Source organism: Pezoporus wallicus, unplaced genomic scaffold (assembly GCF_028554395.1).
Source record: "Pezoporus wallicus isolate ANWC-B61680 ecotype Strahan unplaced genomic scaffold, APGP_CSIRO_Pwel_v1 contig_227, whole genome shotgun sequence".
Lineage (NCBI taxonomy): Eukaryota > Metazoa > Chordata > Aves > Psittaciformes > Psittacidae > Pezoporus > Pezoporus wallicus.
In genome coordinates, this window is record NW_026635704.1 from 5,558,109 (window position 1) to 5,846,466 (window position 288,358).

The 288,358-nt window shown below is 38.6% G+C and overlaps 2 protein-coding genes across 4 annotated transcripts; one reads left to right on the forward strand and one right to left on the reverse strand.

The window, feature by feature from the left end:
- The first annotated feature begins 932 nt into the window (after positions 1–932).
- Positions 933–102,356, forward strand: LAMA1 (laminin subunit alpha 1). Its single transcript, XM_057397504.1, has 63 exons — positions 933–1,051; positions 21,449–21,619; positions 21,997–22,109; positions 31,380–31,622; positions 35,046–35,225; positions 36,906–36,995; positions 37,458–37,575; positions 38,810–38,988; positions 43,096–43,201; positions 43,694–43,854; positions 46,146–46,286; positions 46,700–46,873; positions 48,465–48,566; positions 49,291–49,502; positions 50,794–50,905; positions 51,803–51,913; positions 52,722–52,849; positions 53,420–53,506; positions 53,733–53,944; positions 54,443–54,549; positions 55,561–55,741; positions 57,019–57,155; positions 59,740–59,976; positions 60,507–60,650; positions 61,024–61,203; positions 61,762–61,947; positions 62,209–62,336; positions 63,387–63,507; positions 63,647–63,784; positions 65,486–65,607; positions 66,480–66,566; positions 67,029–67,222; positions 68,186–68,328; positions 69,636–69,734; positions 70,158–70,269; positions 70,435–70,597; positions 72,845–73,055; positions 73,282–73,398; positions 73,489–73,652; positions 74,766–74,904; positions 76,190–76,283; positions 77,507–77,623; positions 79,510–79,692; positions 80,000–80,154; positions 82,630–82,773; positions 83,570–83,703; positions 83,834–83,984; positions 84,520–84,644; positions 85,587–85,737; positions 86,786–86,930; positions 88,178–88,319; positions 89,478–89,592; positions 89,769–89,939; positions 90,584–90,735; positions 91,248–91,433; positions 91,891–92,050; positions 93,158–93,270; positions 94,336–94,525; positions 96,507–96,665; positions 97,825–97,978; positions 98,571–98,704; positions 99,794–100,016; positions 101,813–102,356. The coding sequence occupies exons 1-63, from the start codon at positions 970–972 to the stop codon at positions 101,971–101,973; spliced, it is 9,291 nt and encodes a 3,096-aa protein (XP_057253487.1). The 5' UTR covers positions 933–969; the 3' UTR covers positions 101,974–102,356.
- Positions 102,357–106,386: 4,030 nt separating this feature from the next.
- On the reverse strand, positions 106,387–179,090 carry ARHGAP28 (Rho GTPase activating protein 28). Of its 3 annotated transcripts, XM_057397506.1 has the most exons (16): positions 178,791–178,912; positions 152,877–153,204; positions 136,379–136,581; positions 131,587–131,804; positions 125,996–126,083; positions 123,858–124,015; positions 120,466–120,631; positions 120,260–120,351; positions 118,865–118,942; positions 115,654–115,816; positions 114,115–114,197; positions 112,646–112,843; positions 111,607–111,750; positions 109,586–109,740; positions 108,956–109,020; positions 106,387–106,995 (listed from the first exon to the last, which is right to left on the reverse strand). In XM_057397506.1, exons 3-16 carry the CDS (start codon positions 136,545–136,547, stop codon positions 106,904–106,906), a joined length of 1,869 nt encoding a protein of 622 aa, XP_057253489.1. In that variant the 5' UTR covers positions 136,548–136,581; positions 152,877–153,204; positions 178,791–178,912; the 3' UTR covers positions 106,387–106,903. The 3 variants fall into 3 exon arrangements, with proteins under 3 accessions (XP_057253489.1, XP_057253490.1, XP_057253488.1); XM_057397507.1 differs by lacking the exons at positions 152,877–153,204; positions 178,791–178,912 and adding an exon at positions 165,851–165,993; XM_057397505.1 differs by lacking the exon at positions 152,877–153,204 and having other exon boundaries at positions 106,389–106,995; positions 178,791–179,090.
- Between the last annotated feature and the right edge of the window lie 109,268 nt (positions 179,091–288,358).

Below are 288,358 nucleotides of genomic sequence, written 5' to 3' on the forward strand. Positions count from 1 at the left end.
TTAAAGCACAGTTTCACATGCAATTCCATGCAGAGAAGCACGTTTTCCTAAAAAATAAGCAGTGTGCCTTGTAAGCAGGGATTCGCATTTGAGAGACACTTCTGACTGAAATTCCCTCATCTCAACCAATTTATTTTGGTTCTTTTCCAAGGAAAACCACGTTCCTTGCTGCTACCTACTTGAAATATTCGTTAAGGAGCATTGTAGATACAAGCTCTGCAACCTGACAAACCTTGAAACAGGAAAGCCCAATGGGGATGCGCTTTCCTGAGGTATTAAAGAAACGTTTTGAGGAATTTTTACAACCCGTTTGTCATAGTTTAAGCTAGTTTCAAGAGGTAGCTGAGCATTAAAAAGGTGTAAAGGCTTCCTGCAGGACAAAAGTAGTCAACCTCATAGGTTACCTATCAAGGAGGGAACTCGTTTCATTTACAAACACGGCTGATTTGCTGTGTTTATATGGAGCGGAAGCTCGAAAAACATCAGCACGGGCATGAAGTTTCAAAGTTGGGGATAACAAATGCCCAAGGAAAGCCTCAGCAGCCTATATTCTTTAAAGCACATGAAAATATCAGCCGCACAGGAAAGCTGCGTGCTGAATCAGCTCAGTAACGCTTTCTCTCCCCACGCACTTTTACCTTGTTATCTCGGACACTCACCTTTCCCTTCTCCCTTTCAAGTCTCAGTTCATTAATTACACCTTCCCAGAACGTTTTAAGACACTGGAGTGGGGGCTCGCCGCACGCTGCGCATCAACCGCAACGCGCGGCCGGGGCCGCCGGGGCTTCGCGGGCGGTTTCGCGAGAACGGACACGTGTGACTGAGGTCCCCAGGCGTAAGTGTGCGAGGGGGGTGTGTGCTTGCGACCGAGCCCCGGCGGTGCGGACGCGGGGCGGGGCGGGCGGCCCGGTTATAAGGCGGGCGCGCTCGGCGGGGCGGGCAGCATCTCTCCCGGCGGCAGCGGTAACGATGGGCAGCGGCGATGGGCGGTTGCTGGCAGTGCTGGCGGCGGCTTCACTGCTCTGGGTGTCGGGGCAGGGCCAGCCCCGAGGTGAGCGGGCGGGAGTGCGCGGCTCTCGGGGTACTTAGTGCCGTGCCGTGCGGTGCGGTGCAGTGCAATGCAATGGAGTGCAGTGCAGTGCCGTGCCGTGCTTGCGGAGTTTGCCTACAGTCCCGAGGCAGGCTTTCGTCCCCGCGGGGCAGGGGGAGCCTTGGCGGCGTGTCCTGGGCAGAGCCGGTACGGGTGGCTGTACTGTGCGGCCAGGGGAGACCCACGAGAGGAGGCGGGCTTGGGTCCGGCGGTGCTGGCCGCCTCGCTGCCACGCTCTTTCCCCTCCTTCATCCCTCCTCTCCCACTATCTCCTCACTTCGCAGCCGCCCTCCCCCCCTTCCTGGAGCCCTTTCTTCTCCCTCGGCGGCGGGGGCCACTGCGCCCTGCCGCCTCCGGGGCCGCCCACTCCCTTTGTGGGAGCCGAGGGCGGCTGTGGAGCAGCAGGAACCCGGGGAAGGGGCGGCCGGGCGGGGGACTGGCGGCAGGACCTGTTCCCCACAGCAGCGCGCCCCAACCAGGCGGACCCCTCAGCACAGCCCCTGTCCTGGCGGGAGACGGGGCCGCAGACGCGGGGATCTCGCTCAGGGGAGGGAGAGGGCAGGCAGGCACGAAGGAAACCTCACGTCTGCCGCTAATGTAAGGCAGATCAAGCTTTGTTGGAAGGAGTGAGAGGATCAAAACCGCTTTACAAGTATGAGGCAGGGGTAGCGTGAGGATACGATGGCGATAATTCACGAAAGTTTTCTCTTCTTTTGCACGTGGGGCTCGGCGGTGCATTGCCTCCGGGATGCCTGAGCGCTCCACGGAAAGGTCTTGGTTTGCGAATAACTTCATCGGAGGCATCCTCTTTGTTCAGAGCGCAGTAGCCTGTGTTTTCTTACCGAGACTGAAGGCAGGGAGCAACAGCAGTTCGCTCGCTGTTCCTGGGTCAACAGTAGTTGACTTCGGTATGCTCGGTTAGGAGAAGAAGCGCTGGTAGGGACCAGATGCTTTTACCTTTGGCTTGATTCAGCTCCTGCTGGAGTCAACATCAGAATTTCTGCTGATCTCTACTCCCTGCACACTACTCCCCAGCTGCATTTGTTCTCTCTTAAAAAAAGAGTGTGGAAAATGGTCGGAAAGCATATGTTGTGCAGATGCATGACTTAGATTTCTTTATGGTGAAGTGTGGTGGTCAAGATGGATACAGTGTGGGAGATTAGCATCTGGAAGGTTACACACTGCAGTGTGTTCATTAGAATCATTGTGTGTACAAACCATCATTGTCCAGGTAAGGACACAAAATCAAGCCCAAGTAAATTCCAGAGTCTCTATATTTCAGCTGGTAAATACATACACCTTGGTTATGAAAATTCAATCTTAGAAACAAATGAAAAGCCAGACAAAATGATTAACAAGTTTTCACTTTTTTTTTGTAAGGTACTATTATGCACATCAAAATAACTTTCACTATTAACTCATATTTGAATATGCATGTTAGCACAGTTTTAAGAGGTAGGAATTTTCTTAAAGCTGGTCAAATACAATTAAGAAGAGTCCATACCTTTTTTGTAGAAATTTAGTGATCTTCTGCAGCTTTTGCAAATAGTTTAGTGCTGTTATTCCAGCTTTTATATAGCAGGTCACATTGTTAGAGGCATCCTGATAAAATGCACATTTTTATATTAGTGATGGAAGGTGCCAGTATCTTTGATTGCTCCTAAGCCACCAACCTGGGGCTATTTAAATTCATAATTACATTTTTGGAGTTGAAAGATCAGGTCAGGAGACCATTATTCCCATTTGATTAGGTTGACAGAATTTTTTCTTTCTCAGCATGAGAGCACAGATCATCCAAGGAAGCAGTGAGTATCAAACCCTGCTGGTGGATAATTGCTTTGCAGAGACCAGAATTCAAGATAACTGATCCTAAAACAATGTGAAGAATGCAATGCAGATTAGAATAGCCCTGTTGCTTTTGCAGAAAGTAAACAACTGAAGTTCAAACTTGTAAGCATTGTAGTGATGTGAAAATACAGTTTGTGGTGAGGCTGGAAAAATTTCTCAGAGCCGTTGTGAGAACATTGGAGAAGTTTTGGGGAAAGGCATATTGGCATGACCATGGAGAGTACCTTGATAGCACTTCAGTATTTCTTGGGATTTTTTGCCCTGTCAGTAGAAGAGGAAATGAGTGTACAATGGTTGCAAGAGTCTGTTAGAAAGTGCTGAAGTTCAGTCTAAGAAAGAGAATTGCAGAATTGTAGTTACTACACTGAACAGCTCTGAAGATTAATAGTTGGTTCTTACAGCCTAAAGATTAGTATCTACATACCTGTAAAATGTAGTTGGTGTTTTAATTACAGGTGTTTTGTTAAAGTGTCCTCATCATGTTGAAAAGTTGAGTTTGTATTTTCAGTTATGTCTTTTGTTTCCACTTACTAACTTTTCCTGAAGCATTTATACTATGGTTTGGATCTAGATGAGAGTAATTTTACAACCTCAGAAGCAAATAGCCATTTCAGAGGCTTATGTGCAGCTTTGCTCTGCTGGAATGCATTCTTAATTACACTGGAGGTAACAGTTACACAGCCCTACATAGTAGAAAGGGAAATCAGTTAATGGTTTTGAACACTATTGCCTATATGTCATAAATTTCATTCTGTCCCTGTCAGGTGATTTTTCTGTAATTAAGAAAAACATCCTGCTACTGTAAATGTGTAGTAAGGGTAACTTTCAAGGCTGTAGTTTTAGACTAAATATTTCCTCAGCTGCACTCATCTCAGCTTATTTTTGTTAACTGGTGTGCTGTACTATCCTGCTCAGTTATTCCTGCCTGGAGGTTTGGAAACAATAGACTTTAAGTGCTGATGCTGAGGGAATTGAATGGCCTCAAGAAGGTGACTCAGGTGTTTCATCTGGGCAGAGCTGGACACATGTATTTATCATACTTCTCATCACTTGGGTTTCAAACCTACCTTACTTACAGAATCTGGTTTGGTAATTTAAGTATGCTTAGGCTATGACTAATGCAAAAATTATGACATTATAGTCAGCAGAAACATTTTTTGATGAAACAAGTGATATGGTTTGCATGTAAATCAGATTGTTGGAGCACTTGCCGAGGAAGTGGGAGATTTAGGTTAATCTCCTTAGTTTGAGAGAGTTTGAACCCACATCTCCAATTTCTGAATATACTACCAAGTTGGTGTAACACGTAATGCAGGGGAGGAGGAAGTGTGTATGAAATCTCTCCAAACTGAGCTACTGTGCAGCCAAGAATGCAAATCTAATGTGTGCAGAGAATGGGCAAGAAAAAACCTGATGTTGTAGTTGAATCATTAGGGCACTAAAAGGATGGAAGGAGAATCCAATTGCAGGCCTTACTTTCTTTTGTTTACTTGCTGCAAGCAGTAATCAATCGGGTGTCTGAATTCAGGATAAGAACTTTTTTTGTTGTACCTGTGTCTGCTGTATTTTTACTGGGACACTCAAGCCTGGCACCACTCAGCAGGATCCCACCTGGTGGAGAAAGACTTTTTAGTGCCTAATTGAGGATGGCAAATTGGTTCCTCAGAGGTGATGTGCCTAGGCAGGTAGATCTTGGTTTGTCTTGCTACAGCCTTATACAGTCAAAGGTGTTCTGTACATTGATATGGTTTCCTCTGACACTTCCAAAACTGAGAGTCAGACTTCCAGAGTGTATTTGGATGGCCATAAAACTCTGAAGAAAGTCTTCTTCCACTTTCAAGATAAGCTGGGTTTTGCATTCCTAAATGCTTTTTGTATAAGATGAAAAAAAAATGCCGTAGGTACTTTACGGTATTGCAGGTTTGTGTATGGTAATGGCCTGAATAGAGCTTGTTTCCATCAGTCTTAAATACCATTTTTTCATGAAATCTGCAGCAGAAACATGAAGTACCTTGAGACTTGTAGGAAACTTCAAGGCAGTGCTGTTTGCAACTGCAGCGTGAAGCAGGAGTTAAAAATATGATGGGAGTCTGAGGCAGAATCACTTAATATTGTGGTAAGCCAAAACCTTTTATTTTTGGCAAAATTGGGCAGAATGGTATACTTGGCTTAAGTTCTCAATTTTTCCCTCTGTCAGAAACCTCAGGTACAGTGAACCTATACACCCTTTGTGTCTTCATGCCGGTTAAGCAGTAGAACCACAAGATATTTATTAACTGTCCACGCTCTATTTAACCTGTTAGATTATGTGATAAGTTCCATATCCACACACACAAAGGAGCACAGAGAAACAAGGTGGGGCAACCTAGTAATGAGCCTACAGAAATGAGCTACTGGAGGGAACAGGAGATCCAAGGCAACTGCTGGCTAGACCACGGGATCTAGGAGCCAACCAAGAGACCCATCTGCATGTTTGTGTCTGCCTCAGATAACTGGAGATTGGAAGATCCAGGGCCAGCTGTGTGGCAGACTGAACATACAGGCCAGTAACTAGAGGGATCCATAGTGAGTGTGTTTTGGTGTGTTGGGTGTGATGAGGTGATGGTGTTGTGTATGAGGAAGTCTATGAACCAGTGGCTGGAGTGTGGCTACAGGCATCAGGGGCTTACATACGCAGGTGTCAGCAACTGGAGAGACCCTAGCATTTAGGAAGGGGCAGTTACTGGCCAGACTGAGAGTCCAAGTCAGGCTACTGAAGGAATCTGCACTGCATATATATCTTTACATGAATATATGTTTTCTGCTTTCCTTCACCCTGATCAGGGGGAGCAGTGAACAGGATGAGACTTGGTGGTTGCATTCATGTGTTTCTGTTCTGTCTTTGTTGATCTTTGTGACTGGGCATATGTATATGCATATATGTGTTGCATTATGTGTGTGGGGCTATGTGTGTGCCTGCTGGGAATACATTCTCAGCCTTACTACTGGCTGGATCTAGGAGCATGTAGCTGCAGCATCTGCCTCTGTTGGGCTACGGAACTTTGCACGCCACAGCAAAACCTTGTAGAAGAAGAGATGTAATTCTGGAGTTATGTTTTCTCTGATGCATTTTAGCTGCTGAGGCCTTTGTGTAGCTGACTTCATTCTACATAGTACTCTACAGAAATCAATTTTAGATGAGCTGTCTATGAAGTCGCCTCCAAGGCCACGTTGCACATCCCCAGGAATGCTGATTTTTGGGGTACCATTGCGTAGAAATGATAAGGTTCCCTAAATTCATAGAAAGCAACACAAATATTTTCAAACTTTTATTAACTAGAAATGGAGCTCAATCGTATTAAAAGGAATCTCTAGTGTAAAAAGAATAATGTAAAAGGTAATCTGAAGAAGGTGCACACTTTGCTAACTGGGGTCGGACTTGAGGATGGGAGAGAGGAATAAAGAACAAGGAGGAAATTCAGTTTTTCTGATGATCTGCAGGGAACATCTTGGACATTCTGTGGGGAAAACATTGCTCTTAGCCTTGATTAGAAAGTCCTATATTTAAAAGCTGCTTTGATTCCACCCCCCCACCCCCCCCTTATTTAAAAGAAAGCATCAGCAAGCCACAGACTATTTCTTCTTTTCTCAGAGTACAAAGGTATGTGGCAGAAAAATCCCATGAAAGCATTCTAAGTAGACTGAAGATTAAGATAAAAATAAAAATTTGTCTGTCATAAATATTTTCTTTATTCCCTGAGGGCCTAGAAAATGCATCCCTGGAAATTCAGGACTATCAGTGTGTGTTGATCAGTTGTTGGTATTTACAGCAGTTTCACACAGGATCTTCAGGTGGAGTTTGCTGCCTTCTCCTAGATGTACTTTTTCTGTACTTCAGGTATCCCTTTCTGACCAAACAGAGGAATGGTGTGTTGGAGAAGTTTTGCAAGATGAGATTGGTTAGGTCAGCTTGCAGGAATTGTGATTTGTTAATTGGCATAAACCTTATATGCACATCAATCAAACTTTGCATTTATATATGTTTTTAGGTAGTTGAATGATATCTCAGAGGCTGTGTAAGTGCCTCTGGGAACTAGGATATAGGTACAGCTCTCTCTGACTTTTGACATTTGAGGCAACTGCTTCATTTGCTTGTGGGTCAGAGGAAAAGGTTAGGTATAGCTGTACTCCTTTTTTTTTTTAGTTACTTCTGCTATTTAAGGGCTTTAATGATTTCTCAGTCATTCTGTGTTTTTTATAGGGGAAAAAACCTGCTTTTTTCCCTGAGATGTAATAATTTTATGCCCTTTTTTTTTTAAGTATTAAAAGCTGTATTCATCACAATTTTACAGGGAAACTAGAGGACTTATTTTGTAGATACAGTACCTATAAATAACACTCTAAAAATTAGAAAGCATAGAAGTGTAAGCCTAAAAAACACTTTCAAAGTGTAAGCCTTCAGTATCCTCATTACAAAGATGGGTAGATGCACATAATTAGACTTCCCCTCCTGATTGTGAAACAGCTGTTACCATTCCTGAGTTTTCCCTTGTGTTCCTGGCAGAGCAAAATGGACTTACAGGATTCTTTGGTTTTACCCCAAAACGTGATTATTTTTCTTTATTTTTTTAATTCTGTTTTAAGGTCTCCCTGGAAAATCACTGTGAGCATGTGAGCTCAGAAGGCTGTTGGAAGGGTGTGGAATACATGGCAGTCTCACCCACTGCCCTTTCCACAAGTGGTCCAACCTTGCAGGCTGTGTAAAGCGGCAGTTAGCAGGGATTGATGGACTGAGTTGTTTCGTCTTGTCTTTTCTGGGCTTTTCCTAAGAGGCAAAGCCATGAAGATCCCACTGCTGCTTTGTGTAGGCAGAGTAGATTTCAGCCTTCAGCAATTCTTTCTGTTTTATCATCTTTAACTTGTTAGCTTTTGATGATTTTTTTCTTAACTGTCATTTAATACGGTATCAACTCCACCAGAGATATTCCCTAACCAATTCTTTTAGGTTAAAGTTTCAGATTTGAAAGCTGTTTTGCAAACAGAATGTAATTCCTTTCTGTGAGCTCACTTACTGAGCAGTGAGATCCAGCCATTCTCTTAATTCCCGCATGAAAATAAAGGTTAAAAAGCTGTTTAAGAAATTGTCTTCCCAAAGTGGAAACTTTATATTTCCCTTTGATCTTCCTACATTTTTTACTGCTGTTTTGCTCCAAAATGACCATAAAGATAGATCCATGTCCGCTGCTTCTTTTATCATATAAGCTTTTATTTGCTGAAAGGCTGAGAGGACAGTTCACAAAACCAATTTCTATAGCTTTGATTTGATCACCAGATTTTCTTGTGGATCTGATGAAGCAGAAGTTTTCAGTAGCAGATTACTAGCTCTTCACAAATCAGTGGCACAAGTCATAATAAACCTTGGAATTCAACCATTGAACATAAATGCAGACTGGTGCTTGCTTAGGTTCATATTGATAGTTTATTCAGTTCTCCGAAAGTACAACTGGCATTTTACCTTCTGTCACAAAACTCATCTGATCAAAGAAGCGTGTAAAGAAATGTTTGTGTGGGACAGAGAGAAGAAAACCTAGTAGTGACTGGTGCTTCCAGTGCAGTTTGATTTTTGGCTGAGTGCTGCCCTTCCAGGGAGTCTGGAGGAGGGTCTAGGTTGTCCCCCTCACTTTGTATCCATGGGTGCCAGCAGAATGAGCTCTGCAGCCATGGCACGAAGTGGTGGGCAGGCTGGATGCCTGGGAAGATGTCAAGCTGGGGAGCCTGGCTGCACCTAGTGCTCCTCCTAGCCAGTCACTGCTGACTTCTCAGGGCTATTCCAGGTCCATCAGGGCATATCTAGACAGTGATTGAGTCCATTTGAGTCTAGCACCAGCAGTAGGCTTGTGCTTGAAAAACTGATTAATCAAATTATGCCCTCCCCATTTCTGGTTGTTGCTTTACAGAAGTGAGAAAACCAGCTCCTGAAGGTGCTTTGCTGCTAATAAAACTGCCTAAGGAAGTCCAGTGTGTTTTCTTGTCTAGTTTTCTCTTATAAACATAGAGGCAATTTCTCATTCAAATGCATGAATAGCTAATAATGTTTTGTTATTCTCCATGCCACACCTTTCATTTATTTCACTTGCCTTTGCAGTGCTGCCTTTTGTGTCCTATCTTGCACTGTTGTAAGAGGGAACAGCAAGATAGGCTTGTAAGTGTGTGCTAATGCCTCTGATGATTAGATTGTTTCTATTTTATTGGCTGAGAAGGGCTAGATAACAGAAACTTTAAGTGAAATTCCTTTCAGTAGTCAGGATCTGTGGAAACCCTGGTTTAAAATAGGGTTGTGAAATGCATACTGTTGAAATTTTTAGGATTCCTTTTATTTACTCTAACTTGAAAAGCCTCTAAAATATGCACTCAATTACTTTATTAGGAAACACCCTTTAAAATATTCTGAAGAGATAAAAATTTGGATGGGAAAATGAACGCTCAGATAAACTCCACTCACTCTGGGAGAATTGCTGTAAATTTAAATTTATCTACCAACAATTGTACAGTTATTCCTTCAGTAGTTGCTAACTAATGCTTTGGTTTGGCAAGGACCTTATTTAATTGCCCGACTAGTCCAATTTGCTTTTATGGGGTAATATTTCTCATTTACAGAACTAAGAAAAACATTTTTGCAAATAGAAAGCAAATCTAACATAAACCAACCCAACCAAACAAAACCAACCAACTCTGAGTATTTTTAAGGTTTTTTTTGGATATTAATGATTAATCTGACTAAAAGTTGATCAGAATTTTAGGAGCCATAATTTTTTTTGCTAGTGTAAAAATGTGAGCTTGTTACTGAAATGGGCTTTAGAAGTAAGCAGAATTTTAAGCTGAAACTTACAGGAATAAGGCCTTGCAAGCCTTATCCCAATTTAGCTTCCTTGAAGAAGGTTTACAGTGTGTCTGCCAACATTGTACAGAGCAAGTTTATGATAGCTAAAGGCTTGCAGCAGATGCTAATACTAGAGTCAAATGGATGACCGCTCTTGGCTTGAGTGGTTACCCAAGGGACAGCTTAGTTGCTATCATTTTTGATAATACTGTAATGGGGACATTTCTAATTGAAGTGATTCTGCAGAGTACAGCACAGGTTTTCTGTGAGGTGGAGGAGGCTGCTCTTTGCAAACAATAAGGGGATGTATGTAGCAGGGCAGGGAAATTCAAGATTAATTGCATGATGACTAAGGGAGAATAGATCTTGCCAATGTGATGAGTGATGGTATATGGTGTGAAGGCAGCAATGAAGCAGTAGGTACAAAGCATGTCTGCTAGTGGACAACTGTACTCAGTGCGTATCTTAATATGGGTCAGAGGTTGCCACACTGATCTTTAGCTCCAGGGACATATCAAAATTGCTCAGACTTTTTACTGTGGATTCTTGGTGTAAGGATCTGCTGTTTCTGTGCTGCCATGGCTAATAGTGGTAATGGACAAATCCAAGTTTGAGTATCTCTGGTAAGCTGAAAATCCTGCTGTAGTGATAGGGAAAGAAGGGGCTTCTCAGTGGTTCAGTGGCATGGAAGATGTCAGGATATTTGTCCCAAAGAAGTACTTCTGTGTACCACAAAGCACCAACTGATGATACAATCGCTCTCTAGCTTGAGCAGTCTTCCTCAGCTTTTCTATTCTTAAGGACAACAAGAAGCAAGGTGCCCAATCTGCAGCCCTACCTATATGATCACTGCATTTCCCACAGTAATCAGCAAAAATACGTGTTTCAGGGTAGGACCTAAAATATGCTTTGCAACTTCTTTTAGTGTCAGTGTAGCATTGCTGAATTTTAAATGGTACTGCTTGAACACTCAGTTGTGGTCTTCAGGTTTTTAGTATTTTCTATAAAAATTGCCCTTTGGGTTGAAATGCATCATTCTTGTTTTCAGGCCAAAGGCAAAATACTTTCAGGACACTTGATTAAAATTCCATGTAGCTGGCTGAGCTATCGAGCATTGATGGCAGTACAAAAGAGAACTTTTTAAAAAGTTTGCAATTTTGGTTGTTATTTTCCCCTCTTTATTTTTGTGTCCTTAAAATCACACTTTTTCCAGGATTTAATCTGTGTGACACAAATGCCTTTGATTTTCATGAAGGCATTTACTGTAAAAGCAATAAAATGTGGGTTTGAATGTGGTGAGGGTCTGAAACATAGAAAATGTGCAATAGGTGACTTGCTATTAATATTTTTTAAACAGTTGCAATATGTGCCCTGTACATTTGTTAACCTGTGTGCCTGGAGACCAGCAGATGTAAGTAAAGAAGGCATTGTGATTTAGAGTTTTACTTTGTTGCTTGTACTAAAATACCTAGGAAAAAAAAGTAGAAGGGTGTGTTTTGTTGTTTTTTTTTTTTGCAAAAAGCAGAATGTGTTCTGCAGCACACTGAACAGCTGGTTATAACTGAAAAAAAACCAAAACCCAAGCCCAAAACAAATCCTACAGAAGTTATTTCCCAATTAACTATTTAAATCGGAGATTGCAAAATCTTGTCCATAGAGATAAGGGAATGATAAAGTTTTGCATGCCTTCAGTGCTTCACAGTTGCAAATACTTTCAGTTCCATTTATGCTGGAGGAAATGTGCTTCCTTCTACCCAGGAAGATCTGGCAGTGATACAGATCTTATGTGCCTGGGTAATGGCTTTGTGCCTGCTGGAATGAAAACATTTTTCTTCCATGTCTGAAAAAAACATGTCCTTGTAAACCAGGAGTGCTGGTAGTTCTGAAGTGCTGAAAACTCTTCTACTTGAAATAGCTTTTGTTCATTAATGTAAAAATTCCACTTATTTTAAATGGAAATTTAACTTCATCCAAGGCAGCTGTAGTTCATAATATTAAGATAATGCTTTCATATTGAATGCACTAGTGAAAAAAAAGTGAAATTTTGTTGTTAAGTATGGCTGGTGAGTAACAAGCTTAAATGAACTAAGTGAAAAATACATTTCAGAGTTCCTTTGTAGTGTAGCTTCTTTCTGTAATACTTCATTTATGATCACAAGAAGCCAGCTGCCTCAAGGGGTCCTTAATGTTTACATGGGAAAAGAAGTAGTAACATTTTGTCTAGTTGTGAGGGTGAGTCACAGTACAAAAGTGACTGGGACCACTAAACCTTCAAAATTCTTCTCAAGCTCAGGTCTATTAGACTTTGCCAAGTCTAAATACAAATTCAGAATCAGGACAGATCTAATACACACTTGGGTCGTAACTTTCTATTTATTATAATAAATGATTCAGTGTGAAGCCTAAAGCTGCACATTTATGAATGCAAATTTAATTTGGATTAAACACAGACAAGATTTCCATTTACAAGGAAGACTGTTGCCTCAGCTTGAAAACAGGTTATAGGAAAGAAGTGCAGGGTGAGCATCTATTGAGGTAGTCATAGTAAAAGGTGGGAGGGGTGGAAAAAGGCTGCTTCAGACCCAATGTTAGACTAGAAATATTCTGTCTTGTTGATACTAGGGTACACGAATGACAAATGACTGAGGTCCCTAGTCTTGACATGCCAATCACACTACCAGTACTACTGTCACATTGATCTAAGCTAATACTGTGTTTTAGGCTGCATGTTAGCAAAGCTGACAAGACACTGAAGTGTTTAGTAGCTGTGGCTTGTATTTACTTCAGGTTTTAGGTGAAAATTATTCCCAGGATTAAAGGTGACTTCAGGAAAAAAAGCTAGTGTAATGCTAAAAGAAATAACAACCCCCAAAACAACAAACACAGTAATGTAGATTCCTCAGTGTGTGGAAAAGGCTTTTCATGAACAAGAAAGAACTAATTTCATGGTCTAGCAGGTTTGTTGTTCCCTGGCAGCCTGCCCATCTGTCAACTTTTGCCTCTTTTGCTTTGGTTTAAATGCTGTGACAATTTCTCGGCAGATTCTTGAACAGGCCAACACCATCCAAAAAAACAGTACTTGCAAGATGTGACTTGATGGAAGAAATATTGATTATGCTTTGAAAATGCTTGATAGTGCTCACAAACTGCCCAACTTTTATATCAAAAAGTTTACTGTCTGATGCTGAAAACTAACATGAAAGCTGGTTTTCTTCTCTTTTCCGACTGCCCCTTAGTTGTTCTGTTTGAAAGAAAGCAGCAAGTTACTGCCAATATTGAAGGCATTAGAAATTGCTCTGATAAAACTTTTTGATGTTCTTATTCTTTATCCCTAAGAACTGTAACTTTTTTTTGGCTCAGATCCCTGAAATTTGTGAAGCTCTGAGCCGTACTACTAGAAACCATATTCAGAGCTGTAATGTGAGCTATTAAACCCATTGTAGTTACCAATGTTTTTCTGTTCTTTTAAAACATTCTACTGAAGGCTGTCAAGGAAGAGTTGCACTCCTGTGGGAAACAAGGTAACTCGTTTGTAGGAATCTCAGGATGGGACTGAAAATCAGTTGCTCAAAGTCCTTCAGTGTTAAGTATTTGCATACTGACCCATGACTTTGCATCCTTATCCTCTCTACTTCCAATCTGAGTACATGTGTTGTGAAATAGTCTATATATGTTCTACATCTACATTTTCAAGCTCTGAGCATGAGAGGGACTGAGAAGGTAGGATATTGTAAAGTTTGCATTAGTTAACTTATTAACAGCTTCATAATCTAAAGGATTAGATTTAGTATTAGCAGTCAGTCTAAACTAGTATTTAACTAGTATCTAAACTAGTGGTATTAAAAACCTTAATATTTTGTGTAAGAAAATGTTAAGTTACTATGTAACAGAGGTGACAAGCTTCAGTTTCTTGTACCTTATTTTCTTGCTAAACATTTAATCTGGGGTTTTCTTTACAGACATTTTTCTGTGAGTTTGGGAATTCCATAATTTTAACTCTTCTATCTTTCCATTGGGAAACTTAGCATTTTGCAATTAAGTCTTACTTGGCATGTAATGTTTTCCTCCCTTAGTTTTGTAACGTTTTCCTCGATTACTTTTCCATTGCCTTTTACGTTTAGCATTCTGCTCCTTAGACTATGAAATTTAAAATCCTATTAGGGTTCAGTTTTTCTGTCCCTTTTCTGGAAAAAACATTTTGCCTTGCTCAGATTCTCTGCTACATTCTGGCTAGCAAAGCTAGCTAGTGTTTGAAACTTTCAAGAAATCATGCAAGTTATACCAGACTTTTGCTCTTTAACCCTCATGAACTACATGGAGGAAGCTAGTGGGGGCAGAATAGTACACCTGATGCTCAGTACTGTGAGCAAACTTATGCCTTCTATGTATGCAGTCAGAATTTAACAGAATGTTATTAATTTGCAGTGTTATACTTCTTTCCAATACATTTCTGAGTGCTGGATGTTAATTAGCACATCACCTAGCCCAAGCAGACCACAGTAGGGAAATGCCTGTTGCTGCAGTACCCTGTCACCATTTCTCATTAATAATGCTCATTAATAATGCTGAATGCACATAAGCAGCAGCAGAAAATGTTTGGCAGAGAAACCCTTTGCCATTTGGGTAGAGAAAGGGGAAGGGTTTAGTTTTCTCCAGCTTGTTTGTGCTCTAACAGCTTGCAGGGTTCAAGCAGAATATTTTGGGTCACACTGACCGCTGTAATGGCTTTTTTTTTTTTTGTTCTTTCTTCTGGTCTCCAGTTGGATTATTTAAGTATGATTTCCAAAAGTTTGGCAGAATCAGAGCTGTAAAATAATCAGCAAGTTGTTCTGAAAGGAAGTGTTTATAAGTATTCAGCAAATGGCTGCACAGTAATCTGTTTTACCGATAACCTGAGCTCATCCCAGGGCCTGATGTGGCATATGATTCTCTTTCATGACTGAAAGAGAAGGAGGCTGATAGGTAGGAGGCTGAAAAGGGTGTTTTATTTACCTTGGTGTGCAAAGCAAACTGAACTGTAGTACCTCAAAAAGAAAGCAAAACTTATTCTTGGATGTGTTAACAAAACCGGCAAGAATTTAAGAAATCGGTCTACTCCAGTTGGTGCTGATGAGGTCTGAAGAGCTGCACTGTTGGAGAGATGCAGACTGCCAAGAGTTGAGAAGGATAAGAGATTTAAAAGATCGACTGTGCAAAGATTGAAAGGGTTGTACTGTTGTACTTAGTCTGGAAAAGAGAAAAGGGTGTGTGATAACAGCCTTTCAGGTAATCAAAAGCTGTAATCAAGATAATGAAAGATCATGCATGCAGCAAAGGACTGGTTGCAACACCAGAGTAGACTTGTCAGGGATGCTGAGGAATAACCCTCACTGAAAGCTCTTGAGAATAGACAAACTTAGCATGTTCTCATATGGAAAACTGTTCGAATTAAATAAACGTAATCTTCCCCAGCTAGTGCTTCTATGATTGACTGATTAGTCAGTTTTGCTCTACAGTATGAGAAGAAATAGGAAACAGGTTTTAGGAAAAGATATTGGTCTGTCATGGTGGTGAGGTTTCATTTTAATCGAAGTGGTTTGATCTAAACACAGCAAATTAAAGTTTGCAGGGATTCTGCTAATAAAACTATACCCGTTAGTTAGCTCCTGTAAACTTTGTATTGTGCTAGCAGAAATTCTCCTCTCCACAGGGCTACAGGAAAACAAGCGATAAGTTTCTGAATTAACCTCTAAGAAGTGCCTTTCTACCTAAGCCTATTGTCTAAGTTGTAGCGAAGCTTTCAGCTTTTCAAATGCACCAGTGCTGCAGTTAATGCATGTTTTTAGGCAAGCTTTCCACAAAATGGATTATAAGGCATGTTGAATGTTACACCCCAGATTTCTTGCTGACTAAGAACCAGGAATAAGTGCTTTAATCCCCGCAATTAGAAGTTAGCGATTTCAGCCCTTTTGTCTCAGGGAAATCAGCCTTGATTTTTCATTATAATTACAGGATAGGATTCTGATGAAAGTGTATAGAAAAGTTTAAGGGGCATTTGCTAGTAGAATATAATGAGGGTAATTCTACTGAGCAGGCAGGGAATCTGAACCCAAGCTGGATAGTTCCAGGGCTTTTATTTAGTAAACTCATTTAATTCAAAACTTGAATAAGACAGAAAAACTAAATCAAATCTGTGGTATTGAAAGCTGTCTGAGATTGTTATAAAAAAAATGTGACCTCGACTTCTGGACTATAATACTATTACATACTTTAGACATTCTAATACTCTGTGACATTCTATTACATTTTGTCCTTACCCTTTCTTTTCCAGAAGTGCATCAAACTATTCTGAACAACTGTCACTGTGTCCTCTATAAATGTTTTCAGTAAATGGAGAATTTATTGCTTGTGAGCAGTCTTCAACATTGCCTGCTTGTTATGAACCACTGATTGCTTTAACATTTTTAAAAACGCTAACTTGCAAATGAGAGTAGACCCCTTCAAGTATTTCTGTGTTCCGAGAAATTACACAAAAAGCTTATTGTTACTACACACATCGGCTCTTTATGGTTTTTAAGTCACATCTGCTTCGTTCACTTGCAGATTACTGCTTTATTATGCTCAGCACAGAAAACCCAAAATACTTGGGGAAAAATCAGGCTGTTGCTTTGCTGAATGCCCTTAAGAGCTGCTCACTGAAGTCTAGTTGGGAGTCCTCATTGCATACACTGATGAACAATCCACGAAATATTATGTCATCTTCTGAACTCAGTTCTTTGCTTGCTTCAGATAATCTTTTGCCTTCATTCCCCATCATTTTTGTCTTCTGGTTTCTTAAAAAGAACCTCAACAAACACTACCCTACTTTATTCAGCTTTCAGGTGATATCAGGCAGATTAGCAAATGTGGGTTCAAAGGGAAGCTGTCTTAAATGTGGCCTTCTTGTAAGTTCTGCCATCCTCAATGTGTTAATCAGGATAGCAAAAAGTATTATCTTCTTTATTGAGTTTATTGAACATATTTCCTGGCACAAGGAAGCCTGTGTAAAGCAGAACACTCATAGGTATCCTTCTGTTTGTACAACTGTGTTTGTAACAAAATGAATTTAATCAGCTCTGCCTCTGTTAAGAAAATTGTTGTTCTGGTGACTCTCCATGTGCCACAGTAAAAAGTGAAGAAGTACAGTTTTACCCTGTATATCAGTCACATTGTGAGAATCCATACAGTCAAGCATGGTCAAAACCACAGACAGTGTGTGGATTTTTCCAAAATGCACAAATCCACTTTCTTTGCACCTGAAACAGAACACTTATTAAATAATATTAATTTCCTGAGTGAAAAACACCCCAAACATTAGTCAGCAATGGAACTGGGGTTTCATTCAGATGTAGCTATACAGAGTGCAGCCAAGGGTCCTGAGAGTACTTTTTAAAAAGAAGGAAGGGAATAAATATGTCTAAAAAGCCTTTGATAAATGGCACACAGCTGCATGTAGTTTCCAAGTTTCCATTAGCAATGTGTATGTGCTGTGGCCTAAGCATGGAGAGTGAGTCTAATGTCTTTGAAGTGCTTTGATGCTGCTGTCTGTGGGCAGGCTAGCTGAGCTAGACAAAATGTTCAAGTCTAGGACACATCAGATCCACTGTGCAAATACTATGGAACTGATCTACTCATGTGCAGTAAATCACGTGTATCCAGAATGTATCAACAGATATGCATTGGTCACAATTGGAGTTGCCAGAAGCTTGGAAATGTTACAAATCCTCAAAATTCCTCTCCATAAAAACTTCCGGGGTGCTTGGTAGTCTAGATCTGTAATAAAATCAAAATTTATAAAACTACAAAGAATTAAATTGAGTCTCCAGGGAAGATGATGGTACTTATATCTGCAACAAGGAGCTTGTGAGGACTTCTGCAGACCCTGGTTTCAGGTAGAATAATTTCCAAAGAAGTGTAGGCCACATGATTCATCTGTTATTCTTTCTTAATGTCAAATTAGCATCTATACACTACTTGTTTTCTAGTCTTGGATGGTGTGAGGTTCTCTGGTTTGTGGAAAATGGGTAGCTTAGTAGCATGAATAATCAAGTTAAAGAGTTTTCCTTACAAAGAGCTGGGCAGCAGTTAGAAGTAAGTGAGTTGAATTTGAAAGTTCTTCCAGCTTTTCTCAGGACCACTGTAGCCTCTTCTAAAATGCTGAACGGTTATTCCCAAACAAAGATGGGCTTGATGGTGAAAAGGTGAAGTAGCAAGTACTTATGTGCAAAGCTGATTGCAAGGTATTTTAACAAATAGGGTATAGTCAACCAAACTAGATTAGCAAGCTGAGAAGTCTACTACCAAATTCTGTCAAATCCATATGGATCTGTTGGCATCCATATGGAGATCTCTCAAGGCTAGTTCAAAAATATGATTGTCTAATGTTGTAATGGAGCCTGACAGCTCTGCAGTGAAACAGTGAGGAATTTGTATGTAGCACTTGCCTTCCTTTCTGGTGGGAATAAGTGTGATAAATAAAATTCAATCAATCATTTGTGTTTGACTTTAGGTGGCAAACTGTAAACGACTCTGGGCAACCTGTTCCAGTGTCTCATTGAGCTCAAAGAATTTCTTCCTAATGTCTGATCTAAATCCCCCCCTCTTTCAGTTTAAATCTATTTCACCTTGTCCTGTTTGTATGTGCCCTTGCAAAAAGTCCCTCTCCAGATTTCTTGTAGGCCCCACTTAGGTATTGGAAGGCTGCGGTAAGGTTTCCCCTGATCCCTCTTTTCTCCAGCATGTCTTTATAGGAGAGATGCTCCAGCCTTCTGATCACCTTATGGCCCTCCTCTAGACTCGCTCAAGCAGGTCCACATCCCTCGTCTCCCCCAGTTACAATATCATCTATATATTGATATATGTGGACACCTGCTGGCACCTCCACAGTGTCGAGGTGCTTAGCTAAAGCTCTGTGGGCAGTAGTGGATGAGTATTTATACCCTGCAGGAGTTGGTTAATGGTATACTGCATCCCCTCCCAAGTGAAAGCAAACTGAGGTTTGTGTTCTTCCTTTAGGGAACCATAAAAAGCATATCCAGTGCCTGTTGTTTTTACTTGGATCCTGGGGCAAAACTTTAGTGCAGCTCAGATGGGTTGAAGCGTTCATTCTTCTTATTTCTGTGAGACCCAGAAAACTCATCATGAGATCTTAATGTTGCCATACACTTATTCACTTCATTTTCAGTTGACAAATATATTAGAAGTCAGTGAGATCCTTGATGTTGAGCAGACAAAAGGGCTGAGTCCAGGGTGAATGCTATGGTGACTTGAGCTTGGGGTTTTGGAATGAAGCTTGGGCAGCACATCACTTGTCATCAGCACTTTTTCTTCAGAGCTTTGCTGTTCCTTTGGCAGAAGTCCATTGACTGAAGGTTATTGTAGGCAAATTATGTCCCTGTAACAAATGACTCTGGAAAGAAATGGCAGGGCTGCTGTGTAACATGAGTGAGGTTAATGAATGACCTGGGAAGTAATGGGTAGCTCTGAAGACTAGCTGATAAACCCCTGCATGAAGAGTAGTGAATATTGAATAAGGAAGATTTTTATATCATTAAAGAGTAATGTAAAAAAAGGAAACTTTCTTCAACCACTGAGCTTTATTGTCCATTAGAAAAATGGAGGGCAGCATTTCTACTTTGCTTTCAGCTTTAGGTCTGAAGCAATAGTGCACCCATACTGCATCAGATAAGAGAAGACTGTGGAAAAATCATGTTACTGGCAGAAGAGCCTCACCAAAGTGGCCAATAGGATGTCTTCAGCATCCTCATCTGAATCAGATTTGGGTATAATGAGAACAAGGCATCTGACCAGGTCTGGAAATTAATTCAAAACAAAAAAACTCAAACCAACAAAAAACCTACTCCATCTCCTTTATGTTTTGAGTATAGCAAATTGAAAACACACAGTTATTCATACGCTGGTGCAGAAGGGTTAGTATTTGTCCACATTTTCAATAGCTGAAGTCAAGGTTTAAATAACACTAAAACTTTTCTCCAGGATTTCCAGTATAGTGCAATTACTGGACAGACAAAGACAATGGAAAGGAATATTTAATGTTGCCTTGTTGAGACAAACACCTAGTTGAGCTGTTGAGATGAGCCCTCTATGTTCAGAGACTTTTTAAGAAAAGAAAAATATTGATAATAAAATCTTATTTGATGCATGTTTTAGATTAATGAAGCAAAATAATTCATACAGCTTTAGTAGTGAAAAGGCATATATTTTCACAAATATGACTGGATTTTTTTTCCACAGTATTCCTTTTAACAGAAGAAAATACTTCACAATTCGCAACAGTAGCAATTCTTGCAGCACTATTAATATGCCATACCAAGGCTCTAGCTTTGATTTCATCCCATTGTGTTTAATCTCTAAAGACAGGACTCTCTTTTCCCACTATAGTTTCACTTTTTTGGAATTGCTTCTGAGTGAAAATGGAGTATCTCTGTTATACCATAAACATGCAAGAAATAAAAGTTTTTAGCTCAGGACAGAAGGCTGGAAACTGATAACGACGTTGCCAAGAAGCTGTCCTTAACTTCTTTCTGTGGCATTCAGTAGTCTTTAAATTTTGTGAGTAGATTTCAAGCCAAAGTACAACTTTATTCCTTTTATAAAATACTAAGGATTCCCGGTCTGGTAGCAGTAATCTTGAAACGCTTAGTCTATTGTTTCATTATTCCAGTGCACAAGAGCACTTTAACTGCAGTGCACTTTAACTACAGTAAAGTGTGTATAAAGATTAATAAGTGGCAAGCAAAAAATCCCTTAGACTTTACACAGGCTGCAGAAAAGCCTGGAGCAAAAGTTTAAAGTGCAGTCCTTAAAACTTGTGAGCCCAGAGTGTGTTGTTCGGGGCAGCCATATTGCTGCTGTGGCGAGCTCCTGTTAAACACCATTTGCTACACTAGCCAAGTGCGTGCTATACAGTTCCTCCTCGCTTCTGGCAGTGGGCCAGTTGTCCTCCTGGTTTTGATCAATGCGAAGAGAAGGTTTAGTAACTGGAAGAGTTAATTTACTAACTCTCGTGTTCTTCAGCAATAAAGCATCCAAAGTTGGAGTGAAATAACAAGGTTATTGCGGTCAGGGTGCCATGAAGACCAGGCACTCTTTGAGGGCCATGGGGGCTCTCTGTAGGGTCTGTCAAGGCAGCACAACCAGTGCCCATCCCACCACCCCATCCAGGAACAGGACAGTTGGGGTCACTGGGGACAGGTTGTAACGGGGTTGGGATGTGGGCCCCTGGCTGATCCCAGCTTGACAGGATCCATGGCTGGGCTTTGGGGAGCTGAAGGCTGGTTTTGCTGCAGTATTGCTTGGGCAGGGGTTGATGGCCCTGCGGAGGCTGAAATGGAGCCATAGGCAGGGTGAGAGGAACCCTGGGAAGCTGAAACTGGGCTGTAGGCAGGGACAGACAGTGCTGCAGCACCCCAGGTGTATGATGACTGATGTGCTGGTGTCAGTGCAGTGTGATAATATTTTCACAAAATTAATTGTTTTCATTGTATTTTTCTGTATCTCTGACTCTAAGCTAGAAGTTTGTTATGAAACCCTCTATGTTCATAGGCTTTTCTCATACCCATGTCTGTATTATGCTTGCCTTATGGTGTGGATGATTACTTATTTCTTTCCAGGCCTGTTCCCTGCCATCTTGAACCTGGCCAGCAATGCTCACATATCCACCAATGCTACCTGTGGGGAGAAGGGACCCGAGATGTTCTGCAAACTGGTGGAGCATGTCCCAGGACGGCCCCTGCGCAACGCCCAGTGCCGCGTCTGCGACCACCACAGTGCCAATCCCAAAGGCAAGTTTCATATATTTGGGCTTTGTTTGTTTGTTTGTTGTTTTGTTTTGGTTTTTTTTGGGTTTCTGTCATTCTTTTTGACCCTTACCTATGAATGCAGGGTGTATTAGGGTCAAGTACTTTTTACTTTTAGCCTCTCTACTCTGTGAGTGAAACTACCTTTGAGCAAAGGGCTGACAAGTAGACTTGAGCATCTTAGTCACTGTTAAGCACTCCAGAGTCCAATGACAGCCTTTTTGTCAGGGAGTATTTTTCAATTTTTACTTGTTTATGACAGGAAGAAACTGTGCTCCCTGTGATATAAATGTGCTGGTTTGGCGAAAATGCACTGACATGTAGTTTCAAGAGATGTTAATTTTTTTTTTGCCTTAAAACAGAACAACACCCAATTTCCAGTGCAATCGATGGTACCAATAACTGGTGGCAAAGTCCAAGCATTCAGAATGGGAGGCAATACCACTGGGTCACTATCACCTTGGATTTAAGACAGGTGAGTAATATTTAGGTAAGCATCATTTATTGTATGTAGGATATAAGCCAATGCAATTGATTGCATTTTCCTGTGTTTAGATTATGGGTTATTTAGCAATTAATCATTTAGTAGCACATAGCTAAAGCTAACATGAACTGAGTTTAACTGAGTTGTCAATTACTGTTCTAGAGCATCTTGGAGATTTCATTCCTATCAGACTGGAGTAGAAGTGACTATGCTTGTAAGCATATAGGTCACAGTTTGTTGTAATTTGTGGCACACCAACAACTGTGTATGTGTGGATGGGAGTGCTTATACAGGCCTTCCTTCTGTCTTGGTAACCTTCTTCTACCTGACCTTACTGTATTTTCCCCAACATTCCTCTAATATTTTTTCCCCCCCACTTTTAATTTCATGCAGATTACTTGAAACTGTGTTATCAAAGGCTGATTTTCAAACAGCAAGCACTGTTTTCAGGGTACTGTCATAAGCACAGATTTTATATGTAAGGATGCATCTGTTTCTGTTTATTAACTTCTATCAATCTGTCACCTGATTGCTGTACAGTTTCTTAGTAAAAAAGAAAATGATTTGGTGTAGGACGTGGTAGAAACATTTGATGTTTACTGTAAGAAAACAGAACGACATACTTCCAAATACAAATTCTAGATCCGTAGGTATTGTAGCTCAGATACTGAGTTTCAGAGGAAGAGAGAAAGGTGACTTGAGGATTATTGTATTCACATCAGTTATCTTACAGTAGATCTCAAGTTAAACTCTTCTGTTTAAATTGACCAGTATTTTGCATATTTACATTAAATCTGTAAACCTAATAATGCAATGTAGTAGTCAGACTGAAGTGTAAAATATCAGAAAGTTCAATTGCAGGATCTCCAGAACCCTGGAAACACAAACTTTCCTCAGTTGAGAGATATTCTTCAGGACTAGAAAGTGAAGCATGCATAAAATGGGGCAAAGTTAGTGTTGTTGAAGGAAAAGTTGTTTTGTCAGTTTCTGTGCTTCTCTTCTGGCTGATTCTGATCACCATTTTGTTGGAAGATGCACTGGGAAGAAATGTTCTATGTTATATCTTCTATGAACTTTTGCTAACAATTGTTCTGAGTTGCTGTGGCTTATGTCTCTAAAAAGAGTGATTTCTGATCCTTGGGAAGCTGTAACTGTCTGGGCAGAATCTGTTTCCTCTTTTTGGCACTTTATGGCAAAGCTTGGAGAGATTCATCATTCCTAGGCAGGAGTCTGCTAAACTGGACAGAGCATTTGCTAATTTGTTAGTTTGTCTGTTAAATATGGAAGAATCAGAAGTCTGTCTCCTACCCTGCTCCAAGAAAAGACAAATTGATTTCTGAAGAACAGGTTTTTGGATTTTGCTTGTTGTTTTGCTTTGAACAGGTCTGTGCATTGACCTAAGCTGTTTGAAAATCAACAATCCATTATTAATATGGGGATGCTTCCAAACTCTGGAAGAAGCTTTGCTACTAAGAAATGCATACTTGAGTGTATAGTTGGTAACAAGCTTTTGCAAGATCTGTAGACCTTGCATGAAAGTTATTTTAAAGATTAAAACAGAAGTGTTAACTTTGATGTTTTAAAATAAAGCATAGGTTAAACAAGTGTCTAGTTTGCTCTTTAATTAGAAAGCAGAACTGTTAGGAAAATAATCACTGGGTATCTTTTTGTCAGTAACAGGAGGTTTGGATAGGACTTTCTTGTTGTTTGAAGATTTGCCTTTGTGTTTGGTTTGTAAATGGACAAACAGGAAGGAAAAATGAAGGAGGGGGGAATGCCTTAGTGTTTTTTCCTCATAGAACATTTTCTACTTTGGAAACAGACCAGCTGAACAGCCTTAACGCTGTTGATGTTTCACCAAATACGTATCTTCCCTCTCCTGACCCATGCTCAGTTTCACTAATTCGATTTGAAAAGTTTCCCCCAAGGGGCCTTTCTTCTGTGTTTTCCTTGGAGAGTTTGAGAGAGAGAAGGCATCTAAGGCTATGCAAACTGAATGTAAATTACTGCTCTGTGAGAAAGGATTTGGTTAATGGAGATCGCTTGAAGTCAATGAGTTATTAGAGCTGACTTGGTGTGCTTACTTTAAGCAAGTCAGCACAAGCAAAGAAAACACAAAAAGAAAACAGTTTGAAAAACCTTAGTGTTTTTAGTAACTGATTACTTCATAAATTTGCTTGAGAATGAGTTAAAATACTCTCTTAGGATCTTTAAAAGTATTCCTGAAAGTCAGTATCTGTATGTTGCGGTATATCTTTAGCATTGGTACTTTTTTATACATTTCAAGCTTTGAGCTTGCCAAATACTCTTGTCAAGTAATGTATCAGTGTCCTTTAACTTTCCTTACCACAGTATAGAATATGTTCTCACCCTTTTTTGATGTGAAGAATGACCATCTAGTCGTTATTTATGTTTTTTTAAGTAGAAGTTCTAGCAGTAAGAGGTATGGATTTTTTTCTTGAAATTGTTACCAATGTACAGTTTAGACATATAATCCAAGCAGTCAGGTTGGTAAATGCCCAACATAGCCTTGGCTGGCAGATATGAGGAAGATTCCTTGGTGAAAATTGGCTCCAATCCAGTTTATCCTAGGTGAAGTTCTGGCCACAGTCTGTGTCCTGTATTTGACTGCATTCATCTCTCTGCTCAGAGTTGAAGGGAGTAGGGGATATTCTTTTACCTAATAGTCTACTTTGCACTTAATTTATTTATTCTAAAACCATCTGGACTGAAGAGCAGTTCAATGCAATCTTATTAAGAAAAGAGGTCTGATAAAATCAGTATCAAAATTGCTGTTTAGATCTTTTTCCTTTGCAGAGTCTGTGCTATTTATAACTAATGCTAATCATTTTTTAAGGGTAGTCAGTGGGTACATCATGGTTTTTTAGCTCACATGGATCATAACAACTAGGTACATGTATTCTGACACTCTTTTCAGTTTTTCCAGGACCCAGATGTATGATAGTCTTGCCTGCCCTTCACCTTCCATTAAATGTATGGCAGAGGTCCAGAACTGGGGAAAGAGTGCTTTAGCAATGAAGTGTAATACTGATACCAAGATTTTGTTTATGACTTTGAGCTTCCTAGGCTGGCAATTCTACAGAAACAAAATTTTAGATAAACCGAGCATTTTTGCCTGGGTTTGATTCCTCTGGACAGCTAATTTGTGAAATTTCAATGAATTGAAATGAATGCTGCCTATTATAAGGGTCAGCAGCATTGCTTGGGCCAGCTGTAAAGTATTCCTCTGTCACACCATTAAATGAAGAACACTTTCCTCAGTTTTATGACCATGCATCAGCTATTTAAAGATATTCAAGGATATTTTGTATTAGGCATAGCAGAAAGGCACAAGTTTGTATATCACAAAGTTCTTGAATTATAAAGCAAGACCAGTTGTTCTTGAAAGACCCATAATATCAAGTTGAGAAAATACCCCCACTCCTGATTAATTCATAGATCATGAATATTTCATGAGTACTGGATTACCACTTGGGGGCTGATGCAACACCAGTTTGTGGTTTCTGCTATTAAAGAGTAGAAAAGAATGTAAATATCATAATATGATTTGTACAGAGCTTTTATCTTGAAATCAGTTGGCAAGGAGTTTTTGCTGATGTAAAAAAATATTATTCTGTTGACTTCACTGGACCAATGCTAACTTATTGTATGTGGCAAGCTTCTTTAAAAGCTTTTTGTGGCTTCTTAAAACTGATGGTGCAAGATTCAGGGTGCTCATCTGTACATTCTTACAATGTAGTTCTTAAGTAAAATGAATTTTTCTTCTATTCCAAAACAACAGTTGCAAATAGTGAATCAATAATAAATAGAATGCAATTTAGCAGACTAGAAATTCTACTGGATTTAGTTTATTTTGCAGTTTTAACATCACATACTCCTCAGAGCAAAGTGTCACGAGGAATTGCTAGGCCTCACAGTCTCTGTTAAGACCCTGGAGCCATCTTTGTCCCTTAAGAAGGTATTTCTGTGAACAATGTAGGCTGATACTCAGAATATCATTGAGTTGTTTAGGGTAGAAAAGACCTTTGAGATCATCGAATCCAGCCATTTCCTTAGCATTGCTAAGTCCACCACTGAGCCATGTCCCTATGTGCCACTTCTACATATATTTTAAATACCTCCAGGGATGGTATCTCCGCCACTTCCCTGGGCAGCCTGTTCCAATACTTGACAACCCTTTTGGTGGAGAATTTTTTCCTAATATCAAATCTAAACCTCCCCTCGTGCAACTTGAGGCTGTTTCCTCTTGTGCTATTACTTGTTACTTGGGAGAAGAGACCAGCACCCACCTCACTGCAACCTCTTTTCACCTAGTTGTAGAGGCCCCGTCTCATGAAACTTGTTCTCTAGACCCTTCACTATCTTTGTTGCCCTTCTTTTGACACACTCTAGCACTTCAATCTCTTTCTTGTACTGAAGGGCCCAGAACTGAGCACAGGATTTTAGGCGCAGCCTCAAGTACAGGCAGGTTATTACTTCCCTAGTCCACTTGGCCACCTGCTATTGGCCTTTTTGGCCACCTGGGCACACCACTGGCTCATGTTCAGCTGCTGTTGACCAGCACTGTCCAGGTCCTTTTCCTCCCTTCATGTAGACTTCTACTTTTTGAGAGTTTGCACAGATTAATTTTAGACTTTTTGGACTGTAAAACAAAATCTGAGAAAAAGAGGCTTTTCTGGTAACCAGGTTTGTATGTATTCACAGCACTGAACAGAATGGATTTTGCAGTTCCACTTAAAATGTGGAGTAATGATAGTTGTAATAAACATTTTCGCCACAAGACTTGTCATGCTATTTTGAAAAACACTTAGCTGTTTTTTAGATTCCCTTTCTGCGCTCATCTTTAAGGAAAGCTTTAGCTGAATTTATAAAACTTCAGGAGCCATTCTGCCAAGAGCCTTGCATTCCTCCAGGGTTGTTCATTTTTTGGTCTTCTGCATTACGTGGTTTACGTTATGACAGTATGATTTCAGTAAGGTATGCAGTAGGACACTAAAAGTGAACCTGAGGTCCTAAAATCATATCCTTCTCTCAGGTTTTTTTGAATGTCAGGTAAAGTTTGGATTTGAACTGGGATGTAGATTTGAAGTAGCAGTTGGTACCTCTGTTCTCAATAAGTTAAATACTTCTGAGATTCGGGGGGGGGATGTGTTTGGACTCATCTTTCCCTTTAATTTTTCACTTCTGAAGTCTGGGGCTCAAATACTCATAGCTATGAAAAGGCAGAATCTTCCCTTATTGTTGCCTGCATTTGTGTAAATTGAAAATTACAACTGGGAGTCTGTATCCAAAAAGACTACCAGGAAAACTGCTTAAGAGGGCATGTACCTGTGTGGGTTGTAGAGCACTGGCCATGCCCTTGGAAATGGGGCCACTGCTGGCTGAGTTTACAGTCTTGAGAATAACGTGCAAAATTTCCTGATGAATGGGCAGAAGGATTCATTCATAAATGTGCTTAAAGAACAATGAATTTGCTGTTGCTGGATCTGCATTCTGGGAAACAAGGTCGTTACAAAAGCTAAATAAAGCAGGAGTGACTTGCCATGGTGGTATTGCTACTGCAAAGAAGAGGTTCTTCAGTGCTAGTTTATTTGGCTGGTCTTTACAGTGAGGGCTGAAATGCCTGTAAAATGACGCTTTTAATCTATGGCTGCTTGGGAATTGGCTTTTGGCTGGTATCTGCTGTATGGCCACTGCTGGCTGAGTTTACAGTCTTGAGAATAATGTGCAAAATTTCCTGATGAATGGGCAGAAGGATTCGTTCATAAATGTGCTTAAAGAACAATGAACTTGCTGTTGCTGGATCTGCATTCAGGGAAACAAGGTCGTTACAAAAGCTAAATAAAGCAGGAGTGACTTGCTGTGTTGGTATTGCTACTGCAAAGAAGAGGTTCTTCAGTGCTAGTTTATTTGGCTGGCCTTTACAGTGAGGGCTGAAATGCCTGTAAAATGACTCTTTTAATCTATGGCTGCTTGGGAATTGGTAACTTGCTCAGGCTTGCCCTTTTTTACCCTTGTAGCTCAGTAAGGAAATGAGTTCTGGGAAGGCTATACAGTCAAAGTATACAAATCATTAGCTCTTGCCACACAGGTCAAGTTTGTCATGTGGCTGGTTGGTGGGCACTGGGAGTGGAAAATGGTAAGAAACTGCCTTTGGTGATGTTGAAACCTGAAAAACTTATAAAAGTAAAATATGTGAAGAAGTGCTCTAAGAATGTTGGAAAATCAACTTGCATTACATGGAATTCCTGGCTCAGATCCATTCAGGGTTGCAGAAGCTGTGGGATATGAGGTCTGCGAAACCCCTACCTGCTGACATTCCTTAAAACAACTTCATCTGCAAATACTAGGAACACCTTAATCCCTTCCACCAGTTTAATTCCCTTGCTAGGGAACAGAATCCCTGAGAATGTAACTCCTACTAATAGTTTTTCTTAGGATTTCTTGACTGCAGGAGCATTTATACAAAATCCTTTGATTTCTGTTTAACCTATATTACTTCAAGGACTGACTAATTTTCCTGGTGTTGCTGGTATTCATTATATTGTGAATTTACCTATGAAATATTTTTGGGAACCTGTGGGCTATCTGTGTAAATGGACAAGAGTCGAGAGGACTGGGGGAAAGGAGGGCAGTGGTTTGCTACATTTTGCATATGCAAATGTTTATGGAATCATTTGCTGATTTTGGAGTGTGTCTTTTGGGTTTATACTGGCAAATACCTTCATTTCAGCTGTTGATAAACTGTAGGAATGTGGGAAAAATCAATTCCTAGATGTTTTGAGTACCAAACATGGCTGTACTTTTTCTGGAAAAACATTGACTTGAAAAGATTTAACTTAGTGAGCTGTGCACTGAATATGTGCACAGTTGCTGTGAAAGTTTTTGTCTTTAACTGGCTTTTCTCTTCACCCCCACTCAAGCAAATTGATATTTAAAATAAATTTAACCTGCATAATCTTGTGAATATCTTTTATTTCTGTAGCAGTGGCTGCAGTTAGTTTCTGATGAAGCATAGCTCATTGTTACTAGTTGGAACTGGATTTAAAACTAGCTACATCAGCTGCAGACTATAATGGGTCTTGAAAAATCTCACTGTAATCAAAAGTTGATCATTTGTTGCTCAGCCGACTGTGTAATAAGTAGGGAAGTAGTTTAATTGATGACAGCAAGCAGAGAGGAAAAGTAAATAAATAAAAGACATCATAGAAGAGTTTTTCAGGAAAATTTTCTACCGTAGCACTGAAAAAAAAAAATGGGTCTCCAGTCTTGCATCTTTTATGCAGTTGAGAGAAATGATTGACTTCAAAGGAGCTCAGCCAAAGAAAGTTTCCTAGTTTTAATAGTTTTTGGGAGTTCTCTGCTGTGATGGAGAAAATACCCATACAAGTGGCTTGTGTCACATACAAGTGTCTTCAGGTTAAAAGTACCAAAATGATAGTATGACTCAGAGTGAAACAAGCATATAACTCAATTGCCACTGACTGAATCAATGAATATATGTAAGGAACACTTGACTTGGAGTCTGCCCGAGTTCTCTTCTTTTCCCTTTGAAAGCATCTACTTCAGATTTTTTTTTTTTAGTTGGAGCTTGTTGGCATGATGCAAGTTTTATGTAAAAGACACTCTTTTCATGGCAGCTGGATTATCATTCTTGGTATTCACTTAACTTTGAAATTTTAAGATTGTGCTGGACAGCAGAGGATTCGCAGACCTCAGAGAAATTTTATTTCTAAGACTGTGAGGCTGTGACTAAACAGTGAGCAGACTTCTCTTTTTTTTTTTTTTACTCATTTGAAGGTAAGTATCACCATTTTTTTTTCCTTCTCATGTCTGCAAGATCTCCTAAGCAAATCCTTCTTCACTTAAAGAATGTTTTGTTTCAAAAGTAGTTTCCTGAATTGCACACACAATGCAGTTACTACTTACCTCTGTGTGTTTATTTCTTCGACAAAATCAAAATCTGCTCTTATGTGGCAAGTGCTGTTCTTGCTCTTGTTTTAATCAGTATTGCAAAAAGTAAGAAAACTAAAAAAATTTAAATTTAAAATGTCTCAAATTGCTGATTGTGGCCAAATTGGAGCTCAACATAGTATTAATACTGCACATGCACACAGGAGTTACAATTATACCAGCTGACCAGGCAGTCTGCTCAACGGTGGGAATACATACCTCTGAGATGGTTGAATAATACAGCATTTTTCATTCATGTAAATATGGCTTGATACTATAATGTACATAAGACATTAAACTCCTCAAATAGAAGTCTTAAAAGTTTGCAAAGACAGCCTTTTTAAATGAGGCGATGTAGCAGGTACTGGGTAAAGAAGAAGATACAGCTTTGCAGTAAGTGCACTTCAGTGTGAGTGTCTAATGTTGTGGCTGGCTGAGGGCCAGTGTGGGTTATCTGTCTGCCATGACAAGGTCATTTAAAAGGTGATATAAACATAATTACTGCTCTGGCTACTCACAGGAGTGCTGAACAGTGCTGTTCACTTTGGATTCAGGATTGTTAAAAAAGTAGTCAATGCCTATATAGCTTAGCAAGTACACATCTTAAAGAAGCTACTATTCTTAAATAAGATTATCATGCTTATATTTGTCACATTAATCTTATTTGTCTCTGCATGTTTTCAGCAGTGTCTGTAAATAGTCTCCTGCTTAAATAACTAACACAAAGTGAAAATGGAATGCACAGAGAGCTTTAATATAGGATGTAAAAAGCTTATCAGAAATGCTGTTGCTGAGAGGATTAAACTCCCAGCTGAAATCTGAAACAAAGAGTTGTTTGGGTTGCAGCTGTTCTGAAAATAAAAAAAAAAACAACAACAACCTAGTTCTCTGAAGCCCTCAGTGGTGCAGTGAAGCTAAATAGCAATTTCCCATAGAAAGAATGTTATACCCAAGTAGTGCTGAAACATGCAGTGTACATGCAGATTTCAGCTATTGCACAGAATATTGTATGAAATACATTGTCTTTTTTAGTCACATAAACAAATGTTTTGGTGTAACGTTCACAGTTTGGGCAAAAAATGATAAGATGTTTCTGTTAATAAAAGATTAGACTGGATTTATGTCAAAACTTTGTGCAAAAAATTTATTCAGTCACTGCACCAAATTTTACCTACTTCCAGGCAAAATATATACTGCTTTTAAAATTAGAATTTATTACCCACTTGGCTTCCAGCAGTCTTCTGCAGCATAATGAAGTGTTAAAATTTCCTTCTTGCATTTTTTTAGGTCTTTCAAGTTGCATATGTCATTATCAAAGCTGCTAATGCTCCACGACCTGGAAACTGGATTTTGGAACGCTCCGTAGATGGCACAGAGTTCAGACCATGGCAGTACTATGCAATTAGTGATACTGAATGTTTAACTCGTTATAATATTACACCAAGAATTGGGCCGCCAACTTATAAGAGAGATGATGAAGTGATCTGCACCTCCTATTACTCCAGACTAGTTCCTCTGGAACATGGAGAGGTATGTTTGGTTTTGAGCTTGCTATTTGTGAGTAAGAACATGGACTGATAGCAGTTTGAAGGCATTTGGGTTACAGCTACTGAGTTCATTGCCTTCAGCACTACCAGATAATCTGTTTTCCTTCTTTAATGATACTGTCTTTACACCATATACCAGTATAGCAAACTTTTAAATGTCGGGATGAAACATGTCTCTGTGTATTCCCATTACTAAACATTTTTGTTCTCCCCAGATGATTTGATGATAGCTATTAGCTGTGAATTATTAGTTGCTTTATCCTGAAAGACTGTAACAGAAGTTCTATGTTTTGTCAGGTTTTTCATTTAATAAAGAAAACCCCTGTGTTAGGAGCACCTGGTTGTGTGAGATAAAGCTGCAGACACTGTTGAAGTGCTTGGCACAGCTGGAACTCCTAAACAAGTGTTGGCATTGTTTCAGGGATGTAGCATAATTAAAAGAGCTACGGGTTTTGCAACCTCGCTGTTGATTGTTCTTGCTTTTAGCAAACTATTCATTGTACTTGTGTAATTTATTACATAGTGTCAGCCACATAATGAAATGATACATTAAACCCAGCGGTTACTCCATTGTGTATGCTTTAATGTAAGGCCATGATAATAAATGCAGTGTTATCCCATGGAGAATGCTAGTAACTCTTAGCATAACAGAAGCAAATATGTTTTGATTTCTTGGTTAAAAAAAGAATGCAGCTAAGGGCTAAAGTGTGTCAAACTTTCACATAAACTTAAAACGGTGTTTCAGCAAGAAAAAAAAAACCACAAAGAAATTTGGTTACATCAAGTCCCATTCACTTTAGTCAAATGTTTATTGCAATGATGTAAGCATATACCCCACAGATCAGAAGGATCTAAATGTCTAAATGTAGATGTCACTTACTAATAGCATTTTTTTGCCATATCAGACATTTTGTCAGTTTGGCTGCTAGATTTTTCACAGATTTGAAGAGGCATAGCTGCTCTACTGTAAGCTCTGCTGTCTACGTCATTTATACTGCTTGGAGATCTGCTTCTAGAAATCCATGTAATGAAGTCAGTGCTCATGATGAATTCCAAGTTGTTTGGAAATGGTCTCAAATTATGGAGGACAAGTAAGCCAAAAACATAGTGCAAATATATCCATGTATGTAAGCCATATGTAAGCAATATATTAGAGTGCAGCAGTGTACATGGAGAAAAAGTATTTTTCTTCCTTAGTGTCTTAGTTCCTATACTAACGGTTTCTTCCTTTTCCTGCTGGGAAAGATTCCTTTTTTGTCTCTATAGAATTATAGTGCAATATTACAGAATTTATCCTGATCAAGCCAGTAGATAACTTTGGAGTTAAAATGTAAATAATGTTTCATATTTCATCATTTGAAGGCACTACTCATGAGTAGAGAGAGTATATTACCAGAGAATTAGAGGTTTAGTTAGGCAAGACTATGGAAAATGCAATGGCATATGTCACAGAGGAGGTTAGGCCAGCTGGTTTTAAGAGGCCTTTCTGGATCTTTAAATCTCTAGAGTCTAAGTGATAAAGAGGAAACACAACATGCTAGAACTCCCAGTGCCATGGTTAGGTCGTCCTTTTTTTGTTGTAAAAATAGCACTGAGCCCAGAAAATTCCACATCTGTAGTTAAGGTTTAATAAGAGTAGGATGTGGTGCTCTGTAATAAAGTTGCATTTGTCTATAGTGAGTGTATATATATATATATATAAAAAATATTTTTCCAGTAGAAGTAGTGTGGTGATACTTGAATATTTGGCCAGCTATTCTGTCTTGTATTCCCATCAGAATACGACTTCTGAATGAGTGTTTTGCACCTGGTATGCCTAGAGAGAACAGATTGAAATGGGGTGGGCATGTTCAATCTTCAGTTGTATAAAACATGGGTACAAGGAAGAATAATCTCTTCTGAATGTCTGATGGGATGGAAGAAGTGGTCTGAAATTGCAACAAGGAAAACATTGTTTAGAGGTCAGGAGATTTTTGGCAATAAAGCCAGAAAGGCCTGGAACAGATTGCCTTGGAGGATTGTAGAGTCGCCACCAACAGTGGTCTTCAAGAACATATTGGTCAAACATCTAACAAAAGCCTACTAAATTCTGCTTTAAAGTAGGAAATGGACTAGAAGAATTCCCTGTGTTTTTATGGGAGCTGAGTATTACATAAGGTGGCATTAATTTGTAGGTTCAGACCTGGAAAAAGTGTCTCATAACTATTATTCTGCAGTTGGAAAATTGGTGATGGGTAGTTTCTGAGTGGACCATTAGAAAAGTGACATTCTTTGTACACAATATAGACTACTTTGAACACAATATTAGAATATTTAGAAGGAATAATAATAGCCCATAAATGGCAAAATTATAATGTTGGGAGTGTGCACGCTGTTACTACTCTCTGTATGTCTTTGAAATACCACTATTACTGTCTCGGAAGCCCCTAGCTCCACTACAAAATTAAGATTTAAAATAATAACAAAATTATGTAATATTTAGAAACATTTTCAGAGGAACAATTTGACAGTACTGGACAGAGTTGAAACTATAAAGAGTAGCATATGAGACAAAATTACTCTTCATAACTGAAGATACGTCATGCAGTCTAAAACATAGCTGGCAAGCCGAAAGCATGATTCCTTATTTGCTGTGATACCGAGTGAACTGTTAAACATTTGCGTGAAGCCTTTATGTTCTTATTTTTCAGTTTCTTCCATTAAACAGTGCAGGAGCTGCATGGTCATATGACACTAAATCCTTGTGTGCTCTGAAGTTGCTTTGGGGAGAAGGAAGGAGCTGTTGCCAGAATAAGTTGTGCAAATCGATACCAGAAGCCATCACAGTGGGGCGAGTTAGGATTGTGGGAGAAACATGGAGGCCAGATGGGCTGGTTTGTGATGGCAACACTTTGCTTTCAGTTCTGTGTTGTGTTTTCCCACTGTGCGCTCATATCACTTGTGTAGTCCTTGCTGATTGGGCAGCCCTGTCCCCATAAAGCAGAAGATTAATGACCCAGATTGGGCATGTGCACCTTACCGGGTTTTGTGATGCGATCTTTACAAATTGCAGAGGAGAAATCTGTAAAGACAAAACTGTGCTTATGACCAGAGTTACATGTTCCATCTCAATAAGGAAGAGAAAGGAAACCCACGGACTAGTTTTTACCTTTATGCTATCTCCATGAAAGTCTGGGAGATTTGAGGCTGTGACCAGCTGTGAGTGATGGTTTCAGAACTCTGTGAGTCAGGAAGCGGGATTTCTACCTTCAAGTAGAGGGTGGGGAAAAGAAAGAATTCCAGGTAGTTTAACATCACACCATCCTGAGTTGCTAGAAAACAAGCTTACATTCTGTGTTTTTAATTCTCACACTAAGATGTTTATTGTTGCAGTTATGTTTATGATTGAGCCAGTCTCTCTTTCTAGATTCACACGTCACTGATCAACGGTAGGCCTAGTGCTGATGATCCTTCACAGAAGCTTTTGGAGTTTACTTCTGCACGATACATTCGCCTTCGACTGCAGCGCATTCGAACTCTTAATGCTGATCTCATGACTCTCAGCCATAATGATCCTAAAGAACTAGACCCCATTGTTACCAGAAGGGTAAGCTGATTCTTCATAAATGGTATTCAGTATGACTTGATGGGAAAGCCTTTTCTGATCTATTTAAGCTGGAGACAGTACTTGAGCCTTGACATTCACAGAGCTGTTTTGATAGGTTATTAAATAATTCTTGCCTTCCCTTTGACATTATTGACAACAATACTTCGTCAGAAACAACTTTGGAAATATGCTTTTTAGAGGTAGTTTTTTATTTGTTTGCTTTTTGGTTTATTTGCTTGTGTATCTGATTTATGCTAGGAACATTTTTATAATGCTTTATCATTAAAATAAAAAATCAGTTTGGCTGATGGAAATGTCACTTGAGGTTGCTTTTGATGCAACTGCAGTATCTTTTCTTCTTCAATTGTGTTTAGTTTCTTGTACCTAGTTTTGTAAAAGGGCTGATGCAACTCTTTTCTAAGTGTTCAGCAGCACCTTTATTTTGTGTTACATTTAGGTATTTATTTCTGTCTGTAGCGTTTGGTTAGCATTGGTCTCATTCAACTTCAAGCTGAACACAGCTGCTGTGAGCCATACACTGTGAGTTTTAAGAAAACAGACATAAAAGCCGATGAAGCAGGGAATTCAGTGAGAAAAACAGTTCTGCTTTTGTCATCCTACTTTTCTCAGCCTCGACCTTCTCTCCTCTTCTGCGAAGACTTAACAATTCATGATAAGTCCCTGAGTGTTTTTTGCAATTCAAGCCCATAACATGAAAAAAAAAACACCGTAAAATACTAGACATAATAAAAAATTTAAAAGCATAAAAAATTAAGTGTGAAATCAAAGAAGCTAGTTTGCTCCAGCTTCAAGATCCTTCAAAGAAATAACAGTCCAGGAGTCAGCATGTATGACCGCCCAAGGCTGCCTTCCTGAAGCAGATGACTGTAGGGTTGTTAGGTCTGGGAGTCCTGAACTCTTTTCTTAGAAGTATCCTCAAAAAGTGTTTCTTTTTCATTCCCCGGGAGTACATGCTTCCCAGGATATAAACTGGCCAATCATGCTGATACTGCAGCTGTAACTGAACCCAGATGGTCATTTCCTGCCTCTTCTTTGCCTTGAAAATTAAATCCTTTCCTTATGTATGTTGCTTTTGCTCACCACCTGGCAATATTAATGGACTGTACTCTGCTGTATCACCGATTTTTAAGCTAAGAATTTGGATAGAATAATACACTGTCTACACACTAGTAGCAAAGAGCTGGTCAGGAAGTGAGTGCACAGACTGGTTTTAAGGGAAGTCAAAGTTCCCATTTTAAGAAAGCATACTGTTACTCCACAGATTAAATTAAAATACCGCAACTTGTTATGCTTTGTGGCTTCTTAGAGGGTAAAAAAGGTTGGGTTTTTTTACAAGTAAACTTTTGCTGAGGTTACATTTGGTGGTCTTTCCTGAAGCTGAGGAATTGTGCATGCTTATTTAAAGTTAAAAGTCAGTTAATATTTTGTACCAATGAGGAAAAATAATGGTGTGTGGGGGGGATGAATCACAAAATGGCAGATTTCCAAAACTGGCAAAAATTCAAAACTTCTATAATTTTCAAGTATTTCTTTTATTTTTCAAGTTGCAAAATAGTTGAATGCTGGTATTTTATTTTCCAGAGTAAGATGGAAGATGCACATACAAATAAATGTCATTTATTCATCCCTTTTTCAACTTTGGGCTTTTTTTTTTTCTAGTACTACTATTCAATAAAGGACATCTCTGTTGGTGGTATGTGTATTTGTTATGGCCATGCTCGCAGCTGCCCCCTGGATGAAATCACAAAGGTATTCTATAATCTCATTAATTTATTTTCAGAAAACAACTTTTCCAATTTTTATAAAAAAAAGGACTTTGCTTAAGGGAACCGAGAAAGAGGAGGCTAAAAGAGATCTTACCATATGGTGTACACAAATTATTTGCTATAATTTTCTTCATTTTCTGTGCAAACATATCTGGGTCTCTGGTAATGTAACTTTCTCAAAATAAACTCTTTGGCATTAAATTTAAACAGTTTAAGTGGCACAACAGGAAATAATCTCTCTTGCAACACAGGACATTTGGCCCTCCTATTCTAGAAAGACTATTCCTGGGTAGATGATACAGATACAGCATGGTTGAGCAGTCCAATGCTAATTCTGTGTCTTGATATTTTTTTGATTAAATCTGATATTAGACAGACTTTTGGCAACATTGATTAAATTATCAATTAAAAAAATATTCTAAGAAAGCGAACTCTTCATTCTTAGAAATTGCAGTGTCAGTGTGAGCACAACACATGTGGAGAGAGCTGTAACAAGTGCTGTCCTGGCTACCACCAGAAACCGTGGAGACCAGGAACCATTTCTGCTGGGAACAAATGCGAGAGTAAGTATGCACAGAGGTTTAGATTGTTTCATCAAGGCTTATTATTTTCTTGTTTGAAGTTGCTTTTCATACTTATTCATGCTAATTCCCAAGAAAAATCTGAAACTATTAACTGCCTTTATGGGATCATTTAAAGGTAGAGAACCTACTTCTAATTGTAACTGTTAAGATTGTTTTAAATATTCTATCCGATGTGACTCCCTGTCTAGTGGTCATATAGTAAAGGTTTCAGAATCTCTTTCTTTTAAAGGGACTTGGGAATTTATTATGCTCCTGTAAAAATGAGCAGATTTGCATCAATCATTTTGTTAGGCGCTTGAAAAGCAAATTTCTTACCGTTGGTCATAAATTTTGTCAGATAAACAGCTTTGTTCTGATAACAAATGTTTTGAAAGAAACTGCTTATTGGCTAATTGCATTCCAGGTTGTCTGATGGATTGACTTAAGTTGTACCACTATGGCTGAATGTGTTGCTAGTTAGTGCGTCTTCTCTTTTCACATAGCTAACACACAGTATGAGCTGCAGACAGTTAAGACCCTATTAGATAAAGTTTACAGTTCCATATGGAAAAGTGGTCTCTTTAGAGGAAGTATTTATTCAAGTCTTAATGTCAACTTTTTTGTAAAGTAAGTGTTTATGACTGGACTGAAGTATCTGCTAACCTAAATGGAGTTTATACTTGTTTACTGGCAGTGTTAACTTCTCAGACTTTTGTCTGTAATGAAAATAAGAGAAAAATTAGGCACATTTTCTTCTGTAATGCAGAGGATAGAAGAAGAAAGAACAATAGTTATAACTATATAATTACTAGTAGTTATTATATAAATATAAATAGTATGTGTAAATAGTTATATGGTAGTAGATTTAGCATAAATTATTCTATGATTCTATATAACTATATATATAACTATATAAAAGTGATCGCTATTAGCACACATCACTATAGACGTGATTCCTGACAGGATTGTCTTAATGGGATCTACAGAATATTTTTAAAAACAGTGCTATTAAAGTGGTGACAGTGGTTTTGAAATGTGCTTACTTGCTAAGAAAGACAGTGTATCAAGACAGCTGAAGCTTATACCATGGTTAAACAGAAAAAAAAACCCCACCTTTTTGAGATGGATTAATATGCTTTTCTACTTATACTTTCCCCTTTGCAAAATGTCAGTTATAGGAACTGTTATATAAGGTAAATAAACCCCCCCAAATTTCTTTTCCATTCTTTCTCAGAATGCAACTGCCATAACAAAGCAGAAGATTGTTATTATAGTCAGAGTATTGCAGATCAGAAAAGGAGCATGGATGTTCATGGCCAGTACATAGGAGGTGGTGTATGTTTAAACTGTACTCAACATACTACTGGAATCAACTGTGAAATGTGTGCTGATGGATATTTTAGACCAAACAAAGTAAGATTTGGAAAAGTAACATTCTAATGTTTTGGTGAATTACAGCATGACATGATGATGTGTATTTTATCTGATTGTAAATAATATATATATTTTTATCAGTTGCAGAAGAGCAAAGAATTATAGAGGTTGGTTGGGGTTTTTTTATATCTGATATACCACCAAAACTTTCAGAGCAAAACAAAATGCTTGAAAAAATGTGTGGGAGGGCAGGTCAAGTTGTTGGAGAAGAGAAGAATAAGTGAAGATAAAACTTGAAGTCCTAGTGTGGAAATGTAGATGTTTTGATAGTAAGCCCATTTCTACTGTGGATAAAGCTCTAAAAAGTGCTAGTATTGGAGTTTCAGTGTCTTAAGAAGTGACAAAATTGTGTACCATCCTATATTAGCCACTTTCAAACAGTGTTAAAAAGGACCATTACATGGTACTAAGATCAGACTCTTCATCCCATGAGATGTAACAAATACTCTTCTTGACATGATTATTGTAGAGTATGTGCTTCCTGAGCCTGTATACTTTCCATTTTATTGACAAGTGTCATTCTTTGGAAAAATGACCTAAACTCAACAAAAGACCTTTGTTAAGGTGACTAACAGAGTTAAACATACGAACTTCTTGCAATTTTAGAGGTCTCTGTATAAGAAGACATGCTGAACTATATTTTTGCTCCACAAGGCCTTGCTTTTGCAGGTTCATGCATATCTTAAAAACCCATGCTTTAGAAATCCAGTATACATTGGTGCAGAGAGCAAGGCTGACTCTGTAGGTATATGGTTAGACAGCAGGTACAGATCATAGAATCATAGATCATAGAATCATAGAATCGTTAGGGTTGGAAAGGACCTTAAGATCATCTAGTTCCAACCCCCCTGCCATGGGCAGGGACACCTTACGCTAAATCATATCACCCAAGGGCTCGTCCAACCTGGTCTTGAACACTGTCAGGGATGGAGCATTCACAACCTCCCTGGGCAACCTGTTCCAGTGACTCACCACCCTAACAGGAATATCCTTCTTATATCCAATCTATACTTACCCTGTTTAAGTTTTAACCCGTTACCCCTTGTCCTGTCACTACAGTCTCTAATGAAGAGTCCCTCTCCAGTATCCCTATAGGCCCCCTTCAGATACTGGAAGGCTGCTATGAGGTCTCCACGCAGCCTTCTCTTCTCCAAGCTGAACAGCCCCAACTTCCTCAGCCTGTCTTCATACGGGAGGTGCTCCAGTCCCCTGATCATCTTCATGGCCCTTCTCTGGACTTGTTCCAACAGTTCCATGTCCTTTTTATGTTGAGGACACCAGAACTGCACACAATACTCCAGGTGAGGTCTCACAAGAGCAGAGTAGAGGGGCAGGATCACCTCCTTCGACCTGCTGGTCACGCTCCTTTTGATGCAGCCCAGGATACAGTTGGCTTTCTGGGCTGCAAGCGCGCACTGCCAGCTCATGTTCATTTTCTCATCAACCAACACCCCCAAGTCCTTCTCCGCAGGGCTGCTCTGAATCTCTTCTCTGCCCAACCTGTAGCTGTGCCTGGGATTGCTCCGACCCAGGTGTAGGACCTTGCACTTGGCATGGTTAAACTTCATAAGGCTGGCATCAGCCCACCTCACAAGGTCCCTCTGGATGGCATTCCTTCCCTCCAGCGTGTCAACCGAACCACACAGCTTGGTGTCATTGGCAAACTTGCTGAGGGCACACTCAATCCCACTGTCCATGTCAGCGATGAAGATGTTGAACGAGACCGGTCCCAACACCGATCCCTGAGGGACACCACTCGTTACTGGTCTCCAGATGGACATTGAGCCATTGACCACAACTCTTTGTGTGCGGCCATCCAGCCAGTTCTTTATCCACCGAGTGGTCCATCCATCAAATTGATGTCGCTCCAATTTAGAGACAAGGATGTTGTGTGGGACAGTGTCGAACGCTTTACACAAGTCCAGGTAGATGACATCAACTGCTCTACCCCTGTCCATCGTTCTGTAGCCCCATCATAGAAGGCCACCAAATTGGTCAGGCAGGATTTCCCCTTAGTGAAGCCATGCTGGCTGTCACCAAGCACCTTGTTGTTTTTCATGTGCCTTAGCACGCCACCCAGGAGAATCTGCTCCAAGATTTTGCCAGGCACAGAGGTGAGACTGACTGGTCTATAGTTCCCCGGGTCATCCATTTTCCCCTTCTTGAAAATGGGGGTTATATTTCCCTTTTTCCAGTCGTTGGGAACTTCACCTGACTGCCATGATTTCTCAAATATGATGGCCAGTGGTTTCACAACTTCATTCGCCATCTCCTTCAGGACCCGCAGATGGATCTCATCAGGTCCCATGGACTTGTGCACGTTCAGGTTTTTAAGATGGTCTCAAACCAGTTCCTCTCCTACAGTGGGCCTAGGGTCTTCGTTCTCACAGTCCCTGCATCTTCCTTCCAAGACTTGGGTGGTGTGGTCAGAGCCTTTGCCAGTGAAGACCGAGGCAGAGAAGTCATTCAGAACCTCAGCCTTCTCCAAATCCTTTGTAGCCAGTACTCCCAAGAGCTTCCTGAGGGGGCCTGCATTCTCCCTAGTCTTTTAATTGCTATGTACCTGTAGAATCCCTTCCTGTTATCTTTAATACCTCTAGCTAAGTTTAATTCTAACTTGGGCCTTATCTTTCCTAACCTGGTCCCTAGCTTCTTGGACAACATCCCTGTACTCTTCCCATGCCACCTGTCCTTGCTTCCACTTATTATAAGCCTCTGTTTTCCTCTTGAATTTTCCTCAGGAGCTCCTTATCCATCCAAGGAGGTCTTCTGGCCCTCCTGCTGCACTTCCTTCTATTTGGGATGCAAGACTCCTGAGCTTGCAGCAGGTGATCCTTGAATATCAACCAAGAGTCTTGGGCCCCTCTGCCCTCTAGGGCTGTATCCCATGGAACCTTCCTAAGCAGGTTCCTGAAGAGGCCAAAGTCTGCTCTTTTGAAGTCCAGGGCAGTGAGCTTGCTGCACACTCTTCTCACTGTCCTGAGGATCTCAAATTTGAGCATCTCATGATCGCTGCATCCAAGGCTGCCCTGGAGCGTCACATTTCCAACGAGCCCTTCCCTGTTGGTGAGCACGAGGTCAAGCATGGCACCTCTCCTTGTCGGCTCCTCTATTACTTGCAGAAGGAAGTTGTCTTCCACACAATCGAGGAACCTCCTGGATTGCTTGTGCCGGGCCGTACCGTCCTTCCAGCAGATGTCAGGGTGGTTGAAGTCACCCATGAGAGCAAGGGCCTGTGAGCGTGAGGCTTTTCCTGTCTGCCTATAGAGTGCTTCATCCACAGGTTCTCCTTGATCAGCGATCTGTAACAGATCCCCACAGTAATGTCTCCCATAACTATATTCCCTTTAACCGTGACCCACAAACTCTCTGTGGACTGCTCATCTAAAGAAGTAAACTGGAGCTGGGGATTCTCTGATGCACTTGCTGTAAGAAGCATTGAAGGAAAGTCTTCAATCAACTGCTAGACAATAAATGTGTATCTAGAGGTCATTACTGATTTGCTTTGCATCTGAAGCACCTCAAAGGAAATTTTTCCCTGAAAGAAAATTCAGAAAACTTCCCTTGTCATATGAGTTGTATTGCCTTGTATTTCAAAGCCTATAGATCATGAATCAGAATGAATGTTCATGAGTAGATGATCTGTCCTCCTATTGAACACAGAGCCAAGGATTTCTTTCATTTCCTTCCTCTTTGAACCAGAGTATCTTTGCAAAAAGCATCCATTCTTGTCTTAAACATTTCCACAATCTTTGGCAAACCATCACAGAGGTAAATTGCTGTTACATTAAAAAAAAAAGCATGCCGAATGTGTCAGGCTTCATCTTCCAACCAGCAGCAGTTACTATACCTTTGTACTATTGAAGACCAAATTTTGTTCCCGCATTTAAGTTTTCTCTAGGCTGCAATCCCTTGATTTTCTGTTTACTAAAATTAAACTAGTCCCTTGATCTGCTGCTGCATATTAGTTTTTCTAGTCTTTGTTCATACTAGTTCGAGTGATCTAGTACCAGACAAGAAATGGATGTAACTTTACTTTTCCCAGTGAATATTATGAGAATGTGACAGAGAATGTTCATTTTGTAGGTTTCTCCTTATGAGGATCACCCCTGCTATCCCTGCAACTGCGACCCATTTGGCTCTCTGAGTTCTGACTGCATTAAAGATGAGCACCATTCTGACTCACAGCGTGGTAAGGAAGCAGGAAACATCTTTTCTCTAAACTTTAAATCTGACTATGTTCCTGGATCTTGAAGTTTGAGGAAACACTACTTACTTGTGAAGGGCTGCCAGTTAGGTACCAATTCAAAACAATAGCAAATATTTAGGAAGGAGAGGCGAGGCGTAACATCATCCCTTTAGGATTTACGGTATGTCAGGTCCTTGAATGTGTTCTTGTGTGGGGATGGCAGCCTCTGACTGTGTAAAACAATGTGAAGGTCTGAGATCTAACACTGTTCATGAATGCTGTTATAGTTGTCAAAATCAATTTTGCTGCAGTTTCTATGCATCTGGTATTCTAAACATGAAAAGTAGATGGTGAGACTGAGGTTATGCCAAGTCTGTAATGTAACATGGAGTGTAACAAAACAGAAATGTTATGTTACTTGCACCCTCTGAGACATCTTGAATGCAATCTGCTGCCTGCTCTTATTTATTTGTTTCACCATTTTTGCTTTTCAAGGTGCTTGGCCAGGTCAGTGTCAATGCAGAGAAGGTTACACAGGAGAAAAATGTGATCATTGTGCATTCGGGTATCGGGGCTATCCAAACTGCCAGCGTTGTAACTGCAGCCTGATCGGTAGCATTAATGAAGATCCATGCACAGAACCTTGTCTTTGCAAAGTGAGTATTAAACTGTCATTTTTGTTTCAAATAGAATCTGTGGATTGACTTTTTTTTTAATGATGAAAATTACTTAATTAACTGGGAAGATCACTGTTCATAAGAAGCAACCTTGTGTAACTGTACACCTGGCAACCTAAAACTTAATTACTAACTACTGTATGGACTGAAAAATGTGATAACTTATGTTGAATAGTTTTGTATATTGCTGATAAACCATTTTCTGTAATAACAGGACAAATGGACGTTAAAATCAAGTAATAACTGCACATGTGAGTGTGCACAGAATGATTGCATGCCTAGCTGGGTTTGATTTAGGGATGAGCTGGTATTTCTCTGCAAAGTCACAGATTTCTTGTAAAGAAAGAACATGTTCATAACATCTGTTTTATGTGAAGGAACAGCATGCATTTGGGAAGAACTATTGGAACAATTACATTAGATGTATGTATGAAATATGATTTAATTATTCGAGTATCTGAAAGGGGCCTGTAAGGATGCTGGGAATGGACTCTTCATTAGGGACTGTAGTGACAGGACAAGGGGTAATGGGTTAAAACTTAAACAGGGGAAGTTTAAATTGGATATAAGGAGGAAGTTCTTTATTGTGAGGGTGGTGAGGCACTGGAATGGGTTGCCCAAGAAAGTTGTGAATGCTCCATCCCTGGCGATGTTCGAAGTTGATTGCACAGAGCCTTGGATGGCATGGTTTAGCGGGAGGTGTCCCTGCCCATGGCAGGGGGTTGGAGCTAGATGATGTTAAGGTCCTTTCCAACCCTAACTATTCTATGATTCTATGATTACAAAATATAAACCATAAAAAAGGCTAAAAAAAACAATCCAAAACAAAACCAGAGGGCAGTTTTGCAGCCTTCTTTAGTTTTTGGTAAATATCCAAACCCCTTGAAATATCCTGCAGCTGTAGATTCTGCTGAACTTTATTAAAAAGCTGTGTGTCAATATTTAAAGAAGTCACACTTAATTTTCTGAAGCAAATGTTAGCCAGTAGTTTATGTATTTGTTGCCAAGTATGACAGTGAAGAGGAGCCAAATACTCGTGGTTTGTTTGACAATTTTTCTGAAACTTCTTACTCCTTTTGCATAATTTATCTGATCCAAAATGCTGAACATATAAATAACCAGAGTCTGGAACAAAGAAATAGCTCCATCGGCCAATTAAAATAGGAAGAAGGAAATGCAACAATTTGCCTAATTTTGACTCAGAGTAACACTACAACAGCTAATGCAGCTCACTGGTGAAGCTTTTGTAGAAACTAGATGAGAAATTGACCCCTTTAAGTGCTGTCATGGGCATGAGCCTGGTGTCCAGGATGTTTAGGTCAGATCACAGAGTGTGTCACTAGCTAGCAGCCCACCTACAGAGGTAAAAGGAAAGAAGAAGAAAACTTGTGTATTCAAATATTAAATGAAGGAGACAAGGATTCTAAGCCTATGCAGCCTTTGTGAACATAGTAGTACAAGCTATTCCTTTTTATACTCTAGTTTCATAGTATTTGATCTTTAGTAAAACGTAGCTCTTGAGATCTAGTCATTGATTAAGGTTTTTATTTTTTGTTAAGAAATACAAAATAATTTCTGTCTAATAATGCTAGAGACTAATTGAAATGTGTAATCCAAGTGCATCTTGAAGACTGAGAAATAAAAGTTTGAGAAGAGCATGCAAATACTATTTCTGTGAAAATACAAGATTTAAAAATTTCATTATGTCAGGAGGCCCTTTTCATGAGATTTTTTCCCCAAGTTTGGATATTAACAAATAGAAAGCAGTCACCGTAAGCCTTTGAATTGGAGCTCGGACCATAAATGTCTTCACATGGTTTGCAAAAACAGTTTGTACTCTGTTGACAAAAGCACATAGCCTACCTCTTTAGAGAAGTCTTATGTAAACCTGACATGCCAAACAATGGTCCAGAAGAAGAGACTGTTGGTAGTGTTGCCACCAAAGGTCTCAGATTTCTTTCTGGTGAAATTTGCTCGATAAGAAGTAGTCTGGCAAACTGGCAGAAGCTTTTCAAACCCTTCTATGTGCTGAAATTTCACCACAATAGAGCCCTTCCCAGGGCATGTTTAGATTTTGATGAACTGTCAGATTCTGATTAATTTTTCAAATCGGTTTTAGTTTTAATCTGTGAGTCTTATTCAATAATCCTGCTGTGCTGAAATCTCCTTTCTTTTACAACCTTCTGAATGCTGTTATGCCTGAATCCCATCTAATTCACTGTATTTGTCACAATAATATTACTGATGCGAAACAAATATGCCGTTTACAGGAAAACGTAGAAGGTGAAAACTGTGATCTCTGTAAACCAGGATTCTACAATTTGCAAGAAAGAAATCCTCAGGGCTGCACAGAGTGTTTCTGCTTTGGGGTTTCTGATGTCTGTGACAGCCTAACATGGCCCATCAGTCAGGTATTTATATGTTATGCCCATGACCTAATATTCTTTCCTCAGGCAGCTGCAAAATGTGCTGTATTTCTCTTTGACATGTGCCCAAGTTAACTCCAAATTCTGGCATGTGTCTCCTTACGGAGGAATGGATTTTCAGTGTCATTTGGCAGCTGAGGTAATCAGCATCTCTCAAGGAATTACATAAGTATAATAATAATTTTATTAAGAGGATGAAAATCACACTCATTCAGTATTTGTTCCTGTGTAATAGAGAGGTAGAGACAATCCTCTTCCGAAGTGGCATATTTGCGTGTACTGGATGTCAGGTTGGGCTAATGAAAGCATTAGAGATCTATCAGTTTGGTTGAGTTTAGTGACTGCTTTCTCAGTGACACCAAGCCTGACTCCATTAACGTCACTATTCTTTCTTGCAGATATCAGACATGACTGGATGGCTTGTTACTGATTTGTATCACACAAGGAGCGTGCAACCTCAGCGAAGCCAATTTGATGGACCCCATCAAATAAGTATTAACAATACTGAGGCTGTGAAAGTACTGAAACACACTTATTATTGGTCAGCACCTGAGACGTATCTAGGAAATAAAGTAAGTTCTCAGAGTCAAACTCCTTCATAGTTTCTCTCTTTTAATCATAACATATTGATCTAACTATATAGCTTTTGTAATTAAAAATTACACATAAACCACAATATTACCAGACTTCTCAATCTATCTTTGCTCTTCAAATCATAGTGTTCCTAGCCAGGCATTCCCAGTACCCTCTTCTTGCTCTTTGAGCTTTTTATCTCCCCCCTTTTTTCTCTGCCTATTCTTGATACAATATAATCTTTCTTTTTTCTCTTGACTGTTCCTAACTTACCTGCTCGCATTCTCCATACTGTTGGTTCTTATCCAAAGCTTACACTCTTCACAACTTGTCCAATGTAGTAGACAAGGCCATTAAATTCTTCTTACCTGCCTCTTGGCTATCTTTCATTTCACATTTATTAGTTTCTGACAAGCTAGTCTTTAATTTTTGCCCTGGTTACTACTTAAAGCTCTGGGTCTGGCATTTTTTGCAGCAGAATCACAGAATAGTAGAGTTTGGAAGGGAATTCTGGAGGTCATCTTGCCCAACCTCTCTGTTCAAGCGCTGTCACTGAGAGCAGGTTGCTCAGCACTATGTCCAGAGAGCTGCTCCTGAGTGTCTGCAAGAGTGTAGTCTCCACAACCTCCCAGGACAACATGTGCTGGTGTTCGATCGCAATCACAATAAAAAAGTGTTAACTGGATGTTCAGAGGGAATCTCCTGTGTTCCCATTTGTGTCTGTTTCCTCTTGTCCTGTCACTAGGCACCACTGAAAAGTGCCTGTCTCTATGCTGTTTCATCCTCCTCTCAGGTTTTTGTATACTTTGATGAGATCTCCCTGAGACTTCTCTAGGCTGGGCAGTCCCATAACTCTCAGTCCTCATATGAAAAATGCTTTGGCCTCTTACATTGTCTTAGTGGTCCTTTGCTGGGCTCTTTCCAGGATGTCCACCTCTTTCTTGTACTGGAAACCCAGAACTGGATTCAGAACTCTAGCTGTGGCCTCACCAGTGCTAAGTACAGGGAACCTTGCAACCTCACCTTTAATTCAGTCCAGCATCTTTGCCCATGCAGCCCTGTTTCTTAGTGTGGTGGCACAGTAATTGAAAACAAGTCTCAGAAATGTATCATTAAGTGTTAGTTTTGCACAGGGCAACATTCACTCAAATTCTGATCTCTTTTTCATTTCGTATAGGTCTAACTGTTGGTACTACTCTCTATCTTACTTTGAAGTAGTCACCAGCAGTTGTGGGACTAAGAAGCCTGAAAGGTGGAATATGGAATGTGAATTATTCCAACATGCTGTGCCCTGTGGCTAGGACGGTAGCTTAAACCTCTGCTGTTTGTCGAAAGTACTGTAGGTGTTTCACTGAATGAGGACACTTATCTGAATTATCTCTAGAGCCTTCAGCTACCTTTCCTCACCTGCACAGCAACGAGCCAGCACTTGTCCTTGTGCTGATACATACAGCATGTTAAATTTTCCCTGGAAAGTGGTGTTTGGAAGCCATGTACTCCTATAATAAGGACATCGAACTCTCCCAGGTCACTGCTTTGTGTTGGTTGAAGGTTATGTTCCTAAGACTTCGCTTTTATTTTTTATTTCAGCTCACAGCTTTTGGTGGAAACTTGAAGTATACGGTATCTTATGACATTCCAATGGAGAGTGTGGACAGTGATATAGTCTCTAGTGTGGATGTCATCATTCAGGTGGATTTTTTTTTTTCACCTTGTTACTATTCAGACATTATTAAGAATCTATGCAGGGGTTAAAAAAAAGGCAAATAAAATAATGTTTTTATAGTAGTAGTTTTGTCAGTTTTAATTTTACTACTCATTTTTCTGATTTTCTGATCCATTTGTCTGAAACTGTGGGTATACAATACTAGTTTTAAATGATAAATACCTAGATTTTAACTTACGTGCTAACAAGTAAGGTGTTCATTAACAAATGTACAAGCTCTGTTTAGAAAAGGAACTGCAATAAGCTGGAATGACTTGTATTTATGAAACAGATGAGTGTGCTTACTGATTGCTTACTTTTCTAGATTGATGTTGCAGCAAAAAATAAGGCTCTATATTGAATCCTGACACCTCCAAAAAGCACAATTTTGTAAAATATATACTTAACAGTAGAACAAAGGAGAAAAGACATTCTGTTTTGTAGAGGAGGGCTGTGTTTTATTGTGTATTTTTTTTTTAATCTAATTATTTTTCCAAAAGAGCATCAAGTATTTCTGAAGTCTCTGAGCCAAAATGGAATGGGATTGTAGTCTTCCTGAAGTCATAGAAAAATACAGACCTTTTAGAGTCTTTTTCCAGTGCAAGAAATCTAGTTTGCCTCTTTTCAATGATACCTGGATGTGTATCTGACCCTTGCTTAATAATATTTTTGTACAAATACAGAAAATTTTTCTCTGTCTTTCAATTTCAGGGTAATGGGCAGATTTTGAGTACAAGAGCAGCAGGCTTGTCATTGCAGCCATATGAGGAGTACTCTAATGCAGTGAGATTTGTAGCAGAGAACTTCATAGAGTTCAATACAAAAAAAGCTATAGACCGGGAGAAGTTGATGACTGTGCTGGTAAACATGACCCATCTTCTGATCAGGGCCAACTACAACATTGCCAAAAAAGCTGTGTACAGGTGAGGGAGAGAAAATATTCAAGTTCATCTATGTACTTGTACTGGTTTTGCGCATATGTATAGTCATAGTGGCAGTATTCCTAAAGTTTTACATTAATAATTTCTGGGAAAAAAAAATCTATTGGATTTTCTCAAAACAGATTTTGTCCCAAAAATATATTCATGTGGAATGTGTGGAAAAGGGCATTTGGTCATTTTAAAGAGATCTGATAACAGAAACATTGTTTTCTACTTAAAAGGAATACTGCATAAAAGCCCTGTTACAATGACTGCTTTGTTAGAGGGAAATACCTCTGAAACTCTCGACAGTATGCTTATTTTGGTATGTGGCAAGTTAATCCATCACTGGCTATTGAAAACCTGCCAGTAAAGATGTTGACTGTAGTTTCTTTTAATGTTTGTTTGTAGATGTTACTGGCACTCATGTCTAAGGCAGTGTGTAATAGGAAAATTGGGCTGGAATTGATTAACTGGTCACTCTATAGTCTCAAGCCAGCTCTAGCAGTATCTACATCAGACCCTACAGGTCTCTGTTTTACCTTCTATCTGAGATAAAGGAAAAAAGTCTTATGACTCTCAAGGGAATCGATTCCAGTGCTTTGTCACTATTTACCTTCTTAGCCTTACCTCATTTCCTAATTCCTTCTTCCTCATTTCCTGATTTGGTAGCATTTCATGTCAATAACATTGGACTCGATACCAGATTTGCCTTGTGACCTTTTTTGCCCTTGAGTATCGGTGATATTTATGTCCATTTAGAGGTAGTGTGTCCATCTTTCTCAAATATTTTTAAAGATTTAGTTAAATTATTTTACCTGTGGCTGAGAAGATCATCTCTGCTGCAAAATGTCATTGTTTGTAGTAAAAGGGTTTGCTTTGTGTTCTGTTGTGTGTAGCACCAATGAACTGGTACTGTTTCTCACTACTTACTCATCTGAAATATGTATCTATTTTACACATGGTACAGTAAAGCTGTCTTATTTCAGGACAGCAATAGAAGGCTGCCCTACTGATGTACCTCTAATACCATGACAGAGGGGGCAGATTTTGTTTAAATCTCTGTGGGAGAAGAGACAATGATAGTAAAACCAATGATAACAGCAGGAGGGCACATCTACTCCCCAAATTGCAAATGCAGTTGATAAGACTATGATCACAGTCCTTTCAGAGCAGGAATCTGTGTGACTTCCTTAGCTGTTCCTGCCAGGGAGCAGCCTTCTCAGCAATGTTACTCCCCTGGAAGCAAACTATGCTGTTTAAACTCAATGATGTGATGTTTTCATGATCCTAGGCTGGACTCTGTGACCCTGGATACTGCAAATGAAAATGTTATAGATCTTTCTTCAGCACCAGATGTGGAATTCTGTGAATGTCCTCAAAGTTACACAGGAATATCCTGTGAGGTAACCTCTTACAGTGTTTTATGTATGCAAAATTATCTCCTACCTGAAAGGAGCTAGGTTTCAAAGGCTGCCTTTAATTATACTGCCATAAAAGTATATGTTCTGTGGTGAAGTGCTGTCTACTATACTGTACACAGTGCTGTAGAGATTTCTTTCAGATAAACTAAACGGGATTTTTAACTTATTTTTTGAATTCTATTTGGTGGCATTAAAATATGATGATACACTTTAGAACATCAGTGTTGCAGAGGGAACAGCTCTAAAAGCTCTGTAAAGTTGTTTTATCTTACCTTACTCACTAAAAGCACTTTTCCTGGATCTGAATTGTGTGCAGTTTATTTCTGTTTTATGTCATGAAGTTTATGGAGGCAATAAGGAATCTTAGCAGGGAGGAATACTAGCCTTTGGAAGATCCCACAAGGGTCAAATGTGTCACACCAGGTGGTGTCTTATATATCTGTGAATAGAAGATTAGGGAGGCAGAGCACCATCTGCAGAGAAGCAGAAATTATTTTTACAAATAGTTCTAGTATGAAACCTTGTGCCATAGCGTCATTAATGATCGTGCAGAGGAGGTAGAACATCTGGTTTTTATTGTCCCATGATAAAGAACTTTGCATATTCGACTGCACAAAACTTAGCTCACATGCCTTTAGGGGACAAAGGGCTGAATGAAAGTTTTATGGAGTTAATTGTTATCCCCTTTATTCAGTGCAAGTAAAAAACAACCACCAGAAAAAATCTGCAGTGACATCAGTAGTGTTGAAAGAGCATTCAGTTACCACAATGTGAATGAGTCAGATGGTGGGTGGTCGAAAGCGGGCTCTTCGAAAATGTTTTCATGTGTACTTTTAACATACGTAGTGCTACCGCTTTTTCCTTCTGGTTTCTTTTCAGTCCTGCCTCCCTGGGTACTATCGTGTAGATGGAATACTCTTTGGAGGTATATGTCAACCCTGCAAATGCAATGGGCATGCAACTGAGTGTGATATTCATGGTGTTTGCTTTGTAAGTCATCCTTCAAAGTGTTTTTGTTTTAAGCACCTATTTAGGAGAGCATTTTGGCTGTGGGAGACAAGTTTACAATGCATGTAAATTTCAATCTATGGGTACCAAGTGTTTCATTTATTTATTTTTTTTTTGCTTTTTATTGTTTATTTCAGAATATGTTCAGGGAGATCAATTAAAGTGTTCTCCAGTAAAGAGTTTCTTTCAGTTTATCATCTTAAGTGGGGAGTAATCAGAACTAAAATAAACATGTCACCATATGCTGGCTGATAAAAATCTTAACTTTGCTTGCTGCATGTGACAATAAAACTTTTCCTGCAAGGAACAAAAATAAGCAGTGTTTTGGGGGAATACCAGTTTTATGATATATGTTCATCCTCCATGACTGACATCAGTGGAAATTACACATTAGCTTCTGAAGAGAGAACTTAGCTCTCAAGATCCCTTCTGAAATTTAAAGGACACAGAAATAAAGTAGCTAAATACTATTAAGAAATATATAAGAAGTTTGTTACTCTAAATGTGTGCAATATGCAAAATATATTTAAGCTTGTGTATAAGTAATGTGGCTGATTTCATAGCTTAAAGTATATTCTAAAATGTAGGAAAAAAACAATTCAGATTTATTATTACAACTCGGAAAAAAAACCCCACTTAATTTCAAAGTTCTACTCTGTTCTTCATGTCTTGAAGAATGGCTTCCTTGAACATTATACTGCATGCAGAAGCAGACTCCTGCAGGAATCCCTCAGGGGCTGGAAAAACATCAAGAGTAAGTAAGAGAAGATTTTTTTTCCATGTCTCACAGGCTTGTCAACACAACACGACAGGACCTTTCTGTGATCAGTGCTTGCCTGGCTTCTATGGAAATCCATCTCAAGGAACTTCTGAGGACTGCCATCCCTGTGCATGTCCTCTGAGTTCTGCTGCGAACAAGTAAGCTGCTTATGTGAGATTTTCTTTTGCATCTTCAGCAAAATCAGAAAGTGAGATTAAAAAAAAAAAAGGCATGAATTCTGATGGAGAGAGAGAAGACTTTTCCTCTCTCTTCGAGCGTACCTTCTTGAAAAAGTTTTTTCCAGGTAGACAAATGTATAGACTAAACTAAGACAGGCTGAGTGAACTTGTGCAGTTTGTACATGAAGTAATACTTTGAGCGATCTCTGAGCCTGGCAGCAAAATCACTGTTATCTTTCATGTCCTTTCTGAAAACAACAGAAGGACAGAAGTGTTGCATGTGAAAGAGTTCATTACAGAAATTGGACAGATTTGCTAGAAAGGGGGACAGGTTTTTAGGAAATTTTTGAGTCTTGCTTTCCTTTAAAAGAAAAAACCCTCAGTCTTGAGATTTTAAAATGATAAATTTATTTTTACATATTCTGATGTTTATAGCATTCATGTTAATTTAGAAAAATCTGCAATTACATGGTTAAATAGGTAGGTGCATGGACTTGAAATCTTGTGATTCTGTGTATTGATGTTGACTGCCATAACTGTTGTTGATAGTTTCAGTCCTACTTGCCAACTGAGTGAAGGAGTCGGAATTGTCTGTGACAACTGTCTTCCAGGTTATACTGGTTCTCAGTGTGAAAGGTATGCACACTATCTTAGGGTAAAATATCTATATTATTGACATCACTAAATGTTCATCATCCTACTTGCCTTGAGTTGTTCATACCACATGTACAGAATATTCCTAATAAAAATTTCCTTCCATTTTGTCTTTGCTTGTAATACAGAGATATTTTAGATAAAAATTGGGTGTGCAGTGTTTTACATGACTGCATTACAGCTGATAAAGTTTTTGATCTTGGTGCAGGTGTGCTAATGGTTACTATGGAAATCCACTCATGCCTGGACAATCATGTGTTCCTTGTGAATGCAATGGCAATGTAAACCCTCAGGAAGATGGCCACTGTGATACCTTCACAGGGCAATGCCTGAAATGTCTGGGGAACACAGCAGGTCACCACTGTGAAAAGTGTGCTGATGGGTATTATGGGGATGCAGTGATTGAGAAAAACTGTCATGGTAAGCTATTATTATTACTCTCAAAATTTAAAGAAAACAAAAATGGGAGTTACATGTAGAATAGATGAGGAGATATGCAGCTTTGCTGAAAACGTTAACCTTCCAGTTGTGACTTTGCAAGTGCAGGTTGAAAACTGGGGTTAGGTTAGCCTCAGGAAGGAATATTTTGTGCTAGGGACTGGCACTTCATATTTCTCAAACATACTGGTTTGCTTGACACTGCCTTTCCAGTGACCTGTAGACAATTCCTACTACTGAATTTTACATATGGGGCTGGAAGAAACAAACTTCTCATATGTATCTGTTCACACAGGTTTGGTTTTTTTTATGTTTTAGCCCAAGTATATAGTAGAGATATTACTGTAGTATATTAACATCTGTGGGATGTAAACAGGTGAAACACATATTGTATACCAGATTCAGAATTCTGTATATTAATGCATATAGATAGACATTAATAAAGTTTTTTAATTTGGTTTCTTTTTGTGTAAACATAAGCCTGTGCATGCCATGTGAATGGTTCCCTTTCGACTACTTGTCATCATGAAACAGGCTTCTGTCAGTGCAAATCAAATGTGATTGGCGAAAGATGTGATAAGTGCTTGGTAAGCATGTATTTACCTGTTCCTCATCTCTACTTCTTGTGTATCTTGGCCTTCCTGTTTATCTATAGATATTAATTAGAGCAGGTATTCTAGAGCGAATAGCATCAAATTTATTCAGGGGAGAGGGGACCTGTTACTGGATTGGGGACCAAAGGTTTGTCTGCACGGGCTTTTGTAGTTGCAGATTGCTCTGCCTGTGCTCTTTGCAGATGTGAAGCTATGTAGTTGACTCAGCATCCTTCTGAATAGGGCTGTTCAGGCTAGTCTTGCATTCACTGACAATGTTGGCTTACAAAAGCCATGTTGGCTTACAAAAAAACATGTGCTGCCATGTTGGCTTACAAAAAACCAAAACTGAATGCTGCTAAAAGACCCGAAGGGATCCTAGCACTGTGTTTCTGCAGAATGAAGTCTCAGTGGGAATATCTGGAGAATGTGATTGGTGATAATCAGTGCATCATGGCTGAACGCCAAAGAAGGATTCAGTTAAAAGACAGGCCTGTTATAAGAACAAGTAGATATTTACTGGTGATGCAAAACAGCAGTTTCCAGCCTTTGCTAAGTGTAGAACTGCCTCAGAGACCAGAGCAGGAAATTTGTGCCCAGTTACAGCCCTTGTGCGAGCCCAGCTGAATGCCTTTCAATCCACATGTACCATGGGTTACTGACCCTGCTCTATTCTGGTCTTTCATTCACATTCACAGAAATCTCTGCTTGGTCAGTACAGTAAAATATCCTGGAACTTTAAAACATAAATCTCGTTAATGAGATTAGAGGACCATGAGAGCATTTCAATGTTCACATCTTTACTCAAACGCATACTTGCATATGGCTGGGAACAGTGAAGAGATAAGGCCAGGGAATCCTCCCACAGGAGTCACACACTGCTGATGAATATTCATGCAGGTCAGACAGCAGAGAAAGTAAACAAGAGAAAATAAGAATGTATATTGTATTGTTTTAAAAAAATTATGAAATATAGTTCAAATGTATTTACTTCCTGTCCAACAGAATGGTTATTATGGCCTGCTTACTGGGCTTGGCTGCATTCCCTGCAACTGTAGTCAGTTTGGCTCAGTCTCTGAGGACTGCAGTCATGAAGGGCAGTGCCACTGTGTACCAGGAGTGGCTGGAGAAAAGTGTGACCGTTGTGCTCATGGCTTTCATACGTTCCAGGATGGTGGCTGCACACGTAAGTTCTGATCCATGATCCTTTCAGGGTTTGTCTGGAATTTCTTTCATCAATATATTTTATGATTAGCTATGTCAATGGTCAGTTCTGATGACTATATGGAAAAATCTGTAGAATGGTCTCCTAATACTTTGATTAAGCTAGGGAACAAAACATTTCTTTGCTTATTGTGGGGTTCCTTGCAAAAGGTTGTGACTATGAAGTAACAACTTATAAAAGTTGCAGGAGACAAATTACATCCTCAGTAGCTCCTTTGTCTCTTTTTTTGGTACAAAACTTTTTCTTCCTTTAGACTGTATAACACCTTTGTTTCTGCAATCATAAAAGCTAAGAGCTATTACTCTTACATATTTTTACCTTTTTTTTCATTTATTTCTTAAAAATATGTATTATAGTTTTATAAAATGTCATTGACACTATTTTCCCATCATCATGTGTACAATTTTTCATCGTGGTGCAGGGGAAAATGTTAATTCAAATGGAGATTGTGCCATCAAAAACCCTAATTTATCGTGTTAATAAGATGCCCTTTTTGAGAGTATAGCTAAAGGAATGCTTACCTTTTCTCCAACCTGACAGAAACATTTTTCTCATGCCTCAGATAGTACAGGAATATGAAATCTGCAGTGAGATTATGTTAAAGGATTATGTTTTGTAACATATATACTGTGTCTTTGTTAAGAATCAAAGATCCCTTAAATACTTTTAGCTATTTAAGTCTTGAAAATGTTGTGAATGTTATTATAGCAATCAATAAAACCACTTTTCTGAGCTTCTGATTTTTAGCAAGAATTGCATTGCATTCCGTAAATAGACAAGTGCTTCATGCAGCAGTTAGTTATTAAAAAATAGTTATCCATCCCTAGTATTCACTAATTTGTTCTTGAAAAATATCAATTCCTGTGATTAATCCTTCCACCTGCTTGAGAACATTATCATATCTCCTGATGAGTTTTGTATCCTTAATAATAGATTTTTTTTCTTACAAACTTATTCTTCTGCACAATAATTTCATTTAGCTTTATTGATTCACCTGTGGAAATGCCACACTGCTTTGTTATCCACCAAACAGGCTATGTTAAGAAGAAATGATGGGCTCTCAATAAAAAGATGAAATGCCATTGTGGTCATAATTTGTTTCTCAGTGACTAGGGGTGACAAGAGTTTGTAGCAGAATGGATAAACTGTACTGTGTGCTTAAAAAATGTAAGACTATCAGTGTTCTCTGTAGCTAAAGCAGAGATAAACTTAATTACTTGGTCCTACTTCTCTTGCAGCCTGTGACTGTGCTCATACTCAGAACAACTGTAATGCTGATTCTGGCCAATGCATTTGTCCCCCTCACACTCAGGGACCAAAATGTGAACTCTGTGAAGAATATCACTGGGGACTCTCTCCTAAATTTGGCTGCAAGGTATGTTAGGCTGACCAAAAAGCCATGGCTGTTCAAAACAATTTTCCTTATGCTAGTGTCAGAATTGGAGTCTTGTTTTGAGAACCTTCATGTTTACTCTCTCTCAAAGTGTTAGGGCAACATGCTTAACGATAAAAAAAATCAGACCGTAAAGTGTTTATTGAGGAACCTTCCAAGGAAGCTGTCTTTGAAAATAATGATCAAAGTGTCTATTCTGGATAAGTATGTAGATCATATTAAAACTTTGAAGTGTGTATTCTTATTTTCAAGTGCTTAGTGGTACTAAACCAGATTCATAGCAACAATTGGCAACAGGGAACATAGTTTCTGTGCTAATCAAGGAGTGATATTATGGTCTTAAGAACAATGAAATTTAGCTTATCTGGAAAGTCACTGCATGTTTTTATTCTAAATATTTAAAATTAAAATGGTATAAGGTAACTCCCATTACATTAGCTTAATATTTGTGATTAAGCAGTAAAATGCCAACTCAGTGCAGATCTAAGAAGTAGCAACCATTTATGCAATTAGGTTCATGCGCTAAATTCCTGACAGGTAATGGCGTTGGGCCAATCTTTATTTTATAACTTGTGAGATTTTAAAAAGCCTCAGAATTACAAGAATGTAATGGCTAATTTCACTTGAGAAACCACAAATATAATCAACTTGACAAGGTCTGTCATTATATGCAATAAGTACTTGACAAGTACAAGTATCAGGCAAATTGTTTTTTCTCTTTTTAATTTTTTTAACTAAGGATGATAAAACAATCCTATAATATCTCTTCAGGGTATACATTCTTAGTGATTTAAAGAAACTTACTTGGCAGCCATTCTTTAATCCACTGCTTTGTCAGCTACCGGCTACTCTCGTTCTTATCCTGGTGTTCTGCAAATTCAGTATGCTGGTACCTGTGCATTTCCATTGAAGTATTCCTTTCATGGGGTGATTCCCCAGCACTTGTCAATGATCAAGTTGAATTAAGTATTTAACTGCTCATTTCCGCCAAGTTGTTTAGCATTCCTGTTGGTTACAGCATCACAGTAATAAACACAAATTACGCTATGGTATTTTAGTTACTTTCTTGATGCAATAAACAGTACTGTGATCTGCAGGTAACATCCCAACAGAGGCTCTTCTGGGCTGAATAGTCAGCTATGGAAGGTTGAGATCCAGTGCAATGTCTACTGGCAAACCCTGGAAAGGCTCTTGCATGATCTTTACATGGGTGAAATGGGATTGATACTATCAGAAACCCAGCTAGTTTGGTTTTGCAACACAGACTGCATTAGTGGGATACTTCATCTGGCTCCATTTCTTACTGTTTTCTTGGTATTTACCAGCAAATTTGGGTGTGTTGATGGAGCAGAGCTATAGTCGTGATCTGCTTACTACCTTTTTCAAGTATGCTGCAGCACACTTAATTGTACCACGGAGTCCTTATTTATCTTTATCGCATATAGGTAGAGATTGAAGTACACGTAAATTATTTCTATTATTATGATTCCTAAAATAGGGTTTAACATTCAGAGCTGCAGACCTTTAGCCAAGTTGTCAGCTTGTTTGGTCATAAAGTGTATTAGACTAGGCAGCGTACTACCTAATGTTTGCTGCTAGAGTAAAATCTGCTTAATACAAGGAATACTAACAGTGAACAGCAAACTTGTGAAGAATGCTAAAGGATACATGGTGATGGTAATAGATTTTGTGGGTCTTTGTGTAGAGTGCTTTACAAAGTAAGGTTTTGCTTCTCAAATGATGAGATTATGAGGAAAGAAGACTGGGGGGAAAATGCTCATAGTCAGGTGATGATAGATGGAATGTACTTTCTGCCTGCACTGTTAGAAATAACTACAAAGCAAAACTGGACTTGTTAGGTAATGACAGATATGAAATTAAGACTGAAGATTAGATCCAGTCTGCTTCAAAAAAGAATGGCAAATTAGATACATCCATTTTGCATATTTGTAATAACAGGTTCATATTACTGATTGCATAATGGATGCTGGGCTCTGCTAGAGAACAGTATTCCTTTAGTAGTGAGCTGCAATGCGTGCTGAGCTTCCCACCTTTGGATACAATGAGATTCGTGGTTCCTTATCAAATAGTAAATGAAGATTGAGCAGGATGTACACAATATTAATGCCTCTTGAAATCTTAAAAGAATGTCAATATTAAGATTTTTCTATCATATTCATAAAATTATTGTACTTATGGATTTATTTCATGCAACAATTATATAACATTATTTTAACTTACTTACTTACTGTACTCAATAAATAGAATTTTAAATAAAATCTTCAGATTTTAAATAAAACCTTCAGGTTCCTTCAACTCCTTTGAATCCCAACCCAGATTTGAATCAGCAATGCTTCTTACTTTTAGCCATCCACTTTTTACTGGAAATGCAGTTCTTTGCTCAAATACAAACCAAACAACCCCATTTCTACGTGGAAGTTCTTCCCTTTTATTATTGCACAGTAATTGTTGACAAACATAGAGTTTTAAGAGCTGCTCTAATTTTACTGTGCTGTTTCTGTTGTAACAAAATTGTTTTTATGAACAATTATTCTCTTCATCTAAGGCTTGCAACTGCAGCACCACTGGTTCAGCCAATCTCCAGTGTGATGTCTTGACGGGTCAATGCCAGTGCAAAGTTAAATATGGAGGACAAAACTGTTCCAGATGTGCGTTAGGCTACAGGGACTACCCAGACTGTGTTACCTGTGACTGTGATTTGAGTGGAACCAAAGCAGAGATGTGTGATGACACTGCAGGACTTTGTGGTTGTGAAGAAGAAACGGGCATCTGTACCTGCAAGGTACTGAAGTATTTATACTCCTTTGAAATAGCACTGGGGTTTTCTGGACATTTAGTACATAAAAGTCATAGAGGTTATAGAGCTGAAAGGGCTTCCTTTCTTTGAGATGTTTTTGAGCACAGCTGTATCACTCCTAAAGGGTTTTCTGTGCTAGTGCTGAACAGGTCATATGTTTCTACATTGAGCTACAAAAAACTATTCCTTGATAGAGCCTAGAAATATATTGCTGCAGGAGTTTTTCTGTCTTGAATGGAAATGTTTAGCTGCTAATTTTTGATAGAAATTCAAATAGTTTAGTTTCAGTGTTCTGGGTTTGTTTTTTGTTTGTTTGGGTTTTATTTTTTTTTAAACAGCATTAGCAAATAATTGAAAAAATAATGCATTACATAGTAAAACAAAATAGATACAATAATTGACTTCCTGTTTAAGTAATTTACATAGCAACTAGCTTTTCTTCCAAAAAGAACAGTCTTTCATTCAGCTAGCAAAGTAACATGAGTGTGCTGTTATGTCCTTTTTATTTCCTTCAGGAAAATGTATTTGGTCCACAGTGCAGTGAGTGTAAACCTGGAACTTTTGCTTTGTCTGCCAACAATGCACTAGGTTGTACTCCGTGCTTCTGTTTTGGGATGTCCACATTTTGTTCAGAACTAGAAGATCATGTGAGAATTCCTGTAAGTAAAGTGACATAAATATACAGACTGGTGTTATCCTCATGTTAGGTACCATGCTGGTGTGCCTAAGATTGCACAGATTTCATGAATAGGGCTGAATGTAACTGGCTATTTTATGGAGGCAGTGGCATATAGCAGAACAAAAAAAAGAAAGTAAATGATGAATGATCATAGTCTTATTTCTGAAATCTGTGTTTCACTCTTTGCTCTAAACAAAAATAAATATCAAACATGTTTCCTGAGTTTTTGTTGGGGAATTCATTACTCTAAGATGGGCTGTTGACTGTCTCAGAGCAGTGTTAACAGCATATTACATGGAGATAGATTAAGTATTTTTTTTTTGTTAACAAATCTATTGCTCCTTGTGTTGCAGATAACCTTAACTCCCGATCAGTCCATTCTGCATGTAGTAGCTCAAAGCAACCTGACTGGAACAGTCGAAGGAGTATTTTCACAATTTCCTGATGTTTTACTGGATGCTACCATAGTCAGAAAGTACTTAAATACAGAAACGTTTTACTGGAGGTTACCAGAGCAGTTTCAGGGAGACCAAGTAAGATGACGATTTCTTTATTGTCTAATAGTCACTCCTTTATTGTATAACAGTCACTTTTCCTGCCTTAGTTCTATTCTTGTAGCTCATAATATTCTAAATGTTCAGTGGCTGAACTTATTCATAGCAAGCACAAACAATATGTTTACATTACCCTTTCCTAATGAGATTTTTCTTGACCCTGTAAATTGGTAACACCCATATTTAATTAACATATTATTCTTCAGAGAGTCTATAGGGGAAAGAGTGATGTATTCAAATTTGCTTTAGAAACCTGAGTTTTCAACCTTGATGCTAGATATATATTTTGGAATCTCTATTGCTTAGGAATTAAATGAAAGTTGAGTGCACACTTTGAAAGGGCCTAAAAGAAGAAACTATGAAATATACATTTAACCTTGGTGCAGAAACTGCTGAATTGAAGTCAGTTTTCATGTTTTATTGCCAATTCTTCAAAGAACCATCAGTTTTCAAGTCTTCTGATGATGTTAAAATATTTTCAGCTAGTAGCTCTAACCTTGGAGTAAAAAAATTGTAACATTTTTTTTATCAAAACAGCTCATGACCTATGGAGGGAAGCTGAGATACACTGTTGCTTTTTATGCTTTGGATGGCTTTGGAACCTCAAATTTTGAGCCCCAGATTCTAATGAAAGGAGGTCACACCAGAAGGTTTGTCATCTACGTAGACATCCCTTCTCCAGAAAATGGAGTAAGAACTGAGAAGGAGGTAGAAATGAAGGAGGTAAGCCAAAACATTGGCATGGAAATATTTCTTTCTGTGAGCTTCCGGTAAAAACTGGGTGTGGAAGTTGAGTGCATTGAAGGAGAGAAGAAATGATGTAAGAACAGGTCTTGTTCTAACACAGAGCAAGATTTTTGATTCTAGATAGAATCACTGTGACTGCATTTCTGAAAGAACACATAAGAAGGAACCCTTCCTGTAACATCATTACCTTAAAGTGAGCTTGAGCAGTCATGGGTTTAATGAGTTATTTTTCCCTAGGATTCTTGGAAGTATTTTAACTCTGTGTCTGAAGAGCCTGTCTTACGTTCTGACTTTTTATCTGTGCTAAGCAATGTTGAATACATCCTTATCAAGGCAACTTATGGTCAAGGATTGCAGCAAAGCAGGTAAAGCAATCTCTGATTGCATTTACTTATTCTATTGCATTTACTGCGATTTAACCTAGAAGTAGTCCCAACTGAGCTATACAGTAAAGATTTAATTCATATTAGAAATGTCCAATTTCCTATTTACAACTTTTGTTCTTTGTCTGATTGGAAAACATTTATGACTTTCAATGTCAGCAAAATCCCTCTTCAATTCTTTCTGTGAAACAGCAATTGTCTCTGCTGTTTACTTTGTTAGAAAGCCCATAAAGAAGCACAGAGCCTTACAAGCTGATGCAGTGTTCTGCAGGATGTGTGTTATAGTTAGATATATTTCTTTCCCATCTTTTTTTTGTAGATATTGATTTTTTTTTTTTGAGTTCTGATTATTTTTTTTTTTCAATTAGAACACATGTTCCCCTGAGTTTTAGGGTTTGTACCAATCCAGGTCTCTCCTGTAGCTTTATGCACTCTGGGCAGTGGTAGTAAAATATTTCCACCTCAGAAAGGTAGCATTTTATCTGCCTTTTGAAACAGAACTAGGTTACTAATGAGGAGATGGGATATGGTCATCGTGTCTGTCAATGTGGCAACTACCAAGACAAGCAGAGATGCATCCAATGAAAGCCCAATATCTGAACTGTTTTCACAGCTGTGAAGAAGTGTGATTCCACCTCAAGATTTGGGATTATTTTTGATTCACATGCCCTCAACTATATTTTTGCTAGCTGTCCAAAAATATGTAGGACAAATCAGATGTATTTCTTTCTGTCTAGTGTTTCTGAGGCAGAAATATGTACTCTTGTGTGGTGGGCTTGTTAAGTTATCCAGACCAACGGGAATCAACCTATATTACTTTGAAATACTTCTGATTTGTTCATTATAGGTCCTGAAATTTCATACATAACTCAAGAACCTTCAGATTTTATTCAGATATTTGCATGGGGAAAAGGGGACCATGAGGGATTATGTATGGCAGCTCTGACCTTGAAACATGAAAGTGTTTGAATCTCAGTTTTGGTGCTAGAACTTCTTTAGATGTTTACACTCTCTTCTGCCTATGTCTTGTAGAATTGCAAATATCTCAATGGAAATTGCAGTGAAGTTTGAAGAAATGCATCTAGGCAGAGCTAGAGCTCGTCTTGTAGAACAATGTAGATGTCCTGCTGGTTATGCTGGGTTGTCCTGCCAGGTACAGAATCCTTGATTCCTTTTTGTATGTCTAATAGTGAGATAATTTAAACATTTAGTTAAATGGCTTTTAAAATTTTTTTGTGGCTATTGTTAGGTGTGATCATATATTTGTTTTATTTTGCTCCCCTTACAAATAGAGCTGTGCTCCAGGATACTATAGGGGGAAGCATACAGAACTTGGTGTAAAAGAGCTTCACACTCTGATAGCACCATGTGTGCCATGTCAGTGCCACAACCACAGTGATACTTGTGATCCTGAAACTGGAAAGTGCTTGGTATGTAAAATTTATGTTATTCTGTTGGCTTCACCTCAGCACACAATAGTGGTAACCTATGGAAGGAGTTTCTAGGAGAGCTATTTGGCTATAGTATCTGTTATGGGATTTTCCCTCTGACTCTGAAAACAGGAAAATCTGAGTAGTATTTCCCTTGGGCTCCATTCAGGAAAATTAATCAAGCTCTTTGGGCACTAACATCTTCAAAATAATTAAATTATTTTAGTTTTAGTTGTACTTCAAAAGTAACCTATATACCAGTTCAGTTTATCTGTTTTTCTGTGAAACTTTTTTGACTTCTGTCCTTCATCTGGCCAAAGTCTGCTTAATCACACAAAAAAGAAGTAAAGGAAGCAGTCAACCATACCACACCACAGAATAGGTCAAAGTCAAATCTCTTGCTTCTCAGGATGAGAATCCTCTGCACAGCTTTAACTGAGGCTTTGTAAACTCCCAGAGACTAAATTTGTATGAGGATATGCTTCAGCCAAGTTATTTTGCTTATTTCTTTCACTTTATCCCAAAGGTTGCAAAGAGGGGATACATCTGACTAACACATTGCTTCTTTCTTGTGGGCTGACAGCCCTGCGAACGGCAAATTTTCACCTAACCACATAAGGCACATTAATTCTGTACTCTGGTTGGCTTAATATTCTTTCCTAAAGTTTTTTCAGTTGCTTTGTTTTTCCAGTAGTGAGTTAGTTCAGAGTCAGCATCTGCTGGATTTATTCTTGAAGTTAATTTTTAAAGTGAGTTTCCTTTGTCCTTCAGGCTTTTGTAAACCATTCTTTCGCTTTCAGATTTGTCTTAAAGTATGTATCTCATGATTAAGAATTGTGGCTCTCATTTCTACAAGGCAAAACCACATAGGTCTTTCACACTAGTGAATACTAGTCATTCTCAGACAAGTCTCCTACGTGTTGAGATTACTACTTAAGCATTACTGGCTGAGTAGTGTAGGCAAAAGAAATGGTTTTCACCTCTGATTTCTGCTCCCCATACAATAGGAGGCTGCATTGCTACTGCTTACTCTCTTCAACTAACCTTTAAAATATGCACACTAGTAAGAATAAGAATCAAAAATTAGGAAAAAAGGAGAAACTGAATTTTATTCACTTAGAGGCCTAGTCAGTTAAATTATGTTTATAATACCAATTTAATGTTTTAATATCAACTGGCTGTTGATCAGTAATGATGTCAAATTAAACTGTGATCCGAACTGTGGATGGTCCTTGGTTTGTAACATTCAAATGCATTTGCTGAAACATTAAAAGCTGTATTTTTCATTCAGGTAATCTGTTTAGTTTTTCCATCAGTTGCTTTTTTTTTTTTTTGTGGTGGTGTTTTTTGTTGTTTTTTTTTGGGGGGGGGGGGGGGGGGGGTGTTTTTTGAGGATTTTTGCTTTGTATTGTGATTTCCTGGCCTCAATTGGATTAATAGAAGCAGAAATATATAAACCTTAATGAAAATTTAGTAAAGAAATTAGGTCAGCCTGCCTGAGGGGGTGTTCACATAGGAGAAAATATGCTGGCATTCTGCTTATTTTTGCGTAAAAGGCTCCTCCACTCACAGAATGCTGACCGATGTGTAGTGACATTTAGAGTTGATTGTTGGAAACTGTATACATTTATTGATTGGAGGGAAGATAAAGTTCCTCTTGTTTGTTGTTTTAAATTGTCTAAATTCCTTTTTGTGTATCAGAACTGCAGAGATAACACAGTTGGTGATTACTGCAGTGCTTGTGCCCCAGGCTACTATGGGAAAGTAATTGGATCCGTGAACGACTGCTCTCTTTGTGCCTGTCCCAGAGCCAACCCTGTTAGGTAACCAGAACTTATTAAATCCAATGTACATTTTAGTAGCCTGGATTTCTTGTGCTGTATGTCCCATCTTATATACCTACCATGCTATGACAACAGGAGTTATCATAAAGTGTCCTTAATTTTTAGGCATTTGAAAACTCTGAGTTGTTCACAGCTAGTGGTAAATCCGTGTGGTTTTAAAAAGATTAACTGATAAGTTTTGTTTGTTTTTTTTTTCTTTAAGAGTAGATCAGCCACATAGAATGTTTTACAGATAGTGAAGTTGCTCTGACATATGTTAAGTTCAAATGTGGGTCTCTTTCTTCATTCAGAAAACAATGCTTTTGTGTTTACAAAGTTTCAGGTCATCTCCAGTCAATGCAGGAACTTTTCATGAGATCAGCCATAGGGGAAGAACAAGTACTCTTCTGTTTGAAATTTCTGTGTCTGTTTGTTTGGTAGAGGAACAGTTAACCTCATATTTTGAAAACAAAAATGCTGTGCAGGCTGATTTTTTTTTTTTTTTTTTTTTCTCCAGAAGCCTGGGAAAGGTATTTGTTGTTTGCTTTTGGATAATTGGAGTCTAGCAACTCTGATGTTCTCATCCAAGTCTCAGTTAGATGCATGTTATAGCATAGACATGCAGCATCCATTTTTCGTTGTCTTATCTTTTAAAAGGAAGAGCATAAGGTGCTTTAGCATGTTGTACAATATTGGAGTCACTTTGGGAAAGCAAACTTTTTAATAAATAAAGTACATATTCTAGAGCACTGCATCAGATTGAGCAGAGGATACTGTTGCTTACGGTGTTTAACCTGTGGCTGAAGGTGTTCTTTGCCTTTGTATGGTCTTCCATTCATGTGCTAGTGGGCATTTGTTTATCCTTCCTCCAGTTTTAGTCCCACTTGTGTCCTGAAAGGTGTTCAGGATTACCACTGTGATGCCTGTCTCCCAGGATATGAAGGACAGTATTGTGAAAGGTAAGTTACATGTGATGTCCCCATTTATTCCCAGCTTCCAAGGGCAGTTTGATTAAGATGAGCCACAAATCCATGGTCCCCAATGGGATGCATCCAAGAGTGCTGAAGGAGCTGGCAGATGTAATGGAGAGTGGCTTAGTAATAACATTTGAAAGGTCATGGAGAGCAAGAGAGGTGCCCAAGGACTGGAGGAAAGCCAGTGTCACTCCAGTTTTCAAAAACAGCAAGAAGGGGGATGCAAGAAACTTTGGGGGATGGGAGGAGGTGGTCTAATTTTCCCCATTTCCCCCCAGTGTTCATAAGTAAATATATGAATGAGTGCTCAAGGACTTAGGATGATTTGTTAGTTACTGTTACAGAAGCCATTAATTAAAAAACTATCAGTGATTCTCAAAGATAAATGTAACATCTAATTTCATGATGAATATCCTGGTGTTCTCTGTCCTGTTTTTCCATGTGTAGATGCTCCCTTGGCTATTATGGTGACCCTCAGCTTCCTGGTGGCAGCTGCCGTCCATGTCAGTGCAATCCAAGTGGCTCTGTTCATGCTAATTGTGATCGAGTGACTGGCCAGTGCCTCTGTAAACAAGGTGTGACAGGACAGCTGTGTGAGGAGTGTGAACCAAGACATCTTCTTGTGGAAGACAAGTGTGTTTGTAGGTGGTTTTTAAGCTGTTTACTTTCCCAGTGGGCTTTGGACTGTTCAAGTGATACTTATGTGCACATGATCATTCATTGAATATTTTTATGGTGTAAGGCCCTATTCTTTCTATAAAAGGAAAGATATCTTAACAACCTATATTTCTGTAAAACAGGGAGTTTGGGCTGTATAATCTCCAGAGATCCCTTCCAACCTCAACCATACTGTGAAAACAGAAAAAACTACAATAGAGATCATAATATCACGCAAGCAGTTAATCCTTAAAATTACTTATTTGGTGTTACAGACAAGTTTAAGGAAAGATAGTTTTAACACTTTTTTCTGTCTGTAGCATACCTTTATTTACTTGAAAATGTTGAATTCCTTTGTCATTGACCCTTTGGATGTGAGGTTGCTATAATAATACTTTTGGAGTTATCCCAGGTATGTAGGTATTCTCCACCACTAATTAGTCATGTATTCCCTTACAAGAGTGTGGAGAGCAGAAGGACAGTAAGTACAATAATTTGCTTTTACAGTGAAATAAGAGCTAGGACTCAGGTTTTGCTTTGTGTAAAAAAGCCAAAAGTAAACAACCAAGGAATAAAGGAAATGACACCATATAGGCTCGAATTTCTTCTCTTCCTAACCTGTTTGAGTGTCAGTGGCATCATTCTGGTTTATAGAAATACAGCTAAATAGGCTCAGGAAGCTTATAATAGCAAGCAGCTCAGTGGCAAGCATGATCAATAAGGCTTGAATGTATGCTAACCTAAGGAGAGTATGATTGGAATAGGTCCCCTCTTGGGGCAAGAAGGGGAGGGCAGTACTACAGATCTGTATACTCAAAATTATTATACTTAATCACTCTTAACTCAAAAGGTGAAGGCACATACTGCATAAATCAAAATAAATTTCAGTACTTGGTGCTTCTTTTTAATACTAATATTGCTTCCTCCTCTTAAAATTGTTTCTTCAGCTTGTGATGACAACTGCACAGGAGTTTTGTTAAACACTTTGGATGATCTCAACAAGGACATGCTTTCACTGAACCTCACTGGTGTTGCCCGTGTGCCCTATGGGGCATTGTCACAAGTAGAGAATGCAACAAAACATCTGAAGGTAAAATGAACACACAAATAGTTGAAATACTTAGTCACAGCTTTCAGGCAAAACTTGTGTATGCCTGTAAGTTAACAGAAGCTGTTCTGAAGTTCTTAGCTTGAATATATGTATATGTAAGTGTTACAAGATTAAGACCATTACATTTAGTGTAGAAATACACCTTAAGTTATTTATATTTATATTATTTATGTATTACTGTATTTTCATTTGTTGAGCTAGCATTCAAATAAATGTATGAATGTATTTTTCAGTCTGCACTGTCATTACTGAATGCACTATCTATATGTGCTTCACCTTTTCCTGGCATACCTAGACATACTTGCTGTCTCATTCTGGGTTCTTGAACTGGGCTTTTAAAGAAACCTTGCTGTACTTTATCCCCAGAGGCTCAAGAGCTTCAACTTCTGTTTCTTTTCATTTGCTCTTTCCTCATGCTGAGGAAAAGAATTTGAAATTTCTATTTGACACAAGGATGTTCTGTACAAGTAATACCCTGTGTATTACTTTTTTAAAAAGTTGGGAAAATGATACTTATTATGGTATTTACAAGGGTTGGCTCTGAAATATCTGAAATCCAAAAATAACCTTTCCCAGACTTACTGTCTTTGTAAAAAATGCCTGAAGTTTCTTTTCATCTTTAGAGAAATGATACTCTGTTGCAGAACTGGACTCCATCAAAGATACACTTAGGTACAATGGCTTGTTTAGTGCCATATAGAGCAGTTTTGAGGTGACCTTGAAGCCAAATACAGCTTATTCTTCTCTCTTATTGGTGAGAAGATCCGCAGGGCTGCTTGTGTTACCTTAACTGTATCTGGAGGACCGAAATCCTGAACTCCTAAGTGCCATGCACTGTGTATGAGATGGAAACAAACTTCTCCCGGGTCATCCTCACAGATGTACTCTGGATGCCGCTGTTTTGACCAGACCAGCTGCTGAAACAGTAGCAGGTGTAGGACTGAATAGAAGCATTTAATTAGGCAGGCCTTGGAAGTTCTCGAAGTAGCTTATTGGGGCAGCTCAGACTGTGGTGAAACTAAGAATCAAGAAAGCAGAAATTGTTCTTCCTTTCTCATTACCTGATTGAAAGTATGACGTGGCTGGACTCTTGCTTTCTTATTTAAAGAAACTCACTGTTGCATGAGCTGTAATTACGTTATGTCATCTTACATGATCTTGCAAATCATTAATTTAAAACATAAATCTTCTAAATAGTGTGAATATTTATTTTCTTCCCATAACTTTTCTGGACACACAACAAAGCCATTAAACTCCTCTGTGCTATTTCTTCTTGTTTATTATAGGGGTCTATAGTCCCTAGAGAAGATCCAACTTACTCAATAGCTACAGCAGAAGAAAGTCTTCAGAGTTTATCAAGAGGAGTTGATCAGCTGCACAAAGAGGTAGGTGCTGGCTTCTTTATTCTTAGCCTTTCTGGAGAAATCCTTTGAGATTTCATAGAGAGCTGTTCAGAAATTATTTTAAATCTATAGAGTTCAGTGGCCTGAAACTGGAAAAAGTGAGATATTTCTCACTGGTCTTAATATGTGGAGCTTTAAGAAATAGCTCTGGTAATTATGATCTTATTGATTATGAAAATAATTGGTAACACAACTGATATCAGAGGCTGGAACCTTCAATATGATTAAACTTCTGCAAGCATGGGAGCATCAGAGACGTATGAATCATATAGATATGTTTTATCAAAAACCTGTTTCCTCTCAGAAAGTATTATTGGTATTGGGGGGAAAAGTGTAAAAACATAGACAAATTGTATGTATTGATAAGTGGTTTAGAACTGTCAAATATCTCTGATTTTATTCTAGTCATCCAGGTTTTTGAAAAAAGCTTGGCAACTTAACACAATAACTCAAGCAACCAGGAACAAAAGTCAAGAGCTGACTGGATTTATTGACACAGTACATACAACCATTAAAGGTATCCTGCTTTTAAGATATTTCCACTTCTTTAAAGCATTTAGAAGGGTATTTCCTTCATAACTCTTAAAGAACTATTTACATGGAAACTGCTGCAGTTTGCATAAGGGATTCACATATAGTCTTTTTTTAATGGCATGACTAAATCGTTTACTCTCCTACTTAGTACTTGCTGAAGTTGCCATGTCACTAAATGAAACACTGGGCCTGGATCTCCCGCTGTCCAATACTACATCACAGAGCCTGCAGGATGATATTTCTGCCCTTTTGGATGCATTGCGCAGGAAAGATTTTGTTCAACAGCACCATAATGCTACCAGAGTCTTAAAGTAAGCCTGTTCTACTGATAACTATTTCACCTATGTCTAAAATATGCAATACTGCTTTTTGGAGAGATATCTGGAGAAGCATCATGCCGTAATAAGAGGCAGTGTGATACAAAACAAGCCCAGGGGGAGCTATATGAACTCTGAATTTGGAGTTACATGATTTGATGATATTTGGGCATCCCACATGATGCTAATATAACCAAAGCCTGTTCATTTGAATGTGATACAGAATTCCCTTGCAATCGTGCCAAAATTCCCTTGTGAAAAAGGCTTATTGGTTTCAGTTTGTTTCAGACCTGGCCCTAGTACACATCTCGTTGTTGCTTTTGGCTAAGAGGCATCATAGAACTGTCTCAGTCAATTGCAAGCCCAGGAAATGTCAGATCTGCTGACAGACATGATGATTTGTTGTCATTGGAATATGTATCACATAGATTTGCAATTGTAACCAAGGCATTTGTTTCAGCATTCTTAGCCACAGTTCAGGATTGTATTCTGTTGTCTCGATTTGTCCCCAGTTAAAGGCTATTTTAAAGTGGATTTACTATTCATTATGAGTGCTTATAACTAGACTTGGCAATATGAAATGTTGACTGCTTCAACAGTCAGCAAAATTGTTATTCCAGCTTCAGAAATACTAAGTATTGCCTTAGTCCACCAAAAGCTGTAAGAATGTTAACACTGGCTTTAAGGGCAAAGATTTAGACCAGAGTGGAATATTTCTGAAAATTTTCTTATTAAGTGCTTTGGATTAGGCAGGATAGAATGTTTGTGTTGGTAGCATGTCTGATTTTGTTCAACCTAACTTGTCCTGTGCTTGTCCTTGTGCAAATATTAAATTGTATAGAAGCTAAATGGACTAGAAATGTATTATTTAACCTGATACTTATTAGGAACTTGAAGTAGCAGTGTTTTTTCACTTATAAAAATGACTCAAAATGTCCTGTTGCATAGTAACAGAATGTTCTGATTTTCAACAAGCTTTTGAGTTGTTATACAATGCGTTTGTAAATTAATCTTTTCAATTATAGGCTCTGTTGAAAGTTCTTAAAGTTCTCTAAGTGTCCTTTCACAGATTGAAGAAGAGAGTTAATAAGATTCGTAAGATTGTTTACTCTGCAAAATTTATTGTGCAATACAGCTGTAAGCTCAAAACAGATTTAAATAAGTAGTTTGCCAGTCCATTTTTGATGGAGCAGAAGTTACCACATGGCTCACAGTGGACTGAGCTTTTGATAACATACTGTTAAGCAACATTTGTAACAGGTTTCTGCACATTTACCACCTAAGGCAAAGTTCCCAAGCAGTTTGGAATGTAACCTTCTTACACTACGGGGAAATAGTAGCCTTAACGTCTGGTAAAATAGTTTCATTCTTATAACTTTTTTAAGGCTATGGCTTCTGAGCGTAAAGACCCTGAATTATTACGTTTTGCAAATACACATCTGCTATTCAGTAAGAAGGATGGAATGTGTTATAATAGTGAAATAAATAAGTTTTCTTTTGCTTTGGCTGAAGATCTATATGATTTGAAAACAGATTAGAAGGGACAAACATTTACGTAAAAGTATAGTTACAGGAGTTGAAGTGTGCTGAAATAGATGCTGAAATAAAGAAAAAGAGGAAGAATTTCAGGATCATTTTCAGTTCGATTCCTTCAATACTGGAAAGTGTTCAAACAGAGATGCAAATATTCTCCAATAGAAAGCTGAAGTGATTAACAACTGACAAACGATTGCTTAATTCAGTGTTCATTTTAATAAGGCTATTTATTTTTATTTGCCATTTAAACTTTTCAGAACTATTGGGTATATGTCCTTCACTTCTGGTTCTATATTCTTTCTAGTATCAATCCTAATAATAGATGTTTTGATCCCACATTCAAAATATGAATCACTACAATTAATATATAGAGTGTTGCCAGTGGAATGTTTCACAGAGGTTTGTATGTAGGGGGATGTCCCTAATTAAGTCCAGGCAAATATGATTTATACTAATGCCTTTCCTCTTTAGACACCACATAAAAATTTTATGAACTGCATTACTGCCTCAGGCAGTCATCTTTTTTTGTGGTAAGATGAGTAACTAAGCTACCATGTGTTTGTATTCAATTATAGAAAAAATTGCAGACTTTTGTGAGAAGATGCATTTAAATTAATTTAACATGACCTCATTTTCTCCTCAAGAATTCCATGCCTAAGTTTCTCCTTCACTGTTCATTTATTTTCTGATTTCTCTTTTTGCCAGAGCTGCAGAAAATTTGTTGATCCAGGTTCAGAGAGAGTATCTTAAACCCCAGAAGGAACTTGCTGATCTAAAAAGTGATGCACACCAGCTCTTATCAAAGCACAACAACAGACTGGAAGATGCCCAGGACCTGGTGAATGAGGCACTTGCTAACATCAATGAGACCAATCGCTTGTTTCCTCTTATGTCTAGCAACCTGGCAGAGTTACATGTAAGACTCAACAATCAGTGTTGTTGCATAAGAAATATCGAATACAAAATAATGTTTGAAAGTTGCTTTTTAGACTTTAATAAGCATGTTAATATATATGATAACTTAAAGACTCAAAGGAAATGAGACCCCCATTTGAAAACCAAAAAATGATAGTGTTATGTGAACTCATGTGCACTAAAGCTGACTTTACAGACTATTACAAAATACTTGATTTATGCTGTAGGACAAAAAGCTAAATATAAAGGAAGGTGAAGAAATCTCAACCATACTCATTAACGAAGGGAGGGTCCTAGTGAACAGTGCTGCTACTCTCGCCCAAGATATGAAGAACTCTACATCTGTAAGTTTTTAAATGTTAACATCCTCTTTGACACTATCAGGTGTATTTTGCTACTGAAAGAAAGATAAAAAAGAGGATTTTGTTGTGCAGAACCTGGAGGTCCACCAGGACGGGTTAGTCTTATGGAGCACCAAACTGCGACACCACGTGGATGACCTGGTGATGCAGATGTCTGTGAGAGGAGTGCTTGACCTGGTATACAGAGCCGAGGACCATGCTACCCGGATCCAAGGACTTGCAGATGCACTGGAGAGGTGATAAACTCAAGAAGTATGAAATGGGGAGAGATTTAGTGTAGTGTCAGATTTAATTTCAATAGGTAGTAGCTTAATCCACTAAAAGAATTCCCTGCCCATGGCAGGGGAGTTGATCTTTAAAGGTCCCTTCCAACCCGAACAATTCTGTGATCAATTTTGATTCTCTATTTCAAGTATTTTTTACTTTTAATGTAATGTACCTTTATTAAATTATATGGAGTTGGTTGATTATTCTCTCATTTCATGTGACTGACTTACACAGTAACTAGTGAATTATTGAATGCCCAGAAAGTGTATCGTCTGTGTAGGAATACTTCTTGACAATATACCTCTGAGTCTCATCAAGAAGCTATTACTACTATGCCTCCATTGTTGCTTTCAAAGCATCTTGCAGAAATGAGTGGGTTGCAGTCTTAAGTCTATTCAAATGCATTCTTAAAATTTGAAAGTTGGGGAGTCATTCTAGTTAGTTCAGTGGAAATTCTGTCCCAGGATAGAAGATTATATATGTAGAATATCCCAGAAGATTATTCTATGATTCTTGTTGTCCTTTAAAGTCAGTAAATATGGGTTAAAAGTTAAATCATATCAGACTGGAAAATTTGCATGTAAATTTAAGAATAGAAAATTTTGCTCTGAGTAACACTGAGCAACTGTGCTGGCTTCACCAGAACCAGATAAATTCAATAAAGCAAAGTGTAATAAAGAAGAGTTTTAAGATGTTTGCAATTTCCTCCTAGGTTCTGTATTTCTCTACTTTGCTTTTAAGCTAGTAACCAGTTTCTGTTCTGTTTAGATGATGCAAATTTGTTCTAAGTGACTAAGTGGCTTTAAAAATTGAAGAACTGACCATAAACAAAAAGGAAACCAACCAACCAAAAAAAAAAAAATTAAAACCTTCTTTGAACTGGTTTGGTTTGGGTTGTTTGTTTTTTTTTGCAGTTCAAAATAATAGATTTAAATCCCCTTACACAAAACAGGGCAAGGTGAGCTCAGTTTTTCAGAGTGCATCATATATTCTAGAAAGACGTGCATGTTGTAACTGAAAATGTTAGTCCTTAATTAAGGTACTCTTATGGAAACAGAATTACTTGTTAATTCTCTAATTAGTGGCCTCTCAAAAGTAAGAAATGTGACTCTGAACACAACTGCTGCTGTCTACACCCACTCCAGCGTTAAAAACGTGATTGAAATAACAGAGAGTTTGGCAGATGATGCATCTCGAGTTGTGAATGCCCCCTTGGATTTTGTAAGTATAGATATTAGTATTTTGGTTAACTTCTTTCACTTTCTCATTTGGAATATTTGTTCTAGTTGGTTTTGCACATGCTGAAATTGGAGTACGGCAGCCTGTCCCACCAACTAGTACTTATTGTATCTTGAATCGGTGCTCAAGGCAGTAATGGTACCAGATTTCATATTCTGTTTACCTTGCTTTTCTCTCTGCCACAGTACTATTCTACTTTTTTTTGGGGGGGGGAGGTAGGGTGGGTTTTTTGTTTGCTTGTTTTTAATGTCTAAAGCATGGTTGCCTGGATTTGAGCCTATGAATGCTTTTGTTAATCATCTGACATGCATTCCTGTAGTTCCCAAACCTCTGGTGCTCCCTTCCACCTTTGGAATTATTCAACCATCTTCTTCTTTGACGTGTCCCACTTCCATTTCTAGCTATGTATTCCCAGCCACAACTATTTTGCGTAGTTAAGGACATTTCATAACTAAATGTATGTATGTATGTATGTATCTCCTCTGCTATCCCTCTGCCATCCCTCTGCCTTGCAAGATTATGGGGTTGTTGAAACAGTAGATTAAAAAGACCTGACCACTTCCCTGTCTGACCTTATTACTTTCCTATTATCCTCTTTCCTCCTGTTTATTTTTTTTTTTCTGCTTTTCCTGATTTTAAAACTAAGGTAGGAATGGGCTGTATTTTAGAAGTGTCATGCACCTTTATACCTGGAGAAACAAATATGTGACAATGTATGATCAAAATGATCAAAATTGATCAATGTATGATCAATCATGATCAAAATAATTGGCATAATTTTGTGAACTTGTACGTTGTTTTATAGTGCTCTGTCTCATTAAAGCTTTGTAAGGCATAAATCCTTTAAGGTACTTTTGCAGATTTTTCATTTGGAGAAATGGATTAAAATAACATTTTAAAGACTGGGATTTTGAGATATCTCACTTTAAAGTGCTCAGGATTGTGAATTTTGACTTAGGCCTGGAACTAAAATTCCTGATGTTCCAAAAGGCAACACTGAATCAGAAGCAGCGTTCAAACTAGAATTTGGTAGGTTTTGTTTTATAGGCATCTTTTCTATTAATTCACAGAGAGATTCAGTGTCGCTTTCTTGGACAAATTATGGCGACATGTATTTTTTTAATTGATGCTTAATAGGTAGTAAGTACAATATCTCATAAACAGTGAGAATGTTCAGTAACTTGAAGTAGACATCCACAGATACTTAAGTATTTTCAGTTGAATTTATGTTTTTCGTATCTGGCAATTGATGTCTCTTTTTTTCCAGCCAGAGGAGTCTCTAAGTCTTCTTGGAAAAGAAGTTCTACTGCTCAGCTCCAAATTTCAGAATGAAGCTAAAATTCTGAAAAAAAGAAGTGATGGTCAGTACTTTAGAGTTCAGATTTCTGCTTGTATTTTTTTTCCCTATACTGTTCTGTGTTTGGGGTTTTTGTAGTTTTGTTGGGTTTTTTTTTAGTAAGTATAAGCTAAGGTAAAATACTGCATATGACTGTATATGAATTTAGGCATACTTTCATACAATTAAGATTAATGTATTATGGAGTTATGTGGCATTTTACTTTTTGGTAAGAATATAATTTTTCTCTGGAAACATTTAATAAATAGCCTTCGCTATACCTCATTTACCTCCAAGCAGTGCTTTCTTTAAAGGCTGTTATTCCAAATTTTATGAATTAAAGCATTAGAGATTGTGCAGTAGACGAAGAACAAACATAATTCTAGAAGAAATTCATTCATCCAAGTTCATGTTAAAAATCATGGATTTACACAAGTATGTAGGATGATATATTTTAATCATAATAATTTTTACTTGTTTTCTCTATATAGCTGAAATACAGTAACAAAGTGAACTTTGTCTGTAGAAATGGCCTTTTGGCTCAGAATCCCTCTAAAAACTCCAAAATTTGTTTGTTTTGTTATCACTCTAAAACAGTGAAGTCTGCACCATGGAAATTCAAAAGCATTTTCAACAGAGTTGTGTAGGAGCAGAGGCTGGCTCTAAGGGAAATTTTGGACAGAATTGGACAGGAAGTGAACGTTTCACAGAGATAAGCTGTAATTGTTAAATGGTCTTGCTTTTAATATCAATGGTTTCACAAATATGTATATGCTTTATGTAATTCAGATGGACAGAATGCATACCTTTTTTTGTTCCTCTGCTCTACATATTTTTATTTCTAGTGAGAGGATTCCACAAACAAATCACAAACAAATATAAGAAAAAATACTTAGGGCTCCTGGCAGCTAGCACAAAAACTGAAGGACATCATACCAATTACGAGTTCCCAGTCATGGAAACATTTTAATCTATAGCCTTTTCCTAACTGTATTTCTACTAATTCAGTCTGATAGAATTGGCCAAAAAGGATAACTTTGAATGGAAGAGCACCCATGGGAGCTTATCTGTGCATACTGCATTTATTTTGATTTCCTATTTGTAATATGCTCTGTTGGGAAAAACAAACCAAAAAAGTTCAATTAATTAAATAAGTGAATGTTTGTTTTTATCCCTATACTTAGGGTTTGTGTGGGTTGTATGGTATTTTTTTATGCATACAAAAATCACAGCTATTTCTTCCAACAGGCCTTTTATTTGGATTGAATGGGTTGAACAAAAAGGTAGAAAAGATTCAGGAAAGTACTAGTAAAATTGTCAACCATCTTAATGACTCCCTGGTGACACTAAGAGCATTGCCTAATGGTAAGTGAAATTTATGTTGACATTCTTCTTATTACAGAACCACCTAGTACAATTGAAATAAAATCCTGCTTATTGTTTGATTGGAGAGACCTAGCAATGAACTATACTCATTTAGCCCTCTCCCTTACAAGGAATATTTTCTTTTTTGTTTTTTGGTAAACATTGAAACATAACTGGATTATCACAAGATCTGTACTCTGATTCCCATTTCATACTGCCATAAAACAGGAGGGGCTCTGATAGCCATACAATTATATTGATGTGAGAAGAGAGTGAAGTCCTAGAACGTTTAATCCCACATGGAGAGAAACTTTATAGAGTTGTGAGGTTTTGCTTTCTTTGGATAGCTTGTCTCAAAGTTGTTTATACTGCACTGTGAATCTTATCATCTACATCTAAATGTTTTCTTGTAAATGCTGACTTCATTTAACCAATTAAAATGTTCTCTCTTTCTGTGCTTTTTCCAAAACAAAAGTATTCCCTTAAAAAAAAAAAAGTAATTATTTTGGATAAAGGTAAGATCTACAGTTCACAGAAACTAACAGCAAGTGTCTTTGAAGTTGTGGGTAACAGGGTCTGAAATACTTTGCCAACCTTAATAACATTTTTTAAAGACAGAAAAACACTCATAAAGAGCTCCTGCCTCAGTTGTTGGGTTCTACTGTGTGGCCAGATTAGAATGCTAAATCCAAAGCTTTTTTAAATTACCTATTTTACAACTCAGGCTCTGAATTCGCACTAAAGGGTGAGATTAGTGGTAAAGTTACAATGGATATTAATTGCAGCATAAAGCTACACATGGAAAATTAAGGCATTATGAAATTCATTCTCCTTAACTCACAGCATTGTTTGGCTTCATTTTTGCTGTTACATACACATCTAGAAATTTTGTTTCTCTTTTTATTTTAATCTGGGCAGAGATTAATGGTGGCATTGCCTTCTGTATAAGGTACTAGTGATGAAGAAGGAGCCCTGTAGACCTAAATCAGTCCCTTTGTGCCAGCTGCAGCATCTCACCACTATTCTGGGCATAGGGAGTGTAAGGGGTAGGCCAAGATTGGGATAAAATTGACACTTATAATAGCCCACCCACTATATATAAGTGATCATAGCCCAGAGCAAAGGGTGTAATAGACTTCTGCACTAGTGACTCTGAACACCAACCCTCATTCAGAGAACTTAAACACTATAAGCTTGATGTATTCATATAATCTTCCTTTTACAATAGGCAGAACCAAGTTCCCCATCACTGCATTCTGTGTCAGTATTGTATTCAGAGCTAGTCATGAAAAATAAAAAAAAAAATCCTAGAATTCAAAACTTGGATTAATCAAGTGTTTTGATCAAAAGACTTGAAAATCTAAACCAATGGGCCTTAATTAAAATTGCTGAAAATTCTATTATTTATATTTGTGTGTAATCCATTTTATTATTATATATCTCTGTGTGTGTGTGTACCAGAAAAAGTAACTATATCTACAGCTATATCCACGTGTGTATCACCTGCTGGGGAACTTTTATCATTATTTTTGTTCAGGGCTGTAGCTGTGGCCATTTTCAAACTTAATAACTGGGCAAGAGGAGTTGCAGCAGCCTCCTGGCACTCCAGTTTCATAGAACATAAATTTTTCACTCTGTAAGCCATGGCACATTCAAGTTAAGCAAAGTTAGATCACAGTAGGTCTTGATTTCATGCTCCCCTCACAGACTGAAAAATAAAGAAACCCCAAAACATAACTTACTATGAAAGGAACATAGCTGACAGCATTTCTTGTGTTTTGACTGTGTTTTTAATTATGTTGTTATGAAGTTAGGCATTTATTACTCCCAAATATGTATGAAAGCCGTGATTTTTTTTTTTTTTTAACCTGTGAACTGTGTTTCAGCTACAAGGAAATACATGCTTGACGTGAAAGAGCTAGCTGTGTCTGCAAACACCAGTGCTGTGGTGGGTTTAAATCACTTTGGGGATTTCAGTCAAAAGCTGCTGAATACTTCTTCTGCATTGTCCAGAGTTAATGACACGTTGAGGAAAACTACTGAACTTATAACTGATTCATCAAAAGCTGGTAAGTTTGCTGCTTCATTGCTCTTCAGAAATGTCACTGCTTGCAGAAGCAGTACTAATATTCAGTTGTAGTATGCATTAAATGTGAGTCTGAGTCTATTTCTTCCTAATTCAATAAAAATGTGCTAACTTTTTAAGACTTCTAGAGGATTCACATGGGATACCCTTAAGTAGGCATATTCCTTACTGATGCTTAAAATTGCTGAAAACAAAATGATCAGAAACAGGCCAACATGGCTAAATATTTTAGCAATCAACACTACATTTCTCTTTCAACCTGCCTCAACATTTCATTTATCTTTTGGCAGCAATCACAGCTGAAAAACAAGTCAAAGAAGTTGAAGCACAAGCGAGTCTTTTATTGAGTAGGCTGAAACCTTTGAAAATGTTAGAGGAGAACCTGAACAGAAACTTGTCTGAAATTAAAGAGCTCATCAGCCAGGCCCGCAAACAGGCAGCATCTGTAAGTTGAGTTATCCCAGACTTAACTGGCTTCACTTTCACTTTTAGCAGGGAAGTTTTGTGACATAAAGATCCTAAAATTTACTGTCAAAGTACCTGGTTGTTCTGGGGTCACAATGAAGTCCAAGAGTGCTGACTGATACTAAAATTATACTGGCAGGGCTGTTAGAACATTTTATACTTTTCGTGTCAAGTTTCTTATTGCATTCGTGAGTTTGTCTGAACAACAAGACAGTAATTTAATTACTATTCCCTTGTTTTCCCTATAAAAATAATGGAACACAATATGTCAGAAAGCAATCAGAAGAAATATTCTGGTGAGAAAGAAAAGAGGGGATTGTGCTGCCATTATTTTTGGGACAAGATGTTAATTTCTGAGCTTATTTTAGAGACTGATATGGGGTGTTCCACATATCAGTATCACTACAAATTTTTTAACAATAGTGTTGATTCCATCAAATTTGCCATCTACACCCTGCCATGTACATATGTTCTATGCAAGAAGCTGCCATGCATCCAGAATACTTTAAGAGAAACAATATACTTGGTTTTAAATCTCTGCTCTCCTCCTTAATGACAACAAAAGTGAATCAGCTGTATTATGGACCTTATTAAACTGTGAGGGGAATATGAAAATGAGTTTGCGCTCAATAATTTTTTGTATGCCTTTGGCTTTAGTATGGGAATATTATTGTAAGATTTAGGGAGGGTTTGTTTTAAAAAAAAATAAAAGGTTTTCAGTTCTTTCTGCAAATCTCCTTAATTATATGGTTATTGCTTCTCTGTCACAGTCTACTGAAGCTTAATGAAGCCACGAGTAGCATTTTTTGAAGTGTCAAATGACAGAGATTCCTAGCAGGGTAGAAAGAAGTATTGGCAAAATCCCCAATTCCATTTTTGAGTGTTTGTTCTGTTGTTTTGTAAACTTCTACTAGAGGACAGAAACTTTATATATCTGTGTCTGTGATCATACACACACCTGTGCTTTATATATTTAGTTGTTAGAGGCATATTCAAGGATGCTGATGTAGTTAAGGTTTTTCAGTTGTTAAAATGGACCATTACACTACCAAGTTCCATGCAGTTTGATGCATTTAGCTTGAGCTGATGTCCTGTCAGTAGGCTGGACAGTGTTTAAAGGAGTTACAGAATCATAGAATGCTTAGGGTTGGAAAGGACCTTAAGATCATGTAGTTCCAACCCCCCTGTCATGGGCAGGGACACCTACCACTAAACCATCTCACCCAAGGCTCCATCCAACCTGGCCTTGAACACCGACAGGGATGGAGCATTTCCCACTTCTTTGAGCAACCTGTTCCAGTTCCTCACCACCCTCACAGTGAAGAATATCTTCCTTATATCTAACCTGGACCTCCGCTGTTTAAGTTTAAACCCATTACCCCTTGTCCTATCACTACAGCCCCTGATGAAGAGTCCCTCCCCAGCATCCTTGTAGGCTCCCTTCGGATATTGGAAGGCTGCTGTGATGCCTCCACACAGCCTTCTCTTCTCCAGGCTGAACAGCCCCAACTTTCTCAGTCTGTCTTTGTATGGGAGGTGCTCCAGTCCCCTGATCATTGTCGTGGCCCTCCTCTGGACTTGTTCCAACAGTTCCATGTCCTTTTTATGTTGAGGACACCAGAACTGCACACAATACTCCAGGTGAGGTCTCACGAGAGCAGAGGAGAGGGGCAGGATCACCTCCTTGGACCTGCTGGTCACGCTCCTTTTAATGCAGCCCAGGATACGGTTGGCTTTCTGGGCTGTGAGTGCACACTGAAGCCAGCTCATGTTCATTTTCTCATCAACCAACACCCCCAAGTCCTTCTCCACAGGGCTGCTCTGAATCTCTTCTCTGCCCAACCTGTAGCTGTGCCTGGGATTGTTCTGAGTTAGTGGCATCATAACAGGAATCTGAATATGTCTACTTAATATTTTAAAAGTTTAACTTGTAACATATTCACAAATGTGTTTTGTGAATAATCATGTAAGCTGTGTTGTAAAACTTTGAAATAACCAGAATTATTGCAGACTGTCTGCCTTTTATATTTTTGTTTTTTACTCTCAACATAGAGTAGAAATTGTCGGGTTGGTTTTGTAATTTTTTTCCTTTCAGATTTTGAATTTCAGTATCTTTATTTTCTGATACTATTACAGTGGCCTTTTCTGATACATGGGCTTCTGACCCAAGTTTTATTGTTATATTCTGAGGTATTTGAATAGTTTAATTTACTGTCTTTTAATATTCTAATTGAATGAGTGAATTATGACAGATTTCTTTCTTTTCTATTTGTGAATCACTTTGTCAAGTGGTACCAAGGAGATTGCTAAGATCAGGTAGCAATACTTATATTGCATGAAAGTATCTCAGCAAAAGGCTTGCATTTGTTGGTAGAAGCTAAGTACGTATTCCAGAATATATGGGCTGTGTACACTGAGACTTGATTAGATTCCATTTCCCTCTGCCCCCTCCCAGATTAAAGTTGCAGTATCAGCAGACAGAGATTGCATTCGTGCCTACCAACCCCAGATTTCATCTACGAATTACAATACCTTAACACTCAATGTGAAAACTGCTGAACCGGATAACCTCCTTTTCTACCTGGGTAGCAATGGAAAGGTAAGTTTCTGGCATACATTTACTGGAGGTGATGGTAGTCAAGTATTTTACATCACCATATATCTTTTCCTACTTGACTTCAAACTAAGTATCAAAGTGAGGCCCTTTGAAGACAAATGTGTTCACTAGGGGTTGAAACATTTTTGTGCCTTAAATGATTCCAGAGATCCTCAAAGACAGAGAATAAAAGCACTGCTTCCTTAGCATTGCCTCTCAGCCATGCTGTGAAACTCCCGCTTCCTATTTCCGTGCTGTGCATTAACCTCATGGACTGTAACACAATATATGATCCTTTCATTTAGTGTGTTGGAGTGTATGAAGCAATTTGCTTGGTATCAGAAAGTACTTGAATTTGGCCCTCAAGATCAAGGTGCATCCACCAACTTCAAAGGGAGATGTTAGCTCACTGTCACATTGACTTCCTCCATTCCCTCTGTAATCCTATTAAATGCACAGCAGATAGCTCCTTGTGGCATGCTATCATGTGACTGTACTGTTTTACAGACCGGTAGGTCACTTCACATGCACTTAAAAGGGCACATTTTTATATGTCTATGTGTATGTGTGTACATCTCATGTTTGTATATAATTAGAAAGAAAACATTCACCTTGTATGTAAGCTGAGGGTTTTTTTGAAAAGTTAGAATGAGTTAAAACTTACTGGGCCTGATTTTGTTAAAAGTCAGCTCCTGTAATATGGGATTTAAATGTATGAACCTGGAAAGACTTTTTCAATATTACGTGTTAAAATACACATTTGATGCTATATATTAGAATAAGGCCTGCTGTTTTTCAGGCAGACTTCCTTGCAGTGGAGATGCGACGTGGTAAAGTAGCTCTTCTTTGGGATTTGGGCTCTGGATCAACAAGAGTAGAATACCCTGATTTTCAAATTGACAACAACAAATGGCACAGGATACATGCAACCAGGTAACTAAAATGAGAATGGCATAAATGTTGAACACAAACCATCTTCTGAGTTTTTCAGTGACAAGGTTTTTCTTGTCCTTAAAAAATGAAGCCAATAGCATGTGTATTCATTAGTATTTTTACTTGGCAGGTTTGGAAAAACAGGTACACTTAGCATAGAGGAAATGAACTCCAATCAGAAGCCTTCATCTAAATCTGCAACCTCTCCGGGGACAGCCAGCATACTGGATGTTAACAAATCAACCCTAATGTTTATTGGAGGACTTGGAGGGCAAATCAAGGTTAAATTTTAATGTCAGCATTCTGTAAAATGATTTTAACATGTTTGAGATATACTTTTGACTTAGAAATAGTCGCATGAGTAGGTTACTTCATGCCAGGTACTCTGAACATAAAGCAAAGATTCTATAAGGATGTTCTAGTATTCTGAAGTTAATTTTGCCTGGAAACTTGCTGCACAGAGTGTTAACCAAGACAGGTTGTGTGTGCATGCATGATGCATGGACATTACACAATGAATTAGTTTCTAATTTCCTTTTTCCGTGGCTTCTTTCAGTTTGCCATTGTTATTCATGCCATAAGACGTGGAAGTCAGTCAAGGACATAGTTATTTTATTTTTTTACTTGCTGCAAAATTGATTTTTTATGATGTAAGCCATAATTGTTAATAGTTATGCTAAAACTTATTGTTCCTTGATTATGATTTGTATCTAACAAAATTAGAGGTCAAGGAAAACAACCAAGCAAAAATTTGGCTGGGTAATTTTCAAAGTACTTAACATTAACTGTATTAATGATGTATCTCTTGTCTTTTAGAAATCGCCTGCAGTTAAGGTGACTCATTTTAAAGGGTGCATGGGAGAGGCATCTTTGAATGGCAGATCTATTGGTCTTTGGAACTACATGGAAAAAGAGGGCAAGTGCAATGGCTGTTTTGGAAGGTATTTTGTCTCACTCCTTTTTTTTTTGTAACAGACTGAGTAATTTACATTTGTAATATGTATTTCTGTGTTAGGTAAAAATAATGAGCTTGGCCAAATTGCAGTTTTTTACTGATGATTAACTAGCACTGAATGTGCCAGTGGTGTCAAATAATTTCATTGTATAGGATTTTATCACTTACTAATTACTTTCTCAGAAGAATTCTACTGCTGTGGTCTATTTTGTGCATTGAGAGTAGGGACTGCTTGTGAACCAGACTATTTCAGAATGTTTGCTTTCCAGTAATTTCCAGCAAGATAGATTTATTCTCTCCTAGGATAAAAATACAGTGTAAAGCATTCTTATTAAAACAATCCATAGCAAAACTGTAGCCACTGAGCTTACTACCCTTCTTGTAACTAATTGCAGACTGCACTATTTCTTTTTGTTTAAGGAATTGAAAAGAAATAGACTTGACCATATTCTCTTTTGCAGAATGTTTCATTTAGAAACAGCAGAGGGTGCTGCTTGATTGTATGAGAATTTTTTTCCAAGTACTATGTTGCAGGAAAAGGGGCTAATAGGACATTATTGTAAGTGGAGTTACACAAATAAATGGATGACATGTATTAATTAAGAGGGTGTATGTTGTAACAATTATGTTTACCCTTAAGAAATGTGTTTTTTTTTTCATATATCAGGGAAAAATATTTTTTATCTTGTATGCATCCTTCCTTATGGTTAAATTGTGTATTGTGAGACTCTATAATGAAAACAGCCTTTGGCTGGAATCCTTTAGTTATTCATAACATCAAGATTTTAGTCTTTTTCTACAGTTTCTAGTCATACTGCCTGGGGGCTGCACCAACTGATCTAACTTTTCGTATGTTTTATATAAAAATGACTGGAAAAAAACAGAAATCTTCAGCTAACATTTTTAATTGTGTTTTTTACTTTCATAGCCCACAGGATGAGGACACTTCATTCCATTTTGATGGCAGTGGATACTCAGTTGTGGAGAAGGCACTCCGCTCAACAGTGACTCAGATAATAATATTTTTCAGTACCTTTTCACCTAGTGGGCTTCTTCTATATCTTGCTTCAAATGGCACTGTAAGAAAATGGATCGGATTCTTAAGCTGTCAAAGCCTGTTTAGATAACTTGATGGTTTCTTGCTGTCTTTGTTATTTTTCAATTTATGTGTATTAAACCAAGTTATTATCTTTCTATAGGTTATTACATGTGATTGACATCATAAGACATAAAAGTAAAGACAGGAACCCTAGAGATGGCTCTCTAGACAAAATTAAGCAATAAAAAGAATTATCTGTGATTTGTTTTAATCCTAGACTAAAATTAATGATTATTTAACTAAAAGAAACAGTAGGAAAAACAAACTAGTTTTGTTTACTTGAAGGAACCTTTTCAGTATGTAAAATCTTTTGGAATTGAGCTTGTAGAAGGACAACATAATGTTGAGTAGGCATATTGGATTAAATCCATAGGGTGGGAATTCAGTAAACTGAAATAAATGAAATAAAACTCCCAGCAACAATAGGATAACCTAGACCCATCTCAACACCTTCACCATCATGTTATGCAGTTTAGCTGGTGGTTTTCTTTTCCTGAAGGAGGACAAATCTTTGTTTAGATACAGATTGTTTCAGTCCATTCATTATTCATTTGCTTTGTTATGTACTCACTGCCTGTGATGTCTGACTTAAGTTTTACAATGCAGAGGGGGCACTTTTAATACAATTCAGAAAGTCTTTCTACTTGCTTCTTGCTGAGTGAACATTGTAGTGATTGATCGCTATGCTAACAGTCAAATGAAATTACTGTCAACTTCATCCAAAAAAAAGGCAGATATGACCTTTTACATTTAAACCTTGCTCTGCTGAATAATCAAGCCTCATGATGCATATAAGTACAAATACAACAAAACAAAAAGACATCCTTGGGAGGTATACATAAAATAATTTCCCTAAACATAGTGAAGATAAGTATCTTGGGCCTAACAAATAGTCTAGGCACCGAAGTTCCCAAATGTTTTTCACACAGTGGCCCAAACCTGCCAAGAATGCATCCTTTTGGAAGATTTTATTTCCAGGAATTTAATCTGTTTGGTTTTTGTCATTGGTTTGTTTGTTTCCCTCACAGAGAGATTTCTTGTCCCTTGAGCTTGTTGATGGCAAAGTGAGACTAACTGTTGATCTAGGTTCAGGACCTCTTGCTCTGACAACGGAAAATCGTTACAACAATGGAACGTGGTACAAAATTTCATTCAGTCGGAACAAGAAACAAGGTAGGCTGCATTCTAAAAGAAACACGTGTCTGCACATTTACAAATATCTAAGATATCTGCAGGGAGCATCACTGCAACCAAATTTGTTCACTTCCAATGCAGTTTCTTTAGCAATCACACTTATGTTACTTTGCTTTATGAAGGACAGCTGTGCAAATCTTGTGCTTGGTTTGGCACATTTCATAAAGAGCATGTAATGCAGAAGCTGCCAGACAAAAATATATCAATATTCTTATTGAAAGAACTTTGTCCAAGTCTGTATATGAAGGATCATAATTTTTTATTCTGTGCTTTAATAGTACCTAGTACAGCAGTATTTTGGGACCCATGTTTGGGAAGTAATGCATACAGTACAAATAATACATGTGCCGTGGTTTAAGTCCAGACGATAACTCAGAACCATGCAGCCACTCACTCACTGCCCCCTTTCCCTTCTCCCCCTCTGTGCAGGATGAGGAAAAGAATCAAAAGAATGTAAACCCCATGGGTTGAGATGAGAACAGTCCAATAACTAAAGTATAATATAAAACTGCTACTACTACTACTACTAATAATAATGATAATGGTAATAACAAGGGGAGAGAATAGAAAACTAAAAAGGAAAGATAAAAAAGCCAAACCAATAAACACAAGTGATGCACAATACAACTGCTCACCACCTGCTGACTGATACCCATCCCGACCCCAGCAGCGATCTGGGCCTTCCAGGTAACTCCCCCCAGTTTATACACTGGGCAGACGTGCTGTGGTCTGGAATACCCCTTTGGCTAGTCTGGGTCAGGTGTCCTGTCCCTGCTTCCTCCCAGCTTCCCATGCCCCTCCTCACTGGTAGAGCATGAGACTGAAAAGTCCTTGATCGGAGTAAGCATTACTTAGCAACAACTAAAACATCGTTGTGTTATCAGCATTGTTCTCAGACTAAAGCTGAAACACAGCACTGCACTAGCTACTAGGAAGGAGAAAATTAACTGTTACAGCTGAACCCAGGACATGTTAGTATCTATAACATTATTCTTGTGTATATTTTTTTTCTGTAGACTTTCCCAGATTTCAATTTGGCAGAGAAAATGAATGAGATTAACAGAATAGCTGGAAGTACAATAAACTGTTCATTCTAAAAATAAGAAGATTGTCTGTACATGTTTTAGTCAATGAATACATTTTCCCTTATTAGAGACAGGATTGCCAAAGTGAAAAAAATGTGTGTTTGTGTCCTTCTCCAGATCTTTGCTCTCTTTTATTTGCAGGAATTTTGGCAGTCATGGATGCATATAACCTTAATTATAAAGAAACCAAGCAAGGAGAATCTCCTGGGGTTGCCTCAGACCTGAACCGCTCTGATAAGGACCCAATCTTCATTGGTGGGCTGCCAAGATCAAGGATTGTGAGGTAAAATGTTCTCTTGCTTTCCCCCCTTTGCTAAGACTCCTGTCAGTAGAGGAAAAGACTTCAATAAACTCTTCTATCCCCATGGAAATTAGTGAAAATCAGTGACGTCTGAAGTTTTGCTAATGTCCATGTATACCACCACATTATCTGTCCTTTGCCTTCAAACTTTAATACAGTGTTTTTTGCTGGTAGGTCTGACAATATAGTTCAGAACAGAAACAAGCTTCTGGTTTTCCCCCCCGTGGGTGATTTCCACAACAGCAGCCACTACTTTTTGTGTCAGACTGCAGCAAGCATTCTGCTCTGCTGCCTGGAACGATGCTCCTTTGATGTCTACCTGTGTAAGCCTTGTGTTTTCCAGATGGCATTTATGGGCAAAACTGCAGTTTGGGGTAAAAATTCTACTTCAGAAAGGAGTGTTGTAATTCAGTTTTGAAACTTGGAAAAGAGGAGAAATAATTGTGAACAGATAAGAAAAATACATTACAAGTATATATTTTATTAGCATGTCTTTTGTTTATACTTTCTTCCATTGCACATCCCTGCTGAACTTGTAAAATCACATTTCTTCTACTGGATTCACTTTGCAAGGAAAAACATGGCAAAAGAAATCTAATTAAGCTGTCTGCATGCTTTTGACAATAAGGTAAATTCCAGGACAAAATTAGTCTCTGTGCAGTTATTGCAGAGGTGCAGACTTGTTAATCCTAGGTGGCATACCAGCCATAAAGGGACTATGGTAGGATAGCTTTAGATTTCTCTGAATTAAACCTTGACCCAAATTAGCCATCCTCCAGATTTAAGAAATGCAAAAGAATTACTAGGTAGCAGAGAGCTACAGTTACCCTCTCACACAACAGACATTACATTTCAGCTGAATATTCATCTTAAAGTTACGGAAAATGGCCTGGCAACACAGCACTACACACTTCTATATATTTCCATTTGGGGACAGTGTTAGCCGACTCTTTTTAAGATCAGAATTAATATCTGCTAATAGTAAACCCCAACTTACCTCTGTTTCCACCTAAACTAAACTGGGTTGACTACATTCTTCCAAATAGGTCTGTCTTTTTCTTATTGAAGAGACCTTAATCTTTTCTCCCAGGAGATTCCAAATACTACTCCTTGGAAAAAACATTATGTTCTGTGTTTCAGGAAAGGTCTTAATAGTAGAAGGTATGTAGGATGCATCAAGAATCTGGAAATATCCCGTTCAACCTTTGACTTGCTTAGAAATTCATATGGAGTGAGGAAAGGCTGTGTATTGGAGGTACGAGACTTTATGTTTTGTGATTTGATCTTTATTGTTACTGAACAATGAATAGTGATGCTTATAGTGATGAATCTAGGGATTTTAAGATAATCTGATCTCTGCTTGAATTTTTTTGTTCTTCTTACAAAGTCAGAGGACAAAGTCAGTAATTATTTCTCTTCCTCATAAAATAGCCTATTCGTACTGTGAACATCTTGAACAATGGATATATTGAGTTGGTGCCTAAGTCCTTAAGCCCAGAATCAGAACTGATGGCAACTTTTGCTACAAAGAACAGCAGTGGCGTCATACTTGCTGGACTCAGCAGGGGACTGGAAAAGCGACGACGTAGGCAAGCACATTTGGCAAGTACTGAAAGATTTTTTTTTTTTTTGCCATTTTTACACAATATCATCAGGTTTTTATGGCTGTAACTTGCAAAGAATAAGAAAGAAAAAAATATTTGGCTTAGGAAGGTCCAAATACAGAGTCAAGGTTAGGGAACAGAGGATGTTCATTGTAGCAGAGGAGAGGTGAAGGATCAAGTTGAGACCTGGTATGGTTACTAGGTCCTAGAATGCTTTTGCAGCAAGGAGGAAAACTGCACATGAAATACAGAGAAGTTACTTTCTGCTTCTGTTAGTCAGAAGTAGTTAATGAAGGATTTGAGATAAACAGCTATCTCATATCTTGTGGGCTGTTCTGGAGCTCCTGGAATGCAAGGACAGCATCTTAGCAGGAATACCTGCCCCTTTCTTACTCTCTTCCTCTAAGAGGATGAGTAGGGTGGTGGACCAAAGAAACTCCCAGCTCTCAGGTTTTCAGTTAGAAGGCTTTGCAGTCTAAGAGGTACCAGTACAATGCCTTCTAGTCTTTGAGTTTCAGTAAAAAGTTTGTTTACAACAAAGTTGGAGGTAATTCTTTTCCAAAGTATGTTCCATTTATACACTGAATGAGTGACAGGAAATTGAACTATAGTTAAAAACTAATCTTCTGATTAAATCTACAGCCGTTCTTTTCCATCATGCTGATGGATGGTCATCTTGTAGTGCATGTTAATGCTGGTGATAGAGCAAGTACTAGGAAAGTAGTTCTTCAGTCTGCTCATGGAACATACAGTGATGGACAAGAACACTCTGTCATCCTAATCCGGAATAAGAGGTATATGTGACTGCCAAGAGTACTAGCTGTTTAATTGTTATATGCTGTTGTCAGTTCACTGTGCTGTCTGAGGAACTGCCTTTGCTAACTCGTTATGTGGAATAATCGGGGCTGTGTTTTTATGCTGTTAATGCAGGTGTTCTGATTTACATGGTAATTGTATACAGCATACAGCCACTGATGAAGTTGTAGTTAAAAGCTCTCAGAATTTCTAGACAGCTTGGGCCACTTGTGTAACATACACTAAATAGTATCAGAAAAAATATAACTATCAAAATAATTTTGAGAGACACCTATCAGAATAATTTAGAAAGAAATTTGAAAAACTCTAAGGGTTAAAAACCGTGTAAAGAGGAAGGTCTTTTAGTTTGAAGACATTAAAAGTATTATCAAAGTAATGGAATCTCTTTCTTAGAGCAGGACATTTTTTGTGCTGAAAGGAATGCTTTTTCATTTGAAAACACATGTCTAGAGCCCTTGTTCAATGTTTTTTCCTGCTTTATCTTTTTCAGGATCATAACCGTACAGGTGGATGAAAGTAACCCTGCAGAACTGAGGCTTGGTGGATCAGCAGAAATGACACCCATTAATATTTCCAACTTCTATGCTGGTGGCATTCCAGCAGGAGAGGGCATCTTAGGGCTAAAAATGGCTGGCTCCTTTTATGGCTGTATCAGCAATATCATTTTTAACAAGGAGTAAGTCAGAGGGGTAACTGCCTTGATTTTCAAAGCATCGTATAGTAATTATTCATTGTAGTTTTTAATTTCTTGCATGACATCCATTTGCCTGATTTTTAACCTAAGACAAGCATTGGGTATTGTAACAGGCAGAAAATGGATATTACCAGCTACATACATATCCAAATAGCATTAAAAATGTCTTTAATGCGTATAGACACAGCACAAAATGTAAATGTCTCCATGATAGTTTCATCTGCATTTACAGACAGAATAGTTTTCCAAGAAAGCTGTCTATTAATATTGTTCTGTAGATGGATTATTTGCCAATTCTCAATCTTTTTGTTCCAGTATGCCAGTTCTTTCCCTTTCTCCCACGACTAGTTAAAGACCCTGTGAAATACTCTCCCTGTACTTGGGAAATGTAGCGAGTTTGAATTTCACCTCTTAAAATGTAGGGTTTTTTAAAATACAGGCTTTTGTATTTCACCACTTCCATGAAGTATGAACATGTGGATATGGACAGCTGCTTTTTGTCAGAGAAGCCTAAACCAGCCATACCAGAAGACATGGAGATTCAGCCTGAACTTCGAGCTTTGCCAGTTCCCCTGAGGCCTCTTACAGACACAAAAAAAGTATGTATTACAGCAAAGCTTTATTACTTCTTCTAGGAAAGTATTCAACAACAAGATGTGTTTTAGCTTTGCGGAGAATTTTCAAAGTATGGACAGTGTATATTTATTTCTTCTGTGGTATGGCATGGTTCAAGGAATGTGAATTTGAAATGATTATTTCTCATAGAAACACTGTGATAGAAACCTTTGCAACAGACTGATGACCTTTTGGAAGGGAAATGTAGTTAGGTTTGTCATTGTTCAGGCAGCAACACTAAAAAAGAAAAGGAAAAGAGGAGTGATAGTTCTCCAGCAGAAAGACTTGGAAGCAATTATTACATCTCATGTGTTCCTACCAAAGTGGCTCTGTCCTGAGTTTTGTATTAGTTGTGCAGTTCAGCATTCACGTTTTCCTGGTCACACATGCTTTGTGTCAAAAGAGGAGGTAGAAACCATTCCAGAGACACACAGTGTCTGAATACAGCTTGCATGGGACCTGTTTCCTCTCCCACAGACCCTGTTCCCAGGAGAGATGGAAGCATTACTTCTCTCCTTCTGCAGCTGCACATCTTTATAATGAAGTGTTTCCAAAGCATCCTGAAATAATTTTTTCTGTGGCAACAGAAAGCAGGATTTTATACATTTCATACAACTGTGGCTATAAAAAGAACTAAGTTGTCCTTCTTACAGCTAAAGTATAGCTTTGGCTCATACCCTGTTACTCAGCTCTCCATATTCCAAATCATAACAAAAATGTGCATCTTCACTAAATGGAAAAATATTTCTACTGAGTCCATGAGATTTTCACTCTGAAATTGTACTCTGTCTTCCGTCATTTGTGATCAAAAGGGCTATCAGTTGAGACAAATGGTGAATGAATACTTCTCAAACTGCAAATATTTCTCAAAAAAAGACAAGTGCTGTCCATGAGGCATAGCTTAATCATTAGGACTAGTTCTTTTTGAGCCTAAAGACAGCTCAGAATGATTGGAGTTTAGCTAATTGATGTTGCTATATACTTTGTAGTTATCATGTGGCTCAGTTTTGTTCCTTACAAAGCTCTGCCATTCAGCACTTGCTGGTCAGCACCTGATACTATCATTCTTAATAAAATCCTTTCATTAGCAGGTTGTTTGTGCAAAAGATGAGTTACCTAATCATGTTCAAGGTGCCCATCAGTTTGGACTTGCCAAAGGCAGCCATATGACACTACTCTTCAATCAGTCTATTGTCAGGAAGAAGTGAGTATATCCTGAAACATCCATGCGCACAGTGTACTACTTTACATTGAGTTACAAGAAGTGCAGTGATGATTTTCATGAATGATCACTGCATTACCAGCTTTAAATATGGCCCTCACTTGAAGTTTCTTTGGATTCCTCATTGTAGAAGGCATCACAACAACTGCAGTGTAATTAATGTCTTTCCCAGATTTGGTCATGAGTTTAACTCATGGTCAAAGTTTTGCATTTTTTCCCCCCTCAGACTTAAAAGCCCCGCTGTACCACCTTCTGTAAGTATTTTTCCACATACAATGCTCAGCTGGTCCCTGCTCTTGTGACTGATGCAGATAACAGCTCACCCTCTGCTCACCAGGTTTTCTGCAATTGCACCTTCCATGTCTGCTTCACTCCCCAGGTCATTGAAGGAGATGACTGCTGAGACTAATTCTGTTGAGACTTAATAGGCAATAGCCCCTCTGCCACTCATACTTGTTTGAGAGACTTCCAACAAGGTCCCCAAAACACAGCCTGCATATGCTTTTTTCAACTCAGAAAGCCTCTGCAGGCACTGAGAAAAGAGGTTTTTTTCCCTTCTAGCTCTTATGTTCTAATTACTGAACATAAGGACATTGCAGAGAATTGATGCTATGTAGTCTGAACCTAGTGTCTCCATAATAAATGGCTTAATCAACTCCTCTACCTTTTAAGCTGCCTCCTGTTCTCAGTCTGCCCATTATATCCCAGCAAGCCTGGGTAATAGTAATGGATGCCATCCCATTATCCTGGAATTGGTTCCTTTCTTGGGGCAATATGCAAGCCTGCAGTCATAAACAGTTGAGCCTGTCCCTCTTAAAGCCCAGCTTACTCTGGCAAGCACTTTTTCTGTCTCTGAAAGGTACAGCACTGATTTCTATTATGAAATACATTATGGGTCATACTTGCTTAGAATCAATGCAAATTCTACTTTTCTGGCCTTTGTAATGATAAATTTTGTTTCCTAAGAAGGTTGTTCTCTGCCTGGAGAAAAGCTTTGTATCAGTGCAGAAGAAATACTTTCAGTAACATTTAATTTTTATTGTTTAGACTTTCTGTCCAGCTGAATCTCAGAGGCTTTGCCTCCAGTGGCCTGATTTACTACATGGCTCACCAGAACCAAGCTGATTATGCAGCCCTACAGCTTCATGGGGGACAGCTCTATTTCTCGTTTGATCTAGGCAAAGGAAAAGCAGTAGCGTTTCACCCTGCTGTTATCAGTGATGGAAAATGGCATACGGTAGGTAGTCACTAATCTGGTACTCCATTTCCTCTTCCCTGGAGTTGTTGGGATGGTTTCTTTCTGCCTTTCCTTATGCTTTCTGTTTTGCAACAGCAAACAGGTTTTAACACAGTCATGAAACCATTCAGATAACTTGTGTTTGAATGTAATTATTTCCTTTTTAAGTTCTCATTGATTTTGCATCCATTTCAGCATCCAACTATCATAAGGTATCTCAGGTTATTTAGAAATCAACTGTGTAATAACAGTCATCTTCAGCAGAGAAGAACCCAACACAGAGGTCTAGAAATTCTTTTTCCATGCAGAGAGCTTTCCGTGTGCTATGCTACCAAAGACCTGCAACTGTGTGAGAGGGTGAGATTTATGGGTGCAGAGTTTCTCCTTTCTCCCACATACTGCTTAATACATGACCATGTCATAGCAGCTAGTACTAGCAGGGAAGCACTTTTTCCTTTCCTTTGTTGGTGCAACATGGAAAAGGTAGGCATTTGGAATTTGAAGGCTGGGTGGGGAATACTTGGCATAAGACAAGTTTGAGGAGAAATTATGGCTACAGCTTTCAGGTATCACATTCAGGTGTCACATAGCATTCAGGGCCTCCTGTACAAAAACTCTGTATCAGCCTCTGTTGGCCCAGCTGCTCAGAGCAGCTCACCTGCTGCTGTCTCTGGCTTGCTTTGTGAAAAATAACTGATGTCTGCATGAATTTTAAAAGCAGTTCTGACCACGTTACTCTTCTTTAAGGCAGGTGAGGATGCTAAGCTTGCCTTCCCTTGTCCATATCTGAAGCCTTAACTCTAGGAATTGGCTTCTGTGGGACAAAGTGATTGACACAAAGCTACCATCTCTCTTAGGTGCCTAAAGAATCAGCATAGTGGTTTTTTGCATTTTGTATATAATCAGCAGAAGAAAAAGCAGCAAAAACTAACATAAAGAAAACAGATGTGAACTTCTGTCAGAGAGAGATATCACAGTTAAGCTCTGCTGCCTTTCCTGAAGAAAAGTATGTGCCGGGATTTACAGCTGCATGTTTAAAATAAAATATACTCGTGTAAAACTCACACTATCAGCTTTTTAAGAGATGAACAGATTCCATAAAAGAGCTGACCTACCTTTACTACCCAGGACATAAAAGCATGAGCTTGAACCTTTTTTTTGAGATTAAGGCTGAGTCACACAGCTTCACAGCTGGGGGTGATTATTGCAATAGTTCCACAGTCAATTTAAGATAGTATGCATTGCTGCTGAAAGAAGCTCTTCTTTCTGTTCTCTGCCATCTGCTTCTATCACCCTGCTTGTGCTACTTTACCCCCGGTAGTGGTTTAAACCCTAGCCAGCCCCCTTACCAGTGAAAACATTCATGAAATCTCATGTTGAATCTGGTCAGGATTCTGAATGGGGCTAAAAGTAGCCAGTGAAGAATAAATGGCTAGCTGACTTAAAATAAAGACCCTCATCTGCATGTGAGTAATCGTTTTAGTGTAAGGAAGGCATAGGGGCATGAAAGAAGGTGGGACAAAACCGGAAAGCTTGTTGGTCATAGCAAATTAAGCACTGCCCATCGTAAAATTACAGCGTAAGAGTTTGTGCTTCAGAGAGGCGAGATGGCTTCGCTGGTGGGCAGCATAATTGTAGAAGACCAGCACAGTACTTCCCTCTTCAAACTCATGTACTCATATCCTAAGGAAATAAACTAGTGGCTTTAAATAATGTTTGTTAAAACACTGAAAAAACTTATGCAGGACAACATGCAATTGTTGTCAGCCCTCGGGGAGGCAAGGAAGCAGTTCAGCTGCTCAGTTGAATTCTGAAACGGCCTCAGCCTCACCAAGAATTTCAAGAGGATGCCTTAGTACAGCATGTCAAAGAAATCTAAGCATTAAATTAAAAATTGTCTTGCTTACTTCTGTAGCAAATGATGACTAGGTAACGGATTCAGCTTACTGATTTATGTCTGCATGCTCTCATTTTTTTCCAGGTAAAGACAGAATATGTTAAAAGAAAAGGTACAATCATTGTGGATGGACAGGAATTAGTAGCAGTCAGTGCTCTGGGAGATGGTAGCACTTTGGATGTGGAGGGGAAGCTCTACGTGGGTGGACTCCCCTTAGACTATGTGCCGAAGAATCTTGGGAATGTAAGAAGGTTTGGGGTGTTGGGGCGTCTGATGTTTTGCAATACTAGAATGAGTATACTGCATCAAACCCATCTAATTCAGTGTCCTGCCTCTGATGGGCATAAAAGAAGTACTTAGGAGAGAAACAACAAAAAGTAATGACCCTTTACCAGATAAATCTTTCCAGCTTTCTATGACTTGGTGATTCTAGCTAGATCTTGTATCCTTTTATGTTTTAGTAATAGCTCTTCATAGATCTTTTTTCTCTCAATATCTCTGTTAAAAATGAACAAAGAATATAAACTCCAATATTTCATTATATAAAATAAAATATGACCCAGAATCTCAGGCATTTTGGTACCTAAGTCCTACTGCATTCAAATAGGAATTAGGTGCCTTAAATATCTCTGAAAGGCTGGGTTTAGCTGTCTTGAGATTAAAACATACTTTTTACACATGCTTTTAAAGGGTAGGTTTCTGTCGCCTTACTCCTTGTGCAGCCCATTATCTCGGGGAGGATTCTGGTGATGATAACAATGTTTCTTAATTCCTGGGCATACTTTTTTCACCTATGCTTTTTAACTGGGTAATGGGGCTAACAGATATTTTAATGCTTTGAATCAGCAATTGCTGGAAATAGTAATGGGGAGAAATTCCAGTGAGTCTTTTTCCTGAATAGAATTCTGGCGATGTGTATTTGTAAAATGTACAAAATTTTTATTTACTTGTTAATTTGACAAAGCATATTTGGAACGCCTTTAATTGTTGAGTGTATCCCTTCGCACTGTGAGGGTGGTGAGGCACTGGAACAGGTTGCCCAAAGAAGAAGTGGTAAATGCTCTATCCCTGGCAGTGTTCAAGGCCAGGTTGGACAGAGCCTTGGGCGACATGGTCTAGTGTGAGGCATCCCTACCCATGGCAGGGGGGTTGGAACTAGATGATCCTAAGGTCCTTTCCAACCCTAGCTGTTGTAGAGAGTGTTTTTAAACTATTTATTTTAAGACATTATGTACATTTATATAAGTATAGGTAATAGTAGAAATTGAATTACGTAAATGTTTTAGATCCTGCTCTGTTTGGTTCAGAGAGTTTTTTATTTACCATAACATCAGGTGAATCACTAAGAGAGCATTGCAGCAGTTTGTATTACACATTAACTCTTATATTTCAATATGCTTAGGTGACTCACAGTATTCCTGCCTGCATTGGTAACATGACTATTAATAGCAAACAACTGGACAACGAGAGCCCTGTCTCTATCTTTGCTGTGAATAAGTGCTATGTAACAGTGCAGGATGGTACTTTCTTTGATGGGAGTGGCTTTGTTGCTCTTGGTAAGTGTCATTAAATGAAAACAGTACCTTACTGAATTAATGTTAATGAAAATGTACTCTTTTTAGGTCTTTCTGGAACTATGTGTATTTAATTGACTCACACAAAGAGTGCATGCCCTGCATATGTATTTCTGAGTCCCTTTACTCCATATGTGTAAAAGTGGTCATTTCTGCAAATGGTTATCTTCCACCAATGAAAGAGCTAATGATTCTAGCACTCAGAACGAAATCAGTTGTCTCTTTCTTCAGCTAAGTATATCCATGTTCATGATAAGGTCTGTTAAAAAGGCATGGAGACAAAAGACGTTGGGGACTTTTGAAGTAACATGAATGATTACGTTTCTGCTCTTTACTGTTTATTACAAATGAGATAAAATCTATTAAGTCTACATGAATGAAAGAAAGCTTATTTGGAAATTTACCTTTTCAAGTATAAAATATGAATTAAGACTCTGGAAAATGTACTTTCCGCAAGGCTGTATCCCACCAAAGTAATTAGCAAGCTTTTTAGGTCTTTTAATGATGATGAATGTATTCTACTTTGTACTGTGGGTCACAAGTCTTCTATTAAAAGCTCATAACTTCTTTTCAGTTAGAGAAGGTTACAAAGTGCGGTCTGATGTGAACATCACACTGGAGTTTCGTACAACAGCAGTACATGGCATTCTCCTTGGAGTCAGCAGTGCTAAGGTTGATGCCATTGGACTGGAGATTGTAAATGGCAAGGTAGGCTGCCATGTGCTGGCACACTCATTTCACAAGGCTTGCTTAAAACTGGGAGGCTAGAACTGTTTGGTAGCGCTAAATAGGCACCAGTGAAATGTGATAGAGGTAAAATGTCTGAACCAAATCCCCACAGAAGTAGTCTGGGACAGACTTTCCATCTCAGTGTTTCTCATCACCTTCATATGGTAAAATGTGAGATTAGCAGAAGTCACTGGAACTTTTTTCCTTTTTAATTAGTGTAATTTATGTTGTCTTGTAGCCACTGTGACCTCCTGTACTGCACAACTTGGATGTTAGACCAAATATATACCCTCCTTATAGCTTAATAGTTTTTCTGCCATAGAGCTACCTTTGTCCTTGATAAACACATTGCATGTACAAAGTACACTGTTTTGTAATTCCTTCTTCAATATTCATGAGCAATTAATTCACTTTCTATTTCTACTGGCCATTATGTGCCATAGACCATTTAACAATCAATACATAGTTCTCCACTCATCTCCTGCATAAAAAATGTATATTTTATTGCTCTAAGTATTTCCTTTTCTCAGAAATGGCTCATTTTTTATTCAAAACTTCTTAGCTAGAGACAATATTAAATGTCACTGTTTCTGTGGGACATGCTTTTTCAGTTAATATTTACATATTAATCCTCACCACAGAGTTGAGGAAATGTCTACTGCTTTGAAAAATATATACATGAAGTAAATCAATACATGTATTGACAATGAGAAGTGCTTTCAGTCTATTCCTCTTCAATTAGATACAGTGGATGTTCTTTCATATCTGAATTCTCAGCTTCTGTAAGAAAACTGCTTGATTTTTAATTGTAAGAAACATTGAAGTCCCAAGGGAAGTATATCCAAGCTGAACCTGTGGAACATTGCATGGATAGATTTAAATCTCTGATTTTAAAGATACTTCAATAAGGGCACACTCTATCCATCAAAGTAAACATTAACTTTGCATAATTACCAAACATCTATTCAGAAGGAAGTCTCTGCACCAGCATGATTGTGCTTTTATCTACGCAAATTAGTTCATGCATTCTTACTTTATATCTTTATTGGCATCTGGTTGTTTATACAGGTTTTATTCCATGTCAACAATGGAGCTGGCAGAATAACAGCTACATATGAACCAAGAGGCACAAATAGTTTGTGTGATGGAAAATGGCACAAGCTTCAAGCAAACAAAAGCAAACATCGCATTTCGCTGATAATTGATGGGAATTTAGTCCAAACTGATAATCCCTACATCCAGTCAACATCTGCAGATACAAACAATCCCATTTACGTTGGAGGCTATCCTGGTAGGTACAATAATATTTCTCTTCCTTTCCCTCCCTTCTGGTCTCGCTCTTGTAAAAATGGCTCTTAATGCAAGCACTCTCTCCCCGCTTTCTCTCCTCTCTCCTCCTTTCTTCCTCTTCCCCTCTCCCCCTCTCCTTTTCTCTTTTCTCTCCTCTCTCCTCTTCTCTTTTCTCTCCTCTCTCCTCCTCTCTTTCTGTCTTTCCCTCCTTACCTTCTCTCCTCTCCTCCTTCTTCTCTCCTTCCCTTCTCCACCCCTCATTCATGAAGTTCTTGATTGAGTTATAAATCACAGTTGCCATTTCCCACGTTGTCACTGACATCACTGCGTATTATTTGTGTATACTTTCTGGAGGACTGCATTTATCTATTGAGTGTGTTGGCAAGATCAGCTGAACTTGTATCACTTTCCTACACAAACCTGCTCCTTAGTTTCTGAGAAGGATTTACTCTGCATGGTTTGTCTTTCACACTCTCTCTCAGACTTTACAATGTCCCTGCGTGTGTATGTTGAGGTATGGTTCTTTTGCAGTCAAATTAATATCAAGGCTTTTCTTCACATTCATCTAAGTAAGGTTTCCATAGTGGTCTTCTCTGCTTTATTTTTGCTGATGTTTCAAGGCAGGGGCTGTGCAGGCATAAGTCAAGCTGCTGAAGGTGAACATGTATTTCCTATGTTCTGTGTAAATTCCCTTCTGTCTGTCAATCATACTAGGATGATAAATAAAAAAAATAGTAACACAAAACATATATAATTGAATTACTTTTCAATTAAGTTGTGCTACTCATTAGTTGATAATTTGAACTGAGACAATGTATTCATTAAGAGGGTTGAGTTTTGAACATCATGAGTTTGGCCTTTATGCAGGCATACTTTTTAATGAACACATCAGTGCTGAGAGTAAATAGGCTTTGTATGGCTTTTGAATATCTTCGCTTTTACACATAGCATAAAATGCCCATATCCATTTGTCTCTGAAACAGCTGTTACAGTTTATCACTTCAGATATTTCCATTTGTGGAAGATGTGATGAGGTTTGAAGAGCAAACTCAGTTTTTAAATATTTGGAAAGATTTAGGGATAATAGCTTAAAATGCTACAGAACCTTCTGTTGGACAGGGTTTTGGTGCTTTATGAAAAATAAAGTAATGCTATTTAGGTAGATTTTGATCAATATTTGGGTCTTCCTTGAATACCAAAGTGGCCTTATCAGCATCTTGTGATTTTTATTTTTTTAAGTAAGGTATTGTAATACTAATTGTTCTTTCAGTGCTTTGTCTGTAAAGATTAGGGCTCGTAGGGAAAGGAGAAATTCTTCAGTTCAGTGAGTACTGCAGAAGCTGAATGAATTGTTTGACAGGTTGTATGGAAGAAGAGTTGGACTATCTTGGACTATCTCCCAGCCTCATGTTTTGGGTTGCTGATGGAGTCCATGACTGCGTACAGTTCAGCTTTGCTTCATATTCTGCCAGTTTCAATTTTAACTTGAAAGATGCCTATGTAGAATGCCTTTCTCCTCTCTTTTCCCCTCTTTCATCTCCCATTTTCCCTTGGGACAAATTATTCCTGTAACCTCTGCCCAAGTTTTCCCAGTTCATGGCTTAGCTTGATGGCAGTAGTGGCTGTCCATGGAACGATGTCCCAGATTCCCAAACATGAATGGAACACGGTACTACTCAGGCATTGCTTTTATCTCTTGCTGGTGAAGGAGGACAAGCTGTTGAATAATAACCTAAGTCTTTGTATTGTTTCTTTTTACTGGAAATACAGTCTACATATTTCACATTTGTTTTTCAGCTGATATGAAGCAAAACTGCCTCACAAGCAAGAGCTCATTCCGTGGCTGTTTGAGGAACCTTGTGTTGACCAAGGGCCAACAAGCAGAATTGTTTGACTTCAGCAGAGCTTTTGACCTGCGTGGAGCCTTTCCTCATTCCTGCCCTGGGGCTGAGCACTGAACTGCATCAAAGCCTGTCTGGACTGAGAGAGGGGGGGGGGGGTTGTTGATCTGTGATTTTTTCATTCTCATTTCGTAATGAAGAGAAGAATTGGTGAGAGTCTACAACTCTTTGATTTTCTGGTTGTTTTCCAACTCAGGTCATTTATTTTTTTTTTAGTCAGAAGCTTTATGTCTGCATTTTAACTAAATGGTTTAAAAAAGCAAATACCTCTACTACAATGTTAATGGCATTAATTGGGTATTTTTCTTTTGGGATTTTTTATTAATCAGTGTTGATTGCTTGACAGTATTTCATTTTATTGTGTGTTGGCCGTTTTAGGAAAAGGTAATCATTTTGGACAGCATAATAAAAATACAATAAACTGTTCATTATTTCATGTAGTTCAGTTGTCCGTACATTTCAGTTAGATAGAGAAGGCTAAGAAGTGAAAAGTGGAAGTGGATGTAGTCCAGCAGAGGGTGCAGGAGACTAAAGCATAATTTTGAAGGTCTCTGATTCACAGTCTAGTTAAAAGACTATTCTTATTTATACTTTCTGTGGTAGCTCCAGTCCCTTTTACTTCTGCCTTAAATATTCAGTGCTTCCGACCCCCATTATAGCCACATTGTCTAGAAGGATTATGATCCTGTTTATGCTTTCATGTAATCAGTTGCAGGACAGGCAGCAACTCCACAGCACAGAGATGTGTATCAAATGTTGTGTTGGTGAAGAAACTATTTGGGTCTTGTTTGGGAACAAATATGTATTTTGGAAATGAGAACTAATGCATCTTTCCTCTGAAACAGTATTTCTTACAGGATACAGGAAAGCACCTTTGATGCTCTACGATTCTTAATTCACATTCATGCTAGTTTGAAAAATACTGGTTCAAATGAAAGCCGTTTGTCACTGATTTCAATGAGGCAAGATTCCAACCAGTGTAATTTTGTACCTCCACTTGAGCAAGGATGACAGAAAGTAGTCCTTGGTGTAGCTAGCTATTCAGGTGCTGTAACAACAGAGTTGCTTTTAAGACAGATTCACCACTGCTTTTTGCAATTCCTGTCACCTGCTTCTATCCAAAAACCACGTGTTTAGATTTGAAGAGCTTTCTTTGTCAGTATTGTTTTTATTTTTGACATGAATACAATACAACAGACACATTCTACTGTACAGATACTCTTACGTGTGGGTTTACTTCAACAACACATAACATGAGGTTTATAAGGGAAACGTACATACAAACATTTTGCTTTGATTAGTGGCATCGTATTATTTTCCAGAGAAGACGCACATTGATGGAAAGCCATTGAAAAATAAAAATTGAAACACAGTATGTATTTTGTCTATTAACCTCAAGATCTGATCTCATAAGGTTCATATTACACGCAGTAATTGAGGCAACATGTTTTGGATAAAATTTCATCCATATCCTTGAAATATGTCTTTCTTTGTGGTTTCCAAATCTTTTTTCATAGAAGGAGAAACATTTTATCAATGTATAGGTCTAGTGGAGTGGTGAACTTAATAATAGAAAGTTTTGGAATAGTAAACCTCTATGCCAAAATATTTTTCCTGGAAAATGTAGAGTGAGGTAGTTAATATTATACGCAGACACAGACACATTTGCGCACACACAGACATTCTAATGACATTAGATGCATAAAGAGGTTAGAGCATTCCAGTCTTTTTCCAACACCTCCTCCTTGCAATACATTCTCTCTCTCTCTGTTGATATGCAAAATGCTGTCTTTGCAGAACCGTGGAGTACAAAAGTGGTTGAGGCATCTTTTGGAGTTTGCTGAAAAAGTTTCTCCCTGCTTGCTACCACTTTCTTATTAATATGCATGTATGTTGCTTTTTGTTAGATGACAATCCTATTATAACTTTGTTTTGACTTCAACTGCTGTTAGAGGAACAAAATTCCCACTGCCTCCACTAGCATTTTGAAACTATAAGGCCTAAATTTGAGACCTCATATTCAGAAGTGTCACAGAGATTGTTCAGTTTGTCCGTGATATATTAAATCAAGTTAGTGCACCATAACAACACAAAACAACTTAATGTGTAACAGTATTAACCACAGTACACATGGGTCATTAGGTCCATTTGTATCAAAAGAGTATTTTGCCATTCTGTTTCAAAGACAGCAGGTATTTGACCGTGCTGTATTATTCAGGGCATTGTACGTAGAATCTAGTTCATCTGCTAATATGCATGTCTTATACAGTTATAGGCAATTTTAGCGTAAAACAAATGTTCATGGGATGGATTCCATGACATCAAATTTGGCTTTCCTAAGTTGCAAAGTGGTAAAAGGTGGAAGTCTTCCAAAAGCCCCTTGTATCCCATACAGAATACAGTGGGATCTACTTCAGAAATAATTCCGAAGTCCTAATTTCAGGGTCCAGAACATGCTGAGCAAGTTATGGTGTGAACACATGGGTGCATTGTACTTTCCCTTACACAGCCATTGCGAACATGGAGTGAAGTGAGTGGGCAAGACTGAGGAGGTCAGCGTATCTGTCTGAAAGTGTTGTAGAAGGTTCTCGTTTGCTATGACACTTCAAATTCTTTAGTTAATGTTTAGGCTTTCTGTGTAGTCATAGAAGCTTTTTTGTTGGCTATAGGTACAATTATGCTTAGCATTTATATGATGCTTGTCAAGTTCAAAGCACTTTCCACATAAAGTCCCTTTTCTGAGTTTGTCCTTCTTGGATGTGTTTATAACTTCTGATCTGCTCAGGGAATTGTTTGGCTGCATCTGAGAGCGGAATTTAACTCAACTAATTCTCATTTTATCTTTATAAGGGAAGTACTAGTCCCATTTTATACCTAAGAGTAAAGGGCAGCATAGTAGAAAGAGTTGTTCATTTCCCCAGAGGGAACTAAAGGGAATCAAGAACAAAGCACTTGACAAAACCTTTATGCTTAGTTCTATGAGCAAACCACAGATCTACTGTTTCTCATATACTTAAAATAAATAGTTGTCAAAGTAAGCAGTGTATTTTATAATGCCACTGCCCCAATCTTTTCCTGGCTGCAGATATGCCTCCGTTAGTGTTAAGGGGAAAAAAAAAAGTAAGTTAAAAATTACAGTATTTTAAAGAAATGAAATGATGATGCAAAATTTTATAGTAAGGAAGAGAGATTGGATCTGCCCTCTGTAGACATTATTGTTGCTGGTAAAATTACTGATTCAGTGTTGCTTTCTCACACTGAACACTAACAGTGAAAGTTATCTACTGGAGAATGCTTTGAACCAGAAGTAGTATTTCTAGAATGTGCAAGCCTTCGTAGCACAGCTGCAGCAGAGCATCACTCTTCAGGACAGTGTACTTTATGTTCACCTGGAGGACTTGGTTCAGACTGCTTTTATTTTGTTACCTGGTAAACAGAGCACTAGCTTCTGCCTGATATGTGTGTCCAGGTGAGGAGCAAAACCCGCTGCTGAGACTCTGAGTGAGTTCATTGTGCAATATCGTCACCCAGTGACAAGCACTGCAGTGCAGCTGAAGGCATCAGTTCCCATTTTCTGCATAAGACAAAGATGAAAAAAATACTTGTCGTTTTCCAGAGACCTGTGATTTCCTTACTGAGCAAACATGCTTCAGTTCTGTAAAAGTATAATCCAGAACAAAAGGGTTAGGTGAAGAATAGTGCTCACCCTTGTGACTGGCTACAGACTAGGCATACTGTCTTACATTTGCTATGCTTCATTCCCAATGCAGTTGTGGCCCACTGTTCTTTCTCCAGCCTATGTGTTTTCATAGACTACACGCCATCTGTAAAAAGAGCTGCTATTTGCTATGTATTTGTAAAACCCCCAGCACAACTGGGCCTAGTTTGGCTGTAGTTTTAAAGCCCCAGTTTGTAAATGTTAAATGAGGGTGTTAAATCCCTCTGCTTATTGGAAGCTTTTTATTCTCTATGCTGTATTTTACAAGATCCAGACAAAGATCTCTCATTTCAGTGCGGCTGAATAGTATAAAAGTTGCTTACATCTTAAAGCTAAAATAAACAAAAGAAAAATAGGTTACAAATTAAGAAACTATAATGTTTAACAAAAAAGGTGATGGCTGTAAGTGGCACCGTTAACACATATCATATTATTATGGCATTACACAGGCTTAAATTTGAGACTATCAAATAAAAGATAGAGTCAGGGGAATATGCCCTTCTCACCCAGCATTTGTCTCCCAAACCCTGTGTATGTCACAGGGGAAGGAAGGATAAAATGTTTTGTGGAGCTACAATTGCACACAGTAATGTGATTCAGACAGACAGTTTTGGAAGACTGGTACATGGTGAACATACATGGAGCTGTATAGCTGTTTATGCAGTACTTCTTCCTCCTGCTTCCCTCCTCCCCCAGCGTCAGGTATTCATGAGGACTGACTGAGAGACAAATATTGCAATAATGCAGACTGTACAGGTTTACTTCCAGTAGAAAGGTTTGATTTTGTCACACAGCCATGTCTTGGCACTGCTGCAGGTCGAGTGCCTCTCTTCAATGCTTGACAGATACCTTCTTCTCTTCAACATCTCAGTGACACTTCTGTGTTACACTGTGGTCTGTAGTGTTTCATACACCCTTGGATGCTACTGGATTCTCTCACAAAATTCAAGTTCTAACATCAGGTCAGGAAACAAACAACTCCGGTTGTTTTCTGTGCACCGTACCTTGGTCTGTCCTCCTTAATTCCTGGGCTAACTGGCACAAATGTAATCTGTATGAAAGTGTAACTGATATGACATTTTCTGATGGCCCAGAAGTTGGAGTGATATTGCTCATACCAAAAATGGTGACCATCAGTTGGACAGTACGGTAGGAAGGAATGATGTTCTGTAGCTACCATTTTGTTTTGTCTCTGGCAAGAGCTTCTTAAAATGACAGGCATCACTCTTGCCCATTTGGCTTTTGTCCAGTACACCACAGGCTTGTGCTTCAGCTTGCTTTTGGTTTTATCACCCATTCTGCCTGAGGGTTTGCACGGTAAACATCTAACATGTGTGCGTCTGGATCCAAACAGTGTTGACCTGAAACGGGAATCCACAGCATGAATCTTAGCATATTCTGAGCATGTTAGTATATGGGAAATGATCATAGAATCACAGAACAGTTTGGGTTGTAAAGGACCTTAAGATCATCTAGTTCCAACCCCCCTGCCATGGGCAGGGATGAATGGTGTTAAAATGTCCTTGAATACATCTTTGACTTGTACATAGGCAGCCTAGTTCAGTGTGACCCGCTAATATCTCGCCTGGATACAGGCAGGGGCTTTGGTAAATTTGTGACTGATTTTACTCACTGAGAGTCATGAATTCAGTTTCACTTCCAGGCAAGATGTCCTGCATTAAACTGAGTTATGGACAAGACATTTACTCAAATGGTGAACAAACATTGTGGCTTCTTTAGAAGCATTAACAACACTGTTACTGTAAGTGCCACAGTATGGGGGGGGGGGAGGTATTTCTTTGGATTTACTGAGCTGGAATTGCAACTCTCTGACTTCATTTCTACACCATTTTTAAATTCTGAAAAAGTAGTTCTGTAAACTATGTGTTCCCATCCAGCTAGGGTCTTGCAAAGAAATACTGGGACTACAGCAGTTGCTGTTTTTCTGGTTAAAAAATAAAAGTCCTCCTAAGTATCACCATTTGAGGATTTTGCGAGGTGGTGACTGGGAATAAGAGTTGGGTGGTTGGGGAGCCCCTACTGCCTTTGCAGGCAGAGGGGAAGAGGCATTTGGTGCCTCTTAATTACTTTATTACTTAATTGAGTAGTAAGACAATAAATTCTTGAGTTAAGTTGATTTGTTGGACTTATATTGCATTTACACTGGGTGATAGAGCCATTTAACTGGGGAGGGTACACTGCGGTGACACAAAGGATTATGGTAAAATGCTTGTGCAGTTACTTACAAGGTCACTTGGGTCCTAATGATTTTACTCAGATGAAAGCAATATAAATGAATTAATGCATAATCAGTAGCCTAAGGTACCCTGAAAGATCTAGGACTATAAAAATAATTTTAAATGAAGATGAAAATTAAAAGTCTAGGTTTTGGAAAGAGCATGGTGGGAATACTCAGGATAGTTTCACACGGCTTTTAGGATCTCCTATTTTAGCATTGGTTGGCTATCCTCTTTAGCCAGGCAAAACAAATAACTAATCAAATTTAGCTTTGTATACCTTCAGTAATAAAGAGTTTTCTTCTGGACTGCTGCTGAAGCAAGGCTGTGATATTTCATGATGATTTTATAGAAACTGTTTAGAACTGAATCTAGAAGAATTAAGGCATAATCTAATCAGACAGTTGACAAAAGACTCCAACAGAGCATCCAGAGTTTTAGTATGAAAGGAGAAAGAAGAGAGTCAGGACTGTGCAATATCGAATTAAAATCTGGGTTTTGACCTTTAGGCCAGAAACTTGTGTGGCAAGCCTATGTTGTTATTACAAAAATATCACTGCATGAAACACGGAAGAAGACAAAATCTGCAAGGAATTTACAATCTAAATAAAGCACATGGATTAGTATGAGTATATTACACAAATATATGCAGGGGCTGAATTCTCAATTCTGTGTTTTTTCTTTGGGGGAGGTTAACACTTAAATACAGAAAGGAAGAAATAGGTCTTGGGAAAAGGCTTGACAGCGAGGTGGAATGTGCTTGCAAGAAGACGACTGAGGGTCTCTTAACCATGGAAAAATTCTCAGTTATGAGAGTAAGAGAGGAAAGCGAAAGGTCAGATGAATTTGGCAAGACTGTAAGGGGTCCTGCTGAGATCAGCCATCAGGTCACTATCCCCTGTAGGGTGCCCCTCCAATCACACTGGAGTCAGAAGAAATTGATTTTGACACCTTTTGGGTCAGGCTTCTTTCCCGCAGATGGACTGGAGGATAGGAGAAACCCAGCTGTGTGAAAATAGCACTGCCTGAGGACATTAAGGAGGCTACGGACATTCCAAATTGAATTTTCAAAATGAAGACGTACCTATATTTCCTCCAATTTCATGTAAACTTTGGATCTGGCCTCTCATGTTCTGTGATGATCCGTGGCTAAGATGGAAAAAAACTTTAGTTTGTCTTTCTCTTATAACCACTGCTTTATCAGCTGCCGTCTCTAGTAAGCTAAAAATTGGTATTTTTGCCCCTGTGAACTTACTTATCAAAAGAATGGACTTCTACCAAACGCAGCACTTCAGAATACTGAATCTGCTATAGAGATAGATTACTGTGTTGCAGTTACATAAACCTTCTGTTATTTATTTCATATTATTTATTTAAAGAACAGAATTACTTGGTGACAAAAAGTTTTAACATTTTATGGGCAGATGTAAGACAATCCCTCTGGGTTCTCTATGGAGTGAATCTATAGAAGGTATATTTTTAGTAGTGTCATAACAGAGGGCAGATTGATTTTCTATAGGAGCCAAATATTAAGTACAATATGAAGAATAAAGTCAATGGTTATAGTTTCTTTGACCAACATAACCATAAATTATCAATTTTAGATTAGAAAAAAAGTTCAATAGCACAATAAGCATTTGAAAAGGGAACAATCTATTCATTAATGGTTCTGATATTATTGTTCAGGAAAAACAAAACGTTCTGGTTTACCCACCTGTTTTCACAGTGGAATCGAGCCAGGATGTCTTTGGCTTTTGTTTGGCTGTTGAGTTGAATTGCCATAGAGACTTTTGAATGCAGTGGAGCATAAACTCTTATCACCCCCTCAGGTATGTCAGACTGCAGGTATGGGGGAAAAGTGACAGCTCCCTAAAAACAATATTCAGTAGAGTAAGTCTAAGGCAAATACTGCTTTTGGTCCATTCAGAAACAGTCTGCAATTCTTTTTGAGTTTGCTTGCAAAAATCACTGCCCTGGACTCGATTATTCAAAAAACATATTTATAGTCACACAGATGCAAATTTGTAGGTACGGTGTAGCAAAATACAACACAAAGATCAAATTTTTTGGTAAGTATGCCATAAATGCACATAGAACAAAGTAAAGCCCTTAAATTTTAACTGCTTACAGTAATAATTGAGTCAAGTTGTTATCTGACATTTTAAAAATAATTTCTGTTCACATTGGTCAGTGAACCAACTGCCTATTTAAAAATACATAAAAATTATTAGCAATATCTACTCTTCCTTTCAAAGATGAGATTCTCCTGGGACATGAAGATCCAGCTCTTTGTTTCTGCTTCCTACGGCTTGAACTAGATCGAAGTGTATGTACAGTAAAATATCAAAGTACCATATGGTTTCTGTTAATTTGAAATTTGACCTTGAATAGGGTTCAAATGATCATCTATGAAGTTTATGCACTCTTCCATGATTAATGGCAGATAAATCAATTAGCAAGATTTGCATTCCGGTTCTAATCCAGTTAATACCATGCTGAGCAGAGCACAATGGTCTCTCCAGTCTCTGTCCCTGTGTGATTTAGAACGTCTGAGACCTGGGGATTGTGTTAAGTGCTCTCAGAATTCAACTTAGTTATCCAAACGGAGTTCGCCTCCAATTTACCCTTCATATTTCAGCTACCTGAGATGGCTACTCTTGTTTTTATTAGATGCAAAGCCAATTTCGATCAATGAACTTCTCTTCCCAAAGGTGCAATGACTGCAGTAATTGACTATCCTCAGAAACTCTCACTGTATTCGTTCCAGGGTGAATACAGTTTTGAAACACAGTAGTCTACACCACAATTTTAAACAAACATCTCTCTCTCCATCTGCAGCATGAATGTGTGTCCTACCCACAATATATTTCAGTCAGTACTGATGAATAAATTCTCCAAAAAGCTGGATTAGCATGGATTCACAATTCATACATAGGATTTCTTTTAATTTTTTCCTCAGACACTCCCTTCTGCATTTTCTCTCTTGTCTGTATTAAGTGGCTTCTTCTCTATTGTTTGTAATCACTTGTATCATTCTTTCTCAATTTCTTTTTTCTGTTGCTCCTCAAGACTATTCTTCAATAACTATAGAGACCTTGACTAGTTCTTTTAAACCTGCATGGAAGATTCTAAATACTTTCTCTCTGGGTTATTAAAGGTTAGATACCGCATGGAAAAATTACATATAAGCTGTTACAGGGAGTGTATATGTTGTGCATGTGTACGCAACCTGCTTTGTTGCCCAAATTGTATGTTACACCTAATATATAAGTTGCTTTTAGGTGTATTGAAGTAGCAATTCCCCAAGCAAGTTCCTAAACTACATACCTAGGCAGTAGAGAAAAGTTGGTGGCTTTAAGACCTCCAAAGGAAGATTTTTTGTGTCAGACTTCCCGAAGTCTGAACTGCACCTAGAGCTCTTGAAGTCCTCAAAAGTATTCACCTTTCTGCTCTGACTATTTCAGTAAAAAAGCCACTTAGGCATTTAAGATTTAGTCCCAGTTTTGATGTCTGTTAGGCAAACTGGAAATAATTCTGCCTTTCCCACATTTTCTCAATCAATTCCCAAAGCTTTGTCTTACCAGGATGTTGGGCTGGAAACTCGGATTTCAAGCTAGCTCCCAAATCAGCTTATTTTGTATGTCAAAATTTCCTCCCCCCCACCTCCAGAAGCTTTTATGAGGTAAGAAAGGAGGGAGGCTGGTTAAAACTACACTTGATAAGTTTTTACCACACCTCTGGTCTTTCAGGTCTCTCCCGTTCCATGGTTTTTCTCCTCAGAAGTTTTCTTACTCCTTTGTCAAACATCAGCTGCCTTTTGCTGTTGTTCATTGCTGCTTCATTCATTTTTCTCACTTGGGAAATCAAGAAGGATGGGACCTACATGGAGGAAACCAGGACTAAGAATATACAGTAATTTTTCTCCCCGTAAAACAAGTGTTGGGGCTTTAGAAAGGCATCAAAATTTCAGCAGTGAAAGCTCTATTCATTCCCAGACAGTACATGTGATTAGGAGGTCCCTCTAACAATTAACCCAGTTATTCCTTTGGTGAAACTGTAGATCATCTTTTATACCATGTGAAACTTTTAGTGATATTTGCAGTTAGCCCATATTATTATGGACTGTATTTTAAGCAGTCATTTAATCTCATTCACAGAATCAAAGAATGGTTTGGCTTGGAATGGACCTTAAAGATCACCTACTTCCTCCCGCCCTGCCATGGGCAGGGACACCTTCCACTAGACCAGATTGCTCAAAGCCCCATCTAGCGTGGCCTTAAACACTTCCAGGGATGGGGCATCCACAACTTCTCTGGGCAACCTGTTCCAGTGTCTCATCACCCTCACAGTAAAGAATTTCTTCCTTATATTCAACTAAATCAGTTTAAAACCACTGCCCCTTGTCCTGTCCCTACATGCACTGTAAAAAGTCCCTCTTCAGCACTCTTGCAGGTCCCCTTAAGGTACTGGAAGACTGCTGTAATGTTTAGACATCTCACCTAGACATCTAGATTAAATCATTCTCCTGTGCATTCTTCTGTATAAAAAATGGTGCAGGATAGGTACCTCCATAGGGCAATTTGTGCTAAAATGAATGTCTTAGGTGAAGTAAATCTCTGTCCAGAGGTTCTGTCACCCTATCTCATTCTAGATATCTCATCCAGTTTTCAAAGAATAGCTAACTTTCTTATAGGAAGATCAGTTTACTCTTATTTATGCAGAACAAAACACTTCTCTGTATTGGAGCCATAAAGAGGGAACCAGCATTACTCACTGTCCACAGGATGTCCTGGTACCGAATTAAAAGCCGCACAACATGTGCTGTAGTGGCAGCTGCTTGCATTTCTTGTTGGTTTGCCCGTTTCCCTTTGTAGATGAAGAGGTTTGGTGCAACAATCATAGAAACGTTCCACAAATTCATTTTATTTTTTCCTTCATTAGCAACCACCTTCTTCAGGAACTGAAGAAAGGCCTGGAAAAACAACACTTTTTATTCTGAGTCTCACAAAACATTTCTTAAACGCAGCATTTGCAAACATAAAACATGCTTGGCTCGAAAGCTGTTATAGTTGCACTTGGAGATGAAATTTAGGGGGTTTTGCGTTCTAATTTGGTTTACTGATATTTGCTGGCACAACCATCTGTGTCAATCATAGAAGAATAGTGTTATGAAAATATACACTAATAAATTATCTATCACTTAGAGCATAATCCAAAATATATAAGTCAAGTACAGTGTCTGCACTAAGGCTCTGAATCCTGTAGGAGAGGAACAAGTATTATGATTGAACAGTTAATTTCTTCATAGACTTCAAGGTTCCCATTTTGATGTATCCGGTCAAGGCTTTTTATATTACAATCACCAGGGTGATCAGCCTCTCTTCAAATGTACACCAGTCCCATATGTGATATAATATGAAGATTTTCTGCCAGCAGCCCCCAGACTTTTATTCTGGGATAATGAAAGCAGAAAGGGCTCAGTGGTTGCTCATTGACGTCAATTCTTGACAAAGGAGAAATTTTCTTTTTGGATGTTTTATTTAGAATTTCACTTGAGTTGACTGAATAGGATGGATTGCAGCTGGGGTTAGAGGTGGGCTCTGCCAATGAGTCCTTTTACAACACTGTCCTGGTTTCAGCTGGGATAGAGTTAATTTTCTTCCTAGTAGCTGGTCCATTGATGTGTTTCAGATTTAGTATAAGCATAATGTTGATAACACGCTGACGATATAAGTTGTTGCTGAGCAGTGCTTACCCTAAGTCAAGGACTTTTCAGCTTCTCATGCCCTGCTAGCAAGGAGGCTGGGGGAGGGCATAAGAAACTGGGAGGGGACACAGCCAGGACGGCCAACCCAAACTGGCCAAAGGTATGTTCCATGCCATATGGTGACGTGCTCAGCATATAAACTGGGGGAAACCTGGCCGGGAGCCTCTGCTTGGGAACTGGCTGGGCATTGATCAGCAAGTGGTGAGAAACTGTATCGTGCATCACTTGTATATTCTAATTCTATTATATCATTATTATTATTATTGTTCCTTCCTTTTCTGTCCTATTAAGCTGATTTTATCCCAACCCATGATTTTTACTTTTTTCCCCCCAATTCTTTCCAAGGAAATGACAAAACTCACAGATAAATCATTTCACAGTGCAGTGTCTGACCTCTGACTGTTAGGAAAAAAAAAAGTGTCATTTAAAAGTCAAAAGCACCACAGATGGCAGGTGGTAGCAAATTAAGAGCTTACCTTGGCTGTGTCTCTATTGGCCTCAGGAAGCAGCATGATCAACAGATGCAAAGCTTGTAGCTGTAACTTGATCTTGGAGATTTCTAAGAATATGAATAATTAATATTTTTGAAATCCCTGTTGCAAGTTTCTAAAAACTGTGTTGGTCAGCAGTTCTAGAAACGCAGCAAACACTGCCTGGTTGAGACCAGCATGTTTAGGTCCATTTTCCAAATATAAAATCCATTCAATGAGTGGGTTTTCCCTCATCATATTGGGTCTTTATCATGAGGGGTGACAAGGCTTTCTATTGGCAAGGAGCCAGTAGTTCTCAGTACTAGACAGTTTCTCTTTGATATGATGGTCAGAATATGCCACAAATGTGGAACAAGTGTTTTCCCCCTTTCAAACTGAAATGGAAACTTGTTTTCAGAGAATTTTCAGACTAATGTTATTGAGTAATTTGATGAAAGCTTGTGCCATTGGAGTGGAGATTAATTGCTTACAGCTTAAAAGGTATTTGTCGCAAATCTAGCACTCTAGATAAATATAGAGCTTTGTCAGTTACAAATGCCGTCATGTTTTCACAATTAGTATATACTGTTGTTTTGCAATGCTCACTAGAAAAGCTAGGGTGAAGAAGATGGGAAGAAAAGCTCTGTCATTTGCTTCCACTCAGAATGACTGAGAGTTTTGGAGATAGAGTGCGAGATATGGACAGCATGTCTGTGGTAGGGAGTAAAGCAGACACCTCCTGTTTAGTCTTCTCCTACAAACCGCTAAGTGACAGTGACTGCATGCAGCCTGGGGCTCACAAGGAACACACTCAGGTATGTGAAGGTTACAGAACGGGTTACCTCCTGTGTGTTTTAAACTACCTCATGGAGACACCGAAAACTTGGCTGCAACCAGGTTGTTAGTTTTCTGTACTGATTTGCATAATAAATTTACCATCCTGATAGTTTTACTCTGTCCTAGCTCAAGGGAACTTACAATGAAATCAATAGGCATGCCAAGGTACTACTGCATTCTTCCTGGAGAGGAAATGAACAAAATGTACTGGGAATGAGAGGCTGTATGTACACTGAAAACAAAACCCAACTGCCTGACGTTTTCTGTGATCACACGTATCTTTGCACAGATATTCTGACCTCAGCACAAACCTTCAGAGAAAGACAACAGATCCAACAGAATATCAGCTAAAGGGCAGTGACTTGACTTTACCTTACAAAATTTTCATTTGTGAAATCTATATTTCGTGAGAATCAGGGTCTAAACATGAAAGTCATTCCTCAGCTGTTGTTTGCTCAGAGGTTTCCAGTCTTTCATTAAACTGTTATGGCATTCACATGAATCTATGCTATTAGCTAAATGCAGACTATTTTCCATTTGAAAAGGAAAACTTGCAGAAAACTTAAATATTTAAGCAACGTACTCTCTACTGCAGAGAGAGAAAAAAATACACTTTTTTTTTCTCTCTACTTCAGAGAGAGAAAAAGGTGTAATGTCTACTATAGCATTTTATCTAGATGAGTCAATACCAACTCCATTTCCACATACTTTCGACTAGTGTGATGAAAGCAGGCAGATATTCTACTGTGAAAAGTGGGCTTGGGAGTTCTCTTATAAACATTTTCAGCAGTCCTGCTGCATCATTATTTCGTACTTGGTCCCAGTCAAAAGTGTCTTCATAAAATTTTGCCTCAAGTTCTTGATGGAGATTCTGAAAGATAAAAGGAACATCTGACCTTTAATCATTGCTTCTGACCTGGCAGTTTGAGATCACTTCAGAAATCCCATTACAAACAACAGGCAGGTTTACATTGCAATTCAATTAAAGTAGCCCTAAATCACTATGGTCTAAGTACAGCTGCATGGAGTTCAGAACAGGTTAACAAGTCAGGTTCCTTGGGATACTTTGCAACCAAGGCTAAATTTGGTTTGCTATAGTTACATTTCTGCTGGCAACCCATTTAAACAATTTTAAAGCAAGACAATTTTGTGCAATATCTTAGATGGAGTAACAAAACATTCAATTAAATGGGATTTTTAGCATAAATGTTTTTTTTTTGTTTTAAAACACTCTCCAGGTGTCTTGACCTCTAAATCACAGAGGAGTGACATTTCTTCTTCAGTGCCAGTGAGTTTGCTAGATAGTCTGCTGGCATATGAGTCCATGGGTCCTGAACAAATGGCTTTAAATCCAGGTCTTCCTGGCTTTAGAAGGATGTTCTCTTTCGGGTTAGCTATAATTAGATTTGATCACTAAATAAAAGTATCAAACCATTACTGTCAGAAAACTACCACTTAATACATACATGCATCCCAAAACCACAAGAGAGTAAGAGAACTAAGACAACAGATTATACCATTTTGGTGCCCATTTCAAACTCTTGTTCTCCAATGTTAGCATCTTGATCTGTAACAGAGGTCTATTTAGTTCTGGAGGGTAGCCAATCAGTGTTTCATACACGCGTGTGAATTGGAAAAAGTACTCAGTGAGGTTCCTAATATGAGCAGAATTTAGCTTCAAACTCAGATCACTGTTTGGAAATACAAGCTCCTCAAAAATTTGTTGGGTTAATAAGCTTGAAAGATGAAATTGTATTATAAGGACATCCATAAATAATGCAGCTTTCAGAGTTATTACCGGCCAAACACTGCCTTATCCATAGAAAGTTTGTTGCTGCTGTAGGTAATGTTCAGGTTTCAGATCATGTTTTTGTCAAATGTACCTTAATATTATGCAAGAAAATTTAGTCCTTTCAGACAGAAAAGCTTCTAAAAATGAATTCCATTTACCATGTCTCACATGAATGGAAGGAAATTACATATCAAATATGGTCACACATAATTAAGTGGAATGGTTGGCACAAAAGGAAATAGAAAGTCATTCAGGATTTGGTATATAATGTTACAATCTCATTCTTACTATCACATTTTACTGGTTGTAATCTGGCTATCTCAGCTTCCTTTATATTTGCAGCCTTTTCACATAATCCATACAAACACCTGGATTAAATTCTCTCTTGGTAACTGACTGGAAAATGTGGAATAGAAATCCTCCCCTCATCAAAAGCACAAGAGGACAGAAAAACTACCCCACATTTTTCTGCTGAGAACTGGGGAAAAGCCATAGGAACAGAAAGCAAGATATTTGAAGCATAAGCATTTTATATAATATATATATCCACAGGGCAAGCACATATGTACATTTGATACTCTCCCCCTCCCCCATATGCAGCTAAGTACTTTTAAAACATCTTTTTTCAATTTTTTTTAAATGTGACTGATCCTACATTAGACTGTCATACATTTTTGGTTCACTGGAGCTGTTGTTACAAACTAGATTACAGAGGAAAACTTGTATTTATTTCTTCTATTCTTTGTTTTATAGAAGAGTAACCTTTAATCACTTCCATATGACTTTTCTTTCTCCAAACAAAACTGAAATGATATTGGAATGCTCTCAAATCCTAATGTCATAATAATGTACGAAGGCTTTGAAGAATGAAATCTGGATCTGCTTTGAAAAAAACCCTCTCTCGCTTGTTGGCTTGTTGGACAGACTTAAGTGAAGCCAAAACTCAAATAATTTAAAGCTTTCATATGGGCACTTTAACTTACTACCCAGTATACATATAAAGTCATATCTCACAGCAGCTCCCTGGGTATAGGCTGTCAATAAGAAGTGAACAAGACACAGTGCAGTATATGCAAGGAATACAAAAGTAATTTAATTAGAGCACAGCCCTGCTGTGTAATCTCCCTGGAGACGTTGGAAAAAGTTGAGATTGTGTGAAATAATGCTTTAAGAATTTGTAGGAAAAAATGAGGAAGCTGAAAAGCATAGGCCAAATTAGGAGCTCCCTTTGGCAAGATATAGCACTTAGCAAGGTGCTGGGTGCTTTCCTCAATCCAGAGTCAAAGGGAGCTGTAAGCTACTGCCTATCCTTGGTGTTTCATGTAATGCTGCTTTTCCTTGATCAGTCATTTTGAAGATCCCCAGCCTATCAACGTTTAGCAATCCCCAACATTTGTGTGGCTGCCAGAATGCAGAGACTTCCTGCCTCAGAAAACAGGACTGGCCTTCCTGAGGGTGAGAAAGTGGGAGCTGGATAAACTGTAAGAAGCTTGTTTTCCTAATTTGCCTCTGCCAAAGGCTTCCAGCTCCTGGAATCAAGTTAGTCTACAGAAACAATTGCAAGCATTACTGCACCACAATAAGTTATTGGGTACCAACTTTCCTGTGTTCGTAGTCTGCAAATAGCTTGTGAAAATGCAGTACTTTAGGCTGCCAAACAGTGAAGCAGGCCAAGTTTCTCTCACTTGGAACATGAAATTGTAAGATCACAGATGATAAATGAGAAATAAAATGGCATAAAGGTTAAACTGACATAGAATAAGATCTTTATCTCAAATACACTCGGTTTAGTAACTCTGGATTTATGAAATAAATTAAAACAGAGATAAGATCACAGCAGTTTCGGACGATAGATATAAACTGAAAGGATCCCTCAGTGTTTACTGGAGCAAAACGGCATTCAATGTCAAGTCTGTGCTTTATGTAGAGCATTAACAAATACAAAGCAATAGATCACAAGTTCTGTGATTTATTGGTTCCCAGGAACCAATATGACCTTTCACTGGTAGGAATAGAAATGCTGAGCTACACAAATCCGTATTTTTGTGCAGTGTGAATTTGTGTGTGCTGTATTGTTTTACATAGAGTCTATGGTCCAGGAGACAGAAAACTGACACAAGCATGTACCTTGACTCTGGAGGCAGATCCAGGAACGCGTAGAATTCCTTCAGTTTCTAAACCTGTTTCCTCAAGCTTGAGCAGCAACTAAAAAAGAACCAACAAACGCCAGGAAAATACTCAGAAGCAGTTAAAAATACTACCTATCAATCTAGGTATCCTTGGAACTAATTTGAAGAAGATATATTTCTATATAGATAGAATATATATTTCTATATAATTTGCTAATGAAAACAAGCCAGCTCATGTGAATAAACCTTCCTAATTGTTTCTTCATATTCCTGACCCTGAAATACAGAGTATGCAGAGTACGGAAAACCAATAATGCAACAGGCCCCTCTGTCCTTGATTTGAGATTTGGCACTGCTACAGAACAATTAATACATAAACGTATTTATAAAAGGGCAGACACACTGGGTAAAACACAATAGTGTTTTGAGAGAAAATTAACCTCTGAGGAATGTTTAAGTTTTTCCTCAAGGAGCACAATGGAAAGGTCTATAGATAACATACATTTCTGGGAACTGAGAACTCAGATTAGAAAATGATCCCAGGATATTTTATTTTGAAATTTTTGTGAATAGAGGAATAGGCTTTCCACTTTCTTTATTAAAAAAATAAATATGCTTTGCTTTAATGTAATTTAGAACAACAACAACAAAAAAATCATTTCCTAGCATTTATTCATACAGCTCTGGGTTTTCATCACCACCTCTGCTTCCTGTCCCAGCTTTTGGATCCTTCTAATTTCCCATGGTATCTTGACAGGAGAGCTGATTGCAAAGTCATGTCATGTCAGTCTTTCCCCTGACACTCCACACCACTTTCTCTTTTGTCAGTATTTGCAGGGAAATTTGTTGTCATTTCGATATCATGTGTAATTGTATGTGTGCTTGTGTTTGTGTACCTCCAAGACAGACACTGGATGTCATTGTATTGTCAAATGACTTACATAAATGACATCTTGTAATGCAAATCTCAGTGAGAAGATACTACTTTCATTCTGGAAATAGTAGCTAAGCTATACCTACAGTTTAAGGTCATGTGAAAGTAAAACACCTGAGACAACTCACCTCTGCTTCTTCTGCACACAGACACAATTTTGCATGGCTCTTTAATGAGAAAGGGAAACAGAAAGCCAGATATATGTTTCCTGAGGTTTCCTGTATGGTATGATGTAATTACAGAAATTGAAAGGGGTCCCCACCACAGATAAAACACACAAAAGGAGCAAATTCTGTCTTCTTGCCACAAGGTTTTCAATCCACAACACACACACAGACAACCTGCAGACACCAACTCTGTAAAGCCTGCATCTTCATTTATCTGATGACTCTTTTTAAGTGTCAATGCAAACAATGGAAAAGCAAATCTTGGTGGCAGAGCAGGTTGAGTTACACTCACTTTTTGGAAGATGAGGGGAACTTTTATTCCAGGAACCTTCTTTTGATCATTCTCCAGCAGTACAGTGAGAGGGACTCCAAACAGGCCATTTTCTTAAAAATAATAACAACAAAGGTGAAAAACAGGAAACACAGCCTCGTACATGTCTTCTTTGCAATGTTGAGCAGCACCCAGGGGGCCACCATGGGGATGCCACAGCACGATACCTCGTCCCCGCACCCTCTCTGCACGGTTCCTCTTCAGCTCCACACCCAGCGCATCGTAGAAAGCAGTTAGCTCAATCAGGGAGAGATAGCGGATCTTCTTCATGTCTTCAGGAGAGAGGTCTCCAACTTCTGTCAGTCCAAACCGGCTTTTCCGTACAATGAATTTCTACAGTAGAGATGGGTTGCATCTTTATTTGCACAAAAATGACAGGAAGTGATATTTTTCTTTTGAAAGAGATAACAGTATGTGATAGGTAGTAATACTAGGGTAGACGGATAATACCAAAGAGTTGAACTACAATACAGTCTATTGGCCCAGTATGCTGCTATAACTTGCATCCATCTGAAACATAAAATTGAGCTTCTTGCTTATCATGTTCCCTTGAAGTTTGACTAGTAAATGGTGCTGGGGCAGTAATATTAACCTCATTGCCTGTACTCCAGCTGGGACAAATGAGCTGTGTGCTACTTAAACTTTGCCCAATTTCAGCAGGATGTAACATTTTTCTCTCTTTCTGCCTCCCCCAGAGCGTCTTTGAATGCTGTTGAAGTAGCTGACACATTTCATCATGGAAATGGTTGTGTATCAATTGTGTGTGCGTGTGTAATGAATCTGTGTCTGCTTTGCATATTACTATTAATTAATGAGGTATTACAGGAGAGTTCAAACTAAAGATCTGAGGAAAAACCCAGAAGCAAAATCACTTAGTCCTGATGCCAACCTGCCATTTGCTGGTAGTTTTAATTACTCAAGAAGCATTTAGGCTTAGAAACAGGACTCCCAGTAGCTAAGAAATAATTTATTCAGTAGGCTTGAACTAAATGATACTTAGTAATTTGGGGACATGTGAAGATGTCTACATATTTTAGAAACTGCAGTGTTGCGGACCAGACACAGGAATGTTGATTCATGACAGAAGCATTTATACAAATGTCAAAAAGAACAAACACCCATCAGTTTTTGACATAATTGTTAGACATAATAACAAAGTTATACTAAACCCCAATGCTTTTCAGAGAACTGTGGATCTTTAGTATTGTATGTTTTTTTAGTTTAATTGTAATTTAAACCAGTAATTGACAGAGGTATAAATAAATAACATTACAAATCATCTCCTCCCTTTAGGGAACTGAGTGGAATGTGCTCTTCTGAAGACACATAAAATACTAAAGAATATTTATGCATTTTAGATCCAGTGATGCAAAAAAGCGGTCAAAGCACAATAAATACTCTTGAAAATAAGAAAAAAATCACATATATTTTCTAAGGTGAAAGAGAAAAAGTATGTCTGCCAAGAAAAAATGACAAACAGTCCAAACCCAATTACAAAGTTTAGCTACAACAATTTTCCATGGTGGCTGGTTGACTCCTAGGATCATAATGATGTGATGCAGTGTTAACACAAGGTTTGGGGTTGGGCCACTTTCTTCTGTCTTGTGTCACAATTTTCCTGTGATTTTTCTTACAAACAGTCACAATATGCAGCAGTGAAGGAGGCCAAGATATTCTGAAATTTGATTACTAGCATTTTGGCTAAGGATCACGTCTAATATTGTGTGATACGTTGTTTCTATATGGAACTATACATTATCGTAAGATGGGCCTGAAATGCTTACTGACTCTTAGTTCTCTAATATCTTCAATTAAGTCATGTTGATCATAGTCCCATGTTGGCAAAATTACATGCAAACATACGAGGACAGTGATGTTGAGTTTGGTCTTCTGGGAGCTGCAGGAGACACTGTATTTTATGGTATATATGGTCTATTTCTGTACCTCTCAGTATATGCCATCCATGAAGCTGATTACATTACTGTGTCAGACCTGCTCTGGAGAAAGTATGTTGTTGTGTAGACTTCAGTCTGGCCTCATTGGCCCACCTTGAGGAAGGAGATACAGTCCTTCAGAGTATAGGTGACTGGCATTCTGTGTAACAAGAAGTGATTTTTTTTGCTGGGGCCTGTTGCTCTCAGAGCCGTGTAGTAAAAAACTGATATGATAGTGACAGCATGTGAAGCAGGATAAATGCCAATGTCAACAGCTGCAATTCTTGACTTTATTCAGAAACTGTCTGTGACGACCTGGCATATCTCTCATGCACTCTTCCAAGCACACAAAATGATGTCCTGCATGCAGAATAGTTCATTTACAGCACAATACTGTCCTTTTCTAATATTAACTAATTATGCATCTCACAAGTCCATGATAATCAATGTGGAATCTTCTTTCCCTGTTTGTCATCAGTTTCCCTGCTATATCAACTGGAAATTGTCCAAGCTGCTGCAGAGAACAATCTGTACGTGTGTGCTGCAGTGAAGGCTGTGGTCCTAGGTTTGCTATTACATGGAGCAAGGAGGAACCTTTGTTTTGCCAAAATCATGATGAATGCAGAGATATCCTTACTCTTCACAGGACACCAAATTATCCCCACTACACAAAACTCAGACACAGTAAAGCACAGGAATTTTACACCAGTCATAATCTATTTGGTGTTTTATCCCTCCTTTCAACACAGGAGCTTACTTCTGCATCTCCGGTTATTCTTCCTTGGTGGTGCCTGAGATGGACAAACGGATAATTCTTAGAGAATTAAACGTCTGTGTGGATAGCAACCATTTCAGATTAGTTCAGGACCTCAGGACATTATAACATTCAGGAAATGCTTCCAAGTAATTTACAGCTATTTCATACATTTCACTGAAATGATGGTATCTGAAAGCACAAACCTAATGCTCCAGTTTTCAGTAATGGAAGCTGTGAGGGCTGATGGAAACAGAAAACTGACTTCCTTGGCTTCAGGAAATAATTCCAGATAATGACACAACTGCTCAGTGTATGTCTGGTTGGATGATATGATATGGTATGGTGTGATAAACTTTCCTTTAACTATTCATGTATTATCTCCTATAGTGTAATTGCACTGAATAATGACTGCAGACAATCAGTACTGCTGCAGGACTAAGGCTTGCTTTCCTGCCTTCATCTGTGAAGCGATTTTAAATCTATGCATTAACAAAGGCAGATAATCTGGGGGGGAATAAAGTAAGAGTACAGGCCAGTAATGAAAATGATTGCTAGTTTTAGTGGCAGTAACTGGTCTTTATTTCTTTGTGAAAAATGTGTAGATGATGCAGTATTTGTGGACTGAGCTACACATATTCATCTGGTTCAAGACAAGTTCAAGTCAAAACCAAGCTTCAATATCCAGATTAACTTTGGTGCCTCTCTGGGAATCAGTCAGAAGTGGTAGGCAGGCACAGCAAGCAGTCTCTATAAATCACACAGAGCAAACTCCAGCTAATGTCTTAACAGACTCCAATGTGCTGGGGATATAAAGCAGGAAATTACTGCATTAAAGAAAACAATTGAAATATGTTGAGAACAAACTTACAGGCAAAGCAGAGTCTTCCTTTTTGAACCTCTGGTTTTTTGGCCATTCTTGGGTTTTTGGAAGAACTGTAATGGATTCTGAGAAAGAAACCTCATAGGAGAGCTCCTCTGTTACGGATGGGCTGCCTTTATCTAGTCCACAGTCTAGACAGCTATTAGCTGAAAATAAGGGAAATTTTATGTGAATGCTGAATGTATGCCTGCATTTAGTACAGAGACATTAAAAAAGTGAAGCAAGATGACAAAAATCTTGAGAAAGTAATAAAGGAAGTTCTTCAAAGAGGAATTTCAGTTTAAACCACAGCATGTTCCTGTTTTGTCTGGAGGAAATAACCCCTTAGAAATAAAATCCCTATTTTCATTTTAGATTATTTAACTTGTTTCTTTTCGTGAGAAAGATAGTCAAGCTGGAACTTCCTGTTTATCAGGAATTATCAAGTTTTTATACTCCATCCTTGTCTACCCAGGCCAGCAAACTGTGGTGGCACTTGTCTAATGAACAATTAAAAATAAGAGTTCCTGAAATAAAAATACTGTTGACATGGTTTCTTAGGTTACTGTTGACTTACGTACAATTATAAGACATTGTGCATTTATTTTATATGCTCACGTATGTGTATTATTCACAGTTGCTAATTTAGGTTTGTAGCACCAAAACAGGATACAATGTACAGACTTCCAGTTTGTAAAACACTTTACTACTGGAATTTCTGGCAGATATTGCGAAAAGACTTACTGCTTTACTCTGGTTTTGTCACCTCCTGAAATTAGTAGATTCCAGAGGAAAATTTTTGAAATCAGTAAAATCAAGCACAGAAATACGCTATTCTGATGAAGTCTGAAGTATGATAACACATGTGAGTTCCAGTGTTGCCAACTTTTATGACTGATCTCTCACATCTTGTGACAAATTTTTGGTTTTCCTTAAAGTCCAAATTGGAACTGAATCATAATTTTCATTGGAAGTGAAGTAAAATTTCAGCCCCCAGGAGTACAGAGTTTACTAACATGACCCAGGTGCATTCACAAGCCATGGAAATCAGAAAGTGAATTAAAAATCATGACATGTTTTGTAAACAAGTGCATGCCCCATGATTTTTGAATCATTGTATTTACAGATACAGGGACTTAAAATTTTGCAACACTGTTTTGCCATTTTGGCATGAAAAAGCTCTGTTTTAGTAAGTGCCTCCTGGCTTCTAAACTACAGCCTTAGATGTTACCTATTGGCCAAGCTGTTTAAGACGTTTTCCATCTCTCTTGTGGTACCATCTCTCTTGTGGTCCCATGGACCTGGGACCATAGACAGTCCATGGTACCCTGGCCATTTGGTTCCCCGGCTGTTCTAATATAACTTTTTGAGGTGCAGAGGTCTCAGCAGGGCAGCTTTTGCAACCAAGGAAAATGTTTGTGGCAATACAGGTAAGCATCTAAGGTTCTGGTTTAGAAACTCAGAGGGGTTGGAACTCGATGATCTTAAGGTCCTTTCCAACCCAAACTGTTCTACTATTCTATGATTCTATTAATATCCATTTAGTTAAGCTCTGAACAGCGGTGACGGGAAGGGCTTTCAAAACAAGCCTTCCGTATTCCCATGGAAGGCTGCTAGCAGTTATACAGACACTGAGCAGAGCAGAGCAATCATTTTCATTGGCACTGCCAGCCACTGTCGGAGCAAAGTGTTTAAGGGATGTCCAAAATAACACCATTAGTAGATCAGAATAATAAGGCAGAAGCAGAAAAATTATAAATACCTAATACTACAGTTTCTGCAGTACTGGAGAAGAAATGTCAAAGAAATATGCACCTTTCTTGTCATGATTTGCAAAAAGAAAATACACTGCTATCATATTTTGGACAAATTCTGGACCATATTTTTAGAGGTTATTTTTACATTCACAGCCTTGCAATGATCAGTACTTTTTGGACACTGATGCCTCAAGGGCAGCAGTCTGTGTCTGTACAACACTGCTGTTGAATGGGAAACTTTAGTTCCTGCATGACAATAAGCTGACAACGATTTTAAGGAGATACATGCAGCAACATAAAAGAGGGGACTAACCTCTGAACCACAAAAGGTTTTCTGTCTATCATTTTCCTAGGAGGAAGTGAACACTGGTTACATGTTGGCATACTCACAGCTAACTGATTTCCAAACTGGCTTCTGCCCAGGAAGCTGGATACCATTAGAAGGAACTGGTGACACTGGAACTGTCTCAAATGTGGGCTGATAGGCAAGGAAAAACGATCAGACTGCAGTGAAGGTAAACGTCTATGGACAGAAACTGCTACAGTTCAAGCAATCATTCTCAGGTTACACTCCTTTGCCAAATTTAAACAACCTGTTGTGATTCTCCAGAGTACATTTTTCATAGCCAAGACTGAGAATTAATCTTCTCTAGGCTGCATAGATTTGGATTATGTTGAGGTCAGTAATATTGCAGCTCACTGTAGCTAATGAGTCTTGTCCTATATAATGACTGAAATTAGCCAAGTAAATTGCTGTACATAATTGTACTAAGTGAAAGGTCCTTGTCAAATTGTAATCCATCCTGCTTTTAATCATTTTGGCAACAAATCTTTTTGAGGGCTCTCTGACACATGTTGAATATCCGCTGCTTCCAAGCACCTGTCAGAAATCAAGTTGATCGCTGCCTTTCAGGATTTGGACACCAACAAATTGTTGGATGGATGTCCTCCCATAGGTTATATGCTAACGCTTTATGAGTGAGCTGCAAAAAAAGTTTCAGGAAAAAAAAAACCTAACCTTTTCCATAGTCCAGTTAGTTTCTTTCCACTCCAGAAATCATTCTGCACTGTATGAAAATGGGGGAAGTGTGTGTGGTACAGCAGAAAAGGGGCTCAGAAACCCAGGGGATGACTTTGAAGCACTGCCACCTCTTCTTGGCAGCAGAGTTATGCCCTTGTTCTGTGTGGTTCTGGGACTCATAAAGACAAATCTGAGTGTTTATGTGTACACAGGGCAGTAGCAGCTCATCTGCATTTTCTTGGGTAGAAAAAAACCAACAAAGCCAGGAATTTAAAAAATGCTCTGAGGGATACTCAGTGAAAATAGCTATGTCCCAAACCAGTTTCGTATTTCCCCTTTTGTCCTCTGAAGCCTGATGGGAGCCCTTGGAGCTACCCCTTTGTAAATCTCCTGGCTCACCCTCTCTCTAGTGTCGTCCCGTCCCGTCCCGTCCCCCCCCGCCGTTGGAGATGCTCCAGCTTTCCATCTGAACCTGGCCCCATTATCCCCCAATAGCTGCTCTTTAAATTGCTCTTTAAACTGCTAAATCGGCTGTTTATCAACAAGCAGCAATGCCTCAGGGCAGAAATTTTGTCTTTCCCCACTTGTAGCCAATGCACAGGAGCAACATTCAGGCTGCTATAAAATGTCAGATATTCAAAAGACAGGCAGCTCTTCCAATTGGAAGCCTGAAATAATGTTGCAGTTGTTTTATTCAGTCTTATCCTCTGAGCTATTTGGGTAACAAAGTCAAATGTAACGAATAAAATTTCTCTTGAGACAGTCCATTCAGTGGTCCACAAACTTGATAGCAAACAGGATTTGAGTCACGTGGACTTCCTTTGCCAGAAGACTGTAAGGACCATTGATTTTTCTAAAAGGAGAACTGTAGGATGCTTTTGTGATAAAATCCTATAACATTTACACAAAAGGTTTTAGGACAATAAAAAAAGCATTACAAATTTCAGGTGAGAATATGGAAGTGGAGGGGATGGTTAAACCAGCCTCAGCAATTTGGGAAAATCAAACATAGAAGTAATTACTCTGCTGCTTAAGGTCCAGATGGAGAAATTAATGGTAGCAACTGGCTGATGTACTTTCACTGCTCAAAATGCCTGACCCTGTGAACAGTATTCAGAATAGATTTGCAGTGAGTCAAGTTTATTAAGGAGGAAATCCTTCCAGCCTTGTTATACAGATGAAATCAATAGTGAAGCAGCTGCAGTAACCAGGTTGTGTTAAGCATGGTGAAGTTGGCAGAGGGGAGCTGACAGTACAACTCTGCTCCACCACCCAGCAGTGCTTGCAACAGTCTGCAGCCTGCTTTAGCTTGTGGCAATTGAATAACGTGAACCATATACAGTATCAGGGGTAGCTATTCTTGGTCTCATTTCCCAGCCTCCACAGTGAGAGTGTATAAAGAAGCCAAATCTATGTCTCTTTTGTGAAAATCTCTTCCAAACAGGACCCCCCTCCTCCCCGTTTGGGGGATTTTTTTTTTGATCTTATGATAATATGATAAAAAGAAAGCAAAGACTGGGAATAAAACCATTTTAATGCATGAATTTTAAAGATCCAGATTATTTCTTCGGTAAAAAAGATTAAAAATCTTTGGAAGCTTGTGTCTTAATGAATGTGAAAGGCAAAGAGTCAAATTATGTCTTTAAATTGGAACAGCTTTATTCATTTGGCTGGGGCTTCAGCAAAGGGAAGACTCCTCATATCCTGATTTCTGACTGAAAGTGTTTCATTAGACAGTTCTCATTATCCAGTACTAAAAGTGAGCCCAGTCTTTACTTGCACAATATACACAGGAATTTCCAATTGGAAGAGGAAACCAGAAGAGCAAGAAAAAGATGGAAATCAAGTAGACAGCTCTTCAGTAGCTATCCTTATTGTAGAGGATGCAAAACAAAATCGTTGGAGCACCAAAGCAATCAGATTCTATCAGCAGTCCTGCAGTTAAGTAAAATAAAATAAAGACAGAGAAGGATAGCCTTACGGCTCTGGTCAGGATACAAGTTGCTCATGGTTTGGATATTTTCATATTTCTAAGTACTGTCATCACAAATACCTATTCATGCAAATAGCTCTGGGTTAGTTAGTGATTCTTCTTTAATTAGGACATGATTTCCTCATGCATTGCTCAAGTGAAGTGCTCCTCCAACTCTTGCAGAGTTTTGGCTGATCACAACGTACATGATTGGGCTGTTAATGAGTGCAATGTTTCATTTCCTCCCTCCAATAATAAAATCAATGTTTCACCCCCCATTTATATTCTGCTGTTGATTTTTCTAGCCTTTGAGGACTAGCAAAGCCAATAGCTTTTGATGGAAGCAGCAGGGTACCAGCAGTAAGGAAAATCAGGCCACAGTGATTAATAAAAATCTCCGTGGCTGGCTGTTAAGCCTGCTTTGTGTAGGCTTGTCTCAAGCAGACCAGAGGCATCTCCACTGGGGCAGGCTACTCCACCAAGGCATCAGTCTTGGGGAGGCAAGGTATTACAGGTGCTGCATTTTGCCCCAGGGATCACAGCACCTTTCCAAGATGGGCAAACCCAAACCCACAAAAAAAGAAAAAAAAAAAAGTGGAATATGTCTTCATTTCCTTTCATTTCAATCCATTTGGGCTGTTGAGGGACCACTCCTGCTCTGAGAGGATGAACTTCAAGGCAGGATGAGGGAAAAGCACCTTTTGCTCTATGTTGACCCACACAGAGGTAGCAATAGCAAACATCTAGTAGGCAGGTGTTTTCCAGAGCAGAGAGAAGAAAATAGGGCAAGTCTCTCATCCTCCCCTCACTGGATGACAACTATTCTTCAGTGTCCCCTAAATCTCATCTCAGGTGACCCTAGTGAGCTAATCACCTTTTCTCTCATCATTAGCCACACAAGAGAGTAATCCATCCTCTGATCCATTCCTCTAGGCTCCTGCAACGCTTAGGTTGTTGAGAAGTTGTAAATCCATCCTCCTAATGGGGAGGATTATAGAGTTATGTGAAACAATTAGAGCTGTTTTGCTATTGGCAGCAGATGTGCTTCTCCCCTTCCCAACTAAAAAGCAGGATGAGAAAGCAAAACTCCTGCATATCATTTCAAGCAGGCTTTTTACCAGCCTCTCTTCAGCAGCTGTGCTGAAAAGATGTGCCCCTCCCTGTTCCCTGACGCTCTTATTTTTTAGCTGGGTTGTTTTTAATGTGGATTGCTTTCCCAAAGTGATTCACCAACAGCTGCAGTGCCATGCCCAAAGAGGCAAGAGAGCCGAGGGACTGCTTCAGCTGATACCCCTTTACAAAGAACAGCTTAGGAAACCCTCAGGTCAGGGCAGAACCCCCTTGTAGTGTGTTTGTCCCTGAGGAGCTGATAATTAGGACAAAGTTTCTAAATCCTATAATAAGCAGCAGAGATAGGAGCAATAGTGGGAATGTTAAAATTGTGCTGGGAACCTTTCAGGCTTTTAAAAATACCAACTGTTTCACAGCCCATTGCAGGGAGGTGATGGTGTGCTTTGCAGCTGTGTTTGTGTATCTGTGTTTAACATTTAGGTAAGCACCCTGCAGAACTGCATATTTTTGTGGGAAAAAGAATTAGATGTCCTAATTACTTATGTGGTCTTTCAGGCTTTCACAGTACAGAACTATTAAGTGAACTGAATTTCAGAGGAGATAAAACAGTGATTTGAAGGGTGATGGTTTTGAAGCTTCTGATTCCTTTAGCAAGTAAGAAACAAGAGTTGAAAAATAAGCTGGTGAAAACCAGATCAATAATGTGCCCGTCTGAGAGAACTGGTATTATTTGGCTGATTGAAATTTATTAGGAAACTTAAGCTTTTTTATAATTATTTGAATTTTTAAACACATTAAGGTTTACAGATACTTGAATCAGGAGAAGTGTTCTAATCTAATAAGAAGTGCCATCAGCTTCTCAATGATCATGCAAACATGCCTGATGATTTCTCATGCAAGAAAGTCTGCCCACAGAAAACTACTGGATGCTTCTAGATACATTTGTGGGATATGTGCAAGAGGTTCAAAATAGCCCAGATATGTAAATTGGAGACAGTAAGTTACCTCCTCAACCATTATATCTTTGCAAATTTAATATAAATATGCAGCTACAATTTTGTTTCCCAAATTTTAAATTTATCCAGGATGCAAACTTTGAGGAGAAGGTAGGACAAATAAAAAAAGACAATACAATTTCATAATGAAAAAAAATTCATGGAATTTTGTAGTGGCAAGAATTTTAATATTAATTTCAAAGGTGAGTTTACTGGTGACTCCCATTTAGGATATCATGAGTAACATACGTAAGGTCGTGCGTGCAATTTTTGTACACTGGACTAAATTCACAGAGTTGAATGCATTCACAAAAATCAAGATGTGTAGGGATCATCAGGGGAAAGCGGGTGAAAACATCAGAGGCAATGCTCATTTCTGAGGCCATGAAGCAAATTAACAGTTAATAGATTTTCATTTGCTATGTATGTGAAATGTAACTGTCAGTGTACAAATTGCAATCATGCTGGCAGGGGTTTAATTGCTTATGCATATTTGAAGCCCAGTTGCTTCATTAGAGAAGTTTTACTTCACCATTGAGACTGCTGAGTAAATAGCATGTGTCCCCAGAAGCCAGCAAAAATTTGAATAGCTGCCAAGAGTAACTCACCAATTTCCAAAAAATAAGGGAGTAAATGTTAGTCTTGATAGGAGATTGCAGGAGGAAGGCTGGCAACAAATGCCACATTATGTTACAGGTTAGCTGCAAAACTGCACCACTTATTTTTTGGTTTCTTCCTTTCCTCTCAAAATGTAGGAAATACAACATTAAAAGTCTGGACTTAGTGTTGGAAACTGCTACTGGCTGTCCATACATTGTTGGCAGAAAAGGTGTTCCTGTCTGGTAGAAGCTTTGATGAGCTACTTGCAAAGTGCATATAAATCAAGCTCAAAGGCATTTGGTAGGATGCATTAGCTACTTACAGAGGAGTCACTGGTGCCAAAGATATCTCGCACATCCCGGACTGTGTGCTTATTCTTCTTCCTCAGGGTCTGAGTGTAGGTGTTGTACCTCTTCTGTACGGCAGCAGCTTGAGTTCGGGTCAGAGTGGACAGCAGGGCCTGGCCATCTTCCTCTTCAGCTCCCGAGATCAATGTAGATAAACCTACATCTTGCAGCCATTCTGCCTCCAACTCCCCTTCTGCAGAGGAAGACAGTGCGTTACCAGGCCTGGTAAGGGGGGAAGAGGGGACTGAGGGAAGGGTGGTGGCATGATAGACTGCTGCCTTAGCCTTTACCTCAAGAAGACTCCAATTCCAATCTTTCTTAGGCCACAAGTGTAAGCAAATTTAGTTTTTTCAACATACTGTCAATTTTCAGTTTGGCAGTGTCTGCACAAGAGAGGCTTAGGAAAAGAACAGAAGAGGAACTTTTAACCTGTGCATCAACATGTTTGTGTGAAGAAGGCAGGAGAGTAACTAATCTGACATGGCAGGGTAAAACTAACCCCTCATTCAAGAACATAAATCTCCTCAATTACCTTTTATACCGTGTTTTACCAGTAAGCCATTTGGCAAGTGGAAATTAAATTGGTATTCCAATTAAAATACACAAAAATGCTGAAGTGATGTATACAACAGAATAATATATTTGCACATTAAAGATAATATTTGACATGGCAGAGAGTCAGCTGTTCATCAGACACCTAGTGAAAATGCCACACTGAGAGAAATGTGATGTCCACCTGGTCCAATAGCCTGTTTTGAACAAGATGAGTAAGAGCTGGAGCTGCTCACTAAAAAGCAAGCACCAGTTAGGGGTAGGTATCAGAGGCCAGCTAGGGGTGGAAGATGCAAAAGTAGCTATCCTAGATATCATTCTGATTTCCAAAAAATTAAAAACTGTTTAATATTCTACACCCCAGCAATTCTTGATATCTTGATTAGTGACTAGTATCTTCTTTGATCCTGTTCAATACTTGTTTCTCAACTGGTTCAACACTGCAGTTGGTTCCATAGTGAGATTATACACAGTGTAGAAAAGCATTTTCTTTCCTTACTCTATCGGACATAGGGGAAGCTTCTGGCATCTACTCATGGAACCACACCTGCAGCCCCCTCCCTGCCACCAAAACCTTGCCATGCAAAGCCAATAAAGGGCTTCAGCTAGAAACCTGTTACATTAAATGTTACCCTCTGTCAACATAGGACAGAGAGAAGCTCCTGATGTACCGTCTCTAAGTAATTCAGTAATTTTAAATTTTGCTATAACTGCTTTTTTGTCTGCTTTTAAAAGTAATCGATCATAGTATTTTAAAATTTCTCTTCATTATAGGAGCTTTTGTTTTAGTTCTCTGGACAATCCCAGCTCAACAATATGCTGGTTGAGACAAGACAATAATTGCATTCCAGCCTTGACTAAAGAAGAGGTATTACAAACAAACATGTCAGACAGGAAATAGACTAATTTGCAGCATGGCCTATAAAACAACTAGTCAATGCACTTATTGTTCTTGTCCCAGCACTGGTCTTAATGGTAGGCTGGTATTTCCACTCTCCCTTTATTGCCTCTTCTTGACATCAGAATGCAGGCAGATTGATAGATACCAGTTTGCTGCACTTTGGCAGTTAGATACACAAAAGAAAATTACAGGACTGGACCATAGGGACAACTGAAATCATCTAACATGTACAATCACTGACTTTGTTGTTAACTGCCTTGTCTCTTTACAAAGCTCTACAAAGGTATCTGCTTCTCTGCACCCTGCTTTGTGTTAGACAGGGGTATAACAGGCCCTGTATCCCCTGAAACAACTTGTCTATGCTCCAATCCTTTCTGTATCCACAGATATGATGACAGTTTGTTCCTTTCCCTTCTTTGTAAGCCTTGAACCAAGGGTTCTTCTGCCATCCTCTCCCTTCTTTCTAACAAGGTTTTATTTCTGTGTGCTGTTGTTCTAGCCGCATCCATTCATGTTTCAGTCTCATTTTGGCTTTTGTCCTGACATATTCTTCCCAAGAATTGAGTTTTTAATCAAACTTGGCTTTCATGATTCTATGAAAAATAGTAAAGCAGACATGAAATTCTGTATGCCTACCAGCCACCCCGGCAACTTGTTTTCTCTGGCTTTTGCCTTTTTCCTGTTCCAACCCCTCACAAACAATAGACCAAGGAATCGCAACAAACAGAGAAGCAAAACTGTTAAAGAGAAGGAATTCCTGCATTTAAAACCCTCAGAATTTTATGATGCATAGGTTTAAAAAAGGACAACCCCTCCCCCCATGTTGTTTTACAAAACACTGTTTTTATAGTGGTAGCTACTTATACAGCAGGGTCTTGATATTGCCAGATATGCAAGACAAACAGAGCTACCCTCTAGCTGGTAAGTCTCTTTTCCTCTGATGTCTTTCCTTGCTAGGAAAGACACGTGCCTTTCTTTGAATTTGTCAGTTATAACCTCAAGTAACTCACAGCATTGCAGCCTTGTAACACCAAGTTTTAAAGCAGTTCTCCATATCACTGCCATCTTAAATATTCCATGACTTCCTCTTCCCTTACATTTCCATCCCTTGTATTACTTGCTGTGATCTGACCTTTCTTGTCCATAGTTACTAATGTCAACAGAGTAAGTGTGCTGATGTCTTCCCCTTACACATGTGGTCCAGCATAAAACAACACTGTGGCTTTGACAATATCAGTGATGCCTGGCTGCTATCACCCTTTGGCTTCCTTCTTAAGGATTCTGCATCTCTTCCTCTCAAAGACATCATAAAAGGGTGGTGAATATTTGCTTTTATTTTGCTTTGAGGACTTCCACAATGATTTGCAGTGTTTTGATCCTCAGTAAGGAGTATTATCCTATTAGGAGCTTAATAGAACTACTCACTATTATTTCTGAGATTTATTATCCCAGACTGAATGTATGCCTGAGGTTAGTAACTAGGACAAGCACTGCCTGATTTTATGTGTGTGTATACAATATATATGTGTTTGAAACAACAATATGATCATAAATGACTTGTGGAGATGTATTGCAGTTTACCTTGCTGTCTCATTTTCAGTTCAGGACAGAGGGTTAAAAATCAGTGCAGTGTAATGAGATGTCTGTCTAGACAAAGGGTAACATGGGACTGCACCAGAATTTGCAGTGTTGTGAAGATTTAGCTCAGGAGTGATGAAACTGATGGAAAAGTTTCTGAGCACATGGAAAATGGGCTCCTGTATTGCCTTGTCCTACTAACTTACCCACCTTAGCAACTCACAGATATGTGGCATTCCCTCAGCCCTGAAGACAATTCAGGGACACCCAGTTTACAGTGACAATTGTATGAAGGGGACACGGAGAGGTTCACAATTTCTTTCTGGGGTCTCCAAGCTAAAGAGTACGATCAGACAGGAATTTTCCCAACAAGGTCAAACTGATTGAGCAGATTGCTCTTCTGCCTTCCCATAACAATAACCATAAAGTTTCAGTGTTACACCTCGGCCTATTTTTATTTGAAACCACGTGCCAGCACAAAGAAATGCAGTTTGGATTTAAGCTGCCAGACCATAACCCTCATTGCAGTCCAAGACTTCTGGTAAACAAATGTCTTCTTTTGCTTCTAGGAGACCCCTACTGGGAACCAGCAAGTGGGAGGTATTCCCCATGGAAACGGTATATAGTTGGAGCTAGGTATCTCTGTGACGGATACTTATCATAACTGGTTATGATTACATATTTGGTTGCTTAATAAAGTTTTCTCTCTGGTAGCAGAATTACTGACATCCCGTTGCACACCAAGGTAAGAAAAATACATTGTCACTCATGCTAATAATTGTGTAGAAAGAACACACCATTGTTTCAAAATCTATCCCTAGATCAGTAGTTACCAGACTAGTGGCTGTGTTGCACAAAAGTGTTGAAGAAGTTATTGGTGGGTCGTGACCTTGTTTTCATCATATAGTAACACCTGGTATTTTGTGTTGCACAATATAATGCATTTGTAAGTGGGGTCATAACTGGAAAAAATAAGAACTGCTGTTCTAGATGCTATCAAATAATCTAACCCAAAGTTGCATTGCAACAAGCTAGTGCAGGCTATTACACGTCTTTCCAAATATATTACGAAAAAGGATGGGGGAAAACATTAAGGTAACAGAATGAAATCGTAATACCTTCAGCATAATTCGTGTAAGTGATGAATAAATTTTGACAAGTGGGGAGTCTGAATAATGTAGGCATCCATATACTCAGACTTATCTCTAATATCTCTTTGAATTATATTTGAATGGAGCAATCTCAAACGGGCAGTTATTAAATTTCTGATAGCACCAAATGATATCTAACTAAAACTTGCTTCAAGAATTTCATAACTTATACATCAAACCAAAAGGTAAAAAATTTAAAATTCCAGTACACTAAAAGAACTTTGTGGCCCGGCCCTTTTATATCTTTTGGTTTAGTTTATTTAATGCTGGAGATGAAGTTTTCATTTAGTGCTTCTTTGTTCTTACACCATATCTATCCTCTTGAAGCACAAATAAGATCAATACAAAAAAACTTACTTCAGAAGTCAATTACCAGCCCCAGTGCATGAACCAGACTGAATTATTGTTTCTTTACAGTGACATCTTGTAGATTTACCATGATGTTCAGGAGTGGAGCTATGGTGACCATAGACACAGCCTAGCACTTCTGCTCATACTGGGAAACACAGCAAGGGAGATCAGGGCATGACTAAAGAGACAAGTCAAAGCCAAGGTGTGAGGAAGAAGCGCTGTTTGTGTGCTCACCATCAGCAGGTTTGAACTCCAAGAGTGTTGCTTCGTCAGATCCATCTTCACTGCTCTCCTTGATGCTCTCAACTTCGCACCAGAAGTCCTCCATGGAGGTGCTGTCCATGGAGGCCTGTGAGTTGGAGCGACTGAATGCAGGAGGAGGTGCTGACTCATTGGAAAGCATCCTGTTAATTCTTCGACAACGAGAGAAAGACTTTCTGAAAAGAGAGAGAAATGAAATTAAAAATGTCTCTCTGTCAGGTTAACTTGTACCATGCACACAGAGCACACAATTAAGGCTTCACCAGTGACTGTGCAAAGGAGCAGGGAACAAGATCCAGGAGGCAAAGTGCACAGTTCCTGTGGTCACCATGATTTCTGCTGCTCATAATAGTTATGGTTGGAAATTTATTTTCAATCTAATCTAATGATTTACCTCTTTAATGCCCTTTAGTGTTTTACACACCTGGAGGGGGACTCACGAGATGCAATTTCTATTTCTAACACTGATACCCACCTGATGAGACACTGGAAAAGTATTTTAAATTCTTTGTGCCTCAGTTTCTCTTTCTATCTCTTCCTGTTTGCTTATTGGCTGAAATGCTTTAGTGCAAACTTATTTGGGGAAAAATAATCAGACTCGGGAACCTTTAAATATTTTACAAACTCATCTTGGCTCCAAAAAAGAATTAGAAACATGAAATATTTTAATTCAGAAGAATAATTACATTTTATTTGAAAAGCCATTAAAAAGTATTCATTTTTTCCTTGAATTAAATTATGTTAAAAGAAATCTTAACAAAATACGTCTTTGAAATGAAGTATGTTTTAGGCCAAACAAGGGGTTTCCATCACAGGTTCAAAAAACCTATGAATTCACTAAAAATCAAATTTCAAGTTATGATTCAGTACAGTGATTGAATCAAAAAGAAGTTTGTTCCTTACTCCTTTATTCTCATTTTTTTCCCGTGTAAATTCTTGCCGCTAGAAAGCAGTTATATACATTCGTTCAAAGTCTTACAAAACACCCACCATGAAAGTCTTGCCTGACTTTGCTCTTTCACATTACTATGACTGTAATATTGTAAGCAGCTTTTGTAAATATAATTACAATAGTTACAGTAAACAGTAATAATAACCACAATAATATTTGTAGAAGGTGTTAGGAGGTAACATAATTATGGCAGAGAGCTAGATTACAGGAATTAACGGAAAATTCTGTCATAAGGTTTTCTGGCCTTCACTTATCTGACTTAATTCAAGCACAGTTTCCCTTTCTCTTCCTTTTCTTTATGGCATCATCCTGCCAACAGGCCTTTGTTTAAAACCACAGGCATCACTTTTACTCCACTAAAAAAATAGATGCTTCCTTTTCAGTATTTCCCTCCTTGTCAAAGTTTTCATAATGGATGTATAAACATATTATTTAATAAAGCTGACTGGACATGTTTCTCCCCCTTCATGCTGCTGCCTCTGCTGAATCCTCTCTTGTCAGCAAAGGGCTAGCTGCTGTCTTGAGACTCCTGGAGGCTCTGTGCTTTGTCTGGGTAGTCCCAGGCAATTCCTTCTGGGTTAGGTCTGAGCCCCAGGTTGGAGAGCTGTGGTGGAAACAATGGAGCACAAAAAATCCAGCCGCGATCATTATCCGTGCTTTAGAAAGTCAAAGCTCAGGCACTTGCCTCTTTTTGAACACAAGGTAGTACTTTTCGTTGCTTTTTGCCCTTCTTCCTGGTAGCAGAATTAATGACATCCTATTGCACATCAAGGTAAGAAAAACACAAATGATTCAGTTGCTGAACCTACCATTGTGCTCTTGGTCAGCTGCTGGGAAACAATGCTTTTTGATGGTGACAATATTTCAACAGAAGAAAATGGACTATGGTGCTGTAGAGACACATGTCAAAAGAAGTACTATTTTCAGTGTTTCTATCCTCTTTGTCCTCAACAACAGCAAATAATTGTTTACTTTTAAACATAACACTGAAACTGTTACTGTTTTAATTAGAACAAGCCACTGTAACCAAATCTGAAAGGAATTTGTGACACAAGTGTGGTTAAAGCTATTTAAGTGCTTTCCATGTAGCTCTCTCCCTGGGGAGACGCGAGTGTTTCAGTCAGCTTTAGTTCAAATGACTGTGGTACCTGATAAATTATAATTACTGACATTATGTATCTGGATTTTTTTGCCTCTGTTTTGTTTGTTTTAGTTTGGTTTTTTTTTTAATGGATTCACCTATCTCTCTTCACTGCATCATCATCAGCAAAGAAAAAACAAAAAACAGGTCTCACAGGACTTAAATATAATCAGTTAATACTATACCAAGTGTCCCCAAGCAGAGATTTTAACCAGCAGAAGCAGAACCCCTAAGAAGAAGCCAGAAAACTTAATCTTTTTGGCTAGGAGCTGGTGTGATGGGGGAAACAGCCAATTGCTTACTGCTGTGCAAGCTGTGCTCTTTTGTTTTAAAGGTGATAGTGAACACAAACAAGGAAAAAGGCAAAACTTCCTGGCACTCCAATGGCATCTGGGGCCCCTTCTCAGTGGGCACTGTACTGCTAGTGCTGGTGCCTATCCTCCAGCTGCAGCCTGTCCCTCGTCATCCTCCTCTTCAGACTGGGGCTCCGCCTGAGACCCCCATGCTGCTGCCTATTGAGCAATTCATATCCCTGTTCAGTACAAACCTTTGTGAAAAATCAGTCCCTACATCTGCTATATAGCACATCTGAGAGCTGCCACACCAGCAAGCACAGGAAGGAATGCTCTCGCCAGTCTGGAACCAAACACTTGCTGAGATGAGAAGACGGCTTTTTCCCTGATAGCATCCCTGACTCCCATCGTTTAGTCATGGTCAGAGAATTTAAACATTTCCTGCCCTCCCAGTGTGAATCTTGACCATGACCCCTGTGCTCTTCACACACCATACCAGACTGATCCTTGGGCTTTGACTCCATCAGCATTTCAGCCAGCTCAAACCAAGGCTTTTATTTCACCATATTAGGAAGAAAGAGTCTTGGTGGGTTGTTTCTTTTGTCCCCACAGTGAGCCTGCTATTTTGTAATATTACCATACCAAAAAGCTAAATGCAAAACAGATCACGTATCATGGCAACAACTGCTGTGACAACCAGCTTTATGAAATACGTCTAAGGTTCTTGGGTAATTAATGTGCATTTACGACAATATTAAAAGTATGGCGCTTATTTGGAAAATCCGCTGAACAAAGTCTTCTGAGAGCCTCATATATGAGGCTTGTTATCGCAGCCTGGATTGAATCAAGCTGTGTAAAATTCCTGTAACAAGAAAGGTTAGGCAGAGGTGCCTTATCCTTATTGGTAAACAGCTGAAGCTTGCTTCCAGGTGGTCTGGTACAAACCTTCTGCAATTATTCTGAGTCTGCCTATTAAAAACCCACATGTCTGAAAAGACCTCCAGCTGCCGTATTGACCCATATACCTGTGGCTTTTGTTCTGGAGGAAGTGGTCTTGCTTTTATGTGATAATGGCAGTTGTCTCCATTTCCTTCAGCCAAAGCTGCTCAAAACAGTTTCAGGAAAAAAAAAAGGCAAAAAATCCTTCCAAGGAAGCAAAGCATATTCTTCATTGCTTTTAATTCATTCTTGAAGGACACTGAATGAGCACTGACTCAGCAAGCTGCCTGCCTGTCTCAGAAATAGCTTGGCAAGCCCAGGTTGCCTGTCACCTGGGGCTCTTGTAGCAAACCTCTGTTTCCAATGCTGTTTCACCCTCAAGACTTTCTGGCTTGTTTTCTCTTTTTCTCATTGTCTGTACAGATGCTTACAAGAATAAAATGTTTTCACTAAGCTGAATCTGTTGTTCTTACAGAAAAGTTGAACCCCAATCTTATTGGCAAGTAGCAGTCATGAAGCTGATGCTCTGTTTCATTTGCTCCCTCACACACACAGGCAGTGGTGAGCTAATCTGAAAAGCTGACTAAATTAAACACAGGAGGGATCTCAGATCCTGGCTTCCTAGATGGAAAATGCTGGGAGAGGAGGATGAAATGTAAAGAACCAGGTAAAAATTACAGACTTCTCCACTGAATGAAATAGCTTTCAGAGTGAAATGGACCAAAAAAAAAAAGGCAAACAGACCCAAACCCAAAACCCTGAAAAAAGAAAAGAAAAAGGAAGAAAGGAAAAGTATATTACAAGGGCCAATGTCATCAGAGAACTTCTGTATTACTGGATATTGATCACAGGAGAAAGGGTTAAAGAGCTCCAGTAAGGACAAACATGATGATATGACGTAGAAAGCTTTCTGTGGAAAGATTTTTGCCAGAAAGCAGGGTATTTCCATGGTGCAGAGGGAGGCTGATTCAGCTGTGTGTGACTCTGGGTTTGCCCTGGCATATGTTTACAATGCTGATGAAATGAACAGCAAAGCAGGCTTACTGAACCTATATTTTATAGTGCACACATTGTGCAGAAGTGTGCTACTCGAGATCTGACAGCACACATTGATTTCAGGATAGGCAAGCCAAATCCAATAAGCAATTCTTACCCTATCCTGAAGTAAAGGTTTGTAAAACCACATGAAGAGCTGGCCTAGTGACGCCTAATGATTGCTCACAGGCTGAGTAATGATAAAACCAGGCTTGTGTTTTCAGCTTAATTAAGTAATGGGTAGTAAAGAATCCATAGAACAAATGCAAGCAACAAAGCCATCCTGAGATTAAAACCACTATTTAATCCTTGCTTACACAGAGAGACAGGACATCTTACTCTTGTGGGTCATTATGTTTCACTTCATTCAGTGGGTCCTGAACCTGCATCAACACGATTAGACACATTTATAGGAACGGGGAAGATGAAGGAGTCAAATTGTCCTGGTCATTTTAGGACTACAATTCACCTTTCATATTGCAATCATTCTATCAGTATAGCCACTTGCTCAGCTCTTCCCAAATGTAAAAAAGGGGATGGTAGCTTACATTGACAGCAGAAAAAAAAAGACATTCCTCTCTATTAAGAATTCTATTTTTCTCTATTCTGACTTGTTAGAAATTCTCACCTGGAGTATTGTGTGCAATTCTGGTGTCTTCAACATAAAAAGGACATGGAACTGTTTTAACAAGTCCAGAGAAGGGCCACGAGGATGATCAGGGGACTGGAGCACCTCCCATATGAAGACAGGCTCAGGAAGTTGGGGCTGTTCAGCCTGGAGAAGAGAAGGCTGTGTGGAGACCTCATAGCAGCCTTCCAGTATCTGAAGGGGGCATAGAGGGATGCTGGGGAGGGACTCTTCATTAGAGACTGTAGTGATAGGACGAGGGGTAACGGGTTAAAACTTAAACAGGGGAAGTTTAGATTGGATATGAGGAGGAAATTCTTTCCTGTTAGGGTGGTGAGGCACTGGAATAGGTTGCCCAGGGAGGTTGTGAACGCTCCATCCCTGGGGGTGTTCAAGACCAGGTTGGACGAGGCCTTGGGTGATATGATTTAGTGTAAGGTGTCCCTGCCGACGGCAGGGGGGTTGGAACTAGATGATCTTAAGGTCCTTTCCAACCCTAACTATTCTATGATTCTATGATTCTCTATCAGTCATGCACCAATTTCTCTCCTTTTTTTTTTTATAAAACATATACAAATTCCAGGCAAATGAAGAACCCAGTAACTGGAAATGGCATTTCTGTGCACAGTTCACTCCTGTCCCAAATTTCTAATCTGGTTCCTTCCTGGTGACCCTATTCCCGCACTGATGTTGTCTGCTCATTTCTTTCTTTTCATGTTTGGTGGTTTCTGCTCACAGAGAGGGGTGTATCTCAGACAATATCCCCCCAACTCCCTCTGCACTCTTCTGTTTCTATCTTGCAGATGTTAGGCAAGTCGTAGGCAGTGGATCCTAGATTTTCCCTGTTCTTTCTCTAAGATCTATCCTAGCAAATATTTAAGCTATCATGCTGATTGGTTTCACAGAGATGTCACCTAGCCTTCCTGGTAACAGAGTATTTGAGTGAGAAGCAGAATAGGATTTTATTTCATTAATAATGTTCTCATCCTGTTGCCTAGCAGAACTTCAAAATCATATGAATCTCATTGCTCCTTTTCACGAAGCTGAGTCTGAAAATAAGCTGAGCTATTACCCTACTGTATTGGCTAGACTTGAAAACACAGGAATTCAGTACTTTACACGTTTTTGCATTCTACAAAGTATGTTTCTGTAAACTATTTATTTTACAAACTTGTTTAATGACTCTTAAGGTTTAAAGACTTAAAAGATTTAAATGAATTAAAAGAGAATCATATATTTATTTGTAACATTTCAGCAATTCATCAAGGTACTAACAGGAGATAGGAAATTCAGCTATGGAGTTTACACACCAGTGCTACCTGCCAGCATTTAGAAATGCAGTTCACCTTGGGTTCTTCAGCTCTCTCTTCCACAACTTTTTCGTAAGTGGAACGGAAGTCTCCCATCTGTAACAAGGCCCACATTGTGACCACCCCGTGGCTGAGCATGGAGATTGCAGAATAATCTCTCTCTGTTTGTTCGCTTCAGTGTGAGGGCTCCCACAATCAGACCCTTTGAGCTAGGGGAGTGCAGGGAATATACTCTTTAGGTATTGCCTGCTGGCAACAGTGACCTTTGGGGACATGACCCAGGCCTCTCCTCCACACAGGCAATCACATCACTCCAGGGCTGGTCCAGTGAGACAGAGACAGTGCACTACATGGCTTCAGCGTGTCTGTCAAAATCTGAAAGAAACTATTTTTTCTTCTTCCTCCTAACAAGGCTGTTCCTAAAGGGCACTAAGGATTCCCGAATGATTAGCACTAACAAGAGTATATTCTGTTAACCACTTTTTTTTCAAGTGAATTGGAAAAGAATTCTTTTCATATGCATTAAGAGGAAGCAGGATAATCTAGTTTTGAATGCTGAAGACTTAAGGACATCAGCAGATCATGGCAGAGTATGTTAAACATAATTTTCAGTGGTTATGGGCAAGATAAGAAGCATCTAGACGTGGCCTACAATAAGCAAAAGCTCTTTGTTAGCAGCCAGTGTAAACATCTTAAACATGTCCAACATATTTTTATTACTGAAGGTGACAAATTATTTTGTTGTTTTGTTTTTTTGGTTAAGTCTGATTGCTTTTATATGAAATAAATAGATGTACCTAGGGCAGACCAAACTTTTCCAGAAAGAAACATAGACACATGGGCCATGTACTACGGGTTTAGGAAATCCCATGTTTTCAGGAAATGTTTGATCTATTGTGCATGTACAGTACAAATGATTTGTGTCTGACCATTGAACCCACTGGATGTGACAGGGCACTGTACCTATGCCTCAGTGCTGATGGAGGCCTCCAGGAGGATGCCTCACTCTGCCTGCACTGCACAATTTATCCTCAGGTTGAGTAGATGCCTCCAAAAATTACAGCTGTCTGGCAGTCACCCACAGAGATCACTAGGTAGCTGAGCAACCCCGAGATCCAGGGCAAACTGTTCCAATTCCACCTGAATTGAATTTGAAATCAAAAAGTGCTAGGATGAAAGGAATCAACCTAAAGCTGCACCAGGCGAGGTTTAGACTGAATATTAGGAAAAATTTCTTCACTGAGAGGGTTCTCAGGCATTGGAACAGGCTGCCCAGGGAACTGATGGAATAGCTGTCCCTGGAAGTGTTCAAAAACCATTTAGATGAGGCCCTTAGTGACAGGGTTTAGTGGTGGTCTTGGCAGTCCTGAGATAAAGGTTGGACTTGAGCATCTGAAAAGTCTTTTCTAACCTAGCTGATTCTGTGTTCTTTGATTCCATGTATGGCAGCCCTGGATTTACTGCCATAACATTACCAGGCCTTGGCATGAATTATTCAGCTAAACCCCACAGTAAGCACAAGGCAGACGTGTTTTGTTCAGCAGCTTGGTGCAAACAGCTATCTAGTGCCTTACACAAAGTAGCAAGCAAAGATGAAGCAGAGTCACTTAAATGGAAAGGAGAGAAGGAAGCAAAAATGCATTAGATCCTGTTTAAACTCAGGTACTGCATGAGGTTTAGTCATGTTCACTGCATTCACTCAGTCCCTCCTCAGAGAGCTATCTGTAGTAGTGAGGAAGTTCTCACAAAAGGCAGTGGAAAAGCTGTATTTCTCTTTTGTTTCCTACTGCTCTGGCAGTGTCATTTCTAAGGTAAGCAACAGCTTTGTAAGCACTCCCTGGGGACAGCATTGTCTCAAGCTAACTGGAGTAAGTCAGGCCACTATGCATGCATGTGTGTGCAACTACAAACACCAAGGAAGTTAGGAGGAGGATAATGTGCAGACTAATCCTGAATCTTCTTTCACAATAAAATCAATAAGTCTTTTCCGGCAACTCACACTTAGCCAGACTCATTATTTATAGCACAACAGGATACAGCTAAAACTGCAGGAAATGCACAGGTTCGAGAGCACCAGTGAGGCTTAATCAATCAACAAGAGAAGCAGCAAGCCAAATAATACCCACAGGGGATGTAAACTGGGCAGTGCTAAAAGATTTTTGGCTCTAGAAGCACAAACTAGATTTTCTAGAGAAAAAGAAATATTGAAATTCTCATCAGACATGATGAAATACTGCAACATAAGGGGTCAAGCTTTCCACAGATTTCAGTACAGCTTCTAACATGGCATGCATTTATTTGGTAATTGTGGAAGGATATACACTTATTTTTATTTTAGATCATTCTAAAGGAGTTACCCTTTCAACTAGCATGACTATTATAATTAAGGCCCTCACAATATTTTTATGACTTTCTCTCTCTGAAACACTTCAAAAGACAAACTGAGTCATTTTGAATTAAAGTACCAACGTAGAGAACTGAACCTTGCTATCGACTGGAAGACATCTAATGCATCTGCACATATTACAAGTGTAAGCTCTTTAAGCTCATGACCTAATCAATGAAGGGAGGCAGATACTTCTAGAGAGTGAACATGTAAACTAAATAGGAGCTTGAAGTTATGAAGCATGTCTTTGAAGTTTTCTTTGTGCTTCAAGTGAAGTCCAGCTGTTACTTTCTTCCTTCCTATAATTAATGCATCCTTTTAAGTACATGTCACCAGTCCACCCCTTACATTTTTTTCAAAGGCTTCAGTACCTAAGCAAGCAAGCAGCACTTATTTTCATGAGTTACTGGGTTTTCCTTTAAATATGTTTTAATATGGAAGGCAACGACTGAGCTACAAAACGTGAATATCTAATTTCTCTGAGGTATTCATTTATGTTTTAGTCAGGAATGATATCGGTTATACTGCAACTCACAAGAAAACATTTTTAACATTGTGCTTAACAGTATTCACAGGACTGGACTGAAGTAATGTAAAGCAACACATTGAACCTTTAAAGCTAAGAAACACACATCTTACAGAGCTATTTTCTTGAAAAAAATGCTTAGGTACTGAAGAAACTCTTAAATCTTACAATAGAGTGGAGAGCAATTTCACACTGTCACTATAAAAATCCTGGATCAGATTCTCAGATAGTAATAAACTGCTGCAACTCCACTATCTTAATTTATCCCTTATGTTCAAATTCAGAACACCCTTCTTTGTGGCACTGCTAATGTTGAAGTTATTGCAACTCACAAAAATTTCATGGGCAAATGTACTTCTCACTGTCTAGTTTTTTCTCGGCAGCTCTGGGTTGGCTCTCAGGCAATTCTGAACTCTCAGCATGTATTTTCCATGGTGTATTGTACTTTGTGGCGTACTGAATCAGCCAGAAGGAATGAAATATTTGCTGGAAAATGCTGTAGCCAAATACAAATCAAGATGTGCACATAATTCTATTTTTTGCCACTCAAGCACATTGGTAAAGATTGTATGAGTTACTTTGGAAAGAGTCCCGAATTTGCTAAATAGACTGTTCCTTTGTTAATGAGACTGCTTAGTAAAGCAGTGTAGATAAAGAATGTGGAATGAATAAAGCAATGTAGATGAATCTTGAAGAATATCTCAAAGCACTATGTTCCTATTTTTACCTGAAGAAAAATGGTTATACATCAGCTGGAAACTGATGGGAAGTACATCAACATGGAAACTCTTCACTCAGTGCTCTGAATAGTCTGCGATTTTACCTGGATGACCTGAGGCAACATGAGGCCTCATTTCTACCTCTATTTCTACATTCATACCTCCATCTGCAGCTGTCCCAGAGCTCTGCTTCTTTCCCTTCCTTTTCCATTTGAATCAGGTGCTGCTGGACTGGGTGAAAGCCTTGTATAGAGGTGGAGTAAGGAGGGAAGCTGATAAGGGCTCTTTCTGCAGAGAGGAGATGATAGCAGTGTGGCACAGGGGGACCTAACATGCAGGGAGAGGGAACGGGGTTGCAGATGATGGGCATATTCTCACATGTTTCTCCAACAGCTTTTGGTCATCATATTTCCTTATCAGAAGAAGTCACACACCAGCAGCTTTCTCCATCCAGTTCTAAATATTTATAAAAAGCTCAGAGTCCAAGCAACCAGGGCACTTTACATTGTAAAAAAAAATGAATTACTAAAAAAATCTCAAACAGCTAGGGAATATTAACAGAAGTAAATCCTCTTGGCACTGCTGAACCAATGGAAGTTTTGATGATGCAGTGCACATTTCACCTTCAAGCTTCAAAAGCAGTCTATAATAGAATAGGTTTTTGACCTACAGTTTTGAAGGAAGAAATGAATAACTGATTTCTTGGTAATTAGTTCATATTCTTTTTGGTCAAAATTTTAGAACATTTCACTCACTTTAAAATTAAATAAGGGTGTATTATTTGGTAACTTCTCCCATTCAGGACATCAATAACTATACAATCATAACTGTGTGAACATAAAACTGAATTTAAAGCAAAAGCTGATAGAAGACTCCTATCAGGGATTGGTCTAGAGAATTTTCATTTATAACTTAAGTACAGAGATGTGTTGGCAGAAACCTCTTGAGTTGCCAGAGGAGTCTATAGATTTACAACACTATGAAAGCAGTGATGATGGGGACATGTAAGAAAGGACAGAGCAGAGCTGAAGATGAAGAGTGAAAGCTAAAATCTGGTGGAGACAAACACAACAGACAGGGAACACCAGCTAGAAGATTATGGGTCTCCAAAGAGCAGACATTCCTATTTTGAGAGGAAACAGTGGACCACAAAATCAAATTTAGTTTATTATACTCTCAAGTCTTTAACAGAGGAATGAAGAGAGAAAGATAAAATAGAACCCCACAATGCATTTTCTTATACTTTGGCTATAAAATTCCAATCAATGGCATATGAAAGGTTTTTGTGATCTTAAAGTGATTTCTAGGTTTATGTTAAAGAAATGGAGAGAACGTCTTCATGGAAATTGTCAAGGCAACATCCTAAATTTCAAGTGGTATTTTTCGAATTTGTGTTCAAATGTTTGTACTATGTGCCTGTGAAAAACATGACCTTTCTACGTAAAGAGCTAAATAAATCAGTGATGCTTCCAAACCACTTGGACTTCAGTGAGAGCTGGATATATTTAACTAAGTTACACTTCTTTACAATGCCCATAAAAAAGGCAAATAACAGAATGAGAAAAATCACCTCTTAAATGGGAATGCTACTACATGATGTACAGCAGCTTTCTGCTTTCCTTCAACTACTTTTATTTCTTCCACTTACAGTATTTTTGAGGTTTATCTGAAATACTCATCTATGAGCACTCTGAGGAAAGCAGCAGCTTGCCAAGTATTTCAAAGCTAGCTTTTCAAATATACTGCAGCTCCTGAAGCTCTTAGAGCTACAGAGACCACTAATATTTATAAAACACAGTGCCTTTGTTTAGAGTCCTTCAGTGATGTGAGAAATTCAGAATCCTACAAGCAGCCCTGCTGAAGCCAGCCAAATGACTCTTTTGCATAGGGTTTGGAAATTTAAATGTCTTAATATTGATGTCAGAGGAGTAGGATGTAGCTCTTGAAAACCTCTGAGGAAAATGAGCCCTTGTCGGAAAGAAGTCTTCAAGACTCAGAAGACATAGGGGGATGATATCTCAGCTTCTTAACATAGCATCTAAACATAGGTACAAAATGCCCATTCACTTTCTCCCTGGAAGTAGAAACTTTAGATGGCCCAGAACCATGTTAGAGAGTTCAACAACACCTTTTTGTAGACGTTATGTATTACAGGAAGGGATTACTCTTGGCTATTTTGACATTTACTGGTTTGCTTTGGCTTGTTTTAAGAACTGGATTTGCACCAGGTCTTGTTGGGACAATGGAAAGAGGACTTTGGAGAATTGCCTCTTTAAGCTGTGTTGAGTTCTCCTCAGTCACAGCTGGGAGTCTAAACCCAGATATCATATCATCATGTGGTGGATAATAACAGCAGAACCAAGAATTTGGTAACTACTAAAACACCCCAACCACTCCCTGTAGCATTTAATTAACTATATGGGCAAGAGCTAATTCATCATAACAGGACTACAGAGACATCAAATAAGAGTTACAGAGGAAGGTAAAGTGACATCTCTAAAATCACACAGAAGTCCAGAGAAGGGCCACAAGGATGATCAGGGGACTGGAGCACCTCCCGTATGAAGACAGGCTCAGGAAGTTGGGGCTGTTCAGCCTGGAGAAGAGAAGGCTGTGTGGAGACCTCATAGCAGCCTTCCAGCATCTGAAGGGGGCCTATAGGGATGCTGGAGAGGGACTCTTCATTAGAGACTGTAGTGACAGGACAAGGGGTAGCGGGTTAAAACTTAAACAGGGGAAGTTTAGGTTGGATATAAGAAGGAAATTCTTTCCTGTTAGGGTGGTGAGGCACTGGAATAGGTTGCCCAGGGAGGTTGTGAATGCTCCATCCCTGGCAGTGTTCAAGACCAGGTTGGACAAGGTCTTGGGTGATATGATTTAGTGTAAGGTGTCCCTGCCGACGGCAGGGGGGTTGGAACTAGATGATCTTAAGGTCCTTTCCAACCCTAACTATTCTATGATTCTACGTTTTGCCACTGAAGAGGGTTAAATATACAAGAGTTAGTTTGTGACTTAAAGCTATGGTACACCATAAGTAATTGAACTGCTAATCTTCTGTAAGTCCTGCAGAGGTTGGCTGAAGTTTCTAACTGAGCTTTGCCAACCCTGTACATATTCTTGGCTGGATACCCTCTAGAAAGTAATTAATATTGCTATGCAAACATAGTAAATCATGTTTGAAAGTCCATATGCTCACATCAAATGAGTATGACTAAGCTGTTGTGCTCTCTGTCATCGTGAATACATGCTCTTCTTCCTGCTCCTGCCTAGATAAAAGCCATGATCCTTGATGGGGGGTGAAGATTCACCAGACATTCATACATCTTTTAATGATCGTGTTAGATCTTTCACTGTGCAGGCACTTTATGAATGTTGTGAAGCTGTAATGCTATCCTTCCCACGAGGACACCAAATTACTTATCCGTGCTTTTGATATAATGCATCTTGGCTGAACTGTTGCAGCTCTCTCAGTCTGGAAGTTTTCCAGTCAAGGGCTATATTTATGTCAGTTGTGATTAATTCAAAATGCTTCCACAGGATCTTGAACAGGCTAAGACATCTTCACGAGTTTAATACAAAACAGAGATGGCATATGGCTTTCCATTATAGCAGGGGAATAATCATGCTTGTGCCTCTAGTTCTTTGGTTTTAGTGTCCTTGGTTGGTATTCAGCCACTGCTTGGACCAGTACCTTTTCTGGACTTTCAGGCAACTATAGATTATGCTCTCAAAAGGGACTAAGGTCAGAAGTCACCTAACTCCCATTTTCAGAGCAGATTGAGGGATTCAGGAGCACAAACCCTACGGACTTACAGGGAGAGTAAATGATTCTGCACGCGAAGTCAGTTTTGACTTAGGCTTTTACGTTACAGAACCACTTTTGAAAATTTGCCTTCAACTTAACTGTACACCATTACAGTCTTTGTCCTCAGAGTTGTTCTTTTTCTGTGAGCATTAAGCTTGTCCAGTTTTCTGGGATTTTGACCACCTAAATTGAAGACTTATCTCTTAAATTTGGCTTTGATTAACATAGCTGTTATTTATTCTTTTCCTTGGCAGGAGTTTCTGCAAGACTGCTATAAAGTCAGCCTGTTTGTGTTGTATTGTACTGTTAATCTCCTTTTCCTTTATGACATACATACAGAATATCCTAAGGGGAAGATTACTATACTTATATACAGATTCATACTCATATTGAAATATATGTATGAATACACAGCATAGATGGGAACAAAGGCAGGGAATATTTTAGTAACCTCATAAAAACATTTGTGAAAAAGTCTAGATAACACATAAAATGGAATGTTTTGTATGGCATGAACCAGGGGACCAACATTAATTGGTTGCTTAATGGAAGTGTATTTCAACATAAAATTGGAACAGATTTTATTCAAAGTAGTTGGAATCATTTGGGTGGGAGAAAGATCTGTCAAATTAAGAGGCTGCTATATCATTACAATCACTTGCTTGCAACTCGCTGCCTAAAGTTTTCCAAAATAATACATTTGAAAAGACTTTCTAATAAAAAGTAATTGAAAGAATTGAAGAAAATATGATATTGCTTAGATCTACAAGGTTTATTTTCAGCACAACTTAGTCATTATCTTAAAACAGCATCAGTAGTGGAGATTTTCTAGCTATCTAGAAATCTGTGTTTCACAGAGACTTTCCAAATTAAGAATCACTTTGTAATTGCCTTGCCTGAAAAAGTCCTAACACCCAAGTGAGCTGTCTTTTCATTGTATGGATGGGATCACCTTGACTGAGAACAAACAAAAGCAAATCCAGAAATGGGAGATCCCTCAGAATTCTTCCATTCATATGAAAAACAAGTCACAAAACACAAAAAGCCCTATCCCCCATCCTTACAGAGCACTGCTGGGACTTGTAATGACACAGTGTTTGCTGTAGAAACTCTATTAGTGCTAGGAGTATAACTGTCCAGTAGAAATTTTGCAATAATCCTCCTGATCTGATTGTCTTTTCTAAACAAATCAATTAAGAATCTAGGTAGCAAAAGTCAGATCTCCAGGGATATTAGTTGCCTGGATTTCCTTTCAGTAAGACTTTGTGTTTGACAAGGGAAAACAAAAGTACTTGCTCTTTTATCCTCACCAAAGTCAATTAAAATCTATTATGTACTCATCATATTGGACTATGATTATGATATTGTGCTGCTCTGCAGCATCTGATACCATTTCAGATGACCCTTTGATTCCCAGTATAGGCCTCATGCTGCCCCTACAGAGGGAATAACTGGGGAAGAAATCCTTGAAGTTTTTCCGAAGGCAAGGAGTATTATTTCTGCTGACGGTCATGACCCTAGACCATGGTATTTTGCTGCAGGGGACTTTGGAACCGGAAAGGATGTGCTGGCGATTTCAGTGTATGCAAACTGCCATGGCGCAAGAACTGCTAAAAGATACTCCTCAGACACTCCTGATGTTTTCTCTGGAGATGCAGAGCTGTGAGCGTCGCGCCAGCCTGCCAGTGGCAGAGAATCCCCTGGAATTCCTCTGTGAGGGACAAGAGAGCCTGTCCGTGAGTGCTGGATTGATGGTCTCTATTGTTTGCATTTATTTAGACTACATAAACAAGCTTCCAGTTTCCTCAGAACAATGTGGATAAGTCCTAGTTTCCAGATGTTTTGAATTTCTCCAGTTTTCACTACTAGGTAAACAATTTTAGCTGCTCATCACCACCAGTCCCCTGCTGCCTTGGATTTTTACCTGTGTGGTTATCAGACATATGCACCTTCAAACTGAAAGCAGACATTAGAAAGAGCCTGCACTACGTGCAAATCCCTGCCTGCCAAGAGTACAAAACCAAGCCAGATTTGAGTCCAATTTGAAAAGTATAGGTTTGGATGACATACTTGTGAATGTAGAAGCATTGTCAGATCTACTTTCCTCCCACGGAATGATATAAGTTTCTTCTTTCCTTACAGCTAGGTTTGTATAAAGCTCTACTTGTGCAAGTTAGAGTCTGATCATGACACTGAGCTGAAATGCACATAAATACATGACATCAAAAGGCAAAAGTTGAAAAAGGCTAATTTCTGACCCCAAATCAAATGAAAGCAAAAATGTGTGAAAAACTGTGATTGATCCAACTTGAAGATTCTGTCCCCTCTGGAACATTATTCCAGCAGAACACATTTTTTAAACAGAATAAATTGTGAGGAAAAATTGTTTTATAACTGAGTACACCTCAGAAGCACACCTTGATAAGAAAACCTTAAACAGGTTCATGTTAATAGATTCTTGATCTGTATTTTCATACAGCTTGAGTCAATATAAAGCATGCATATTACCATCCTTCAGTTGCTTTCGCTTGCACGGTGTCCAGTTGTTTTTCTACAGTGGATATTTATTTTTTTTTGCTCCCCCCTTTCCTGCCTGGTAAAGCTGGAAAATTCCACAAGTGATAACTCTGACAGCTTGCTCCCTCTCCTGTCTCTCCTTGTTTCAGAAAACAAGAGGGAGGGAACAGGGTCTGGAATGCTGAGAAGTCACAGATTTAGTAAATTCTGCAAGTCTTACCTCAGATCAGGATAAAGCCTGGGTGTTATCCTTTAAAGAGCAGAGTCCTTCTGAAACCCAACTTCTTCATGCTCTTAGTGGCAGTTAGTCCCTCCTCAGCCTATGATTACCAAGTTGCATATTCTGGGAGCTATCTGACAGCCTGTGATAGGATATTCTGCCTCTAGTCATACAAGGGCTGAGGGAACAAAGAGCGGTGGAGCTTCTGGCCCTTGTGGGAAATGAACTGACACTGCTCCATCACTATTTAAAGAGTAGATGCCTTCAGGATAAATCCTCTTAGTGTGTTTTCCTGTTTATGTCAGAACTTAAACCTTTTATCCTTTTCCTAAGAGGAGAAATAAAAAAGTAATCAGCACTAGGCTGCACTGTAACTCAGGAGGGTCCCTGTGGGGTGGCTCAGAAAAAGACAGAGCCAATTTATGTGTTTTCTGCTAAAGGGATATGAGACACTATCATTAGCATAGAACAAAAAAATCATAAATGACCAGATGCAAATTAATGAGGAGCTCTCTCTCCATAGAGATGGCTGCTCCACCCAGAGCAGAAGCATAGAGCATAATGCCAGCGAGAAAACAGAAGAGAGCCAGAGTACAGCTGTTATGAAATCAAATATTTATGGGGAAGCCTTTCTTGTTTTTCCTACAGTGGGATGATCAGTGGGAGGCCTAGACAAATGCTGAAGAAAGCATGCACCAACTTTCATATGAACAGTGGCTCAGAACTGGGTTTTGGCCACAAGATAAATAAAGTTTTGAAATTTGGGGATGATTTTGAGCTGCAGCTAGGGGATGAGTGTGTGCAAGATATTCCCTACCACAGTCTGTTAGTGTCATCAAATGAGCCTAAGAAATAACTTTTAAGTATGGAAAAGGTATGAGATGGTCAAACTTTATTCCCCCCACAAACTTTTGTTTATCCATCGAAATGCTTAAACTGGTCTCCAATTAACAGCATTCCTGTCATCATTCCTCTAGCTTGAAATACATGAGGAAAAACTGACTTTCCAGCTATAAGCTTTTTGATATACTTCACTTCCTCCAAAGACATGGATAAAGCCCTTCAGCAGAATAAAGAGAAAAGAAAGCCTGTTATTTAATCAGAGAAAGAAAAAAAAACCAAACCCAAAAAACCAAAACTGAAAAAAAGAAAAGAGAAGGAAAAGGACTTCCTGAATCAGACACAGATTTCCTAAGGGGACAGAAAAGAGCAAAACCAGAAGCGGTTTGGCTTTACAGTTCATCTGGAAGTTAACTTTGCTTTATGTTTCAAACTGGACTTACTATCACCTTTCTATTTCTTCTGGGAAACTTTTCAGGTGACATAAATCCTTGAAAATGTTGAAATCTGCTGGACATTTACCACTGTCTGTGGGGCTGTTCAGGGACTGGTAGGTCACCCTTTAAAGGGTGAACTGCAAGGAAGAGTGTGGCTCAGGAATTTAGCAGTGGACTGCAGGGCTGTTCATTCTAAAAATCTGGCTGATGGTGGTGCTGACCAGAAACTGTCGAGCAGCTACTGCTGCTTTGCCTGAAATGATATAGTGACAATAGTCCATAACATCTAAATACTTCTACAGTGATGCTTCCTACAGTTATTCAGAGGCAACCTCTAGGCTGAATAGTCATGAGACTACCCTCCCTACTTCCTTCAAGGATGTCCTCTCCCTCTTTTTATTTAAGCAATACTCTGCTGCCACCATTACTCTCCTTGAGTGGCTGTCGTATGAAGAAATTAAAGTAATTTTTTACCTAATCCTAGGATTTATCTGAACAGTCAGACAAATATAGTTTTAGGATCACCTTTTCCCAGAATTGTTACTTAAAACAAGCTTCGGTAACAGTGACTTAGGTTTTCCTGGGAATTAAGGTGAGATTTTGTCGCATTTGGGAAATGTGAAGGTAGGTTCCCATTTGCAACCCAAGTCCCTTGCAGCTTACTGTCAGGGAGGGAGGGGAGGAAACGGAGGTCAGTTTACTTGCAGCAGTTCACAATAAGCGTATCTTCCCTCTAGCTGCTGTCAGCAATTAAAACACTCCCTGTGTTTCAGTAAGAACTCAATCCTTTTGTCTAACATGAGATGCTGAACTGGAATGTGTGAGTTATGACCCTGATTACCATGGGCTCCTGATTATACCTCCAAAGAGCAATTCAGCTCACTTATGGATGAGGTGTCCCCGCTTCTGTCCATACAAGGACGAGACAGTGAGGGACTCACCAAAGAACTGCTAAATGCTGGAAGTGGATAAGTGCTCACTGGGCATCAGGTACACTTAAAATTAAAGGAACTGTGACCTTCTGTCTGAAGTGTCCTTGCGCTTAACATATTTTACCTCCGAAATATTTTTTTTCCTACATTTTAAACAAACCTTTCAGTTAAAAGTCTTGCCATAAAATATGCACATGCATTTAAACATATTTTTTGCCCTCACCAGCATAACTATGAGCCCTAATCACAGCTGTCCTATGAAAAATGAACAGCGGTGAACTCGTATACACAGGTGTCCTATAGAAGCCAGCAAAGGTTTGCATGACACATAGCTCTGCCTGCACTGGCATCTTTATTCATATTTGAGTATTCTGTTTCATGTTTTGTACGAAAGTAGCTCTGAATTCCACATATGGCACATAATGATGAAATATTTCAGCAAATATACTGAACATCATACAACTGATAGATACTGACACGTTTTCATGCTATGTTTTTTCTAAAGTTAAATGCTGAGACATAAGATAGTCCTGCTGTTGACTCCATTTTATGACTACAGAAATACATAGATTCCTTACAATAAGACAGATGTTTAAGGTTTTCACAGCATCTGGATGTAAGAACTGGTCATAAATAATTAGCTGTGTAAGTTACTGATTTTTCAGGGCTTTGGCCAAACAAGTATTTGAACAAAATCTTCATTTAATCTGAAACAAAGCCATTTTCTTCTCCTATAGAAGTGCAGAACAATAAACAGTTTGATGTCAGAGATTTGGTTTACTTTTCTCTTGAAAATTACATCCACATAAATTAGAAACAAACCAGTTCATTTAGAAGATGTTGCAATGAAATGTTTCAGCTTTTTCTGACTTTTTGCGTATTTTTTTCTTGGATCAAAAAATTGCTCTGTTGATTTTTCTGATGAACCCAAACTTTTATGGTTTTTTTCCCTGAAAAAGAGACATCCCTTTTTTTTGTTTTGTTTTGCTCCCACTTTTAAATACAGTTGCCTGTTTTAATAGGTCACTGCTGCTGGGGAATAGCTTTGAGGACTTGTCCAACTGATGTCATATGGCAAGCATGAAAATAAAACTACAAGACAGGAACTGGAAGAATTATCGTTGGATTAATTATTCCACAGAAATTAAATTGGCATGATCATAATCATATGGTGGTTTCTTCTGAAATATAACTGCTATTTCCAGGGACTCTATATATTGATCTATTCCAGCTGTTAGTGAACAAAACTTGGATGCCCTTCTCCAAGCTGGATTTTACATTAACACTGGGATACCTATAGCACACATGCACCAAATTTGGCTTGGTTTTCATGGTAGAAAAATACAATACCCTAAAACTTAATAAGTGATGTATTTGAAAACAACAATGTAGATAGGAAGAAAATAGTTGTTTGTGGCTGAGCAGTATGGACTTGACATCAGCTCCTCCAATGACATGAAAGATTAAACCTTCTCTTAGAAGATCCCTGAAGCTCTGTTTCTTCTGCCTGGGTTTTGGCAGGGCATCTGTGAAATTTCCTACCTACATCCATGATTGATTAAGATTTAATTGTGGTCTTAGCTCTGCCTAGGAGACCATTAATTTACAGAATAGGGATTTTTCAAAAGCAGCTACTTAACCTCAAGACCACTTAGACATAAAACCAGTCAGGCAGAGAAGAGGGTTTACAGAGCATGACAAAAGAAGGATTGCAAAATGTCCAGTGCCGACACAGGAGAACTGTGGAATGGAGAACCTCTCCTCATAGTGCCTGTAGGAAGGGGTTTGTTTTGCAACCCCCCTGTGCCTTGCAGGAGGCCTGCGGCCCGCTGCTGAGCTGGGTTTCACAAATATGCTGAGGCGGCATTCTTTATCTGCAGTAACGCTCAGTGCTGGCTGCGAAGGTCACCTTGACAAATGAACTTGCCTGGTGGAAAACAACCTCCTCCACTGGTAAATTAATCAGGAAGGCACTGAGCTTGTTTTCCAGTTCCCGTTTGCAGCAATAACTGCAAACCAGGGCTATATGTACACTGGAAACTGTATGTGGAGCTGTCTGACTGGGGAGCCAATTTTTGTGCTGAATCCACAAACACAGAGGTTTTTCTCTGGCGGTTCTTTGATCTTTGGAGAAAGAGTATTTCTCACCTTAATTTGCAGTCATCTCATGACTTTTGGCAATATTCTCTTAATAGGTACCTTAAACAAAAGCCTCTGTTCTTGCACTAAACTATATCATAGAGAAACTATGAGAAATTAGTCATCTTAATCCCAAGGATTTAAAGTACAGTTCCATGGGGAAGACACTTACTGTCTGTTAGAGCCATCATTTTTCAAAGCTAAACCATGAGGGCTAAGATGAAAAAGAAAACAGCCTGGCGGAAGAGTCACTGAGTGAGGAGGACATGAATAACAAACTCTGTCAGTCATCTGCCAAGAAGATGAAGAAAATAATTACTTTCTAGTATTTCTGAATTTCAATACATTTTCACTTGGAAAGAAGAACCTGAGCTGATAGCCTGTAACATTATGATTTCCTACATTTGTCAGCTCCAATTTCTGGCCTTTGCTCCTCTGCAGCAACATCCTGACCACTCTCACACCCTGAATCAGGTGTGGCCCTGAAGAGCTTGAATCACCCACCCTTCAAGAATAGTGAATTTCTGACCCTTTGAAGTAATCTTGTTCAGTGATCCTTCCCCATTCTGCTTTTTGTCAGCCCAAACCACCTTTCCAAACTGATCTTTCCACTACTTCTTCTCCCTGATGCTGCTGCATGTCTTTGACACACGGGGAAATGTTAGGGGTAGGGTTTCTGCAGTTTAAAATGATTGCTTGCCTCTCTTATCCAAAACAAGAATATTCATAACCTATGATGTGGGTTGAGGGTTCAAAGATTATCATAAAGATATAGAAAACCCAGAATGCATGACATCAAGGGCTGAAGGATTACTGCAGCTTGAGCAAAAACAGAGGAACTTTGTCTAAACCCAAACAAAGCCAAGCAGTGGGTAAAATCCCTGGTTTACTGATTGCCAAGTGAAAGACATTCATTCCCCCTCCTCCCTTGGATGTTAACGCAGCACTGCTAAACCAGCTACAGCTAAACCACTGTATCAGAGATATTTTTATGTCAACAGATGCTCTTCACTAATGTGACTTTAAAAGTAACTGTAACTGCCAAACTCATATTTGGCCAGTAACCTTTATTTTAAGAACTAGGATGATTTTTATGTTGAGTTTCTAATGTCTATCGACCAGTTCACTTCTCCTTAAAGGTGAGGATTTAATTTGAACAAAATATCTTACTAGCTTCACCCATTAGGTAATGTTAATTTAATCAGCAATATTACTTGAGGGGGACTGTAAATCATGGAATGCGTTCCAGTAAAATACTTTAAAAAAATCCCTAACTAAAAAGGCATTGCATCTGAAAGTTCTGCTGGACACAAATAGACAAAGGAAAAAAAGAAGTTTTTACTTTCTTTACATAATTATGGCTCTGCATATGCTCAATCAATTACAAATGTTGAATCTCCAAAGTTCATTCCTTTAAACATAAACATACGTAAGCCAAAGACATATCTGATTACCGTGTATAACATAAATATTAGGTTAGTCTAAAATTTTATTAATTATTGGACATGAAAGCAGAACTGGGTTTGGCAGTCAGGTGGAATTTGGGATGCTTGTCTTGTACAGTGCAGCAGAAAAGAGGGTAGGAGAAAAGAAAATTTTATTAACAAGTTTAAAAGAAGGAATCCCTTTTAACCACTCCACCGTGAACCATCACAGACATTTCAACATAAAAAATAAAACATGAGAAATTCGAAAATACTAGCATGAGATAAAGAAGAAGGAAGAGCATCAACCCCACTCAGAAGTAAACGCAATACTACTGTTTATGATCACCACAAATGGCATTAAGAGACTGACAGTGGCTGAGACCACAGTTACCCTTCTCCTGGCTTCAGTGCAGAGACCTAAAGCCTAGCATGTTCAGCCCTTGGTACACCCAGCATGGCCAAAATCATGCCTGTGCCACCTGAGGAACCAAGTTCACTAGCACTGCTGGAAGTGGTCTTTTGCCTTTATACGTGCAGGTCTGAATGGATGCAGCGGTTGCAAGGTAGTGGAGACTCAGGCCCCAGAGGCTCTTCGACCTGATTGGGAAACAGGCATACTCCTTTTCAAATGCAGACGCCTTCACAAGCCTGAATGTGGTTCCTGCTTGATTTCAAGATCAAGGCTTTTATCAATATTTAGAAATCTCTAGCTTCAACAGCACTGTCCTAACAAGATCTACCTAGACCTATGGTTTTCATGAATGATGACAGACAGAAAATCACTTCTTCAGAGACACCCATCACCTGCCATTTCCAGCTTTTCTTTCTCAGTGCCTCTCACACTTGCACAGATCCAGCTGGAAAGACTGAGGACACCAGCCATGTGACAATGTCACAGGTTTCATACACTCCTGCAAGATGATTATCTGACAGTTATTTCCTCTTGCAACACCATCTCTTGCATTGAAGTGCTTCAGCTCTCTTGCTGTTCCTGTAAAAACTGGTACTGACCCCAGTGCCAGTGTTTTCACCAGCAAGGATTTTCTGGCATTGGCAAGACAAGAAAAAGACTGATTACGACTAATAGAAAGTGCTGGATCAGAGGGAAAGAAAATGCAAGATATTTGATAAGAGATGGTGTTTCAAAAAAGATGTTCATGGCCACACTGTCAAAACTGCAGTAGCAGCCTCCTTTGCCAGATGTCACAACTGCAGGCAGTGCTCTTTGGGTTCTCTTATGGATAGTGTTTCACATGGCCCCAGTTCTTGCTTTTCTGCAGATTCCTATGAACTGAGAGGGCAACTTATGTCTCATAGGACATAAGTTATTAACTTAGTGGTGTGTTGTGGCAGATGGGAAAAAGCATATGTTTTAAAGGGGAGGCAGTGATATCTGAAGAAGATGCCCTTTACTCCCTGACTCACCAGCATTGTGTTGGGGGTTTGAGTGCCAGAGACCTGCCAGAAAATCCCATGGGGCTATATCCTGGTAGAGCTGCAGCACTGCATCCAGTATCCTGGCCCAATTCCTGTGTACATCGAGGCCTGTTTACAGGACTCATGAAATTTCAGTCTGCATTACTATTATTAGTATTACTATTATTAATATTATTATTTTTATTCTGCATTGGAGGTGTACATCAGAACCAAAAGCCTTGTGGGGGCTGTGCTTTATACCAGTTATGTTGAAAAGTGCTGTTTACCCTCAAGAGCCTGCAGCCCACCTCTGCCCATACAGTGCGCTGTGCTCCTTGTCCATGTCCTGATTGCAGTTCAGGCAGAAAATGCTGATTTACATTTCAGAGATGGAATTGCTTCTTTTTCACTACATAAACTCAAAAGTTAACGACATAAGAAAAACATAGCAATAATAACAAAAAGGCAGAGTTGTTCCCATATTCAATTACATGGCAATTTTAAAGCTGCTGTCTTGGGTCCTGTGAGACATAGCACTCTGGCCCAGTAAAGAATTATTTCTAGCTTCAGAGGGCATGGACATATGTTTGGACATACAAAGCTTTAATGTAATCAGTGATCCAAGAATATACTTCATCTCTTTCAGGCCCTAGGATGATTTTATAACTGAGGAAAAGAGGTAAATATTTTCTTTATTTTTGTTTTTCTTTCTTGCAGGCTGTTTAGAGAATACAGTAGTTCTCTGAAGATGGCTGGAGGTTTGCAATGCTGGTAAAATTTTATTGGTGGGGAAGTGGAGAGTGGGCAAGAGGAAGGTAAGGGGCGGTGTTCCTGTGGAGTGTTGCTTTCCATACGGCTAAAATGCTGGGTATCTGCACTTCAGCTCCACGGCAGATGCGCTACAGGTGATTAGAACACTGCACACACACACATACATGTGTGGATGCACAAATGGGCACGGAGCACAGAGAGACCATATCCTGGTGAATGTGCACACCTCAGGGATTTTTACAAGACTGGGTAATGATCAGCTGATAGGGGAATTAGGCAGCCTGACTCTGAAACTAAAACTTCGAGCAGATTTGCCATGACGGCAGAAAGTATCTCTGCTTGCTTCGTAATCCCTTTCTCATTAATAGTCTTCAGATTGGTTACAGATCTGGCTATAAAATTTGAGAATTGGCTTAGAAATTGTAATTCACAGCAACTCTTCACAAAGATTTACTGTAATTGGAAAGAGATGGAAGTTGAGTGAGTGGAAGGTGCACATCATGGTGACAGCTGCGTTTAGAATTATCGACTCGAAGCGTTTCATGCAGTGCATGCTGTCAGGCACCCCGAGACTCCTGGTTTTCTAGGGATTTCTTTGATTTGATTTAATAGCCCATTGTCCCTTTGGAATATATGCTGACAATGCCCAAAGATATATTGCACACTCTCCGTTCTGCTGTACAGATTTTTTTTTTTTCTTTTTAAAAGGTTGGGCAAAAGTCTTGAGTAAGTCCAGGTAGAAACTCAGCTAAGGCTAAAATATTGTGCCCTGGAGTTTCCTCAGAGGCTGGTGTTCTATACTAGAGTTTCCACAGTGGCCAGCTGGTGGCTTAATGTTGCTTGGCACTGACTATTCAGAATAAAAAAGGAAAAATATGGGGTTTGGAGTGGGTTAAGGAAGGAAAAACCTCAGTCAGAAGTGCCAGAGCTCAGAGCTGGAAAGGTTTTTTTCTACAAACCAGAAAAGTTAAGCAAGGGCTGATTCCTTTGAGGTGCTCAGCACATTGGCCACGACCCAGTAAAACAATGTTAAGCGTACTCTGGAGAGTGCCATAGGGAACAGCCTGAGCACTAAATACCCAGCAGGATCAAGCTCCAAATAGGGACCAGACAGAAACCAGATGGCATTATGTTAGCTTTCCCATATTAAGAAGCTCTCTGCTTTGCATTTTAACCCCTGTCTCTTATTTCCTCCTTTCTCACTTTGTCTTTTCTATAAAACAATCCATATGTGCACTGAGATAGGGGTGCAATGTACTTAAATTGCCCCTTTATCACCTTTTCAAACACAAGGAATTAAAGCAAGAGCTGAGAAAACTGCTGCTTGTTTTTAACTTCTATAAGCTGTGCTTGGATGAGGATCATCAGGAGTTTGGAACTGCTGAAGGAAGGAAAACACTGGCTCTGTCCTCTAATGAGCTCCCCAAACATGTATGGCAACTGTGCCATTGCATTTGAGAGTGTTGGTGCCTATGTCAGAGGTTATTCCAATGTCTTCTGCTTTCTTTTGGGATGGCAATGGGAGCAGGTAGGATGGCTGAGTAGGTACAATGGGAGACAGCTCCCTGCCTGTTCATAAACTGGGTTCCAACTGAGCTGAAGTGCGACTACTGCAATGCAGGGCTCATATATACACTTAGGTCACCTGACAGAAAGCAGCAGGAAGAAAATAGAGCCCTAGTTGCTGCTCTGTTTTTTTAAACAAGCTCCTGGCTTTCCACTTCTTCCTTTCCAGCACAGTGACAGCTATCTCCAGAACTTCCTCAGGTCTGTGATTTGTGCAGACACCAGCTTTTACATGGATGTTTTCGAAACCGACTGCTGCCTGGCTGGAAGCTGTCCTAGCTGGAGCCGCTTTCCTTCAGAGAGGACATGGTGAGACATAGTGGGACACGTGGCTCTGCCTCTGAGCTACTGGCACTGGTGAATCTCAAGACAGAGCAGTCTAGGCTCAAGTATCAGTCTCTGAGCCTGAATTACAGCAAAGCAGCAAGCTGCCAGGCAGGTTAGGGGAAGTTTAGATTGGACATAAGGAAGAAGTTCTTTACTGTGAGGGTGGTGAGGCACTGGAACAGGTTGCCCAAGGAAGTTGTGAATGCTCCATCCCTGGCGATGTTTAAGGCCAGGTTGGACAGAGCCTTGGGTGACATGGTTTAGTGTGAGATGTCCCTGCCCATGGCAGGGGGGTTGGAACTAGATCATCTTAAGGTCCTTTCCAACCCTAACTACTCTATGATTCTATGATTTCTCCTCTGCAGGCTGCAGCCGTCACTTGTGCTGCAGCTGTGCATGCGTGCGGGTTGTGCAGTGAGAATTAAGAGGAAATTTCTGTGATTATTTTAGCATTCAAGCAACTGGAAAAGAAGCTGACAGAAGCATTAGGCCTTTGTTTTCATGACTGCATTAATCTTCTCCTGGCTATTGAAAAAAAGTTTAGATTAACTTAGCACATGTTCTCAAAGAGCTTTCTTTCTTGAAGTTATTTGTGCTGTGGATGATGCGCCAATGAATAAAAATGGCAATGAAATGGCTGATACAGATCAAGCTTCACTCAATAATCATTTTAGTGAGGATGCCTGAAATTGTGGTCTTGTTTATGAAGTTGACAGTTGACCACTGTGGCCCAGAACTTTTGAGATACATGGATTTAAAAAATGCTTTTTCCTCTCCCAGAAGTTGGCAGTGGAGGAAGCACTAATGTCCCTTTTTCTCATATCTATATATCATCTAATGAAATTTCTTTCTTATGTGTAGATATGGAGCTCTTTTTGTCTGGGAGGAAGAGTTTCAGATAGATACATACAATTTTAAGAATTAACACAAATAATATTATTGCTACTGCTGGAAAAGTTCCTGGTTGGCAACTGAGATATACCAACGATCATGGGAATGTTTGGTCCACACCATAATTCAGAGATATTCTGTCGTAAAAGTGATGAAAGCCTAGTTACTTTTTATTTGCCTCATGCTAACAGAAGGTCCCTGCACAGTTACAAAGTTCACAGTGTAAGTGGTGGCTTGTTAAGTCACCACAATTTGCCTGTGTTTCTGAGACCTAATAGACTAGAAGGGAATCAAAGTAGTTTGGAGACAATGCCTACGGTCTTGGTGGGAATTTAACAATAAATTTTGACCAAACAAGGAACAAATTGAAACTAAACAATTTTATATATGTGACCTGACTATTTCTCTAAAGTTTTCTCCAGAAAATACTGACATAGATGCACTTGTCATAGCTCCAGGAGATACATGCCTCCTTGGGCAGCTATTTTGTTTGGTTTTCCTACACTTTCTGTACAGATGTTGGCCATAGGCAGAGAAAACTGATAAGGAAAGCTTTCTGGCCTCACTGTAACATTCTGAGACAATGATCTGGGGTGGGAAATGGATCATGAGAAACCCCCCAAGCACATCCCACAGTTAAGCATAGGAGACACCTGAGTCTGTCCTTCCTGAGCAATTCAAAAGCACAATTAATTCCCCCAAGGGTCCATCTGTGACAGAAGTACAATTCAACAATTTGATATGGAACATTTCTACATGAAACAGAGTATGAATAATAATGTGAGAACCAGATCCAGCAAACATTGTGCCCAATGAATATTAGACAAGCACAGCAACTCAAAGAAAGCACAGATTTGCTGTCATTATTTATCTTATCATAAGGGTCAAAAGCAGCCCATCAATCAAAATGTTTTCAAAGTGCTTACGAATAGACTAAATTCTATGGTGCATGCAACAGAAGTGTATAAGTCAAGAATTTCCACTCAAAATGTTACCTGATTAGTTTCTTCATGAAAAATAAATTAATTTCCTTTTAATTAGGCAAACATTGGATAGTAGCACAAGGTCACAACTAACCAAGAAGCTACCCTCTTATCGTGATTTCCAGGGAAGCAGGACTTTCCTATTTACATATTGTATAGGATAATACTCAGAACTCAAATACAGTGTAATAAATAATTAGGCATTTCAGTGGTTGCATCAAAGAAATGTAGAGACTTGACCTTTCAAAATAGTTCTCTAATCATATCTGGTACGAACATGTATTTTCTTATGCTTTCTTTGTTGAAATACCTAGTGACATCAGTGTGGTTCAGTTACTTGTTTAGACTTCTGAGTAACTATTTTGATTTCAACAATCAGTATTTTTCAACAATCACTATTTAATATTCTAGTCACAAACTTTATTTTCCACATAATCTGATTACAGAACTTTTCAACAGTTTTGATTTCAACAAGTGCATGATTAAATCAGCAATTTAAATAAAGCACCACATCAAAACTCAATGTAGAAGTTGAGAACAAGCTTCAGCTAAATAATTTTGCATGATCTTTCATCTACTTTCAGCCTGGTTTTGATCTACCTTTCACTTTACTACTTAGTAATAAAAGACTGTATCTACTCAGCAAGATCTCTTCCAATGATGTCAAGCATTTCTCATTTTCAGAGAATGATTAGTCAAGTTTTTGTCAATGACAGGGCAAATACAAAAAAAAAAGCCACCTCATCTACAATAGCGAAGGCATTCATGTGAAATCACGGTTGTCATAAAAGTATATTTTAGGTTTGTTCTAGTTTTTACTTTATGTGCTTCCTATTTCCTTCACTAATTGCCACTTTACCCTTAAATTTTGAGTTTTCTCTTGAATATGTTTAGATTCTTTTAATGATCGTTAGGGTTCTGGTTTGGTACTGGGTTATTTTATTTTATCTTTAGTTATACCGTAAGTTTTGAAAATATGTATAACATAGCATAAATTTCCGCCAAACTTATCTTAGGCACCTAAAAATGATATACTTCTATTCATTTGAATTGATGCCTGTGGTTAGAATCAATTCAATAATTCATCCCTAGAAAGTAAATATCAACTGCAAAGGCGAAAATACTTCGCCCTTCTCAAAAACTTCAAGACACATAGCAAAACTGAAAAAAAACCCTCATAGAAAGTCGTAATAATATCAGTATATCACAGATAGACGAAAGAAAATCCTACAACTTAATACTTACAGAATATCTTAAAATGTAGCCCCTCCTTTCCAGCTGCTGGCCAGAGGACAGCTGTGCATGGAGCGGAGACGCAAACATTGCATGCTTTGCTGCCCGTCCACCGTTATTTGAAGTCTGCTAGTGAGCAAACTTCTTAGGAGTTACATAATGACAAAATAACATGAAGGAAAAAAACATACGTGATTTTGTGCCAGCTCTTTTGTTTTCTGCACAGCAATTCCCATGAAGGTTGTAATGTAGAATATTTTTTAGCTGTTAGCATTGCTCAATTTGATTTTTTATAATTGTTCGCATATCTGCATCATTGTATTGTGATTTCAGCTAAACAAGCATAGAAATGAACAGGAATGCAGACACACAGCACTGTAAAAAAATACAGAAGGAAGTTTTTTCAAACAAAATCCATTTATTAGGCAGTGGTTCCAGTGATGCAATCAGAATAGGAAGGAAAGTCTGTGTTGCTTCATTGTTTTGTTTGGATTTTGGGGTCCAGTGCTAACTTGTGATAATATTTCCATCCGCAAGTATATTTCTCTGAGGGCAGTCCAGAAAACTGACTATGAGGAATCTGATAGGAAAAATATCCCATTGAAATTGCTAAATTTTTCCATCATGAGCAACCATTGCAGAATTGCCCCACTCAATTGTCTTTCCTGTGCAGTTCAGTAGCTTTTGGCTAAATTTATTGCTTGTTTTTTTTTTTTTACCAAAGTCCAATAAGTGCACAAAATAGATTCAATAGAAATGTAAATGCAGAGAAATTCAATAACTAATTCATCCCTGTGAGGAATTTAAGTTTTTAAATGAAAGAATGGAGTGAATAGGATAAATGCTTACAAAGTAACACTGCAACATATATCAAGGATATAGAGTTGCTTGCATCTACATGCCAAAGGACATATGGATCTTTAGAGGCAAGGCCAAAGCCTACTGCCACCAAGAGGTTTTGGATCTGACCTTACATGTGGTGAGATGTCAACTACATTTGTAATCCAGAGATTCAACTCTCTATAACCTCCACAGTTCAACAGTTAAAACAAGCATGTCCTTGCTACAGACATGACTTATCTGATCGGCTTATTACGCCATATAATTCTAAACAGGATTTTCCAGGTAGCATGTACAGAGCACTGCATTGTCTCTCTGGCTTTAGGTAGCATGGTTTAAATGTGAGAAAGGGCAATGGCTGCAGCAAATTTAGCTAAAGCAAACCTTATGTCTCCCAACATAAAATGCACAGCAGCAGTTTTGCAAAGTGAGCAAATTCTTTTTATCAAAGGTAAAATTCATACTGCAGATTAAGACATTTCCTCCCCTGCTGTAAGAATATGTCACTCCTCCTATCATACTTAAGTATGTGTTGTTCATTGTTTATCCCTGAGACCTACTCATTGCTTTGAAGTGATTTTCAGAAGATGCTAAAGTTGGTTTGCTGTAACCACATATTAAGGCATTAATCATTTTACAGGTTGTCACAAATGATGGAAAAGTGACATTAAGTTCCTAACTAAACATAAAACACAGAAAAGCACAGACAAATAAATACTTAGTTTATTATCTTCAACTATACCAGTTGGTTAAGTATATTGACGTCAGTGAATGTTGTAAGACCCTGTAAAGATGGCCAAAGCCATAAATATGCATTTTCTGTAAAGATACCAGAAAAGCTCTTCCCGCTATCTAGTATTTTCCTGGCTGTTTCTGGTACCTGATGCAAACTGCTTTACTTAATTTCAGAGATTAATCCAATACTAAGATTAAATTTATTTGTAGTCTCCAAATATTGCCTATCAAATGTCACTGCTACTGATATGTCCAGCGAATTCATGGGATGTGACTCTTGGTGGGCTTTAGGGTAGCCTTACAGATACATATCCTTTCAGCATTTGGTTCATTTCTATTGTTGCACAGCCTGAGGTTCCCTTTGGTTTGGATGAAATATAAAATCTATCCCAGGGATGGAAACTCATCACCAATAGTCTCAAAGGAGGTAACTTAATCTAGCTGTCTACTGCACTGATATAATTAGGAATGCACTTTGTCAGCCTTTGAGGATTTAACTACAGCTGGCTGGGTTCAAGGCAGTCTCAGAGACCAATCTGTTCTTAGTAACACCATCTCCTTCACAGAATTAGAGACATACTTTCAGCAGATAGACCCAGCTAACTGCTGAATGATGTTTTTCCACCCGCTTATGCAGTGGTAAATGTCTTTTTCAGCATAACTGAAGCCCTGGATCAATGCCATGAAATGATTCAGAAACCAAAGGCTGAGCTGACAGCTGAAAAAGGTTATGAACCTTATTTACAGTGTTTGATTGTGGATCAATTCAGCCTCTGAACATCATTATATTCCTGATCCAGCTGATGAGATTTAATTAGAAAAGAGATTCTGATATTCAGATGCTGACTGAGCTATATCTTGTTTAAGAAATAAAAGATATTTTAGGGTTTCTTCTCTAGGAAAATTAAAACTCTACTCTCCACAAGGATTAACTAAGCTAGGGAAAAAATATAAACTAATAAAAATTTTAAGTCTTTTTTAAATGTATTTATTCTGGATCCTTGCTGAACTCTTGATTCTTTTTCTGGAGTCTGCAGGAATTCAGATGATGTATACTTTCATAGTACTGTCAGTAAGCTTTTCTAACTGAATATCACAGGCACTACTCCTTCTCTCTGGTAAGAATCTGATTTGCACAAATGAATAAGATACTCTGCTATGGTTCAAGTAAGTTGGATAAATCTTCCCCTACAGCCTGCAAAATGTTTGAGAAAAATGTAGTATATATACCTTCATGCCTCTTTGCTTTATGTACCTAGACCTGAAAATACCCAGCCTAAGCTATTAATCAGCAGTATGGCCTGTTCAGAGAAAAAACATACCTTTTTTTTTTTTTTCCTTATCAATCCTGAAGCATTAGTCTAAACACTTTGAATTCCAGCCTTCAAGTTTCCACCTACAGCCATGTCAGCAGGCTGGTCATAGGGTCCCCTGGAGCCAGAAGCCCTATAGCTGTGGTAGTGCAGTGCTTCACCTGCCTAATGGCTTGAGCAAAATGCTGTGCTAACATTGCTGTATGACTCCTGGACACAAGCAAAGAGAGGTCAGATTTGCTTGTGGCCACCCCATGAAAAGATACCCTGAATTCCTGTGTTGTAATCATTACATGGTAATTGTGAAATTTGCTACAGCAAAGGATTTATTACCTTGTTGTTAAGCTGTCTGGTGTCAGACTGAATTTTGTTTTTCTCTTTTTTTTTTTTTCATTGCTTTATTTGGTTCCTTTTTGCCTGTGATACAGATTTTTCAATAGGTATAAAAATACAGGCATCACAACTGGGCCTTAAATACTAATAGTGCATAAATTTTAGTGTCTTGTGTCTGAAAGCAAAAAAAAAGGACTATGAATTAAATAAAAAAGCAAAAGACCTCCTTCTTGCTTCAGTAAGTCTCCTTGTAAGTAGGAGAAGGTTAACTGAAAATTGCAATTTATTGTAGCTTTCAGAATTCTTGATAGCACTAACAGTGATAATTTTAGACATCCTCATTACCCACATGAGTATCATGGCCAGTGTTTGAATCTGAAGCCTCTAAGGACATCCTATGACAATAAATTCCCTGTACAAATAGGTGATTATTAAAACTACAGTGACTCATTGTTGCATCACACATAACGTTATTAACTGCAGATTTACTTGTGCTCAGTGTAGATCGAAGCAAGCTGGTTTAGTCTACATGGTCTTACTGCATTTCTGAGTGTGGCACAGTTTAATTTCAGGCCTATAAATCTTATTAAAAAAATACAGTAATTAACAAAAGCCATAAGAGATGAAGTCCACAAAAGATGAAATGCATCTTGACCACACAAACCAGCTGCAGAGTCAATGTCCTTCCCAAAAATCTGTGGTGTGCTTCCTAAATACAGAACATGTAGGCTTTTAAAAAAAATTGACATAGTAGCTTCCTTTGTTTGCTTATTTTTGATTGCCAGTCTTTGTCAGAGGCAACATATGTCTTGAACAAAAATGCTTGAAGAAGATTCTAGTTAATATTTGACTTGTGGGTTGAGTAATTCTAATATTTGCCATATACTCTGTGAATTGCCAGTAACATGTGGGTAGCCTTAAGCTTCATGTTGCATCTATGGACTTGTACATATTGTACATGCACACATGCATTTAAGAACAAGTTAATATTTCCAGACACCTCACATTTCCAATAATGCTGTCCTTAAGTACTTGTGGATTAATTGCTTTTGCTAATTGAAAGAGAAAAGGAGGGAAGCAAGCAAGGCAGCATCAAAGGATTGCAGCAGATCACTGGGGATAACGGTGAAATGCATCCTCTGAGTGGAAGATCTAAGAAGGACCTTACATACGGAAGGCACAATTGTTTCAGCAGGAGACTAAAGACACATATTTAGAAATATTTAAAAGACTCACATATTTAAAAGACCCCTGTCCTGTGCTTGGGCAGCTGTCTCTGCTTCCTTCTGCCCACCCTCTTTCTAAAAGAGCAATTTCAGTGTGAAATCCTGCTGCTCCCTGAGTACAAAGGCTTCCCTTGTCTGTTCATCAGGATAAGTTCACTGCTTCCTTTCATTTCCTTGCACATGCATGATATGGGCACCATCTGGCCCAGAAATGGCCAAGGACAGCCAAGCCTGCAAAATATCTTTAGAGAACGCCCTGCTCCATGTTTCACCTGTAACTACAGCAAGGATTTTATAGTTGTCTCTGGTACATCCAGACAAATATTTATAACTCGAGTTTTCAAAATATTTGAATACTGGAGGGAAGTATTGCAACACGAAGACAGGCCTAGTCACTGCTATGTTTTAATTATCTAAGACTTCATAATGATGTCTTACTCTGCAAGAATCCTATTATATAGGAAGTAAGCCTGTGTTGAGACAAGAGACAGCATAATCAGATCATGCCCTGTAAACGAAGTTATTGACAAAAAGACCTGAGTTCTGATGGCTTAACCACATTTCTGCTAAATTTAGAGGTAAGACCTCTATTGCTACACCTAAGTATCTATTAGCTCAGTCCACGTGTATGAAAAAGGCTTGTATCCCACTTGATGATCCATTGTGGGATCTATTATTCATTTCTTAGAATAGAATATGAAAAAGAGCATTTCATGTTAGATTGAATGCTGCAACTATGCAATTCTTGCTCACATACTAAAGTTAACATTAAAAAGGATCTGACATGCTCACTTTTCGATTCTCTTGACCTCTAGGTTTGATTATCACTGGGCCAGAAAATAATCTTGGATGATGTTTTGTTCTAAGCTTTTACAAGACAGACAAAGATAAACTGATGGGGAGTTTGCATAGACTAACCCAGTGTCTGGATAACTGCAGACTGTGCCATGTTTGCAGGGGTGTAGGTAGGGGGGCATATACTACTCAGTGAGTCAAATTCAGGCTTTGTATAAATTTGTTATTCTCTGACCAAATCTGTCCATAAGGTAGCCAGTATTTTTCTGACTAGCTGTAGTAAAATATGAGGAATTACAGCTCCAGAGCTGCTTCCATCTCTGGTAGAAAATTGCAGAGTGACCTAATGTCTGGTGTCCTGAGGTTTCGCCTACAGATGTTTAAAACAGAGTCCCCCATCTTTCCTCTTGCTGTACTTGTCCTTCAGCTGGTAAGTGATGTCAGCCCAGCTGGACTGCTATATCCAAACCAGGTTTTCAGTACATATTCCCCTCTGGCTCTCTGCACTAGTAGGGATCTTCTACCATCCACAAAAAGACTTAAGGCATTACTTTGTTCATTTTATGCCCAGAGCAACTTCTGCACAAAGAGATGTTATAAAAGGTTTGTGTAGTCCTCAGGTGGAAATTAAATAATTGCAACACCTAGTAGCAGACTTCTCTCTCCTTTGTTGAGTCTTCTGTCTAACATCCAGCATAAGTTCACCCTAAACTGGATGAATTTGCACATCTGAAAATCCTACAGGCTTACAGTAGCCAGGTATGGTGTCCTCAGCATAAAAAGGACATGGAACTGTTGGAACAAGTCTAGAGAAGGCCCACGAGGATGACCAGGGGAGTGGAGCACCTCCCATATGAAGACAGGCTGAGGAAGTTGGGGCTGTTCAGCCTGGAGAAGAGAAGGCTGCGTGGAGACTTCATAGCAGCCTTCCAGTATCTGAAGGGGGCCTATAGGGATGCTGGGGAGGGACTCTTCATCAGGAACTGTAGTGACAGGCCAAGGGGTAACGGGTTAAAACTTAAACAGGGGAAATTTAGGTTGGATATAAGAAGGAAGTTCTTTCCTGTGAGGGTGGTGAGGCACTGGAATGGGTTGCCCAGGGAGGTTGTGAATGCTCCATCCCTGGGGGTGTTCAAGACCAGGTTGGATGAGGCTTTGGGTGATATGATTTAGTGTAAGGTGTCCCTGCCCAAGGCAGGGGGGTTGGAACTAGATGATCTTAAGGTCCTTTCCAATCCTAACTATTCTATGATTCTATGATTCTATTACATGTAGTATCCTAAAAAGGAAAACATAACCATCTTCAAATGAACAGCATGATAATAGGATTCTTGCTCCAATGTTTATTCTACTCTCCTCAGAGACCCTGGCAGTGTCTGGAAAATTAACAGATACAGGCAGGGGGAAAAATGAATTACAGAGACAAGGGATCCTACACAGATCATCAGTCTTTCCCTTGCATTAATTACAAGAGATGCCAATTTAAGCACTTCTGCTGACCTCTGCTAAAATAATCCTTCAGGGTAATAAGGGCTCTTTTCCCAACAATCTGTCTTTTAGACCATTTCAGCTTTTGACTTCAAAATTACCACTTAAATGCTATTCCAAAACTCACTGTTATATGTGTCTGGTGTGACTTGGGGTCAGCTCTAAATGTCCCTACCACACAACATCCTTTGAGGGACATTTGTTTTCCCACTCCAGCTCCTCTTATCCTCACACAAGGAGGAGAATCAAGTCATATACCTGCGAAGATGGTCCTTATCCTGTCCTCCTTTGTTCTCCTCTTCCTCCTGCCCCCTTGCATTCCATTTTTTTCTCACTCTTTTGAATCCCTGGCTCATATAGTAGGACTTGGAAGACCATGATGGGGACTGTTTCCACTGAGAGAGAAAAAAGGAGGCAGGCAAAGGCACCAAAAGGCTAGACAGGATGCCTGGCTTCAGTCACCAGCTTGGGATGTGACTCTCGATACTCTTCTCCCGGTTAATCTCCTGTGCTCTTTTTAAGGCACCCACCACAGTGGTACCTGGGAGCTTCACAGAGCATGGTCCCACCCTGATGGTGGATGTGCTGCCTGCTAGCCTTACTCTGCTGGGCTGTCTGGCCAGATGAAGCAGTGGGCCAAGTGGCTTCTGTACTGTGGTTAGCCAAAATCCAGGATGTTAACTTAATTGTTTGCTATGGATACTCATTTCAGGATGTGATTCTATATTTGTACAGCCCTAACCAGATGCTTTTCAGATACTGTTCTAGTTAGGAATTTTGCTAGTATTCCATGGTTGTGTCTTGCAGTTCCCACTGCTGCGCATTTTCCACACATTTACACTGAATTATTTTGATCTCCTGTGCAAAAATAACACTTTGCAGTTCTTGATTCCTGGCAGTTTGTTATGCCAGCGCTGTCAGACTGCCAGATGCAACCTGAAAGTATCTGTGTAGGGCATGCAGGGCTCTCAGGTCCTACTTTTTTTTTGTGGGCAGCTCCAACCTTCGTGTAACCAGAGATAAGTGACTTAGTTAAAAATGAATAGGGCAGCTGGCTAAATGCTCAACCAAACAAAATGATCAAAGGGACAGCGCCAGATGTTTTCCATCAGCTCTACATATGGAGGTACCAGGGAGAGCAGCAGGAGCACCAAACTAAAAAGAAACCAGAGAAGCCAACTTTAGTTTCAACCATAACATGAGGAACTGGCTATAAATACTACATTCCTCAATGAGACTCCCAGAGGATGTCTGTAGGTATTTCTAAAACCTACAGGAAAAGCGTGTCTACTATTGTCTGACTTATTTATATTCATCCTCCTGGTAAATGTTTTATTGAGAGTTACCATTCTTAACATCTAAAAAGTATACTTTAAAAATCATAGTCTAGAAATCTACTAGAAATGATAAAAAGTTCTTTTTTTCTACAAAATGTATTTATTGCTCAATCTCTGCCAATGCAATCTTTTCCTAGACTACTGTTTTGTGGGGTTTTCTTTTATCACTTTTAGTACATTTTAAAATTTTAATTTCATATGTTTTGAGTCCAAGTTACTGCAAGAGGCCCAAGCCGTGTCAAGATTTACTGTAGAAAAGCCAGATTTTTATTTTTTTCTTCTGAGGAAGTTTATGGTAGAGTGAGATAAACATCCAAAATAGTTAAGGTTGTTTATCCTGCACCACTTAGAAGACATTCTTGACATCACTTGTATACAACCAAGCAGGGAAGCTACTCAATCAGTGCTGACAGAAATTAAACCCAGATCACCCAGCCTCAGGGCATACAGACTGTATTTCAGTGTGATAAAATCTGCTTCTGTTGGGATAAGACCTGAAATGCTCATACAGCTTCTTTTGTCACAAGCCAAAGTTTGGTGCAAAAAAAGCCCCTCCTCCAGTTGTATTCCTTCCATGCATACAGTCGTTATTTCAGGACACTACCTCACCCTGACGTATACCTGCAGTAACTTAGGACATGCAAGGGAGGACAAATATTGTGAAAGAATCCCTGCCATGGCTTAAAACATGTTACTTGTTCAGTGTAATGACTTTGCTATTGGCCCCAAATTTGCAAGTCTTACTCTTGGAGAGCAGGGATCCTGGAAGCTACCAGCAGGTAACTCAAGGCAACACAGAATCTTCAGAAATTTTCTTTTCTTTCTTTTTTTTTACTCCATTGTACAGATACTCTAGTGAAGTCTGCCTGAATGTCACCCTTGACACTAGGAGCTGGAAGACATGCTGAACATGAAGAGATTGGAAAGGCATTTTCATGAAAAAACTGGAAGTGCCAAGCTTGCTGCTGTCTAGGGGAGAAGCTAAGAAAGGGTCTTGGCTGCATTGTTCAGTGGTGCTGAAATCCACTTTGTCCTTTACCTATGTAGAAAGCTCCCAGGTTTGGTAATATATATGCTTCTCTTTGCATGACTATTAACTATGAATATGTTTATTCCATGTATAAAAAGCTTGATGTGCTCTTTAAAAGCTGCTCTAAACCATTTTTCAGGAACAGAGCCTGTAAACGTGCTTTTTATTTCGTCTGATTCTTATCTCAGGCACATGTAAGTCTAAAACACTCATCACAGTGGAAATATCTATGATTTGCAGTGCAGTGTAAGTTCTTTGTTAGTAGATTTGCTAGTAATAAACTGAGAAACTCACCAGCTCTCATACTTGAGTCAAAGAATCTTGGGCATGACTCACTTAGGAATGCTTTGTACTCTCCTAATTGCATAATTACCTTAGAGAGCTCACTGGCCATTTGGCATAGAGGTCATGCCTGTTTCCTCCGAGCACAGGAATAACTCCTAGCTTCTCCTAGCAGGATGAAAAGGAGATGCGAGGAAGACATATGGCCATGGCCCTGCTTTTCCTCTGTATAATCCAGGAGCAGTATTTCTGCATGACTACAAAGTCCTTCATTCCTTGAAGTGAGGACAGGAAAGTTGATCATTCTGTAACTTAAATCAGCACTTTCACCATTGCTCTGAGACAGTGTCTGTATTGAACAGGTGATATTCTGTTTGGTACTGGTGCCTGTGACACCTGAGGTGTAATAAACAGGATTAAAAAAAGTGCAATGCCACAAGCACAGGTATCTTTTCCGCTACTCTCTCTCTCTGTGCATATATACTATATGCCATAGAGTTAGTCTGAATGACAAGCAAAAAAACCAGAAATCTCCCCAGCAGCTTGCTCTCAAAAATAGTAAGTAAAATGATATGGATAATACAAATATTACCAACAATTGCAATCATTCAAAGCAGATGTCAAGTGAAGTCAAGGGACCTGAATGTCCCATGAGAAAACTGGAAAATGAACTTGCTGGTTGCATTAATGAAGCATCCCTGATGCTCTTTTGCTGTGGGGACCAGCTGGAATTTGTGGTCCCTCTTTTTAACCTTTTTATTATCCAACAGTAAATTTGGAAGCCAGAATTCTGCTTTGCAGATTTGTGACAGCATCACTATGTAGTCAAACTCTCATTCCAGTCTCCCCTTTATTACACATATGAATTTACTCTCCATCATTGCACACTGATGCATCTTCCATTTGGAGCAGCTAAAATACATCTTCTCCAGTCCTGATGTGCTCTAAAGCCCATCCCCTAACATATAACATACACTGTGCCCCCACTGGGCATATGGATGAAAATCTTGCGGATCCTATGCTTCATGCTGATGCTAATGCTGCTGGTTTGTTTTAGACATGCACACAGGATGTCTGCCTCATTGGCCCTTCAGGAGTTGCAGATGGATGTGAATCCAAGTGGTCTGATGCACCTAAGTTTCTTTATTAGTGTAACTTCAGTGTCCATGGGCACCTCAAGCTGTGTACTTGGATTGGCAAGGGTATTCAAGATTACTCATTTGTCTAGACATTCATGATGGCTACCTAAATCTTTCCTTCTTTTTTATCAGTGTCTTTTTAAATAGAGGGAAGCAGAGCTGAGGCAGCATTAGCTTCCCCTTTCTGTGAGAAACCTCCGTTTAGAAGGTTCCCAAAGTGAAAGTGTTTGCAAGAGAAAACAACTGGGAGATACTCACATTCAAGCATGGTTCTGGATGAGTGGAGCTGTTCTTCTGATAAAAAGGGAGCATCACTCTAAAGCAAATGAAATGTTTTGGGGAGAGGAAGGAAAATGAAAGATCTCGATTTCTAATCTGAGAAAGAACTGGTCAGTAGTTTATCAAATTGATGGCTAATACCCAAGACTGATTCTGTTCTCAAAGATATGTATCTGAAGTATGGACTTCATTACAGCTGCATCTAACTGAACCCAACAGACTTCAGAGGAAAGTCAGGCTCTGAGTTCCCATTGCTTTTGATATCAAACAAACAATAGGTAACACTGCTCTTTGCATGCTTTTTTGAATCATTTTCCTGGAGAGCCAAGGAGTTAACATGCCATAGTGCAGGTGACTGCCCTACGGATCAAGGAACACCAAAGTCTATAGCAAAGCTTCTTGCATTAGGATGGCGGCAGAGGAAACTATACAGAAAATGCCATCCAGGAAAGAGTTCTTAGAAGATGAAGTAGGGATTAAGCCAGAGCCTATTTTACCATTTGCTAAAACACTCAGTGCATTTGCCTTCATGGATTCTGCATTCCATAGGACTGCATGCTGAGTTAATAAAATCCCCCTCTTGAACAGGCTTTGGAAACTCAGACGGTCACTGACTGCCCATATGGCACAACTTGGCTATTGCTATTAGACAGCTGCAGGAAGTTGAGGACAAGAAAGGGGAGACAGCACCAAAATCTTATGGACACATAGGCATATAGAGAGACACATGTCCTTGCCTCATGGCAGGAGTTTCCAAAACATGTTCCTCATCAAAATGCGAGGATCCTCTTTTCTTTTTTTTTTCTCTCAGGAACTGCTATTTGAACTTCTGCTTTTCTTAGGTGATAAGTGTGTGATTTAAACCCTCATAGACCTGAGCTTAAACTGCAAGAGCATTTTAAAACAATTAGCACACCTAGAAGAAAAATAGCAAAACACCACATATCCGTTACTCGCAGACTTATAGGGAGATTGAGTTTAGCATTCTTCCTTGGGGAAGAAATGACATGCTGCCCAGTAACCCAATGCCAAACCACTCTCTGTTTTGAGTAGCAAATGCCATTCTTACTGCATCTAAAAGCCCAGACTGTGTTTCTTTTCTTAACATGAAACTGTGTATTTTTGTACTGCTTTCAAACAACTGTTTAACAGAACAAAGGAGTTATCTTTATGAGACAGCCAGGGAAATACACAAAGAACCGGAAGATGCGGCTAACCTAAATAATGACACTGAAAACAAAATAGCTATTCGGCTATAAATAAACATTTTGAAGTAAATATCATTATTTATATTAAGAGAAGACACAGATTTAATTCCTGAGGATAATGTCATCTGCTGTTTTCTCAGACTTAAGTTCTCATTTCTCTGTCAAGCCACAGAGTAACATTTCCTACTTTCTTCAACGTTGTACGGTATGAACTTTCATACCACTTTTTTTTTGGAGAAAATCACAAAAACCAGACACGTATGTTTAGGAGAAAGGTCAGATTTTCTAAAACAATAAAATTGCCCAAACTGCTATTTTTGAACTGTGCAAATGCTTGCATTCTTACAGGGCAGGGAAGTAAACATACACATGGCTACATTAATTAAGACAATACTTAGTTTCCTGCAGCACAAAGGAATTAACAGTGCAATTTCCCATTGTGTGTATATGGGTGAGCAAAGCAGCAACTGCAGTTTCACAAAAAAGGCAAAGGCTGGTCTCCTGGTGGGTGAATGGGGAAGGAATTAAATAATCCTCTAAACTAAAGCCAGAATCAACTTTATGAGTGCCAGACTCAGCCATTCCGGCCATCTCACTTTTGGTAATACAGTTCTAAATGACCTGAGCAGAAGTCTGATTCATGTGTTTTGTCTTTTTTTTTTTTTTCCTGGGGATCGTCTTATTGAGTATCTTGGGCAGGAAACTAGTCTGAGCTGTTGATTCACAAGTTTGAAAACAAGCACTCATGTTTCTCCCTCCCAGTCCTGACCAGCAGCCCTGGGCTGGATCACTTTCCCGGTGGAGGCAAGAAAAGTGAGAAAACAAAGTGCTCGTGAAGTGGCCAAGTGATAGGGAAGCACTTTCTGTCAGGCATAGTCCGCAAAACCCACCACTGACTCCGGCAGAATGTCAGGACATGGCACCGGTCCCCATCCCTCAGGTTTTACCTGCTGGTGGGCGAATGGCTGGGGGGGATGTCCTGCACAAAGCTCTGATCCATGCCCGGGATCCTGGCCTGGCTGTGGGGATGGTAGGCTGTCAGGACCACGCTGCCTGAGTCCTTCATCTCCATGATCATAGGCACATGACGGCCCCGCTGCTGGTGACAAAGGCGACCGGGAGGTGCTGACAAGCCCCAATGGGAGGCTGAGCGGTCCCGTCACAAGCACGACTGCATGGCCTGGCTCCGTAGCAGCCTCTCACCACCCTTTGCTGTCAGGAGAGCTGTGTAACTGAGACACGGCTCCTCTCCCTGTCAGCAAAGCTGAATTAGCATACATTCAAAAACACCGCCCACAAAAGAACCAACGGGGAAGTTTCTATGTTCCTAGGAAACTAGAAACCCGAGATAATCCTGCATGACGCTGAACAACCACTGGGAAGACGTTAAGAGTGAATTTCTTAATATTGCTGCTCCTGAAATAAGTTCAACAAAGTGAAACCGTTTGCTGGTTAAACACCAGGACAAGTGGAGAGCGCTACTCAAACACAAAACGTGCTTTGGCAGAGCAGGGAGTGACTTTAAGGTGCTCACATGAGACATTCAGAAACTGAGTGGGCTCTGCCCTGTTTAAATTATCAAGGAACAGGAACTTTGATTTCTTACATGCTGGATCATTCCTGTGGCAGGGAGCTGCATTTGTTTCTCTTGAAATCAAATTAAGCTTTCATTTTGCGTGACTGTGTACATAATTAGAAAGGCACTGGGAAACGAATGCGTTATTTGTACATCATATAAAACATGTTCATCTGGAGCAATCACATAAATAAATACACCCCGAGGCACTTGAGATTTTTTCACGCTTGAGCTTGGTCTTTGCTAATTAAATGTTTTTCACTGAAAAGGAAACCAGCAAGCAAAAATACCAGGATCCAGTTCTGAAGTAACATCCAGAGAAAACTCTGCAGACAAAGTGAGAAAACTCACGCACCCATTTATTTTGCTCTCCCATGTCTTCAGTGTTTGTCTTTTTTTTTGTTTTTTTTTAAAAAAAAGCATTTTGATAAATGCTTATTCCTGAAAGCTATTGTCCTGTCTGTGAAATCGTGGGAAGGATGTCCCTATGTGCACCTTTGACACAGCTGCCGGCGGCACCCCTACTGCAGGTACTGTGCAAAATGATCAGGCTCACCTTTCACAACCCCGTTGAGTGAAGCTGCCCTCCCTAGTGCTTCCATAGGGTTGCCTAAATTACATTGCTGATCTGTCTAGCTGGTGAAGTATCTCAGGTTTTGAAGGGTACAAAAATGATTCATCTCATCTTCAGCTTCCCCTGAACTTGGTATCCTGCCTGGAGGGACATGACAGCTTCAGTCAAATATGTTGCTGCAACTCATGTTAGGCAGTGCCCAAGTTAATTTTAAATTACCCAGCATAGGATGCTGATAACAGTACACTTGGCAGCTCTTCTTGTCAGACACACCCAGGAAGCATAATATTTGAACTTCCAGAGCCTCTAGCCTTGCTCCTGCTACACTGTCAATATAACCTGGCTTAAATATTTTAAAGCCAGGTTCTCCAGGCTAAAATCGTGGTTGCTTCCATGGCAGCGTAGTGGCCCCCTGGGAGGTACCATGTAGCCATGTACCTATGTTAGAAAATAAGGAGAAGGCTCTAAGCTAACTCTGGAAGCATCGCCTACTGCCCACAGCATCAGCACTATATCCCACTGTGCTGCCACTGAGGGCCAGGCTGAATGCAATAACTAGTGAAGACCTCACTGTGCTCTGTGATTACTGGGGTATTCAGGAAAGGAATAGGATCTGAGAAATTAGGATAGATGCCATCATGGATCTCACATCCCAACTCCGTGGAGCCCTGAATGAAACCAACTTGATGACTGGCTGCAGGAAGACTGGGGATGCTGCCCTTCCTACCAGGCTTTACTTCCCCTCCTGGACCAGAAGGTGGGTACCCAATTCTCTGATGAGAGGAAGTAAATTATAAATATAAATTTATATGTGGCACAAGTGCAAATAGATATTTTGAAAATTACTCAGCCAAAATTCATGTATCAAACTGAGAGCAAAAAATGCTAAACATATGTTAGAAAATATGTGCTGACATCCTTTAAGGGCATTCTCCACAATTTACTTCAAGGAACTAAACACCTGAAGAAAAACCTGAAGAAGTAGAAGGCACCAAACACTACCAGAAAGGGAGCAGGAGATCGGGTGTGAACAGAATATTGGCTGCAACTCCAGGAAAGTCTTCTTGTCCCTTTCCTAGCACCATAGCATTAGGTTTTTCCAGTACCATCAGATAATAAAAAGATGGTTATGTGCTTTAAGCTATATGTAGGTAAAGCCCATGGTAGAAATACCATATATTTTAAGTTTTAGATATATTTCCTCTCTTCCCATAATAAAAAACCCCAAACCCCAATATTACTTAGGAAAGAATAACGTTATCCTCTCAATAGTAAAATGCATATAAGGAAAGGAGGCCCACACTTATTAAAGGGGTTTTACTTTCTAAGAAAAATAAACATGTAAGATTTTATTTGGAGATTTATAAAGTGCTGGTGAGCAAACTGGAGGCTTGTATGTAAGTAGCAGTCTATTTGGCACAAGTATAAATAGGTATTTTGAAAATTAATCAGTCAAAATACACATATCATACTGGAAGCTAAAAATGTTTGTATGCATAATGGCTCTTGGGGTTACACATCTGCATATTATTGAGAACCAAAAATGGTCCTACATCAACTAGAGATATACCTTAGTCATTAAACAATGTTTTAACTGGATGAGTAATACAGACATAAGAAAAGTGTACAAGACAACATATGCCGTATTCCTCTTCAGTTCTATCATCTGTGCAATTCTGTTAGTAGAAGGAGAAATCATTCTCCTGGTTTCTAAAGAAAACATTTCATTCAAGATGCTTGTGTTCCTACAGGATCCCCTTCAACATTAGATCATGGAGTACTCAAGACTATGACAGTTCTAATTGTTGTTTTTTTTTTCAGGAAATTGATAGCTCTGTAGATCTTTCAAATACTCTGGAAATGCCATTTTGGAGAGAAATAATACTGTGAGGATTCTTTTGCTGGCAACCATTAAAGTGCAGGTAAAGCAAGAGAAGGGTCTGTGGGAAGTCTGTGGCCAGTGAGTAGCTCCCTTGGGTTTGATAGGCAAGGACCTTGTGCTTTCAAATTTTCCATTGTGTTTGTGCCAAGGGAAGTGCTTTGCACTTTCACAAATTTGGCAAAAGAATTATTTATATATGGATCAGTGGGCCCAGACTTTAAGATCTTGAAGTGAAAACTTCTTATTCCAAAAACATAACTTAGTGAAATAAACCTTCAGCTCTTCTGTTGAAGAGTATCTGTGACAGCCATATACAATAAGTATAAACACACAGAAAGTCACTAGTTAAAGCTTACTAAGATGAAAAAGGAATTGTCATTGTTGTTAACAATATTTATGCATTCACATAATATTAATTGGTAATTGCTGTGGCAGTCACATGATGGCAACCTCTGTGTAGCAGATTTATTGCTTATTGCTTGGAAAGGAAGGAGTAATGTTTTCACATAGATTTTAGACAGCCTTTTCTGGTTAAGTCCAAGGGGGGCTGTCACCGAGAGGAATGGGATTTGTCAGCCAGTGATTCTTGTCCCGAGACAGTGGGGGCATGGACCACTATATTATAAGAGTAGACTGAAAGAGCCCTGGAAAGCGCAGAATTACCCTTTGAACTACAAATCACACAAAAATTTCTGGGCATTGAATTTTATTGCTTGCTTCCAGCTTAAGTTAACCAGGACAAAGTTGGACAGAACTTACAAATCTTTGAAGCTAATTTTGGACCAGCTAAATGTGAGCTTGGGTTAGATTAAGTTTTAAAAGAAGCTGTGTAAAACTCAGCATTTTTCACTGATTAAATCAAAGGAAATAGAGTGGAGCAATACACAGAAAAATGTCATCCTAGTACTACATCTAAATTTCTTCATCGCTCTTGCAATAAATTTTGTATCTATCTGTGTGAAAGAAACTAAAGGCAGAACCACCATGTTTTTTCCATACTTTGGTGAAAAAAAAAAAAGGGCATCTCTTGTTTCTCTCTAATCTGTCATTCGGATGGAAAGATGCTTGAGGGGTTGGGAACAGAAAGACTCACCACACCAAAGAGCTGGCATGGGCAAAAAGCACCTGGACGCTGAAAACAAGGAGTGACACAACGTGGCATAAAAGTCAAGGATGGCAGTGTGTGAATCTCCTACTGCTCTGAAAAAAGTGTCTGAGAAGGGGGCTGACTCTTGCTTCGAGAAAATTTTTCACTGTGGCTTCATGTCTGTTTGCTTTAAAATAATTTTATGCATCATGAAGGATAATTTCTAATGCTTGATTTAGCCTTGGTGCTTTGTATTCCTATGATGCCAGAAAGTTTGCAGTCTTTTTTTTTTTTTCCACTATAAAGGTAAGGTGTTTTTGTGTCTCAATGTGGGCAGCTGTGTGAATGAGTGAGTGAGATTCATCGTAGCATCAAAACACACCCACTGCTTTTAGAACATTGAAAGATTCATAAGCCAAAAAATAAACAAAATTAAAGGAAAATCTTTATTATTCTACTTTCTTTGTCTTTTCAAACTGAGATTAAGAACAGCAATGAAAAAACTTTTTCTTGTCCTTTACAAAGAGGTTAAGTAACAAGGCTATTTAAGCAGAGAAGAGAAATCACGTATTGTGGCAATTGGTGGTTTTTCAAAGGTTTTCAATTAAAGTACAAACCAAAACATTCATCTTTGTTAAATATAACCTCACATATTTCAGTTGCAGGCCAAATTTAACTTCATTTTGGTGAACTTTAATATGGTCAATTTTTTATTGAGTGATTTATTATGGGTTCTTTTATTTTTAAAAAGATAGAAAAATATAGAATAAAATTTTTTAGGCAACTGTGTGTAGCTGCTTGCTTAGAAATGACCCTCATTTATTTTCTAGGAGTTCAAAAGTTACTTCTCCTTATCCCAGATTAGACTACCCATTTATTATTCCCATGTTACTTATGTACAGAAAAGGAAACTTCCTTAATCTATCTGCCACAATAGGGCTTTCTGGAGGTTTACTTTAAGAAAAAGCCTATATCCTTTCATTCATCCATTAGCTTCATGCTCCTACATGATGTGTTGATCTAACCACTTGAGCTGGGACAGCTGACAGCCACAGCTGAATGTTGACGTATGTTTTTTCGTTCTGAGGCAGTAAGTTAAAATTACATGAAGGAGTGGTAATGTGGTTAAGTTAGGAAAAGTAGCACTGGGAGAGGCTTGTTGCTTCTCTGAAATGTTTCTGTAATCACAACCTGAAAATGGGAATTTGTCTCTGTGGTATGCAAGGGGAAAAGTTGTCAGGGATAGACAGCAATGGGTGTTTTCAATACATGTATCTCTATCCTGATGCCTCTGAAACAGCAGAAATGAGTTAGGCATTTGCATTTCTACAGGGAAATTGAGTCCTCGTGTTAATATTGTATGTATTTATAAGTATTTATATATTCCAAATCATATAATTGGGGTTATAAAAAAGAAAAAAAGATTGTTTCCTCTATAAAAAGCCAACCAGACAGAGCTTTATAACAGCATACTTTTAAAAAACACTGTTTTCCAGGAGCCAGTAGCTATATGTATATTTACAATATACTTATTTGCTTAGGATATATGTATATACACAAAAAGTGCAGTTTTCTGAACATGGTAATGGCTTATGCATCTATCTCTGCTATTACAGTGTCACTTTGGTAGGATATCTAAAGACAACATTATTAAGAAAAGACTAGCGCCTTTCTTGTTACAGTCATAAGTGACTTCACATTCAGTATTTTTGTAACATTTTTAACCTGTAAACTACTCCATTTCTAGAGAAGGCTTTGTGTAAGGTACAGTCAGTATTTCCCTGTAACTTTGCTAATGATTTCTTTCATCCTGCCATTTGGTAACCAAGTCTGTTTCCCAGGGAGCAGCAGTAGACCACAAGTGTGTAGGAAAGTTGTACCAATCAAGACAGTCACCAGAGCACTGCTCTGTTGATCGAATCAGACTTTGAGCTGTGTTCTGAGGGACATGCGTAAAAATTGATGAAGCAAGGTAGAGAGGTGTTAACATGAACCATTGTTTATTGGGCACATAATGAGAGACATGTCAATATCAGCTATCTTGTATTGATTGAATTTTACTCCTTTTAAAAGCAAGAGCTGTGGTTTTTAAAATTACAAAGTCCAATAGCACCATTAACTGGATTTCCCACAACTGCACCCAAGAGAAACCTCAATTTCTCCTCCCCATCAAAAGAAGAGGAGGGTATCTCAAAAAAAGCATTGCTCACATCTTCAAACTTTTTCGGCATTCTGTGGCTTGATGACTTGAATTCCTGAGGTTGCTAAATTAATGTTTGTCTTTCCCATGCAAAATGAAGAAACTGTTCTTCTTATCTGCTATTTCTTCACACTACCATAACACCAATAAAGTAGTAATTGAGGTCGTAGGAGTCTTTCTTGTATTGGTCATGCAAACACTATCTCAGAACTTCCCTGAAATATCTGTGTGGATACTGAAGAGGGATGAGGGTACAAATAAGCTTTGTGATCTTTGCATGATAAGTTACAGAATGATGCACATGTTCAGGTAGTAGCCCTGAGCTGTATACAGTGGATCTATCCACCTGTAGTAGGCCTGAGCTGTATACAGTGGATCTATCCACCTACTCCACATAGTACCCATTTCTGGAAATGCTGTGAGCATGTTGCCACCACTGTACAGCCAAGCATCTGAGCTGACCAGAGGACTTGATGCAATACTAATTTCTCAATTTTAAATAAAGTCAAAAGTTGCCATGGTGGCGAATGGGAATTTGTTAACTTCTGCATTCTGAGTTTTGGTTAAAAAATGTAAGTCATTGCAAAATTAATTGAGTTCTATTCAAGAGTGATATTGCTATTTTAATAGATATATTTTTGTAAGTTAGTAACTTCAAATTTAGATTTGTCACAAAAGTAAGTAGATGTTTATTGACTTACACCAGCTCTAAAGACTTTCAGTAGGAGGAGGTACAAATAAACTTAATTAAAATGTCTATAAGGGAATTTAATGCTATAATTTACATAACAAGTTTGTTATAAATTTAAATCTTAATTCTAAGGCCTCTATAGTTTATGAACAGTAATAAGAGAATACTTTCAAATTAAAAATAAATCAATTTGGATATACCTAAATAATTACATATAATTACATATGCAGGAGAAAAGCCCTGGATTTTACAATTATTAATGGTCATTTGCATTGTGAAATCATAGTATCAAAGGTTTACATTTACAACATTGTTAAGTTAAACATACCTGTCGGAAAGAAGTATTTCATTAATCTTTGTACAAATTCTCTGTGTTGTAGGAGCAGAGACGTTGAACTTAATTTTCCCAGAAAATGTAGGCAGCCTGTGATGTAACCATAGAGGGAACCTAACCTGCCTGACTCACAGTCCTGTGCCTTAATCATATGTGAGGTACAAGCTTAATTAATCAACAGTTTGGAAAGTACTATTATAAAGCAATGAGTGAAAGATAATACATTTATTCAGCCACATAAAGAGTACCACAAGAGGAGATATGGAGAACGTGATGTGAGAGATAGAAACGACACATCTTCCCTGCAATTGGCTGCTTAGCAATTTATTCTCTGCAGAGGATATGTGCTAGTTTTTTTGGGATGTCCATGGAGACTATTAAATTATATAGATTGGTCCTAAACAGAAACACATAAATGAACATATCTTTGCTAAGCATATTAGCAGACATGTATCTAGGCTACTTTTATGGTATGGCATGGAACACCATAAACTTAAATATGTTTTAGAAGCACTAGAAACAAATTTTGCCACTGTGCCAAGTAGGTGGTTGCATCACCACAGTGAGATAAATGAGGAATGATAATCGGATGGTGACAGAAGGGAATTTTGCAATATAAAGTATCCGGGAATTACTGACTTAGGAGATTACAAAGAACATTTCCAATTTTTTTGTTTAACGAGGTCAAGCACGAGCCTTCCCCTCTGTGATACTGGCACCAGGAATTTTGTTTCATAGTTGAAAGACATATTGGAGTTTGAGAACATGAAAACTGAGCATTAAATTTTGTCATTGTACATTGTTCATAGAAAAATAAGGATTCCCAGGGTTATTGCGCCAATTTTATTAGTGTAAATTGCTAGCCTTCTCAACACAACAGGAAAAAAACTGCAGTTATCCCAAAGGCATTTCTGTTAGAGGAAAAAAATAGCATGTAGTTATTATTTATTTGTTTCATTTGGGTTTTGTTTTTATTCACATGTAATTTACTGATGTCCTCAGTGGGCTCCAATCCATGGTATGCAATCCTGTTAAAACAAAAAAAGTCCCACCAGGGATGAAATGAATCCATGGATCCATTTTCTCCAGATTAATTTGAAAGATGAATTTTTCACACAGTGAGGAAGCCAAGACTGCAGATGACTCGTTTTTGGTTCGGAACTTCAGGGGACAGATGGGAAAGCAGCAGCATTAATGTACCTTAATGGATGCACAGGATTGCATTTATTATTTGGCTTCAGTTCAGATTTCACATTTTCTTTTTCATTTTTTTTTTTTAATGTTTTTTGTGTTTTCTTTGCAGTGACTGTGCTTTTCTGAATCAGCTCAGAATCTTTTCAGAAGCATTTTCCTTTACTTCTCTACTGCACATTTTGACCATTTTTTTATCCTACCTTTGTTGTCACACTTGATTATAGGTTTAAGTCTCAAAACAGCATGGGCAATCTCTAGCTGTTTTTGCAAAGCAACTATCATACAGGAAGATTATTGAAGGCTATAGGCAGAAATGTGCCCTCTTGGTCCCTGCTCTAGGGCTTGTGAGTACTGGGTAGTATGAGAAGAAGGGCCTGCAGAGGTTGGCTCAGCTCACGTGCTCTTCCCAACCAGCATCTCCTATTGCTGCTGTTGGAGACTGAGGACTGGGCTAGATGAATCAAAACAAATGTTATAAGTAATTTCTTATGATCCTCTGTTCTCAGAATGGATTTTTATTAATTACTGTAGATTAGGACAGGCACAAAACAGGACAGAATACAGGTTCCATATAAGATTAGGTTTTATTTCCAGTGCAATTTTGGTATCCCAAAGAGATACAACAAACGCAACTCATAGTCATCATTTAAATACTTTCATTTGGGGGTATTGTGATATAAGAAGCCAAGAAAAAGCAGCAGTATAATAAAACTGTTTATGGCCAATTCATGATGGTGTATTTGTGCAGTTATAACAAAACAAAAGTGTAGGTCTCAGTCATAGAAATGAAGTTCTAAAGATTTGTTTTGGAACTTTATTTTTGGAAACTTGAGTCTGTTCTCTGGTACCTTTAGAACTGGAGAATAAACTCAGGAGACCCTGGGGATGAGATGCAGCTTAGAAATAAAAAAGAAAACTTATGATGGTGGTTCTGTGTCTTTTTGCCTTTACCATACTTGTCTGGTCCAAGCAGGTTCCTGATATTAAGTAGAAAGGTACCATGACCTTACCTATAAGTGGAGGCAAAACACATTCCCATATTCACCTTTGAACTTTAGTCCACCAGTGATCAGTGGCAACACTTCATAGAATCATAGAATTATAGAATGGTAAGGGTTGGAAAGGACCTTAAGATCATCTAGTTCCAACCCCGCTGCCATGGGCAGGGACACCTCATGCTAAATCATATCACCCAAGGCCTTGTCCAACCTGGTCTTGAACACTGCCAGGGATGGAGCATTCACAACCTCCCTGGGCAACCCATTCCAGTGCCTCACCACCCTCACAAGAAAGAATTTCCTCCTTATATCCAATCTAAACTTCCCCTGTTTAAGTTTTAACCCGTTACCCTTGAAGCACCTTGAATTCATTTTGTGGCTCTACTTGCCATTTTGTTAGGGGAAGTGCTGGATAAATGTGTATCTTGTCCATGAAAACATCTTGCCTTCTAAATTTATGAAATCTTGGATTTGCATACAGCTTTACCAAAACACAGCATGAGTGCAGTCCTATCCAGGGATCGACCTTGGCTCATCAAATGTACTTTCGTAGCACTACAAGACTGCAGTGCTCCTGTGCAGAAGACTTTTGTCTGCTGTCATCCCACATGGCTCACAGTAAGGCTTGGCTTACTTTTAAACACAGCATCAAAAATCTCTGGACTGCTACTAGTAGTGCTGTCTCTTTGCGTATGTCTTCTGCGTGCTATATGCAGCATAATTTTCTTTTATTTCTTGTGAACAGAAATTTAATTAGATCTTTCCACTTGTTCTGTTCTCTGACAATTCAATCTGTCTTACCTTCTACTGAGCCAGAAAAAAATACTATTAAGTGAAGCTTGACAAGAAAGAGAGAAACTAGAAAACTCATAATTTATTAAGTGTAGTTCAGCATGACTCAAATAAGGAGAGAGAAGCATATTAAAAAAAATGATACTGGTAAATTGGGACTGTTTTGTCCTCAATGTCTCAGACTGAGATTCTGTTACTGTACTGAAAACACATTTCCTGTATAATCATGCTGAGCATACATGTTTCAACAAAGACATAATGACAAAGATGTATAAATAAATCTCAATCACAGCAAATATAGATTTTACTCAGCAACCAAACTGGCATGTCAAATCTAACATTTGTTTGCATGAAATAGATTACTGAAACTCTGACTAAACCACATCTTCCTGGGAAATTACTAGTACTGCAACAAACAAAAAGGCTTTAACACGCAGAATGCAAGGCCGTGCATTTTCCTGGGTGATCCATTGTATCTAATGCCCAAAGTGTGCCTCTCTTTCTCAAAACAAGAGCTATAAAGAGTCAGCCACTTTGTGTCATTTTAATGCTGAGTATTACACATTCCAGAAACTTCAGTTTTTCAGCTGGTTATTTTTATTTTCCTTTGTTGTGACTGAGCAAGTGAGCCCAGCCTACTGAAATGCCACCCACTTCTTGAAAGAAAAATCTAGGGATAAACTCAAAGATTAGGAAAGGGCTCTACCTAGAAGTATACGTGGAACAAGGAGCAGAGAATGCAAAAAACTGAAAGAGAAGGTTAAGCTGAAAATGAGTGTTTTTTGTTTGCAGACAGCAAATGAACTTTTGTCTGAAAAGCCCTGGCTTCTCTGGTGTTACAATAAATCCCTATCCCTCACAAGGAACATCATTAGACTCAGACTCTGGAGTAACGGAAGAAGTTTTTAATATTTTGTAGTAAGTCGGAAAGCTGCCTGAAAAGAAATGTTCCTTTTCCTTTTTTAATATGGACCCCTATTGTTTCCATGCCCTGGCATCTGGCAGTCAGAGAGCCAGTAATTTCCTCTGAACACTTTTAGAAAACACCAAGAATCATTTGGAATATAAATGTCTTTTGCAAATAGCTTCAGTTTGTGGGGAACAACTGCAGCATGAAGACATGTCTAAAACACATCACAGGGACAGTCCACTCTTCTGTCTTTAGGAACACAGACCTCAAACTTGCAGTCACCATCCTACTAGTAAAAAAATTCCTAAATCTTGCATTCATGTCAGCAACAGCTTCCTGGATGTTCTTTGCATTAACAGATCCTGGTGTGATGCCAAGTCTTTAGTTTTCCTCTGTCTGGATCCATCCTCTGGTGTCAGCCTGGGCTTGCCCATTTCGGCAGCCTGGGCTCTTGCTGCTTGGGATTCCAATATCCCTTGTGGCAGTCGATGGAAAGACTCTTTCAGGCAGAGCCATCTGCTTAATCTTGGGCATTGCATTAATGGAAAATGTGATGGAAACAAAGTCAGGAGAGCTGCATGATGCTGGGGATGTTCATTGTAAATGAAACTGTAAAACTGTGTTTTGGAAAACCCAGGGTGTACACAATGTTTTTCTGGTAGATTTACCAGCTGGTTTGCCCAGCCTGGTCTGTGAGAGTAATCTGGATTATAAACACTCAGCAAATCTGACTTTGAGCTAGCGATAAACTGAATACTGTCCCTCTTCTGAGGATTTGAAAGTTTAATAATGAATTTTGGACATCTCCTGCGAAACACTGTCTACGTGGGATCACAACTATTCTGTGTACTGGCAGACTGTGATCCTTGTGGTCTCATATTGATGTCACTACAGTTTTACTCTGGGCTAAGAATTTTCTGACCAAAATAGAATTACTCTGTATTTATGCCACTGCAAACAGTGTTAGTACAAATGGTTAAGCAAAGCAAATGCCCTACCTTATAATGGCTGGGTTTGGATGGGTGCTGTGAACTATGACTGTGATTCTGCACTGTTCTGAAAGAGGCTTCTTTGTACAAAGGTTTGATACCCTAAACTTCAGCTACAGTTTCAGCCATTTGCTAGACCACCCACCTAGGCTCTTGGCTCTCTTCCATTTCCAGTAATTCTCAAGGTTCATAGACAAAGATGCTGATTTGTTTTGTTGGTTTTGTTCTTAATTTTGTCTCAATGGTGAATTTAGTTCAAGGCGATTCTCTTCAGGCGAATAGGAAAAGGACAGTTTGGTGCCCCGCAAAGAACATCACAGTGTTTACAACTGGTAATGAGAATACAGCAAATGCTACAGGCCACTGGACATGTGGACTTAAACACAGGAAAAGGATTGAACATTACTGCATTTCCTGTGCTGCCGCCTGCATTCTAGTAATGGGTGTCTACGGATGCCAACTTTTCCTTCATAAGCTGATGAAAATGGGTATTCGTGCTCGCAGCAGCTAGGAGGGCAACCATCCAAATGTGGTCTGCTGTATAACACATACAGGGCTTTCTCTGCACTGACAGCAAATCTTGGCGCTGCAGACCTTTTCATAATTTGCCCTCAAACTTTGATAATTCACCCTTTCATTATTTGCTCTCACTATGTGCCTAAAAACTGTGTACTCCTTTGGCTTGCAAAATTATTGCAGCCTATGTGATGAAAATCAGTTAGAACAAGTTAAAGAAAATAATTTCAAATATTTCTTTCTGATTATGGGTAGCTACCAAGGTTTTCTTACTTTTCAGTCACTGCACCAGCCAAGGGAGATTGTTTCCAGCAAATCAATCAATAAAACACCTTTCTCTCAGAGAAGCCTATTCATCTGATTTTTCTTTGTTTGTAGAAAGGATCAGAGATTTCTTACTGAAAATGATGTACTGATTCTATTGGAATACAGTTATGATACATATGTGCCATTTTAAATTGCAGGTAATACCCTAAAGAGCTTTGTAGAGTTATGCTTCACAGAGCAGCAAAGTTGCAAAAGGGGAGGTGCAACCTCCGAAAATGGTACATGGCTCCCAGTATTAGCTTTCTGACTGCCACAAATGATGAATTGTGTGTTGTTGCTTTTGAGTCAGATACTACTAACTTAATTTTTAGGGAAGGGCTGGAGCAGTAACATCACGTTTATGGAAAAAAAACAAACAAGAGAAACATACGCCCTTTCACCTGGAGTGTATGATTAGAAAACAGAGAAAGGCAGCATGAGAAATGTTCAGCAAAAGTACAGGAAGTGCCTGTCCAACTCAATATGCCCAGTCTTTTCTTTGTGCCCTTGTTTATCTGAAACAAACTTCCCTTCTTTTTTTTCACTCTGCTCCTCTAACACATTCTGAACTTGTCTCTAATTTCCAGCACTTTTTCCATTAGCACTACGTAAACTCTTGGCATAAAGTAGTTGTGATGGAAACATTTCCCAGTTTCTTCTAAGTTTTGAACCTGGGGGAAGCTCTAATCTATTTGCCTGTAGTTTTAAAGGGCCATGCAGACGGTGAACACAGAGCTTTCATCTGATAGCTGTATGCACATTACGACTGAGTTTTAAAATTCTTGTGCCAAATTAGATTAGCATGAAAACTGTTTAATAAACTTTTAAATAACCAGTTGCTTGTGGCCATAATTTTTAACTAGCATGGCATGGAGCTTACCCATCAGTCTTAATTTTCCCACTTAAGCGCTGTCAGGATGAAGGAATATTGCAAGAAATCTATAATTTTCCTTATGCCATCAGGCTTTAATCAACTTGGAAAATTCTGTAACATTTCATGAGACATGTAAATTCATGTTAACTGTGAGGGACAAAGTGAATATGCTCAGTCAGAAACCATGGCCATTAATTTTTAATAGTCCTTTTCAAATTAATCATACCTCAATATTTTTAGAATGTTTAAAGCATATTCTTCAGCTAACCCTTCCATAAGAAGTAACTTCTTCTCTTCTTTACTAATAACTCTGCATCATTTTCTTTTGTTCTTTTCTGCAGGAGATAGTTTTATCCTATACAAGCTTTTAGCCTTTGTTCTGCACCTTTTATCCAGTAATCTTTGATGTAGAAAAATGCTAACTATCTTCTGAAAACCTAATTAAATTAGAATTCTCCTTATCTATCATGGCAGTAATATCTTCAAAGAATTTCAACAAGTTAGTTAAAGTTGAAGTCTTTTGCTTCAATATAGGCTGTCTTGCAACTTTAGCCCCCAAACAGAGAGCTCTCTAACATAGCTTTCAATAAATTCTTAAAACAGACTTCAAAAGTCATTGAATCAGTCTCTTATCATATATCTCCATGTAACCTTTTTGACGATTGACCTTAAATTTTCTATCATCATTTTTTTATACAAGAACCTAACTGTAAGTTAGTGAACTTCATATCAAAATAAAAATAAAATAAAATGTATGTTCAAAGGTTCTCTTTCTTCTCTGACCTACCAGTGCTCCTGGGTATCATCTTGATTCAGTGAAGATCTACTAACCACTTACATTATCTACATAATGGAATATATTCTTTCCTCTTTGACTTTGAAGACTGATTCCCAGCTGAAAGCAGTTTGCTTTGTATTTCCTCTACAAATGATGAAAACATAATAAATATTAAATAATTCTATTATTTTTAATCCCATGGTAATCTCCTAATTTTCTCTTTTAAAAATTGCAATCAACATTCAAATTTAATATATAGATGGGTTTTGTTTTGTTTTGTTTTCATAACATTCTGGAAGTCCTGGCTTGCCAACTCCTTTTTCAATTGCATTAACCATAAGCATGTCTTAAGTTTACACTGCCCTGGAATAATTTCATTTTTCTTAGGAATATTGCCTGTTCTTGCACAGAAGCTATGCAGCGTTTGGATCTCCTGAGCTAGAGGGCCAGCTAGACTGACTCCACTTCTGCTGCTGCCTGGTGCCTGCCAGCACGCAGTGACCTTTCGGTTCCTTTTCTACACCTTCCACATTTACAGTAAAGCTCTGTACTTCCATCAGCAATGAGTTAACCAGAGACTTTTGGAGCCCTGTAAATTATGGCCATCAGGCACAATTTAAACAGTGGTTTTAAAGGAGGGGGGAAACCCCTCACCAGTGTCCCTCTTTAAGGGCTTGCATGAGCCCTGCTCTCTCCTCTGCTGTTCCAGGGCACAGCTTGGCTGGGCTTGTGGGGGCCTCCTCACCTGATGGCTGCCATGTCATGGATGGTGTAATTATTTCTGTTTAAGCATTCCATAGGAACTTTAGTTATGTTGTTGTTCAATTTAATGGTACTTTCCAGTCATTCGCATGAACTAAACAAAAGTTATGAAAAAATCGGGGGTATCGAACTGAAAACCTGCTTTTGAGGCTAACGTTTGTTTTGTTTAAGTAGGATATCCTTTCTGGCAGGTTTACAAGCATGTGTCAGACAAATGTTTTACAACAGAAACATTTTGCTACAATCATGGGCTGATAGAATGACTGATTATCATTTAAGAGACCCTTTGTTCTGACTCCTCAGATGTCTCCTCATGTGCTTACAGACTGAGATTCATTTCTCTCCAAAATTGAATTCATATGTGCTGGAGAAAAATAATCCATCCCCTCATTTTTCTACCATGAGGTCTTTTTCTTTCCCTCCATGACTGGTTTTCACAGTCCTGTAACTGATTTTCATAGTCTAAAATTATAATTTTATGACTACAATGAATGTAGCTGACAGAGTGCAGGAGTGAAGCTCAGCTCCAGGGATCAGGGTATTGCCTGGACTACCTGTGGAGAGCTGTATGGAGACACCCGTGTCAACTTTGAAAGAGGTGCCTTGAACACAAAAAGCAACACAGCTGCGGCTTCACAGAGGGAACTTCTCCCTCTCATCCCTCCTAACACAGCCCTCAGCCACAGAGATTAATTAGTAACAGCCCACTGAGGTAGTGAAATACTATACCTGTAAGAGCTGCCTGCAGTCACAAGCTGCAGCAGAGCCAGGAGCTGAACCCAGCTTGGAGTTCCAGTCCGGTGCCTTTTACCACTTCCTTCTCTCACGTGACTATGTACATTTCTGACCTTTGGAAAAAAAGACCATATATTTATATATACTCATATTTGCACACAAGGTTCTTGCTTTTGAAACGTTTTTAAAACTTCTGCAGTCCAAAGTTCTCTTAACCACAGTATGTCCAAGAGAAAGTACACTGAAAATAAAAATTTGAATTCTCCTGACATTTGAATAGAGGTAAAACTGGCCTGGTAAATCCTGTTTGGCCACATTATTTTCCTTTGGCACAGAATACAGGAATCTAGGGATAGCTGGTGGGTGGCTTCTAGGAAAACTAGGAGTATCAAAGCGCTGAGGTGGCAGCAGTGGCTTAGCTCTTACAAGGATTTCAGGAGCATGGTCTTGATTGTGCTCTACTTCAGACCTCAAGCTAACCAGCTCTGAGAGCAGAACACTTCCAAAACTTGACAGTGGTTTCAGCTGCCTCAAAGAATTTCACTTAGCCATACTGTGAACAAGCTGTCTAATCACTTTATGGAAGTAAAAACACTACTACTTGATTGTCCTCTTCATTTATAAAATTCACTGTGTGTAATTGTAAGATTCACTTTATTGTGACTTTATTGGCTTAAAATTGAAATTTTTAAGTCACTCATTTTAATTAATGTTGTTTTTTGGATGTCATACTGTGTGAATGGTTCAGCTAGACTCTGTCATCAAGAGAGGTGTCAGATCCTCTGCAGAGGTCATTCTGTACCCTTTTGCAAGCAAATACTACTTGTTTTAGCCTGGGTCTGCTCAGTGCAGTCCTAGCTCACTGGCGTCCACTGCCAAATAAAGGATTTTGACTTGGAGAGGGCACAATGGAGGCAAGGAACAGATGCAGCATAGCAGACCCTCACTTTTTATACAGCATTAGGGTCATTGGAAGACACTAATTTATAAGACTCCTTATGTCTTCTTGAAAAGTGAAAATTCTGTAAAAGCAGAAGAGTGATATATAAACTTTCAAATTAGAAATAAAGATCAACAAGTATCAGAATGACTTATCTCTTTGGGGTTTAGAGGTAATGCATCTAGAAGTATTGTTTCATGTCAATAGGATGTGTTGCCCTTTTACAGTCTCATTTAGCATAAACTAAACTGAAAATAATCAACTAAATCTGAAATTACAAAAGAGTTTTAGTTATCTGCCTGCAAAAAATCTTTCTCAAGGAATAACATGGCTATGTTATCAGTTCAAATGCAACATGAACTGGTAGGGGAATATATGTATAATATAAATACTGTACATTAAAGTTCCTACATTCTATTGAAGGGAAGGGTAGTCTGTGAAGGAAGAAAGATCTTTCTTGTATTGTGCAGAGGCCAAATGCACAAATGATCTCTGTTCACACACACACAGTGGAATCAAAACACAGCTGTAAGGTCTAATTTTAGGGGCCACTAACCTTGACCATGCTCTTTTAATAATCTTCCTATTTGGGAATTCAAATTTTCAAGGAGGGCATAACCTTGAGAGTTTTAACCAGTCCTTGAAACCAGTATTCACAACATGTCATCTGACTTTATAAACAATATTATCAGACTGCATCGATAAATAGCAGCTTGACCATGAAGTCTTTCTCTGGCCCAGGTACAAAATTAGGATGTTCTGGGAGCTGAAGCATCATCTTAAATATAAACAACACAGAGGGCTCCACAAGGATGTTTTAGCTGAAAGAAATGTACTAGGAGTCTAATAACACATTCTTCTGTCAATTGTAACACAGACAAAAAGCAGAAGTAAAAAACCTCCATCCTTCAAATCTCCCACCAAGCTACATCTCTTAACAGTTCATCCGTCTGAGGAGGAAATTTGTTAGGGGTTTATGGTAGATAAATGAGGTATTACTGAGAAAATCCTGAAATGGACCTTGTGCTTGAATCTTCTTTATTTTCCTTCAGTATTCCCAGTTGAATCTCACCAAATTAAAGCTTTTATACATTTTGGACCAGCTGCTGGTTTTACAAAACTGCATGATTTGCTACTTTCAAATGTACTATTTCTTTGAAGCCTTCTTATGTGACAGACAAAAAGTATTATTAAACAGTAACTCTTCATGTAATTATTTTTCAGCTAGAGGAACCTTTGATGTATAAAAGGGAAATAAACCAAGTGTATTCATTGATTAAAACATAAAGCATAAGGGAGGTCTTAGTCCTGTCCTGCAGTGACACAGCTGCTCCACGGCAGCATTTGAATGATGCCCTGCACAACTGATCTAACAGTGCTAGAATGACAGTCCCAGTGTATGGTGTTTCTGCAGTAAGGAACAGAGCTAGGCTGAGCTCAGGATGAGTTAAACCTTAACCCATCTTATACACTATTCTCGGTTGTTGCTAAGAATCTGCTGCCTGAGCATCATCTGCAGTTTTTAGGTTTGTTTGTGATGGCATAGATGAATAATATTTCAGGATGGTGTTAAAGGAAAATTCCACAGCAAAATACACCCCATATCATTTTTCCACCTTATGACCACAACTCTGTAGAGTCCCTCCCACATAACTGCTCAGTTGTATTTCAACATGCATGATTCCCTACATTCCTGGTTAGCACATTCAGAGGTTAAACATAAACCAGAAACCAACACTGACTATCATTAAGCATTCCTGTGCCAAATACCTTGCTGAAGCAAAATGATAAAAGCTCAGCACGTCATTCTTGGCAGGTACAACTGTTTTTTTGGTGTGGATTTTTTTTTTTTTCCTTAATGCTTCTATTAATGTTCTTGTTTTACTATGGTCTCACAATTACTTTTATTCACCTATACAATTCTACTTAGTTTAGTCTTACGAGCTACTATTTCTGATTCATATACCAAAAAAAAGGCAGCAGAATTTCACAGCTCACTATTCTATACTGCAATGGACTGCTGTGGAGCTAACGTGGTACCACGTGAGTTGACAAAGTGCTATGTGAAATCTGACTCTAAAAGTCAACTGCAGAAGATATTTACTCATGCATTTTTCCCACCAGAATGTGCACAGGCTCTATGTGGTGGACTATAGTTTGGTTTCTGCTTTCTACCCAGATTTATATTAATTAGGACAGAGTGTTCCCGTCCAACTGTCAAGTACTTTTCCACTGATTGCTTTCTTCAATGTGTAGGGGAGTTTTTTCCTAGCTACTCTCTTCCAGGGTCTCCAGGCACTCCTGAAAAGGGAATTCACAAGCACTGGTCCATGCAGCTACAGGTCATGGAGCTGAACTGGCTTTCAATCGGTGCATCACTCATACAGCGTTTTAAACCCTGTTATAAAAAACCACACTCATTCTAGATGGTGTAAATTCATGAGGTTTTCTGAACTTAGTTAAAACTGGCAACTGAGATAAAACCACAAAACTAAAAAAAAAAAATCACTAAAGCCTGTGGGAATAATATAGACATGTGTGGAATGACATACTACAAATCTTACATGTTATACCTTACTGTTTCTCATCTTTTCCATACTCTGATGCATTCGTGTAGATTACAGACTTGACAAGGAGAAGGAGTATCTGTCTCTGGAACATTAACAGGCTTGATTACGCCTTTCCAGTACCCAGAAATGACATACTTTACTAGGATCTTTCCTAACCCCATTCCTTCTCTTCTGAAATTTGATACAAATTAAAATAGTGTCAGTACCTGAAGTACTTTATTGTGCAATCCATGGATTTTCTGTCCTTTGATGAATACATTTATCTGTGATGATATTCAGGTTCTCCTTCTGCATTAAAACCTGCCACCTTATCTGTTCGAGTCCAGCAATGACTGACAGATATAATTTCCGAGAAAGGCTACCACAGGCAGAAAACAAGTCATGAAAAAAGTTGGAATTCCTCTGGTTTTCTCTTCAAGAGGAAGAATTAAGAAAGTTAGGATTGATTTTGTGTTTCCTAACATTTAGGTTTTCCTTATCTTCTTTGTAACAGATGCTTAAGTAACAAGAGAGGATACATTTAAAAAATACAAGAAAACGTATAATAATTGAATTTATGGACCCCCCCTGAATATTTGAAATAGCTTTAAAAATTTTAACAACAACCCCTGAAATCTGATTGTCTATAACAGAGGAATCACAGAGATCTTATTGAAAAACTATAATAATGTGCAAAAAATTTTGGCTTGATTAGCTTTTACTAAATTAGACCAATGAGATGTCAAAGGCACAAAAAGCTGGCAAACAAAAGTGTTAACATAGATACAGTTTCTTTAAAACGTTGTTTTCACATCTGATTTTCAAGCTCCTCATGAAAATAGCCAGCCAAAACAAAATTAAACTCTATAAACAAGAACAAATCAATCTTGGCATAACAGGGATTTTTCAGCTCACTGTTCTTATGAAAGTAGTTCCGGTTAAAGAACTTAGTACAAAAAAGAGAAAGAGCTCTTGGAAGGGAGAGGAGATATTATCTTTGCTTTTTAATGCTTAAACTATTAATTCTGCCCCTGATGATGTTCTCAAACACACCAAAAAAAAAAAAAGCAGAATTTCCTTGCCACAGAGAAATCCCCCAAAACACCAGTGGAAAAAGATAAAACTGACATAAAAATTCCCTTTTACATTTGGTTTTAATTTCTTGTTAAATTCTCTATTGTAAGTTAACTAAAAGAGCTCGCTCTGCTTCTAAAAGATATCGGTATTACTTGTTTCTTTCTTAGAAGAGAGAAAATTCTTGTATACTTTGCTATTTCTCATGTGTTTTGCTGTGGTTGTCTAAAGGTCCCACCAGTGTTGCCAGGCTTAGCTGTAGAATTTGGGTACTTCAGAACTTAGTTATTGGAGAAATAGTCACGAACAGTACTTTGTAATCTGGAGCTCTTCTTTTATATACCCCTTTTGCATATCTGAATAAGTTTTGAAACTCAGAGCACTGATTTTAGAAGGTTTTTTTAAAAGCAAAATGAAGGGAGAAACATTTGGCCATGGACCATAGCTTTAGAAAACAGTTATCTTTACAAAATAGTTAACTTTAGAAAATAGTTATCTTTTCAAATAGCTTAATATTATCTGTCTATACACTCTGATTTACATTAGCTTTTGCTTTGTACAGGATTGTTTTCTGTTCTTGTCTGCTTGTTCATTGCTTGCTGTAGTGTGAAAAAATTAATGTCTAAGCTTTTGAACAACACAAATCACTGTTTATGGTCTGTCATGCATAGAGATAATTTTTTTTGTTTATTATTCTTCCTATTAAGGTCAATATTCTGAACAGTAATAATGACAAAAGGTGTTTTTATTTCTAGTTAAAGATATATATATTTACATAACTATTTAAATCTGTTTCTTATTTTGCTGATGTTAACCAGAACAACTCAGTTGATGTATAATGGAGTGTGATGCATCAAATACATGGTGCATGAAAAAAATGCTGAAGGATTTGACCAAAAATAGCCTACTGATGTAGAAAGTAGCTCAGTTTTAAATGCAGCTAGTGGAACATAAGAGAAGCGGCAGATGTAGCATTAATACTGATCTTGTCTGAGAGGAGCAGCCATTAGCCAGCCAGGAGGCACTAACCTCTGCCTGAGAAGCAGATGTGGGTTTTCCCCAAAACACCTGTCTGGCTACTGCTGACTGTGGGTCGAAATACCTGTGACAAATATAAACATCTGTTTAGAAGCAACTGCTAATGCTCTGTCACATTGGGTATGAAAAGTAATTGGAAGAAATTCATCTTGCAGGAGAAAATTCTAACATTAAAAGATAGCTTATTGAACACAGAATATATTCTTAAACTTTTCTTATCCCTACTTAGAAAGAAATAGAAATAGATTCTTGCTAGAAAGTTGAAATAATTATTCTTCAGAAAAAAAAAAGCTGATTTTGATAAAATTTTTGTGAGGGTATTCATGCCTCTTTATTTCATTTTTCTACTTCTAAATGACCTTATTAGGACCATGTAATATAATCTAGCTAAATCCAGTTCTAATTTAATCGAGTTCATCTCACAAGAACAGAAATCCATCTGTTCACCTACTTTACATGTGAAACCATTACATAATCTAGTTTTGCATGAAATATTAAGCTTAATACACTTTTCAATTTCCCTGGGCTGAAAAGAAACCTGAGCTTGTAATAAAATATGGAAATAGTTGATCTGAACATAATGAATACTGAACAGTAGTCCAATATGCTGCATTTTCCAAAGGACAGAAGTATACATGTAAGGTGTAAGGACATAATGAAAGCACAGTATTTCCCATTTGTTTTAGTAACAAATGGTCAATTTATGCTATCCTGCTGCTTATAACAATGTGGGCAGATGGCTCTGAATGTAGGAGAGATCAATCAAATAACTTTGTCAAACTGAACAAAAGTTATTATATGAATAACCTACAAAATGAGACCAATGAAATATAGTGACTATGATGAAAGCATTAATTAAAGTAACAATATTATTCTTCTGTAATAAGTGATCTGATGTTTAACGGGATCCATATATTTAACTTAGCTTACCCATCCTATAAAAGAATTAGTGATGACAAACCTTTACAGACTTTATTATTCCTTATGTAATTATTCTGATTTTATAATTTTGGAAGAATTTAGAATCAGATTGCTCTGAGACCAGAAGTGATTTCTTACATTGTTAACTTGATCTTTCTTGAAGTACCAGAATGACAACCTGACAACCTTTTCCAAATGTGCTGAAAGAACTAGAAAGCCATAGCAAAACCAAATTTTCTAGATGAGACACCCTTGCCACTGAGAGGGAAAAATTAAAATGTAAAGCATTTAAATTCTTTAACCCATATTGCTATTTTAAGTATTGGTATTTCTGGAGTGTAGAAGGTCATTTTAGAAAGGGAAAAACAGCTGCTAATTTGAGAGCTAGAAAGACAACCAAAGGTATTTATGGCAGTTCTAACAGTATGAGGTATGAGCCCCACAGAATCTCAAAAATTTGCAGGGAAGCACTCTAGAGTGGACTACTCTAATTATTAACAAAGCTTCAATTACAACCCACACAACATGCCAACAGTTGTCAGTGGCTACCATATCAAACATACTTGGTAAGCCTATAAGGATGTAGTATAAGCCTGGTTCTCTATACCCCAGTTGTCAGAACCTATGTGTTGTTAATACTCCTATGATTGCATTATAAGTATTTCAAACATAAAAGGAAGGGGTTTTGCCAAGCATGAGCAATGATCAGATCAGAAATGTAATGAACTGACCAGAAAGATGGAGCAAAATGCAATGTTTTGGTGAACTTATGGAGTGAATTTTGAACTTTAAGTTAAATTAATGATTTTAACCTGGAGTTGCTTCTCTGACATCTACTGTCTCCTAAATGCCTCTACATCCATATGTAGAAATTGCTTCTGAAAGAAATGATTTGACTTGTCCCGAATTTGGATATAATAATCAGATATCATATTTTAATTTGTGATTACTGAGAGAAGAATATCTTGAAAATTGTATAGACATGTCCTACACAAATCAGAATGGCCAATGGGTTTGTAAGGGCTACTGAAGTTGACAAACATTGCATGAAAAAGCCAAGAGGTAAAGCATGAATTTAATTAGGATCCATAAGAAGTAATTTCCATGCAGACATGGAAAACTTTGGACAGAAGGAGAAGAGAAGCAAATGGACCAGCTTTCACAATGTCACTGATATCAGCCAAGACAACATGAGTCTCCTTCCTAAGTATAGTTGCTGTACCCTCAAAGATTCCTTTCAGGAAGGGTGAGTTACTTTTTACTTTCAAGATGCCTGTTGCTTTTTTAAATTATCTGTACGCATTTGGATTCTGTTTTTAGACAAAGTGCTATAGTTAGACATTTGTGAGTAGCATGTGTGTAAAGCAGAAACATTCCAACACTGTATGAGGATCATGAGATGGATGGATAAACTGTCTCTGAGAAATCTGTGCTGGCTTCAGTGTCATTCAGTTGTATCTCAAAGGCCTAGCTGTCAAAGGAGGTCACAGGCAAGGGTCCACACCTGAAAAACAAGAAGGCCCACAAAAAAGAAATGCTTGATCTGAAGTGGAGATTTTCAGTGAGTCAATTTTGATGAGAAATCAGCCCTGGTCCCAGTTTAGTGTTAATTCATTACATTCAGTGGGTGGCATAATGTCTATGTACATTCACTTCTCTGTTCCATACATGTATACTTTCACTTCTATAGGTTTTTTTAATGCTGCAAAGCCTTTTTCTAACAAGAATGAATGACGACCCTATAAACCGTAGAGTAAGTATTTTATCCCTATTTTATGGAATCTGATGCACTGGCTCATTAGATGACTGCCCTGGTATTACACCCAACAGAGCTGTGGCAGAACTGAAAGCAGAATGGACATTGATCTTTTCCTATGGCCTTATTACCCTGTGACTTTTTATGGCAATCAAACTATTGAGCTTGCTTTCCCACTGGTTCATGTCCTCAGCCTCAGAAATCTGCCTACCGATGCCCTCAATGTCTTCAGATCCATCCTCCTCCTTCACATTTTCTGAGGATTCTCAGAATTTCTCATCAATTCTGGCTGCCCTCTTTTCTCCATTGGTGGTCTGCGAGGTATGTGCCATAGCTTGGTTGGCAGCTTATGTGTTGGTTGGATCATGAGAGGCAAAACACAAGAGATGACTGTTTAACTCACACTTTTGCTCAGAAGGAACATGAACTGGGTTTCTATTCCCTAGTCAGGTGACAGTTTTGATGAAATTTGTATGAATTTAGCTATCTTTAAGATTTTCATTCTTCCGTCACTCCCACTTAAATTGGCCAATTGATCAAATCGATTGGAAGGTGTTTGACATAAAAGATGTGATTACAACACACCTTGTCTCCAAAGAAATAGGCTAAAACCAAACCTAATCTAAAGAAAATATAAACTCCATGCTCTGAGGAATAAATTATTCTACACTGAAAAAGTAGAAATAAACTTTTGTGGCATTATTCCTAAACCAACTTGAGTTTCCGTCACTTTCCTTTGCAACTTTTGGTAATTGTGAATATCTGAGGCAAGGAGTGAGACTTCAAAAGTCAGGGCACAAATCCTTGGCTCTTATTTTCAGCAGTCAGAGGAGAAACTGCAGTGATGAGTAGATTCCATAAGGTGATTGAACTATGAAGCTGACCTAGATCATTCAAAGCTTTCATCCCTAATTGTTTTATAGATCTATTACATATCAGGATTTATCTTAGCCAATTTTTTGACTAAGAAAAAGGCCACTGCTTGACAAATGGTCCTTCTGTTCCTGTTCTGTCTGAGCCTCCTGATCCCCCTTTGTTTCCCTGTCTGGCATTAGCTTTCTTTTTGGCTGAGGTGCAGGAGGGTAGTATTATTACACTGGGAGTGCTTGGCTTGTGTAGCTACATTTCTGTCAGTATTTATCATAACAAACATTTTTTCCCTTTCAGCGATTTCCTAATTAGAGTCTGAAAGCTAGCTCAAGGCTATCTTAATATATCAAGGGCCCAATGCATAAAAGTAAATCCAGGGCTGTTAATAGAATAGATGCAGATTGATGCCAGTGAGATCAAAGTTTAATCCAAGTTTCTGCTAAGGAATACATTTTAAGCTATTTGTGGGAAAAAAATGATTTGATCTATTTTTTGTTAGTATCTTGATGGGAAAATGGCAGTTTCTTTGATGAAGATGATTTTCCCTCCGCTTCGTTGTCACAGAGAATGTCTGGTTGTGATGAGCACCTGCAGGTGAGGAGGCTGCAGGCAGCATTACTGAACGTATGGTCCAGATTGGATGGCTGTAGCTATTATGGGTTAAACATTTTCAAAGAGCTACAGCAAAGAAGAACAGTGAGAACAGGCTCACTCCACAGCTGATGACAGGGCTGTCCAGAGGCAAGAGGTATTTTAGGGCCTCTATTGCCCCTTGCACAGATAATGTCAAGTACAGAAGATTGATAAGGACATTTCTTGCATGAATGCAATGTCTCCTATCTCAGAAACAGAGAGCTAAACTGAAGATCTATTCACACTTGAGCAAGCATGCTGGAGTGAGCATGCTGGCACTCCTGGGCTTGCTTTAGGAGAACATAATTCCACAGAAATACCAACAAGAATTTTAGCAACCTCCCCCAAAGGGAATCTGGCTTACAGATAATGTAGGCGGGGGATATTTTTTTTCGCTAGGAGACAATATTTACAGGTGCACTGTGAATGAATCCGCCGAATGTTGATATATTCACATGATCTACCAACACAGGACAAATGAAGAATGTGGTCCTTTTAGTCACAGAATACAGGCTTGTCCAGCACTATCATGCTTTTTGTTAAAGCAGTCTGAGATCTGCATTAGTTCAGAACAAACTCATTTGTTTGAGAATGTTCAGAACTCATTTAACTGCATTAGTTCAGAACAAACATAGTTGATTTTGATTATTTTTCAGTAAAAAATGAAGAAGTCATAATCTCGCTATCATTCAAACGATCATAGGAACTTTTTTCTGGCAAAGTGTCATAAGGAAATAGATTCTGAATATGATATTTCTTCTTCCTTAGATTACTGTGAGTGGAGCTGTTAATCCCCAAGGCTGCTATTTTTCTGTTGCTTAACTTGATACTTCATTTTTAATTCCCAATTTAGTTTGCATATACCACTTTATTTTAGCTCTTGTATATCTGAAGTTAATAGTAGTTTTGTCATTGAATTCAACATGCAAACGTGAAATTAGGGCAGTAGACCAGGAAGCAGATGTCCAAAAGCTTGCTGCCAAACCAAGGCTTAAGTTGGTCCAATACAAACGCTTAGATCTCTTCGAGTTTCTTTGATCCTGGGTCTGTCTTCTGACCAAAAGAATTAGATTTAGACCAACACTGTGTCTATTTTGACTTTTGATAGCTAGAAAGATAATAACAGGGAAAAGTTGTTGATAAAGGATGAGAAAGTAGGAAGACACCAAAGTTTTTACAGACTTGGTCAATGTTCACTTTGAGAAACCTATTAAATAGTCTGCTGTTTCACACAGGGTAGGGTTTTGGTGTTTTATTTTTTTATTCCCAGAACCTCAGGACTAATTATTGTATGTGTAATTCTACTTTGTACCTCACTTTACCACCTATAGGCTGTTATTTATGCCTGCTGTAAAAAAACATACTGTCACATGGAATCTTACAGCTGTATCTGTGTCAATTAAATTTGAATATGGCATTAGCAACTCCAGGCACTTAAAAATCACAGCATGTGATTTCCAAACTGCTAGAATGTTTTTCAGAAGTACTGTATCCCGATTAAGTGATTCATACCCTAATTTACAGGAACCAATTGATCCCAGAACAAATTATGCTGAACAGCACATTTCTGAGAGGAATTTGCTCAGGTACTAACAAATGGCGATCCCAAGCTGTCCTGCTCTTAACTTGATCAAGCACTTGATATCCTAGTGACATTTAAAAGTGAGGCTGAGTCCTGAGAAGAAAATCATTCAGGGTAATCATTGAGGAAACAGCAGTGGCAACTTTACAAAAGAAGCCAGATGATGTGTCAGGGTGTTTTCAAAACTTTTCTTGTAGACAGATGTTCAATTGAAAAAGCTCTGATTTTATTCTGCAGATTTGCAGGAGGAGGCATAGGCGCTTTGGGAAGTAGATTTGTTCACAGAATCACTTCTGTTTGATGTTATTCCTTCACACTTGGATAACAAACTAGATAATCAAGAGAATGATCATGGCTCTTAAAAAAACAACTGTGTCAGGAAGAAAAGCATGTGCTGGGAATTTCCCACAGAGATGTTTTGAATAATACAGTTACACTGCTGTCCATCAGTAGATGCTTTTTCTCTTTTGCTGAAATTCTATACACAATATAGAGCTACTTTACATAAAATCTGCATGTAAAAATACTTAGTTTTTAAGGTTATTTGTAGACAGTTATATAAAACTCAGCTTATAAAAAATCCCATCCAGAAAGAGAGTTTTACTAAGATTTTACAGGAAGCTACAAACTTTCTATCAAAAAGCAGAGGTAGGTAACTAACAGGCAAAGTGTCAGTCTGATACTTGAGATTAAAATGTACAGCCCTGCATTAATTTAAAACTGTGAGGATCACCTCTTTCCAGTAAACACAACTTCAGGATGGATTTACAACAACTGTGTGCCCATATGACTCAGTTGAATGTTCAGCTACTTTAAGAAACTGGTGTCAATTGCAGAAATTGTCATCTAAGTTTCATCCTTCGTTAAGTATCATTGCAGGATGATACTTAATCATCGTGCTCTGTGAAGCTCTGTGAAGCAGAGCTTCTGTTTTCTTTTCCTGTTTTTATATATTTACATTTTAAGTCATTTTAGAAATTAGATGCCAGTGTTTCTCTCCCCAGAATTCAAAAAAGAATTTCGGTATTTAGCTTTTGAAATGCCTTGAAAAACTGGAGAAATATCAATTCACTTCCTCAAAGCATAAATAAAAACTTAAAGCTTCACAAGTTTCAGAAAATGATGATCATATAAGAAGCACTCATATCCTCACAGTGATAAAATTTTGTAAGAAATGTCTCACCTCTGGCAATAAACTCTTTGTGGCCCGTAATAAAATCCAACTAATCTGATGTCTCAGTGTTTCTAATAGGTTTGTACCTTAGAGTTAAATTTTGTTAGATTTTCTTACTGTTCAGAATTTGTTGCGCTTTAAAGCATGTTAAATTTTAAGTATTCTTTAAAGGTAATTTTCTTTTATAGGACTTTAAGAAGGGTGTGGTAGAAAATTTTTTCTGGATTTTTGCAGATCAAATCTTTATCTTTGATTAGTTAATTTAATAGTACTGTTAAAGTCATTGCATTTATTTAGGTAGTTATGGTGCACATACCATCATAATTTCATCTGGTAAATATTTCTTCTTTTTAGCAAGGAAATGGCTTATCTTTTAGTTAAACAATGTTGGACAGATTTCAAAATGCTTTTTCATGATCTATGATGGAGCTGGATGCAGCCAAAGGGAACTAAAAGGGGCTAAAGGAAGATGGAAAATTCTACAGGTGATATTGTTCAGTTTTCTGCTTTAGAACAAAAAAGCATATTTTTTCAGGAGTAAACTGGCTGTAGATTCCAGCTCTTTCTGGCCACACAACATGTTTAGTTCATGTTTCCTTGCAGCCATTTGGCACACGGAATTTGGTTTAAATTTTATCTGAAGTGTAAGAATATCTGGGAGTATCTCTGAGGTGCATATCTGTTTGATCCTGCCTGAATGTTTGATGGTCCCTTTCCATCTTTGGTTGAATGGGAGACTGGACACACATACAGGGCTTATAGGGTCTTTGTAGTAAGACTATATTTTTGCTGTAGAGCACACATACTTGTTCAGTAGAAAAATAATTTCTGGGACTTCAGTCTTTGAAACAAGTACACCTTTCAGTATAGGACTGTGTATATTTAGAATCGGGCTTTTTAAAAGCTGATTTAAAAAAAAAAAAACAGATAAAACTCACACAGAAACATAAATAACTGGTCTGTGTGACATTTATAGTGTTAAACAATAAGTCACCAGGGGTAGCTACCTTCTTTGAAGCAGAAGAATATGCTCTGAGAGCAACCATGCCAACAAAAATGTACTCACTTTGGTAAATATCAGAGCTGAATCTGCACAGACATCCAGACCAATACTGACCATGGAAATATATTAAAAAGAAAGATCTGTTAAGGTAAGAGTAGAAGTAACGATGTCCCAAAACGTATTGTATATCTAATGTTTATAATGAAGTACAACATTACCAATGGTATCCTAGGTAATTGTACAACTCTTCCACTAGCGACATGTTTAAAACAGATTGAAAAATGACAATCTTTTTGCCGGAAATGTTCCCATTTTTCTCATTTTTGAAAGGAGGAAAGATTAAGTTGGGTTTATTTACAAAGTGTGATTACATTCAGCTGAGTGCTGTTAAAAGGAAGCTTGTTTAACCTTAACTGAAACCCACAGAATCAGCAGAAATAAGAAACCATCATTTGAAAACACAATATCTAAGAAATGTTACCTGAGTTCTCCAGGTGCGATATATTAGGATGTAGGATATCTCATTTTAAATAAAGATGTAGCTGCTTTAAGTTAGCTGCTATTTCTCCAAGTAAGTGACAGAAGTACATCCAGAGGGGCAATAGATGCATTAAGTCGGTTAGCTCTGCTAAAACAGTGTAGCTGCTTTAAATTAGTTGCTATTTCTCCAAGTCAGTGACAGGAGAGAGAGGTACATCCAGAGGAGCAATTTTTCCCAGCTGAAAAGAACGATTTCTGAATTGACAAAATTTCCATTAGATGGGTCAGGAAGTGAGCCACAGGATCACCCTGTGTTTATTCAGAAGGGCAAAAGATAAATTTTTCCAGACATTAAGTCTTAAAATCAATGCTGAAGGAACTATGCAATGATGATTCAGGTCTGTCAAGGGTAATGCAAAATGTAGCAAACATTAATTGCAGAACCATAGGATTTAAAAGTGTATACAAAAGTACAATGTAATATTATTCTAAGGAAATAATATTTTAACTATGGAAACAATAGAGAAGTTTTAAAAAAATTACTTAATGTTCTGGACATAAAAACAGTAAGATTAGGTGTTACTGTTCAAATATATATTTTTAAGTAGTATCACTACCTAAACAGGAGATGCAGCTGCATTGCTGCTCTTAAGTTATTAAACTTCTGTTTTAGTAAGGCAGTTGAAACTGAGTTTACTTTAAATGCCAAAAAATCATGTTCAATATGCAAAAGCCATATTCCACATATACTGATAGTTTCTGAATCCTAAAATGTAATGTACACCAGTGATCCTTCTCAAACAAGAATTTAATTTCCTCCAACCAGCAAAGTAAATGCTAATTGTGATAAAGGAGAAAGCAGAGACCTTTATGAATGAGAAGATAGAAGAGCTGATTGTTTTTGCAAAGACAAAATAAGCCTGAGTGATGCACACAGGCTTTAACAAAACCTTACAGTTTAAATATTATCTCTGATTTCCTGTGACAGAACTCCCAGAAAGAGAATTCTCTTCAGTAAATCTAAGTAGAATACAGGATTTGCATTTAGAAAGACAGCTTTCACATTCTAGATTTTTGCATATATTATTCAAGTATTTTACATTTAAACGAAGTTCCTTTGGTATTTTTATTAGATATAAAATATATTAAAAAGCAATCATTCGGATCTTGAAGTGCTAGTAGACAGTGAAGTTGCAGCAAAACAGGTACAATATGAATTAGGAACCCTAAAGACAGACTGAAGAATTGAGAAAGATTTTTCAGTGAGCAAGAGGAAAGCAAGAAGTTAAAAATCAGTCTAAGAAATCAGTCTACCACACTCTTATCTATTAGAGACTTATTTTGAGCAATGACAGCTTAAGAGGAGATAAAAGGATGAGCAATAGGTGATATAGCTGAGAAATCTCAGGCAACTGCTGATGGAAGCAGAAAAGGTAAAACTGCAGTTCTGTGAGGCACAGATAATAAGAGAATACAGTCCGTGCCAGGAAAATCACTGCAGGCATCAGTACTGTCATGGCCCCTAGGTACAGAATTATTCAAAAGACCAAAATCCCCAGTATTGCCAAATCTGTGTGGATTGTGTGCCAAATGTGCCAAATCATGATGGAACCTGAATTCTCATCAGGTCACTCAGTGATGTGTGATGCACTCAGTGTAAAAGTGTTGATGCACCTTTAATCAGACAAGAGAGTGTAGATAAACACATATAAAATTAACTATATTTGATAGAAATAAACTACTGTTTCTAGAAATCTGAACTTAGACTCAACTGACTGGTCCAAGTTTAGTGCTTGAATGGTTCATAAAAGTGAAGAAGCATCACTGCTGCCTACATCCTGATTCCCAAAGACTTATTGAACATGACATGTTCTACAAGTAAAAATATTCTGCCACATCTCGTATAGTACAGACACACTTGCGAAAAAATGGTCCGACTTGATAGCTGTCTGTATATGCATTTCATTGGGCAGGCAGATTTCGCAATAGCACAAAAAATAGTTCCTGTGTTGCAATAATAAAAATACAAAACCAGTAATAGTACTTGTAACAAACCCAAAAGGAATTTTGATTGGCTCGTTCATGCCTTTGATGAAGTATTTCACCTAAGATTTTTCTCAGATAGAAAAGAGTGAAAGGATAGCTCCCTATGTCTTTCAAGAGTATAACACTGCTAATTTAGTTTATGTTCCAAACCAGCTACATTGCCTTTTTTCTTGAAGTCCTTTTTGTGTCTCCATTTGTGTAACTAAGCAGTCCTACTGCAATGTGATTTCCTTGCTGAAAAATATTATAAGAACATTTTGAACTCAAATTTTGCCTTCTGGCTTACTTGAAACCCCTTACAGGCTTAATCTGAAATTTTTCTTACTCTCACTCTTCTTTGAAATTCATCTTACCCTGCCATGCAGACCATTAAAATGTGTAATAGTGTCAAATCCATGACAAATTAGGGAACCTTTTTTATAGTTGTGGCATTTATCCTAATATGTACACAATTATGCTTTTTGAACATTAATCACAATCCCTCAAAAAATAAAGCTTATTTACAGAAAAATCTGATGCAGTTTGAGCACTTAAACCTTTTGCACTCTAGAGCCATAGAATAGCTAGGGTTGGAAAGGACCTCAAGATCATCCAGTTCCAACCCCTCTGCCGTGGGCAGTGACACCTCACATTAACCATGCCACCCAAGGCTCTGTCCAACCTGGCCTTGAACACCCCCAGGGATGGAGCATTCACAGCCTCCCTGGGTAACTCATTTCAGTGCCTTACCACCCTAACAGGAAAAAATTTCTTCTTTATATGCAATCTAAACTTCCCCTGTTTAAGTTTTAACCTGTTATCCCTTACTCCTGTTACTACAGTCCCTAATGAATAGTCCATTCCCAGCAAACCCTATAACCCCCCTTCAGGTACTGGAAGGCTGCTATGAGGTCTCCATGCAGCCTTCTCTTCTCCAGGCTGAACAGCACCAAGTTTCTCAGCCTGTCTTCATACGGGAGGTGCTCCAGTCCCATGATCATCCTCGTGGCCCTCCTCTGGACTTGTTCCAACAGTTCCATGTCCTTTTTATGTTGAGGACACCAGAACTGCACACAATACTCCAGGTGAGGTCTCACGAGAGCAGAGGAGAGGGGCAGCATCACCTCCTTCGACCTGCTGGTCACGCTCCTTTTGATGCAGCCCAGGATACGGTTGGCTTTCTGGGCTGCAAGCGCACACTGAAGCTGTCTCATGTTCATTTTCTCATCAACCAACACCCCCAAGTCCTTCTCCGCAGGGCTGCTCTGAATCTCTTCTGTGCCCAACCTGTAGCTGTGCCTGGGATTGCTCCGACCCAGGTGTAGGACCTTGCACTGGCCTGGTTAAACTTCATAAGGTTGGCATCATCCCACCTCACAAGCGTGTCGAGGTCCCTCTGGATGGCATTCCTTCCCTGCAGGGTATCAACTGAACCACACAGCTTGGTGTCATCGGCAAACTTGCTGAGGGCGCACTCAATCCCACTGTCCATGTCACCGACAAAGATGTTGAACAAGACCGTTCTCAACACCGATCCCTGAGGGACACCACTCGTTACTGGTTTCCAGCTGGACATTGAGCCATTGGCCACAACTCTCTGTGTGCAGCCCTCCAGCCAGTTACTTATCCACTGAGTGGTCCACCTATCAAATTGATGCCTGTCCAATTTAGAGACAAGGATGTAGAAGGCCACCAAACTGGTCAGGTGTGAAAGGCCATCAAATTGGTCAGGCATGAAATAAGTATTGGGTATTATAAATACATATATTGGGTATTACTGTAAAAAAAAAATACAACAGCCATATACAATATTCAGGAATATCCCTGGTAAAAATAAATAATTTTGCAAAAAAAGAAAAAAGTCAGCAACCACCTGCCCTTCTACTGTGGAACTGTGTGAAACATTTGGAACACCTGAGAGTAAATTAACATGGTTGAATAGATGCCTCAAGGTAATTTGCTGTGAAATATAAAATGCAATTTAAAAAATCATAAATATTAAACTATCATTCATATTCTCTACAAGCTGTAGGAGCTAATGCATCTTCATAGGGGACTCAGGGATGCATTAACTATAAGAACTCTCTCACTGCCATACCAACAACTTGGCATACTAATGATCACATCTTCTTAGCTGGAATCTGCAAGATCTTACAAAGAATTACTCTTCTGTCCATTATTAGAATCCAACAATTATATTTTGAGAAAAACCCATGCATTTTCCTAAGATGTTTCTACTCACGAATTGATACAATTTTTTTTTAAATTTTTCATTCTGTAAGTTTTTGTACCTTACTGGCATAGATATGTTCATTATTGACTTTTTCTGGTTATTGTCAAGTAGTATATCAATAACTATACAAGGAACTTACACTTTTTTCTGGCTTATACCTCTGAGTCTGGGTTTTTTTTCAACTTAATACTTTAAGTCTCAAATTTCTGGATCTATAGAACTCAGGTATAACAGTTCAGAAGGTGCACTAGCTCTGGAGCATGCATTGAGCTAATAATTTTTCTTTGTGTTACCCCCTAAAACTCAAGGAAGAGAAAAGAGGCTGCTGGCAGTATTTGTGTCCTAAAGCTGGGAAAGACTGCTCTGGATGTGATATTATGCTCTCTTGTGGGTAATGAATTGACATGACCTGCAGGCATGAGAGGAAGTGTGGGCCAAAAACTTGGGGCCAACAAAATTTTGAAGTTCTCTTTTGAAGCAATATTGTGCTAAAAGGAGAAGTTAAGGATATGGTTATGTCTGTATAAAGTCACAATGGCTGTTGATGAATTGAATTATCTCCTGGTCTCAAAAATGACCATAGGGGAAGTCAAGTTGCGGTGTTTCTTGCTGGGGAAACAACCAGACAACTTTATTAGTCAAGGTTTTATGGCTGACAAAACTGAAAGACAAGTACAACATTCACAGATGCAGTAATGACTGAGTAATTATTTATATGCTCAATATTTGTCTCACCAGTCTGATCCTACTTAATCCATTCTACAGCTCTTCCAGCATTATTCTATATTTGAAATAGAGCACAGAATCATTTAAGAAAAATAAGAATGACATAACTATAATAAGCAACACTAACCCAAGATGGACAGACTTTTTTTTCTCAATAAAAAGTGGTAAAGTCGTCTGTAAAATCTAAATTCTTCCTGAAGGAAAAAAGATATTGAAGATCCCAAAGTGGATAATTACAAAATGAGTTATGAAGAGTTATGAAATTAAGTAATTCAATATTAATCTTCAATATAGGAAGGAAAAAATGCTTAAGAAAAGCGGTTTGGAGTTAGAAATAGTATTTATTGTTATAGCGTTTAACATATTTTTTTTTTACTGTAAATTTTCTAGAATCTAAGAATCTCCTTCAAATATTCTAAAGACTTTTGGGAAGACCATTTTTGGAATCTATAAATAAATTATTTCTAGATATAATAGTCAACTTCTGTCTTGGTTGATAAAGGTGAAACTTGACTTCAGAGGTCTACAAAAGAGCTTAAATAAAGCAATCCCATTTAAGAACCTACTGGAAATTTTCAGATGTCTGCAAATATAAATTCTCTCAGATGAACTTGATGATGCAAGTTTGTGCTGTAGCTGATATACTGATTTCTACTTAATGAGGCAAATAAGCCATCTCGTCTGTTTTTTCTTAGACAGTCACTGAAGTATCCTGCAGCAGAATTTGCTTATGTAAATCTACTGATAGCTGCTTTGGAGCAGAAAAATAATAGGACAAAACTAAGTCTGCTTACATTCTTATGAATCATACAAATGCAACCTTGGAGAATCATTTATAAATGTCTTTTCCTTGTTTTCAGAACAACTATCATTGAATCCCATTACTATAATCTGTCTTTTAATGATCGTCTGGTTCATTTTACCCTCTAACAAAATTCTTCCCTTTAAACAAAAAAAACCTGAGGGTTAGCATCCATAATTCTAATTTAGGTGGTGGTTTTAATCCACAACATTTTGGTAGTTCCTCACAGTGATTTTGCATTTTATGGTTCTACTATTCAAGCTGGAGTTTTCACCTGTGATTAATTGCATAACATACATCAGGCATACAGTGAAGAACTTTTGAACTTTTATTATATTGAGATGGTTTTGGATCCCTTTTGGAATCCACATGGTTATTTCATAAAGATTCTTAGTGCATAAGAACCACTACAGGAAATATCAATTAAGTGAATTTGTACTGGTGAAGGATAACAGAAGGATGAAACAAAGCTGTTTTAGCAGCTTGTGCTTTATGAGAAACAGAGGTAAGGGAGAAACCACCCACATGTTCCTGGGTTACAGAAGCAGTAAGAACATATGCTCCCTTTGAGCTATTTAGTGAATCAACAGAGGAAAATAAAATGCAGGATTCCCTGGGCTTTTGGCAATGTGAGCTTTCATAAGGACTTAAAATTATCACCAAAAAAATATCTTAAAATCCTGGTTTTGAAACAAAAAATGTCTTGTCCTCTTTCTCTAGCAGCACTGAATTGTCCCTCAAGTTGGCTGTGTAATCTGTTTGATCTCCCTTTTTCAGGATTAGATAAGGGAAATGATGCTAGTGTTTATCAATTGGCAACACCAGTTGATATAAAAAGACATCCTACTAGTAAGTGTCATGGTATTATTAAACTTTTGGGCCAGTGATCAATGAATCTTCCTGGCACTGTGTCCACTGCAATATCCTACTGTTTCTTAGGAGGGATTCTTGTAGAAAGGCTGCAGAAACCCTGTTTAAAATTCTCTTTCTTGCTTCTGCATGATCTGGGGACAATACCCCTCAGCCTCACTCCACACCTGAGTACCTGTCAGGTCCTCTGGTCTGATGCCCCTTTACAGCAGCTGTGTTCTGATGCAGATCTTTGCTGCTTCTTTTTATTGATGGAACTCACTCTGGATAATACCTATGAAAAAGAAAGGGCTTTGGGCAGGAAAGTATAGCCAGCTCCAGCCCCGGACACAGAAAGACACAAGACTGTTCAGAATAAAGCAACAGAAACTGGGCCTGAAATGTTCAAAATCATAGCTAAAACATGCTGTTTCTGAAAATATAATTTTAAAGAAGCTAGAAGCAAAACATTTCATTAACAGGCCAAACAGATCGTAATTATGAATTCTTTCAAGCTGTTTCCTCTTGCCCGGGGTAGTTCAGCTGGAGGGGTGCTGCAGACTGGAAGCAACATAGCTATAGCTGCCCACTCTAGCTGAATGCTTAAGGAAAGCAGAAATGAAGAATAGTTATTCTGTATTCTTAAACCTGAGGTAATAATATTGTAAGGCGGAATTGCAACAGCTTAAGTGTGATTTCCTGGATAAACAAACAAACAAACAAAACACCCAACCAAAAAAACCCAAAAGCTGGCACCTAGAGTTGATTTTCTCTGGAAATTAATGACAAAAAAATGACAACTAAACATGAAGATTGGCTACTTAAATGAAGGAATAATAAATGTAAGTAAATAATGTTATAATGGCAGATTGATTGAAAGAAGGAGTAGATTGATGCAACTAAAGGGTAATAACATAAACTTTTAATGTTTTGAAATAATGCACTGCCAGTTTTCTCTTGCCTATTCCGTCTGAAAGGAAACACTGAGTATAGACAAGTAGGGAAAAAATATATGTGTGACCTATGTAACCTATATACAGTAAGGAGTCCTCAATAAATTAAGAATCCTAAATTTTAATAGAGATTTATTGCAGGGAAAATGCTGAAGAGTTGCTTACCTCAAAACAAACAGGAAGGCTCTTGATGTGTCCCCAGCTGCAAGACTCAGGTATCTTAGCACAAGTGAAGGCAGGATAGCTCTGCTTGTGCTGGCCAGGGTGCGTGAGAGCAATCAGCAGAAAAGGTAAAGGAAGAGAAGTATTTCAATTTATTTTTTTTATGTCTATTTTCTTTTAGGGTTTTTCTTAGGAGAAAATCAAATGAGAATTGAAGTTTTGTGACATATGAATACTGATCAAGTACTTGGTAAATAGTCACCTTCCTGAAGCCATGCTAATTTTCCTCAGTCAGGCCATATTTCTCAAGGTATCCAATAATTCTACACTTTGTTTGCACTTGTACTAATTTCCCTCTAAAGAAGTCAGAATTTTCTTGGTCTCACTGAAGCTTTTAAAAAATAGCCGATATCACATTTGCTACACTCTAGTCTTCAGGTGCCATGAGAGTCTTGAGCAGAATTTAGATAATGCTGTTATTAATTTAGCTGCTTCATCCCTGAGATCTCTTAGAGCATTTGGGACACATGATCCAGGCCTGCTGGTGTGTTTTAGTGATGTGTTGTTCCATATTCCCTCCTACAATCACTTCTGTTTCAGACAGACCCTTTGCTGAGCTCAACCCAAGAAGGTTATGGAGGTGGATTTTTTTACACTGAATGTAAAGGCAAAAAATGTGTAACCTTTTATTCTGATCATCAGCTGTCCCTGCTAAAAGTGTGTGGGTTTCTTCCCCTGATGTGTTTGAGGGATTTAGTATTAGTTTTTATTTTCTTTGCTAATTATTAGCTTCAAATTTTGGTTTTGTCTGCCTTATTTTTCTTTTTGTTTGATATGCCTGAGTTTCTATCATCCCCTTTGTTATATTAGTTTGAATATTCGTGTTTCCAGCAATTTGAAAGATATTTTCCTGCTTCTAGCAAACTCTTTTCCTTGCCATTTTTTTCACCCCCTATTTAAGCCTTTATTGTTGCAATATAATATGCACATCACCTGTAAGTATTTAATTGTCTTTCAGTCTGCCTTTTCACAGGCTCCCTTATTTTTATATAGTTCTTTTTCTGCATGACTGCATGAAATAGCACAGGAATTGGAAGAACTGTTTTGCATGTGGAATCTTTTTCACATTAGTAGAAAGGTATGTGAGGCTACAAATTGTTTGTGTTCCAAAGCACCAATTCCTGTATGCTAAGAAAAACATGATTCAACAGAAATGGGCCAGACAATTTCTTTAGTGGTAGTTTAATCAGTTGTGATGAAGAATGATGGTCCAGATGTGATATCCAGCTCAGGAAGTCGTTACCTAATTTCTGGAAACTGAGATGGTGTACCAGGGGAAATATTACCTTTTATGCATTTTCCATCTTATATATACCTCCTTAAGAATACCAATCACTGTCCAAGACAGGATATTGAGGCAAATGGCTTTTTTGGTATAAATCCATATGCTTGTTTTTATAAAAAGTAAACCTGTTAAGAAGGAAATGCTTCTTGGAGAGAGTAAGGTTTCCCCAGAACTTTATTTTGTAGGCAAGTCCTTCCTGGCATATGAGAAGAGATTTGGTTATATTGAAATGAAAGGCTACCGCCTTTGGTGTTCTCTTGCATATTTTATTATAAAAAACCACTAAGGCAAAATCAGATGCAGAAATTACAATTTTAAAGTAAGGTAAAAACAGGATGTAAATCAAAATGTTTTTATCTTCAATTACATGCTTCCCAGTCACACTTTACTAAGCTTCATCACTGCTTGATTTCACTTTTTTATCTTGAGTAATGATTCTTCCCTTGAAGGAGCCTGGTTGCCTCTCCCAGCTCTCATCCTGTTAGCAATGGACACACATAAGCTTTTTTTTTTGTTTCTTTGGAAAGGCATTTTGTTATAAATGTGAACTGACCTTGAAACTGTTTGGTGGTGATCAGTTTGTTGTGGTTGTAGGCTGTTTCTGATGGTCTGCCCATACAACTTGCTCCCCTGGTTATTCCTGTGGATTTGGGACAGACTGTTTATTTGACCCATTGTGGAATGTAAAAATTCTGAATTACACAGTAAGTTTTAATTATTAACTATATGCTTATCGATGCATTCCAAACTGCTTCAGAAGACAAGTCTTCTTGCTGTTTATTAACCACAAAGCTATACTGATTTTAATAAAAAGAATAACATAATTTTAATAAATAGATTTAGAACATTCATATGTATATCAGAATTACAAACATATTTAGTCTTATGAAGAGGAGGAGAAATTTGATCATTCTTAAAAGTCATTACCTGACTCTGATCAGAGTAGCACAGCTGAGATGAAAACTGTGTTTAAATTAAATACAATGCTGTGAAAATGCCAGCTTGGAACGAAATCAATTTCATTGTATCCAGCGAGCACTTAGGTTACAGGAAAGACTCAGTACTTTTACTGAAAGATCTCTCGCATTGATGCTTGGCCTGTATTCGGAAATTGGCATGTCCCTGGTAGGAAACTTACTGTGTAGATTCAGTTTGTATGCATCTTTCCCTTCAAGAGGAAGGATAACATTGGAAATTTTATAACCAGCCCTGCAGTAAGTAACTTGGGAGCAGATATCCAAAACAACACGCATACTTCAACATCTACAGTGCTGATTCAGTTTTCCCTCTGGGGTCCAGCCTTTCGTAAAAAGAAGGCTTTTTTTCAGAGAAATTGATTTACTTTGGTAAAAATTCTCAGAAGTACTGGATTTTTCCCTTGCTTTTTGTCAGGATGTGAAGACTGCCTTTATATCTTTCCACATTTTCTGTGAAGTCTTGAGCCAGTTCTGTCAGTTTGCCTATAAAGCTGTAGTCAGCTTGCACAGTGATATTTTTAATAGCTCCGATATCTTATGCACAGTCTGCTTAGGCTCCCAGGAAATATGTGCTCTGCCTTGGATGTACTCAAGTGCATAGCAGAGTTGTTAGGAGTATCACTCCACACCAGCTATCATCATATCTGTTAAATAAATGAGTTTCCTTGCAATTGTGAGAGAAGTGCAATGTTTAAAGCACCACTTCTGTTTATTGACTCCAAAGTCTTGCACCTTGCCTAGTTCTTTCTTTTTCCTTTTTCTCCACTGTTTCTTCTAGGCCCATCTTCCTCTGCCCTTGCTCAAATGTGCGCATTACTGCACAGGAGACCATACTGCTATCTTCATAGCAGAACCCCAGAGAAACAAAGGTTCTTTTTGTTATCTCCCCCCCCCCTTATTTTTTTTTTTACTTAAAATTAGTACTCACAAGATTTTTGCTCTTATGGTAAGGGATAAATCATAGTTTTAAGTAAACAAGGGCTCACATTCTCACATAACTGCAGTAACAAAGTCTTTAAGAAAAGGTTAAGGAATAGTAGAATACTCAAACTGAAAACACAGCTGCAATAAGACAATAGCATTTTACTATCGAAAAGAAAAAAAACTTTTTTGAAGAAAATATAAGAAAAATATTTTTAAGAGAAGACTTTTCCTATAAAGAAAAGTCTGTTACATTATAATGGCCACTTCTAGTTGGAGGAATCTTTGTTTAAAAATTCTATTTCCCTCTAGTTTCTCATTCCTTCTTCTACACAAGCGTATTTTTTTTTATGTCCCCAAAATACAATAATTTCTATACATAATAATTTTGACATAGACATAATCCCTCCAAAGACACTGTCAAAACATGCTGATTATTTAGGTATACATAAGTTCAGTTTCATACCAGATTTCATATGCAGAACCTGATTCAGCCAACACATGAAACAAATACTTTACTTGAACCCAGAGATAACTCCATTGACCTTAACAATACTATTAGCAGGTTTACCTTGATTTTAAACCCACAAATGTCTTATTAAAAGAAATGACACTGACTATATAGACTTAACTCATAGCCCAGGCAGATACACATGATTAATCTTTGCTGAGTCCAGACCACAGTGTTGACTGAAAATTTTACCAATTTTACCACTTATGTGTAATAAGGTATATAATTAAATATACTTATAGGTTCTTATGTCTGGACCATTTTTTAAAAAAAAAAAGAAATAAAAAAATTCCTGTTTTGGAAAAGTTTTGAAACTATCTATTTAGCTTATATAAAGAATATGCATTCTTTTACAAAATCCTTCTTCCATCAGACATTTACCTGGATTCCTTCCCTTTCCTTCCCATATTAGAGGATTAATAGATCTTTTATAGTTGCGACTGCTAACAATTTAAAAATCGGAAGAAAAATGATTTTAGAGGAAGTGTGCATTTAATTTTCAGAACTTCCAGAATATACATTTTATACCTTGCAGTGTGAATGCATTCATAGCTTTGAAATCTACAGTGTTTTAATGACTCACTCTAGTTACTTATTGCAGTCATAAATATTGTAACATCAGATAAAACATTTCTAGGTGGGTTCTCAAAGAGGAATTCGATAGTTTAATGTGCTGTGCTGCTTATATAAAGCACTGTGCTAACAAACTGGCAGAATTTCCTAATTATATGTGGTACAACTTGTATAATGCAGTCATTAGTAAATCGATGTTACTGACTCAGGAGCAAGGCACACTGAATTATACATGATGATCACCGGAAATTAAAACTAAATATGTGCAAGTTTAACAATTAAAAAACAGTCAATTAAATGTAGGCTCAATTCCCCTTTTAAACCTATAGATTGCTTAAAACAAAAGCCCTTTCTAAAAAATATGAATATGCAGGTAAGAAGTATAGTATTGTTTTTAGTAGAATATGTGCTTTTCAATCTAACATTTTCCAGGAAAGATTTGTCATAAAAAAACCCTTTTAAGCTCCAAACTCAGGAACTGTGAATGACATGCACTTCACAAATCAGGAGGTTGCAGTCAAGAGGGAAACATCAGCTGCTCTATATGACAGACAGGTGCCACTGATTGTTATACACCTTTTTATTCCTTTACTAAGGAACTGCTTTTACACGGGGGCAATCAGGAGGAAAACTTCTGAGTGTTACAGCTGCAATAGAGATGGTCATTTAGCCTAGAGGCGTCCAAATAATTAACAGAAGGGGTGGAAATTCTTAGTAGTTTTTAATGACAATTGCCCACAAAGTATCAGTAACTGACAAAACTTCAGTAGATTATCAATTAATTTACAGTACTGAAAGAATGCACATCTTAAAGGACTTTCAAACCCAACCATTTTAGAAAGACTGCATAACAAATGAAAGATCTATTGACATTTCAACAATGTGACATTTCAACAGTTTAACCTGATGTAACAGCAAGTTAGTCAGGTTTTCTGCTGAACAGAGGAAGTGTGCTCTAGAGGAGGTCAGACTGATGAAAATGTTTGGGTTTTTTTTAATCAATGTATTAATGTGCAATAAAATAATGAAACAGAGTGCGATTTTTTTTAAGCATATCTGGAGCAGCGGTGTGCATAACACCAATCTAGTCCTAACAACTTAGTTTAGATAACTAATAACAAAACTCTTTCAAGGACTATTTCTGCAGGGCTTAGTGATGTCTATAGTGACAGGGAAAGAAGCAAAGCAGGAGATCATTCTTCCGATGGATGGATTACTAATATTTTCTGTCACTTCTAAGGATATTCAGTAGCCAGCAAAGAAATTAAGTTATTAATTTAAACTGTCTTTACTTATTTTGTAGTTACATTTCACTCAGGCTCTTGCTTCAACGTTGCTGTGGTATGCCAAAACACCAAAGACACAGTAATGTATTGTGTATATATATATGTATGAGTTTATACATGTTTATCAATATGCTTAGGTGTGCTGACTGACATTTAAACCCCTTGCACTACTTGCAAAAACTATTTAAAAAGGGGTTATTGAATAGGCTTAAATGCAGAATAACATCTACTCACAGATAGATAAACATTAGATTTACAGGACATGAAGTCTAATGGCAAGTATTAATGGATTGTATTTTATTAACTTTTTCTATGAACCAAAATAACTGTTTATATATCTAAATATCTGGAATGATCGAGGATGAATCCCCAAGACTGGTGAGTTTTAATCAGGTCTTCAAAAATCCTGTGAGTAAAATTACATTGACCGCTCCATTAATGGCATTTTTATGCTATACCATTGGAAAGAAAAAATGTTCAGAAAAAAAGCTATGGGTAGTTTACAGTGCAAGGTTCTTTCAATAACATTTGAATTATTTATCTATCTTTAAAAATCCAAGATGCTTATGATTAAATATTAAAAATTAAGGTGCAATATTTTAGACTACAAGGAAATGGTAAAGATACATTAGTAGCTGACATACCATCTGGTCACTGTCACTAAATGTCCGTTCTTATCTGAAAAACTTACATGTGCAGTTGACAGCAGTTTTTTTCTCCTACAGAAACACTTTAATTTCTTAAGGACCACCTCTGACTTATCGTACCAGAAAATACTAGAAAATATTATGATGATCTTCCACATGTCCTTTTGCATGATAATATTTCTATCAAGGTTATTTATTCACTACCATAATATGATCTGTCTTTCAATTAATCATTTTAATTATATGGAGCTACATGGTCATTTCATATAAAATGACATTAACAGAGAGAAGTTTTTGAGCTCAGAATTGTTTCTGTCTCAACGTTTAACAGGAAGCTTTTCTATGAAGTAAAAAGTTTGTTTCTTAGGGAGAATGGTCTCTATGTAAGGTTTCACTTGTTTTCAGTGCAGTGCTGTAACCACCCAACTCACGTTTCCAAGGCCCAGACACAGTCTTGCTCTCTCTCAGGGTTAAACTGCAGATTTCCTTCCTGGTTTAATTTCGGAAGTTACACACAGCAACCTTGGCCTCCTGAGTGCTGCTGGACCCACTGCATGTAATTTGCAATTTAAACAACGTTTTACATGTTTTAATTTTATATTGAAAACCTAAAATCTCAATTTTTAATAATAAAGACACACTCCAAGCAAAAGAACATTTAAGACACAGCATTCAGAAACTTGCATTGCAGCGTATTTATTCTAGCAATTATATTCTTTAGCAGAAGTTAGTGAGTTTTGCTTTAGCTTCAACAAAGTTTTTGCAGGGAGGGCTTCAGGCTAGGAGTGAGGAAAGCAGCACAGTTCTGCAGCAGCTTCAGCGAGAGACCTAACCAGAGATGCATCCCGACACTTTGAAAACGTGTCTGCTTTTGTTTTTCTAGCTTCCCTGAGGTTCAGAAGGTAAGAAAATAACTTCTTTCTTGCCAGGGAGTTCTTGCAGTGGTATTTTAAAATCATGATATCCCAATGTTCTGCATGGGGTGCAGAAATAATTCTGAATGTCTCATTACCTTTCAGGAGAATATACTAATAGGAACTCTGTCCTCCATAATCAGAGCTCAAACAAAGTCTATGTTTGCTGTCAAAAATTTATCGCTGGCTTGTAGTAAAATTCTTTGTACTCCTCATTCTTCCACCACCTATAAATCATGGGTACAGAGGCCATGTAAATATGAGCTATGCTAAATAATATTGTTGTGGAGGTACTTTGGGTCGCAGAAAGGCAGTTGCTCAGGTACCTTGTCATCTGTGAGCAGCTAGCTGACTCGGCTGACCTCTCTCTCATCTTTCCTCTCCCCTCTGCCTTGGCTGATGTGGTGAGAATTCCCTTCTCACTTGAATCATCTGTGGTTGTAGGACCAGGGAGGTCAGCCCTGCCTTTGCCCTTGTAATAAACTCTTCTAATATTAAGACAGCTTGTGTTGGCAACAGTGTGGGTTTTGCCAGGGTAGCTTGTAGAGATGTCACTGAGTGAAGGAGGCTGAGTGAGAATTTAAGATTTTGCTGGTCTAACTGGTGGACACAAACCAGTAGGCTGAAGTAAAATACCAGTAAAGATGTTCTATGCATAGACATGACCAACATGAACCTTGCAGAAGAGTACCTAAAGAAGAGGCTATGGGTAAAATGGTTTGTCATTAAGGCTGTAAGATAAAACCCAGGCCACATCTAAACCCTAACCTTCCTCCTCCTTTCTATAATCAACCCTTTTCTTGCTGCCAGCGCAGTTAACAGCCCACACATTCAACGGCCTTGACACTAATGCTTTTCCCACCTGCCTTCCTGCTAGTCTGCTTTGCCCACGCTTGCATCAACAGCCCCTTAGTAGCACAGCTGCTATGATCGTTGTCTGTGTCCAAAGCCTACAGTGCTCATTGGAGTCAAAGAGGGAGAGAGAAAATGGCGAGAAACTCTCTGAATCTGGTTAAAGATGAGTTGAATTTGTGTTGAGCAATGTGAGCATTACAAAATAGTTCTGTGATTAACTTTTATCTTAGATTAATAGGACTCCGTGTTGCAAAATATTCTGCAGAGATCTTTCAGTGCCCTTGCATGTGTGCATGGACTCATGGTCTCTGAGAAACATGTTAACAACAGACACTTATACTCACATATAAGTACCTATATTTGGAAAACATATGACCTTTAATTCTGTACTTCTTTTGCTTCTTGCTTTTACTAAGACTCTTTCATGATATTACTGTTAATTGAACACAGGGTTAATTCAAACACCAGTTTATTAACAAGAGAAATAATGAAAAAGTAAACTGGTATTCTCAGGTAGAAGCATTGAATTTCCTGATTTAACTTGCCATGCAATATGTTACGACAAAACTGATTGGCATTTTTCTACTAATTAAAGTACTAGTTTTCTATCAGAGACTAAACAATGTGTAAGCCCTACAGAAACCTGAGCTGCTTATATTAAAGTCATATGTGATGTAAAATGGAGAGTTTCTATTATTCTTGGCTCAGGAATATGCAATTATGGTAATTTCCACCAGCATACTCAGCGCCTGTGTTTTTGTGACAAAACAGAAGAGGCTTTTGCTTGCCTGTTCCTCTTCCATTAGTGACAGGATGACTTCATAGCATTAATGTAGGCTAGAGACTTTCTGTCTCAGAGATGGCTTTGCCTGCACTTGAGAGGTAGAGGAAATGTATGGAAGGGTTTTATAAGCAAAGTGCTTTATTATGCACTGAGGCACATAGGTACATGAACATAGGTTGTTATTCCTCCCAAGTGACCAACATCTTCCTCAGTTTAATGACTAGCTCCAAGCAAGAGGTTGCTAAAACTCTCCTAATAGCAGTAGGTTCAGCTAAGTTTATCTGTTTCCTAATATAGGTTCAGAAAACACTGACAGGAGCAACACACAGAAAAGAAGGGAGCCGGAGTACCTTGTTGTCCCCTAGCTCATCAAAATTCCTATGAATGTCATGTATGGGTGAAGGAGATAAATAAGGCTTTATCAGAAACTCCAAAACTCCAGTAAGATCAATACTGATTTGAAAAGTAAATAATTAAGCTAACAACTAATTGTAAAAATAATCTAAGTAACTTCTCAGTTTCAAGGACATGACTCAATCTGTAGAAATAATGCTGTAGAATGAAAGTTTAGGGATTTTTATTTATTTATTTTTATTTTTATTTTTAAATATTCTTTGCTACCAGCTTAGCAAGGAGAAAGCGCAAGAAATGAAGGAAAAAATTTGCTTTGCATGCTGGTAGATATGATATTGAGTTCCTTCTATTCACTGCAAGTGTGCAAAGTAGGAGATGGAATACCATGTTCACAGGAAAACAAAACAGGTCTTGCAATTTTTATTTCCACTTAATGTAGAAAATGAAGTAACCTAAATTCAAACAGAATTATTTTTTTTTCTTCATCTAAAAAGAAACAATGTGAACAACAGGAGATGAGTAATTTCTTTGCCAGGCATGAGATTCTCATTACATTTTCCAGAGCTATCTAAGTAATAACAATTTTTTCTATTGTCATAGGCATCATTAAACAGAGAACCTACAATTTGCCTGGAATACACATTTCCTGAGTCATAATCACCATTAAATTGAATTATAATTATTCATATCTCTTAACCTTCATTCATTATAACCGTTAGTATTTTCTAGCACCTACTAATGATTTGCAAAGTAAATATTGTACTAAGATGTTATTTTTTTCCTCTAAACAGTCGACAAACAATACTGAATATTGAAATATACATAAGGTTAGAATTCGCATTTACTAAGAAACTGATATCTATTTCCGCAAACAATTAGTTTATGGCATATAATCAAGTAGTTTACAACACTAATATACTACCAAGATGAAAGTGTAGTAAGTTTTGTACTCTGGTCATTTATGCCAAGATAGGAAATGCAAGGTTTAAGATAGACTCTTTACTACATCTGAACATTCACCTCCCTGGGGGACTTGCAATATTTTCAATTTTATGAAACCTGCGTGATGAGCAATGGATTGACAAACTGGCAAATGTTGCTGGTGTTTGCAAATGATCAAACCCTTACTTTCAAGTAGGGTAACTACGTAGGGTGAAACACTAACCACATTACCAATGCACAGTCTGTAGATAATATGAGCACCGTTTAATAGTTTTGTGAATTTTAAAGAGTCGTGTCATTGCTGCATACTATATCTTGTGTACTGTGTGGACGTGAGTGAAAATGCACTGCAACTTGATGCCAAAAATAGCTGTTACTTATATTTTCTATGTCTAAACATTGCCCTCTCAGAAAACCTCATTTTCGCAGTGGGTGTTTCTGATCATGATTCATCATCTGGCTAAATAAAATCTAAACAAATAAAAGAAAAAGAACACTTTTATGTAATTTAATGTCTATGAGAACCCACTGATTCTTCTGTGTATTTCTCCAAAGTTTGTGTAAGGCCTCTGTTATTAGGCTGATTAATCTCAGAGGGATGCAATATTTTGCTTTTTCGACTGTATAATCCTTTGCCCTACAGTGGAAGATACATTGTCCTCTGACTCACAAGTGATGAATTACAAGGTAAAGCTGCCAATTTTCCAATACACACAAAATGAGAGTTACCAACAATCGTTTCCTCATAACAGCAACATGAACTAAGCTGGGCTCAAGAAAACTAAAGTAAAACCTGCACAATAAAAAAATTAATTTTTCTTACAGACTGTGAATTAGTATCTTCTTTGGGTCCTATATTTGAAATTTAGGGTATTAAAAAGTGCAGAATTAGTTTCTATAATCCACAAACCAATCGAAGCTATGTCCGGATAGCATTAATTTATACATATGCACGTGTATGTACCTATATGCATCAGAATACACACACACATATCAGTATTATTAGTACTCCATATCAGATGATAACACAGAGCCATAATTTTTTCAGCTTTCATGTACCTTCTCATAGCAATTTGGGGATTTTTTAATTGTAGGTTTAAAATTAAACAGCTCTGTACATTAAATCAGGAAGATCTCTTGTCCTGAGTTCAACTTTTCCTAAAACTCTAAGAAACCTTAGAAATTTTTCCCTTTTCCTCAGAGCCTTATTTCTATATTATATTTCAAAAGCTGCTATAACAGAACTATCCCTTAGCCATGTTTTCTGTGTGTTTGAGGGCTTTGCTTTACTTATCATGATAGTCAGAGGCTTCAGGACTGCTTTACAAACCTTTTGTTTTCACCACTGTTTTGTTCAACATCTGCAAAGCTTTGTGGGACAAAAGAAATACAGTTACCTGTAAACGGAGACACACAGGAAAAAAAGAAAACGGGAGACCTTGTAGATCTGTAGGGCAAAGAGGTACAGACATAACTATGTGCCAAAGTGCAGAAATGCCAGTGCCTGAGTGTGCAAACCTTGGAAAAATTCCATCCCTTCATGACTGCTCCTCTGTCTGCCTTCACTGTATTTTTTCTGGAGTAGCAAATATCACCCTCCTTGACTATGTTTGATCCTGAAGTATCTCTGTGTATATGAAAGGTTTTAAACCTCATTGTTACTCATAGGCAACACAATAATTTCTAGGGCTTCTTTTCTAAGCCTAACAGAACTGAAATCTCCATGAAGAATAGGGTTTCTCAGGAGGAGAAGAGGAGAAACCTAACTCACAAGTCATAGTGAAGGTGAGTTTTGAAAGTGATCTAAAAAACAAGGCTGAAACCAAGAGACTTGAAGAAGACCATTGCGGACTAGTAGGAAGTAAAGATTTTTGGCTATGATGCTTTGGTTGATCTGAGAAGATGAATGCAGAATAAGGAACTGAAGAAACAGGTTACAGCAGGTGTGAGAAGTGATTAACCATGTAGGAGAAAATGGTGACAACAAAGGGGAGACTGGTGGCATTTAGTGAAAAGGGGATTTTCGAGGGGATGAAAAGAGGAATTGGAAGAAATCCACAAAAACAGACAATCTAATAACAAAGACACAATAATAGTGTAAATGGATAAAGAAGGGAAAAGAGATAAGCAATCTTTAAATTTTAAGCAGGCTGTAATAATACAAATCTACAACTACTCTTGCAAAATACAACATTGACTCAAATCTGGGAGCTTAGAGGTAATGTATTCCCTTCACACTTACAAGTAACATCACACAGAGAGAAGAAAGGTAAGCAATTTCAGAACAGGCTGCCCAGGCAAAATGCAACATGAAAGCCGTATGTCTTTTGAGCCATGAAAAAGAGATGTGGATGAGCAGTAAGAAATTCATACTCCAGTGCACACAGTGGGATCTTACAGAAAATATTTTTGTAAGTCATTGTGCACGTGGTTGCAAAGTGTTGGATGCAAAAATGGTAAGGAGTCAAGATATAGTATGTGCCAGTGATTTATTGAGTAAGTGCTGATAGGAAGTTGGGAGTTGAACATATTTGCCTTCTGTACATGCAAACTGCCATAGCACCAGCAGATGTCTGGGTCAGGTCTTTTAGTGACTCTCATTATCAGGCTAATTTTTGTGAAACAACAATTTTTGGCTTGGATGTTCTTGGTAAGGTGAAGAAAGTGGAATAAAAGTCTAAAAGAAACCAGCTGAGAGATGAAAAGAATACTTCCTGGAGATTTGTGTTTCAGAAGGTTACTCTTCAAGAAAAGCTGTTTTACCTAGATCTCATTTGCAAGCTGTCTGCAGGCTTAAACTGAGATCTGGAAGCTGTTACTCTTGCCAAAGAGGAGATGTATGAAAACCATTACCTTCCTGAAATTCTGAATGTGCAAGATAACAAATGATAACAGAGCAATAAGAGTTGATACTATCACTTCACCCTGCAATGTTCAATAAAGGTGACTTCACGTGTACTGATAAGGTAAGCAGGAGAAAAAGTACAGGTGCAAGTGTTGTCCCTCAGTCTTCTATACATAGACTACCAATGCCAAGTCATCTTCCAAATACACCCTGGGAAGTATTTATGAGTAACTTGGGCAGAGGGTGCTGGTTCACTGAGTCCCTGCACAGCAATTCAGGATGGAAAGCTGCCTTTGCTGTTTCAGCCATGCGAGAAGGGACAGTGAGTGGAAATGCCCTTTTCCTTCTGAGTCTGTTTAAACAAGTATGATTCATTTACACTTGAAAATGAAGTTTTCTCTTTGGCTGGAGCTGCAACTACTTCCCTAAACTGAAACCTCTAACCTGTGTGATGCTTATATTTAGACTCTTGCAAAATTACTGAATTCACAACATTAATCCTAATATCTAAGCGTGTATAGAAAATTACCTTCACAGAGGTAACACAAAATGGATGTGATGATTGATACATTTCAACATTTTACATGTTCATGATGAATACACTTCCTAGTCAATAAAAAAATGTTAATAACTGCAGAAATGAAGCTAAAGTAGGAGGCAGTATTGTGTATCATTTTCTACACATTCTCAATTTTTATCTTAAAGAAGTTAGGTTTTGCAATTAAGTCCAATGCTCGTTGGAAAAAAAAAAGTTATTTCAGTAAATGGCATCTGTAAAATCTTCCAAGTAAAAATGATCCAAGGAAACAATACTCTTTGAGATTCATATACACTTCACTCATCTTGGACAGCAGCCAGAGAAAAGAGCCTTTTTCTTATAGTCAGCAATGACATTTGAACTGCCTGTTCCAGTACTTGGTTTTGCCCAAACTTCCACAGAACCAAGGGAATTTTGTTTAAGAAGAAAAATAAGACATTTCTCAGAAGCTGAGTTCTGTAACTACTTCCACCCATGACTTCAACATAGCACCAACAAACAATGTTGTAGTCAGCCAGGATCCTCCCTCAATTCTTTGCAAAAACACTGTCATGTTTGTTTACATGTTCAAGTTGTTTGGGGGCATGTCGTGTTTTATTGTCAGTTCTGAAAAGGGCACGTTCTTTAGTGATGACACACTCTTGGAATCTGTCCCGAAAGTGCATCAGACTGCACAGGATGTGTTGTTATCTGCTCTGTAACACATAGACAGTAGATTAACTGCTATCAGGCAGATGACAGACAGCTAAATCAAATCCTTTCATATAGTTTTCGTTAATTTGCTATCTTTCTTGATACCTACCTATCTTTTCTGATATTGCTGCCATATCAGATGCGAGAAGATTGTCTGTTAGAACAATGGGGGAAATTATTATAGATAGCAGAGGTATGACACACCATCAGTGACAGGCACTTTTCACATTCATGCCCCATAGCATGTATCACACATATTCACAAGCTCTCATTTTATTGGTTCTACAAGTGTATTTTATCCTATGACTCCATCGCTTTGAGTCCTTGAGGAGTCTAGAACAGTTGTATCTTGAAGCGTAATATTTTCACAAATGCACAGAAAATTTGAGAGCACATTTAGAGAGTCTGTGGGTACTTTTTTTAGGAGGATTTTATGACTTTTCAATTCAGTATGACTGGATTCCTTATAAAAAATTAATTTTAATGTGTACCTGAAGCTGAAAATACTAAATGCACAGAGTATAATTTAGGAAAATTATCCTTTCAAGCAAAATTGAAAGTAAAGAAATCCAATAGTCAGAAAAATGCCAAATTCAGTCATTCACTGAAGACTAAATGATATTTTCAGTGTATGTCTCTCATCTATTAGCTTACTGTAAAAAATACTTTGCTTCAGCAGCATGCACTAGACTTTTATTTCTAAGAATTTACAAATTTCACTGAAAGTTTCTTGTTAGTACCATAATTCAGGATATAGCTGTATCACGTGTCATGAAAAGTACAATGGTGTGGCAGAATCATGTAACATGAATACGTGTTAATGTAGAACAGTCCGTGTCCTACTGTCTGCTCCAAAATCCAAGTAAGCAGAGAAGCTATGTCAAGTAATTAGACTAAGAAAATCTATTATAGTTACTAGCAATTATTTCTAGGTGAAAAGTAGATTCTTGAATTACTGTGTATGATGGTAATTTACCTGGTTTACAAAGGTGATTCATCTGGAGCATAGGCAGCAATAGTTTGTGATAGAGCATAACTGTATCATGAACCTCATGTGTTTGTAGGTTGTCTGAGGTATGCCCAGGAATCACATGGAATTTTGGAGGGGACAGTCCTTGTACCATTGAGAGTGGGTACGAAAACACTACAGGGTTTAAGGCAAGCACTCCAGAGACCAGAAAGCTGCATTGTTTCAAAATGAATACTTAAGGCAGCATCATTTAACATGGTGCATTTTAGATCAAATGTATAAAGACTTTCTATCTCCTCATTGTAATCTGCATCTCTTACTAAAATACTTGTTTTCTTATTTCTGCATCCTTTTGTTATATTTCATATTCATTACAATATAAAATAGCAATTTTCATCGAATTATCTTTGCCTATAGTTTCTGGTATTTGTGTCTTACATTGCCAAGTATATATATGCCTGTTTAATAATAAAGCCTTAACTTTTTTATTCCCCCCCCCCCCCCCCTTCCAATCAGCTTTCCTGCTGATTATATCTTCCATGACAGATTTCTTTTCCAGGGGAAAAAAAAGAATTTTTCTTCCTCAGTGAGTCCCCTAAATTATGAATTATTCAACCACTATACTTAAAAACATTATCTGTGATTTTAATTCACAGTACATTAAATGCTGCAGAGACATCAGTCAATTGACTTTATTGTGCCTTCTTCAGAACTGTAAATTAATCAGATTTCAGCTGCACAGACCTGCAACCTTGAGTATACTGTTTCTGTATAGTAACACAAAAAAAGATCATTGTAAAGTAAATTTTTGTAGAAAATATTCAACAATCAGAGAGAATAAAAAAAAATAAAATTAAGAGATCTGTAGTTTGATATAAAAATCCTTATGCCTATGTATGGATCGTCATTAGCCTTGACAAGTTTACTGGGCTACATTAGATAACTTTATTAGCCATGCACAGCTTACCTCAAGTCACAGATGTTTTTTGGAAGGTTAAAACTGATAATCACTTTTTAGTTGTTAAGATTTATATTGAGAATAAAGGTATGCATTTCCCTTAGGTCAAAAGTGGAGAATTTCTTGTATGATTTGTAATATTTTTTCTTTGTTCTTCTGGAAGTAAAAAGCTAAAGATTGGCAACTAACGTGGGAATTTGAAATTAATAATGCCTCGTCTTCTCAAAATATCTCTGTTGATTTTGTATCCATGTACTTGATAACTCATAAAAACAATAACTATTTCAGTGCCAAAGTACAAAGAAATAAAAACAGCCTGAGGTGATGATTTTCTGAAGTTACGGATACTACAGATGCTGAAATACATGGGAAAAGAGAAGGATTGTTGCTGGCATGGAGGGCACACAGAGGGCAGTGATAAATCTCCAGAAGAAAGGGGCAACTCTCAGACATTCACCAAGAAGTTATAGAAAGGGAACTGCAATTAGAAAAACAAGATGCTTATGTTGTCCCAGGATAGCTCACCTTTCAAGTAAATATGTTATGACTAACTTGCCATTTATCTTCAAAATGTGTTCAGTGATGGATGGCATAATTTTTCTTCACTCCTTTTTGAACTTCTAAAGGCATGTTGATTTTCTGCAATGAAAGAAAGATCATTTGAATACAATCTCTCATATACGCATTGTACTATGGGAAGAGAAAAGAATCTTGTTCATGCAGACATCTTTGTGAATTCTTTTTGTAGTCCTTGGTGCATATTCATTAAATAAACTTAATTGGCTTTACTTCCCCTGAATCATGAAAGCATCCTCATAGATCCACTGCAAGTGTTTCCATGTAATACTGCTTCCAGCATTTGTGCCTTAAATTGCAAGTATCTTGGGGTGGAAGCTGGAGTCACATCTGTGTCATGATAACTGTCCACATGTTTATGGGTGCTTCATACACTTCCCTAGCCTTGCTGTCCATGATATTTCTGATACAAACCAGGATGCTTTTGGCTGTCTTGAGCACCTCACCTGGACAGACTGCTGGCTCATTTTCAGCTGGCTGTTGATCAGTATTTATAGGTCTATTTCTGCCAAGCAGATTTCCAGCCACTCTTCCCAAGCCTGTAGTGTTGCATGGGGTGGTTGTGACCCACATGCAGGACCCAGCACTTTGCCTTCTTGAACCTCATACAACTGGCCTCTCACCGTCTATCCAGCCTGTCTAGAGTCCTCTGTAGAGCCTTCCTACTCTCCAGCAGGCCAACGCCCCTGCCCAACTTGGTGTCCTCTGCAAACTTACTGAGAGTGCGCTTACTCTTCTCATCCAGATCATTGATAAAGATATTAAAGGGAACTGACCCCAATATTGAGCCCTGGAGAAAACTACTTGTGACTGGCTGACAATTGGATCTAGCTCTATTCAGCACTGCTGTTTGGGCTTTGCCATCCAGGCAGGGGTTTTTTACCCAGCAAAGCATATGCCCATCCATGAGTGCAAAAAAGCCATGAGTGCAAAAAAAGAACAGTCTCCTCAACCTTTATTTCATATTAGTTTGCACTTCCCCAGCCATCAAAGACCTCTCGGATGAATTTGGACTTTTATAATCAGTAACCCATCCTATAATTTGGTTTTGACTGTACTATGCCAGAAGCTTATGAGTCAGCCTCAAAAGTTCACCTACAGCTCCAATTTTTCTTGCAGCATTGGTGTATACCTTCTGCAGTTCACTCAGTTTTCATAGAAAACAGTGTGGAAACTGTTGTGACAATGTGCTCAAGGAATAGCCTTCAAAATGGCTGTTATTATAAAAGGAAATGTCAGTAGCAGGATTTATAAATTTGTGACAGGGATTAATTACAATACAGAACCTGAAAAACCCTTTCATAATCATTGGAAATAGCTACAGCAGAGCTATGATATTTGCTATAGGAACACGTGACTCAACAAACTCCCTTGAAACGCTGACAGCACTTGGAGAAGATACCTCAAATTTCTGCTGATCTGATGAAACCTGTTTTTGTAAATAGATTAAGTGATGCAGGCTGCAGGACACTAGAAGAATGACCTGGCTGAAACATTGCTCAATATGTTCTGAAAGGCATATAGTTGAAATAATCTCTCTGGTTAGCAACAAACAATTCACACTAAATAACATCACTTTCTAAAAAGTTGTGATTCATTGCTAGCAGACAAACTATCCAAAATGTATCTCTTTGAGCACATTTCTTTTGTGTACAGTGCTTAACATTCCTGTAGTTAAAGAACAGAGCATCTAAGGTAGTGTTTTTTTTTTCCACATATCCCATGTTTTTTGCATCAGGCAGGGATCAAGCTTCACACATGATCTTGCAAATAACACACTTCTGGAAATCCAGAAATAAATGCGTATGTCGTGTAACACTTGCTGATTACTGAAAGGCTCCACTGTAGAGCTATAAGCAGTCATGCCAAGAACTCACAAAGTCCTACTGCTCTTCCTTCCATGTCTCTCCCACCTCATTTGCACACTTTGGCAAGTTTGGCACCTGGAGTCATCCGGTCTCAGTCATCCATCCAACCTATCCACTCATCCAATGTGCTTGCAATCTAGAATAAATTTAGCTTTCATTAAAGGCATAATTTATGAGCTGGGATTAGTCTATCTTTGTAGTAGAAACTAGGTGGATACTCCTGTAGCAGCATACTATGAACAATTTTCTGAGGGAATAACATCCTAAAAGTCACCTTAGCCATTTTGGAAATGAGATTCAAATTACTTGGAAGCCCATAAAACTACTGCAGTTATTCCTATTATTAAGGTTGAGTTTTGTAAAGAACTTTGATCAGTGCACTACTAAACTCTGTGTAGACTGCATCCATTTTTGAACCTGATTTAGGCACTAAAGGTGCCTAAACCTGTATTGCTGCTGGTCAAGGCCAAGCCCATCAGTGTCAGTGGTAGTGCTTCTGGGATAGCAGATTTAAAAAGGAAGAAAAAACCTGTGCAACTGCATCCAGGAAAGAGGATTAAGAATATGTGAGAAGAAAAGCCCTGCAGTCACTCAGGTCAGTGCGGAAGGAGGGGAGGATGCGCTCCAGGCACTGGAGCAGATGTTCCCCTGCAGGCCATGGTGCAAGCCATGGTGAGGCAGGCTGTGCCCCTGCAGCCCATGGACATCCATAGTGGAGCAGATGTCCACCTGCAGCCTGTGAAGGACCCCATGCTGGAGCAAAGGGATGTCCAAAGGAGGCTGTGATCCCATGTGAAGCCCATGATGGCACAGGTTTCTGGCAGGACCTGTGGCCTGTGGAGAGAGGAGCTCATGCTGGAGCAGGTTGTGACCCCATGAAGGACCCACACTTCAGCAGTTCAGGAAGAGCTGCAGACCATGGGAAGGACCCACTTTGAAGAAGTTCATGGAGGACTGTCTGACATAGAAAGGACCCCATGCTGGAGCAGGGGAAAAGTGTGAGGAGTCCTCCTCTGAGGAGGAAGGAACAGCAGAGACAACATGTTATGAACTCCCATTTCCTGTTCCCCTGTGCCTCTCAGGGAAGGGAGGTAGAGAGTTCAGGAGAGAAGTTGAGCCTGGCAAGAAGGGAGACCTTTGAAGAAGGTGTTTAAAGGTTTAGGTTTTATTTCTCGTTACCCTACTCTGGTTTGATTTGCAATAAATTAAACTAATTTCCCCAAGTCAAGTTTGTTTTGCCCATGACGGTAACTGCTGAGTGATCTCTCCCTGTCCTTACCTCGACTCATGAGCCTGCTGTTATATTTTCTCTACTCTGTCCAGCTGAAGAGAGTGATAGAGTGGCTTTGGTGGGCACCACAAAGCCGCAAAAGAAATCTGATGTTGTAGTGGTAACTTGGAGACTCCAGCAGGGAGATAAGGGATAAAGTCCTCACAACGAGAAAAATGACCTGAAACCAAATCTTTCCTATACAGGAAGGCACTCTGATTTCCTTACAGTTCACAGGATACAGGTGTTTATCTGCTCTGCCTTCAGCCTCCTACACCCCAATTTTTCTTTAGGATGAAATCTAGTAAGTGTGGTTTGAGAAAGACAAACAAGTTTGGACCCTGTTGGTCTTTTTTTCTTTCTTTTTCTGTGAAATCTAATGTAGTCTAAATATGAGCTAGGTGCCTTGCCCCTCAGCATTACCAAAGTTTTAGGGCATTCTTGGCTTGTCAAGAAACAATCTGTGAATTGTGCAGGGAAGAATACAGATGGCAATTTGAGATCATGGGGAACCCTGTCAGGGCTTTGTTGGATGTGAACTTGGGCGTACTCACTAGGCATGTTTGTTCTTTCATCTACCTGGTCCTTTTTCTCACTCTTACACAGTTCCATTTCCCAAGGCTGCAGAAGCCAACACAGATCTTATTGAGCATCCTTTCCTCATAACCTCCACCTCCCTTGCCAGCTCAGAGTGGAACAAAAAACAAGCAAAATCCTCTGTCCTACCTACAGTTTCCCTTCTTTCTTCTGCTGATCATCAGAAACTTTTTCCCTGGCTGACCATTCAGACTTAGCACTGCCTAATGTCCCCAGGCTGCTGACACAGCACATCCCAGCACACAGAAAAGGACAAAAGAAGACATAGAGGCTTGAGAGGGCAGAGTCACCGTAACCGTAGGTGGTAAGTTGAGTTGTGCCATGTGCACACATGTGTGGACACTTTGCATGCTCATGCTTTCATCAGTGAAGGCCCAAATAGCATCCTGAACATGACTGTCACCCTGATACTCTGTCTGCCTGGTGCTTGCTGTCCCTGTTGTAAGTAGAGGAACAAAACCTCAAGGTGGTTATGCAGGGATTAGTTAATTCAGAGGATGTGAGGAATATTTGCCTCCAGTCAGTCACGCAGATACCATCACCTTGTGGGAAGGTCTGTCTTCACAGTAGAGTCCTCCCAGGGTAGCTACCACCCCCAGATGAAAAAGGTCACCATTCCCTTCCCCATTATTCCACACCAATGCGTGTTTGGTTGGCAAAGTACCAAACATGAACCCAGGAATAGTAGAGGCAGCAGGCACTGTGGTTTCACTCCTCAAATAGCAGACATAGAATGACTAAGAACAGAGACAATTTCTTGGTTCATGTCAGTTTACACAGGAGGCAGCAGCAGTATGAGCTACTGTATGTTCTCAGAATGTCAGTGGGAGAGACAGAAAAGACAGGGATTAAAACCCCAGTTCTGGCTCCTTGTCTAGAAAGAGTATCCTCCAGCCCATGAAAAGTAATTCTACACTGACTGAAGCAGCTGCTAGTTGTGAAAATCTGAGGTTCATTTAGACAGTCAGAGCAGCAGCTCCTGGAGTTACTGATGCTGAAACAATGCACCTCCAACCTCCTGCAGTTGCTGACAAAATTCACTGCATGTTGTGCTGGGTTTTGGTATAGACCCTGACAATCTTAGAGGTCCTCCAGACTCTGCAAGGAGGCCAGCAGTGGTTGAATAGCATCAAATTAATTTTGGTGAGTTTTTTTTTTTTCATCCATTTTTAAAGATATATCCACCTCAGAAACGCTGTTGTTTGACAATGCATACCAATGCTACACTATGATATACATAGTGTATATCATACATGAAAGAAGATAGTGTTGTAGGATGGATAGCATACACTGAAAGGAAAATGAAGAGCAATGATTATGAGAGCTTTTAATATTAAAGCTGTCCCTGAGATGAAATTTAATTGTGGCAAAGCTGAAGGTTGTTTCTGAGTTTCTTCTGAATCACTGCCATCTAGTGGTGGTAGGGTTGGGCTTTTCTCGTTCTGTTTTATGGTCATGAAGTCCACAGCCAGTTTAACATCATCAAAGGTCCAGCTAATAAAAAGAAAAAAAGTCTTCATGTTTTTAGTACCCTTGTGAAAATCGTCTTTATGTTCCTGCAAGCTAAGTAACTAAAAGCCATTGAGATGCAATGATCAAGATAGGTACAAATTCAGAAATACTTACATTTTTGTTTACTCAAATAACTGTGTGCATCATAGACTAAGACTCTTTTCTATTGAAGGCAGCACTACATCACAATTTACCCAACAATCCCAGTTTTAAAAGAAAGTCTTTGCTTCACTATGCCCTAAGGAGACAACATCAGACTGTCCAACACTAACGACTTTGTATCAGTTTGTGTAACAAAAGATATTTCCTCTAATAATAGACCTCACAATGAGCTGCCTTTTCTTAGCTTTTAATTGCAAGCATCAAGTTCCCAGGTGTTTGTCATCACACCTGGTCCTCTCAGCAATAAATTCCTCTATGTCAACAGGAGTCGATAAGAAGAGGAGTTAACAAGCAGGATTCATTTCAAAGCTTCCCAGGAAAACAAAGAAGTTCTGAGCTCCCTGTAGTTGTATGTCTGAAAAATGAGCTGCTTTGGTGGTCTGTTGTTTTCTTGCAGAGTACTGGCAGAAGTAAATGTCAGAAAAAATGTAGTCTTCTCTCATTGCCCATAGAAGTTGACTGTGGTAGTGAGTGGAAATTAGAATACATCCACAGTTGTGAGTGTTGTAATTTATACTCTTTAGATGGGAGTGCTGAAAGTGAGTCTTATGTATTAACTGATCACTTACATATATTCCTCACTCCAGAGGAATATATACTACTTATAGCAGAATAGATACGTAATAGACACATAGATGTGTAAGTGCTTGGTATCCTCTTCAGTGCTACACAGCTCTTGGCTGAGCCGTTGCTTTAATTTTTTCCTAGTATCAGTGCTCGTCTACAGCTCACCCAGCTACTGGGACAGAGGAGATGGGAGTTGTAGTAAAATGTGAAATGGTGGTGTGCCGAGTACAAAAATTCCGTGAAGACTGAGTGCTTGAGACACAACTGAAGGTGACAAAAGCTAAGCCTGTGGGTGGGAACTTAAAGCAACCCTGGAAAAATTGCAGTGACAGCTTTTATTATGTCGGGTTTTGTTACATTGTCCTCTTTTTTGTGTTTTCCTTTTTCCCTTATATGTTCCATAAGGCTCTTCAAATTTGTCTTTACAGAGAGGCAAATTCAGTCTTATCTTGTAAGCAGTACCAGTAAAGGAGATTTGGCTTTGAAATCTTGATTGCTGCTGCAAACTTTATCCCCATTGTAAAAAAAGCCTTCTGGGACTTTATTAAAAAAGTCCAATAGCACTGGAGCTACAGGTCCTTACACCTGGAAAGCTCTAATATATTTCACAAACATAAGTGAACAAATCTGAAATCAAAGAAATTTTGTAAAACCAAAGTATATTTACATGTGCAGTACATGAAAAATCTGTACATGTGCATGAACATTTGCAACATGCATATACAGATAGTACTTGAAAGAATTAAAAACTGCTGTGGTCTGCCCTTGCAAACTAGAGAAAATCATCAATAAATGAAGGAAAACACTGTCAGTGACATAGCTTTAAATTATGTCCACCAGAGGCAACACATTGCTAACTAGAACTGCTGTTACCTTTCAGTCAAATCCACTTTTTTTTTTGATGGGATTTAATACCTGAACTGTATGAACAGTACAAACACTTAGAAATGATAAAAAATGCTTACATCACTGAGCCTGTAACATCTTCTTTGCGTATCTTCTCAGTTGCATCAGCTGGCGCTTCAAAAGCTTATAAGCTTATCAAGCACTTTGATTTTCCTGGGCAGAAAGTCATAGATTTCCTGGCTGAACTGGACACTTGGAAATTACTTCAGAGCTCTGGGAGCAAGTCCCTTGAGGTGTGTTTGTAAGAATGTGGTGTAAACTCTGTATCTGGTGGCAGCACAAATGGACTGTCATTCTGGGTGCTTATCCTTCCCAGCATTTAACACCTTCTGCTTTTAAAATCTTGAGAGCTTAAGAAATTAAAAATCCTGTTTTTTTCTTTTTTTTCTTTTCTTTTTTTTCCTTTCCCCTCACCTCTTTAAAGCTAATTATGGATTATGCTTGAAGTTTAGACTGGCCTCAGTGCAGGTGCCTGGTTTAAACCCAAGAGGCCGCTTGTCAAAAAGCTAGTGTGGTTTGACCATTCTCTGCTGTCCCCGCTGCTTTGCAGTGACCTCCAGTGCCCAGCACTGGGCAAATAAGAAGGTCCCTTACTTTACCTGCAGTGGTTATCTCATATACAAATGAAATCTAATGTTCAAGAGAACAAAAAACCCACTAATTGGTGGAAATTTTTATCTTGTTGCCAGAAGCTGCTGGTCTTGTCACTGACCCATTTGCACTCCCACTAAGCCACTGGAGTTGGCACCCTGACTTGACCTGTGCCCACCTCCCACCACATTAAATCCTGACATTAAACTGAAATGATAGAGTTTGTCTATCCAGCTGTAAATTAGACAATGGTCCTTGATTTTGGCAGCTGTAGCACCTCCTGTTATGAAGCCAAGTTTGGTCAGCTCTGGAAGGCAGCTCTGACAAAGCCAGGTCTGTGTGAGGCTATTCTGTATGTCCTTGTTTTGTATAGCTGCAGGCTGCATAAGAGTTATGCAGCTTAAAAGTGAAAACGTAAAAAAATATGAAAACCACAAATCCTGTCCTTGTCAAAGTCTCATGTAATAACAGGCTGCCCAAAATTTTTGATCTTAGATTTAGTCCCCCTCTCTCCTTCTTCCCAAAGCCTTGCACTGACATTGTTCACAATTTTAGCAGAGAAGGGAGGGATGTGGCAAGAACCACCCTTGCCACTGGTTATGGTTATTACAGAATCATACATGATATAATCAGTTAAATAGCAATGGCCTCTCTTAAATGTGTTAGAAGATACTTTTAATTATAAAATCCAATGAAATATCCTTCATGATTTATTAAGAAGCAAGAACTAGTAGTAGTTACTATGAAGAATTTTTTACTGATGAAAGAAAATGATTATCAAATAAAAGGATAATGAAATGACACTTACTCTTTTCCTCCTGTGAATGAATATGGTATTAAAGTTTCACTTTTGCAGAGCTTCTGAGCACTCCTGGTATAACTTTGCACTGCAGAGAGCTCATTACAATTCCTCAAAGAGTTACATCAGAATGATATTATAGGGCTGCAGATGTGCCCTACTTATACATAGGGTACCCAGGGGCGTTTTCTTGTTCCTCTTCTAATTTCCTTGTGCTTACTATTTGAAATATACTAAAGAAAGCCCTAAGAAAAATGCCTGGGTGATTAAACATCTTTGAGAATCTTAACAGGGGCAATTTTGGTCAAATGCATTCTTGTTGTTAGAATCAGTTGCAGTGACTAGTGCTGCAAAGCCATCTTTACACTAAAAATTCCACTTCTGCTTCTGGAACAAAACTCAATCACCTGAACACAATATTGCCCTTCTGTTTCTAGTTGGTGCCTTTTCTCACCAGGTGTTTTGTAAGAAATTTCTATTTCCCTCCAAAATACCATGTGATTTTTAGCAAATGATTGCCAATCAGACATTACCAAGACAGAATATTTTCAAACCACACATTCAAGTGGCAGCTTAATGAACAGTGTTTTGACTGCAAAGGGTAAGTATCATATAGGTGCAATGGTTTCCATTCTTCTCTCCCAAGTATTAATTTTCATGGGAAGACAACTTATGAAGTGCAATGTAGCAAAATCCACAGAGAAAGCGTAGCACTAAATATGAGTTTAGAAAACATCCCACCTTTCAGGGAATGGCTCCCTCAGCAGTGGAATCCGCTTTGCTTTAAAATACATTTTCATTGTTGCATTGGGCATCCACATGACTCCGTGATTTAAAGGCTGACTACAAACTGTCAGGTGGCTCTAGGACAGAAGGATTGAACTGATGTAATATGTTTCTGACACTAGGTAAGTTAAGTCAAATCTCTTTTAGTGCCTGATAAATGATTTTCTTTTGGCAGAAGTGCAGCAGATATCACATTTCTGATTAGACTACACAAAGAGACTGCAGTACATGCTCCTCAGAATAATAGTTGTGGTTGATAACGTGTATGTGTAAAAGACGCTTGTAATGTAAAAAGGGCCTCCAGCCCCAGCCTATTCTTTCTTTCTTTTTTCCTTCTTTTTATTTCTATTTCATGTAACAAAATCTCAATTATTTTTACAGCAACTTGTCTTCAGATAAATATTCTGACATACAATGCATTTGCCATTGCATTCTTAGATGAAACAGATTTTGACCTATGTTTCATATGAAATATAAGTATGTTTGTATTGCTTTCTGACCTTAGGAAAGTTATTTGCAAATGCTGCTCATCAACCAGTGCTGAGTTTTCTTGAAAAGAAATCCTGCAATCTTTGATGAGGAATAACAGCCATATCTCCTCAATGACATTCAAAGGGAATTTAGAGCCATGGGATCAGAATAGTCACTTATTGTGGGCAGGACTTGTTTAGTATGCATGGGTATCTTCCAGAAAGAAAATTGCATTTCATGAATTGTATTGCTCCAGTGGCCCTCCTCCCCCCCAGATCAGCTGCTGCCTCTTCTCTCTGCACAACCACTGAGAAAGGGAGAAATAAAAAGCACTGTAAGACAGCCACAGTAGTCCATTGCTAGGCTTAATCATCAGCAATTGTGTCACAAAAAGCTGGAGCTCAGTAACTCTGGGATCATGCATTTAAAGTGAGCTTTAAAATGGAGATTGCAAGAGTGTGTCAGAGCTCTCCCAATGCTCCTCTTTCACACCACATTTCCAAATTTACTCTGTGTTCAAGGACTTCAGATAAGGAACTGTTTAATAGCAGCTTTACCCCTAGTTTCTCCCTCTATGAAGAAAGCTGTAACTGTTTGCCACGACGGCTATAAACATACTTTTGTCCCTGCAACCAAGCGATATCTATCTCTGCTTCTGTCACTACTGCATTACACAGACAAGTTTTTGGTTTTATTGTTTGTGTTTTTTTTTTTCTTTCAGCTATTCATATTTAAATATAATTGAACAGTAAAATCACAAAAGAAATTCCAATTACATTAAAAGGATACACTGATTTTTACCTTAAGTGGTATGAAAAAGAGTTAGGTTATAAAGGTGAGCAAAATCCTTAGAAAATGTTGCTAATAAACACATCTGACAATTTAGCCACATCACTGAATCCTACAATGACAGAAGGTGGTCTCACAACAGTCAGAAAAATGCATATACTTGCATTTCTTATACACATCTTCAAAGTGGCACTATATTGCGTATACTTCAGTGGACATAAATGAATTCATAACAAAACACTATCTCATGTGCCATAACCACTAAAATTGTAACTATGTTCTAGAATTATTCTTACAAAAAGAATCTAAATGGTACCATGTTCAAGGGGAAAGAATGCGAGTTAAAGCCCAGAGTCATTGCATTAACTGGTGAGATCACTGCAGCAAATCACAGAAAGTAATGAAGAAAATAGGAAAATAATACTTAATAGGAATAGAGATTTTAGAGATTTTAAGAATAGCCTGAAAGCTTTACTACACTGGGGAGAATCAAAAACAGCATGAAGAATAAATAGCAGCCAAAACGCAGGAAGTATTGAGCAAGGTGTTTTGAACTGTCACAACAAAAAAATGTATTGTCTGCTGCTAACAGTGTTTACTTAGATGTTCACACATTAAATGTTCACTTAAAAAGATCAAAGCAGACAGAAAGTAGTGCACGAAATGTTCAATGTTGTATGAATTCTTTGTGCTCTCTCAGACCACTGGCCACCCAGCTCAATACCATGTGCTCAGAAGTGGTCAGCTGCTAATGCTAATAGACAAAACAAAAACAAAACAGAAGATACTGTGAGAAAAACATCCTTTCTAGCTTTGACAAGAAACTGAATGACACTCTGGAACTTGAAGGTTACTTATAATACTTGTTTTACCATAGATCTACCAGTGTCAGGAGCATGTTACATGAAAGGTTACAGGCTCTTTAGAAAAGACAGGCCTGGCAGATGGGGAGGGGGAGTTGCCCTTTATGTTAGGGATATGCTGAAGAGTACGGAACTCTGTCTGGGGACAGGTGAGCAGTCCACAGAGAGTTTGTGGGTCAGGGTTAAAGGGAATATAGCTATGGGAGACATTACTGTGGGGATCTGTTACAGACCGCTGATGAAGGAGAGCCTACAGATGAAGCACTCCATAGACAGATAGGAACAGCCTCACGCTCGCAGGCCCTTGTTCTCATGGGTGACTTCAACCACCCTGACATCTGTTGGAAGGACGGTACGGCCCGGCACAAGCAATCCAGGAGGTTCCTCGATTGTGCAGAAGACAACTTCCTTCTGCAAGCAATAGAGGAGCCGACAAGGAGAGGTGCCGTGCTTGACCTCGTGCTCACCAACAGGGAAGGGCTCGTTGGAAATGTGATGCTCCAGGGCAGCCTTGGATGCAGCGATCATGAGATGGTTGAATTCGAGATTCTCAGGACAGTGAGAAGAGCATGCAGCAAGCTCACTGCCCTGGACTTCAAAAGAGCAGACTTTGGCCTCTTCAGAAACCTGCTTAGTAAGGTTCCATGGGATACAGCCCTAGAGGGCAGGGGGGCCCAAGACTCTTGGTTGATATTCAAGGATCACCTACTGCAAGCTCAGGAGGGTTGCATCCCAACTAGAAGGAAGTGCAGCAGGAGGGGCAGGAGACCTCCTTGGATGGATAAGGAGCTGCTGAGGAAAATTCAAATGAAAAAAGAGGCTTATAATAAGTGGAAGCAAGGACAGGTGGCATGGGAAGAGTACAGGGATGTTGTCCAGGAAGCTAGGGACCAGGTTAGGAAAGCTAAGGCCCAAGTTAGAATTAAACTTAGCTAGAGGTATTAAAGATAACAGGAAGGGATTCTACAAGTACATAGCAAATAAGAAACAGACTAGGGAGAATGTAGGCCCCCTAGGGAAGCTCTCGGGAGAACTGGCTACACAGGATTTGGAGAAGGCTGAGGTTCTGAATGACTTCTTTGCCTCGGTCTTCACTGGCAAAGGCTCTGACCACACCACCCAAGTCTTGGAAGGAAGATGGAGGGACTGTGAGAATGAAGACCTTGGGGGCACTGTAGGAGAGGATCTGGTTCAAGATCATCTTAAAAATCTGAACATGCACAAGTCCATGGGTCCTGATGAGATCCATTCATGGGTCCTGAAGGAGATGGCGAATGAAGTTGCGAAGCCACTGGCCATCATATTTGAGAAATCATGGCAGTCAGGTGAAGTTCCCGATGACTGGAAAAAGGGAAATATAAGTCCCATTTTCAAGAAGGGGAAAATGGATGACCCGGGGAACTATAGACCAGTCAGTCTCACCTCTGTGCCTGGCAAAATCTTGGAGCAGATTTTCCTAGAAGGCGTGCTAAGGCACATGAAAAACAACAAGGTGCTTTGGTGACAGCCAGCATGGCTTCACTAAGGGGAAATCCTGCCTGACCAATTTGGTGGCCTTCTGTGATGGGGCTACAGAACTGATGGACAGGGGCAGAGGTGTTGATGTCATCTACCTGGACTTGTGCAAAGCGTTTGACACTGTCCCACACAACATCCTTGTCTCTAAATTGGAGAGACATCAATTTGATAGGTGGACCACTCGGTGGATAAAGAACTGGCTGGATGGCCACACACAAACAGTTGTGGTCAATGGCTCAATGTCCAGCTGGAGGCCAGTAACGAGTGGTGTCCCTCAGGGATTGGTGTTGGGACCGGTCTTGTTCAACATCTTCATCGCTGACATGGACAGTGGGATTGAGTGCGCCCTCAGCAAGTTTGCCGATGACACCAAGCTGTGTGGTTCAGTTGATACCCTGGAGGGAAGGAATGCCATCCAGAGGGACCTTGACATGCTTGTGAGGTGGGCTGATGCCAACCTCATGAAGTTTAACCATGGCAAGTGCAAGGTTCTACACCTGGGTTGGAGCAATCCCAGGCACAGCTACAGGCTGGGCAGAGAAGAGATTCAGAGCAGCCCTGCAGAGAAGGACTTGGGGGTGTTGGTTGATGAGAAAATGAACATGAGCTGGCAGTGTGCACTCAGCCCAGAAAGCCAACCATATCCTGGGCTGCATCAAAAGAAGCGTGACCAGCAGGTCGAAGGAGGTGATCCTGCCCCTCTACTCTGCTCTTGTGAGACCTCACTTGGAGTATTGTGTGTAGTTCTGGTGTCCTCAACATAAAAAGGACAGGGAACTGTTGGAATAAGTCCAGAGAAGGGCCATGAGGATGATCAGGGGACTGGAGCACCTCCTGTATGAAGACAGGCTGAGGAAGTTGGGGCTGTTCAGCCTGCAGAAGAGAAATCAGCATGGAGACCTCATAGCAGCCTTCCAGTATCTGAAGGGGGCCTATAGGGATGCTGGAGAGGGACTCTTCATTAGAGGCTGTAGTGATAGGACAAGGGGTAACGGGTTAAAACTTAAACAGGGGAAGTTTAGATTGGATATGAGGAGGAAATTCTTTCCTGTTAGGGTGGTGAGGTACTGGAATGGGTTGCCCAGGGAGGCTGTGAATGCTCCATCCCTGGCAGTGTTCAAGACCAGGTTGGACAAGGTCTTGGGTGATATGATTTAGTGTAAGGTGTCCCTGCCCACGGCAGGGGGGTTGGAACTAGATGATCTTAAGGTCCTTTCCAACCCTAATTATTCTATGATTCTATGATTCTATGATTTTATGTTAGGAGCTCCAAAGGAGATGGATGAGTATAGGAACTAAGAACTCCATATTTCAAGCCCAAATAGGCCATGATTACGCATTTCTCCACAGAAAGATTGTGTCTCATCCATGCTCCCACACCCAAATAAAGAGCACACTGAAGCTCTTTCTAAAAATCCTGCTGTTTCACTCTAATGGTTCTTAGTGATGGTGTGTTCACCACTGTCCATAGTTAAAATGATGAACACTAAACCAGATTAATTTTCATAGCTTCTCATTTCAGCACCTGGACCTTCTCATCAGCTCATCAGACACTTAAGAAGACCTCCTATTTGTTCCTGTACCTAAATACTGAGGTCAAGGTTCTTGTGGTCTTCTTAGGCATCTGCATGAAATAAGCTTTTTATGCACCTCTTAGAAGTGTTGTTTTCCACCTCCTGCATCTTTTAGTGTATTTTGAAATTTCTCCAGTTTTCATAGTCATCTTGAAGCACAGTCAACTGCTGCAAATGAGGATAGGCCCCTTCCTTAATTTTATATCATCATCCCTATTTCGACAGCTGAAGATTATAGAGACAAAATCAAGTAATTATTTTTCTTATGAGACATTCCGAGGTAATTACCTAGCATTTCTCAGAGTCACTGTTTTCTATGACTTCATTTCCCATACCAGAAACATTCTAAACTTCAGTTTTAAAATATCCCATTTAAAGGGTAAAACTGTATTAAATGAGTGATTTCCTATTTCTTTAGTTCTACTGATAACTGAAGAAATGTTTAGACAACTAAGCTCATGTATGGGAAAAATTCTTATTTCTAATGGAAGCAGTTGAGTTTATTTTGGAGTTCATATTGAGCAAAGCAGGTTTTCAGATTTATTTTTATTCAACAAAATGGTTCTTGGAAGAGGACACCTATAAACCACTAAATTATTTGATTTTATTCTGTTATCATGACATAGTTTTTCACAAGTTACAGTCTATTCATGTGGGGGATTATATGGCTTGAGAAGAAATTAATCTTACTGAGTGTCTTATCTTATTCTAGGGTCTGCACTATTTTAGACTGAGAATCATAAAAAGCTTGATGAAATAATTGCCCTAATTTCTAAAGCTGTGTTAATGAAATGTGGCAATTAAAAAAATATAATTAATTTAAATTTGTTTCTAAATAATGATTACTCCATAGTTTGACAAGTGGAAATATGCACCCATTCACAGTTACAGATTCAATTTAAGACCTAACTTTTAGTTCACAGGATTGAGGACTGTATCTCTACAACTGTAGATCATTATACATAGATATGAAGTTCAGTTTAATGTCTTGTTTAGTACAGCAATTATCATAGTTAGAACTTTATTAATACACACAATAAAAGTAGTAGCAAACAACATGACATATTTGACACAGACAAGCTTTTATTCTATTGTGTATGATGCAAAATTTTTCAGCTTCTGCATCTTTTCCACATTTAACAGTTAATTCAAAGTACTTCAATTTTCTATAGCACCTACATGGTGATTTGGTAAATAACAATGGTCATCCTTTGTAAATAGACACCAATTCTGAGGTTAATTTGAGGTAATTTATTCTAACACAGCCTGAAGATGCAAGTGGGAAGATGTTATGCTGGTTAAATGTTTCTAAGTAGATATGATGCTTGTCCCTGAGTAGCCTACAATAAAATCAGATTTGTGACTCTTCATGATATTTGCACAAGACAAACATTATGTAGACTACAACTATGTAATAATCCTAATTTCATTTAGTCTCTTTAGTTCAATTGATTACTCCCTTTTTATCATTCCTGCTACAGTTTGAATGCTAAACAGCCAACCAGATTGGCAGCAGTTACAACCCTAAGCAGAGCTGAATTTTGATTATTTAGAATGTTAAGAAAATATGGACAAGAGAAGTCTACTAAGTCTACTATAAGAAGATGTGAACCTTCACTTACTAAGAAATATGCTCCAATCCTCAGTGTTGATTCAGTAGGCCATGATTACAACATGACTACACTCAGAACAAGATTATAGCTTGTGGGTTAGGTTAGTCACTTGGGAAAGGAAAAACTTGTGTTTCAGTCACTTCTACAATTACCCCTTTTAAAAAATATTTTAATGCAAAATCAGATCCTTCCTGCTGCTGGAAGCCTCTTCCAAGTTCTTTTTAAAGCCTATTTCTTTTGTGAGAAATCTTTGGGGATATTTTTTATTCCCAATTTGATGGGATTTTTTCCCTCATCAAAGCAGCTCTTTTCCTCCTGGTAGTTATCTTATGCTTTGCAATGAACTTTGACTGACTGCCTATTTGCCTTTCTGAATATGGATAAGTAGGATTTCATAATTGTGTCCTCAGTGATGTTAATTAGGAGTCAGGACATAAAAAACTGGGAAGGAAAATACCATAGACTGGAAAATAATTTTAACAATTCTGAAAACTTAGAAAATTTAGTCTCCTTATAAGTGGACTGTGTAAAAGGTGACAGTGATGTATGATGAAAAAGGCAAACAAGGAAAGAAAAACATAACCAGGAGAAGCAATGAGATTTATGAAGGAATGCATCAGTTAACTGATTATGCCTTTGAATAATAAACTATTATGAATATTGCTCTTCCAGGAAACTGTGCAATTTGAAAACCGCATTAAAATGTTTTCTGTACTTACACTTTCTGATGAAATTACTGAAGACCAAAAATATATCCAATTACTAAACTACTTCTGAATGTGCATGGCATGGCACATTAACATCAAGAACAACTGAGGTCAGAAATTCAAAACAACGTAATATGTGTGAAAACTCTTGCTGTTACTAGTTTTCATGTATATCACAGTGTGTTTTTACTACCACTGTTACCAAATATCATAATAAAATAGACTTATTTAATGAAATCCTTTTGTATATATTATTTTCTGTAAATTATTAATTTTTTATAATCCATTTGTGTAATATCTAAATTACAGATGTGCAGAATTAAGAATATATTTCACCTTCAGCAACTATTTCTGGAGCATAAGACCAATAAGCATAATACATAAAGCTTTAATATGCTGAAATAGGGAGTAGATTTTCAAACTAGGAAAGAACTATTACAGAAAGATATGGTTCACCAATTTTTCATTTTACATGAATACTTCCTCAAACAGGATCTATGGGAATTATAATCTGTTATTTTAAAGAATTCCCATTTTTAAGTTTTTATTTAATGAAAACTATTTAAATATTTCTGTACACAGAGTACACTATATTTAATTAGTTTCCTTAACAAAAATGTTGAATAAAATTTTCTAACAGCTTCCTAGTTTTTTAGTTTTCACAAAAGTGAGCAGAAGCACTAATTATGAATAAAGTATAGGAGTGTTTTTAAAAATGTTCCAAAAAGGGAAGCAGGGAAACATCACACACATTTTAAAAGGATAAAAAGGAGGACTCTAGGAACTGACCTGTCACCTTCATCTCTGTGCCTGGTAAGATCATGCAACGGATCCTCCTGGAAGACGTATTGAACATAGAGAAGACAGGGAGGTAATAAGAGACAGTCAACATGGCTACACCATAAGCAAGTTGTGCCTGACTAATCTGTGGTCTTTTATGATGGAGTAACTGCATCAGTTGTAAAGGAACACTGTAAGGACATCTGTAAGGGCTTTGATAAGAACACCTGGTCTAGTGGAAGGTGTCCCTGGCCATGACAAGGAGAGTTAGCTCTAATGATCTTTAAAGGTCCCTTCATCCCAAGCCATTCTATGATTCTGTGATTCTAAAAGAAATATAGACTTACCACTAATAATAATAATTTAAAAAAAAGACCACCCCAGAAAACAGTATCTCCTCTATTAACACAGATAATTCCTCTAGCTTCAGAATGAAGACTAAGTATAAACTGCTGTACATCATAATGTCAATTGTCCAAAGAAGGCATTTTGTGAGTAGATCAGACTTGAACACTAGTGCCCATGCTATATCCCCAAAGCATTTGATTTGTAAAATTTGATTTCTAAACTAGAGGTCAGTCAGCCTCATTCACTTTAATTTCTGAGAAAATCATGGACAGTGTCCCCTTGGAACATGCTTCTGGACATGTGAAGGAGAAAAATGTGATGAGAAGGGCTCTTCATGGCTCTACTAAGGGTGGGTGCCACCTGAGCAGCCTGACTGCACTTGGCAATACAATGACCGGAAGGATAAAGCTTTGGCAGCAGATGTCATTTCCTGTGACTTTAGCAGAGGTTTTGATGCTTTCTCCTGCTATGCTCTTGTGCACAGGCTGTTACAGTCTGGAAGGAGAGCCACCAGGGCAGTTGGGGCTGGAGCCCTTGTCCTGCAGGGTGAAGTTGAGGGGCTGGGGTTGGTTCAGCCTTGAAACAAGAAGGCTTTGGGGGCAACTAACAGCAGCCCTTATACATAAAGTGTTACACAGAAAATAAAAACAACCACATCGCAGTGGCACATGGTGGGAGGATGAAAAACAAGAGGAATAAATGGAAAAAAAGGGGGTTCATACCAGATTTAAGGAGGGGTTTCAGCCTGCAGACAGGCAGGCAGGGACACAGGGAGGCTGTACAGTTTCCATCCTTGGAGGTTTTCAAAACACAACTGGACAAAGCCCTGAGCAACCTGGTTGGATCCTGCTTGGAGGAGGAGACTGAATCAGAGACCTCCCAAGGTCCCTTCCCACCAGTATTATTGTAAGATAAAAACTGATATATATCTGTCTAAAATACTCACTATAACTGCAAAAATTTCAACTATTTTGGGAAATCCTGTTGCCTCAGGCTTGTGAAGAAAAGATGATACTTTCAAAGGGTCCTGTTGCTTACTAAGACTGGTATAATATCTGCAGCTTGATCTCTGGAGAAGCGATTGTAGACAGCTTTGGTATAAATACAGTAATCAGAATTCATTCATCTGATAGTACAAGACAGCATTTCATTTTACAGAACAAGAAAAAGAAAATATTTCCAAAGGAAACAGAAATCTTTTCCTTCTCCAGAAAATTAACACAGGCTGGCACTCGCAATCAAAGCTTTAAATTAAGTGGAGCACTTTTACAGATAAAGGGGTGCTGGTGTCACAGTGAAATTTCCAAGGGTTTTTTATATGTAACTCAACAAAAAGGGAGAATAAACCTAACAAAAAGCAGACTGATTTTCAAGCATGTACTTTAAGTGTTTGCCTAGCTCTTTCCACGGTCTCTCAACCATAGGTGCACATGACAGATGCTGTCTGTGCCACTGGGTTCTGCACATGTGGGGCAGACATGCATTTAGCTGAAGTACTATCAGTCTTGGCATAAATGAAAACATGAGTGTATGTGGGAAAAGTGTATGTGGATTCATTGTATGAGCCTTGGAAAAATGTGCTAGTCTGTATGCAGTAGGCTTGTATTAAATCATTGAGAGTCAGGCTGATGTCCTTCTTATCAAATAAAACTTTGTTTGTGAATGCTGTGTTGTGGCAAGAGGCGTATGCTGGCGGCAATACTACTGTGGCATTATAAAATACAGGCCAGTGCTGACTCTTGGTCTTCCAACACTAAGTAACTGCTAACTGCTTCTGGAAAAAACACAGGCCACACAGCTCTCTGTTGTCCTCTTTCTTTGCAAGCCTTTCAGTGGCACTAAATGTTTTTGGCCAAGAAAGAATGTTTATGAGCTTTTAGCTCAATGAACTGATCTTGGTGGGGATCTGCATTTTGGAAAAATATTGTCTGTAGTACTTTCACCAGTTGCTGACCTGCTAAGTGAGCGAATGGGCTAACAGATTGAACTCTGAAGGTATCATGGGGTGATAATCATAAGCCTACCAAACCAGTCATACAGCATTATTGGTACTTTGCTGCCAAAACCCCAGTAATATCAAGTATCCATGTTTGGTGCCAGATATATTAGCAAGCTGTAGCTGTGTTAATTTTGTTTTTATACAGCATACAGGAAAAGTGTTATGAATAACAGCTAAGCCATCTTCCAAGAATAACATGAATACTTTAAGCTTCTGTTAACATAGATACAGATACACTTAGCAGTGTGGGATGTTAAATACCCCGGGAAAGATGTGAGTGTATGTGTAGAACTGTAGCCATTGGAACGTTTGTCATTGTTTCGGGACTGTAAAAGGTAAATATGAAGGTAAATATGAAGAAGATGGCGGACAAGCTGTACAGCAGGGCCAATTTTTGTTTGAACAACATTCTGAAATATGAATTCATGTAGTTGAGAGCAGTTCTACATACACTATAACAAAATTCATCCAGCTATATAATTTTGAGTATATATACCTGTAACTACATATTCATTTTTCAGTAAACTAAGAGAAAAATATGGTATTATAAGCAACTGACGGATTCTATCCATATTAAAAGCCAGCCAAAGCTATAACAATAAACATAAGGAAACCAGATTAGTAGCTTTAACATTTTCTTGGTTTCAGTCAATGAATCTTCCTGAGGAAGTTATTTTCCATTTTTTTAAACAGCAGTCGAATAAGAAATGATTCCTGAATTGACTGAAGTCCATGAGAAAACTCTGATTTACTTCAAAATGATCAGGATTTCACCCTTGCTTATATTGTGGGTTTGCTGGAAAGGTTTGCAAAAGATACAAGTGAAAGGTCTAAGGGTTATGAAATGTGATTGTAGACATCCTGCTGCAGCAAAGGCTGAAGGAGCACATAGGGTATTCATAAGTGGGTTCCAAGAACCTCACATTTTTCATGAGTCTAAACAGTCAATAAACCAGCATTAGTGCAAATAATTATTATGAATGCATGTTGGTTTCTTATTTAGAAGAAACTGAATTTTAATCAGAAATATACTTTGATAGCTAATAGCATCTTAGAACATATATTCGTCAGTAGATTTAAATGTTGAATATCACAGCATAGCATTTAGTCTTTCACTCTTCAGTCATGTTATTCTTTGCAATTAACGGCAAGAACATCTAACAAAACACAAAAACTAAATAGCCTCATAAGTGAGCATACCAAACTTTTCAGCATTTAAATGTCTTGGTTTTCAAGATGTAACCTCAGTCTCCTCTCTCCTGCTGTAGACATGAGAAGAATAATTGGCCAGTAAGGAAAGGAACATTCTTTGGCAACTGGTTCTACTAAATTAATAAATGAACCCTGACTAAATGGCCAGTGAAACTCTGTTTGAACACGTGATTCAGTGTATCACAGAATCACACAAGGGTTTGGGTTGGAAGGGACCTTAAAGATCACTTGGTTCCAACCAAATGCAGAAAATCTCTAACAGCAAATCTCTAACAGCATGTCTTTGTATTTTCAGAGATTTACTGGAGGGAATGTTAGGCTGTATTATTGAGCTGTTAGTGAGCTGCATGAAAAGAAGCATAGAAATCAGTAAAGGCAGTGACATTATAGAAATCATTGGCATATTTTCAAAAGGAATAGGCTATACTGAATTTTGGTCACTGCATCAAAAACACCACGAAAAGAAACAGAAGCAGCCCAGTAGCTCTGACAGAAAAATTATAGCTCTAGAAATTCTTCACATAAAAAGATGAGATAAACACCAGTACCATCTCATTTTGAAATAGCATGCATATGAAGTGATGTGACAGATACCTAGGAAAATGCATGTTACTTCATCTGTCATTCAGATGTCCTGGAAATAGAGAAATGTGAAAGCCTGTGATGAAGTAGATTGGATATAAGGAGGAAATTCTTTCCTGTTAGGGTGGTGAGGCACTGGAATGTGTTGCCCAGGGAAGCTGTGAATGCTCCATCCCTGGTGGTGTTAAAAGCCAGGCTGGATGAACCCTCGGGTGACATGATTTAGTGTGAGGTGTCCCTGCCCATGGCAGGGGGGGTGGAAATAGATGATGTTAAGGTCCTTTCCAACCCTAACTATTCTATGATTCTATGATTCTAAGTAGAAAGGAAGGCAGAAAGGCAAACTCTTATTAATAAAATTAATAAATATGAGGATGAAATAAATGGAAAGATTAAGAAAGAATAATTCTTAATGTTCCTAATGATTCCAGTCATAACCATAGTGAGAGCAAGAGGAGCTCTTCTCCTGAGTGCTTTAGTGAGTAAGGTGGCCTCTTCATGAGCCCTGGTACAATGCTTGGATAGGTCTGAGCCACCCTTTACCTACTCTTACAACTCCTGATCAGTTCTGTGTCCCAAATTCAGCCTCATGATTTCAGAGATGGCTTGTTTGACCAGGGGCACCATGTCAGCCTGCAGCTCCTCTTGAAACCAGTGTCACTAGTGGATCTGATATCAGTCACCACTAGAAAAGCTAAAATCATAGCAGGTGTTTGGAGGGTGAGAAGAGATAATGCAGCTGAACTCCCAACTTCACAGCTCTCCAGTTCTAGATAATGAGTGAGAATAGTTTTAAGACTGCTATAACTCATCTCCAGCTGCCTATCAACTACAAGGACAATTTTGGCAGCAGAGAACACATACAGATAAGGGCCTTGACTTTATTTTTTCCACTTCAGTCTTGCTATCTGATGTCACCCACTGGTTCTGTTTACACATGGGAAGTCCTCTAATATTAAATTCAGCTTCCTCTCTGATTGCTTCACTGGACAAGCAGCAGGTTCCAATACTCTACACTAGATTTTATACACTACACACTATAGATTTTCCCATGTCTATTGTACTACCTCTAGGGAAATCTTTTGTTCTACTTTTCATCTTCCTTTCAGCAGGCATGAGTCAGGATTTCTTGTTGTATCTTGTCTTCAATTTGGTCCACAGCCTGAGTGATAATAATTATTTGCAGTATAACTGCATCCCACTGGCTCTCATTAAAGTACAGTGAGTTCTATGAATCTCTTGGGATCTGACCAGTCAACTGTTCCTCTTTCTAACAGCAACATTTTTAATGCATTGGGAACTTTTATAGAGCTATCAGCAGAAAATATGTAGTACAAACAACTGTACTGTGCAATCCTAACTCCCAAGCCTTAGCCTAGCAACCACTATGTGCCAAAATCTTGCACACAGGAGATTCTGAGCATGTGTAGCATTTTCAAAATAAAAAAAAGTAGGAACATTGTTATTAAAAAACAAAAAACAAACACAAAACCAAACAAACAAACAAAAAAACCCGGGGTAATTGCATTGAAATAAGTTACATGAAAGTTGATTTCTTTTTGGTCCGAGCTGTTAGTATCTATCATTAAGCAGCACACTTGTTCTCCACTGCATGACAAAAACAATCCTCTGCTTTGTTAGTCAAGGTAAACATGACAAGTGTATGTGTCCAATGATTCAGAACTCGGTTTTGGATTGACCTCTGGATAGACCAAGGACTTTAGACGTAAAAACAATGATTTTTACTTAGTGATAAGTCAGTTCAGATGGTTGTAAAGAAGACAGGCACTTTGTCTTGTGTGGGGACTTTTTTCTCTTTATTGTTTTTTCAGACTCAGACCTACTTCAGAAGGAAATCATGTGAATGCTTTTTGAAGTAAAGAGACCTAAAGCAACTTTTTCTTAGCCAATTAACTTTGAGTCATGGCTTTCAGGATGAAACTTTATTTATTGTTATATTACTGCAGAAATATCCATGCAGATTGCTATTCATAGAATTATAGGATAGTTAAGGTTGGAAAGGACCTTAAGATCATCTAGTTCCAACCCCCCTGCCATGGGCAGGGACACCTTATGCTAAACCATATCACTCAAGGCTTCGTCCAACCTGGTCTTGAACACTGCCATGGATGGAGCATTCACAGACTCCCTGGGCAACCCATTCCAGTGTCTCACCACCCTAACAGGAAAGAATTTCCTCCTCATATCCAATCTAAACTTCCCCTAAGTTTTAACCTGTTACCCCTTGTCCTATCACTACAGTTCCTAATGAAGAGTCCCTCTCCAGCATCCCTATAGGCCCCCTTCAGATACTGGAAGGCTGCTATGAGGTCTCCATGCTGATTTCTCTTCTCCAGGCTGAACAGCCCCAACTTTCTCAGCCTGTCTTCATACGGGAGGTGCTCCAGTCCCCTGAACATCCTCGTGGCCCTTCTCCGGACTTGTTCCAACAGTTCCATGTCCTTTTTATGTTGAGGACACCAGAACTACACACAACACTCCAAGTGAGGTCTCACAAGAGCAGAGTAGAGGGGCAGGATCACCTCCTTGGATCTGCTGGTCACGCTCCTTTTGATGCAGCCCAGGATATGGTTGGCTTTCTGGGCTGAGTGCACACTGCCAGCTCATGTTCATTTTCTCATCAACCAACACCCCCAAGTCCTTCTCTGCAGGGCTGCTCTGAATCTCTTCTCTGCCCAGCCTGTAACTGTGCCTGGGATTGCTCCGACCCAGGTGTAGGACCTTGCACTTGGCATGCTTAAACTTCATGAGGTTGGCATCAGCCCACCTCACAAGCATGTCAAGGTCCCTCTGGATGGCATTCCTTCCCTCCAGCGTGTCAACTGAACCACACAGCTTGGTGTCATCGGCAAACTTGCTGAGGACACACTCAATCCCACTGTCCATGTCAGCGATGAAGATGTTGAACGAGACCGGTCCCAACACCGATCCCTGAGCGACACCACTCGTTACTGGTCTCCAGCTGGACATTGAGCCATTGACCACAACTGTTTGTGTGCTGCCATCCAGCCAGTTCTTTATCCACCGAGTGGTCCATCCATCAAATTGATGTCTCTCCAATTTAGAGACAAGGATGTTGTGTGGGACAGTGTCGAACGCTTTACACAAGTCCAGGTAGATGACATCAACTGCTCTGTCCCTGTCCATCAGTTCTGTAGCCCCATCATAGAAGGCCACCAAATTGGTCAGGCAGGATTTCCCCTTAGTGAAGCCATGCTGGCTGCCGCCCAAGCACCTTGTTGATTTTCATGTGCCTTAGAACGCCTTCCAGGAGAATCTGCTCCAAGATTTTGCCAGGCACAGAGGTGAGACTAACTGGTCTGTAGTTCCCTGCATCATCCATATTTCCTTTTTTGAAAATGGGGGTTATATTTCCCTTTTTCCAGTCATCGGGAACTTCACCTGACTGCCATGATTTCCTATTTAGAAAATTTAAATTGAGACTAAATAAGAGGTGACTGATTTATATCTTGATACAAACACTAAATATAAATGGCGTTGATTTTTGAAAGAGACAAAAGGGACTAATCTGTATGATATCAAGAGCTTTTGCAACCATCTGGCTTGCCTATCCCTTGGTATTTATAAAGATGGTTTATATTAATCAGCTGTTGATGAAACATCATGCAAGAGTATTGGTGAGGAAAAAAAGACTATTAAGAGTGAACACATACTGTACGTTAGAGAATTATGTAGGAGAAAGTAAAGCAGAAGGCAGCACCAGACAAGTAGTTGAGAGACCATGAGTTGTATGGGTTTTGCTGTCTCAGAAGGCTTTTGAAAGTAGTCACATCCAGGCTGTGTTAGGATGACAGCTTGTTTCAGTATGTGCTTGGAGGGGAGAGCAGAGGAAGAAGGGGAGGGAGGGTACCACAAGCTGGAATTTCTTCTCAGGTGTCATTTTCCTATAAACTTCACAGATTATATTATGACTTGCAGGTCATAGTGCTAGAGCCTAGCTCATCCTGTTTTCTGTTGTGGATAGCACTCACCTCTTGTTTTGCCTAGCGCAAGGAAATATTCCAATGTATATTCCAGTATATGTATGTGTGTATGTAAGCACATAAAACACATATACACGTATACTATATTTGTTTAAAATCCTTTTTAAGGAGTGTGGCAATCACTCCTAACTATTGTAATTGCTTTTGTTACCCAGCAGTTAAGTATATGTCTCCATGTGCAAGTATATGTACACACAGAAGCAGGGAATGTGGGGGACTGCAAGCGTGAGAGCAAGGCAGAAGAGCTGAGTGACATTCTAACACCCCTCTTTGATGTGTGCTATAGTTTTGAGCACTGGTTTTTGGTTTTCATTTTTTGAAACAGTGTCTGCCTTACTACTTGCTGCACTTACTTCAGCAGAAGCTGGGTTTTGCTGCATTTTTCCAACTTATTAGCTGGAGGAGAAAAGCAATAATGTGAAGGATCAAAAAGGAGCGTGATCAGCAGGTCAAAGGAGGTGATGCTGCCCCTGTACTCTGCTCTTGTGAGACCTCACTTGGAGTATTGTGTGCAGTTCTGGTGTCCTCAACATAAAAAGGACATGGAACTGTTGGAACAAGTCCAGAGGAGGGCCACAAGGATGATGAGGGACCTGGAGCACCTCCCGTATGAAGATAGGCTGAGAAAGTTGGGGCTGTTCAGCCTGGAGAAAAGAAGGCTGCGTGGAGACCTCATAGCAGCCTTCCAGTATCTGAAAGGGGCTATAAGGATGCTGGGGAGGGACTCTTCATCAGCAACTGTAGTGACAGGACAAGGGGTAACGGGTTAAAACTTAAACAGGGGAAGTTTAGATTGGATATAAGGAGGGAATTCTTTCCTGTTAGGGTGGTGAGGCACTGGAATAGGTTGCCCAGGGAGGCTGTGAATGCTCCATCCCTGTCAGTGTTCAAGGCCAGGTTGGACGAGGCCTTGGGTGATCTGGTTTAGTGTGAGGTGTTCCTGCCCACGGCAGGGGGGTTGGAACTAGATGATCTTAAGGTCCTTTCCAACCATAACTCTTCTATGATTCTATAAATTCCAGCCCAAGAAAAGACTTTTTTGTGCTAATAAATAAATACAGAAACTGAACAAAATAGTAACATTTTCTGTTCTTTTTATCTTAATAATAAAAAAATATCATTTGCATTAGACAAGTGGAATATCTCCTTTTTTATTTTTGAACTAACACGGAATCTCAAGAATACCCATACAGATAGTTTAGCTTTTCTGTGAGATAATAAGATCCCTTTTACAGGCAGTTGCATGGGTTATGCCTTCTATTCTCACAGCCAGTTTGCTCTTTTCATACATATGGCTATTTCATACTAGAAGTACACAGCCCTGAAACAGGCAGGCTTTTATTCGTGGCACTCCTATTGCAGAAATGAATCAAAGGCTGTCTTAGATGTTCAGACATATGCAATCTTTCAGGGATTAAGCTCCAGAATTGTGTGTTTGCTTTATTTCTAGCACATTTCTGAAATAAAAAATGAAAGAAAATATCAAAAAGGATCGTATAGAGATATTAGAACTGATAGAAATATTTTACTGGTGTTTTCCTGTCAAGCTAAAAAGTTCGAAGAGAAATAATTGCAAGTTTCTGTACTGAATGAGGACCATATGCCAAATGTGAGATATCTTTTCTCATGCTTAGCATCAGACACAAGTATGATTTTTTTTTACTCTGGTGGAATATGCAGTGCTTTGTTTTTCTGAATATTTTAATGATATTTGAAAATGTCAGATGGATCCTAGTCTTTGAAGTAAAGAGATTCTCATCTATAACACTGATAGTCAGCAAAGCTCATTGTTAGGCAAAATCATGTAAAATGACACTGAGATTAAGTTTTGTTTACAATGGAAACATCAAAGCAAGCAGATAAAAGTCCTGTGCCTGAGAGCATGCTCTTAACTGTTTTTTCTTAAAAAAAAAAAAAAAAATCTGTTTCAGCTGATGAACATTTTGCTGCTCATTTTCACCCTCTTCCTTTTGAGAGATTTTATGACATGAAGAAATGTAAGAAGATAAACAGTAGGTTCAGAGGAGGTACGAGAACAAGATATCAATAAAGAGTTGATGTTACTTCTTTTTCAGGACAACACACATATGTAAACTCCAGGGCCCACCTAATCACGTCTTTACTTTGTTACAACTAGAAAACAACTAAGTCAAAATATGTGTATACATTTGAATTTAAATTACATACTTTCAAAAGTGAGCATAAACATTATTTTCATTGAAAATAAACAGGCTTAATTGATACCAGTTTAGTATTTGTGATGTTTACTGAACTTTATGTTTCATGTTCTGATTATTTTTTTTTAAGGATCTCCTCTTTATTATTTTTCACTCAGATGCTTGGACAATGGCAGTAGGTTCATAAATTCTGTGCGTTGTTTCTACATGGGTCCCTGCAGTGAGAAGGGTTTTGGAAACCGGGCTATGAGCCTAAACACACGTAACTCAGGTCTGGATGGGCATTTATATCGCCAACATTTACCTAAGCATGGATTCACCTGGCACTGCAAATTACATTCGGTCATGATGGAAAGTTTCAGAAAACTCTCTGCTCTCAGCTGAAGGGTTGTTGTGGTAATTAGTCAAAACAAGCTTGCTTTTTTTTTTTTTTTTAATACAGAAGAAATCATTTTGAAAACACATGCTGATGGAAATAACTACAGAAAAAGCAAACATTCATGCATTTATGTTCATATTAATACAACTACACGGTTGTATTAGTAAAAGTGAGCAATTAGTGTCCTTAAAGCCAAGTATGGTCATACATGGTCTGACCCTACATGGCCTCCTCAATTATGAATCCAATTAACTGTCTTTAAGAAAAAGATTTTTTTAACACATGCAGTGCATCAAGAAGACTTTTTTACTGAAAAGTGGACTGTCCCAGTAATCATTTTAGAAAAGACATGCACTAGTAATATTAAAATATTACGTGTAAGAGTTCTTCACAAAGAACCACTCTCCTCCAAGACTGAAAATACAAAATATTCGTTCAGCTTTAATGACCAAAAAATTACAACTTCTACGCTTAGGTGGCACTGTTTCCTTTTTCTTACAGGAGCTTTTAAGCCTTTGCAGTCACTGGGCTTCAGAAGCACCAAAAAAGAAAAGCCTTTTCTGATTAAGGCCTTACTCTGAAAAGTAACTGGACAAACATTGGTCTGTTTCACAGGTCTGTAATTATTCTCTTCTTTTTGAAGCTGACATGTGTTTCCTACATTCTTTGTCTATCACCTTTTATAATGTGCTACAGTTACTGTGGGTATTTTCTAGCTTGGAGAAATGCTTGAGGGTGAAATTTCAAGCCTCTCCAGTGCCCTGCACTCACTGCTATGCCCTGCTTTCCCTTTCCCTGCAACACCACAAGAGCCCTATACTCAACTCATGTATATCTGCCATGTTGAGTTTCTTCAGTAGTAAAAAAATGTCACTTCCAAAAACACATACCCACAGTAAAATTATTGTGGTGAAGAGAAGGGCTGGTTATGGCATGATACATCCTTCTACAATTGTAGAAGGATTATTTTTCCTTGCAAGCAAAACTCTTGATGAGAAAGGAATTTAATATTTTTTTGTGGGGCTACCATACTGTTACCAGAAACAATCCATTTTTTTTGAAGAATTTTGATTGCAGACTTCAAATTTTTGCTCTGAAATGGCCAGTTCAGTCAAGATTAGGAACTAGGCTGCCACCTACACCGAGAAGATAGTTTGTACTCTCATTGAAACTAGAGTATAAGAACCTCTGTATTGATGAAGATATCAAATATTGATGAAAATATGAAAACCTAAGGTACTTAACATAACCTAAAGTTAGAATGCCAGCAACTGCCCCATGTTATTTTACCAATACTTCAAAATCCCCATTGAGGCTTTGGCCCTGTACAAAGAAGGAATAAAAAGGCAGTCCGTGTTGTTTTCTGCTAAGACAAAAGTATGGTTAAAATGCTTGAAGTGGACTGAGAATGGGGGGTAGTGCCTTCCTGAAACACAATGGTCTTATCCCAGCACTCGTAACCCAAGTTGAAGTGAGCAAGTGCTAAAGTTTGCACGTCTGGAGCTCTGCAACATATTTTCTATATCAAGGCCTCATAAAATGTCTTATGTCAAGAAAAGCACTTAGTAGTCAGCAAGGTCCTTCTTTTTATTTTCTACACAGTCACAACAGTGCCATCATTTCAAGGGTGGCTCCTGGACTTCTCCAATTAAGCTTGAACTTCAGTTTATATTTTACCAAAAAGACTCAGAAACGTGCTAGACTGAGCCTATGGAAAACAACAATGCTTTCTAATTTCTGAATTTCTTTTTTACAATATGATTCTAGTATGGTTGCCCAATATAAATCATCCTTCTGAATATTTGCTTAGCCTTAGTAGTGGACTTTCCCTCTTGATACAATTTTACAATATTATATTTCAATGAAACTGCACTATTGAGTCACTGTGCCTTTCTGAGAAGCTACCTTTTTGGATATAGTTTAATCTGATATATAAGTTAATTTTATTTTATAAATGAGATCTAAATAAGCTATGAAACTTGGCTTCACTGTGACATCTGAGTTCTCTTCTCAGCCTTTCCTATCCAATCTTTTCTGTATAGCTTTCCTCTGTTCTTTAATTGACAATAGTCTATAGTGTTACTAGAGACTTTATGAACTTGAGAAGTTATCAGCTGTCAATATACTACAAGTTATATATATCTTGAACTTCTTCAAGAATGTTTTGCTATTCTAATACGCCATCTGTGAAAACACACCAGGGAATGCAAAGACCTGTGAAGGCACACAGCTAACTACTACTCCTTTTTACTTAATGCTTCTTTTCCTGTTTATAGACATTTCTAGAGAGAATTTTCACAGAATTTGGCCAAATCTTCATAAGTGTTGAAGTCATTGGCTAAAGTTTCTCTTACATAGTAGAGATGTACAGTGTAAAAAAAGCTAAAAACAAACAAACAAAAAAACACCCAGACTGCTCACAAATCTGTAAGACACCCTTTTTTGAGGATGTCTGCAGACATTTTTGTTAGAAAACCTGGAAGAATGTGAAGGTTTAGAGTAGAAGTTATGCAACTCTTCTTACTCAAAAGCTTCAGGGTTACCAGGCAGTGGTCCTGAAATTCGTTTTCAAGAAGTCTTCTGAACTCTGAGGAGGTAGCAACAGCTCTGGCACAAGGAATTTATGGGTCTCAACTTGTTTGGTAAGATCTGCTGATCAAGCTTACTTGTCTCCTCAACTGTCTCTGTGCAACAAAACAAAAAAGGAAGACTCTGTAAGTGAAATTGGTTGGAATTTCCGTCCTGTCTGCAGGAAAATGTGTAGGGAATTTATGTACCTTGGGAAGGTCAAAAAAGGAAGTTCTTAGCTACAGTAATATTTCTTTGGAAATCTCTCAGTAATAACTTATAATTAAACAATAGAACACTTTTTCTTCAGAAAGGGCATAAAATTTTATTTATGATTATATGAATATAATAAACCCAAATTCTTCTCCTGAAATAGCCAGCTAAATACTTAGCTTCAAGATATCAGGTAGGGAATACTGCAGCATTTGAAATGGGTTTCCAGTCTCTCAGTTTCTAAACTGATATCTTCACTGAATATAGTATATGTTAGTCAGTCTGTTCAATGCAGCTTTCCTTCCCAACAAGAGTTGGATTGCAAAGCTAAAAGAAGTTTTAACACATATAAAGATATATATATATTATCAAAGTTCCATTTTTGTCTGCCTGTGAATATTACTACATCTGCAATACAGCTGAGTTCTATGTAATATGTTTAGCAGATATACAGGTCTGTTATTTTACTCACGAAGTTTCACTGCTCGCTAGTACCTTAATAAATTATTTTTTATGCCTGTGTGAAGCATCTGAAGATGAGCTATTAGGTAAAATGCATCATTTTATTAAATAGATAAACCATAGGTATGGTGGATAGCTCTCAATATACTCTGAAGTCCTACATAATTGCTGTTCTGTTTTGTTCTTGTCTAATTCTGTTGCTGTTTCTTGAGATCCGTATGCACATAAATTAATGTAGCCCATCAACATGACAGCTGAATTTTAAATTTGGGGTTATTTTTTCAGCAGTCGGCTATTCACTTTAATGTCAATGGTGATGCAGGCTTTACATGTTATGTACTTTTGGACATCTTTAATTCCAGATGTCTGTGACATAGATGAAAAGGAATATATACATTGCTCAGCGGATAAGACATTCTTGTTTTCTAGAGATAGCCCTCTAAGAGCACCAAAAGCTCTTCTCAAGTCGTGAGACCTTCCTTGTTTAAGTCAAGCTTCTACAGTGTCATCGAAGTGACACGGGGAGTTATTCTAAGATCTGGGAAGGCATGCCTCTGCTTCTGTTCCCTGCCAGCAGCTGTGCCTCAAGGCAAAGGTTCAGAACTGTTCTTATGACCTGAATCCCTCTGCTTCCATAGGTTTTTCTTCTAAGGGAGTATGTGAAAAGCGTTACCTCGCTCATTCTCTTTCACAGGCTGGCAATACAGTTTTCCTTTTTTTTTTTCTCTAAGTATGAACTGTTGAGCTTCTGTTATTATATTTTCTCCCAAAAAAGCAAACAAACTAAAAAGAAGATTATGAAAGCCAGTGAGGAGAAAAATCTTAAATCACTGTTTTTTAGTAATTATGAGTGTAGCAGAATTAACTGTAACCTTTCACAACACACCATTTTCCTCTTTAGCATGTTAATCTCTTAGAAAAAAACCCAAACAGATACTGATCCCAAACCTCTGGTGGAGCCATAGGGAAGCCCACTTCTTTGCTTCCCTGAGAGCAAGATCTGGTAAACTGTCCTCAGGCTCCGGATTTGCTGCAGGAGGTAGACTGCATGTGTGCCGATGATTGCAAACACCCTTTTCTGAGCAAGCAATTATATCAGCTTTCTGTTTGTTTTGAGTAGCACCTTTCCTTTGTTTTCATTTCACTGAATCTGAAGCAGAGACACAGCACTGTGCTAAGGGTAATTTTAAGAGTAAACTTTCCACAAAACAACAGCTGTCAGGCTTGCCATATGGCAGAAAAACACTTGGTACAAACAACCTGATAATAAGGTAGCAGCAATACAAGATCAGTTTGATATTAGGCTAAAAAAACTAGCTACAATATTAACTATCAATATAAATAGTATTTTGATTTGAAAGTGCTGGATACTTTAATTTTTTTTTTTTAAAGAAACATTATAATTCAGCTAGCAAAATGATTCTTGATTTTAGATTCCTGTGCAGAAAAGGACCTTACAACATTCAGACAAAAAGTCTACATTTAATTACAATGGCCATATTCTGCATATCCTTACAAACTTCACCATGAAATGTGCAGTGAGCCTAGCTATAATTAAATATATGCAGATATCACAATAATAAGAGCTTGATTAACTCCATTCTATAGGAAGCTGCATATTAATTTCCATAATGCTTAAAATTAGATGAGTTCCATCTGAATTTTAACATTTTCCCTTGCCAAATGAAGATGCTAATCGCACTATTCAAATGTTTGAAGAGAGAATTGGGAAGCTTAGTGCAGACAAAAAATCTATACTGTTACCATTTTAGCAATACTCATGTGCCCAACTTAACCAATCATGAATGAAGCCCTTTTACTTAAATATTTGGGAAATGTCTAGTACATCTCAAGAAACCAAGATTTTTTTTATATTCATCTGCAGAGAATTAAAAAGGAATGGATGACTTCTAAATAGATTACCATGTTATTTATTCTCGAGAGAGAATGTTGGTGCAATTTGGTTGAATATAAAATTAGCTGAATTTTAGAAGATGTTTTCTAAATCCTACTTTACAGAAAACATACATTTTATTTTTATGTCATTATTGACTATCGGTTTCTTTCTGGCACTAAAGATTTGTTCTACATCTGGATGTTGAATCATCCACATACCAAAAATATTTGACCAAGACAACTTATCTTGTGATTACCAAAATCAATGCAATAGTAGATTCAAGATCCCCTTTCTAAGAAAAGATGTTAGTTTCCTATGCTATTCCTTTGGTTTCACTCAGTTCTTGTAGCTAAGCTATAAATGTTATATTCCATACAGCTTGTTTCTAATCCATTTGGGGATGGGTTTGGCTTGGGGATTTGTCCTGCTTAAAATTGAGTCTGCTAGCTGTAAATAGCTACTGCTGCTTTCTTTCAAGACCTTTTCAATTCTACTATTGCGGGAAATATCCCAGTCAATTTTATACCCAGCAGGTGTCATGGGGTTAAACATTTCAGAGTAGTAGTGTTTTATTTCTTCTGGAGTTACTAGTCCAATATATTGTGGTTTTAAGCAATGTCCAATGAAAAGCCTGTGATGATTCCTTAGTATAACAACAAATATACCAACAAATGTTAGAGGAAAAATACTGTGACAGCAGTAAAGAATCTATGGCTTGCTTCTCACTGAAGAAGTACAGCTGGTTTTAATCCTACTATTTTAGACTTCAAAACCTTTTAGGGTGCCAGTTTTATTTGCACCTTAGACTCCTTTTATGCATAAAGCTTTATTTGAGAGGATGTCACAGTAATTGCAACCCGCAAACCAATTTTTTTTACTCCTCTGTTCCTTCTGGATGATGTTTTGGCTTATTGATTTCAGGATATCATCAAGTGTCAGCCATTCATTTAAAAATCACCATGTCTGAAGAAGAGCAATGCCACGTAAGTGTTGTAAAAATTACACAGGGTTTAGTTAATCACTGAATTTCTGAGCAGACTGATGATGACAGCTATCATGCTGAAAAATGTCATAATTTATGACACACAGTATGTGTTCTCTGAAAGACTGTAAACCAGTACTTCTGCTTTTACTAGATATTTAAGATGCAGATTGCTATTTTGCATAATTATGGCTGCCACAAAAGATTAAACTTGTACTAAAAATATGTATCACTAAACACAAAATGTGGGCTTTATTTCTCCATCCTATCCTGTTCAATCCACATGTCATTCCCTTTTTGTGGTTCTGCCTCCATTCTCTTCATCACTTGTTCTTTGAATTGTTCTGTTTTCTTTTACATCTTTATTATTCCCTCCTGCCCCTATCGTTACCTATTTAGGGAAAGAAAAGTTCTTTTTAGTGTTTTTTCTGGTTTAGTATCATTCTCAACTCTCATTGCTTGTCTAATTTATTTCTTGGTGTTATTTGATTCTCCTAATTTCACCTGTCTGCATTCTGCAGTTCTCCCTTTTTCCAGAATTCCTGGATTTCTGTGCTTCCTCCAACCACATATTTTGCTGCTTCTTCTATCCATGTTCTTCTGCCTCCTTCCAATGAAATACACGTCTGGGTGTTTTGTTTTTTTTTCAGAATAGTATGTCACTCTTCATTTTAAGCAAGGCTCAAATAACCTAGAATGCCTTATATCAGATTGGGTGCACCTGCAAAAATGCTTAAGCAAACCACAGGTATGTATCCAGTATTTTACTGATATGGACAGTGAAAGGCAGCAATAGGCTGCAGATTTTGGTAATGAAAAACTAAAGAAAAGATCACTTAGAATGATCAAGTAAAATGAGGCTTCAGCAAAAGCAGAAAAGCAAAACTATATCACGAGGAGCTGTTATAGATTTCTGCTCTGACCAGAGTAGATGGACTTTGGATCCCATCTTCACTTAAGCTTTCTTAAATTTCAAAATATTTAGTATGTTTCCTTCATAGTTTCTTTCTGATCAGCCCTTCCCCTATTGTCTCAACTTTTCCTCTTGAGCCTAAACAGGAAAATAGGTTAACCTTCCTAGGCCTTTAGTTTATATATTGTTTAAATTGATCTTATTATAATTTAACTGTCCTGATAAGGTATTTACAGTTTAATTACTATTTGTAAAGAACATCAAGATTTCTAGTATCACCTGTGCTCTCACAATTAAGTAGTTCAACACTCAATCATGTAGCCCTCAATGTTATTTGTTTTAGAAAAATCTAAATACCTTCTCTCAGGTATTCCATTTACAAGACAGGAAATTACATTGCTACTTGCCAACTTGTTATTAGTATGTCATATACCAGTCCTGAAATATTACCTTATTGTTAAACAATTGTTAAACAGAGGAAGAAATGGAGGCTTGCAAAAGTAATTCAGGTTTCAAGTCTTGTACTATGATTCTCTTACTTTATGTACTATCTGCATGCCAAAGCAAAGAAAGTACAGTGACTTCTTTGTTATCTAGAAGAAATCTATAAATTAAGTAAAACTGTCGGTCGCCAGTTGGTCTGCTGTGACAGACTGCAATAGGAACAGTTCAGTAGCTAAGCAAGAGAGTCACTACTAAAGTCTTGCATCCTGCACAGACTTCTTAGTAGAGGTTTAAAAAATCTGTTAGTACAATCCCTATTTTAAGACTACAGTATTAAAAACCTTGGCTATGAATATTTAATGTTGCTTAATTAATTTAAATGGTACCAACCATTAGCTTGCTAAGGCGTTCAATAAGGACTGAGCTATCAAGGGCCTCATAAGTAGAAATTAAGACTGTGAAATGGGAGCTGTGATCAAGAAAGTAGTGTGCTGGTGCCTCCATCTCCATGTTCATTGCAGCACAGCATCCCTGACCAGGGTAATTGAGCCAGTTGACTCCAGTACATCTAGGCAGTCTCGTCAATGGTGCTCAGTGGGATTTTTGGCACATTTATAGCATAGCCATCTAGGTGCCCTTCTGGGGTTAACAAAGGAACGTGGCCCAGCCAGCACACAGCAACCTCAGCTTAAACTATGCACCATGAGGCAGGTGAATTGCCACCTAAAACTGCAGGCACCTCTGCATAAGGTTAGCTGCCTTCTAAACACACAGAAATATACCTTGTATGTAACAGATTTTGTGAAAGAAAATAAACATCATAAGTTTCTATTCAGGAATTAATAGTAAGAAGAATATAGATTTTGAAGCAAAATCCTTCAAAATGAGTGACTCTATAAATTTGAGTTTAGTTCAAAAATTGATGCAAACTTAACTCTTAACTGATTGTTTTTAGTCATTGACAGTAACTAATGCATGTTTATGGAACTTTGGTTGCTCAAGATGTTAGTATTTTAATAAGGAAGACTGCAAGTTTCTGTGCCTGGGTTTTGGCAATCCCAAGCACAAATAGAGGCTCATCGGAAACTGGATTGAGAACGGCCCTGAGGAGGACTTAAAGTGTTGGCCGCTGAGAAGCCCAACATCAGCCAGCAGTATGCACTCACAACGCAGAAAGCCAACCATAACCTGGGCTGCAGCAAAAGGAGCATGACCAGCAGGTAAAGGGAGGTGATTCTCCCCCTCTACCCTGTTGTTGTGAGACCCTACCTGCAGTACTCCATTCAGCTCTAGGGACCCCAACATAGAAAGGACATGGACCTGTTGGAGTGAGTCCAGAGGAAGCCACAAAGTTTATCAGAGAGCTGGAGGTTTTTACTGTGAGGGTGTAAGGCACTGGCACAGGTTCTCCAGAGAAGTTGTAGCTGCATCATCCCTACAAGTGTTCAAGGCCAGGTTGGATGGGGGTTTGAGCAACCTGATGGAAGATGTCCCTGCCCATGGCAGAGAGTTGGAACTGGATGAACTTTAAGGTCACTTCCAACCCAAAGTATTCTATGATTTTGTAGTATCTGTATCTTCCTCATTAAGAAGTAAAGGTAGTCTCATTATTAACTACTTATATATAGATAAAACTTATTTATTATGTATATATGTAACAAATTTATGGGGCAGTTTATATTCTTGACCTGTTGGATTTTGGGGTCTCCTATTTATCTTGGAGATAAATAGGAAGAGACTGCAGATCAATATATGGCTACGGGACTGGTGCCAAAGTCAGAGGTTTGGGTTTTTTCAATCATAGGCTGCTATATGAGACACCTGGTTTGCTGGTGGCAGGTGGGATACATCAGTCCCAGCGGGGGAGAAGTTAGCAGGAGTTAGCAGGGCTCATTGACAGGGCTTTAAATTAGTAGGAAGGGGGAAGGGGAGATAACTGGGCCTGTTGGGGACAAGCCCAAGAGAAACATGCTAGGGCTTGAAGGATGGCGGACTAGGGAGAACTCTCAATCTATTGTTTCATTTGAGGGAAAGGGTAGTTGTTTAGACCCTGTCCTGCAGGGGAAAAAGGGTACCTGGGCAAGAGTTAGTAGAGCTCACTCACAGAGCTCTAGGTTAGATTCGAAGTGCAAGGGGGTTGTAGCTGGGTTTGAACTAGTGGGGCAATGTTCTAGTATGAATGAAGACCAGAAGGCCTCCTGCCTTCCAAGGGTGCCACTAGCGTGCTCAGCTCGCTCCCTGAAATGCCTGTACACCAATGCATGCAGCGTGCGGAATAAACAGGAGGAGTTAGAAGTCTGTGTGCAGTCTAAAGGTTATGACCTGGTGGCAATTACAGAGACATGGTGGGACAGCTCACATGACTGGAATGTGGTCATGGATGGCTGTGTCCTTTTTAGGAAATGTAGGTCAGCAAAGCGAGGTGGTGGAGTTGCTCTTTATGTGAGAGAAAGACTACACTGTACTGAGTTCTGTCCAGGGGCAGATGAGGACCAAGTGGAAAGTCTGTGGGTGCGAATTAAGGGACAGGCTGGTATGGGTGATACAGTTGTGGGGGTCTATTATAGACCTCCTGATCAGGACGAAGGGGTTGATGAGGCTTTCTACAGGCAATTGAAAGCAGCCTCACGACTACATGCCTTGGTCCTCATGGGGGATTTTAACTACCCCGATATTTGCTGGAAGACTTACACAGCCAGTCATTCACAGTCTAGGAGGTTCCTCCAGTGCATTGATGATAACTTCTTAATGTAAATGGTGGACGAACCAACTAGGAGAGGAGCGCTGCTGGATCTGGTGCTCACCAACAAGGAGGGTCCGGTTGAAGTGGTGATGGTCAATGGCAGCCTGGGCTGCAGTGACCATGAGATGGTGGAGTTTAGGATCTTGTGTGGGAGGAATAGAATACCTAGCAAGGCCACAATTCTGGATTTCCGAAGGGCAAACTTTGGCCTCTTCAATCAATTGCTAAGGGAAGTATCATGGCAAAGGGTACTAGGTGGTAAAGGGGCTCAAGATAGTTGGTCAGCATTCAAGGACCACTTCTTCCAAGCTCAGGATCAGAGTATCCCAATGAGTAGGAAGTCAAGTAGGGGAGCCAGGAGACCAGCATAGTTAAACAAGGAACTGCTGGGCAAACTCATACGGAAAAAGAGAATCTATGGATTATGGAAGGAGGGGCTGGCCACTTGGGAGGAATATAGGACAGCTGTTAGAGGATGTAGGGAAGCGATTAGGACAACTAAGGCCTCCTTGGAACTTAATCTGGCAAGTCGGGTCAAGGACAATAGAAAGGGCTTCTTCAAATACATAGCGAATAAAACTAACACAAGAAGCAATATAGGCCCACAGCTGAATGAGGTGGGTGCCCTGGAGACAGAGGATATAAAGAAGGCAGAGGTGCTGAATGCCTTCTTTGCCTCTGTCTTTACTCCTGCAGACTCTCCCCGGGGGACCCAGATTCCCTGATTCCTATAGCCCCGGAAGGAGTGAGGATAAAGGAGGAGTTTGCTTTGGTAGATGAGGATTGGGTTAGGGATCAGTTAAGCAATCCGGACATCTATAAATCGATGGGTCCAGATGGAATACACCCATGGGTGCTGAGGGAGCTGGCGGAGGTCATTGCTGGCCCACTCTCCATCATCTTTGGTAAGTTGTGGGAAACAGGTGAGGTGCCTGAGGATTGGAGGATGGCAAATGTCACGCTGGTCTATAAGAAGGGCAAGAAGGAGGACCCGGGTAATTATAGACTGGTCAGCCTTACCTCCATCCCTGGAAAGGTGATGGAACAACTTATTCTTGACACCATCTCTAGGCATATCAAGGATGAGGGGGTCATTAAGAGCAGCCAACATGGCTTTACCAAGGGGAAGTCATGTTTGACCAACCTTATAGCCTTCTATGAGGAAGTAACTAGGTGGATGGATGATGGTAGAGTGGTAGATGTGTTTTTTCTTGATTTCAGTAAGGCATTTGATACTGTCTCCCACAGCATCCTCATAGATAAGCTAAGGAAGTGTGGGCTTGATGATCAGGTAGTGAGGTGGATGAAGAACTGGTTGGAAGGAAGAAAGCAGAGAGTTGTGGTCAGTGGGGCAGAATCTAGCTGGAAGTCTGTGACTAGTGGAGTCCCTCAGGGGTCGGTGCTGGGACCAGTGCTGTTTAATATTTTCATCAACGATCTGGATGAGGGAACTGAATGTACCCTCAGCAAGTTCGCTGATGATACTAAACTGGGAGGAGTGGCTGACACACCAGAGGGCTGTGTTGCCATTCAGCGAGACCTGGACAGGCTGGAGAGTTGGACAGGGAGAAACTTGATGAAATTCAACAAGGGCAAGTGTAGAGTCTTGCATCTGGGGAAGAACAACCCCATGTACCAGTACAGGTTGGGGGCTGACCTGCTGGACAGTAGTGAAGGGGAAAGGGACCTGGGGGTCCTGGTGGATAGGAGGATGGCCATGAGCCAGCAATGTGCCCTTGTGGCCAAGAAGGCCAATGGCATCCTAGGGTGCATTAGAAAGGGTGTGGTTAGTAGGTCAAGAGAGGTTCTCCTCCCCCTCTACTCTGCCTTGGTGAGGCCGCATCTGGAATATTGTGTCCAGTTCTGGGCCCCACAGTTCAAGAAGGACAGGGAATTGCTTGAAAGAGTCCAGCACAGAGCCACGAAGATGATTAAGGGAATGGAACATTTCTCTTATGAGGAGAGGCTGAGGGAACTGGGACTCTTTAGCTTGGAGGAGACTGAGGGGTGACCTCGTCAATGTTTACAAATATGTAAAGGGTGAGCGTCAGGATGATGGAGCTAGGTTTTTTTCCGTGATGTCCAGTGACAGGACAAGGGGCAATGGGTGTAAACTGGAGCATAGGAGGTTCCATGTGAACATCAGGAAAAATTTCTTTACTGTGAGAGTGACAGATCACTGGAACAGGTTGTCCAGGGGGGTTGTGGAGTCTCCTACGTTGGAGATATTCAAGGCCCGCCTGGATAAATTCCTGTGTGATGTACTCTAGGTTACCCTGCTCTTGCAGGAGGGTTGGACTAGATGATCTTTTGAGGTCCCCTCCAACCCTTAGGATTCTGTGATTCTGTGATTCTGTGAAGTCTGGGCTAAGAGAAACTAAATTAGTGGAGAATGCAAAGGGGTTCATGTCATGACAAGGAAGTTCCTGTTGCATCCAGGATAGGAGAAATTAACCACATATATAAAAAACCTAGGGCAATTCTGCCTCTCAGTACCTTGAAAAAGGTATAATTTAAGCAACATTGTGTTCTTCTGCTATCCTCTTTGAAATAGTATACCTTTTCCATTAACACAACAGCAGTAATTATAGTCCATATGATGTGTAAGAACTTTATGTTGAGGTAAATCTAATTCAGTGAACTTTGTTCAGAGATGACAATAGGACTCCAGAAATACTTTACCTGAAGTGAAATTTTCTATATGTTAGACTAGGGACATTACTACATTCTTTCCTTCAAAATGTTTATAACTAATGTACTCTTTCCACATTAACTGTACAGGTGTTTTTTAGAATAAAAAAAGAAAAAAAAACAATTGGCTGGCTATAATAATTTATTTTCTATGTACAAATATATATATAAGTACAAACTGTTATTCCTTTTCTAAAAGAGCAGAACATCCACACTTGAGCTGATGTAGTATCTAGGGGAATATAAAATCACATCCTAAGAAGTTCACTGTTATAACATGTATTTAACTTCTGTTGCATCAATATGGCATTTGCCTGACTGTCATCTTTTAGTACTCCCTTCAGCCTCATGCAGAAAGACAACTTCCAGATGATTTATCTGTCAAATAATTTTCCTGAAAGCAGCACAATGCCTGAGAAAGCATAGCACATGGGGCTGGAAAGTGGAAGGTGGTCCAAGGCAGGACCTAAATCACAACACACAGATGTCTGTATGTTGTCTTAACAGACATCTTTTTCTGGAAGCCTAAAATGATGGCTCCATATCAGGTCAGGTACTAGGAATTTGTTTCTAACTGTAAGGGTAGTGCAGCAAGGACAAAGTTGCCTCAAGAACCTGCAGATGGGAGATTTTTAACTGCAAGTGAGACAAACATTAGCCAAAAGTGATGGAGTTTTGGCAGCAATAACCAAACCTGCCTTGAGGCATGGAGGTGGTTTGAACGAGCTTGTCAAAACAGGAAATGGGAATTTTCTGACTTTGCACAGTGTTCTCCATCAGCAGCTGTCAGCACTCTCAGTGTCGTGTACCACATAGTCTACCTTTTTCCCAAGTGTCTATACATCATCTGAATCACTTGTATCGCCTTTCTCCATGCATTTTTACCAGTGAAGTGATGCTGTCTTGAAGCCAACAGCTGCTGCTTCTTGCTGTGATAGCTGAGTATTGGGGTAAACATATGCTGTGTGACTTCTACTTCTGAAAATATAGCTAAGCTAGCTCTAAATCAGGTTGTTTACACCCCCCTAACAAGTCCCAAATATGATTATGGCTGCAGCTGCACTGTGCTTTCCCTGATATGCAAGCCAGTAAGGTTAAACCTATTTGTGCTACTGAACACAAACCAGTGGAGCGCTCCTGCAAGGAAAGCTAAGTTTGCATTAGGCTACACAGGCAGAAGCATAAGGAGCAGTTTAAAGAAAACAATTGTTCCCTTTTGCCTGACACTGTGGTGAGGTTACGTATCCAGCATTGCATCCTGGTTTTGATCTCCCCTCCCCAGTGCAAGACTAATATCAACAGGTGAGAGACAATCCAGCAGACAACCACTAAGATATTTAGGGGATGGAGCGTATGTATATCTTACAAGCTGAGGGAGCTGGGTTTTTTCATCCTTTCTGAAGAAAATAGGTTTGAGGAATATCTAATTCTGGTTGGACACTAGAGGAAAATTGTTCACAATGAGGACAATCAGACACTGGAGTAATTTCCCCAAGGAAGAAGTGTATTCGCCTGCACTGGACACCTTTAAAATCTGGCTAGACAGGATGGTGGGACATTTAGTCTAAGTCATGCTTTTCCAAAACAAGTTGACCAGATGATCTTTGAGATCCCTTCCAACCGAGTATTCTATGATTCTGCTACATCCTTTGAGAGGCTGTTACAGACACCAACTGTTCTCACTGCAAATAAATTCTTACATCAAGATGAAACCTCTCTCAGCACAACTTATGTCTGTTTCCCCTTGTCTTCTCCTTGTAGAGAAAGAATCTCTGTCCTCTTTGTAGCTGCCCTTTAAAGTCCCTCCATTCCTTCATCAGGGACAAAAGACTTCTTCAGTCTTTCCTCATGGAACCTCATGCCGCAGGTACTCCATCCCTTTGACCATCTTTGTGGCCTTCCTTTGGACCCTTTCCAGTCTGTCTGCATCTTTCTTGACCTGTAGTGACCAGAACTGGACACAGGACTGCAGGTGTGCCTTGATCTGTACTGGATGGGATGATCATGTCTGTCTCTGCTAGTAATGTCCCTGTGGATACTGCCCAGGATCCAACTTGCTTTTGTTGCTGCGGCAACCCTGCTGACTCATGTTTAGCTTGTTGTTCACCCCGACCCCCAGGTCCCTCTCAGGAAGGCAGTTCCCGAACCGCACAGACCAAAGCATGTACTGGCCTCTCTCTTTATGTCAACCCAGGCACAAGACTTTGCATTTCGTAAATGACCTTACTAAAATAAAAAATTTGTGTCTTTTGTACAAGAGCTGCTTTAGCTGAGTGTGTGTGGGAGGAGAAAACATGAGATGACTGTCTTCTTATTAGAGCATACAATAGGATCCAATAATTCCTGTGACTTCTGGAGTGTATTGCAGGGTATGATTATTAATAATAACTCCTGTAACATTTTATTAGGCTCACATTCATCCTCCATAGAGTAATAACAGTTCCGTTAGGCTAATTTTGAAAGGATTTTGTCTGATCTGGGTATGAGCTAAGAAACTGGCTATGCCAGAGGAAATGAGAAATCAGCCTTTTTAAGAAAAATGTACTAAGGAAATCATCCAGAGTTCAAACCAGTGTTTGCCTTATTTCCTGGAATTCATAGTCCTTTCTCTGTGCCATGTTTTATTAGGAAAAGGCGACTGTCTTTTTCCTTACCAAGCAACTTATTGGGTGAGTGTGGCACACATAACATTTGAAAGGAAATTGTAAATATGTGTGTTTATCATCAAACAAGCTGTATCACTCTTCATTGTTGTAATCACTAACCTTTGAAGTCTGAGTTCCCATAAATGTCCAGCAACAAAAACAAAAAATCAGTTATGATCTACTTTTGCTTTAGCATTGAAAGTTAATGACACTGCAGTTGTGCTTCTCCTGTTCCAGAACGTGTATGTAGGTATCTAAGATGTTTCAAGCTTCTGTATTAAAGAGATTGCTCTTTTTTAGAAAAAGGACAATCTGTACTACTGATTATAGACTATAAGTACTGCAGCTAATGACACAGGAAAATTAAATGCATAGATTAGATTTTTGCACACACATAAATACTAAAAATATCTATTACATTTGAAGTAATCAGTATTTATTGGATGGACAGTGCATCTGATTTAAATAAAAAGCTGCATTTATTCTAGTCATTTTCAAATGGAATAGGGACTTCTGTACTTCTGACCTCCTTCCTTGCTAAGCGTACATAACCACCTTCAAAGGTTATGTACAAAGTACATGTCCTTTCACACTGATTTTGATGTGATGGACATTGCTCACATCTTGCTGTCTATGAAGTATCTGACGCTGCTGGCTGAAAAGCTTCAGGTAAAAAGTCCATTTGGGGCATGACACTATTCAGTCTTCCTTCCCTCTACTAGTGGTGTGTAGATGGAGAGACAGTTTGTTGTATACCTACTTTTCTCTTTTATATATCTTTGATATTGAGGAAATGTTTCTAGAAACTGTCATAATTTTTATCAGCACTGAAACAAACAAACCTTTCACATTTTTTCCTCCTAAATATATAAAATATTTGGCATTTAAATCAGTGTGAAGGATTTTAAACAGATATTTTTTTGTGGTAGAAGTATTTTTTTTATACACCTATCTGCAGCAAAAGTTGCCCATTTTACCTGAGAAGCTTTGGCATTCCTGCAGTGAAAATCATTTATCTAGCTCTCTCGTAAATTGCTCTTGGCTTGTAAAAGAAGTTAAATGAAGCTGAGAAAGTTGAGTTGCACTGAGAATTGGCAGAAATATTTTTTTATTTGCTTAGGTATGTTTGAATTTTCTGCACTTTTCTAAAAGCACAGTGAAAAGATGCTACCTAAAAAGATATATATACTATATTTGTAACTTTACCTTAACACCTGAGACAGTAAACCCAAAATATAACACATATATCATTTGGTACCTTTTCAATTTGCCTTAAATTTCTTGTGTTTTTTACTTCCTGGAGCCTACAGGGACTGAGAAGCTGGGAAACTGAAAGCTTCAGGAGGCACTAGCTAAGCCAATATAATGCAGTACCAGCTCACAGACTCCACGTCTGGACTGACACTTGGATGATGCTGATGTTGCACCACCGGGAAAATTAATAATGTTACACTGGAGAAAATTATGTACAGTATTTTTAAGTGCCGAGATCTTGAGCAGGTACTTGGGAAGCACAGCGGTGCAGGGACTGTTTCTGGGTTTCAATAAGGAAATGGTCCATTTCCTTGCTCTCTACTATAATAAATACAGTAATTTCTGGTTGTTTGGCCTGTGGAGAGAGAAAAAAGTGTGATGGCAAGAGGTAAATAAAAATGTTTCCCATTCCGCAGATGATATAGTTTATAAACTCAGATATATTACATGGATAGGTACACATATGAAATTCCTTATGGAAGATTTCCTTTTACTGAGCATGTGTGTGTGCATTTCCATACATTTTATTGTGAAACTCTCCAATAAGTTATCTAAAGAAACAAACAATTCTAAGCCTCTGAATAGCCCAACTTATTTCAGCAGCGCAATGTAAATATATGCAGTCAGGTTCATGGCCACATCCTTCACAGTACTGGGCTTTCAGGATGCAACCCAGTGTTGGTTGAATCCACTGAAGAAATGTTGACTGGTGCCAGTGGTTTTGAGTCAGACCTGCTCACTGTGTCTTGTGATTTTTTGTCCAGTCTGTCTCGTAGAAGGCTAAATAACCTGTAGTAATTTGGAGGCGTAGCAAGCACCTATAACAATCTGCATCCTGATGAGCTTCTCTCAGACTGCAGAAGTGTCACAGCTGTGCATCCTCAAAGAAGGTTTAATTTTGTATCAGTGGGGTCAGCAGCGCAGCCATAGAAACAAAGTTGTCTCATGGGTGTGATGGGTGCCTGTGAACTAAAATCACTCATTATCCAAAGATGACACTGAAGGTAGATTCACACTTGAATTAAATTAGAGATGAGAAAGTGTATGAGTACAGAACAAGAGCTAAACTAGTTAAATTGATATCTACCTCAGTAGTCCTTTCACCCACCACCCTGCCCAGATATGAAATTAATGAGGCAGTTCGTAATGCAATGTGATCTTCCTCTGTCCAGAATAAAATATTCTTTGAAGATTATTTGATGAAAGTTGAAAAGAGCTCTTTCAGGGAGTCCTAAACTTGATTAAAGTGGGATTGAATGGTGATAATGTATAGTCCAGGGGAAAGACTAAGAAGTTACCGAGAGCTGCTACAACTGGGAAACAGCACCGGCTGTAAACTGATTACTCATGTGCAAAGTTGCTACAGTCATCAAATATGTTGATATCTAATGTAATAGTAAGACCTAAGAAGTTTCTTAATGTAATCCACCAATATTTTTGATTGAATACATTAGGATAATACAATCTGACTTCTGTTTAATGAATAAATAACTCTTTGCCCATGCATTAATGGAGAATGTGAACTATATTCTTATTTACATTTAGGAGAATGAAGAGAAAACTGATTCCAACCACTATTTTTTCTCTTATTAAGACAGAAAATATTAAAATTTCCTCGACCAAGCTAGTCCTGTTTTCTTCCCAATTTAGTACCAAGCAGCCCAGATGACTTCATCCAAAAGGTATTGAAAATGGTAACTCTCTTAACCTCCTGACTATGGTATAAACTTTATGTAGATCTTTCACACTGTAGATCTTCAAGCCTGGATGGTGAAGAGATTTAACTGAAGCTTCTTAAAAAGACAAGCATGGACATCAGCTTCTGGAATGCCCCATCCCTATACATACAAAGAAAGACTAAGGTGCTCATGAATAAAATTGTGTTACTGGTGCTTGAATTATTCTGAGATGATAAAGCGGGCTGCTGGTCTACCAATTCTACTGAAATATTTTCCTACTAATAAACACACCAGTGACACTTGACACTTTTAATAGTAAAATAGGCAACAGACATCATGAAATTGATCCATACGTAGAAAATGCGCTGTATTCCCTCAGGTGCCCATCACTCTTTTTTTGCCAAATTAACATGCATTTTTCATTATTTTACATTCAGTTTCAGATTTTAAAATGAATTCTGATAGTACCAATTCCAGTATTTGCTGCATAAATTGCAGGACTTCTTTTCAAAGTAATTTTTTGTTGTAACTGTTCAGTTTTTAGATGTGAAAATTATAGCCAGGTTGCAAGGCTTCGTCATATTTCATGTCACATATTTCAGTGCTGGATGCAACCATGAAGAAAATAAACCTCTGAAAAAGAAAAATTAGCATCTTTCCTGGATAGCTTAAATAAATATGCTCTGAAAGCTGCAAAAAAAGTAACAAAAAGTCTCTGTATTTACCTAAATATGTCAATATGAGTGACTGAATATGAAAATGAAAAAGGTACATTTTCTTTTCCAGTGAGAAGGAAGTCATAGTTAATTTATTTATTTTTTTTTCTAACATTTAATACATAAGATCTTCTTCATGGATATTCAGAAATGAACTCAGGTTTGAAATTTTCCATATCTACCATAAATTAATATAGCTTCCTACTAAATACTATCACTCTACCCATCATTAACTTCAATAGGTTGTAATTGAATTACTTTATCATATCATCACCTTCTATTAACTCAAAAAAATGTGAAGACCTTTCTACTTCACCTTAATTCACTTACACCGTTTTAAGCTGGTTTTCTGCTCACCTCTGGCTTTGTATTTGCAATCCAGTCCCTATGGTCAGCAGACTGTGCTCTTCAGGTATTTTGTAGGATGGGCAGGTTGCAAACAGGCTTTCCCAGCCTGGCTGCACTCCTTTGCTCCAGGACAGCTTTGAACAGAGCTGAAGCTGAAAACTGTCTTTGCAATAACCATACAAAATCTGAACATTTTCTGACACCATATGAAAGAAACTTGTCTCTATGCTAAGTGTCTTCTGCTGTGAATTTAGCCTGGCTTCATTCTCTAATTGCACTTGCATATGAAAGAGGTATAACATAGTTGCCTTGGCTTTCAAACTCCTTGTCTGTGGTCATCTATATGAAGCAGACCCACATTTGGCTTCAGTCTACTTTCTAGAGGGTAGCTCACTGAACATACAAAAGTTCTTATAAGTTATTGACAAGATTTCAAACTCGGGGGTTTTACTTAGGTAGTTGCCCCTCACAGTGTAGTCTGTGGCCATCTTCAAAGCTCATTTCTTCTGCTCAAAGACAGTCTGGGCTTTCCATCCATTTCCCATCTTCATCTTCTGTTATGATGGTCTGGGGACAAAACTTCAGACTCTTCACAGTACTCTTCCTTTTTGCTTTTTTAAAATTGGGACCTTCTGCTTGGGGTACTTGGGTGACTATTCCATCCAGACTGCTATAAAAATTTTATCTTCAGAGTATTTTGAACCAAATGATCGCACTGTTATAGTAACATAGTCTGTAGGGTCTGTCCCTCAGATCCTTAAGCAAAAAGTGCTATTACTTACAGGCATGGCAGACATTGCTTTCTGCACCTGCATTGAAGTCAATGGAAAATCTCAATTTAAAGTATAGAAATACTTCACTCAATCAAATAAGCAATGTCCTTGTTTTCAGCACTCATTATTTTTTCCTCTTTCTTTCTGTTTGGCTCAAAGGGGCTCCTAGCACCTTTCACAAAAAAAAGACTGCAAGCATTATGCAGCTGCAATAAAAGGATTTCCTCCTAAACTAACCTAGCAGAGACATTTCCATCTCCATAAGAATTACAGTATATAAAGAAAGGTGAACTTGAAACTGGAAACATATTACCCTGCAACTGTCACTTACTGTAAGACTAGTGAGGACTCCTGACTTGTGCCTGAAGAGCTCTCCTGGTGCCCACATCTTTTTTTCATCAAGGAGCAACAGTTTACCAGATATTTCTAGGGTTTCTTGGCTATGAGCTGGAAAGACTAAGTTTCCTGACAGTGACTGGTTGTGTGGAGACACTGAAAGCTCTGAGAAACAGGTCCTGTGTTGTGAGTAGGACAACTGGTGAGAGCCCAGGCTTAGGTTTGCAACAGTACTGTTCTGCCTCCCACTCAGCCTCCTGATGCATGTTAACTTCATTGTTTTACTTTCCGTCAGTGTCAAGTAAAATACTGTCTGCCTTGCATGGTGTCAGCTGTTTATGATCTTAAAACACTCTTTCTGTTACTTCTATCATTAAAAAAAAAAAAAAAAGTCTAGGAACAGAAAGTATTATTCTCTCCAGTAGTTATATATTCTGTTTTATACAAGTAAAGGCTATTAAACACTATCCATATGATAGTATTTATTTGGGTTTCTACAACTAACTGTCTTAGCAGCTAAATATTGAGCAGGTATGTAAAATGCTTTTTTCCCAGTTGTCCCATGCATCAGATGTGAGGTTTAGCCATAATCATAATATCCACACAGAAAGAAAGGGACTGCTTGCCTCACATCCTTATAAACACACCATCTGAAGGAATCTGAAGATGCATCCTCGAAGGGTTAGCTCACTTCAGTTTTTCAGTTCAAATAAGGAATGTATTTTTGAAGTGAATCTCCTTTTTGTCCCCATTCACACACTTCAGGTTATGTTCTAAAGCAGTTTTAGAGGCCTAGGATCCCTCAGTGTGAAAAAAAGGCAGAAGCTAAGAATATGCACAACACATTCCAATGGCCAGGGGGTTCAGTTCAATGAGCAAGGCTACATATGAATCAAAACCCCTGAGGTGCGTGTAAGATGAATGACAGTGATTCACCTACAGTGATTTTGTCCTGAAGATCAACTATTAAAGGAGGTGCTACTGCACCCAGGACTAGGGCCTGCCTGTCACTTCACACTTCCCAGTTAATCAGACAAACTCTTTATCTGCTTCGAATTAGTATCTGCTCTTATTATTTCATATCATCAGAAATAAGAAGTCATGGGGTAGGAGAATGAGGATTCATTTGTATTAGGAACTGTGTTTAAATTCTTTGTAGGAGTAATTTTCATCTCATACTTTTTATCACATTGCATGAGTGGTATAAAGTGTTTCATGCAAAATTAGAAGTGACCTTTTCCTCTTAAATGTTTTCACGTGTTGCTTCCTACATTAGTCTTCAGTTTGTGACACTAGTCAGTGCCACAGCCATTGCTTATACACATCACTTGTGTTGCTGACATTGGCTCATGATTGATAGCTTTAGAAAGCTGGTTCTGACAGATCTGAAATGATGCTTTATCTTGCTCTTCATAGTGTCTATTCACTTTCTGCTGGCTGTTAATCACTTTTTCCTTGGTCCTTTCTATAGGATTCCAGAAAAATTACTTAGTTCTGTTGCAGTAATCAGACTGGCACTTTGCAAAAACTTTTTTCCATGGGCTTATGAAATAAAGTACTGATTGGCACTGACTGGTCAGATCAAAGCAGGCTCCACTATTGCGCTGACAGTGTTGCTTTAGCTGAACGGCAGTAGCTATGCTGCTGGGAGACTGGACACGAGATGGAAAAGTCAAATTGTGGTTTGTGTTGAACACATTAATGTGTAAGGACAAAGAGTGCCTGCCAGATTTATCGCAAGATGGTAATTTTTTCATAACAGTTAATCCTGTCCTCTCACTCTAAAAGAGGAACATTATCCTAAAGGTGTGGTATACTAGCTGTCTTCTAATTTCTAGTTTTATATTTAGAGGCCTGAAAGTATGACCATGCAGTAGTTGTTATATATTGTTTTGTGCTGTTATCAGTGAATCTGCTGTACCTCCTGCAGCACTGAGAGTCTTGCAGATTTGTTTCTTGTTTCCAGTAACGCTCTTTTGGAGTCTTAAATATTTCTAGCATGTCCTGAATAAGCTGGAAGGAGGAAGAGGGAGATAAAATACAAACAAAGACTCTCATTTTAGTGTGACAAGTTCTGGGCCATCAATTATTTAAAGCAAGGCAAGCATAGAGACATGTACTTGTGACACATGGCCCAGGGCTGGCAACTGTGTGCCATAGACAGATTTTAAATTGTTCACTCTACAGAGAAGGGTTATTGCTAAATTTTATTTAGACAGCATAAAACTAATCTTTATATTAATCTTTATATCATTATATTTAATTTATTCAGCCTTTGTCTCCCAGTCTCAACAAGTAGAGAGTTACTGAATGTAAATAATGATTTAAGATAGCAAACACACGAAAATCAAAAGTAGTATGTTTGGATAGGGATATTTCTCCTGTTGTCTTTTTGGACTAGAAACAGTATTTTGCATGTTTTGTTGGATCGATAATCACTGTTCCCAGGGATTATTGTGCATGGACACAAAAATGGCATATATTTAAGTATGACTAATTGTGGTGTATTTTGACCACTAGCACCAAAATATAAAATAAAAAGCAGGCAGCTGCTGTACATCTTAAGTCCTTATTGTGTTTTGTTGTTTTTTTTTTGGCTTAAAATCAAATGTTATTGATCACTCTTTGTTGTCTGAAGATGTGCATTGTCATCTGCAATATGAACACAAATAGCATTATTAATGTATTTATTCTCTCCTGAACTTTAACAAAGAGTAGTGGTATTTTCTTCAAGAGCTACATTTTTCACAAGCAATTTGGAAGAGATTTCTGTTCAGTAACAAGAAGTAAAAGAAACCGAAACTGTTCATGAAGAGATCTGAATTGAAGTTGACAGACAACCATCCAATCTCGTATTTGGATGTGTTCTAAAACATTGTTTTAACCTTAAACAAATGTACAACAGAATAAGGAAATAATATTAGTGAGCTATACAATTTGTGAACTAAACAAGGAGTCTCTTATGGTAGGTTTGAACCTGATTGGTAATCTTCTTCAGCCAAACTTTGTGGTCATTCAGATGGGTACACACACTGCACAATAAAAACACAAAACCACCACCAAGAAAGCAAAACAAATCAAAACCCCAACAATAAAAGATCAAAAATGCTGCTACTTGCTAATTGGAATTGCTCTCCCTTCAGTTCCTTGAATGTGCCAAGGGACCTCTGGAAAAAAAAACAACAAACGTTCCATAAGTAAAGACTGTCAAAATGTTTATGGGCATGAATTCCAGTGATGTAGCCAATCTTAATTTAGCATTTCTGGACACCAGAGCTAAAACATAAAGCTTAGTGCATTGTAAGAATTTCATCTTAGTACGACTATAAGAACAAAATGACTGTGTGTGAAATCAGTAAAATCAAGCAAATACTGAAGTAACTAGATAATCTTAAGGTCCTTTCCAACCCTAAGTATTCTATGATTCTATGAATGTATGATGCACATTCTTTCACAGTTTGCAAAACTAGCAAACAATATAATACTCTTATGCAATGCTATTCAACTTAATTTTGTTTTCTTATTATACCGTTCATTAATGCATACACATATCACTATTTTTTTCCATTAGGAGCAAATCGTAAATGAAGCAATAAATAACTTTGTTAGGCTTCCAGAGGATGCAATTGTATTGTCTGCCTGCAGACAGGTTCTGTAATCATAAGGTCTTTTTCCTACTGTAAATTTTCCTAAAAATCTGTATTGATTCATGTGAGGTCTCAGTTCCTCTTTAATACATCCAAGGAAAGAAATAAGTTTTGGAGGGTCTTACAATTTGTCCATGAGACATCCAGAGAAAATCTTTATGTTTCAATGAAATTCACTCTGTAGGAGATTAGTCTAAGCTATCGAAAGACAAAATGTAACCCTTTGTCTCCCAGACTGGGACTCATCTAACGTAAACACATTATATATGAGATGTCTAGACTTTTCCCATGGTGTGTTTAAACCCAATTGAAAGTTATCTGCAGAAGTAATTTATGTAAACTTTGTCTTATTTTAAGTTAGTCACACTAGACTCCTTCAACACACTTCACATTCCGGTGTGTGCAGTGAGAACAAAAGAATCTTACCCCACCTTCTGAAAAGGAATCAAATAATGATGATAAAAATATTTTAACAGTATTAATATAAGTAATGCAAAAATATGTAATGCCATGTGTTTCAAAATCTCTTCTTGCATTTAGAGCAGACTACCATTTACATGTACCATGTGACTGGAATGGTACTAGCCTAGTTTAAAGACACAAATTTAGACAATATTGGTATTAGACAATAAAGTATAATCTATAATCTGGACATGATAAAACAACTTTATTGCTTAGTCTTCATATCATGGCATATCACAAGTTTAATATCCAGCTACTTAATCTAGAAAAATCAGTTGTCTTTCTTGTCAAGGACAATCACTCACTTAGCATATTTATCAATAAAAATTATGGACACTTCTACATTATTGAAACTCATTTTGTGATCTAAAGACTAATTCTTCATTAACTTAATAAAACTTCTGAAACATTAACATTTAGACAACTGCAACCTACTTATCTTTAGGATGAACTCATCCATATGGATCGATTCAAGTTGGAATTTTCTGCATCTTCTTCATCAGCAGAACCCTTGAGGCAAGAGAACTAAATCAGTGATGCTATACTCAAACCTATCCCCACTTATACCAGTAATCCTGAACCAGCCTTTGTGCACTTGTTTCTTTCTTTTCAAGGGAGAAAAATCTTCAATAAAAAATATTATTTCACTTTCCACACTGTGTGTTATTACAGGTTATATTAACTAATTGAAAAGCTCTAAAGTTCAAAGGGATAACTTAAAAACTGAAAGACACCCTTATAATAAAAAGAATATATAGTAAAATGACAGAAATCTGCCCTTTTCCTTGCTTGCTTTCATGCACAAGTCCATGGGACCTGATGAACTCTATCCACAGGTCCTGAAGAAGCTATGTATTGCTATGTTTTATGGTCAAAGAGGAAGAATACCTTACATATATATGCTTGGAATTGATCAAGGAAACATTTTATAATTATTCTTTGTGAAGTTTTCTTATGTTTAAGACTTCTTGCCACAAGATTTCAGTAAGATGTAAAATCAAATAAAAAGTTTATATAGAAATTCCAAACCCTTATCTTTCTATATATGATAAAGTGAGAATATTTTAAAGATTTTTGTTGAGTTTAAGACATTATATAGGGTTGGAAAAGATGTAACTTGCAAAGTCAGCAGTCACTGTAGAATTAAAGACCTCTGAACTCAGAACTTACCTGGAGATGTCCTGATGTAAACCCTATTGGAATCAAAGGAAAAACCTTTTTCTAATTTAGGTAACTCTGGATTAATTACTCAAAATATTCTCAAAAAAAAAAATCTCTGACTTATTTACATCTTAAAAGTGACATTTAAGGATATTGTATTAAATTAACAGTTAATATTTAAAGAAAATCACATATCTTAAAGAATTAGATTAAGTGCTAAATGGTCATATGCCCAGAAGTCTTGTAGCAATTTAATAGAAATCTAATACAAGAGTTAAGCTATATCAGACATGGTGAACTCTAGATATTTCTACCAAATTTTCTTTACTTTAACAGGATGAACTGGACTGCCCCACAACCAGACTGATAAAAAATAAAAATATACTCCAGTTTTCAGAGCCACTAGGGAAATATTATTCAGTATAAAAAATTGTGCTGAAAGATTTGCAAAGAGTTTTTAGCTTTGTCCTCTGAATGAGTTACATCTTTGCAAATGCTCACTGAATGATAAAAAAGCCATCTATTGACCCATTAACTTAGCTGTTCTAAAATGCTGATAAAAGAATAGCAGACACATTTTGCATTATTATTTAATCTGGCACTAAGGTGCAATAATGGATTAAGTTTCATTTTACATCTCTGTCGAAAAATCAGTGAGAAAAGTACCCTAAAATTCAAAGACATGAAATGTGTTTGTAAGCTTCTGATTTCATACAGAAGAAAATGATTTTCATACAGAAGAAAACAATGAATATGTGATTACATAACTCTTATTGCAGAGAAATGAGCAAAACCTTAGTAATGACAGCTGTTAGTGAATATCTGCTTG

Bases quoted from the DNA above. Each gene is read 5' to 3' on its own strand.
- LAMA1 (XM_057397504.1), top strand. From the start codon at position 970: ATGGGCAGCGGCGATGGGCGGTTGCTGGCAGTGCTGGCGGCGGCTTCA. The intron at 22,110-31,379 runs GTGAGTAATATT...GCATTTTTTTAG, and splicing joins TCACCTTGGATTTAAGACAG to GTCTTTCAAGTTGCATATGT. The intron at 94,526-96,506 runs GTAGGTAGTCAC...ATTTTTTTCCAG, and splicing joins GTGATGGAAAATGGCATACG to GTAAAGACAGAATATGTTAA.
- ARHGAP28 (XM_057397505.1), bottom strand. From the start codon at position 178,921: ATGATCATGGAGATGAAGGACTCAGGCAGCGTGGTCCTGACAGCCTAC. The intron at 112,844-114,114 runs GTAAGCTCTTAA...TTGTTTTTCCAG, and splicing joins CCAATAGAGACACAGCCAAG to GCCTTTCTTCAGTTCCTGAA. The intron at 106,996-108,955 runs GTACGTCTTCAT...TTCCCGTTTCAG, and splicing joins TGAAATTGGAGGAAATATAG to GTCAACACTGTTTGGATCCA.